General features: G+C 41.1%; 1 protein-coding gene across 4 annotated transcripts; it reads left to right on the plus strand.

Annotated features, from left to right (window-relative positions):
- The first annotated feature begins 24629 nt into the window (after positions 1 to 24629).
- On the plus strand, positions 24630 to 223620 carry TLN2 (talin 2). Of its 4 annotated transcripts, none has more exons than XM_075208360.1 (59): positions 24630 to 24721; positions 68250 to 68282; positions 92692 to 92857; positions 93487 to 93584; positions 94242 to 94371; positions 94666 to 94818; positions 95086 to 95228; positions 95374 to 95501; positions 96058 to 96121; positions 96485 to 96589; positions 102501 to 102656; positions 103513 to 103614; positions 104011 to 104087; positions 104274 to 104457; positions 107524 to 107637; positions 107828 to 107936; positions 118744 to 118952; positions 119409 to 119507; positions 119596 to 119763; positions 119991 to 120285; positions 121989 to 122155; positions 122237 to 122365; positions 124313 to 124426; positions 131677 to 131790; positions 133658 to 133792; positions 133877 to 134005; positions 134594 to 134696; positions 149479 to 149687; positions 149861 to 149980; positions 159309 to 159506; positions 161140 to 161279; positions 165521 to 165614; positions 172183 to 172272; positions 172357 to 172479; positions 174192 to 174335; positions 174971 to 175132; positions 176993 to 177133; positions 181022 to 181203; positions 191264 to 191396; positions 192933 to 193034; positions 194398 to 194568; positions 195203 to 195349; positions 198266 to 198367; positions 198824 to 198943; positions 199118 to 199264; positions 200123 to 200289; positions 203087 to 203270; positions 203382 to 203453; positions 209590 to 209715; positions 209936 to 210052; positions 210490 to 210675; positions 210774 to 210881; positions 211029 to 211134; positions 216869 to 216993; positions 217562 to 217687; positions 221431 to 221493; positions 222102 to 222284; positions 222625 to 222750; positions 222986 to 223620. In XM_075208360.1, the coding sequence occupies exons 3-59, from the start codon at positions 92722 to 92724 to the stop codon at positions 223112 to 223114; spliced, it is 7704 nt and encodes a 2567-aa protein (XP_075064461.1). In that variant the 5' UTR covers positions 24630 to 24721; positions 68250 to 68282; positions 92692 to 92721; the 3' UTR covers positions 223115 to 223620. The 4 variants fall into 4 exon arrangements, with proteins under 4 accessions (XP_075064461.1, XP_075064462.1, XP_075064465.1 ...); XM_075208361.1 differs by having other exon boundaries at positions 217565 to 217687; XM_075208364.1 differs by lacking the exon at positions 222102 to 222284.
- Positions 223621 to 288358: the final 64738 nt, after the last annotated feature.

Genomic DNA, 288358 nt, shown 5'->3' on the forward strand with positions numbered 1-288358 from the left:
CAATGATTCTAGGGATACCGAACCTACACACAAAATCTTGTACAATTTTCTTTGCAGTGAACACAGCAGTATTAGTGGCTGCCGGATATGCTTCTACCCAACCGAAAAACACATCAATACAAACTAACACATACTTTAAATTCCTGCACGGTGGTAATTGGATATAGTCAATTTGTATTACCTGAAAAGGTCCGTCTGTAGGAGGGATGTGGGATGGCTCAGTTGGAATAGTTTTCCCAACATTTTTCCTCAAACAAGTAAGACATGACATTGCTTTCTTACCAGCCTGAGAGGAAAATCCGGGAGCACACCAGTATGCTCTCACCAGTTTGCACATACCTTCTTTACCCAGGTGAGTCAGGCCGTGTGCTGCTTCAGCCAGGCTTGGATAGTATGTTCGGGGAGCTACAGGCTTACCTTGTCCATCCCTCCAGAGTCCTGAGGACTCTTGACCACATCCCTTCGCCTTCCAGACCGCCTTTTCCTGCAGGGAACACAAATCTTGCATTTCAATTAATTTCTGCATGTCTAATGTCTTAAAAACCACCATAGTCTCGGTCGATACAGTTATAGGTTGCCCTGCTGCCCATTTAGCAGCTTCGTCTGCCCTGTTGTTGCCCAATGACACTGGGTCTTCTTCAAAGGTATGGGCTTTGCACTTTATGACGGCTACTGTTCTGAGTAACTGTATCGCTGTCAGAAGTCCTTTTATGTGTTGTGAGTGTGCCACTGGCGTACCTGCTGCTGTCGTGAAGTTTCTAAGACGCCAAAGGGCCCCAAAATCGTGCACTACTCCGAAGGCGTACCTAGAGTCAGTATATATATTGGCTGATTTACCCTCTGCCAATTCACACGCTCCTCTTAGTGCTACTAGTTCCGCCACCTGGGCTGAGTGAGGTGGACCAAGGGGTTCAGCTTCTACCACATCCTGATCGTCTACAACAGCGTAACCATTACATAGCTCTCCTGTCTCTGTCTGTCTATGGCAACTTCCGTCTGTATAAAATGTAAAATCTACATTTTCTAAGGGGGTGTCACGTATGTCGGGCCTTGCAGTAAAGGTCTGGTTCAGGTGTTCCATACAGTCATGCGTGTCAGTATTCTTGCCTAACTCATCATCAAGCAGGGTCTCCTCACCTCCCACCCTTTGTGTCTCTAGAGACACATACGGAAGGTATGTAGCTGGATTTAAGGTGCTACATCGTTTGAGGGTGATGTTTGAGGGTCCCATCAGGGCTAGTTTCCACTTTGTGAATCTAGCTGAAGAAACATGTCTGGTTTGGGCTGAATTTAACAGAGCTGATACGGCATGGGGTGTATAGATAGTTGAATTATGTCCTAATACTACATCCTCGCTCTTACTTACCAGAAGGGCCGTTGCTGCTACACTTCTGAGACATGTTGGGAGTGATCTTGCCACATTGTCTAATTGTGCACTGTAGTATGCTACCGGTCTGCTAGCGTCACCATGTTTCTGTGCGAGGACGCCTGCTGCACAACCATCAGCTTCTGTACAAAATAGCTCAAAAGGCTTTTCATAATCAGGTATTCCCAATGCAGGTGCTCTAGTCAGACTATCTTTAAGATTAAAGAACGCTTGCTCTGACTCTTCTGTGTGTACAACACGTTCTGGTTTTGAGGAAGAGACTAGCTCCTGCAATGGCAATGCCAGAATAGAAAAACCTGGGATCCAGGATCTACAGTATCCACACATCCCCAAGAAAGTACGAATCTGCTTCTGGCTCTGCGGCAGAGTCATGTGTTGTATGGCCTCAATTCTGTTGGTTGTCAGGTGTCTTAGCCCCTTGGTGAGGCAGTGTCCTAAGTATTTGACCTTAGTCTGACATGGCTGTAATTTATCCTTTGCCACCTTGTGCCCTGTTTGTGAAAGATGAAGCAACAGCAATTTAGTATCATGTAAACATGACATAAAAGAATCAGAGCACAACAACAAATCGTCCACATATTGAATTAGAACAGACCCATTGTGGGGTTGAAAGGATGGCAAACAGTCATGTAAGGCTTGGGAGAAAATACTGGGGCTGTCAATGAACCCCTGGGGTAGTCTGGTCCATGTGTATTGCACTCCCCTGTAGGAGAATGCAAAAAGGTATTGGCAGTCAGGGTGAAGAGGGACTGAGAAGAAAGCAGAACATAGATCAATGACAGTAAAATGACTGGCAGACAGTGGAATCTGCATGAGGATGACAGCTGGATTCGGCACTACGGGGAATTGGCTCTCAACAACTTTATTAATTCCCCTTAAGTCCTGGACTAATCTATAGCCCCTCCCCCCATTCTTCTTCACAGGGAAAATGGGACTATTTGCCGTACTGGCTATACGAATTAAAATCCTTTGTTGTAACAGCCTCTCAATAACAGGATATACCCCTAGTTCCACCTCCGGTTTTAATGGATACTGTGGGATTTTTGGAGCTATCCTACCACTTTTTAGATTGACCATGACAGGGGCTACGTTTGCCATCAGTCCAGTGTCCTGTCCATCTCTGGTCCATAGGGAACCTGGTATTTCCAGCAACATCTCTTTTACTTGAGATGGACTTTGTTCTATAACAGTAGAGTGTAACATTAACCTTTGAGGGGTGTCCAATATATCCTGTACCTCATGTGCGACCTTTTCCGGTATATCTAAGAACACACCATCAGAAGTACAGTATATGACACATCCCATTTTACATAACAAGTCTCTCCCTAGCAAGTTAGTAGGAGCCGCTGCAGCTAAGAGAAACGAATGCTTAGTATGCAGAGGCCCGATAGTAACTTCAGCGGGTTTAGTTAGAGGATAATGTAACACTTTTCCCGTTACCCCCATAGCTGGAATGGTTTTACTGGTCACCTGTAGATTGAAAGGAGAGGTTATCACAGATCGGGCCACCCCTGTATCTACAAGAAAGGTTTGTTTCCTACCAGCTATGTCAACTATCATTGTTGGTTCTTCACTTTGACTCTCAGTTAACCTCACTGGCTGTAGACTACAGGTATGACCTGACCCCTAGCGCTGACTATTGATTTCCCGCGCAGCATTTGCTGCTGTAATAAGCATGGGTAAATGTTAGTCTTCTAGTCTATGTGAATCACTCCTTGGAGGATATCTATGTGACCCTTCATTAGGATTATACCTTCCCTTTGTACAATCTTTTCTCATATGTCCTTCTTCTTTGCAATTGTAACATCTGAACATTCTGCGTTTCCCGTTATGTGGGTTATATGCTGGTGGTCGTGTGTGCATTCCCCCTAATGCCTGTATACTCACCGTCATCAACTTGTCACTCTTTTCTTCCCTTTTTCTAGAGATATTTTTCTCGTGTTCCACAGCAACTTCTCTAAGAGCATCTACCGTGCTGCCTCTCCAACCAGGGGTTGAGGTTTGCACTCTTGTTTTTAGATTTTCCTTTAAACCATCCATCAGTACTGTTACCGCTACTTCCCCATGATGTGGGTTCTCCCTTATATCTGATATCCCCGTAAACTGTGTCATTGATGCAAGAGCTCTACCAAAGTAATCCGCTGCAGTTTCACTGTCTTTTTGTTTATAGTGATAATCTTACTCCAATTTACCATTACAGGAAAATATATGGCCAAGTGTTTGACAATTCTTTCTATGTTTGGTTAATCTCATCAGTCAAGGTGTCATCTTCCTCCAACAAACAATCTTCAATACATTTTTGTATGTTAGTATTCGGAGGAAGACATGCCCTCAACACTACACGCCAATCCTTATTGGTTGGTTCGTGGGCATTTCCTAAGTCTTTAACAAATTTCTGACACTTTGCCAACTCTTTTCTAGGATCTGGGAATTCAGTCATAATGGAACGTAATTCTGATCTAGTCAAGGGACAATGCATTGTAACATTTCTTAAAGCAACTACACCATCCTTATCCGGTTTCCCATTGGGAACTGATATTGTGCGGACTGGGAACGCATCCTCTGGTACACTGACTTCAGGGGACACTACAGGATTTGCTGGTTCTAGATTTAGAACGCTTTCACTCCTAGTGATCACGCTACTCTCATCTATCTCAGCCATTTTCTCATATTTGCGCTGAGCCTCTAGTACACTAACAGCATGGGCAATGGCCGAAATCACAGTGGGTTCATCTTCATTTTCAGATACACTTGATTTAAACTTGCTTAAAACAGGATACAACTTAGCAATTTTTCTATTTTCAGTTTTAACAACGGCTGTACTTAGCCCTCCCGCCACATAAGGTGGCGGGGGCGCGCTTGCGCTGAGTTCGCCACCCTTCTCAACGGCCACTTCCGCTGTTCGCGTGCTTTTCGCCACGCCTACTTCCGCTGTGCATTCGCTGCTCTGCCACGCGTTACCTTCCATTTGCCACAATTTTAAACAATAATTGTTTATTCCTCACTTTCGTTGAGGTAATCAACCATACTTTATCTTTTAAAGTAGTTAGTACCTCTGCATTAAAACTCCCTATTGTTGGGAAAGGCCTATCACAACCTTTGGTCATCTTGACCCACGTGTCGCAATACGCAGTTGCGTATGCACCATATTTCTTACACATGAGAAATCTCGCTGAACCAATAGGACCTTCCTTAGGCAGTACCTTGGCCTTCTCTAGCGTTTGCTTAGCACCCATATTGAACAATAGGGTCCCAGAAATATCACAATATTCTGCCACAAAATAGGGTTCCAGAAATAACACAATATTCAGCCACGAATTTTCAACACTACCGCTAGAGATATTTTACCGGCCTGTGGACGTATTTGCTACAAGCCGCGTCCACTCGCTTCCTCTTGTATTAAACAAGGACCCCTAATACAGAAATATCAATGCGGACTTAAGGGTTATCAGCTTCCTGATCACCCCTGACTCTCCAACAAAATCTGTTGAGTTTATTACAGCTGGTAGCATCCGGTAAAGTCAATTACCAGCCTTACCAACGTAATTCCTCCCCGTTACTCCCAAGTCACAATCACGGCTTTCCTTGCCGTGCGGTGCAATCGCAACGCTTAAAGCTAATCCGTAAGCGATGCGATTACCCTTGGGTGCACGTCGCGAAAACTTATTCAGTTTCCGCCCCCCGTTATACCTGCCTTGTATACCGTACACCAGTTGGGCACCTGCCTCGTCAAACAGCAACTGACACTCTATTTTGCAATAGATAAAACCTTAGTGTATTTAAAGTCAACAAATCACACGACATACACCTTTTCTGCGCAGAAAATAAAAGAATTCCCAACAATAGTAATAATGTCCCAGAGGTTTTCACAAGTAATTATATTATGCACATATAATAACTATCAAGACGATTGTTTAACCACGCGGCAAATCTACCGGAAGTTCACGTACGCACAGCAGGAAATACACATACGCTAAGCAATGCAATACAGTTAAAACGCACAATGACAGTAAAAAGAAACAGTTTTCTCTTTTGTCCCTAGGTTCTAGTTAGCGTGCCCTAGACAATGCAAAACGGACATTCGGTTTCACAACACAGAGTAAAATTCAGGTTTTGAACACAATGCGTTCTTACCCATATATGACGCGTCTCCACCCTTTGTTGCGGAACCGAAATCCGTTGGTCTTGCGTATCATCGGCAACGAAACCTCCAAAGCTCACGAGCCCCCAAATTGTTATGTGCGTATTTTCGCTAACCAATAACGATTGTCGAACCTCGATTTGTGTTTCCAACGCACAAAGATTTATTCGCAATAAGTAGAATAATATGCTCAAGCGAAGTAATAGTAAATACAGCCGTTACTTATCGCAGGCGCTCTGGATCCAGTGCAGTCATTCAATCCTGAAGTCTGGGGACAAGATGTCTGCACACTGGATCACAAGCTGCTGCTTATATACACAATCAAATACAGTAATACAATGAAGATGGTATAGCTTGCATGTATTGGTCCAGGTCTCAGGAAGGTCCAAGGGGTCATCATCATTGGCTAGTTCATACAAAGGAATCCAAAGGAGGGGGTCATCTCTGCAGGGGGTATGCTCTGCTTTTCCCGCCAAGATTCCTTAGTCTTAAGTAGTTCATAATTCCCTATCATTCATAACTTGCGTATGCACTCTGCGATTCCCTCGCAGAGTGAACCAAACAGTAGGATATGTAACGAGGTTCATTATGATACCACTCATGATGTGATTCCTTCAACCTGTTCTGTGTATTTCATTAATATGCATGTAACTCTGATATAACATATAAATACTACTATATTTCGACATAACTGACTATGTGTTGCAACTACCATTAATGTGTACTATTTTATTAGTATGCGTATTTGTGCGAATGTATGGTAAAAGACCAATAATTGTTGCTGCCACGTGTTGTGGATGCGTACGCCCTTTCACGCCGTAGCGTTCCCATGTACGTCGTAGCGTACCGTACGCATCTATTCAGACAAAGACAACCAAGTTTGCTCGACTTTAATTGAAATGACTTTATCCAATTTGCTGACTTCGACAGATTATTTGCTGACCAGTCTTCAGGAGAAAAAACATTTAGTATATACAATTTTATTTAAAAAAAAAAGGGGTGCCCCAAGCCCAAATGGGGGGGGGTGGTTTGATTATTATTTGGCGCCCTATGCTCTATATTTGATTTTAAAACTATGGGGGATAAAATAATTATTTTATTGGCACCTCATGCTCTATATTTCACTTGCTGCAAGTCAAAAATAGAGCATAAGGTGCCAATAAAATAGTCATTTTCTCCACCATAGTTTGAAAATCAAATATAGAGAATGAAGTGCCAAATAATAGTCATTTTTCTCCCACATAGTTTGCAAATCAAATATAGAGTATGATGTGGCAAATAGTAATTTTTATACCATAGAAAAATGACTATTTGCCACCTCATGCTCTATATTTGATTTGTGACTGGGAGTCACAGATGATTAGCAAGAGAAGACAGAGACTATGCGGTGAGTGTCATTGTGTGATTTCGCCTTTCCCTTGGTGGGGCCCTCACCGGTACATCGGTGAGTAAGATATTTGGGCGGGATACTTTCCTGCCTCGAATATTTGTAGCCCCGCGCCCAGGCCCAGAGCAAATTGAGGTGTCGGCAATAGGAGTAGGGTGCTCAGTCTCTACTTCTGCCCGTCACCTCGGACACCACCCTTCCTTCCCCTACAGATTATTGCACTCCAGTAATTGTTGCGCTTACTCCACTAGACTCAAGCTTACATTAATAATAAATGTAGAATTCCTATTCATTCATTTAGAAAAACAAAAATTGTGTGTGAGATCCTCGCAGGAGGATGGGGGGGGGGGCGCTAGGCTGAAACTTTGCCTAGGGCGCCTAGAGAGCTTGCACCGGACCTGCCAGGAGCAGAACCAGAGGAAGCTGCGTCGGTACACAGGCAGTCAGTTAAGGGGCAGGGAAACAAGCATGAACGCTCGAGCATAGGAAAACCTAGCTACCCTGGTACCCTAATGGTGCCAGAGCCTCCCTTAAATAGAAAGAGGACTACTCCGATTGGTGGACAGTGGATTCGGAATTTAGAACAACTGACCGCCGACAGAAGTCGAAAGCAGCGACCTTGTTGCCAAGCAACGAGGACGCGATGACGGTAATAGTGCGCGTGTCGCTTTTGCCAGTAACGCTAACAATTGAATATGCCCCTGTGTCTGTTATTATTACCTCTATTTGTCAATAGTCCACGATTATACAGCTGAGCCTCAGTTTAAACAAAAGCAATCTTTCTAACTAAAGTCCTAAACAAAATCATTGAAGTACTAAAACAATAATTTCAACAAATGTTCGGCTCATATAAGTCAGGTCAATCATCATTTGTACAACATGGGTCTACTTCCATTACCCTCCTGCTATAGATATCATAGTGACTGAGCACACACTTCCCCATTCTCCCCTCTTTTCCCTTTTGTGTCTACCCCCTGTTTTGGTCTTGGTTGTGATTGCTACTATCAGAAAATCGGTAAGAATTGACTTTAAAAACAAACAAAACAATGATAAATATTAAGATATGGGCAGATCATTGTTCTTCATATAGAAAACCAGAATCACAGTTTTATATTGTACCAATAAACACACAAAACAGGCGCTAAATAACTGGATACCCCTATGAATAGATTCAATCGACTAATATCTGCAGCTCCCTTACGGCAATTAGCTGACATTGCCACTTATGATATAAAGATAAAAAATAATATTAAGGGAGCGCTGATATGATTGACATAAAGATTTATTAAAAATAATCAAATAAAATGATGTATAAAATACAATATATAAATATACCGGTATCTCACATATGTGTACAGATCCGGATTGAAATTAAACGGCAATACTGTCACACGCCGGCCCCGCGGACGGGCACCGGCAGTGTTACCATTCTCTTGTAAGCGGTGAGCCCGCTGTTCTGGTCAGATCCTTGGATCGCGACCGTCATCTTGCCTCGGGTTCTGCACATGTGCAAGTCGCTTCTCCTCTCTTCATACCTCCTACTAGCTCCTCATTGATCACAGCATTCTGGATTTAAACCTCCTACTTCCTCCTGTCAGACGCCTGTTCTTCGAGTTAGATCACTCGCTGTAAGGATCTGGCTCCCTTCGGTCTACCCGAGTCTCCTGTTGCTCCAGTGTGGCCTCTGCTTCTCAAGAGTACTCCTCTACGTGCCTGCTGCAGCTCTACCTCTCCGCAGCATCCGCAGCTGCTACTGCTGTGCCCGAGGTTCCATCTCTTCTCCTGTTGTCATCCACACCTCCATTGCTCATATTGAACTACCGCTGTTCCAGTGACTCTCCTGCCGTGGCTTTGAGTTACCATCATTGGGTGTCACGGGCACTAGGAGTTTTACCTTGAATTCACCAGATGTAGCTACACTTACCAGAAGTGCGGACCTCTGGGTAGTGTGGTGAATCAGTGGAACCATACAGTCGAATAAAGGAAAGGAATGTCAATAGCATGCAGGTAGCATGTAGCAGGCCAGTACTTGATAACTGGATAACGTTAGGCAAAGGCCAATCAACAATATAGTAGAAGAGTCAGCGACTTGCAGCTACAATACAGAGGCACTTGTAGACTTTAGTCCAGCTAATACAGAGTAGTAGCTATATCACAAGGAAACATGAATGGTCTACAGCTGGTAAGTTTCACCACGGATATGTAGAGAAGACTTGTCCAGCGCAGGTGTGTAACAGAATAGCGTGAGTGGTCTGCAATTGGCAAGTTGTACCACTGATGTGAAGGGAAGACTTGTCCAGGCGCAGGCATGGAATGGAGTAACGTGAGTGGTCTGCAATAGGCAATTTTTACCAGTGATGTGTAGAGAAGACTTGTCCAGGTGCAGGCGTGGAACGGAGTAACGTGAGTGGTCTGCAATAGGCAAGTTGTACCACTGATGTGAAGGGAAGACTTGTCCAGGTGCAGGCGTGGAACGGAGTAACGTGAGTGGTCTGCAATAGGCAAGTTGTACCACTGATGTGAAGGGAAGACTTGTCCAGGTGCAGGCATGGAACGGAGTAACGAGAGTGGTCTGCAATAGGCAAGTTGTACCACTGATGTGAAGGGAAGACTTGTCCAGGTGCCGGCATGTAACGGAGCAACGTGAGTGGTCTGCAATAGGCAAGTTGTACCACTGATGTGAAGAGGAGACTTGTCCAGAAGCAGGCAGGTAACGGAGGTAGCAAGAGTAGTCTGCAGCGGGTAAGTTCTACTACCGATGTGGAGAGAAGACTTGTCCAGAAGCAGGCAGATAACGGAGGTAGCGAGAGTAGTCTGCAGCGGGTAAGTTCTACTACCGATGTGGAGAGGAGACTTGTCCAGAAGCAGGCAGGTAATGGAGATAGCGAGAGTAGTCTGCAGCGGGTAAGTTCTACTACCGATGAGGAGAGGAGACTTGTCCAGAGCAAACGGATAACACGAGCAGAAACAGGAAACACCTCAGAGTCTCAAGGAATGAGAACCAAGAACAGGCAAAGGTAATAGGGCAACAGGTGCCTTAAGTACTGAGAGGTGATTAATTAACCAATGAGACTAGAGGCGAGGTAATAACAGTTCAGGGTTTCTGCACATGCGCAATCTTAGTCAAGATGGTGGACAGCCGCGGCTCAGGAGAGGCGCCGGCAGGAGCGAGAGAGACCCATGTCCCAACCTAGAGGTACTAACAGTCCTGTGAGTGACAGTACCCCCCTTTTAAAGGTGGGCACAGAACACTTAGAACCAGGTTTGCCTGGATATTTGGAATAAAACTTTTTCAGAAGAGCTGGAGTATTAAGATCATCTGCACGGATCCAAGAGCGCTCCTCTGGACCAAAACCTTTCCAATGCACTAGGAAGCGAAGGACTCCCCTAGAGATTTTAGCATCAAGTATAAGAGTAATCTCAAACTCCTCCTCTTGTCGAGCTTGAACTGGGCGAGATACTGAAGAAGGAACAGAAAATTGATTGATGATGAGAGGTTTGAGTAATGAAACGTGGAAGGAATTGGAGATACGAAGGTTCTTCGGTAAAGACAGCTTAAAACAAATAGGATTTATCACTTGAACTATTTTATAAGGACCAATAAAACGTGGAGCAAACTTCATGGAAGGAACCTTCAGGCGAATATTCTTGGTAGAAAGCCATACACGATCTCCAATTTTAAGTGCTGGAATTGCTCGCCTCTTTTTATCAGCAAAAAATTTATATCTTGAAGATGCCTTTTTCAAAGAGAATTTAACCTGAGCCCAAATGGATTTAAACTTTTGACATAAACCCTCCACAGCAGGAACTTGTGTGGGAGGGAGGGCAGGATATTCTGGGAGAGACGGATGGTGACCGTATACAACGAAAAATGGTGTTTTAGAAGATGACTCATGATACATATTATTATGGGCGAATTCGGTCCATGGAAGCAAATCTACCCAATTATCCTGGTTGGCTGAAGAAAAAATTCTTATGAAAGTCTCTAGATCTTGATTGACTCTCTCGGTCTGTCCGTTTGATTGAGGATGGTATGACGATGATAGTGACAGTTGGATACCCAAGGTTTTGCAAAGGGCTCGCCAAAATCTGGAGACAAACTGCACTCCTCTGTCCGAAACAATTTCAGATGGACATCCATGAATTCGAAATATTTCCTTGATGAAATGATCAGCCAATGTAGAAGAAGAAGGTAATCCTATCAAAGGGACGAAATGAGCCATCTTAGAGAATCTATCTACCACTACCCAAATGGTATTGCATTTCTTGCTGAGAGGAAGATCAGTAACAAAATCCATACTTATATGGGTCCATGGTTTAGAAGGAATGGGTAGTGGTTGAAGTAGACCCGCCGGTGTTTTACGGGAAACTTTAAATTGGGAACAAACATCACAAGCAGCCACAAACTCCTTGACATCTTTCCTAATAGAGGGCCACCAGTAACTCCGAGAGAGAATCTCTAACATTTTCCGTTCTCCAGAATGCCCAGAAAAACGAGAGGAATGATACCATGACAAAATCTTTTTACGAAGAAGTGGTGGAACAAAGGTTTTCCCAAACGGTAGAACATTGGTGGAAGAAGCAGCTAAACTGACACATTTAGGATCCAGTATGGGACGATCAAAACAATCTTCAATATCAGAGGAAGAGGCCACCGCCCAAGACAATGCATCCGCTATTTTATTCTTAGAAGCCGGTTTGAAGGTTATAATTAAGTCAAAGCGAGAGAAAAAAAGTGACCATCTTGCTTGTCGGGGGTTCATACATTGAGCTGACTGTAGATAGAGAAGATTTTTATGGTCAGTAAAAATAGTCACGGGGTGACGAGCACCCTCTAGTAGGTATCTCCACTCCTCCAAAGCCACCTTTATGGCTAATAGCTCCTTATCTCCGATAGTATAATTCTTCTCAGCAGGTAATAAACTTCATGAGTAGAAGGCACAAGGATGGAATTTCTTTTGTTCAGATTTCTGAGATAGAATGGCTCCTAGTCCAACATTAGAGGCATCTAGCTCAAGGAAAAATGGAAGGGTAACATTAGGATGTCGAAGAATAGGAGCAGTTGAAAACGCCCTCTTGAGGAACTGAAATGCTTGAAGAGCCTCAGGAGACCATTGCTTGGTATTAGCACCCTTACAGGTAAGCACCACAATAGAAGAGACAATGGAGGAGAAACCTTGAATAAAACATCGATAATAGTTAGCAAATTCTAAAAAGCGTTGAATAGCTCTGAGAGTAGTTGGCTGGGGCCAATGTAACACTGCATTCACTTTCTCCGGATCCATATCCAGACCTACTCCAGACACAATATATCCCAGGAAGGGAATCTGAGATAATTCAAAGGAACATTTCACCAGTTTACAGAATAACGAATTTTCCCGGAGTCTAGAAAGGACCTCTGCCACATGTAATCGATGGGATGAAAGATCTTGAGAAAATATCAATATGTCGTCTAGATAGACAACGACACAAACATACAACAAGTCCCAGAAAATTACATTCACAAACCCCTGGAAGACAGCTGGGGCGTTACACAACCCAAAGGGCATGACAAGATATTCATAATGTCCATCCCTGGTGTTAAAAGCTGTCTTCCATTCGTCTCCGGCCTTGATCCGAATTAAATTATAAGCATCACGAAGATCCAGTTTAGTGAATATCCGAGCTCCCTTAATGCGATCAAAAAGTTCAGTAATTAACGGAATGGGGTAACGATTTTTGATGGTTATGGCATTAAGACCTCGATAATCTATACATGGTCTCAAAGACCCGTCCTTCTTCTTAACAAAAAAGAAACCCGCTCCAGTGGGAGAAATGGACGGTCGAATAAACCCACGATGGAGATTTTCCTTGACATAGTCAGACATCGCCTGGGTCTCTGGTAACACAAGGGGGTAAACACGAACCCTAGGATGCCAGGTTGTAAATCTATTGGACAATCCCAAGCCCGATGGGGCGGAAGACGTTCTTACTGGGCTTTATCAAATACATCAGCAAAGGAGTTGTACTGTGGAGGAAGACCAGGTGGACAAGGTGTTATAGATGATTTATTTATTTTCACTGGAACCACTTGAGTCAAACATCTGTGATGACAATCCGAACCCCAGGAAATAACTTGCGGAACATTCCAGTCAATCTGTGGAGAATGGAGTTGAAGCCACGGAAAGCCAAGTACAATAGGACTAGTAGTAACCGGAAGAACTAAAAACGAAATTTGCTCTTGATGTAAAGCCCCGGTTTGAAGGTTTACAGGAATGGTACGTTGAGTAATAGTTCCATTGATAATTCGTGAACCATCTATGGTCGTAACAGCAATAGCTGTTTTTAAAGGAGTCACAGGTAAAGACCAGTGACACACTAAGGAACTTGAAATAAAACTCCCAGCAGCTCCAGAGTCCAGAAGTGCTTGCGATGTAAAAGACTTAGTAGAAGTGGAAACAGTAACAGCAAATGAGCAAACTTTAGAATTCAAAAGGTGTGGAGAGGATTCCAGGCACCCCAACCTTACCTCTCCAGAACAGGTTAGGGCCTCGCGTTTCCCGACTTTCTAGGGCATGAGTTCAGCAAGTGATTAGGATCAGCACAATAAATACAGAGCTTATTCTTCAACCGTCGTTCCCTCTCTTCTGAAGTCAATCTAGAACGTCCTACCTCCATGGGTTCCACTGAAGGTGAGGGATGACGAAATCGAGAAGGCAGGTGACCTGATACTTTAGGTGAAGACTCCTTTTCGGAATTTCTTTCTCGGAATCTCATGTCCACTCTGTTGCACAAAGATATGAAAGCATCCAAAGAAGATGGTAACTCTTGGGAAGCCAGCACGTCTTTAATCTTGTCAGCAAGACCTTGCCAGAAGGCAGCTATCAATGCCTCACTATTCCATTGGAGTTCAGAGGCAAGTGTGCGAAATTAAATTACGTACTGTGCTACTGAACGGGATCCTTGGCGTAATCGAAGAATACTAAAGGCAGCAGAAATAACACGACCAGGTTCATCAAAAATTCTTCGGAAAGTTGAAATGAACATGGCACTATCCTCCAGCAGGGGGTCATTTCTTTCCCACAGAGGAGAGGCCCATGCCAGAGCCTGTCCAGAAAACAGAGAGATTAAATAGGCCACTTTAGAGCGATGAGTAGGGAAATTTTGAGGTTGGAGCTCAAAATAAATAGAGCACTGATTGAGAAAGCCCCTACAAGCTTTTGGATCTCCATCAAATTTTGAGGGAGTAGGCAGGTGTAGAGTAGAACCAACAAACACCTGGGATGGCACTGGGAGAGAGGAATACTCCGGGGGATTATAAGTAGAAGATTCATTTTGCACAGGATCTCCCCGAGAGACTAGAGACTGCAAACATTGAAATAATTGTTGCTGACGAGCATCTTGTTGTTCAACCCGAGTAACCAGGTACTGCAGCATATCCTTAGCTGTTGGTTCCGATCCTGGGTCTGTTTTTGGCCTGTTCTTACTGTCACGGGCACTAGGAGTTTTACCCAGAATTCACCAGGTGTAGCTACACTTACCAGAAGTGCGGACCTCTGGGTAGTGTGGTGAATCAGTGGAACCATACAGTAGAATAAAGGAAAGGAATGTCAATAGTATAAATGCTGAGTCTTGGCACCGTGGAACTGTGATGGTACAGCAGTTTAGTAAACAGGATAAAATGAGGAAAGAGTCCAAGGGCTAGATTTACTAAGCTGCGGGTTTGGAAAAGTGGGGATGTTGCATATAGCAACCAATCAGATTCTAGCTGTCATTTATTTAGTACCTTCTACAAAATGACAGCTAGAATCTGATTGGTTGCTATAGGCAACATCTCCACTTTTTTAAACCCGCAGCTTAGTAAATCTAGCCCCAAGTGCCTTAGCACGCAGGTAGCATATAGCAGGCCAGTACTTGATAACTGGATAACGTTAGGCAAAGGCCAATCAACAATATAGTAGAAGAGTCAGCGACTTGCAGCTACAATACAGAGGCACTTGTAGACTTTAGTCCAGCTAATAGGTACCATACAGAGTAGTAGCTATATCACAAGGAAACATGAATGGTCTACAGCTGGTAAGTTTCACCACCGATATGTAGAGAAGACTTGTCCAGCGCAGGTGTGTAACAGAATAGCATGAGTGGTCTGCAATTGGCAAGTTGTACCACTGATGTGAAGGGAAGACTTGTCCAGGCGCAGGCATGGAACGGAGTAACGTGAGTGGTCTGCAATAGGCAAGTTTTACTACTGATGTGTAGAGAAGACTTGTCAAGGTGCAGGCGTGGAACGGAGTAACGTGAGTGGTCTGCAATAGGCAAGTTGTACCACTGATGTGAAGGAAAGACTTGTCCAGGTGCAGGCGTGGAACGGAGTAACGTGAGTGGTCTGCAATAGGCAAGTTGTACCACTGATGTGAAGGGAAGACTTGTCCAGGTGCAGGCGTGGAACGGAGTAACATGAGTGGTCTGAACATCTTGTTGTTCAATCCGAGTAACCAGGTACTGCAGCATCTCTTTAGCTGTTGGTTCCGATCCTGGGTCTGTCATGGCCTGATCTTACTGTCACGGGCACTAGGAGTTCTGCCCAGGATTCACCAGTTGATAATGCTTACCAGAGGGGCAGGGTTTACCCAGCGGTCCTCTGGGCAGTAGGGTGAATAGTAGGAATGTATAGAACAGCAGATGGAGAGAGAATGCAAATGGAATAGATGAGAGTCAGTGACTTGCAGCTATACTGGTAGGAGAGTCAGCGACTTGCAGCTGTACTGGTAGGAGAGTAGAGTGGACATGAACAGGTGAAGGAAGGTAACGGGAGAGTCAGTGGTCTGCGGATAGCAAGTTGTACCGCTGCTTTGAAAGGAAGACTTGTCCAAGTGCAGGTAGGTAGCAGGAGAGTCAGTGGTCTGCGTATAGCAAGTTGTACCACTGCTGTGATGAGAAGACTTGTCCAGGTGCAGGTAGGTAGCGGGAGAGTCAGTGGTCTGCATATAGCAAGTTGTACCACTGCTGTGAAGGGAAGACTTGTCCAGGTGCAGGTAGGTAGCGGGAGAGTCAGTGGTTTGCGTATAGCAAGTTGTACCACTGCTGTGAAGGGAAGACTTGTCCTGGTGTAGGTAGGTAGTGGGAGAGTCAGTGTTCTGCGTATAGCAAGTTGTACCACTGCTGTGATGAGGTGAGGACTTGTCCTGGTGCGGATAATTGGAGGAGTGATAAGAGTCTGTAACTGTATAAATACAATTGGAGAGCAGAGGAGCTAGTCCCAAACAGATATGCAGCGTCACAGCTAATAGTCTCTAGCGGGTATGTATACCGATGCTGAGTAGAGATGCTTGTCCAAAGTGGATATGCAGGATAACAACTGATAGTCAATAACAGGTATGCATATCGCTGCTGAGTAGAGAAGCTTGTTCAAACAGATATGCAGCGTAACGGCTAATAGTCTATAGCGGATATGGATACCGCTGCTGAGTAGAGAAGCTTGTCCAAAACGGATATGCAGGATAACAGCTGATAGTCAATAACAAGTATGCATACCGCTGCTGAGTAGAGAAGCTTGTCCAATGAGGATATGCAGGCACAGCAGGAGAGCTGAGAGACTGTAGCGGGTATGGGAACCGCAGGTAAGCAGAGCAGGTAATCCAGCAGACAGCTGAAGACACGAGCAGGACACAGGAGTCAGTAGCGGGTATGGGAACCGCCGATGAGCAGAGCAGGTAATCCAGCAGGAAACTGAAGATACGAGCAGGACACAGGAGACACCTTCAGAGACTCACAGGGAATGAGACTCACAGGTAATGAGACTCAAGATCAGGCAACGATACAATGGCCACAGGTGCCTTAAATAGGGAGAGGTGATTGATCCACCAATTAGGTTAAAAGCAAGGTCATAAGAGTTCATGGATGCTGCGCATGCGCAGTCCATCAAGATGGCGGACGGCTGCGGCTCAGGACAGGCGCCGGCAGGAAGGATAGAGAACCACGCACCAGCGCAGAGGCACTCACGGTCCGGTGAGTGACACAGTTGAGGCATGACAGAAATGAACCACTTGGTCCTGTTCTCCAGAAAATGTCGCCATGTGATGACATAGAAGCATATCTGGTGTCCTTTGAGAGACTTGCAAAAAGGGCAAAATGGCCTCCTAAAGATTGGGCTGAGAGGCTGGCGCCATATTTGACTGGTGAAGCTCAGCGAGCGTATATGGATCTAGATGAGGAACAGGCCTCTGATTATTTGTGCCTAAAGTCTGAGATATTGGCTCGCATTGGAGTTTCCGGGCCAGGCCGAGCCCAGCGCTATCACCAATGGCGCTATGATAAAGAAAAAACGGTCAGAGCGCAAGTGGCTGAGCTTTCTAAAATTTTAAAGAAATGGCTGCAGCCTGAGGAGAATTCGCCTTCTCGGATTATTGAAGTTCTGGCGATAGATTACTACATCCGGGCGCTGAACCACGATTTGCAAAGGTGGGTGCTGCAATCAGACCCACAAACTTATGAAGAGCTTGCCACCATGGTAGAAAGGTTTTGTGTGCTACAGCAAATGACTAAAGAACCTGCATTTGTGCCAAAGCTGCTGCCACGCCAAAAGCCAGGTTTGACAATCCTTGCTGCAGGGCCCAATGGCAAAACTGCTACGGACAGAGGGCCAGATGCAAAGCTGTCTAATCTGAAGTGTTTTGGATGCTGTGAGCCAGGCCACTTTAAGGCAGAGTGCCCTAAACTACCGTAAGAAATGGACTGTTCCGTGGCACATATTGGTCCTGCTTTTCCAAGCTGTTTTACCATGAGTCCCACATCAAGAAGTCCTTGTTTGTTCCGGGTGACTGTGCTAATCAACCAAAACCTTGTTCTGGCCTTGGTTGACTTGGGGAGTGAACTCTCATTGGTTTCCAGCTCTGCCTTACCCGAAACCATAACTTCTCGGTTGCCCAAGGTGAAGGTTCTTTCCGTACATGGCACGACAGAAGAGTATGAAAGAACAATACTACCAGTCACACTCAAAGACAAAACTGTTATGGTGGTAGCTGCCATAGCACCTAAACTCCCATATCCACTCATTTTGGGGCGAGACTTCCCACTGTTTAATGATGTCCTCAGTGAGCGGATCCGGCCGGACATGCCGGCAACTGATACAACGGTCGGAAGCCCGGTCTTAAAGGAACTGCCTAAGAATCCACAACATCTGGACATCGATCTTTGGGAACCGCCAAACCGGAATGCCATCCTGGGAGACACAGCAGGAGTTCCACAAAAGCATCCACCTGCGGGGAAACATGGACAGTCCAAACTAGCATTGGTCAGTGATGTCGCAGATGAGCCCACCCCGCCTGTCAGTGAGGATACGGACTGGTCCACAATACCAATTTTGTTTCCTCTGCAGGACTTTGCTTGAGACCAACTTAATGATGCCACTTTGGAACATGCCTTTAAAAATGTGACTGAGGTAAATGGGGTAGCGTAAGCCGCCCAGCCTGCAGAAGGTATACCATATTTTATTGTTAAAAATAATTTCCTGTATAGAGTTGCTAATGTACAGGGGGAAAAAGTAGAACAATTAATGGTTCCTCAGGTCCATGTACCCCTTGTGTTAAAAGCAGCACACACACATGTCTGTGGGGGACACATAGGGGAGGATAAAACACGGGAACGAGTTCTGCTTAGGTTTTACTGGCCCGGTGTACACATGGCAGTGAAAAAATATTGCCAGTACTGTCGCATTTGTCAGAGAACCTGTCCCAAACCCATGTACAGGGCACCTCTCATTCCAATACCAATAGTACAAGTTTCCTTTGAACGGATAGCTATGGACTTTGTGGGGCCACTGGAAAAATCCGCATGTGGGCACCAATATATACTAGTGGTGCTTGACTATGCAACCAGGTATCCAGAGGCAATTCCCCTACGAAACATAAAGTCCAGCACCATAGCTAAGGAACTTGTATTGATGTTTACGCGCTTGGGAATACCCAAAGAAATTGTCACAGATCAGGGTACTCCATTCATGTCTAAACTAATAAAGGACATGTGCCAGTTGCTAGGGGTTACGGCGCTTCACACCTCTGTATACCATCCACAAACAGATGGCTTGGTGGATTGCTTTAACCGCACATTAAAGCACATGCTCGGGAAAGCAGTGGCTCAAGAAAAAAAAGATTGGGACACTCTTATTCCCTATTTGATGTTTGCCATCCGTGAGGTACCTCAAGCTTCAACAGGGTTTAGTCCCTTTGAGCTATTGTTTGGGAGACAGCCCAGGGGTATCTTGGATATGTTAAAAGAAGGGTGGGAGCAGCAAGGTCCCAGGGAGCCAAATCTGGTTCCAATTTCCAACCATTGTGCAGCAACATGTAAAAGAGGCTCAGGAATGACAGAGAAAAAGTTATGATAAAAGTGCTGTTGTTCGATCTTTCAAGCCTGGGGACAAGGTCCTAGTGCTGGTTCCCACCCAGGAAAGCAAACTTTTCGCCCACTGGCAGGGTCCATATGAAGTTCTAGAGGCTGTCGGTCCTGTCAATTACAGAGTCCGCCAGTTAGGTAGGAGAAGGGAGAAGCAAATATATCATGTTAAGCTTCTTAAACCTTGGCATGATGAGGAAACCTCTCCTCAGGTAGTGAGTACTGCCATTGAAAAGTCTGAAGTGCCCATAGAGCCAGCTTTGTCCATTCAGCAGAGACAACAGACTGAAGAAATGATTAGCCGGAACAGGGATGTCTTCTCTTCCATTCCTGGGCGCACCAGCCACCTTCCAAAGGGCCATGAATAAATTGCTACGACCTCACACAGCTTATGCAGCCGATTACTTGGACGATATAGTGATCTATACCCCAGACTGGGGATTATTATTATTATTATTATTATTAATTTTTATTTATAGGGCGCCACAAAGTATCCGTAGCGCCGTACAAGGACAAACAATGGCACAGTACAAGGTGAAACAGCACAGTACAAGTAACAGTAAGCACTATAACTCTGGGGGCTCAGGCACAGCGTGAAAGAGAGGGAGGGAGGGGAAAAGTGAGTACAGGCAGGTAACTATGGCCCAAGAGGGTGGGCACGGATGACAGGTTGAGAGAGTTGTCCAGATAGATTAACCTGGTCTGATTCTGCAGAAACCGCCTGGTCTGATCTTCAGTTGGCTCTTTGTTCCTCCCCAGTTCTACAAGCACCGGATTTTACCCGGAGGTTCTTCCTCCAATCTGATGCTTCTGGTGTTGGCTTAGGTGCAGTCTTGTCACAGGAGAAGAATGGAGTAGAAAATCCTGTCCTGTAAGTCGTAAGTTACTTCCAAGGGAACAAAAATATGCCACTGTGGAGAAAGAATGTCGCGCCATAAAATTGGCTACAGAAGCTCTGCGCTATTATCTCCTAGGCAGAGAGTTCACCTTAATAACAGACCATGCACCATTGAGATGGATGCAGAGCAACCGGGAGGTAAATGCCAAGGTAACCCGCTGGTTCTTGGCACTACAACCTTTCAAGTTCTCAGTAGAACATAGACCTGGGATTCTGCACAAGAATGCAGATGTATTGTCACGAAAATATGCGCTCCCCCTACTTGGAGACGCTAGGGGGAGGGATATGTAACAAAGGGAGGCATTTATCTGACAAGATGCAAAGAAAACATAAAAGCAGAGTAAGACATTGGTGCAGTTATGCACCTAGATTCACGTTAAACCAAGTAAAGACTTATGTGTAGTTTAAAGTTGGTTAACTTACATGATTTGAAGGCTACTTCCTCTCAGCAAACAGACAGGGTGTGTCTGTTAGTCAAACAGAGCCAGCGATGGGCGTTTTCTCTTAAGGAGAAGGTGGGTGTGTCACCTGTCCATCAAGCTAAGGCTGGGGGAGGAGTATCATGTATAAAAGCTTGTTTGTGTCATTTGTTCACTGTCACCAACGCTGGGAAAGCTGGCTGGTCCTGAGAGAGAGCTGGTCTATGTATAGCTAGCGTTTAGGGTCTCCATAATAGCTGTGAAAGTATACGGTGTCAAAACATTTACCATTCTGACAATAAAGCTACATAAAAAGGAAGAAGTTGTTTGCGTGTGCTTCTGCAGTAGCGGGCTCTTGCCACAATATATATAGGGGCCCTGGTGCACTGCTTTGCCTGGGGGCCCATAATGTTATTAAGATGGCCCTGTCCACATCCACGTTATGAGATTGTTTTAAGGTTTTTTTTTAGGGCCTGGAATAAAGATGTTTAGGTGCTGCAATAAGGATTTATTCAGATGCCAGAAGGATGAGGAGGCAAAGATCAAATATTCTTCAAGTGCACTGGTATTGGGGCATGGTCTGAACATATGTATTTAAGAAAATTTGTGCTAGAAATTTGTTTAGGAAGATAATGTCTATTCTAAAGTATAGGTGATGGAAAGTTAAGAATAGTGTACAGTCTTTAGCTAGGGAATGCCATATTCTCAATGTGTCATATAAAAGGGTGTTTTCTAAGAATATTGTAACAGGCTTTAGTACTCTGGTCACTGGTGGCTAGGGAAGAAGAGGGGATTAGGTTAAACAGATGCATCTTACTGTCCAGGATGGTATTAAAGTCACTAGTGACTAAAACTTCCCCCTTTCTATACTGGGTGAGCTAGTATAAGAGTACGGTTAGAGTAAGTGTAAAGGTGGCTAATAGCAAGGCATACAATATATAACCATTTAATAATTAATCTCATTAATCAATCACTCACAAAGGCAGTTCCCAGTTTACCCAGTTATATTGTTCCATTTCTGCTCTAAATTAACAATTTGCGCTAGACGTGTGTGTCACTACATATTTTTCACCTGCACACACCTAGCAGACATCCTAGATGTAGGACTTACAATGATAGAAATGGTACATGTAATTTTATTCCAGCCACTTAAACAGGGAATCTGCTATAAAATTATACAGTACGAAAATACCATATACGCTTAGAAAAATATTCAAATATCCAATTCAACACAATGCTTTGATAAATTGCTTATCAGCTCTCGACCCTCTTATACTATTTGGAATGAAGGAGATAGGAGAAGTCAGAGATTTGGGCATACCTCGCAACTGTCCAGATTTGCTTCAGAATAGCCCCACATGCCCTCAGACCTCCAATTGCCACAAAATGCACCCATATCTCTTCAGACTCCAACAAGCCTTCAGATCCCACATGTATTCCAAAACTCTTCCCATATGACCCTCAGACCTCACCCACATACTTTTTAACCCTTCCCATATGTCCATCACATACCCATCAGACTTCCCCACATGTCCATCAAACCTACCTCACATGTCCATCAGACCTCCCCACATGCTCCTTACACACCCATCAGACCTGCCCAAATGCCTTTCAGACCTCCACACATGCTCCTTACATGCCCATCAGACCTCCACTACATGCTCATTAAGCCTCCCAACAAACCCCTTCTATGCCTATCAGACCTCCCACACATACTCATCAGATCAACATATGCCTATTGTCAGGCCGTAGGCCTAGGGGCACAGGAGTGGAGTAAACACTAACCGGTATTGGCACAACTGGTCTAACAGGCGCGGAGTCTAACGTACCCCTGGTGTTCACCAGGGACCCCCGCAAGGAGGTTTAGACTTCGCTGCAAAGGGCACGCAGGTCGCGGTTCTATTATCCAGTTACCAGTGTAGTGTAGAGAGGTCAGACGGTTCCGGGTCACAGCAATCAGGAATATCAGGTACAGAAGGGTAATCCAGAAGAGTAGTCACCAAGCCGAGGTCACAGTACTGAAGGGGTCACACAGAAGAGTAGAATGGTCGCCAAGCCGGGTCACAACAGGAAGACAGTAAGCAGGATACTCAGAAGTATGGATACAACCGAAGCCAGGAACACTGGTGGTGAACCTGTTACTCTGGCACCCTAATGGCGCCAGAGGCAGGTTTAAATAGGATCCAGACTGTGGTTATTGGCGGAGAGCGGCAGCGGATAATGAAGCGGCGTCCCGTTGCCTAGCAACGGGACTGAGACCAGGGCGCATGCGCCCGATACCCGGAAGTCCACGGCAGCCGACAGAGGGATCAGACATCCGTTCCCCGTCTGACGGGGAATCAGCGGGGACGGCGTCTGACACCTATCAGACCTGCACATGCCTTTACTTACGTGTACAGCTGGAACTCGCAGAGAAAGAAAGGAGAGCATGTAGTGCAGAGCACACTGCACTTACTGCTCCTCCGTTGATATAGCTTACCGTTTTGTGTAGAGTAGGTCACATGATGTGGAAATGATCTGCCCCCATTCAATTATATTCTCTGCTTTATAACAAAGCATATAATTGGTCAGGGTGGTTGCAGACTGATTGGGGGGGGGGGGGGGGGGGGGGTAGCTGTCCACCACTGACTTGGGAAGTACAATGCATTAGATGCACATGCAGAGCAAAATTAGACTGAATTATTTTTAAGTGTTGGCAAAGCGCACAAGTACAAATAGGAACAAGGGATTACCTGTAGTGAAATGCAATCTTAGTGATTGCAACCATTAATAGTTTCTGGTGAGTGGAAAGTTAATCTCTGGGTGACATATTTCTAAATAAACAGAAGAGGCATAGATTGCATTGTGCAATCATGCACAATGTGTGCTTGCCCGCATCACGGTTGTGCATGGCCACGCCTACAGGAGATGTGCATTGCACTTAGTTCGAAGCACCAGACTACTCCATACCCTCTTTCCTGAAAACTCCTGCCACTGGTGCACGTTGCATTTGCTCACTTTTATGAAAAGGACATACCTATGAACACTTCCAGCAGGTGGGACAAAAATCCTGGCTGTTGGGATGGCAGGGCGTCGAGAGGAAGGAGGGCTAGCCTGGGGTGCCCTTCTGCCAGGTAAAAAAACATTTTTAAATTACTTTTTTTTTTTCTGTCCAGTTGTGAAAGCTGCAATAACAGGTAGGCGAGAATAACACCATTTTAATACATAATGGGGGGAATTCAATTTCCGGCAATGTAGCGGACGGACATAACGCTGTGCACATTGCCGACGATCACGGTCGAAACCTCCAATCATTTTTCCTCGAATGAGCAGATTTCTGTCAAAATCTCCGCCACAAAGTGTCTCAGAGACACTTTGCAGCTAATTGAATTCCCTCCATAATGTCATGTGTAAAGAGGCGCAGCCACAGCACATGTTGGTCATGCCCCCGTCACTATGTGGCCACGCCCCCTTTAACAGCGCCGCCACACATCTCTTCTCCTGCTATGTGTGTGTATGAGTGAGGCAGAAAGTTTCTGTACCTGGGTTCCAAACTCCACTTGGCGGCCCTCACTATACCACATAAGTAGGGACCCCTATTCAATACATTGTAAGTTATAAAACCCATATAATAAGAATGTATAATAATAAGAATGTATAGTAAGAATTACATTCAGTACAAAATATAACATGAATTGTAAAGTGCTTATTGAAAATATTAAAGGGAAAGTACAGGGACACACCTTTAAAATCTGGGATTGTTCATGGAAAATTAGAGACAGTTGGCAGATATGTTGCAATAAAAGAGGACATCAGGTAACTTTACCCCTAAATGTTATTAAAAACCCCTAACATACCAGCTACGTAATAAGTATACACTACAGTACATGGGCACAAAAAAACACAGCTCCAAAAAGCCATGCCAGCCACAAGATGGCGCCCGCTGCTATACCAACAAGACCCCCAGTGCCCGCCAATCATGCAGCTGCGTGGTGTGACCACCGTGTTTTCACCCCCCCCCCATCTCCTCATCTCGCGCATGCGCATACTATAGTCCGGGGGTCGGCAGCGCTTCGGGCGGAGAGAAGGCAGGGGATGGAGAGGGAGTGACCCGGGGTCCGACAGGGATCACGGTCAGGCAAGTGGATGAAATGCTCTACAGTCGTATATGCAACTACAATTACCTTAACTTGCATTGACATTAACGGAATGTACAGGGTGTGCAAGAATGTGTATGGTCTATAGGTGTGGAGTATGAACGTGTGAATCCCATAGGATGTATATTCAGCGGTATACAGAGGGGCATTTCTTTTCACATGTGCTGCATATGTGTAGGGAAGGTCCAGCTTTATGTGTATGAGACTTGTATCTCTGTAGTTCTGTTATTCATTGTGTGGGGTTGTGTAATTAGAATATATATTAGTGAAAACAGAAATGTCCATGTGTAAGTGAATATCTAATATTCTATATGCATTTTTAGTGCCATGTGTGGTAGTATGATTGCTTAGATCCGTAATAGATGTGTAGCGTTTTTATTGAAACATATGCTGGTGTACTAGTTATAGAATAAGGTACCAAATATCAAGGGCATGTGTATATTGACATGATTGCATTACATTAATTATGTGTACTTTATAATTCTTTGTATAGGCTGCTGTGAATTGTGCTTGCACTGTCTGATTCTCCATTTACACACACAGCTGTCTGCTATATACCAGGAATTTATAAATCCCAAGGTGGCCAGGCTCCAACATTCTGTTATCTATACACACATTAGTTCTCAGTAACTGGACAGAGGTTTGTAGGAGTTTTCTTCACAGTTGTTAAAAATTGCTAAGCCACATATATACATACACAACATGTAATGTATTTATTTATTTAAAGTAGAATACAAAGCACCAGGGATGGACATAATTATGTGAGGGATTAAAGCCATACATGTACACAAGTTTAGGAGCCGGACATGTGCATTTGTTAAGTGCTGAAGAGATGACTGCAAAAAGTTGGATGCATTTACTTCTTGTCTTATGGGGGTATATGCTTGTTGTGGACTGTGCTTCATACCTAAATTCTGAATTAAGTGATTTGTCTATTAATAGATACGTTCTGTATACAACAAAGATGTTTCTGAAATAACTTTATTTGTATTGCTTTTATAGACGTATATAATTTTCCCAGTTCTCAGAATTTTTTACGTGTGTGTGTGTGTGTGTGTGTGTGTGTGTGTGTGTGTGTGTGTGTGTGTGTAGTGAGTGTTCAAATAAGGCCATGTTGTGTACTAATCATTATTTAGGGCTTTGCATTTTAATAGTCTTCTCCATTGTACCAGCAGCTTTTCTCCCTCTGCCTGAATGGCTAGTTGATACTAAATAGTTGCTAGTAGCTTTAGCAAAAAGAAATGTAAAGTTTATGGAATAGAATATATTTGATATAAAGCTTTAATTGTGTTGGAACTCTGCTACATAGTTTACTTTTTGGTTTATATTTGCTATCTGGAGTTCTGTGATTGTATTCTGACATTGACATATTGATTCGTGTCTGGCCTGCTGTAAGACAGGGGTTTGTCTTCGGCTGAATGCTGTGTACTGCAATCTGGTGGTCAGTACTGAAGGAAATTAATAATGAACCCAAAATTCAAACATCATCATCTATTTATATAGCGCTTCTAATTCCACAGCACTGTACAGAGAACTCACATCAGTCACTGCCCCATTGGGGCTTACAGTCTAAATTCCCTAACATGCACACAGACAGAGGGAGAGACTAAGGTCAGTTTGGAAATCGGAGCACCCAGAGGAAACCCACGCAAACACCCCAAGCTAATTGATACTTGCAGTTCTATAATTATGGCACTTGAGATTGAATTTGGTCACCATGTCTGTTTGTGTGTGATTTGATTCCTGAATCAAAGCAATTATTAGACTTTTCCTTTCAGGTTTTCAGAATGTTGTTAATACTATGATTACAGATAAAATATCCCATGCCTATACTTTGAAAGCTAATACATTTTTTTTAAAAAATATACTTATACAGGCTTTTTATAGTGTAAAATATTTGCATACATGAAAGACTTGATGCCCTGTTTTTTTGTTTTTAATTGCATGTGAAAATGCAAGTGAAAACACATATGAAATGTGTTTTAAGCATTTAAGTGTTAAATGTTCTTAAACATGCAAGTATGTATTGTTTCGTTTGGTACATGATTTGATTTTCACATTCTTTTAAATGTGCTTAAGTTAAGTTAAAAATGCATCTTAAATGCAGAATTTTAACACCCGTGTGTACATAGCTTGAAGAACCTGTTCTGCTCAGGGTGAATAGCCTTTGTATTACTGCATAGATATCCGCTACAATCCTGCTGACATTTGCAGAGTTGTCTCCAAATGTGCTTAACTGCTATGTGATATTGCACACATATAGCTTACTGCATTAGCAACAAAGCTGGAATCAATGAGAAGATGTATGCAAACTTTAACCAGATCCAATGGGCAGCACGGTGGCTAAGTGGTTAGCACTTCTACCTCACAGCGCTGGGGTCATGAGTTCAGTTCCTGTCCATGGCCTTATCTCTGTGGAGTTTGTATGTTCTCCCCATGTTTGTGTGGGTTTCCTCCGGGTGCTCCGGTTTCTTTCCACACTACAAAAACATACTAGTAGGTTATTTGGCTGCTATCAGAATTGACCCTAGTCTCTGTCTGTCTGTCTGTGTGTGTATGTACGTTAGGGAATTTAGACTGTAAGCCCCAATGGCGCAGGGACTGATGTGAATGAGTTCTCTGTACAGCGCTGTGGAATCAGTGGCGCTATATAAATAAATGGTGATTGTGATGATGATGATCTAGTATCTCAATATCTGTTTCATATTCTGTATGCACTGAAAACTATATACATCAACTTCTCTACTCTATTTGAAATGATCACGTTAAATACATCCTTATCTAGTACATGTTGATACAGGCTAAAGCTGGGTACACACTACAGAAATTTAAACCAACTTTTTATGCCGAGCAATTTTACATGCGATCGATGTTTCGATCGCTCGGTCCATGGACTGCATACACACTAGCCTTGTTTAGGACGATGAAGGGAAAAGCGGACTTCCTTTTAGCGACTTTTTACAGCCATTTTGTCGTGAGCAATGACTGTAATTTTATACTTGCTGTTGTGGATCGGTCGGAAGTTTATACACACTACACAACGGAAACGAGATTGGAACGAAAATATTAAACGGTACGACCAACCAAATGAGGCGACAATCGTCCATTTGGGCAGACTTTCAACCATAGTGTCACTGCACACACTGACCCGACTTTTGAACGAGCGGTCGTATGTCGGCTGATTTAGCTGATTATTGGATGAAAACTGTGTAGTGTGTACCCAGCTTAAGCCATGCTCATCTAATCCATTGGTGCTCAAACGTTAGCTTTTTTAAGCTGTGATCCCAATTGTCACTGTTCCAGTAACCCCAAAAGAGCCAGTTCCCAATAGAATATATTGCATATCAGGCAAACTTTGACCTCTTGGGGTTCCAACCCACAGGGTTCTTAACTCCTGATCTTGTCCAAGTGAAGATCATTTCCTTTTATTTGTCAATCCTAATGACTTGTCCTGTGTCTGATCTTTAGGTTCCCTTATGTTTATCCCATTCTTCTTATTTTCTATTGTGATGCTGTCTTCATTTTTGTAGCTTCCCACAGCCGAATATAGCCACATTTATTGATGCAAGTAGGGTTCCATTGATCTTTTCTTTTTGGATGATATTCTTGGGGTCTGTTTGAACTTACCTTAGGTCTTCATTTCCACCCAATCCTTTGACTTTATTCAGGTCTGCTTTTTCCATCAAATACCTTTTTTATTATCTTTTTTTTTTTTTGTTCCATCTTTGTTTTGTTATTTCACTGTAGTTTCTGACTCTAGTTTGTTATTTTGGTCCTTAGTTGTTTTATCTATATGTATGTCTGCCCAGTTTCTCTACATTGGATGATATGGTGGCAAAGATTATAGGGCTTGCAGCACTGGGGCTGTACATACATACTGGTAAATTAATTGAACTGTGGACCCAATTGACCCTAGTTTGTGGGTGGTAGAGAATTTAGTGTAAGCTTCACTGGGTTAGTTAAAATATTATGGGGCAGTCATTCAAGTAATATTTTTCTTTCATTGTTTGGGCAGTGCTGATCTAGTATTGTCTTAAGAACACCAATGCTACACATAAAATGATCACATTGATAATTGTTTTGATTGGTATTTTAGATTTGCTTATTCCCAAGTTCCCATATTGTATTAGTACTTGCTACTGTTGTGTAATATGTTGGTGCTGTATAAATGAAATAAAGGATAATAAAAATAATTCTGCCCATTTGGGTTTCACTGACTCAATTACCTATGAACAAGTAGAAATGCACACATAATTCAGCGTAAAAAATAAAATAGTAGTCCAGGAGTTAAGGGAAGTTGAAGTAGTAAATTGTAAATGGCAAAATAATTGTGATGTGGGAGCACAGTGTTTTTTTCAATTGATATAGTCATTTGTAAAGTTTATTCTCTCCCCCCCCCCCCCCCCTTAAAAACATTATTCCAAGTGTTCTAAAGGAAACATATATTCAGTAATAGAAGTAATTTTCATTTCACTTTACTCATCTTTATTTAATTTTATGTGTGTGTGTATATATCTATTTATATGTCAGCTATATTACTGTATGGATAACAAGCTCTAGAGATTGACTACGCCCTCTCCTCTTCAGTTTCCACACGTGTACGTAATCCTCAGTGTCCAGTGAGTCTAGTTTAGTGTGAAAGGTGAGAGGAAGAAATATTTGACTTCTGAGCGAGACTCTATTTTTATCCTAGTGGGGTGTCCGGTTTTTCTGTGCTTTTAAAGTAGCTGGCCTCCTTGGCACCCATAGAGAGCAGTGAGGTGCCCAGTTTATCTCGATCTGTTATCCTATTTTTGAAAACATCAGGTCATTTAGGTACTTTACTTTTTCTACAATTGATTCTTAAAGTACACTGCAATACCACTGCATCCCATAAGTAATGTGAGGAATATGTTCCTTATTGTTTAGGCAGTGCAGGTTTAGTGTTGTCTTAGTGACACAAATAAAATGATTGATAACATTGTGTTTATTTACATGAAAGGTTTTTCATATTGCACAGATCAGGTTTTGATTGGTCATTTTTACTGTGTTAACGTGATGCTGTCTGTATGTGTGAGTACCCACTGCTGTATTTATTCCCATATGAATGTTTTGTGTGTTTTTCACAAATGTTCCAAAAACATATGGCAGCATGAAGAACACTGCGAGGTTCTGTAGTATTCTTGTGCACTGTGTTTATGCATTTAGAATTTAGACTGTAAACTCCAATGGGACAGAGGCAGGGACTGATGTGAATAGCACCATTCTCTCTCTACAGCGCTGAGGAATTGGTGGCACTGTATAATATGTTGATGATTACAATGCTAGGGTCCAGTGACAAATGTATGTGTTTTAGTTTTAATTGTTTGTTTTTATCCTCGCATAGCTCTGATTCCCTGTCCCCCTAGCATTTGAAGGATGTCCAGGTGGCGTCACTATGTGTAACCTCCCTGCACCCTACACATTTTCAGTCTGTTGCTATCCACTTACTGGACCAGCCTGGGACTCTCACTGTCCAGTGTGAAACCGTTAGTGGCACCGTACACTCAAGTTTTGTAGCTGCAAACAAGCCTGCCATTTGTCAATATCTGCTCACTCATGGTCACCTGGGCCAATGGAAAAACACTGTGGCTGTCCCTAAACTGGCCTATACTACGTTCCAATACTGTTGACCTTTATTGAGATTTAAAAAAGGCAAGAATGCTAGTATATTTTCTCAATACATAAATGATCCTGTATCTGTTTAATTTACTATAGAATCAATTCAGAAAAGGCATCAAAGTATTCTATTGATATATTATCTGGAAACCCATTAGCCATAAATTTCCATAAACGAGATATAAAAAGGAGATTGCTTGATTTTGTATGATTACCGGTACACATTGAAACTTGTTTTTGGTATTTGTGAATTAAAATGTTTTACCATGTTTTCTCCCAGCACTGTACAATGGTGTTTGTGTCTTTATTTGAGGATGAGGTCACACATTTTTTTTTATTTTTTTTTTGTAAATCTTTTTTTATTGTACAAAGAAATAGGCAAGTTTACATCATGTCAAATAATTGCAACATAATATCTCAATGTACAAATAACATTTTTCTTTTTCTATCACAAACATAAATGAGAGAGGAAAATAAAAATAAAAGAAGGGGACAGAAATAGAATGGAAAAGAGAAAAGGTCAAGAAAGGAGACAGAGGAGGGGAAGAGAGAGGAGACTGAGACTAACCGAGTCACTGAATAGTGTGTTTTCCTGGTGTTTCTCATGAAACATACTACGACTTCCTATTGATACCAGTTTAGCTGGGCATTTGCCAATCATTCACATTTTGGATAAAACTTAACCTCATCCACCATCCTCAAAGATTTCTCAGTAAAGACCACCTAGTATCTTCAAAGACCCGCATGATATGGAGCCGAGTCGATTCTTTCAATGTGTCTATGTATGCACCCCATTTAGCATGGAAGCGCTCCACCCCTTTCTCTAAATCATTGAAGGTGGCTCGTCTGTCGAAATATAATGTTTCCATCAACTCCGATGGAGGTCACACATTTTTAAGCCCTGGTGGGATTCCAATATTCTACCTAAATATAATTGCATAAAGGGCACTGTTCCCGTTACACTGTAGCATAGCTCATTAATAATTCACAAATGCAGCACTTAGAGCCGCTAACTGATTGGCAGTTAAAACAGAGGAGAGAAATTGTACATAACGCATCAGTCCACAAGGCTGTGCCACCCACCCCCCCTTTCAGTAAATGAGTAAAATGTGCTTCATTCAGTAATGTTCTTATATTCTCCAGTATAGCACATACTTGTTCCTACTATGTTACTGATTTAAGGCTCACTCACAGCTATCTGCTTTTTAATTCACTTTTCATATATTAATAAGGGACTAAAACACATCTAAAGTTTGCATTAGTTTTCATCATCATCATCAACATCATCATGTAAGGTGCCAAAAATGTCTGCAGTGCCGGACAGCCAGGATTACAAAATACAAATTGCAAATAAAAACAGATCGAGTACCAGTTTTGAGACAGAGGTTAGAGAGGGGTCGTGCTTGTGAGAACTTAGTCTGGAGGTGTGTTTTACCCATGCACAGTGTATAATATTGAAGACTAATTTAAAAAAAAAAATAAAATAAGAAATCCACTCATTTAAAAACCTCAGTGAAATGTATGCACATGCTAATGATTTTTACTGACAACAGTTTACAATCGCTTTTTTTGTTTTTGTTATTCAAAGTAGTCATCCGGTGGGGTTTATACCATTCCGTAACACAGATTATTTGGATTGTCTATTTTTTGTTTAAAAGCATGAAATGAGAGTACAAGGATTCTTTTAATCTGCTAAATGAGCAGCTTGTTATTGGTTTCATGTACATGAGAGAACTTTCACAGAATTATTAATATCTTATAATTGTTTTCTATACAGAACTGTTTAGACCTTCAATGCAATCCAAAATCCTGTTCCTTCACAATCTTTAGAGACTATGGGTCAGGTTCCTCATACTACTTTGATAACTTATTGAAATTGGTGTGTTCTTTACAACCTATGGATATTATTATGCATTGAGCATAACAGGTTTGATTACAAATTATAACCCCAGAGAAAACAATTAAACCAATAATTATATCAATAGTGACAGTATATACATATACATGGATGGAACTTTGTTACCTGTTTAAATGGACTTCTCGCTGTATGCTGAGAACGGAGAAGCCCAGACTTATACTCTGCACTACATAGTAACACTATGCCGTTATAACTTGGGGAAAAAAAATCGCACAATAAGGTGTTTGATTGCAGATTATAGGTGAATGCATTCTGTTTATACACGTATGGCTATAAAATAGAAGAATATATTTAATTCACTGGTATAGCATTGGTCTGGTCATGTATAGGGAGTTCCATGTAGATATCAAGTTTCTAATGAGGTGTGCTAATATGATATAGTAACATTTATTTCTGTGCCCTGTAGTTTGTATCCCTAGATTCAAGAGAATGGGATTGTGCCAGTGTAAATATGGGATTTTTGTTTTCTTTAACTAAATAAAAATAAACAGCATTATTTTTAATTTTCTTGTTTTTCACTAAATCAGTGCTGTCCAAATATTTCCATGTAGAGAGCTGAGTCCCTCTGTTTTGAAAGGCTGATGACCCCCAGTTGGGCATTCTTGCTCTAAATAAAGCTGGGTACACACCTCTACAAACATTGTGCAGTTCACAATACTCATGGCCATTTGGTTAGATATTGCAATAGTGTGTACAGTAGCACAATCATGTTATATTGTACCAAACTACATTGCATCTATTGATTTGGTTTTATAAACTTCCTAAAAAATATGATCAAGGATGGAACGATGTCTTTTCAGCAGATGGTTATAAGAGATGAAGATCACCGATCTGAAGGCACATTGCGTAGGTGTGTACACATAAATCGCAATGCTCGTCATGACTTTAAATCGTTGGTAAAATTGTTAGAGACATTGCATCTGAAGTATGATTGCATAGGCTTGTAACCAGCCTAAGGCTTATATCCTACTTATAGAAATACACTACTTATTCTCAGTGAAAGCATTGTATTCTTAAACTGTGATCATTAATGTGTCAGTCATGAGAAAACCATCTCTGGATGTGGTTCATTAAATATTATCACTGGTCACTAACATGATTTATAGAAGCAACTAAATTGTTATTAACAATTATATTTTTAGGAATTGCATACATATTATTTACATTTTATTTGAAAGATATTTGATATCAATTAACAGTTTAATGTTCGTTGCAAAGGAACTTGGACTTTCATGTAGGTTTATGTGCATTTTATTCTGTACACATGACCTGAATTAAAAAGAAATCTTTCTATGTGGCTTCCTGGTGTTATATAGTTTTTCTGACTAAGTGACTTTGATTGTTCTTTACAATCCACATATTATTCACTATGATTGTTTTTACCCTTCCAGTTGTACATAATATAAAAAGCTCTTTATGCTATATTTATAGTGGTATATGTTGCCAGCTTAATGAGATGGTGTTGGTACCACTGCTAGGTAAATGCTAATGCAAGTTAAAACAACTTTAGCTACAGCATACTTCACAAAAGGACTTTTAACCATTTCGGTTAGTGATGTGTGAGGCTTTCCAGTTTTCCAATGTCACATTAACAAATTTATTATTTTCTATGTATCGGAAAAATATTTCTCTTGTGTTTCGCCAGTAATTTAGTTTTCATCCATTAATCGTCTTTTACTTGTAATATATATGTGTTCCCCATTCCCAAATTAGCCTTTGGCCCATTTCATAATGGCACTGAAATATATGCAGAAACAATGGGCCTCATTTAGAAATCACAAAATGGCTAAAGTGCAGCTCAAAATCCTCTTTGATAGTGTGGTGTTCTTCAATTTTTGCAAGTATGTCCAGATTTCTGCAAAAGTGCACAGGTTTATGGTGTAAGTAGATGTCGTTTGCACAGGAAGAGAAGTTGTTGTTGGGCTAAGTGAGGCAGTCCTTTCAGAGTGTGGAGTAGGTGCCTTGGTGTGCCTCTTTATGCTGAAAAGGGCATTTGATCTTGTCTTATAAATTCAGTTTTAAAGGGAAACAACTTGCAGTTGCAGCTTGGTATAGAAGCACATTTCTAGGCACACTTTGCCCAAACACACAAAAGTGCCACCTGTAATAAAGTCACTCCTAATATTTTAAAGAGAAAATGAAGTTTTATTGTAATGAAAGGACTGCAGAGTTATAAATGTGGTCCAGTGTTTGCAAAAGATGAGCCTGTAACCTTGGCAAAGATATGATTAAGTATGTTTTATTTGAAGCATGTATACACTATGGCCTGATTAATCTTTGGGCATATGTTCATTTGGTAGCATATCTTGCGTGAAATAGCTCTGCTCAGAAATGGAGCTTATGCCACTGTTGACAATTGCATACGATTCATGTCCGAATGCGAATGATACTTACGACTGCTCTACATCTTGAGAGATGGAACAGGTGAAGGAAGGGACAGATTAACGTAGCCCATCTATGGTACGGGTGTGCCAAGAGCTTTTCTGACGCAGATGCAGCCAATTCAAGTCCTCTGTTTCTTGTAAGTACACTTGGTTTTAGCCATAACATTTGCACTCGCTACAGATCGTGTGAATGCCAACTGATAGTGATGACTGACAAGGCATAGTCTTTAAGAGACTTATGCTTGCCACTAGCTAGTATAGAATATCTTTATACACTAGACCAGTGGTTCCCAAACTTTTGCAGTTCGCGGCACCCTTAGAGTCTCCAAATTTTTTCAAGGCACCCCTCCAAAATAATTATTGAGCAGTCCTGTTTTAGAAGTAGTTGGGTCAAAAAATTGTAATAAGTATTTAGGTCAGGACAGAAATAGTTATTTAGTTGTATGCAAAAATGCCCCCTCTGCATCCAGACACTCTGCCCTCAGGCACTCTGCCCCCTCTGCATCCAGACACACTGCCCCCTCTGCATCCAGACACACTGCCCTCTCTCACACTGCCCCCTCTGTCACGCTGTCCCCCCTCCTCTGCCCCGCTCACGCTGTGTCCCCCCTCCTCTGCCCCGCTCACGCTGTGTCCCCCCTCCTCTGCCCCGCTCACGCTGTGTCCCCCCTCCTCTGCCCCGCTCACGCTGTGTCCCCCCTCCTCTGCCCCGCTCACGCTGTGTCCCCCCTCCTCTGCCCCGCTCACGCTGTGTCCCCCCTCCTCTGCCCCGCTCACGCTGTGTCCCCCCTCCTCTGCCCCGCTCACGCTGTGTCGCCCCTCCTCTGCCCCGCTCACGCCAACCCTCTGCTCCCCTCCTCTGTCCCGCTGTCACCACCCTCTGCTCCCCATCCTGTCACCAACCTCTGTCCCGCTGTCACCACCCTCTGCTCCCCTCCTCTGTCCCGCTGTCACCACCCTCTGCTCCCCATCCTGTCACCAACCTCTGTCCCGCTGTCACCACCCTCTGCTCCCCTCCTCTGTCCCGCTGTCACCACCCTCTGCTCCCCTCCTCTGTCCCGCTGTCACCATCCTGTCACCAACCTCTGTCCCGCTGTCACCAACCTCTGTCCCGCTGTCACCAACCTCTGTCCCGCTGTCACCATCCTGTCACCAACCTCTGTCCCGCTGTCACCAACCTCTGTCCCGCTGTCACCATCCTGTCACCAACCTCTGTCCCGCTGTCACCAACCTCTGTCCCGCTGTCACCATCCTGTCACCAACCTCTGTCCCGCTGTCACCAACCTCTGTCCCGCTGTCACCATCCTGTCACCAACCTCTGTCCCGCTGTCACCAACCTCTGTCCCGCTGTCACCATCCTGTCACCAACCTCTGTCCCGCTGTCACCATCCTGTCACCAACCTCTGTCCCGCTGTCACCACCCTCTGCTCCCCTCCTCTGTCCCGCTGTCACCACCCTCTGCTCCCCTCCTCTGTCCCGCTGTCACCACCCTCTGCTCCCCATCCTGTCACCAACCTCTGTCCCGCTGTCGCCACCCTCTGCTCCCCTCCTCTGTCCCGCTGTCACCAACCCTCTGCTCCCCTCCTCTGTCCCGCTGTCACCAACCCTCTGCTCCTCTCCTCTGTCCCGCTGTCACCAACCCTCTGCTCCTCTCCTCTGTCCCGCTGTCACCAACCCTCTGCTCCCCTCCTCTGTCCCGCTGTCACCAACCTCTGTCCCGCTGTCACCACCCTCTGCTCCTCTCCTCTGTCCCGCTGTCACCACCCTCTGCTCCCCTCCTCTGTCCCGCTGTCACCACCCTCTGCTCCCCTCCTCTGTCCCGCTGTCACCATCCTGTCACCAACCTCTGTCCCGCTGTCACCAACCTCTGTCCCGCTGTCACCATCCTGTCACCAACCTCTGTCCCGCTGTCACCATCCTGTCACCAACCTCTGTCCCGCTGTCACCATCCTGTCACCAACCTCTGTCCCGCTGTCACCACCCTCTGCTCCCCTCCTCTGTCCCGCTGTCACCACCCTCTGCTCCCCTCCTCTGTCCCGCTGTCACCATCCTGTCACCAACCTCTGTCCCGCTGTCACACCCTCTGCTCCCCTCCTCTGTCCCGCTGTCACACCCTCTGCTCCCCTCCTCTGTCCCGCTGTCACACCCTCTGCTCCCCTCCTCTGTCCCGCTGTCACCACCCTCTGCTCCCCTCCTCTGTCCCGCTGTCACCACCCTCTGCTCCCCTCCTCTGTCCCGCTGTCACCACCCTCTGCTCCCCTCCTCTGTCCCGCTGTCCCGCTGTCACCAACCTCTGTCTCGCTGTCACCAACCTCTGTCCCGCTGTCACCAACCTCTGTCCCGCTGTCACCAACCTCTGTCCCGCTGTCACCATCCTGTCACCAACCTCTGTCCCGCTGTCACCACCCTCTGCTCTCCTCCTCTGTCCCACTGTCACCATCCTCTGCTCTCCTCCTCTGTCCCGCTGTCACCATCCTGTCACCAACCTCTGTCCCGCTGTCACCAACCTCTGTCCCCCTCCTCCTCTGTCCCGCTGTCGCCATCCTCTGCTCTCCTCCTCCTCTGTCCCGCTGTCGCCATCCTCTGCTCTCCTCCTCCTCTGTCCCGCTGTCGCCATCCTCTGCTCTCCTCCTCTGCCACGATCCCTCTCACTCTGCCCCGCCTCAGACGCCAGCCATAAAAAACAAAACAAAAGCCATAAATTTGCCAATCCGTCGGGCGCCGGGACCCAGCAACCTCCCCTCTCCTGCAGCTTGCTACTGACGTCGATATTCAGTGACAGCTGCAGTAGAGAGGAGGCTGCTGGGTCCCGGCGCCCGGCGGATTGGTAAGTTTCTGTGGGTTTTTTTTTATGTCTGGCCCGTGGCACCCCAGTGACAGCGCCGCGGCACCCCTGGGAGCCGCGGCGCACAGTTTGGGAACCGCCGCACTAGACTATAGAAAAGCTTTGTATGTGCAGTACACAGTGCAAACATTTTTATTTATGCTATGTATTTAATGCAAAAACCTTTAGTTTTGTGTTAAACAAATATTTCTATAAATGATTATACTGTTAAGAGTAGCTTTCTTGTTACAATTTTTTGTGTCCTGATGGTATATTTATTTTACATTAACGTATGTTTACTGAAGTCTGTTCTGTGTATCTACATAAGGCAAGTATAGAGCGTACTTGCATCCAAATTGAAACTTATCTTGAGATGCGCTTTAAATTTAAATACAGTCGGAACTACGCTCAAGTTCCATGTTTTTGTTTTGTTTTTAAACCACAAATAGCTTGAAAGTTGTCTTTGGACTTGATTCGGGCCCTTTATGTATAGGCTCTGTCAGTTAAGGGCTTAATGGGTGGTCATTTCGAAACTGATATGTTATTTGTCTGAGTAAAGTGTAAAACACTACAACTTCCTCTTCATGATGCTGGTTAACCACTCCTGTGGTCGGGAAGAATGTGTTCCTGAGGTTAACCCAGAATACTGTATGAAGTGGTTCTACACTATGCTCTTGTATAATCTGTATTAGCAGGTACCAATTATATCCATTTTACTACAGTACAAGATTTTGCTTCCTTGGTGATGTACAGTTTGTTCTAATGAGTTCTTTCATTAGTCAAGTCATAAAAGGCTTTTGTCCTAGACTGAGGCTAAGGAAATAAAACGCCTACAGTCGATAAGCATAGTTGAAGTAGAACGGACCGATAACGGTTATTAAACAACTGGAGAACCTGCAGGTTACATATTCAAGAAAAGCAAAGTTTTGGGGACTGGAGATAATTTTGTCATAGACAGAGGCTGGACATGACACTCCAAATAACACCACACTCCGAATCAAGGCCGCGCACAGACAATCACTTTCCACACCCCTCCTTAAGTCAGACCACCAGCCTTGTACTATTCGACAAGTGGACAGAGAAGAAGGAACGGTCATCCTTGCTTCAGTCTCCATAAAAGCCATCTCGTCGTCCTCATTATTTATATAGCTCCAGCAAATTCTGTAGCGACTTACAATTGGGAACAATCACCGTAATAAAACAATACATGGTTATACAGACAGAGATGTAGGAGGACCCTGCTTGCAATTTACCATCTATGGGATATTCCCTAAAAATTTACTTCCCTCAATTCCCCCCCCCCCCCCCTTCCCCCTGCTCACGACAGACGCACCCAGAAATAGGAACAATTAATATTAATTTATAGATTAATATCCATCTCGTCCAGATTCTAACAGGCAGCAATCTTGCTCACCTCTCCCTACTATCTGTTGCAGAAACCTCCCCCAGTACTTCTATATCTCCACTCATCAGTGCAATCATTAGGTACTGCTGGAGGATGCGCGTGGTGATCTGATCATACGCTTTGTGGATCTTCTGGTGCTCCTCAGCCCTGCAGGTTGCTGGGAGGGTGACTGGATGCAGGCTCGCATCCGGTCACAGGGAAAAGACCCCTGGTTCTGAGCCCAATCGGTCTCTCAACAACAACAACTGAACCCAAAGATGGAAATATTCTTATTATGATATAGTATTCATAAGGTATCCGCATTGAATAGAGTTATGTACACTTAGTTAAATGTAAATAGTGAAGTATGCTATAGCCTACACTAATGGCAAAACTATTTATGCCTACTTTTATATAGCATATACAATATATAGTTTTATATCATATGCAGCATTAAATTAAGTGCCAACTTTAGGTTAATGAGAATTATTTTTTTTTTTTTTTTTATTAACAACCGTTCTAGTTTCTGAAACAAGGTGTATTTGTGTATTGTATGAAATTAATTGTATGAAGCCAACAATGCACACAGCTTTACAAAGTTGCATGGTAAAGATTTTGGACTATGTACAGTATTAAACTGTAAGTAACAACACAAGTAAATGAGATTTCACTGCTCTAAAATGTTAACACTGTCAATGGTGCCATTAGGATAAATGCTTTCTGCATATTCTGCATATTGGTTCTGAGTGCTCCACTGCCATTTAGAAAGAATACAATCCATTTCCTGCATATATTTTAGGTTGTTTTCCTTAATTTATTTGCACTAACTAAATCCCACGGTTGTACTTAATAATGATGACTTCTATCTGCAGAGTTTTAAAACCCTGGGGATATGACCCTTCTGACTTTTTAACCTTCAGCCAGAGTATTGGTTTGCTGCTAGATTTTCACATATGGCAGAAACAGTGTTTATCTGAGAGTATAATTGCTGTAATCCAGAAAACTGCAGTGTGTGGAGAAATAAAATCTTGCACTGTAATACTTTAAGGCATTCTTTTAAAAATGACAGTTACTGCATCAGAACACAGACTTACACAATCTGCCTACCTCCTGGTGGGAATAGCTGTGTAAGGGGGAAATGAAGTAATGTAGCTTATGCTCAACAAGTGATGAGTTCAAATAAATTACCATTTTATATTCTCCGCTACTCCTCTTACCCTTCCCTATTTTCTCCTATGAAATTTATACAAAGATTTATTTTACAATATATTATGCGATCTACAGAGCTCAATTGGATAATAATACAGATTGTTTCAAAAGAAAATGACCCACTGTTTAAGAGTATTACTTACACCTCAGTGCTGAAGTAATGCTCTGACCCCATGAACAATACACAAAGAGCAGGCATCGGTATTCTTACAGACAGTGTATTTCTCCCATTCGCAAACCATGGGTGCTCACTGTAAAAACTTTTTTGTGCCTGATCACCCAACATACTTTAAAATATTCTCTTGTGTGCTTAATACACAGCAAGTCTGAGTCTTACTCCAAATAATTACAGTAAAGATCAATTACTTCTTACCAAGACCATTAGGATAAATAAAAAACCAGTCACCCAAAACACACTTCCTCAAGGTAAATTTTACATCACTGAGTTTTGATAGAGATTGTCTTGGATTCTGGGCTTTCACCCAAAGCACCCTATTGTAATACACTACTACTAGAGTGGTAGCATTCCTGTTATCCCCCTTTCTTCTTGTAATGGTGTCTTTATCTTCTAAGTTGTGTATTCTGCTATTGTTTGTTCTTTGTTCTCTTGCTCCAATATTTATTTGTATTATGTTCTTTTTATGACTCTACGGCACTGCAGAATCTGTGGGTCCTCATTAATAGATGATGACTATTCCTGGAGTGGTTGATGTTCACACGCATTAGCATGAAAATGGTGGCGGTGCAATGCTATTACAGGTTGTAAATTAACAAGCTTTTCAATAAATATGATCTGGAGGAAAGCCCTTTAAATGCTTCACAAGAGTCTCCCTATAAAATTAAATCGCCTCCCTCCTCCCCACCACTGCGGTCCTCTTTCTCTGCAAGTCATTCTTCCCTCCTTGTCTGACATAACGGCATAACTAGTAACATTGTCCCAGAGGTAACAAAAGTAACATAGGGTTCGTATCATGTCTCCTGGGAGTGTGCTTGGCACTAAGCTGCCCCCAATACTCCTCGCCATCCCCATGAAAGCTTTGAATTGCTGCTTGCAGCAGTTCACCATGGCTATGTCCCCGCTCTCTCTTTTGTGCAGGGATTTACCTCCCAACTTCCATGGAGAAAAGTACCGATTTGCTGGTCGACAGGACAGTCCCCTCAAATAGGGATTGTCCCACCTAGGTATATGTAACTGGGAGTCCACACAGAAAAAATTATTTAATGCAGAGGATTGAGATTATTATTTTCAGTGCGTTTTAGTGCTGAGATGCAAATGAGACCTTTTAAAATAGGGAACATTCAGTTTATGGTATAAATTTAGTAATACCAGAAAATTGCTTGTGTACATCCTCCAGGAAACACTTCAAATTCTCATACTAATAACAGAAGACATGTTCGTATTCTCATTCCAATAACAAACATGTTAGTATCTTACACAGCTTTTTGGACAGTGTATATAAATAATAAAATAAATGTATAGGGGTGATTTGATAATGATTTTTTTTCTTGTGTGAAGGTTAAACTGTATTCCCTGTCATTGGACTGAGAATATCCCATTCATGTGCTGCTTGAATGATCAGTGAATGGAACTTATGTTGGAGCATGTAGTTTTCCTTTACAACAGCCTTTGCACAGATTTGAAATGCACAACCTCCCACATGAAACCTGCTTTCTTTGCTTATGGACATGACATATTTGCTTTATTTTAAATAATATCTCCAGTGTAGGTGTTCCATTGATTTCTTTCCTATTGAAATGTCATCCCCTTTTTTTTCTGTGTTTAACATTTTTATTTTGTCATAAACACTGATATTTGCTGTACATTCCCTTGTAATCCAAATACAGATTACAATAGTTTATATAATTTTGTGGATGAGCCAGACAACATTATATTGTATATTATAGATGTTTGTCATCAAAAGACATGGAAGCTGTGTTTGACTAGACAATATATAATTACTGTTAAAGGTAGGGTTATAATAATGTCATTATTTTGGATAGGTACACCCTAGTGGTGTTTAGGAAGTGGGAGCTTGATATCAAAGGAGAAACCCAATCGGGGTAATATTGTGTTGGCAAAATATCAATTGAAGAGAGAGAGAGAGATTATTTAAAAATCAAAATTATAATGTTACTGATTAGATTTTGCTTAGGTTAAAATGTTGAATGGTAAGAGCTCTGTTTGTTACTAGAAAGAGAGCTGAAAACAAATTGAATAAATGTAAAAATAGAACTATATGCATAACCAGTCCAAAGAAATGAAATTGTTAGAAGTTAATGTGACAATAACTTTGTATCATGTACATGTAACTGCTATTACTTTGATCTTTTATTTTATTTCAATCAACAGTTGTCTTCCAGAGTTTCTCAAATAGCTGCTCTGCCAACCCTAGCTCCCTCATTGAGAGCATGATGAAATACATCGGCATTGCATTTTTATTTTACGTTATGCTGATTTTGTATTGCAAGCATGTGATTAACTGGCTTCTAGTATAAGGAATCCACTCAATTGGTGAGGGAATGCTGTTTTAGGATTTATGCATAGCAAAAAAAAAAAACACCCAAAAATGTATGGAATTAAAAAATATATAGTGAAACAGAGAAATGACAACATAGAATGTTTTGTGGGGGAGCTTTCTGATTGCACGCCTGTCTTCAATCTGATGGAGGCTGATACAGATGTGTGACTGCCAGGCCCCATTATAAGAACCACATGTCTGACAAGAGGAAGAATTGTAAACATGATGTGAAACAGATAGGAATGTGGTGAGATATTTCTGCAGCCGTTCCTTGTCCTTTTTGAAGGGAGAGAGCAGTAATGGCTAACAGTTGAGCTGTGATGTCACTGCATTCTGCTGGAGGTTGATGCTGGCGCATGGTCTGGAATGGGTGGGGAGCAGGAATATTGTGGTACTGCTTCCTAACATCCATTGTGTTACATGTTTACCTTGTTATGTGGACATGTTTGCCAACACGTTATTTCCAGAGGCAAGCTGCTGCTGGACAGGCACATCTGGGATTCCTTTTAGACTGGCATGCAGCTCTTCACTCTTAGTAATAATATATCACTGGAAGAGTGATATATTATTATAAATCTGTGTCTAATGTAGATACAGATTTAGGATCTTTTAAGTGGAAATCAGTTCTCCACAAATGATGAAAAACAGAAAATAAAGTAATAATGATAAGCACACAGATGTGATGTGATCTAAGGTTAACTGTGAGCACTGTTAAACATTTTACTGATTCGCAGAATGCCAGGGGATGTGTGGGAAAATATGGGAATTATTGTTAAGTTTTTATAAGTATGCCTTAGACAAATTTGTATAAACTATAGGTAAACCTCTATAGAAACCTTGATTTCTAGGCATTTTTTTTTAAATAGGTCCCATACCTGTACCAGATTAACAAATGATGCTGTGGCTGACATTTAACATACAAAACTAGTATGTATTTAGTTAATCAAGTAAATTGGTGCCATTGTAATGGGCAATAAATTCTTGGGGAATAGGTTTATAATCCAGTCTGTCACTATGGTATATGACAACAGATCACTTATAATTGTTATGTGCTCTGTTTTGTCAACATTCTAACTGCCATCCAAATCTCGGTAGGTATACTGTCATTTTCTAGGGCTAAGGTGTGCAGGCAAGGTTGGAGCATGAAAGAGTGCACAAAATTATGCAAACGTTCGTTACACTCATAATGGTTTTAGCTCAGTCCTGTACATTTTTGAAAGGGAATTGTAGGCGAATAATTAACAATCTAGTCTGCATCCCACATGCAATAATTTTAAAGTAACTTTTTAAATGTATTCTTTCAATGTCCCTTCCTAATCAATAGTGTTCTTCCAGTGCTTTACTTTTTAACATACTCTCCCCCCCCCCCCCCTAACATAAGAATTGTGCTTGTGCAAATGATACATCAGGACTGTAGTTCTAGTAGCATGTAGAAATAAGGTTCCCAAAATATATTTGTCTATTTGGAAAGAGTTATGTCCTTTACAAGTGAACTGCACCACTAATAACATAAAATATCTTCCTGTTCTGTTTTTTTGTTTTGCCTTTTCATCTTTTATTCAGAATGTAGTTTGACACCTTAAGTTTATTTTTGGGGGGTGGTACTTGCTTTTCTGATACAGTAAATCACGACACTACTTACCCCAGCAGGATTACAGCGAAGACCGCATCGCCGACTCATTGGAAACACAGGCAGCTTGAAACGCAGACTTTACTTAATTGCAGCAGCTGAAGAACCCGACAGCGTCCGATGACGTCACATTTGAAGGAGGCGCTGCCTGTACAATGTATATGGCCCTGCAAAGAACCGTGTACAGGCGACGCCTCCTTAAATTACAACCTTAAGAGCTCGAATGAGTCTGTCTCTTCAATGTGAAGTCAGACAATATTTTACAATAGCCAATAGACCAGTGCTGCCTAGTGACCAAATTATCACTAAACTCTTCTAAATATTTGCCTGATATTACCAAATCATAAAGCTTCTGTCCTACATTGATGTGAGTAATCTTGTTTTACCTGAGTCAAGCAACAAGTCAATTCTAGTTATATAGATATATATGTATATATAGCTCATTCTATCTTCCAGCGCAACTAGGGTCTGTTGGTGCAGTCAGAAGATGACCACATTAATAGTTGTCATCTTCCGTTTGTATTTACCAACATGCCACATAATTATCCTATTGATTTCAGTAGAATCATAAAGTATTTTTGTGGCCATACAGCTGAAATATCAGTGTATGGCCTCTAATAGAAAACTGTCCTGAAATACCAGTTCATTGGGATCAACTAGAAGAATCTTAGTGTACCCAGGTTTTTATATAGGTATTTCCTATATAATAAATACAAAAATAATTTTTGCACACCATGATTTATCCTTTTACATAATGTATCGTTTTTACATTGCCACATGTCTAATTGAAAGCCATAGAGACACAGGGTAGGTAGTATTTTGCTTCATACCCACTGGAATTAGTTGTATGCATTTAATAGCATTTATACTGAATACATATAAATGGGGTGGGGAACTAGAAACTATTGTTTCTAGTTCCCTCAGATAAATATCTCTCGGATAAATCCATACCATAATAAAAAAAACCTATTGTTTCTAGTGTCTTCTTACCCACTGCCAATATTACTAGTGTTTGCTAGCATTGTGGGGGCATTCTGTTTATGCTTTGTACACCTCTTGTTCTCAATTGTTTACCCTGGGTAAATGCATTGTAAACGGACTCTCTTGAGCTTCAAATTCTGGTAAGTTTGTTATACCGCTTTCATACTGCCGCCCCGGCAATATCCCGGATTTTTTAAGCCGGGTTTTTTCCGGGGCTCGGAGCGTCCCAGCTCAGAAACACCATTTATACTGCACCTCGGACCCGGGAATATCCCGGGTTGACCCCATTCATACTGCACAAGTCTGTGCCCTGGCAATTTGTGGGAGTCATCACCAGAGCAGTTTTCATTGGCTGAAAATGGTGATGACATCCACCATTTCTCCTAAACTCCTTCTCGAATCTTCCACGGGCTCCCACCGATGACATCATCCGCCAGAGACAGGCAGACAGCCAATCAGCTTGTTTTCTGTGCAACCCGGGTTGAAAAACCCGGGTTGCGCCATTCATAGTGCAGGCAACCTGGGTCCGACCCGGGAATTACCCCTCGATAAATCCCGGGTTGAAGACCCGGGTTTTTAGACCCGGGAATTTTTACTTGTACCATTCATACTGCACCAAGACCCGGGTCGTTTGAGCTCGCCCCGGCAAAAACCCGAGATTTTGGTGCAGTATGAATGGGGTATTACTAGCACACTTGCTTGACATGTATTTCTATTAACGTTACAAAATACTAATGTACTGCAAGTGTATGTATACCTGGCCTTAGTGTCACTAGCCTGAGTAAGAACATAATATGTTTCCAGTTCTAGTGTGGGAGTAGATGACACCGTGATCCAACATTCTTATTACAAGGGCAATGAACAAGTGTTAGGTTAGACACACTTGAAGTCTGATTTTATTACAACACATGTTGACTAGTACGGTGTATATCATGCATGATGGTGAAGGGGTTGGAATCTCAGACATTATTATTATCCAGTGCCTCGGGATTATTTTATTTAAACCAATGATTAAATTGCAAACAAATTGACCAAATGCTGAAGCTAATCAAATAAATCTAGGAGACATCTTTTTGAGTAGCTATAATGTTGTTCTACTTAAGAATTGAAAAGAATGTTGTTGCATTTTAGTGTATCCTAACTACCATTTAATAATTCCCAATAGCAGAGTTGTGTATTTATCAGTTACCTAGAACTGACCAAAGGAAAGTTAATGGTTAAATTATTTGCAGCTTGTATTATTTTTCATGACACACAGACTGTTCCGGACACAAGCCTTGGTAAATTGTATGATTGTCTTATATCCCCCACCTGTCTCCTTGACTAATTCATTATTCCACTAGATGCACAGACTTAAATATATAATGTATATATAAAAACATGTATGGATCCTTTTTTATTATACTGAACGAATCTGCGACTGGGCATGGTGAAAGCAAACTAGATGGAAAAATTGTATTTCCTTATTCATTTGGACATGTGTAGAATATTGTGTATACTTATTATATATAATGTTCTTTATTGCTACTATATTTTGCAAGTTTTATTGGTCATTCATTTTCTCTCAGATAAATCTATACCATAACAAAAGTAGTGGTAAACGTACAACTGAATCAGCGTTGTAAGGCATCATTTCCTAATTGCTGGTACAACACAATTAAACAGGTCTGACAATAGAACCCGTTTACAATGACCCTATAGTCACTGGTGTTTTCTTGGCTTTCAGTACTTTCTGCACTGTGTTTTTCTGAACACCGCTTGCATCAATCACTTGCATTGAAAAACACTATGTCGCCTCCAAATACCCTCAAATAGTACAAACAAATGTACATGCGTTTTCACTGCCGTTTGTACTTAACAATAAATAAAATAAATACAATTTGACACAAATTAATGCCAATGAGTATGATGCCTTAAAACTGCTACAATAGCGAGTGTATTTGTTAGCTTGTAGTTTACAAGTCACTGCATAGCTTCCTTATTTTGCTTGATGATTCTCTGTTGCAAAAGTGACGGCAAACTTAATTCTGGATAAAACAAAGTCACTGCCCTTGGAGAGTGGCAGATGGCTAGAAGTGAACAGAATCTTCATCATCATTGTTTGTACAGTGCTGTAGATTGTGGCACTTTAATAATCAACATAATATAAACAGTGCAAAATACCAATAAGTAAGGGGCAAGAGAAACCATTGCATCAATAAAATCCATTAAACCCCCCCCCCCCCCCCCCCCCCCCAAAAAGAAAGCAACTATGTTAGAAGACACAACTAGGAAAAAGGAATACCTTTCAAAGAGGATTTTGAAACTGGGGATAGGGAAGGCTTTGCTCTTGAGCTAATATTTAGTTGGTGCGTGGAACCAAATGAAGATGATCGGGGTGGAGGGAAGTGATTGGAAGAGATAGGTGAAGCGAGAGTGGATGGAGTTTAGGATGGGTTGAGGAAGCAAAATAAGACGATAGGAATATGGAGGAAAGGGAATGGAAGGTGGAGCATGAGGAGGAAGCCTTCTTGGGGCAGGGTAGGCATGAGTGGAAAGGTGAATTATGATCGAGCAGCTGATAGCCCCAAACTAAGTCTAATCAGACTCGAAGGCATTTCCAAAGATGGGGAGCAGCACGGTTGAAGTCGCAAAAATGGGGGAGTGAGGTGGTGAGAGGAGAGGCGAAGGTCATTCACACAATGGAGTAGGAGAATATTTCTTGATGAGAATGAAGATAGAGGGGGAGGTGTTAGAGGACTTTATAGGTGAGGATAAGCGGCATGAATTGTATTCTGGCCAGAACGGGGAGCCAAGGGAAAGCTTTGCAGAGAAACACAGTGGAAGATAAGTTGTGAAATCGCATTCAAGTCAGATTGCAAAGGGAAACGGAGAGGTAAAAGATTGGTTGCTAATGTTTGGTGCACAGATTGAACACAAGGAAAAATAATAATTTCTCATTTAGAAATTCAAACTTTTATTATAATTTGTTAATAGAAGTTTGTAACTCCTAGATGAAATATTAAAACTATATAATAAGTGAAAAAGTTAAGAAAAATGTGAATTAAAAGAAAAACTGGTATTAGAGGTTATTAGTCCTCTGTAAGGGAGGGTTATAGAAATAATACATATTTCCTTACACTTGATATATGATGACATGTATAGTGCTGGCAGAATATCTGTTGGTCTCGGACATACGTTTGCTATATTAAGATGACTGATTACTTCTATCTAGTTAGTAGCTGCTGCAAATTTTTTAGGGCTCCCAATGTGTAATGCTAATTCCTGGGATAAAATTTGCGACAATAAGGAATATAATGTAACTATAAAGCCCTTTTTCCAAAGTTTTGAAAGATGAATTCAGAATTTAAAAAAATAATCCATTAGTAATAACTCCGCATATAGATATTATTAGGTTGAAGAGAAACTTGAATTTAAATAAATTGCTAGAGAAATCTATTTAATCCCATGTTATTCTTTAATATAGATGCTTAAATTCTAGATGGTAATGTTTGTAAAAGTAATCTAAAGTAGCGTTTGCCTGTATAGTAACAGTTGAGATTTTGGTGTATTGGTCTGGTAGCAATGAAATATACAAAAAAAGTTTAAAGTGAAGCATGAGATATTAGTCTTATATGTCTGTATAATTAAGCAGACAGTGGTATGCCTTCATTCGGCTACCTGCTAATCATTCTTTGTTGAAGCACCTCTATGCTGGATTAGTCTCCTGTTATAATGATGTATTGCTGCCTCCTAAAACCACAGTAATGACTTGTATAATTTTTGGGGTCCCTATTTGGCAATTAGAGGTACAGGGTCACATATAGGGGATAATCTAATAACTGCTTAAATCGGTCATTTGCCAATGTGCGTTTCACCCCTGTAAGCTTTTTCGCGGTAAACTTGTGCATGCACAATAAGGGGACCATGGTCACACTTTCTGAAATACTTGGCTGCCTCCAGCTCCCATCTACTAAACAGACTTTTGCATTGCTGGGTGTACCAGTTGCATATGAGTACAACGCCCCTCTCACCCTGGTGAGCTATACTTCCCAGTACTGTCTGATTTTGCACATAGTGGGCAAGTAGCTTTATTTTAAGACTGAAATTTAGAGTTGAGCCAGGGTGGTCCCCCTTCCAACTCTAAATCTGTCTAAATTCCCTTCCCACTCCCTGCAGTGCAACCTTGTACCTACCAGCTGGATTTACTCTCCTGTCTAATGCGGCACAGTACTGTTTTTGCATGTTTTATCTGTGTGGTATTTGTGTGAGTGGGCTTTGCTTTAAGGGCATTCCAGTGAGGTTCTTTACTCCCCCTCTGGCTCATCACCTGGTTTACTTAATATCATATTCAATTTATAAATTGTATTTTAAGCTTACAAAGTGTTTTGTGACTTGGATTAGTAACCAAATATCTCATTGAATGTTAAAAATAGCTGTTAAGAGATAAATAATTGATACCTTCCACACTGGACTCCATATAACTGGGAAAAAATATTTTCACCAAGTTGATCTATTTTTACAGTCTTCAGTGCTTTGACACATATTACAAGCAATTTCTAATGGTAACCTTGGCATAAATATCTGCTTTATGAAGCATGAGATGTACATAATCAATAACAGCAATAAATTACAAAGCTATTCTTATTATTTTTGCTTATGCAGCTGGGGCTTTATTCTATTATTAAATGCTCTTGTGAAAAGTATTTCCTGGTTTATCTAATCATATTGGTACATGGGCATGTTTCTTGTAGTCTAGTCTGCTTGCAATAATTGAACGCATTAAATCTCTTTAATACATACTATATTCCAGAACAAGATATTGCTATCAATTGTTATACTGGCAACAGATGTCCTAATTAGTAACTATTACTCACTAAGTTCCTGCATGTGTGTGTAAATTTTGTTCATAGTGTTTGTGAAAGGGTGCTAGTGGGTGTCGTGGGTCCTAATAGTCTGGCAAATCTATTGAAACCAATTTAATAATGTTATTTATAATTATTACTATCAACTAACTCCTTGCAAAGATAGTTATCAATTAAACTAAGAAATATAGTTATTATTTGCCTTAAATCCACATGACCAATTTATATTAAATTTAAGTTTATAGTTTCAAGAAAAACTACACACAATATGTAACTTCATTTAAAATGTTGTGTTCTTAATTAACATTCTTATTGCAAAACTCATATATATTATAAAACCGTATAAGAGTATATTTATACAACCTCAACAGGTTTAGTTTAATCTAGAAACATGGGTGGCATAGCATAGATGTTCATACAATACATTATTCATTGTTGTGTGTATGTGTATATATGGTACTCATGCATTCTAGTCAAATCAAGCTACTTAAGGTCTTAAAAAGGTTCTTGTCATGCATTTGGGCCTAGCCTAGGCCTCCTCAGGGGAAGAGCGTTACTTCCCGACGCAAGCGCCCTTTTTAATGTGCGTTCATGAGGTAAAATTATCTCACGAAAATTAGTTCGACCCCTCAAATCGTAAATTTAGGCTTTACTACCCCTCCCACGGGGGGAAGGGGGGATGATGGAAGTTAACTGACTTGACTATTCTTATTTTTTTGTCAAATAATGTCAGTATACCAAATTTCAGGTCAATTGGATGAGCCCTTTCTGAGAAAATAGTTTTTTCCACGCACGCACACACACACACACACACACACACACACACACACACACACACACTCTAACACATGCCGCTAGGCTTTTACTTTTATATATTAGATAATGCTAAGAATTTAGTAGGTCAGTGTATAACTCCGCCCAGCAGGTGGCGCTGCAGCTTGGTTTTTTTTTCCCACACACAGACTAACACACACCACTAGGCTTTTAATATATATATATATATATGTATGTATGTATGTGTATATATATATTTATTTTGTGTGTGGTGTTTATCAGCAATTGTGTGGTGTAAGGGTTTGTGAGTCAGTCTGAACTACTGTTAAAGGTGTGTGACTGTTTGGTGGGGGGGACATAGTATAAAACAGTACCTATTGTGAAGGGTGTGATGTGCTCTCTATTGTGTGTGTGTGTGTGTGGGGAGGGGAAGCTGGGGGGGAGGGGATAGACCCTAAGGTTTAACATTTTAGAATGCATCATGATAATTAGTTCAGTGGATTGTTTAAGTTAAAAAAAAAAAAAATAGCACATGGAAAAGGTGCTAAAAGTTGAGCTGAGAAGGGAAAGGGGGGATATGATAGAAACTTTCAAAAATATCAATGGTTTGATTAAGATACAAGAGGGAAACATTCTTTCAAACAAGAGAAGTACTAGAACACGAGGACATGCACTGAAACTGGAGGGAAGTAGATTTAGAGGAAATTTGAGGAAAAGTACTTCACAGAAAGGTGGATAAGTGGAATAGCCTCCCATCAGAGGTGGTAGAAGCTAAATACAGTAGAGCAGTTTAAACATGCTCTGGATAGTCATAAGAATTTTCTTGTAAAGAATAAAGGGTCAGATAGGGTTTGAGGTAACCATAGATAAATAAAACAATGGGCAGTCTAGAAGGGCAAGCAGTTCTTATCTGCCATCAAATTCTATGTTTCTATTTAAGTTCATCAGTAAAACACGCCTGTGTGTTAAATATTCCCGAATTGTTGCCCATTTTGTCAGTGCATGTGTGTGAAATGAGCCCACAAATTCTTTTTATGTATGTCAAGAGAACGGCACAGATGCCGTCTCCTGTTTTCACACAGCAGCCATAAAAAATTGTTAGTCCAAAGTTCTGGTACAACTAACTTCAGCTAGTTTTATTAAAGATAAAAATCAAAATAAATCCTAGCCTGCCCAGCTCTAACTAATACATTAGAGACTCCCTCTCTAAAGCTGGGTACACAATCTTACTTCAGATGTGATTTCTGTAATAATTTTAACAACGACTGAAAGTCCTGATAAAGCATGCTGATTCGTGTGTACACACCTACACGATTTAATGTCTGATCCTTCAATGGCGCCTAGAACCGCTTACTTCTGGGTATCTAGAATAGCTACTACAGTGCTTCTTTGCTTTAGGCTGCCTTGTATCCCTTCACCGCTTACTATGAATAAGGACTGCTGGGTAGCGGGCAGAGTGTTGAGACTCAGATGCTGGGATCAACACAGGACAGCCAGGGAACAGATTAGAGTCTTAAGCCCTTATCTGTTGGTTACAGGATACAGCAGACATTAGGCGTCGGGCAGAAATATGAAACAGTGATGTTTATTTGCTCTAGGAGTTCTTTAAAGGACCATTACACACTAGTTGGAGGTACTAGTGATCTTTTAGCAGTACAGATAATGTAATAATTAAAATCCAACTCTTATATACTGTTTCTGACACGCGTTGGTAGGGGTTAACTCAGCCCCACTTCCTAGCTGGCACCACAAATTCTGAGATATTAGATTTAGCACCAGGATGTAATATGTTCTCTAATCTTGGATTTAACAAAATTCACATCTAACTGTGATTTCTTAACTGACTTGCTGGTTGCATTATTCATGTAAATAATCTATCTTTTTAACAAGACAGGATAAGAGCTAATGACACCCTGCTGTGTATTCAGGCTAAAATAGTGTTGATCATACGCAGATGAAAAAGGCTTAATTAGCATGGGATTTCTTTTCTTCAGACAGTTGCAGAAACAAATTTCCTCTAACATGGCATCGGTACATTTCCAATACAAAACTGTACATTTGCAATGATGAACATTAATGCACTGCACCACAAAGTGAAATAAATTTATATAATTATTTCTAAGTGATCCAGCCACAGTGGGAGAGTACATACTCTTGCAATATCCAACCAAACGGTTATTTGTGTGATCTGCATGATGATTGAATAGGTGTGTACCCAGCTTAAGTGTGGAAGGATCTAATGTCCAACTTACAAACAAACAGCAGATATCCAGTTTAGTTCACTTACGAACAAATAGCAGTTTTCTCACCCTGTGGAGGATTTGAGCTTTTTCCCCCAGGTAATGAGAAAGATTGACTGAGCAAACTGTCACACTTTTAAACTACACCTTGTAGGCACAGCTATTAAATAGCCTGCTGTATGACTGGCCAGTCAGAAGACATGAAATGGGACTAATAAATGGAAGCCCGCACTCTCGCTCCATTCACTCCTGGAAACCCTTGATCCTGCTTTTAAGCCTAAAGTTTTTGGAAAACGGTCTTCACAATACTAACTCTTTTCCCTGGAGTTTAAAACACATAGGTCGTAAATCTGGAACTTACATACATTCCATCAATTACTTTGTCATCAGTTTACAAAATAATAGAAAAATGTAATTTGGCGCTGTAATAAGCACTGTTGTCTCACAGAGCTGGGATCAGGAGTTAGATTCAGCAATGCTAACCACTGTCACTGACCACATTTGTGACAACACTTCACTGATTGATCTGTGTGCCAAAAGACTGAATTACAGTGTGTGTTTGAACTAAATAATTATGGTGAGCCAGATATGATTGGTTTCGATTATTTAGATTGTCATCGAAACAAGAACTATTGATCCTTGATCAAAGTAATCTGTATGACCAGCTTCTCTTGAAATAAAGGTTTTTGTAATGTTTATTTTTCATTTTTCTGATACATATTATCTAGAATAAATTATAAACGTTGGCATAAAGTTGAACAGTTTTTCCAGTTGTTTGTCAGTGGGGAGTATAGTGGATGATGGCTGACAGTGATATTGTGTCTGGCTCAGCACACAGAATGGCATAGAGGTTTTTATTTCTGTTCATACACTGTACTCCCTGTGATTCATTTGTTCCCTCATTCATCTGATGAGTGGCTGGATTAACTGCTCACAATCTCCAGATGTATTTATAGCAAGGAAGGATCTCTGTAGTTGATAGAACAGCCCCACTAACTGGAGTTAGGACAGGAGAGGTGTTTGAGTAAGGTGACTGATTCTTTATGGGAGATAAAATATGATTGTGCCACATGCAGACTGGTTAGGTTGTGAATCCATTTAGCACTTTTAGACCGTTGCCATCCCATGGATTAGGGACAGTTTTATTCCTGTTATATAATTCAGTATTTACTCTTTTTGGATTGTAACTTCTCCCACAACCCATAACTTTGTGTGCTTCTCTATACTCTTGTATTAGTTATCCTTGTATGTTTGCTTTATCTCACTATTTTACAGTGCTGTTTAGTATGTTGCCACTTTATAAATGACAATATTGTATATGAAGCATGGTTTATTTTATAAACCGCCATAACAGCAAACATAAATAGCCTTCACATTGTTTCCAATGGTGTATTTCAGTCTCAGCAAGTCCATTTAGAGAATTAGAAACTGCAAATAAATGTGTATTTTTAGTAATGGCAAATAAATAATGTGTGCACACAGTTCAAGTTTGTTGTAAACAGTTGGGATTTCCTTCTTTCTAGAGGTGGCCGGCCTGTCTTTTTCCTAGTTATAGCAACAGGCCTGTCCCACTGCTATTCAGGTCCTTGCTGACAGAATGTGTGCGCACCTACCTGGCTGGCTGTTCTCAATTACTTGTCTACATTTTCATGTACTTAAAACACTCGGTAAACATGAAAGTTTTCCAACACCGCTGAAATCCATGACTTAAAAGGCACAACTTTAATTGCAGGAATCTTTTTGTCATAATCTATATCCGTTTTTAGCTAACTTGTGGCTCTAGTTTCTTACTAACTAGGATTGCTTCGAAGAACATCAAACATTATATTAACAACTTACTAATGTACACATTGCAAAGGAAATAATATTACCTATATTATTGTTAATACACTTTCTATTAAACCTTTGTGCATAACCTACAGACATTTCTCGAAATGTACATTTACAAATATATGCTGGATACACTGGGATCACACACACCCTTATAATACAGCTACTTATTTTAAGTGATTTAACTATTTTTTTTTTTTTTTTTTCTGTTCTAGTTTGTGTAGATGACAACATAGTGTGTGTGGTGGGAAAACATCTGACGATGCAATGTTTTACTTAGCGAGTATAAATTACATTTTCAGTGTATTATTCCTTAGTGTAATGTATTTATCTAATTTGTCTCTTTCCTATGTAGTTAGATCTCTCATATTATGAAGGGCATTCAGATCTTACAGCAGTTTGAAAAGAGAGCTGATTCCTGTTGCTGTGCCTTTTTTTGGTTTCATTTGCACTTAATAAAGTATAATTGTGGCTGGATCGGCTTGCGTTGTCACCCATTTGGGGATTTTCCAGTCTTACTGACTTAAGTAACTTGCTGTTACTGACCACTCCTATTGGATTGGCTAATCCAGCCACTCGCTAACTAAAATTTTCAACTGTGTTTGTGCCCCTGGTTGTAGGAGGTTATCACTGGCTCCATTTACGCTTCTAGGTGGTGTGTGCAACTGCTGCAGTTTATAGATTATAAAGAAGTGCTTTGTTGGCTGAAACCACCAGGCTACTTACTTTAAATCAGAGCTGCTGGCATATTTGCAGAGGCAGGACGCTGGACTTGATACAAGACTGTTGGAGAGGGAGGGCAATAGAGGTTTTGCTCTTACCTGTAGACCCAGCTTGTACAGGCATCTCACAGAGCTCAGAAATAGCTCTTAAACAGACACAAACACTTAAAGACATTGAAGGTGTTGTTATATATACACACGGTCTTTAATGTATTTTTCACACAGGCAGGAAGAAAACCAACCACTTCTCCCTTTAACCAGCTCCAAATGACTCTCTAAAGATTAAAGTGGTCCCTTGTAATAGATTAATTTCAGTGGTAAGAGTATGTGTCCCCCATTCCCCCCATATATGCCCGGCGGGTTCACAGGGGGCTCAGTCACCTATCGCCGATGGCTCCTGTAAGTCTGGACTGGTAGATCTTTGACCCAAATTGTCTTCATGGGCTTCTGCCCCAGGGTTTAGTGCCACCTCCACGCTGAAATTTGCTCCATGAAGTTGCCCACCAGATCTTGGTCTGTAGACCTACAGCTACTGCAGTGAAAGCTCTTCTAGCTCGGCACTTTCACATGGGGGAGAGAACACCATCTGGATTCATTGAATTCCCTCTGGTTTTGCAGGTGCTCTTTGCTCCTCACCTGGGGAATTAGGTTGCAGGAGCAGTACTGCTCTTTAAGTCTCATCATTGTCTCGGCCACCCCCAACAGAGCTCTCCTTCCACATCTAATAGAACTCTGAAGTCTGCAAATATGGTACAATAAGGCTGGGTAGGGTACACACTACAGAAAACTTCTCCTGATGCAATATCATTAACAATTATAAAAATGAGTAATAGTCCCAATCAGCTTGCCGATTAATGCGTACATACTATACAAGTTTTACCTTCAGATCTGTACTCTTCATCTGTCGTAACCATCAGCTGAAAAGATCATGGCTCTGTAAACTATATAGAGATCTGCCTACACTGCTGAGTGAGTGCTTGAGTGCATATACACTTCAGAATTTGACTGACATTGTTACATCATTTTTATACAGATTTTGAGTCTGTTTATAAGATCAAATCAAACGATACAATGTGCTTTGTTATGATAAAACATGATCATGGGAACGTAGACATGTAATATTGAATGGTCGTTTATCGTGTGATTGGCACGATAGATGAAAACCATGTAGTGTGTAACTCTTCAACTTCACCTATTGCTTTAGTTGTGTATTTGTGTGCACTGCAACAAACATAGCAGTGGCTTGAGCTGTCCTATGTGTTATTTAGATGAGGTGGATGAAATGTCTTATTTATTGTTGGTAGTGTTTTTAATGCAGTTTTTGGAAATGCTAATTACTAGGCAAATGAAAACAGATTTCCATAAAAGACTGGGAGGAACAAACGAGTCTGATCTGCAATTCCATTATGTGCTTTCTAATTCCTGATATATTCTCTATCTGCCTGGCTCTCCTCAAAGAATGAAGTCATATACTCCATTTCCACCCACGTACATTCCTATCATCTAACTTCAAATCTTTCACATATATATATATATATATATATATATATATATATATATATATATATATATATATATACTATGTGATATATTTTATTATTATTAATAATAATAATAATAATAATATAAATTAAAAGTTATCCAATATTTTGTGCTGTAGATTGCATTACTTTTGTTTATTACACGAGTTACAAGAACAAGCCAGAAGGGCCTTTGAAGATTTCCTGAATGTGTCTGTCCAAGAGACCGATCAGGATCAGGAGGTTTTTACACAGGAGACACATTCAGGTTTTTCTTTTAAACTGTTTTTTTTTTATTGTTCTAATAAAAAAGAAGTGTAAAAATTAATGTCTTAACTAATCTAAAAGTATTTTCATATTAACTACAGTTCTGGTTGGCATTTGTATCTGTTATTTCCTGTGTCCTGACAATGTATTTGTTCAGGAGGCTCAACTTGTTAAGCAGTAGACATCTTTCTAACATGCATGTCTGATTTCTAGCGTCTGCTTCTCCCCTCTCACATTTCTGAATTGTTATTAAATTGTTTGTCTGAAATTGCATGATATGGCTAGAGCAAGATATGCAAAAACAACCTGTGTGACGCTTTGAGCTAGATATGCAGTGTCTGACTGGGGCATGAACGGCCCACAGGGGGAATACATTGGTAGAGGCCCACCAGAGGGGGTGTGGCCAGCCACTAAAGAGGCGTAACCAAAACACTGGAGGGGGTGTGGTAAGCCTACGAAGGACAGCTAGCACCATAGTGTAGTATATAAAGAATGCAGTGTATATATAAAGAGTACACAGTCTTGACCTCTTTAGATTGGACAGAACAGTCACCCACTAGAATCGGAACATTTGACAGATTATCCTGCTGTCTCCTACCTGTTCTTGTCACGTTCACCATCTGTGGCTGCTGATTTCTTAAGTTGTGGGCTTGTCTGGATCCTGGAATGTCGGGGGCCATATTTGGGGGGAAAAAATGGGTACATTTAGAAAATTCTAACCAGCCCCAGCGTTAAATCAATAGCACCCGCAAATTAATTAGTAGGCCTTCTTCCAGCCCCAACACTTAAATAATAGATTTATTTATTAAATGAGACTACTGTTTCCCTTCCTCCAAACAGCCTCAGTAATAAATTAATAGGTATATTTACTAAATGTAAATACTATTTCCCTCAACCGTTGCTGCCATTCAATGATTCACACTTAATAAAGAGACCTCATTCTCCCCAAACTCACCACCTCATTCAATTAATAGCCCCCAAACCACCCCATCTTAGATTAATAGTCCCCAATAATACATTGCTCCCACAAACAAAATAGTACCCATTAATTAGCCACCACTTACCTCACCCACACACTCTACATTACCACAAGCCCCCTGTGCCGTCACACGCACACTAAATTGCCACGAGCCCCCCTGCGCCCTACATGCTGCGTTTGCTTCCCCCTTCACCTGACCCCCTTCCTCACACTGTGCTATGCTGCTGTTGCTTACCTCCTTCCTCACACTGTTCTATGCTGCTGTTGCTCCCCCCTTCCTCACACTGTGCTATGCTGCTGTTGCTCCCCCCTTCCTCACACTGTTCTATGCTGCTGTTGCTTATTCCCTTTCTCACACTGTTCTATGCTGCTGTTGCTTACTCCCTTTCTCACACTGTTCTATGCTGCTGTTGCTTACTCCCTTCCTCACACTGTTCTATGCTGCTGTTGCTCCCCCCTTCCTCACACTGTGCCGTGCTGCCCCATCCCTTCTCTGTGCTATGCTGCCCTCTCCTCCCTTCATCTCTCTGTGCCATGCTGCCCTCTCCTCCCTTGATCACTCTGTGCCATGCTGCCCTCCCCTCCCTTCATCACTCTGTGCCATCCTGCTCTCCCCTCCCTTCATCACTCTGTGCCATCCTGCTCTCCCCTCCCTTCATCACTCTGTGCCATCCTGCTCTCCCCTCCCTTCATCACTCTGTGCCATCCTGCTCTCCCCTCCCTTCATCACTCTGTGCCATCCTGCTCTCCCCTCCCTTCATCACTCTGTGCCATCCTGCTCTCCCCTCCCTTCATCACTCTGTGCCATCCTGCTCTCCCCTCCCTTCATCACTCTGTGCCATTCTGCCCCTCCCCCCATGCCTCCTTTCCTTTACTTACCTTTATTGGCTTCTTTATTCTCTTTTCTTCTGGCTTCTTATTCACATTGCGAATGGAGCAAGGAGGAGGAACGCTGACGCCGGGATAATGTAAGTATTCTTGTGGTTGTTTTTAGTACCCTGTCCCACCAACAAAGAGGGCGGAGCTATCGAAGTTGGGGCCACCAGGGAATACCTCGACTCCCTGACTGGCCAGTCCGACCCTGGAGATATGTAAGCAGGAATATTAACAAATATTAGCTTCACAAAAAATGGTCAGATCAGTTTCAGGCATGCCTATAAATTCAGTTGTTAGATGGCCACTGTCTGTCTCTTTGTGGTAATTGTCTGACCACACTAATAGCTGGTTCAGTCCAGTTTGACCTTCCATATGAGTAGACAAATTGGAAACGGACCCTGTTGTTCAAAGCTCAGGCTAAACTGCAAATCAGATCTGTGTGCCCAGCAGAAGATTACTGATACATCTTACTTATTTATATATACTGCGTTTGGTAACATTGACCCAGCTGCATGCAAATTGGGAAAAAAAAAATTCCTAGGAACTCTCTGGGTGGAAGGACTTGGCTACCTTTTATAATGCAAGAACAAAGCATTCTGATATCTCGCCAGATAAATTCATTTTTTACAGATGCCAAGAGATAACAATGTTTTCTGGCTAAATGTTCTCTCTTGTATACTTTACAGGAGAAATGGAAGCATACACAAGTAAATATGACTATAGTGTGCACCAAAAGCTGTGCAGTCTGTAACAGCACTCTAATTTGAAATGTAACCACGCTTGTGAGCAGTACCCAATACAGGGCTAATACTTTCTCCGAGTTTGATAACAAAACTAAAGGAATGTATAAATTATTCTTATGACTTGGTCATATAATTGCATGGTGTGCGAATAAATTGCAAAAGTATTGCCCAATTGGAAAAACAAATTAAAATATAGTGTACAGTCATGGCCAAAAGTTTTGAGAATGACACAAGTATTGGTTTTCACAAAGTTGCTGCTTCAGTGGTTTTAGACTTTTTTTTATCAGATGTTGCTATGGTATACTGAAGTAAAATTACAAGCATTTCGTAAGTGCCAAAGGCTTTTATTGGCAATTACATTAAGTTTATGAAAAGAGTCAATATTTGCAGAGTTGACCCTTCTTTTTGAAGATCTCTGCAATACACCCTAGCATGATGTCAATCAACTTTTGGGCCACATACTGACTGATGGCCACCCATTCTTGCCTAATCAATGCATGGACTCAAAATTTCTATGTTTTGATTCCCGAGCCATTGGGTTATCACTTTTGCCTTATGGCAAGGTGTTGCATCATGCTGGGAAAAGACATTGTCCCTCACCAAACTGTTCTTGGATGGGTGGGAGAAGTTGCTCTTGGAGGATGTTTTGGTACCATTCTTTATTCATGACTGTGGTGTGTAGGCAAAATCGTGAGTGAGCCCACTCCCTTGGCTGAGAAGCAACCCCACACATGAATGGTCTCAGGATGCTTTACTGTTGGCATGACACAGGACTGATGGTAGTGCTCACTTTTCCTTCTCCGGACAAGCGTTTCTCTAGATGCCCCAAACATTCTGAAAGGGGATTCATCAGAGAAAGTGACTACCCTGGTCCTCAGCAGTCCAAGCCCTGTATGTTTTGCAGAATATCGGTCTGTCCCTGATATTTTTTCCTGAGAGAGGTGGCTTCCTTGCTGGCATTTGTGACACCAGACCATCCTCCAAAAGTCTTCACTGTGTATGCAGATGCACTCACACCTGCCTGCTGCCATTCCTGAGCAAGGTCTGCACTGGTGGTGTGCCGATCCTGCAGCTAAATCAACTTCAGGAGACTGTGCTTGGCGCTTGCTGGACATTTTTGGGTGTCCTGAAGCCTTCTTCACAACTATTGAACCTCTCTCCTTGAAGTTGTTGATGATCTGATAAATGGTTGATTTAGGTGCAATCTTACTAGCAGCAATATCATTGTGTCATAAATCTTACCCGTCCTCGCTCCAGCTCTGTCTGCTCTCTGTGATAGAAAGTGTTGCTTCCAGGTATCGGCGGTCACATGATCACTAAGCTCGGGGCGGGGATTTTGAACTGCTGGTTATTTATGTCAGAGCAAATTGTATGCTTCCTGGCTCCTGATTCTTCGTGGATCTGTTATTTCTCTGTTCCTGATCTGATTCCCATGTACCAGTGCTGCCTGTTTTGACTATTCTGATTCCTCTGCGTTCGTGTACCAACTTTGCTTACTGACTATCCTCTGCTGGTATCCTGAGCACCTGACCTGGCTTGTCTAATGCTGCTTCTGACTCCTGCTTATACCTTTGCCGCCTGACAGTGTACCGAACCTAGGAATTTCCTCATGCTGAGACTGCCTGCTGGTTCTGTACTGTGCCACCTGATAGTGCACCAGATTCGGCTGTCTGACTACAGGTTCCTACCTGTTCATCACATTTGCTAGTGCTACGTCTAGAGGCAGACCAGAGGACCACAACCTGCGGGCTCCTGGCAGCTAAGCCTATCCCGCCTTGTGGCGGTTCCTGGTGAACACCAGGGAGCTCGTTAGACTTTGCACCTCTGTTAGGCCAATGTCAATCATGATTAGCACTAAAGATCCAGCCTATCCGTTACACATTTCCTGTAAAGCCCTTTTTCTGCAAAGTAATAATGAAGTGTTTCCTTGCAGCAAACCCATGTTAACAGAGGAAGAACAATGATTTCATGCACCACCCTCCTTTTAAAGCTTCCCGTCTGTTTTTCTATCTCAATCAGCATGACAGCGTGATCTCCAGCCTTGTCCTTGTCAGCACTCTCACCTATGTTAGCGAGAGAATCACTGACCTGATGTCAGCTGGTCCTTTTGTGGCAGGGCTGAAATGCAGTGGAAATGTTATTTTTGGGATAAAGTTCATAGTCATGGCAAAGAGGGACTTTGAAATTAATTGCAATTCATCTGATCACTCTTCATGACATTCTGTAGTATATGCAAATTGATATAATAAAAACTGAGGCAGCAGACTTTGTGAAAAATAATATCTGTGTCATTCTCAAAACTTTTGGCCATGACTGTATATAATCCTGTATCGGATCAAAATAATGTGCCCACATTTGTGTAGCATATACTAAATAGAACTCCTGTTGTTTTTTACTTTGCTAACCGATTTCTCTTTACGAAGGAAGCTGAAATAATATTTACTTCCTGGGATCTGAGTTTGACTTTGGTATTTGCACGTCCTTCAATAAAAAACATGATGCATTTGATATTTGATGTCTTTGTGAATCTGTTTTTCTAAATGAGAATCATTGTTGCATATTATTGTGTAGCATTTTGTGGGAGCTTTGTTTTGAGAAAAAGTTATGTTTATCTAATCTCAATTACATGTGTAGGACTAGCTGACATACACTGGCATGTAATCATGTAGAGTTCCGCTTGTGTGTTGTAGGCAGAGCTGTCCTTTTACATTAATTATATACACTTTTATGGCATGGTTAAAAAAAAAATAAATACTCACCAGGCAATGGAATGTCACCTATTTTGAAGTAATAAGAAATTGTTGAGCTTCTTCCTATGAAATACTACTTTTATATTCTTATGCTCCAGTCATTTTCTTGCATCTACTAGTTATATTTTGATAGCAACTATTTCTTTAACAGTTGTTAGTTAGCTGTAGCTTAGTAAAAAAATGTGCTTTTTGTTTTATTTATTTCTGATATTGTTTTGTTGCATAATTTCAGAAATGTATTCGTGTTGGCTTGTAGACTGCAATAACATGATTTTTCAGGTCTGTTGTAGATGTAATCGCAAAGTAATTTGTGAATGCTATGAAACAGTGGCAGCCATGTTTGCAGTCTTGTCACTGCTGTCATAACAAATGCCAAATGACTTTTGTCCTATGTACTACACAAGTGTTACCCAGGAGACCTCTTCAGAGGAATGCAGAGCTTTTCACTATAGTTAGTAGCCAAACTCCTTCATTACTCCTAGCCCAGAGTATTTCTGAGAAAAATTCCTACATCTATAGCCCTTGACATTTTTTTCCAGCTGAAAGCTATTCGTGGGAAGAAAGTGTTAAATGCAGAGGGTAAGCAGCAAGTGCTGTATATTTTTCATCAGATTAATATCCGGTTCAAACAGAGCCAAGTGCCATTTCTAAACGCTGCCTGTGTTTGCTGCTATCTCTTTGGCCACAGCATACTCAGATTGCAATTCTTTTTTTGGCTTTGTGTCTCTTCAGTCCTGATATTTCCCTTTCAGCTTCTGCATGCCCAACTTGGACACGGTGTACTTTTCTATTGAGCGGGATTTAAAATATCAAAGAATGTTTTAATTCTTTTAGTCTCAGTGAACTAGTGCTTTAAAATATTGCTTTATATGCAGTATTACAATGTATTTGTTGTATATTTTATTACCATGGGAAGGTCCAGTTATTGTAAATGAATATGTATTAGTCTTTAAGTTCCCATTTTGCCTAAGCATGTAAAAGTGCTTTCAGAATTGATGGAAAGGAATGGTTTTTCGCACTTTTCTTCAACGCACAACTGAAAACAAAAACTTGATCCCATGTTTATCAATTATAGCCCACAATGTTTGGCCAAGCCCCAAACTGTCTTTTTTGTTCTTTGTGCTGAGAATCTTTTAATCTTTCTCTTACTTAAAAATTGCCACTTGAAGTGTGTGTTTTTATATCAAGTAACGCTTTGTCTGTTGCTGGGTAATACTTTTTTTTTTTTTATCCTATTGTTTGCTAATGCAAATCAAGTTGCTTTCTGTTCACTAGAAATTGCATCACTACTCTTGCAGGACTTGCAAGGACTACTAGAGCCCAGCTGTAGGGAACTTGGACTGTAAGCTCCAGTGGGGCAGAGACACATGTGAATGACTACATATTATCTGTGCACTGCTGCATAATGTGATTAGTGCTATATAAAAAAAATATAACAATAATAGTCTCTCAACCTTTGTACACGTATCCCAAGTGGGGGGGGGGGGGTTTACTTGGATAGATTCATAGCCTTCTTCTTTCCATTAAACATAACTCAAAATGACATTACATTTATTACTAAACAAGAAAACAAAAATATAAAACTAATCAGAAGTGGCATCTTTTAAAAAAAATATTCACATACATAAGTAGTGGCTTGGTATACAGTTGCTTAGTGTGACAGGATGGACCTCCTTTGCCCCCTTGTCCATACTGCTGAGGACTAGCTGGGCTAGCCTTTCCACCGTCCCCTTTATCCCAAATTGCATCTCTCTAAATGCAGTAGTAGGGGCATGCTGCTGCCACCACTAGGCTTCTTCTCCAGTAACTGGAACAGATTCCTCCTGGGTAACTCTCGTTGCTAGTGTACCCCAATGCTGGGCACCTGGGCTGGTACCCCTGACTTCTTGCCTTCAAATCAGGGTTGCTGTGGATGGTTACCCCTGGCCTATCACACTGGCCAGAGCTGCAGGCTAGCGGGCAGTACGTACTGGATGCAGGATCCCAACCTCAGATTAGCTGAGTACCGGATTAGATTGGTCTAATCTGTAGGTTGCCGAAGGGAAGTATGTGTCAAAGCAGAATCTTGAAGCAGTGATGTTTTGTTGGCTCAATTAACCCTTATAAGGACAGTCACACACCAGTTTGTGGTACTAGCGATCTTTCCAGAAGTTATAGGTGGAATGATACATTACATGAAAAAACAGTGCTCTTTTTATGCAGATTCTGACACATGTAGGCAGGGGATAGCCCAGCCCACTGATTCTAGCTGGCGCCTAAACCTCTGAGATATTACATCAGATAATTTAAATGTGCATGAACTCCAAGTCTAGAGAAACATCACATCCCGATGTTAAGCTTTAACAAAAGTTACATCAATTTTCTAAATGAATTTCTGGTTGCATTACTTAAATATTTCTGTCTTTGTTTTATTAGGGATTATAAATACATAATCTAGTCCATAGGCGCCGCTGTCATACGTCAATATAATAAATCAACACAATATTGTACTATATTTTAATTGTTTATCTTTTTGGGATTAGTCAATGGAAAATGTCTTCGTTTTTTCTTTTAAATTATCAGGAATGACAGTATAGTCATTCATTAAACATCATTGCAATAAGTGATTAATAGACTATATTCTCCTGATTCCGACTCCTTTATCCAATGGGAGACAGACAGGGGTGGAGTATTATGGGGGGTTTCAAACTAGGATTGGCCTTGAGGAACATCAATTATTTTGATTAGCTAATGTAAGTTCCTTCTGTCTAACAATATAACGTTATTATGGGACACGCCTACCCCCCTCGCACTATATAAGAGCTGTCGTTCCATTCCCTGCCTTTCCTTTGAAAAAGCCTTGGAGTGAAACGCGCGTTGGTGTCTCGCCTTGCTGTACCATTCTCTGCTGTAAAATTCCTCTTCCTAGATTGCTCCCCAGATTGCTAGTAGGCAGGGTTACTCACATAATCCCGCGATCACAGGTAGTAGGATCTCTGGGCAGTTTATTTTCATTGCAGCATCACCTGCTCATTACGATACTCCTTTCTCCGGATTATTTTCCAGATTGTTACTCAGGCAGGATTTATCTATATGAACCTACAATTATAGAGACGCGACCTTTGGAAGGGGCAATTTATGTGTATGTGTGTTGGCATAATAATACTTTATATAGTAGCCCCATAGGTGTATATAATTGAATCGGTGAACCTAATTGGGTTAAGATCTCTTAGTGCTTTGAGTATAAGGGATATATACCCTTTTAGGAGCAATTTATGATTATAGACTGAGTCTGATTGATATATCTGTTTTATGATTAAACAACATATACTGATTGACATATTACAATCTAAATTAGATACTTTAAGTAAAATCAGTTATCTCTATATATACTATATGACTACGCGGAATATATACCTATACACATATTATTGAAATATATGGTTGCACCTAGGTCATGCAATTAGCGTTGCATTTTTCATTTCACAGGACACATGTTTTTTAGTTATTTCGCTCTTTATCCAACCAATTCTATGATTTTAATGCATATCTAATAAAATGTATGTATTTTAATGTATTGGCCACCCTGGAGTGCCCCTAAAATACACATCTTCCTTTTTCCTCTTTCTGCATTATTTATGTAGTTCATCTATCTTTATAGCAAGACTAGGTGATAGGTAACGACCTTCTGCTGGGCATTCAGGCTAAAGCATGTGTTTGTCACTTCTGAGATGAAGACTTACTTAGCATTTCCTGCCTTCAGCAAAACAGATTTCCTCTGACATGATACATAAGAAATCAGTTCATTTCTAATACAAAAATAACACTGTATCAAAAAATCAGTATGTTTGCAATTATATAAATTAGCGCCTGCTCCACTAATTGCGATACATTTCTATAATAAGTTATTTCTATGTGATCCAGTCTAAGTTTACGGGGTACTTGTTACGTACAAAGTACCCCCTAAAGTGAGTAAAATTATCCACCACACTTTAGGGGCAATTTGATATTGATTTTATATATAAATATATAAATGAATTACTTTTATATTGGAATTATAATGAAGAAAATAATATGTAGAACTATTTGGTCTCCTCCAAATGCAAAGAGTCTTGAAATACAACATGTCTGTATAAGAACATTGATAGGAATGGTTTAAAAGTGCATTTTATAAATGTAGGTATGTTTTTGGTTTTTATTTATGTGTGTTGAATTGGTGAATCTTTTAAGTCCATTTTTTTTGTCAGAAGAAATTGCCAACTAATCATGTTGTATTGATGCATTAATTACTTCATCATTTTTGTCACGGTTGTTAATTTCAGTTACATTGGTACACTAGAAGTCTGCTGGATGATAGAAAAGATTGTTATTGCGCAACACATCTTCTTTCTAATGTGGTGTCACTCCCACAAATCATAATGTGGATGATGCATTGTGACTCTGCAGTCACTGTCACTTAAATCTCAATCATTTACTTTTTTAACTCTTTTTCACTCTTCTGCAGAAGAGCAGTTTAGAAAATCCTTATCTTGGTAGTAAAGTCTGTCCTCTAGCTGTGGAGTCCACATTTTGTAATTTAGAATATTGCTGCAAAAGTTATCATTGGTATTTCCTTATTAATTTATTTCAAGTTCTTTGTACCAGCATGATAAATGTGTTCAAGGAGGAGGATAGTAACTAACAAAGAAAACCGTTCTCATAGTCCTCTCTGTCTGAATTCATAGACCTATTGCATGTCTGCAATATCAGAATTGGATTCTCCTACTTTGAGGAGCAGGAAGCTTTCCTTGTCAGCCATACGATACTCCCATAGTTGGGCGAGCTGTAAGAAGCTGAATGGTCTGTATGATGCTAGTATAAACTTTGCTTTGGTCCTCCAGGCTAAAGATACCAAATGAAAACAGTCACTGGTGAAGTAGCATTAAACAGAGCTAAGGCAGACACAATCTTCAGGGATAGCAATATTTTAGACAGATATATGGGCCTTTCTAAAGGCTAAAAGTGATGGCCTTCAAGTAATTTAAAACATCGGAGCTGCACACATATAGGGAAGTCTGAAATTAACCAAAATGATGTAGTCCTTGTCCCACACCACCTTTTTTGTGCACAAGTGTATTTATATAAAGACCCAAATCAACAGTTATTACTACTATACCTTGACGCCTGGTATTATCCTGTTTTGTTTTTTGGCCTTAATGAACAGTAAAGCTAGATAAATAGTGTTACTGGAGTGGTATGGGTTCGGCTTATTAATTATTTATTTGATTTGTGTCTCTGTACAAAGTAGAAGATATTATCCTTGCTATTAGGCCAATTTCTTACACATTCATTGAAATTAGTGATGTAACGAAGTCCTAGAGGGTTCATGCAAGGTTTGCCAAATGCTCTTATTGCTAATTGCTGAGAAGATATTACAATGCTTTCTACATATAAGGTTTTATTTTTTAAAGAGCTCCAGCTTAGCAATATAATCATCTCTTCCCTTTTCTTTTCTTGTAGGTCTGTTAATTGGACGGTCTCCACTTCCTGAAGGTAAGTTAAAAAAAAGAAAAACGTATATGCCTACATAATCAGTTGTTATTATTGATTTTAACCTTTGTATGACAGGTACACTTCCATTTTGAATAATCTTACAAAGGTGTTTTTGATTTTTGGACAGCTTCCTTCCCCCTTATATTGTAGCAAACTGCTAGCCACCCAGCCCCCTCCCATCAGGCTCCACCATTAGTCGCCGTCCCAGCAGGCTCCACTACTAGTCTCTGCCTCAAAAGGCTCCATCACAACTTGGAGGTGCTGTGTGATTTGTATTTGGTGGGCAGTGGTTATAGTAAAACATGTTGGCCAGAAGTGTGCGACTCCTTTTAATAGTTCATCTTTAGTAAACGCTTAATTGAAGGGTTAACACAAATTCAAGTATGCCCTCTCTCGGCTATAAACGCTATAGGCATAGCTTTAATTATCGGTTGATGCATGAAGAAGTTCTTGTGACGCTAATCTCTTGGTCATTCAGAGCCAACTAACTAAAAGCTGTCAGTTTAATGTCACAGAAGGTTTTAGGGATATTCACTGTAATAAAAAATCCACTCATAACTGAATAATCAGTTTTTGGTGTAAAGTTTGACAAGTTAAACAGCAAAAATAATAATACAAAGAAGTTTGGCCAGGGTTGCTCTTCCCCCTAACATAGTCCCTGATTTACTATGTGTTAACACCATATATTTTATATAATGTGTTGTTCCTGTGGGACTTGCTTGTAAATTGTGTTAAGGTATCTATTTACCTTGCTATAGTATGAGTTTATCTCAAGGGCCTTGAAAATATTGATATTGATTTAGGTGGAGGGACAGGGATGTTTTGTTGCTGTGTTGCATATGGAGGGAACTGCAACAACACTGAATTCAAAAGGGAAATAAAAAAGATTTTAATGGGGCACTCCTAGGATGTGGAACATGAAAAGATTAAAAATGATTTAATTCTTTATTAGTCATTTTATCAAAATAATGTGTTATGTATTCGTATCCCCTATTCATTAACACTGCGAAATTTGTGTCAAAGCCATTTATAAGTCTCGGTAATCAAATGGTTAGTGTGTAAGTTTCAGACACCCTAGTGTGTCTCCTGGTTCAGGATACACCCATCCATTATACATTTATACAATAGTACTCAAATCTGTCCGTCCTGCACACTAGGGCAGATTCTAAAGCCTATTCTATAATTACCATTCATATGTAGTTGGAATTAGAATTTTGTAGATGACATTCGTTATATACAAGGAGCTAATAAGGATGACATTTTGCTAGAGTTTTTAGTTTTCGCAATTAAAGTCTTAAATTGCCACTTATTCTGCATATTTTAATTCATAAGTAACACAGTTTCACACATTTGCACTTTGGCGGTTATCTTGGTTTTTAATATTTTCGGTGTTAATGAACAAGGATCATGATATATATCATATTATTTTAATGAAATAACTAATATTTCAGAATTAAACTTTTTATTGTTCTAATTTCCCACATTTTAGTAGTGCCCCACTAAATTACACTTTTATTTAAATCTTTTCCTTTTGCACCTTCTGGCATATAAAACTATAATTCAAGAAGGAATATTTTTACTACATTTTATATAACTGCTCTAAAGGATGTCTCAGTACCTAGTATGGTTGGAACAGTTTTCTCTTAATTTAATAATAATTTTTATTTTTTTATTGTGCACTCTTACATGTCTGTTAATTCAGAAATTTGTGTATGCAGCTAAGTCAGGAGAAACAGAAAATTATTTAGAAATGATTTATTAAGAGCATGTGTCCTGCTTCCTCTCTGGATGTGACAGTTAATGATCTAATTAGATTTACTATGCAGACCAGACACAGTCATTCTGTTACGCACATGCTTTTCTTGGTGTTTTCAAGTTGTGTTTGGTGAAGCTGACTTATGTGTATTGGAGTGGTCGAGGTCTATAGAGGAATCAGTTTACAGAAATTGAGATGGTTGAGGATAGTTCTCCTGTATAGCCAGGAAATTCTGTGTAGACAGCAAAGAAAACACCTCCTGAAGCAGATCACATTTCAAGCCTGTATGATGCATCTTGGTGTGTGTGTGTGTGTGTGTGTGTGTGTGTTTGTGTGTATAACCTCCTACACAGTCTAACGCACATGCAGATTAAAGAGCATACATTCACAAAAAAATGTGTTATGGTAAAAGCACAAACTAGCTTGCCATAGTTCACATGCCAGTTTATTGCTTTCCTGTGTTGAACCCTTTTAGTTTTAGCTTTTGTATGTTGTACAATTTACTCTGCTTTAGAGGGTTATTACACAAGTTCGAAATAAATCCCTAAATTATTATTTGAGACATCTTGTAACATTGATATATATATTTAATTTGCATATTTTTCCATACTGTAATCAATCTATCAATCTATCTCGCATTAAGCATAGTTCCTTAAAAATGTGGTTGGCTAACCATAATTACTTCTGCACGTGTATAGTGTAATTAGCTGACCAGTGTTCCTGTGTAGTCCAATTATTCAGCCCAGTCACTGATCAATTTGATCTGAATGACAATTTCGTTTTGGTGGGCTGAGTTTCTTTAGCTACAAATTCACATTGTACCATGTATGGCCTTCTTAAAGGCACACTAGCCCCCGTTTTATTTTTTATTTCCTGTATGTAATGGTCTAATATATTAAGAGATTAATATATATTTTGATGCATAAATGGATTTTACAAACATGTTACTAATACTGTAAATGTTAAACTCTGGAAACACTGTTTTTGTCTTTGTCCCGTAATACCCTTATGACCCTCCCAAAGAGCTCCAGTCCAGTATTGGATATGCTGTCATTGAGCATAAGCACATGTTAGTGGTTTGAAAATATGTCCAACTGATGATTAAGGAAAAAGCAGGCGAAGACCCCTGAATTTGCTCATTGCCTTTCTCGAAGAATAATTTAGAGCTTTCTTTAACATGCATCCAAACTTCTAGAGAGACTTGCCTACACTTGCTTCACGTTTCCTTTCTGCAAACAACCAATTGGATCCTTAACAGTCAGGCTTTTGTTCCATTCCACAGAGACTGCATTGACTGAGGTTGTCAAAGATTTTATCACTGCTAAAACTAAAGGCCAGTAGTCTCCTCTAATTCTCCTGATCTCTCTACTGCATTTGACACAGTTGACCACTTTCTTCTTATACAAACGCTACAATCCCTAGGTCTTCAAGACACTGTTCTATCCTGGTTCTCATCCTACCTTTCGAATTGCTCTTTCAGTGTCCGTTTCTCTCGATCCACCTCTGCTCCGCTTCCTTTATTAGTTGGAGCACCACACGGCTCAGTCCTAGAATCCTCTCTATGCGGATGATACCCAAATTTATCTATCCTCTCCGTATCTCTCACCAACTGTGTTACAGAATGTCCTGCCATTTCATCTTGGATGTCCTTTCACCAACTCAAATTCAGTCTTTCAAAAACAGAGTTGGTAATAATCCCACCCACCAATAAAAGCCTCCTTCCTGACATTTCTATTTCTGTTGACAACATGAGCATAAATTACACCCCATAAGCTTGTTGCCTCTGTGTGATCCTTCACTCAGAACTATCCGTTGTTCCCCACATTGACTCTATATTTAAATCATGCATCATACATTTAAAAAACATTTACAGAATGCAAACATATCTTATACAATATCTTACACAAGACACTGCAAAAACTAATTCATGCACTCATAATCTCCTGCATGGACTATTGCAATTCCCTCCTTACTGGTTTATAATCTATTCTGTATGCAGTGGCTAGATTGATTTTCCTTGCAAAATTGTTCTTCCTCTGCTGAAACGTTCTGTCAGTCTCTACATTGGTTGCCTGTTTTTTACCGAATCCAATATAAAATACTTCTGCTAACCTACAAAGCCATCAACAAAACTGTACCAACATACATTTCCTCACTTGTCTCAAAATATCTCCCAACTCAACACCTCCATTCTGCACAATATCTGCGTGTCTCATCCACTCTCATTACATGCTCTCATTCCCGTTTACAGGACTTTTTTTTGGGCTGCATACACTTTGGGCAGCACGGTGGCTAAGCACTTCTGCCTTACAGCACTGGGGTCATGAGTTCAATTCCTGACTTATTTGTGTGGAGTTTGTATGTTCTCTCCGTGTTTGCGTGGGTTTCCTCCGGGTGGTCCGGTTTCCTCCCACACTCCAAAAAACATACTGGTAGGTTAATTGGCTGCTAACAAATTGACCCTTGTCTGTCTGTGTGTGTGTGTGTGTTAGGGAATTTAGACTCTGAGCCCCAATGGGGCAGGGACTGATGTGAATGAGTTCTCTGTATAGCGCTGCGGAATTAGTGGCACTATGTAAATTGATGATGATACACTCCCTTGCACAATAAGACTTTTGTCTGGTCTGCAAACCTTCAACTGTTTTCTGAAAAACCACCTCTTGGGGCAAGCTTATAATATTCCTCAACCATCTCTTAACCTCAATAATGGTTACCCTATTCTGACTATTTTCATAATTCGCACAAGACATCAACCCTCTGACCCTCTAACAACCATTGCTTTGTGACTGGATCACATAGCATACAAATCACTTTTTACCTTTGCGATCTGGCTGTACTGAAATACAATATGTAGACTTAACCTCATGTATCCAAGTCCCATTGTTCCTTAGATTGTAAGCTTGCGAGCAGGGTCTTTCTTACCTCTTTGTCTGTATTACTCAGTATTGTTTATTACTGTGTTTGTTCCCAATTGTAAAGTGCTATGGAATTTGCTAGCTCTATATAAATAGATCATGATGATGATGATGATGATGGGTCATCAACCAGATCTCCCTGGGTGTGTGCATCTTAACCTGTACACTGCTTTGACAAAAATCTAATATGTCCTTAATGAATGGGCTTTTGTATTGATCTTTTATTTTGTAGGAATATTTAGCAATTGTTATCGATCTTCTTGTTCATCTTATATTGTTTGGTAAGATGATGCGATAAGGGCCCAGATAATTACTCTCTTTTCTTCACCAGAATGTATTATTGCAGATTGGTTTTAGACAATCCTTTCTCTTTGATACAATCCTTTCTCTTTGATACCACATACCCTCTTGAGATAACATGCCAGACAAATTGAATTAAGACAGAATTGTTGGTGTGTTCGTTTACAACTGGATTGATCCAGACAATTTCTAAAGCCGCTTTTTTTTTTTTTTTTTTTTTTTATTGGTCGGCAAGCACTGCCCCTACTTAGTCATTTATGGGGCCTTAAATAGACTGACCATTGATCTTAAATCTTAAAATTACTTTTAATAATAATTTCTATCAAAGGCTGTTTACTGCTTGCCTTGATAATATACTAAATACTTTAACCATCATTTGTCACTTCTTTGCAGCAGTTTGCTTTGCTGTAAGGGAGGTGGTTATTTAACGAAGGAGGCAGGTTTCAGTGAAAGCTTTGCAGACTTGTGCAGAAAAGAATTCTGTGGATTAGGGACAGTGATGTCACATTAACGGAGATGACTCCTTGTGTTTTTTTAATTTGTTTTTTTAACCTCTATGAAATCCCATCAGGACCCAGATTCAGGTTTTTTTATTTTATTTAAGTGCACTTGAAAAGAGGTGTCCTGCGTGAATTAAATAGGAAGAGAGTAGAGAAAGTGTGTGATAAAACCAGTGCAAAGACTGATAGCATACAGAAGCTTATGGTGAAGTTCCTTTAAAACTGGCATGGGTTGTTGCTTAACAAATTTTGTGAGTTAAGTGGTTTGAATATATTGAAGCAGTGCATGCACCCATGTAGGTTCTGTATCTAGGATGTGAAGAGGTGATTGGGCGTTAGATTGCAGGTGAGAATTTAGTGCAGTTTGGAGGCAAGGGATAAGGGGAAGTTGGAGCTTGTGATGCAGTCAGTCAGTCAGTCAGTGGGTAGGTCACCATAAATTTGCCAGTGGTGTTTGTAATGCAGGGATGCAGAGGCATAGTGGCAGATCCTGTTACAGGTAGTGTCCCATTTATGAGGGCGTTGGAGAAGCTTTGTAGTTGGGGAGGTAATACCCTTCAACAAAGATGTAGTAGTAAGTCAGCTTAGCATTGTATTTTACCTTTGATTTTAGAGTTCCTTTAAAATATAACATTATTTGTTTGGGGTTAATAAATAGCCCCGGTTAATCATTTATTGAACTAGTGAATAGACCTATTCCCTGTTCTATGACGTACTGTATATATTTTTTGAAAGACTTAACAAAAATCCAGTGTACTTAGTTAGAATAATGGAGTTACTCTGGTATTATGTTCTTTCTTGGCTTGCTAATATTAGTATGTACACTGCCTTGGACTTTTAGGTTCCTCCTTCCCCCACCCATCCCAGAAAAACATATGTATCTATTAATTATTGCGAAGACAAAGTGCTTTAATGTATTTGTTACATTTTTATTGTTCTACTGTCGGAAATGGGACATGTTGAAAACATTGTTAATGGCAAAAGGCTTGGCCCTTTGTAGGGCTATCTAGGAACATTGCTGTGTGTTTGCAGCCAGGAACACCTCCTCACCCCCAGCTCCACATAAGAGATTCCCATCCAAGTTTCTGCTCCACCTTCTCTCATTGCGAGAGATGTCACTTCATCTCTGTTGCCAACATTTTTATCTAGTGATGTCCTTCCCCATCCATCTGAAGTATAAAGTTCATGTGACTTTCCTGATTGAATTAATGAGGACCCAGCTTATGACAGTATCCCATTAAACAAGGTTCAATCTAAGGAGAGGACATACATTCAGTCCTGCTACAAACCATTTAATTTTCTTACGCACATAATAAACTCAGTAAAATATATGTGTGGGTGTGCTTCAGTCATTCTTTCTATGATATAATGTTCTCCTTCTGCAACACTACAACATAATTTGATTTGAATTACACAGATATTTTCCAGCTTATTAACTTATGTTTATGAATCATGCTGTACTACATGGGGTCTGTTAACTTAGAAGCACAGCTACTGCCTCCCTACCACACAGTCACAGCAGAAATCTTATTTTGCATGTTTGTGCAAATAGTCATCTCCTCCCATCGAACAGGGTAGACTTTTGAAGCCCAGCAGATGCTGACATCTGTACCCATAAATCCAAGTGCTTTGCCATAAAAACAGCTACGTCTCCACAAAAGTAGGTTTGTGACATCATAAAAGAACAGTCTGTGTAACGGGATTGCCCCTTTGCCTCATTTACTGTTCCTAAATTTGACATAATGTATATTCTTTCTTTCTTGATCATTTATATGCATGCTGCATTCTCTACCAATATGCTATCAGTTTTTATAGTGCTGACATGAGGTATAGAAATTAGAATGCTTAAGTGGTTAATGGTTGTTTATGGCTATTTTATTATTAAGTTAATTTCCTCTTATTTATATGGTCTGCAGTCAGTGTAAGTTTGAATCTAGTGCTTGAGTATATAGGGAGCAATGTTCTTCCCATAAAATGTTGCCAGCCAGCCGAGGGCAGTTGTAATATTAAGAATTCATTTTGAAAAATGATGGGGGTAAGTGCTGGTCGGTGGCCTAACACAATGCTCGCTGTAGTGCTCACATACTGCTTGTTAAACATAAGAAACAATAATTTATTCTATTATAATAGAAATCTGTTGGGCTCCAAGAGCCAGGTGGCAAGTAAAACAGCCGGTTGCTGCACCCAGGAAATAGGTGCTGGGGAGAACACTGGGCAGTGCACCAGGCATGGTTTGATCCTATTAGGGCAAGCAATGCAATGAGCTCAGTTTCATACAGCATACACAAAGCATGGTACCCACCTTATTGTTCTGTTTTTCCTTCCAAAATTTGACAAAAATGTGAGGCAGATATTTCTACAAGGCAATGTTTTGCAATGCATTTTATAGTCCTTTATTGAAGATTCTTGCATATGCAGTCTTTGCACTACTTTCTTGGTATATTTCACATGCATTTCTGTTTATTCCTCTTCCTATTATTGTTTTCTTATGATATTTTAATTTAAAGCAGAAATAATTTTTGTAGCCCACCTTTAAAAACTCTCTGGACAAACAATACTTATAGTGTACTCATGCTTGCTGTGACATTTTCTTTATGTGAGGTGTACTACCTCAGGAGACCACTTGTATGGTTTAACATGATCAGTTCTTATACAGTACATGTTGGCTCCATCTGTGATTGGTAGAATGTCATGGGTTCCACCCTAGTGGATGGGGCACACTGCATTATGTCAGTATGTTTCCCTTAAAGAATTAGCTGTGACTCAGCAATATAAATCACATCTATTACTTTCTGAAAACCAGTTCTGTAAACATTTCCCCGTTTCCTCTGTGATCTCCATTTCAAAAAGGTGCTATTTAGTTTAACCTATTTTACACCACACTGGTTAATTTTTGTGTGTGCAAGGATGGAGAGAAAAACAAATATGAGCAGGATGCTATGGAACAGCAGTGAAAGAGTTAAAGCCAGTGACTGGCTAAGTGGAACCACATATTTCTGTCCAGTTGCAATTGAGGCACTCCCAGAGTCTTTCACCTCCATGGGCTTGACATTCCCCAGGGTTTTGTAGGTTCAGGCTGTGAGAAGCTGCTTGAGGCAGACTGAATTCCTCCTGTACAAGTGAAGAGTGAAGCAGCTGTTTTAATTCTTCATCTAGCAGGAGAGGGACATAGTCATGGTTACACCCCGAAAACTGAATAGTGCTGGTAAATGATTTGAGTCCCAAAAGGATGCCTAGTCATTGAGATATTTAATAAGAGACAGCTGAATTCTGAAAACGAAGAACTGCACATTTGTTATACTTTAGAATTGGTTCATTGTTATGTAATATTATACCGTACAGAGAAACAACGGGCAAGCAATGGCAACTTATTCTTAGGAACAGTTTGTAAGTAATGCTTATTTTCTCTTCATTTTCCCAGAAATGACATGCCATTGTTCAGACAATCGTATTGTCAAAAAGCAATACTCCTTATGAGATTTTTTTATTTTTTTTTAAATCAAGTGTTTATTAACGGTCAAAAAAATAATTAACAGTGTAAAAGGATACATGCTATATCAAACAAAATATATTCAGTACATTGGATAGTGAAGTAGAAGTCTCTGTGCTTCAGAGATAAAATAGCACAGATTCAATGAAATAAAGACTGGCATTTTTAAATTTAAAAGAGAAGAAAGAAAAGAAAAGGAGAAGGAAGAGAAAGAGGAAGATAAAAGAGAAGATGGGAGGTGTGTGGGAAATCTCTCTTGAGTCAGAGGCAAAGCGATGGGAGGAGAAAGGGTTACGTAAGGGCAGGGGGTATAATTCGGTAAAGGGGGAGCGGTATTGGAAGTGAGACATCCAGGGGTCCCAGACCTTGTTAAAAGATTTGGCCGTGTTTCGTTTAATGCTAGTCATGTATTCCATCTTATACGTATGCCAAATCCTATTCGTTACAGCGGAGAATGAAGGGGGGGGGGCAGCCTGCCTCCAATCTATGGCGATTTGACATGTGGCCTCTGAAATAATGTGACGAGCAAGTTTATTTTGGTGTCTAGTGGCCGTGGGGAACCCGAGGGGTAGAATGAAAAATTTAGGGTCGAAGGGTAAGGGGGTTTGAATTAACAATTCTATCAAAGCTTTAATTTCGCACCAGAAGGGAATCTGTTTCGGGCAGTCCCACCATATATGTAGGAAAGAGCCCGCGCCAGAGCATAGACGCCAACATCTGTCAGAGGAATCAGGCAGTATCTTTTGTAGTCGAGTAGGTACACAGTACCACCGGTAGAGAAGTTTGTAAACATTTTCCTTTATTCGGTCGCAGATTGAGCTGGAGGCAGCATTGTCCCGAATTTCCGACCACTCCTCATCATCAATAGGAGAGCCCAGGTCATGTTCCCATGACATCTCGTGAGGGTCTCGAGGAGGAGTAGAGGGAGCAATTAGTTCAGAATAGATATTAGAAATAAGACCTGACGTTGATATCTGGCGCAGACACTGTTTCAATTGTTGTGAGATGTCGAGAAGTAAGACGTGGTTTGGAGAGGGCGTGAAAGTTGCGAATTTGCAGGAATTGATAAAATATCCGTGTGGGCAAGCCAATTTTAGTTTGAATGTCCGTAAATTGGGGAAATGTTGTATCGCGGGTTATGTCATTTAGGAAACGTATCCCTCGGGAATGCCACGGAAGGAATGTGGAATGGTGTAGACCAGGAGGGAAATCAGGGTTATTAAAAAGGGGGATAATTGGTGATGGATGCGGAGAGAGACCATAGAGCCTGATGGATGAGTCCCATATAGCCAGAGAATGGGAGATTATGGGATGAGACAAAGCTTTTTTGGGGGGACGTGCCCTTGGAGTCCCTTATGAGATTTTTATTTATCAAATAGTTGTAATATTTATGATGGGCCAATGGGTCAAATACTTGTTTTTCCCCTCACTGTACCTTTTGTGTTTTGTGCACAGTGCTAAAAAAAATCACTGTATGGCTGCTGTGCATAACGCCCCATTTTCTACAGTTACCCGTAGAGCTGTTTTCCTAAATGCCCACCATTGTGTTTAGTACAAATGGTTTCAGTGTAATGCCTCTTGCTCTGATTTTGTTTTCCAGTTTCAATCATCATATCTCTTCCGGCCACAAACATTACATTAGGCACTCTCTAAAGAGGGTGAGATGGGGTGAAACATGGCCTAAGATTACTGAAATAAATGTGTGTAATATATTTAATATTTCTCTCTTCCCCCAAAAACCGAAGCAAAACTTTTAATGGGTCTAGTTAAAGCAAATATTCTTATTTACCTTGAGAGGGTTACAACACCTTTTGTACAAATGGAGCGCTGGTTGTTGATTGTAATGTGCAACTAGGCAATGTGTGAGCTAAAATTGGTAACTCCCTCTAAAATGGCCACAGAATATTTTTTCGGTTTGGCTTTACATGTTAATAACCAAATTGAACGAATCCGATTTCTTGGGCACATTGTTTCCCAATGCCCAGTGACTCACAAACAGGCCGATATAATGATCATACTTCACCATTCCTCATTCTTGGACCCACCCAAAAAGATGGAGTGACAGGATAGACTTCCTGTGCCACCCATTGTGTTGGGCTTGCATTGCCACTCTACCCTTTCTTTCTCCCAAATGTGCCCCTCCTGTTGCAGTAGGAGAAGTCTGCTGCCACCACTAGGCTTCTACATCGGCGCCTATAACCACTTCCTTCTGGGTAACTTTCTCTGATGGTGTACTCCTTCACTGGGCTCCCCTGACCTCTTTCTTTAGATCAGAGTAGCTGTGGATGGTTCCCACTCGCCTACCACACTGGCCAGCTGCAAAGTAGCGTGCAAAATGTTGGTACTGGAATGCTGGGTGCCAAACTTAGAATAGCCGAATAACAAATTAAATTGGTCTAATCTGTAGGTCACAGGAATTGCCGCAGGTAAGTAGGCGTCCGAACAGGGTCTTGAAGAAGTGATGTTTTATTAGCTCAAGTAGTCCTAATAAGGACAGTTGCATACACTAGTTTAAGGTTTCACGGATCTTATGAAGCATAGATGGTATAATGATAATACATGGTCAAACAGTGTGCTTTATATTCAGATTTACACAGATACACCTGGCAGGAGGTAATCCAGCCTCCTGCCCCTCTAACCAATCCAGATGCTTTATGCAGCCTGTCCATAAATCAGCATGGCGGCGTTTAAAACTTTTTTACATTGCTGCTAGCGGCCCCACAGCGTCTGATGTTTTATATTGAATATTTACCATCGAGATATAACATTTTTCTAATCTTGCAATTTATCATGCAAAATTCACATTAATCTGTGATCCCATGCATCCTGAGTCTTACACACATAGGAAGTCTACCAGCTAAGTTCAATTACCCCCACTGTTCTTTCAGACTCAACAGAGGTGTTGGCCATTCAGCGATGAAATGGTCTAATTAACATGAAATTACCTGTCTCCAGACAGTTGGAAAAAACACATTCCCTCCACTCAGATGCTTACTTGGGACTTCGTATATAAAAGTTACAAAACCGAGACATGACATACTGTCTCTGAATTCAATACATTTCCATACAAACACATACCAATATTTAAAAAATATAAGATCATTTGCAATAATGTAAATTGGCGCCTGCACCACTAATTGAAATAAATTTCTTCAATAAATTACACAGGTCTGCAACCAAAAAGCTGTTTTCATAATTTTATCTGATTCTTATGTTTTGTTTTTTTGTGCGTTGAATTTGAAAATGACCACCGTTTTTTCCTGGGACGTCAGGTTTTTTCACAATCAAAATGTGCCTTGGTCAAACAGGTAGCTGGAAATCGCTAAATTTCAAATTCATCATACTTGGGGGGAAAAAAAACTGAACATGGAAAAACAAATTTATTTTCACTGCCAGTGCTCCCAAAAACATGAAAATACATGTTTATTGGTCCTGATGGCGATCACTGCATTTTTGAGTGTGCTTGCTAGGGCCTGCCCGGACATGTTCTTTCATGCATTAACTTGTTCTCTGATTCCTCCACAATCTTGTATTTCATTTCAGTCATCATCCTGCTATTGTCTGTGTGGTTCAAAATTAGTGCAATGCCTCCAAGAAAGTGTGTAAATTCGCCTGACAGTTTCTGTTTCATATGTGGAGAGTTCATGGTGATTTATAGGGGTTGATGGCTCAGTTCCACATTCAGTATGATTCTTCTGAATGGAGGCTTTTCATTGACTCTTCCAAAAGAAGCTTAAAAGCAGTTTTACTTCACAATGGTGGCCGTTATGCGTCCATTCCTGTTGCTCATTCGGTGTACTTGAAGGAGACTTGTGAGAACTTGGAGTTGGTACTCAAGAAAGTGGTTTATCAAAACCAAAACTGGTTGGTATGTGGGGATTTAAAAGTATTGTGTATGCTGCTGGGACAACAGGCTGGGTGCACCAAATACCTTTGTTTTCTATGTTTATGGGACAGTAGAGAACGACAAAATCACTGGAAGCAATAAAATTGGCCACCAAGAAGTCTAGTTGTTGGTGAAAAGAATGTTCTCAGAGATACATTGGTACCCCCTGAGAAGGTTTTATTACCACCACTCCATATAAAATTAGGATTAATGAAGCAATTTGTTAAGGCACTTCCCAAAGATAGCGAATGCTTCAAGTACTTGGGATCCAAGTTTCCAGGTTTAACGGAGGCAAAACTGAAAGAGGGGGTTTTTGTTGGGCCGGATATTAGAAAACTTATATCCGACAAAGACTTCAGCAGTTCAATGACTCCAACTCAAAAAGAAGCGTGGGTTGCCTTTTACTGTGGTCATGAAAAAACTTTTTGGGAAGCCAAAAGGACCCAAATTACAAGGAAATGGTGGAAACAATGTTGAAAGCGTTCCACAAGCTTGGTTGCTCCATGAGCTTGAAAGTCCATTTTCTCAACTAACACCTTGACTATTTTCCTGAAAACTTGGGAGCAGTTAGTGAAGAGCAGGGAGAACGTTTCCATCAAGATATAAAAGAAATGGAAAGAAGGTATCAAGGGAAATGGAGTGATACGATGATGGCTGACTACTGCTGGATGTTGTACAGGGATCTTCCGAAAGAGGAAAAGCTCAAAAAGAAGTTTAGAGTTTAAAAAAAGACAATTTCACAAGCAATCTACTTGTGTGGTGTTAATTTTGTCGTCACCTGTGCAAATGAGTTAATATTTTTCATGTAAATAAAATATTTGCATTAAAAGATTTTTTTTAAACGATGACCACACGTTTGTTCGAAAACCTGACGTCCCAGGACAAAACGGCTGTCATTTTTGGATTCCGTGCACCAAAAAACGTAAGAATCAGTTAACTAAACCAAAACAGCTGTCCAAAATTTTTTTGCAGCCCTGTGTTATTTCTACACAATTCAGCCACAGATGGTTTTGTCCAATTAGATCTGAAACTGCAAAATTGGCAATTTAAATCTCAAAGTGTTGGGTATCTTCAGTGAGCTACAGAATGTATAATAAAATTAGTTAATTCTAGTTATTCACTAGATTGTAATAAAGCAACAAGTATATACTGGATACAATTAAAGGTAGGATCGGCCAGTTTGCTAGATATACCTGCCCTTCTGCAAATAACTGCTTTATTAGTGACTGCATCATATGTGCAGACATTTCTGTTTAAGCAGTTGATGGCAATACTTTTGTGTGTAGTTCAAAGGGAGAACGGTCTAGACTTTATTTTTTCTTTTTGATGGTGATTTTGCTTGCATTATGGTAGTGGGTGTTGCACGTGTCTGTTAGATGGTATTAAAAATAGTAACACTGCTTGGTTTTCCACAAATTACAACATCCCATGTGTTTTGAAAATTGGTCACCACCCAAGTAACATCCAGCCAATCCAGTTTGGGCTCGGACAGTTGATGAGAACACCCAACAGACCAGTGCAGGGTAAGATGGGCTACAGTGGAGTAAAAGAACTGTTCTGAAAGAGGCATATTAAAATGTACAAATATTCTTATCTCATTATGTATAGGCATCAGACAACCCAGTCACTTCTACTGTTAATATGGGCTTAGCAAAGCAAATGCAGGACTATTGCCAAAACTCTAATAAATCCATGTTGCTTCTGTTGCAAAGTTATGAAAAGGCCACTTAAACTGCACGAGTCCTTTCAGTCTGGTGTTAACAATGCAGGCTGGTGCTGGAGGTGTAATGTGTGTAAGTGCATGGAAGACATTGGACCTGTGATGCAAACAGAGCAATTTTCAATAATGTCAGATCATCTGTTTATAGTAGGAGTGTACCCACCTGTAATATTTTTAAAAGGCTATGAAAGTCCTGGAAAGGTGCATAGAACATGAGTTGATCCAAAAACTATTCAGAGTATAAATCTAATTCGAAACACACATTGGACATATTGGCATCTGCTTGGGCCAGCACTCTGGAATAACTGCTTTGATACGTTTTTTTTAAAAAAAAATTTTTTTTTTTTTCTTCATGTCTTGACAAATTCAGATTTATCCAGTAAAGGTGTCACATGGTGTATATGGAATATATATTTGGTGCACCACATGGGTATAAAAAGCAAAAGGTTAAAAGCCTTTATCTGCTTTACCATTTATAGATGCCCTCATGATAAGATAGCTTAGTGCTCTTGTGCACTAATCTGGTTGGTAAGTAAAAATGCCAATGTATTGAGTCCAAGTCTCCTAAAAAGTTTGGGTATAATGCATTAAAGTGTTCCTATCCCCAGCGTACAGTGAATTCAACTATTTTGTGGACTGAACATATATATATATATATATATGTGTGTGTGATATATATATATATATATATATATATATATATATATATATATATATATATATATATATATATATATATATATATATATATTAGTGTGTGTGTATATATATATATATACACATATGTATATGTATACACACACACACACACACACACTGCAGCCAATATATTATCCCGTGTGTGAATGTGTCAACTCCATGGTGTGTAATGGATACAATGACAGAATGAGAATCCTAGCTGACAAACTTGGAAGCTTTGTATCACCTCTGCAGCCATTAATGCAGTGAATCATGATGAGTCATAGTGTATGAGACCATTTAGCATTAACTTTGGGATCGAGCTACAGCTGGGGATAAGGTTTGTTAAACAGCTGTACATCCACAGGGCCTCTCTCTTAAATGCAGATCTTATGGAAGGATCTCCTAAAACGCTCTAATATGCCAGCATACTCTTGTCAGACCAGCTCTTCTTAGGAATCTGTTGGTTGATGATTAGTCGCACAAAATATATCTTGCTTATTTGTTTATCCTTTACATAATTTCCATATTTGTTTTTATTTCACAAAGAAAATGAATATATTATCATAAGTCACTAAGTATTTCTTCAAATAGGGCAGAATTAGTTTGGTAGACCGTGTACGCTAATTAACCAGGAATGGCGAGATCACCTATAACAGCTATGTCCAACTCAACAGTCAAGGGCTTTACTGACAATATAATTATAAGTATTGTACTGTTTTTCTCTACACAACAGGGTTCTCAACTTGCTTAAAATAGGCAATGTATTAAGTGTATTAATTCTCTAAAATATGATGATCATGCTAAATCCTGGTGTACACTACAGGTTTTTCACCCAGTTATAGTACCAATCAAACGATAAATGACTGTTTGGTATGATATTGCATTAGTGTGTACGCTCTCACAATCATGTTTTATCGTTCCAAAGCACATCGTATCATTTCATTTGATTTTATAACCGGACTAAAAAACTCTATTAACGATGGGACGGTGTCGGGCAAATTCTGAAGTGTGTATGCAATCATGACCAGCAGTGTAGGCAGATCTCCATAGAGTTTACAGAGTCACGATCTTTTCAGCCGAAGTTTAGCAATGAAGAGCACATATCTGAAGGTAAAATTGTGTAGGAGTGTTTCAGTCATTGGTAAAATTGTTAAAAATATTGCATTGGGAGAAATTTTCTGTAGTGTGTACCTAGCTTTAGAAAATGGAGGGTTATTGTTACAAATTGTCACGTTGAATGTTTTATTGGATAGTAGCTTGTGATCAAAAGATAACTGGATATTTTAACTTGTTTATTGATCTGAAACCTGAATGAACCTTGAAATGATGCCCGGTTTGATTTTAAAATGCTTGTCTGCATCTATTTCATTAAGATGTATTTAAATTTCCTTGACTTATGTGATATTTTAATGGAGGATCTTCATGAAAACTGCTTTACAATCTCTGGTAGCCATAAACTTATAGAACATCAATGTGAATAAAGCACTAAATCAGGGGTGTCAAACTCACGGCCCAAACTTTTATTTTTGTGGCTCTGCCAAGGCTCCAAAAAAAAAATACTTGTCTGATGTGGCGGCATCCGGCGCCCTTTTCTCCTCCCTTCGCACTGAATGTTGAGCGTGATGTTATCGTGCCCAACATTTGCAGTGAGGAGTGCGCAAAGAGGAGCCACAAGAGAAGGAAATAGAAAGGTAAGTGAAGGCGCAATGTGATACAGGAGAGACAGATGAAGGGGAGCAAAAGCACGTGGACGGCACAGTGTCAAGCATCGGAAGGAAAACATCACTTTTATTTTTTATTTTTTTTCTTAATACACCTTACAAAATTGCATATGAGGCTTTTTCTTGCGGCCCACATAATCTTAGACTTTTGATTATTTGGCCCAATTGGGGTTTTGAGTTTGACATGCCTGCACTAAATATACTTTTGGTTAAAATGATGAGTATTCTTACAGCAACTTTGAAACTGACTGTTGGACATGTTTTCATCTGCTGTTTGGGCTTCCTAACCCATATTACCAACATTGTGGATCAGTGGTTGCATCTACTTTTGCAGGTTGTGATAAAGGTGGGAAGGAAGTATCCAATCACCTTTTTACATTTTACTTAAGATTAAACACTGTATTTGATGTTTTAGTCAGAATGTTTGGGGCTTAAAGTTTTCCGAATAACGGATGATTACATATTTTGGATGCATAATTACATTTACATTTTCACATGCTGCCCTTAGCATTTCTCTCCTCATTAAAATGCCTAGTAGTGCTCCTCACAGTAGCTGTGAGAAGAAACGCACACTGATTCTATCTGTGTGTGTGACATTATCACCGAACAGCAGTTATTTGCCTCCTACATATTCTCTTTTTTTTCCGGGAGGGGGGGGGGGTCTTTATAATGGGTTTAAGGATAAAGGAACACATACCTAAAAAAATGCCAACTTTCTTTTCATATATACCGATGTATAACTGTTATGGAAAAACAGTTCTTCCTGTCAGTGCCAAATGTATTTGAGTTCTTTTTTTTTCCATAATTGAAGAATGGGTTAGTCACATCTTCCTGTTAAATAGTCATTTTGTTTAAATGTAGTGATTTTAAGACCCTTTTTAAATTCCCCAGGTATATTCGTTTAAATGCAGGTTAATGAATCTCATTAGTGGTATGAGTTATAATCCCTACTTATCTTAGACTTCAGATAAAAACCTGTATACTGTGTTACAAAAATATTAGCGATGGAGCAATCTTTTGATTGGTATTGTCAAGTAATCTGATGCCTTGAGGTAGACTACAAATGATATTTAAAGGAACTCGATAATATTTGCCTATAGTGTCCTGGTGTTCATGTGCTCATATGATGCAGTGTGACATGGTGGCAGTAATCAGTAGATAAAACTGCATATTTCTACGATGTTCATCGTTCTAAGAGGAAATCCCAAATACTGTATTTTGCTGAATAAAACAAAAGAAATATATATTTTTCCCCCAAACCATTGAAGCTGAAAGATGCTTGACAGCAATGTATGTATACACTAATGAAATGGTCTCTTTGTACCCATATTAATATTAGCAATACATGACATTAAAATACACTATGAACAGAAAAGCAAATAGTAATGTTCAGTTTAAAACTACTAATTGTCATGAACACCCTAAATAATGAATAAACATAGCAGTCACATTTATAAAATTGTTGGAATTGAGTATCACAATATATGTAACAATAGTCAGGAGTGCTAGTGTGATATTTGCATACACAGCCATGGCCAAAAATATTGGAACCCTTGCCGTTTTTTCTAAGAATGCACCATTTCTTCAAATTTTTCTTTGGTTTTCAATGGCATAAAATAAAACACAAAAAGCAGAAAAATGTACTAAGTTGCAGCGTTTTCCGCAGAAAATCCTTAAATGGGCCTGATAAAATGATTGCCATTTTTTAGTAGTAGTTTGAAATCTAATTATTTCTAGCAGGTGATTAGCAGGTGCCTGCAATACAAAAGTCAATCATTAAAACTGCTTGAAAAGTGATAATGACTCATTCTTCTGTTTTGTGTCACTGCAATTTTGAATGCAATGAGCATGGAAAAAAAAAAGAATGCCAGCCAGAGAATTGGGCGATGCGGTCAGACAGAAGACCGCCGCCAAGCATACACAATCTCAAGGCTTTAAATCAATCTCGAGACCTTGGTGTTCCTGGTTCCACTATATGTAATGTTATTGGGAAGATTAAGACCAATTGCACAGTAGTCAATCTTCCTAGATGTGGTCACAAGAGAAAGCTTGATCAAACATTGCAGCATGGGATTGTTCGAATGGTGGGGAAAGCATTTTGATCAAATAGATTCAAGCTGACCTTCAGACTTTAAATACTGGGTGTCTTGAAAATGTGCATGGCATCATGAAATTTGGGTTCAACCTTGTCTTTTAATCTCCAGTGTCTGAAAGCTGGGTCTCTTTTGACGGTCTTAGGTCTGCCAGCTGGACAATGACCCCAAACACACTTCAAAATACATCCCAGGAAAAATTTTGACCGAAGACTGTGCTACCAAATATTAAGTCTAAGTAGCTGATAATTTTTGTCAATGTGATTTTTTATTTTCATTTTCTGATTTAAATTGATATGCAGTATTAAATTCAGAATCAAAAAAAGGTTCTGTTATATTAAAATAGAAAGAATTGCAGAGACTTTAGTTGCTCTCTGTTAGAACCCACCATCAAAACATGCTTTTTGAATCTGATACAGATATACACTATATGGACAAAAGTATTCGGACGCTTGATAATTAAACCAACAGGGACTGTAATGACATTGTATTTAAATACATATACTTTTAATATGGAGTTGGTCCCCCTTTTGCAGTGATAATAGCTTCCACTCTTCCCGTAAGGCTTTCCACAAGATGCTGGAGTGTTTCTGTGGGAATTTACACCCATTCATTCTGTAGAGCATTTATGAGGTCAGAAGCTGATGTTGGATAAGAAGGCCTGGCTCGCAATCTGTGTTCCAGTTCATCCCAAAGATGTTTGATGGGGTTGAGGTCAGGACTCTGTGTGGGCCAGTCAAGTTCTTCCACACCGAATTCATCAAACCATGGCTTTGTAGCTCTTGCGTTGTGCACTGGAGCACAGTGATATTGGAATAGAAAAGGGCCTTCCCCAAACTGTTGCCACAACTTTGGAAGCATAGCATTGTCCAAAATGACTTGGTATGCTGAAGAATTAAGATGGTCTTTCACTGGAGATGAGGGGCCTAGCCCAAACCCCCAAAAATGTACCCATACCATTATCCCTCCTCCACCAAACTTCACAGTTCACATAATCCAGTCAGGCAAGTAATGTTCTCATGGCATCCGCCAAACCCAGACTCGCCCATTTGACTGCCAGAAAGTGTGATTCTTCACTCCACAGAACACGTTTCCACTGCTCCACAGTGAAGTGTCGGTGTGATTTACACCTCTCCATCCGATATTTGGCATTGGTCTTGGTGATGTGAGGCTTGCATGCAGCTGCTTGGCCATGGAAACCCATTCCATTAAGCTCCAGCCGCACAGTTTTTGTGCTTGCATTAATGGCAGTGGAAGTTGGAAACTCTTCAGCTATGGAATCAGCAGAGCGCTGGCGACTTTTATGCACCATGCGCCTTAGCAGTCATTGACACCGATCTATGATTTTACGTGGTCCACCGCTTTGTGGCTGAGTTGCTGTTGTTCCTAAACGCCTCCATTTTCTAATACTATCACTTACAGTTGACCGTGGAGTAACCAGCAGGGATGAAATTTCACGAACCGTCTTACTGCAAAGGTGTCATCCTATCACATTACCACGCTTGAAGTCACTGAGCTCTTCAGAACAACCCATTTTGTATCACAAATGTTAGCAAATGGAGACTGCATGGCTAGGTGCTTGATTTTATACACCTCTGGCAACGGGTCTGATTGAAACACCTCAATTTAATAATAAACAGGTGTGGTCAAATACTTTTGTCCGTATAGGGTATACCAAACTCAACCACTATCCCATTTGAAATAAATAGAAAAAATATTTCCAGTAAAGTCCTCTGAGTCTTATTCCTGCACGTTCAATATGGGATGTTTTTAAATTATACTGTAGATACAGTGCCCCTTGGGCAAATCTTTAATAATAATTAAAAATAGGCTTAAAATATTTGATGTTAATCGTAATAAGAAAGTACTTATTCCTCATACTCTACGGAGGATTGAGGTGAATTCACTGGCACCACTCTGGTAGTGGTCTTAGTTTCTGGAGCCACATAACAGTGGCACAGGAAAGCCTTTTAGAAGATCTGAGTAGAGTTCATTTGAACCCTGTTGGAGTGAGTGTGTGAGAGGGGTCTTTAGTATTTGGGCTGCTGCACTCTGATTCCCCAAGTGGGTATCAGAGGGCAGCAGCGCTGGAACAACTACTAATTAATCCTGATTGTGTCTTGCCCTGTCATTGCTATAGATATGGACTGCAGCCCTTGCAAACAAATTTTGCTCAAACTTGGCTTTAGACCCCTTGTACAAACGCCTAGGAATTGTTTGGCTGGGTATTTTACAGGTTAAGATGTATAGGCCCCTCCCCCGCAAACCCTGGTAGTGCCTGGATTAGGTAAAGGAACAGGGGCTAATTTACCACCTCCCAGCCAGTTTTGTAAGAACTATAGCTTCTTCTCTGCTTTAAATGTTGGTGTGTGTAACAGCTCATTTTTAGAGCTCTTTCTGAGCAAATAATCATCACCACTGCTACTACTTCTCCTGCTCTGTTCTTGTGAGACTGCTATACTCGCATAACTCCCAACAGTTAGAATTCCAAAAATGGTACAAAATAAGCCCCGCACCTGCCCTCCCAAACTCCACCCACCAGTGATTACATTGTGTCAACGCTACCCACTTTCCCCATAAGCCACTCTCCTTTTGTTGGCCACGAATTGATCTCATTACTCATTGTCCTGTCTCAACATCCTGCCAGAGGTGCTGTAGTAGTTACACATACTACACAGAAGCAAGCTGTTCCAGTAGCCTGTTGATGGCAATAACTATTACCTTATAAATGGGGGCCCTACATTGATGCGCAATTGACACTTAGTTCATTAGTGGCTTTTTGGCCACGTGGCTTCAGTAGGACTGGTCCTTAATGACAGGTTACTGATGGTAAGCAAAATAACAAACAATCTAATGCCCTTATGGAGTTGGAAATTGGGTCCATCGTGTCACAGTAGTTAGTCCAGCATTTTGAATTTGGTGCAAAATTTCACTACTATCAATCGGTTCAGGTTGAGTGTGTGTTTTTTTTTTTTTTGTTTTTTTTTTTGTTTCCCCCCCCCCCCTTCGTTTGGTAGATGCCTAGACAGATACCTGGGCTCTTAGTATTCCTTTAGGCTGGAAATTCTTCAACTTTCATTTGCCTCAGCATGTTCTTCTGCCTCTAGACTGTTAGCGCTCATGAGCAGGACCCTCCATACCCTCTCTCTAAACCTCCTTTATCAGCCTTATTTGTAATCATCATCATCATCATCATTTATTTATATAGCGCCACTAATTCCGCAGCTCTGTACAGAGAACTCATTCATATCAGTCCCTGACCCATTGAAGCTTACAGTATAAATTCCCTAACACACACTAGGGTCAATTTGTTAGCAGCCAATTAACCTACCAGTATGTTTTTGGCATGTGGAAACCGGAGCGAACACAGGGAGAACATACAAACTCCTCACAGATAAGGTATTCTGTTTTTATGTATGATTTTGTGGCATCTTCCAAATAAGATGATGACCCATTACATATACTCTAATAATTTAATTTATTTATATTTTTGGACTTTTTAGGCAGTAATATGGTGTATAATGCCACATATACGCTGGTGCTATAAAGATTGTGAATCCTTTGGCATTTTCTGCATGATATGAAATGTCAGTTTGTGAGAAGCGTGTTCCCCTTTGTTGTGTCTGTTCTAGGCCCATAGCAGGGATAATACTTGCACACCTGGATTGATCCCTCTTTCACCACTTCTGTGCTGGAGCACTAGAGCCCTTTAATCCTGTAACATTCTCTCTTTTGTATCTGCCAATATTTTTTCTTTTTTTTATTATGTTTGTTGGGACCCATTGTTCAGTGTTGTTTTCAGTATGACTTGCATATTGTTGGGCAGTTGATGATTGATTGCTTTCCTTTATCATTGTTCTACCTCTAGCCAAAATAATTTTATGCAGTTTGCCTTTTTTCTTTAAAATATTTTATTCTATTTTCTAGTTCATAATGAATATAACTCATTTCTGTTAATCAAGAAATTCAGTTGTGCAATCTAACCCATGTAATAATAAACTCAATTTTCCCTCTACGCAAGCATTGGTAATAAAATAACTTATGCAGCATATTGAAAGAAAAATGTGCCAGATCACATTACGCATCCTTTGCATTAAGTGTTTTTGTAGCAGAGTACAATGCTGTAAACACACACAGACTTCCTTAACAGTTCTATTGTACCTGTCACTTTACACTGATTTAAGAAGACAATCCAATCTTCTAGAAAACACCTTTTTTAAATAGAAATGTTTAAACATAGCACCCCTAAAGTATTGTATAATAATATTATTAACCATATTTTCCCAATCTAATTTAACCTCAAATTACAGTTGAATGAATAACCTGTAACTCTGAATGTGGTTGAGTTGTAATAAAGATGGAGTCTCACTGTTTGGAGATTTGAACAGTATTCCATAAAACTTATTTGTTTTGCCAACATAGGAAGGCAGAACCTGTTATTTGATGGCCTTTACTGTCTGGGTGCTGTCATGGTGAATTGTTGGGTAAATTGTGGCATCCAGTGTAACTTATTGCTCTAAGTGACTTAATATGTGAGTCAAAGAAATATTCACTTAAACCAAATCTTCAAAAGATAAAAAAAAACTTGGTAACTGACTGTTCACTAAAGATTGTTAGACCGTTTGTGTCAGGGATGTGGCTTGAACCCTTGAATGGTAATTAAGTTTCTGCGTGCTTCTTGTTAAATTAATTTATTCTTGGAATCGTTCCCAGAGGAGAAAGTGTATTGTGATCAGTAATTACACACTACTCTCATCATAGGGTCACAGAGTGCTCCTGCTACTTGTCACCATGTGGCAGATAATATACTCTCACGCAGGCAGGCAGTGAAGATGTTAAACCCGCAATCCTACTTCTTTCAAGAGTAATGTTTCCCTCCCTTTGTAACACATCCTCTTTACTTTCCTTGTATAGTCTACTAAAGCCATCTTTTTATATTTTATCTTTATCCCCTCTATTATCAATTTGCTTTTGTTCTCATTCCTTTTCAGCCTTATTTCCCTGGTGTTTCGTCTGTTTCTCTTTATGCTTCCTCCCTATCTCCTTTATTCCCCTCCCACCATCTTTCTCTCAGTCACTCTAGTGTTTCCCTATCTCTCTGGTATGATCAGTTCTACTGTCACAGCAGACCTCCAATGAGATATTGTAACACAGTATGCAGCAGAACTGCTGAACATTACCTCTTCTGTCTTTACTGTGTCCACGTGTCTTTACTATCCATTCAGGTTTATTCTTATATACCAACATAAATACATATGCAAAATGCAGTTTTTACGTTTTCCAGCTGAAAATAACAAGCTGTAATATATACATGTTCTTTGTAATTTCTTGATATTATTGTGTTCAGTGTGCAGGTTTTGTCCAGTTAACAGTCACCATGGTTGCCCTGTCGCTGAAGATCTGTGTCCGGCAGTGCAATGTGGTGAAGACCATGCAATTTGAACCGTCCACCGCGGTCTATGATGCCTGCCGGATCATCCGGGAGAGGGTTCCCGAGGCTCAGTCTGGCCAAGGTATCTATACCCGCTTTGCTTTATTATGTCACCTGGCCATGGTGGAATTGCATTTTCCTAATACTGATTATAAAATCTAAATATTCATTATGCATAGTGTTTAACCTATTGTTGATCATGTATTGCAGTTAGAAATTATGCCTGTTTCTGTAGTGCCTGTCCCTATATCTTCCAATGAATAGTGCAAGGTATTATCATGGTTCTCATTACACTCAGGATAACACTTATGGGTGAAAAAAGCTCCACATTCTTTTACAGGGCACAACAAAGTTTGAAAAATACTAATTTCATGGATATTAGTGTTTGGTAAATTCTGTATCTTTAAAGCTCTATTGCAGTACTATAGGTTAGTTATAATCTTCTAAATCCACCAAAACAGTTCAGTTGATTAGTGTCTAAAATGTAGTTTATATCCCAGTAACTATTGTAAATCTGTAGTAATATGTTCTATGGCTGTTGAACTCTCTAGAATTATCAGTTTTTCATATGTTTCCATTGTTGCTGCTGTGTCTGTATTTTGCACAATGGGGCTCTTGTTCAAGAAAACAGTGTTGTGTTGTGCTGTGTTATAATCCTGGGCACAGACCCGAGAGCCTCTCTGTGACTTGACCCCTTCCCTTTGCCCACAGCATTCGACTTTGGACTGTTCTTATCAGATGAAGATCCAAGAAAAGGAATCTGGCTGGAGGCTGGCAGGACCCTGGATTATTACATGCTGAGGAATGGGGTATTGGCCAACATATTACTTAATTGCATTTAACCACATTAATATAGAGCCCCAGATGCACAGACAATGGTTAATAAATTATATATAGCACTATAGCACTGCTGCTTTGTCACTCAAACATGTTTTTATTGTATAAATGCATGGAAATAGATATATTAACTGACTATAACGTGGCTATTGAGAACTCAAGTGAAAAGAGAAGTGACCCAAAATGAAATGCTGCTGTATATTAAGGTTTTCTGACAGCAGTGTGCGCTTGTGTCCTTCCTTTGGATATTCCTGACCACCTCATTATAGTCATCTTCATTTTTAATCATATTTGGTCCATAACTGCATAGATAACTTATGCAGCCCTTTTTCACATAAGTCCCATATGCAGCTAAATACAAGGCCTTTGCTACCCAGTTGATCATTTATACACAGTTGTTTGTCAAAAAGAGTTAATTTACACTCATGCAATGCTTCAAGTCCTTGATATAGTAACTTAGTAACAACTCTGATCTGTTGTAGAGAAACTGTATTTAAGATCAGTCCTTCTTTGGCAGTTCAGTGACAACCTCTCAATGCATATCATGTCCTCTCTTATTGAAAGAGCTCAACCTCTTTCTGTATAGCTTATCGTGGACCCCTAACATTGCTTACCGCTCTACTCTCCAGGATGTCCTAGAATACAAAAAGAAACAGCGACCCCAGAAGATTCGAATGTTAGATGGAGCTGCGAAAATGATAATGGTGGATGACTCTAAGACCGTGGGAGAACTTCTAGTGACCATCTGCAGCAGAATAGGTGAGGCAAGCTTACCTTGCCAGATGCTTGGCAGGCTTGAGCATACTGCTTGTGTTTTGTCACCAAAATTATTTGAAAATTATAAACTAGCTACCTTTTAAGGCTATGCTTAAGGTAGTCTTCTGTTGTATTTTTGACCATTTTTACATTCTAGTATTAAGTAGCGATATTTCTTCTATAAATTCATAACATTAACTTTATAACTTGCATGTGGAAAAAAAAGCATAACTAGTTGTAGATTTGAGGGTTTTATGATTTTATGCTGATGCTATTGAGATTTTTTTGCTGTCACAGGTATAACAAACTATGAGGAGTATTCTCTGATCCGTGAGACTGCTGAAGAGAAAAAAGAAGAACCTACTGGAACACTAAAAAAGGACAGAACTCTCCTCCGAGATGAGAAGAAGATGGAGAAACTAAAAGCTAAGCTTCACACAGAGGATGAGTGTGAGTGAACAAAGAGAGGGGGCAACTTCAGATGTATTTCAGCACAATTGAAATAATATATAGTTGCTAAATGCTTTACAATCCTATATCCATAATGCTCTGTAACAAGCTTGTGGCATTAAAGTAACTTTGTTATGATGATGTCATGATTTCCTTGAATTGAAGAGCCTTTTCCCCTTTTCTTTTTAGTTATCTAGTGAAAAATGCATTCCCTTAAGCGCTGTTTCTGTAATCTCCTATCTGATTGCACTCTTAATGATATTTCAGTGAACTGGCTCGATCACAGCCGCACATTTCGTGAGCAGGGAGTTGATGAAAATGAGACTTTGCTTCTCCGAAGAAAGTTCTTTTACTCCGATCAGAATGTGGACTCCAGGGATCCCGTGCAGCTCAACTTGCTGTATGTTCAGGTAACCTGTGGGGGCATATTGTATAATTTCATCATTGTTTTCATTATTCCAAAATATGGTGGTAGCACAGTTGGGCAGTGTCTGAAGTCTATAAAGGTTTCCCTATGGAAGACCACACTGGAAATATATGTTGTATCCGTTTTAGGCCCGTGATGACATTTTGAATGGTTCTCATCCTGTGTCATTTGACAAGGCCTGTGAGTTTGGAGGAATTCAAACTCAAATTCAGTTTGGACCTCACGTGGAAGTTAAACATAAACCTGGATTCCTAGAGTAAGTAAACTTTGTCATCATGTCATACTAAAACATCACCCTCTGTAATGTTTCACCCAGCATGCTATAAATATATATGAAATGTTTTACATAAAATGTGAGTGTTCCTTAGTTGCTTTTACTGTCTATTTGTGTTTAATGTAAAATATCTGATTTTTTTTCTTCCATTGAAATGGCATGATTATAAAAATGTTTAATGCATTTAAATGCCTGGTAGATTATTATATTACAGATATATTTAGTCTATCAATAAACGTGGAAAATTAAACACTATTTTAATTTACAGAAAATGGAAACTCCTTTATGGCCTATTTCAGGTTAACATTTAGTATAAATTAATTATATACAATTTTAAAATTGATTTCTCCAGATTTCTACCAATAATACTTTTTGTTAGCTGGGCACCTCTCAGTCTTTTACCCCTTTTGTCAGTGGCACTAACTAAATCACCCAATAGCCCCTTCTGTGTGGGGGATAGGACACTATTACATGTGACTTTGTTTCCTGTGTTTCTTGTAAGCACCAGGTAGATTCATTAATTGTTGCTTTCTTTCAGCTTGAAGGAGTTTCTTCCAAAGGAATATATCAAACAAAGAGGATCAGAGAAGAAAGTATTCCAGGTACAGTTACACATAAGATGGTGACTCTTGTATTGTAAATATTATTTATAAACTGGAAGTTTATCAGAGGTTGAGGATTATTCTGCCCAGAAAGCTTAGTCTAGTTTTGTTTTTTTTTGGTTTTTTTTTAATGTGCACAACTTCTTGAATAAATTGTCTGTAATTATTATGTTAATTTGTGCCTAAATTTATTTCCGTTCCACTTACCACTCGGTTGAAACGGAAGTAACACTTGTCTTTATGAATGGGCTCCAGTATTTACACTTAACCTTTTGTACATAATACTGGCTAAAAATCAGACTTCTACAAGGCAGTTCCGTTTGTTTGTAACACTTAGTAACTTCTGACTATTGTGGCCATCAGGATCATAAGAACTGTGGAGAAATGACAGAAATTGAAGCCAAAGTGAAGTATGTGAAACTGGCTCGGTCTCTACGGACCTATGGCGTCTCATTCTTTCTGGTTAAGGTAAGAGTTTTATGTAAGTAGTTCTGTTTTACTTTAGTAGATATTGATATTCAGATGAGAAAATAGCACCCATCCAGCCACAATCTAGCAGATGTCTGTTCTACAAATCCACTGGGATGAAAATAAACTTTTACATCTAGTGTATAATGAATTTCAATATTGGCTTCTGTGTATTCCTGCCGTATACAGTACGTAATACATTTAAAATATGCAGATATCACACATATTATACTTGTGTGATGTCAATATAATCCTCAGCATTGTGCCACATGCTCTAAAAAACAAGGTCTGTTGACAGGAACACAGATCTTATGCAGTCTGCTATATGCAGGGAAACCATTTTATGCATTAGTTTGTTGCTCTGCAAAAATCCTAAAATTGTATAAACAAAAATCATGCCTATTTCAACTGTGCTTCTATCTAAATACTGCTTTGTTCAAAGGTGTTTTTCACCAAAAAATGTTTATATAATTTAAAGGGCATGTATTTAAATAGAATAGGAACTATTTATCTGAAGGTACACCTGTCACCTGTCTTGGACCGTAATATTAGGGTTACTATGCAGCAGCATCTACATTACATCCCAGCAAACATTAGTATTAATCTGGAATGTCCCTGTGTTTTCTCTCATACAGACTACACATATAAAATAAGTCTTTAGTTTAGAGCCACTTTTATGTGGTTTAACTCAACAGGTACTAACTAATGTGCAACTGAATGGGAACCAGCTGACATTCTGGAGTTAGCAGTTCTTGTCTTGGCTATCTTGTTAATAGATTGGTATGTATATAGTACATGTCAGAAGTCCAGTTTTACAGCCACCCCAGTGTGCATATTTCTTCCTCTAAAAGTGTCATAATTTTACTTCTTTAAAATGTGTCAAGACCAGATTTAATACAGTTAGGAGTAGTTTGAAAGCTCATGTAAATGTTGTGTAATTTACACCCTTTGTAGGAAATGCGTAAAGTTATTCCTTATATATTCACTGCTCATCAGGTATTTTTTTTCAGTGTTCTGTACTGTATTATCCTGTATGGTCCTCTGTCTGTTTTTCTGTACGGCGCCCTATAAATAAAGAATAATAATCATCAGAGGGTTCCAAAATCTACTTCCTGCATTTTCTTCCTGCATTATAAGTTACTTTGTTGTATGTCCAGCAATGTTTAATATAACATTGTAACTAAATCTCTAGTAGTAGAGCTGCTTTCAAAAAATCACCCATAAAAGAGTCAGAGAATTCCAGTTTAGATGGGAAAAGCAAATGAAGCCTTAATTAGCATAGCAAAAAAAAAAATAAAAAAAAAATTCCTCAAAATGTTGCTTTCTGTTTGGCAGTTCTGGGAATGTTTCTTGCTTATTACTGGTTAATCTTAGTACCAAGACCAAATACTCTATAATGTCCCAGATTTAGTGTAGTCTGATATCTTTATTCACATATCATGCCCCCACCTTATATGAGGGTAAATATTGTGTGAGAAGACCACTTTGTAAAAAGTCTTAAATTCTAAATTTTGTATAGCCTGTATTAAATTGTCATTTCTCTTTTACTGCTATTTGCCTTTGACTTGCTAGGAAATAAAGACATTGCATAGGGCACTATCATTTCAGCCTCACTTGCTTTTGCTTCCAAAACGGAGACATAAATTCTTAAGTGATAATTTGGGAAGAACATATAAAAATTTAGGTATTCGCACCAAGCACTGTCTGACTACATTCAACTCCATAAATATTTGGACATCGACACAATTCTCATATTTTGGCCTCTATACACCACCACAATGGATTTGAAATGAAACAAACAAGATGTGCTTTAACTGCAGACTTTCAGCTTTAATTTGAGGGAGTTGCAGTTCCAGACAAGTGTAAGCGTTGAGGATATCATCCACATAAAGTGAACGCTTTTAGTCTCCAGGGCCAGTTCGTATGGGTAAGATATTTTGAGAATTCAGTGGCTCCATCAAGAGAGCAAAAAGGAGAGGGAAAATCGGGCAGCCTTGTCTGTTGCCATTCTCAATAGGGAAAGGAACTGAGGCGGCACTGTTAGCAAATACGGCAGGAGAAGGATTATAGTATAATGCAGCACCTCCGCATAAGAGTCGACCTTGAAAGCCTATTTCTTTGAAAGTACTTCTCATAAAGGTCCAGGAAACCCTATCAAAAGCCTTTTCAGCTGCTAGAGACACCACCAAGCGCAGGTATGATGTTTGCTAGCTGTAGAAATCCAATCTATTGCCCTCCTCGTGTTGTCTGCACTTGGGGACCTGGGATGAAGCCCTCTTAATAAGGGAGGACCAGTGTGGGGATCAAAGAGGCCAGTCTATTTGCCAGCAGCTTAGCAAACAGTTTCAAGTCAACATTAAAAAGTGATATAGGTTGATAACTATCACATAGGCTAGGATCACTGCCATCCTTGTGAATGACCATGATATCTGCTCAGTAAAGCAGTAAAACAATCAGCCTGCGGAGCAGCAGAATTTCTAGGTGATTTGGTTGTCTGGGATATATTTTCCTTGGTGATGTCCCCTTTTACAGCGGCAGACTGGGCGTCTGTAATGTGGGGCAACGCGCAAGTGAGCAAGAAGTCCAATATTTTGTTATGGTGAATTTCTGAGGCCACTGAGAGAGAGTGAAGATTATACAGTGACGTGCATCTGCAATTGTTTGTGGGTCATATAGAGGATGTTGGGACGAATTCTTAATTGAAATGATCCTGTTTGATTGTGCCCATTCTGCAGTTTACTAGCTAATAATGTGCCTGCCTTGTTCCCTGTCTTGTAAAAATGGTGCTGTAACCACTGGAGACTCTTGGCTGTAAAGAAATTTCAGACTTGTCATTCCTGTACACAGAGGAGGTCTCGGCTGAGACCAGTGATCGCGTAGTGAGTCTACAGTAGGTCCCATGTGCGGCAGAATGTGTGTAGGTTCTATCAAGAGTCATAGAAGTTGTTCTGAGAGGTCTAGGACTGCAATTTACGACTTTCCCAGGCAACCTGGCAAGTGCGCAGAGTAGTATCTGTCTAAGTTAAGATCCAGGATGGCATTGAAAAAACTGCACTTTGCAGCAGTATTAGGAGCATACAGTGTTGAGACATTGTGCTAAAGAGACAGTCAGTATGAGACAGTGGCCGTGAGGATCTGCATTGGAGATATCAAAACGTTTTGATGAGAGGTAGTTGTGAAGGTGTCAGGAAAGAGAGAGAACATTGGGGGGAATCCCAAGAAAACGTGTGTGTGTGTATAGAGAAATACAGTATGAGAACACTGCAACATATCAAAACAACAATAAAAGCAGCAGGAAAAACAGGCAATGCAAGTAAAACATAGAACAAAATGGTGAAAACCAGCACAGTGGAAAACGGTATAAGCACTGGTATCTCCGTTCGCAGAGGAGCAAGCACCATTAATCAGGATAATCAAAGAGGAGAAACATATCCCGGGCCTATCGTGCGTCTCAATGGGGGAGACAGATTGTGCATGCACAACAAACAGTAAGTGACTGGTTGTCAACAAACAAACTTCTGGAGAAATGGGGAAATGAGGGTTACCATGTAAATATTCAACATAGTATGTGTTAATCACACAATGAAGAGAAAATAGTCAGTGGAAGACGGCAGGATCATGTGCAGGAAGCGAAGTCAAATTGCAGAATGTCCCTGACATGTGGGTAGAGAGATTGGTCTGCAAAACAGTGGTCCAGCTGCAAGGGAGAAGAAAACAGCAAGAGAAAAGCGCAGTGCATATAAGTTTTTGATGAAGATCATCCGTTAAGCACAGGTCCAGCTGGCTTCTGGAGCTTATAGGCTGGAGGTGTCGGGAGATGAGGTGGAGAATGAAGGATCTTGTGGACTTGTCCCTCCTGAATGACCAGCAGATGAAAAAGGAAGTCAAATCGATAGAACATTTTATGATTCTATACTGTTTTTGTCGTACGGGAAAGGTCCCAAAGTTTTTGCAGTTTTGAAGGAGCTAGGTCTTGAAACATTTGAATGTCCATTCCATCAAGGTAAGCGGAGAGGAATGTTCTTTTTATTTGTTGTAAGCAAATTATGACATCCCTAGGGGGCAGGTTTGAGAGAGGTTTGAGCAAGATACAGATTAACATCCTCCGCTGATGCATCCGGAAGACAATGACAAAACCTTTCTTCTAAGTATATAGGTAATAGCTCAGTGTCCACAGATTCAGGGATTTTTCAAATATGGATATATTTTATTTTCCATATCCTCTAAATGTTCTCTAAAAGATTACATTTTTGCGGGAACTTCCATCAGCTCAAATTCCACAAATTCCTGAAAATGACAAACATAATTGTCTTTTTGCTCTAATGCAGCAGTCCTGGAGCCCAAAGCAGCTAACTCCTGTTTAAATTCAGTCGGCAGTCATTTTTTTTTTTTTATGTCTTCCTGTATAACAGCCCTGACTTAAGATTGAATAGTCAATTTAATGATGTCCCTTAATTGTGAGGAGAAGGTAGCTTGGTCAGCAGTGCCAGAGTCCTCTAAATCGGAATAAGATGGGTAGGGTGATGACGTAGTAGAAGCTTGGTAGCTGACCACCTTAGATTTTGTTGACAATGGGGGCATATTCAGGGAGAGCTTTTTTGTGTGGTTTTTTTTTTGTGTGTTTTTTTTGTGGGCGTTGAGCAGCAAGGAGCATGGCACTTGTAAGTGGCATGTAGACGTAGTAACCGTGGACGTACAGGTATTCGCAGTTCAGTAGTAAATATAAAGCTAGGGATCCCCCCAATATTACAGTAGGTTAGGAGGGCATCTCAAACAGGTCGAGTCAAAAATACAGCAACTACTGGTAGAGAGCAAGTTATAGTGTGAGTGTTATCTGTTCCCGTGTGTTTGTTATAGTCAGAGTATGAGCCTGTGCCGGATAGGAAGCTGGTTGTAGTGGTGTATGTAGTGTGCCAATGAACAAGGATTCCCTTATAGCGACTCACCCAGGCAGAGTGTACAGGAGGAAGAACACTGGTAGCAGGAATCCTCAGGAAGGCACACACTAGCTTGGATGTGGTGGCCCAGGCAGACCAATGTGGAGGATGGCAGCCGCACATCTGTGGATGGTATAGTTGTGTAAGTGCTCCGTGTCTGTTGTGGTAGTATCAACTATACAGTCCCAATGGAATGAGGCTAGTATGAGGGTAGCACGTTTTAAGCCTGGAACCTCTGTGTAGTGTCACTGAAACAGTCCACCAGAGCCTTTCTCACTTTAGACTTGTTTATGTTTTATCTATGTATTTCATACTACTGTTACGTCTGTATTTTTACATATATGTACTATTTCCTAATATCGTCTTTTTCTACTTGTGAGTAATTTTCTCAGTAAATGCATTGTACGGTTGGACAAAAGAAATCTGATTTCACGGCACATTCTTTTTGTCTGCATATTCTGCTTTCTCCCATCTTTCATCTCCTCCGGTGCTTTCTTAACTAATTATCATCCTCGTTAAGATTTGATTGTTTAACCTAGACACTTTCCCTCCGGTCAGATCACTGCACATTTTCTGCTGACCTCACGATTCAACAGATCTGTAAAATGCAGCCCTGAAGACTTGATGTGCCTACTGCAGCTGATAATTTGTAGTGAACTATATTATTTTTTATATCCCAGGACTTGGTTCCTAGTATTTTAAAACCTTGATTTTACTCACAAGGGATTCTATGTAGGGTTTCAACAGATGTTGGAGGTTCATTGTCTAGATCACTTTATTTGCATCAGGGCTGGACTTAGGCCCTTGCATGGGTTATGTCTCTTCGAGTTAACCAGACACACACTTTTCTGGGCTGCTTTTTGTTAAAATTATCAATTAAATGATTGCATATTTATAACCAGTACAGAGCCAACATAATCCACTTCCTAGCGGAGTTCCTTGTTTTCATATAATCTCGACTTCTGCCATTCCAGGAGAAAATGAAGGGCAAAAACAAACTTGTGCCACGTCTACTTGGGATCACTAAGGAATCAGTAATGAGGGTGGATGAAAAAACAAAGGACGTGCTCCAGGAGTGGCCTCTGACAACCGTTAAACGCTGGGCTGCCTCTCCAAAAAGCTTTACTCTGGTATATACTGATTATCTCATGACATCTGTGTGTGACATGACCTTTCTATTTCCTTATGATGGGTGTGACATTAATAAGTAGCATTATTGGCGGGTACAGTATTGTACCACTGGCATGTAGACAAACATTACTTCATTTGGAGAAGCACTGCATGGAATAGAACAGTTAATACACTGAGGTGAAAGTTAAATACAGATAGGCATCCTTTCAGATCCCTTTCTTATCCCTTTTCCCTTTTTTTGGTTTCCTATTTTCTGTCTATCTTCTCGTGTTATAACAAAAGAATGGGAGAAGTTCATAGCCTCAGATATGTGGATACCTACTGAAAGAAGGATAATTTAACACCTGAATAACTTGATACATTTGTAGGTTTGTAGAGAAGAAACTAGCCCCACTTTTTATTTTTAAAAAGAGAATACATATTCCCTTCTGTAAATAGCCATCACTGTTTTGGAGAAGGCTCAGAAGCAGAATCTAGTGTTGTAGTAGGTGGCTTCATTGTTTGTGATCCAGTCATATGTTACTCTCAACAGCGCTGCATATCCCCATCTTTTGTCTGAGCATATGGTAGGTTTACAGAAAACATTGTAGAAACTGATTTTTCTCATTAGCCACACTGTGTGGTTATCCATAGCCATTTAATCAATCATATTATCCATTGTGCAAGATCACCGGTTCTTTTTGCCAACTATTTAATGTGTCCATTGCTTTTTATCAATTACTGCTACTATTCGTGTTCTAAACACATCTTCTAGTCTATGATCACTGCGCCTATTGGTTAATTCTTCTCATTTTTACAGCTATTGATCCTTTGTATACATTCTGTGGATCATATCTGTTTTCTTGTTCCATTCAGGATTTTGGAGAGTATCAGGAGAGTTACTACTCCGTGCAAACCACAGAAGGGGAGCAGATCTCCCAGCTCATCGCTGGATACATAGACATCATCCTTAAGAAGGTACAGACACTTTTCTTGTAGCTAATAATGTTGTTAAACAGAATTTGATTGTAAACTTATGATCAGCGCCTTCTTCATTGTGTGATTGTTAATATAGTTTTGTTCTTGCTGGAAAGTGCTGTGGAGTATGCTTGCGCTGTAGAAGTAACTATTGATGATTAACTTTGTATTTTTATGTGATTACTTCCTTCTCAACCACATAATCATTCATTTTTTTCTTACATTAAATAATTTTTTTGTTTCTTATATTTTTTATAAACAAGAAAATCTTGTGTATGCTAAGCTTTGCTTTTGTTTCTGTGTACTGCAATTTGGAGAATTTGATAATGGGACATGCAGTTCATTTTAGTTCTTAGTCTTTCCCTTTAATTATGTGAATGTCTGCCCTTTTCCTAGAAACAAAGTAAAGACCGCTTTGGCCTAGAGGGGGATGAAGAATCCACAATGTTAGAAGAATCTGTTTCACCCAAAAAGTGAGTATATTATTTTTATCAACTGTTACTGAAGGGGCTTTGAAACCCCCCAAAATATCCCAAGTACTATTACTCTTGTCTCCTGCAGGTTCAAATATCACCCACCCAAAATGGTCATACATAAGCACAGTTAGCTTTATTTATTAAGTAAGCCTGTTGTAATTGTGAACATATTTCTATTAACAGATCCACCATCCTTCAGCAGCAGCAGGTCACTCGGCCTGGTAAACCTGAGCATGGCACAGTCGCTCTCCCTGCCATTATACGCTCAGGATCAAGTGGCCCAGAGACGTTCAATGTAGGCAGCATGCCGTCGGCACAACAGCAGCTTACTACAGGCCAGATGCACAGAGGTCACATGCCACCACTGGTAAGCACGAAATCTGAAAATGAAGCGTGAATGACTGGTCCATTGAGTTGTTAAATGGAAATAAGTTGGCTTCAGTGTGAGATTGTGTCATGACTGAAACTTTGAGCAAAACTTTACATATATAGGAAATGGATGATGCTCTATTAGTCAGACTGTGCACACAGCCATCTTCAGTGTAATAATGCATCTTTATAAAGAAAATTTATTTGACATTGGTGAAAGTAGACATCATTTAAGACTCCAAACTACCTACATGTCTTGTGACAAATGACAGTCCATGACTTAAGCTCCTTTCTGAAGGTTCTACCATCTACTGAAGCTCTGGTTATCTTGATACATTTATTTTGAATGTTTCATACGGATAATACAAAGAACCCTGCTTCTCCCTGACAAATTGCAATTATGTGCAGTTGGACATTGTCCAATGCTTGATGAAGTCAATCAGTTGCTTAATGATACCTACTCATGCAAAAGTAAACACATTTTCTATTGTGTGTTAATTAGTTTCAGGGCAGCCATTGGTAAGTACTCAAAGTGAACTGATCTCCCCTCATTGAATTGGAATGAATTCAGGGAATTTCTATGGGCAATCTAAATACACTTTTGCATCCACAATGGGGGTGTGGGGGGCGGCATGTAAATTTGTGATTATATACAAAACAAAATTTGTCAGAAAAGAGAGCTGAAAGGAAAACATTAACCCCCAAATAACCAGAGATAGTTGGCTTAATAATGTATGGATATAGTTTTTGGTTTTCATTCTGTTTATTTTTGTTTAGAAGTCTAAGCAAATGTAATATTTGTTTTCAGAAGAAAGAGGGCTTTTTTTGGCAGCATATTGAATTATTTATTCTATTGACATTAAGGAAAAAACTGGTATAATCACAAAAAATACACTTTACACTTCCCAAAATGACCAGAAAATTTCAGCGCCTAGTTCTCTTGAGCATGGCGATACCAGATCTTGATATACAGTGTGACGGGCTTATTTCCCCACCCTTTCGGGAATGGGGCAGCAGTGGTTTCTTCCTGTCTGTAATATGCCAATATTGATCACTCCTAACTGTGCTTCTTGACCATCAGACACGAAGCAACAATAAGTGTCAGCTGCTCACCACTGTGGTGCCCCCAGTTGTAGGAGAATAATTGCTTCCAGCAGCGGGGTCCTTCACCGGCACATGAAAACCATTGCCTCTGGTAGTGTATGTAGCTGCTGTAGCACTACTTTGCTGGTGACTGTCGCTGGATTCTCCTGACTGCTTACTTAAGATCAGGATTGCTAGGTAGTGGGCAGTGTTGAGTCCTGGGTTCAGTACAGCTCAGGAAAGAATTGGGGGGGGGGGTGTGTTAGCTCTGTCAATCATATGATTCTGCAGGTGTAGGCGTTTTGTGGCAATAAAACATGATCTTTAAGCAGTTAAGTGTTTATTGTTAATCAAAAGTTCTTTAAAGAGCTTTTACATACACACTAAATTAATGTTAGTAAATATGCCAACACAAACTCTTAAATGGGGCTTTGCTGTACTTTTATATGTAGTTTTTACACGTTGTCAGGGGGTAATCTAAGCTGTATGTCCCTATAGCCAGTCCCAGTTGGTTCACTCCTCTTGGAAGTGAATCATCCTGGACCTTGTACACAGACGATTGTACTAGGTGGCAGTTGCTGTGTATTTTGTTTTTGTTTTTCTACTCCTTGTTCCATGACGTGTGGGGGGGACTCTGACCCTTCTCCAACCTGGTGCCACTTATTCTTGGCTGTGAGATTTATCTTTAAATCTTCCAGGAGACCTACTCAAGAGTGTAATGCCCACCACCATGCCAATATCTAGACATGGCAGCCAGACTCTGGTGCAGCAATTTCCCTGCTTGTCCCTACTGAAGATCTCCAGAACCCAGCCTGGTGCTTTGCCTTCTGGGTCTCCAAGGAAGAGATGTGTTGCCGTTATTCATTTAAACGACATAATTAACCATTACATCACCATAGCACCGAACATTAACTAACAGTAAGGGCAGACCAAGCTACGTGTGTGTGTATATATTTTTTCAAGGTTTGGGGTAGTTTAATTTCTAATGCCTGGAAACACCACCTCACTTTCTCCAGCAGCTACTTTCCTTGTGAGGGTAGAAAAGGTTGCTAGTAACTTTGCTTTTCATTTCATTCATTGTTCCAGTGATCACGTGACTCGGAACTATGCCAGTTTGTCTTTGCCTAAGTTAATTGAACTCTGACTGGCAGCTGCAGTACATAAGCTCCTTGCTGCTGCCTATACAGGGGCTAAAAAAACAATGTACTATTGGATTATACGGACCAATCTGTCTTTTACTGTAATTTTTTTAAAAAACATTTTTTAGAACCTTTAGTCCTTGGTTTTATCAATAGTGTATTTTACTGTTTATTATGTTAGTCCTTATGTCAGTATGCTGGTATTGCAATGTGTGGAATTTCGAGATCCAATATTGTGTCCCATCTCCTTTTCTTCTATACACTTATGTCGATTTTATTTGTAGCAGAAAACAGTGAACCATTTCTAAGTCTGCGGTTCATTAAATGCCTTGGTATGCTCATCTTTTCAATTAATCAGATCCCAAACTGCCCAGCCATATGTCACTGCTAATTAGCAGAATAAATTGTTTCCTAACCTACTTTCTATTCGCTTTAAAGCCACTAGAAAATATTTGCAGTAGTCTGCAAAGATGTGTATACTACAGTGGGAGCAAAGGGCGTCTTTTCCCTCTGTTTTCGTTTCATGATCAATCCTGCTATTTATATTCATGGATGCATGTAGGTGAATGGACAGAAGTGTTCTTGTAGCTAAAGAGGAGGAACAGATGACTTGTAATTAAGCTACTGCACACAAGATTGTGGTGGATGGCAAGCAGTTGAAACATAGCAGTTATCGTGTTAAATAATGTTTTGATTTTGCTAAAGAAAATAAATATGTAAGTATATTATAAAAGGATGGTGTAAGTGATTTAATTCCTCACTTCACACACTATCTGATCAGACATGAAGAGAGGCTAGCATCCTATTGGAAATTAATTAGATTTTTTTTTCCTTCTGCTCAGACCTCTGCTCAGCAGGCTCTGATGGGGACCATTAACACCAGCATGCATGCAGTTCAACAGGCAAATGATGATCTAAGCCAAGTGGACAATCTACCACCTCTAGGACATGACATGGTAAGAAACATCTCTTGTCATCTCCATCTAAATTGATGGTGTAGTTTATTTCATAATGACTAATAAAAATGAATGCATATATCTGCCTCTGTCCAGGTATCTGCTGTTGTAAAAAGCTGTGGTCAGATACCGGTTTACTTATATCTATTGTAAAGTATATTTTTGTTTGCCCTTTTTCTTTTCTTTTTAGGCATCCAGAGTTTGGATTCAAAACAAAGTTGATGAGTCAAAACATGAGATCCACTCCCAAGTAGATGCAATCACTGCAGGAACAGCATCAGTAGTGAACCTGACTGCAGGTATTGTCATGCACACTTAACAACTAGGTTTTGCTTGCGTTCTTGGGCTGTTTGTTAATTCTTAAATGAACATCAAGTTTTAAAAATGATTTATTTATGCAAATACATTTTATTGTACAAGATTGTTCTTCCTGTCTGTTTTTATATATAAAGACAATTTATGAAGGCATACTTTCCAGCACTGACTGCACTCAAGCTTGTTGGCTAGCAAAATGCAAATGTGCAGTAATAGTCATCAACCAATCTGACTTTTGCTTCCATTTTCTAGCATGGTATAGATTAGACAACATGGAATTAGTTTACCTGGGATGCAAGAAAATGTTTTGTTTTCTGACAGATTTTGTTGTGTATTCATACACATCTTTATTTCTCTTTAATTCTACGGGGGGACACTGTAAATGCTGAGGGTATAGAGTGCAATGACAGGATCTTTGGACACTTTTAAATTTGTCTCCAAAAACGTAATCTCCTCCCGCTCTATACCCTGGAAATTTGCTGGGGATGTCAATTTTACGAAGTGCATACGTGAGCTGGGTGATTTTTATTTGTATTTTATTTTTTTTGTGTTTGAGGCTATTTTATTTAATCTTATTGTATGGTAATTGCTGAGGACGCCTGGAGCATGCTGCAAAGGTGCTGCGACAGGCTCCACCTTCTGCTCTCAGCATGGGATTGCCTCCAGGGGAGACCCAGTCACTACATGCAGTGTCTGCAGTGGCATCAGGCTCTGTGTAACTACAGCAAAGGTAAATGTTTGCAGGGTCCCTGGTACAAAAGTGTGTGTGTGTTAGGGGGGGGATTAGATGGGGCTCCCTGTCCAGGCAGCCTCATACTAGGCATAGGATAATGATGGAGGTGGAGCTCCTTTACCTTGTGATATGGACACATTTATCTACGGATACCAAGCTGTGAGACCGCCATCCTTTAGTGCTGCTCTGGGTCTTTGGACTCCTGGGTACTCTGAGCGGTTTTTCTATGCCCTAGTTAGAGCACACCACTCTGATTTGGTAGGGCCGTTAAATGAAACGTCTGTGTGGTGACATACCTCAATCATCTGGGAGACACAAAGCTCTGGTCTTGAGAGGATCCGGCAGTATCTTGTGATGAACATTGCAATGGTGTTTACCCTGGGCTTGGAATACTGGGATGCAGAATTTCTCAGCTAGCCCCTTCTCTTTGGGATGATATTACCTGGGTACCATGGATCCTCTGTCTGTTTTAACCTTATCACCTAGGAATTGCCTGACAGCGTGGTTTAGACTATGCTCCAAGCTAGGAAGCCAGTTTTGGCTAGGATTTATTTCGGGACCTGGAAGCCTGTACCTCCTGGTGAGAATGGATGTCGTTTTTTCCTCTTTTCAATTCGACCCATTTACATATCTTCTTGGTAAAGGGTCTGGAGACTTTGTTTCTGTAAGTTGCAAGTGTCTGCCTTTGTGGAAATTTTATATTTTTCCCCAGCGAATGCAGACTGTTTTAGGGAGCGGTACATGTGCCTATTCGCATTTTTGGATTCTGGGGAATAAATCCTACTTATCTGGCAGGCTTTCTTTTTCTTGGCTATCTCCTCTGCTATGTTAGATTGAGGTGTCTTTTTCTCTAGACAGCGTTGTTCTTTCTGATGAAGTATGAAATGTTGACAGTCATAACGTGAACACCATAAGGTTTTCAGTCATAATGTTGCCACAGTTAGCCACAGGCTAGGGGGAAAGTCAGAGTTTCACAGGGGACATTGCTTGGCTATAGTGGCCAGCCTAGGAACTCGATTCTCACGTGGGGGGGTGGAACACAGGGAATTACTTTCATCCCTAGATATAAAGGATGCCTACTTGCACTTCCCCATATGGGACAGGCATCCTTTTCCCCTTTGCTTTGCTGTCCACAAGACGCATTATCAGTTCTGGGCTCTACCCTTTGATCTCTCTTCCTCCCCCAGTGATTTCATTAAAATTATGGCTCTCATGACAAGCCTCCTGAACTCTCGAGGCATCACTGTCATTCCTTATTTGGACGACATGTTGTTAAAGGCACCATCTGACTGTTTTTCTACAGCACATTAGAATGACTATTCAATTTCTAAAAACTCACAGTTGGGTTCTAAACTTACTCAATTTGTCTTTGATTCTAGCACAAAGATGCAGTTTCTGGGCCTCCACTTTGACACGTGTGTCAGAAGGTGTTCCTCCTGAAGGACAAGGTGCTTTCACTTCTAAATAAGACTACGTGTCTTCTGGCCAAACGTGAAGTGTCCCTTCTCCATTGCATTAAACTGCTAGGAACCACAGTGTCCATGTTCAAAGCTTTGCCCTTCGTCCAGTTTCATTCCTGGCTGCTCCAAGGGGTACTTCTCAGAAAAAAGTCCAAATCCTTCCTTCATTTGGACCAGCAGATCATCATGGTCAACCATGCATCTCTCCCTCACGTGGTTGACCAGAGCCAATCCGGTCAAGGGTCAGTCATTCCAATCGTGGGAGTGAACCTTCATTACCACAGAAGCCAGTCTGTCTGGTTGGGGTACGGTCATTGGTCATCTTTGGTTGGAGAAGAAAACTTTTGCAGTCAAACTCCGACAGACTTTGTTGCTGCTGGACTCCCTCCTGCCTGCTATACATTAGCCTGGATAGGCTAAATATTAGTCTTTCTTTATATTACACTGTACTTGCTATAAAAGAGGAGGTATATTGTGTTTTACAAGAGATATAGTGTTGTAGTTACATAATTGAATATATTGTTTTCTACTCACTAAAATGTTTACATATAGAATTTGATTGTAAAAAAAAAAAAAAAGAGATACTGCTGGTGTCTTTGTCAGGGATTAGTGGTATTCTTAGGGGTCACTCTGCACCTGTGTGATTGTATACTATACTTTCTATCCTGTATTGCTCCTAATCGGTAATTATGTCTGACAAGCGAAAATCTACCAAAGCTAAATTTCATAATTGTTCAAAATGTAAAATAAAATTACCTGTGGGACAAGAGGACCCTGGGGCCCTGTGCGTGGGCTGTGAGGCGGGGTCTCTCCTATAGCCATGGAGGAACCGATGTGGGCAATGTCTTTACAACAGTCAGTAGATTCTCTAGTGCAGCTTTTGAGCCGCCCGAAAGGGACTTCAGTGGTGGAACACCCCTCTACCTCATTAGTAGGTGTAGCCCAGATGGCAATATTGTCCCAACAAGAGGAGAATTCAGGGGTAGGTCCAAGTGGCCTTCCATCCTCATTAACTCCTTCAGGCCTTTCCCAGGAGGAACCGGCCTGGTCCAGTGCCTTGGTTAGCAGTATAGAAAAATTAAACCGGTTTCTAGACTACCAAGGACCATCGGGGTCTAGAAACAAGAGACACAGAGTGAGCCATCCTCTCTTCTTGGTCTCTGTCTCTGAAACTTCATCAGAGGAGGAGGGGGAACTTCTGCATGAGTCAGATTCCAGACACGGGTCTTAGACCTGGATGACTCAAACAGAAGCCAGGGTATTGAGGATCTAGTTCTGGCAGTACGGCGGGCTTTAGACATTGACAAGCCTAGACCAGTTAGCCCAAGGGGTTATTCAAAAGGGATAAAAAAAAAACATGATTTATTTTTTCCCTTCTTCGGAATTAAGGGGGAATCTAAAAGGGCCTTGGAGGCCCTTCCTTTTTCGGCTCTGTACATTTTGGACCAGAGTTAGATACCATTATTTGCCAGGCAGCAGGGGGGAAGAGTACGTTCCTTCCCGTTAATGTGTTAAAGCCTCATACACCGAGGAGTAGCTCCTTTCGCCAGCCCTTAGAAGGAGGCCCCGGCTTTAGAGGTCAGACAAGCAGAGGTAGTTCTTCTGGGTTTAGAGGTTTCTCCCATAGAGGAAGGTCCTCATCTGGCAGCAGGCACCAGGCCAGACTCCCAGGGAAACCGGCAGTCTGACTTACATCCTCCTCTCCTCAATGCCGCGGGAGTGTGGGGGCGTCTGCGACTGTTCAGAGAATAGTGGATAAAATCCTCTCCATGATCCAGGGGATCATGGCAGAGGGATAGATCATAAATCTTCTTTTTTTTTTTTTTTCTTTAAACTCTTTATATATAAGAGGAAACAACAGGAAAAGATACAATCAACACAATTGACATAAAGATATAAAACATAGAGGAGACATCTTGATTAATATTTTTATATCGGTGGGGAGGGGGAAAGAAAAAGAAAGGGTGGGAGGTAGGAAGGCATATTGATAACAATATAGCTAATAAATAAGCAAGCAAACTTGGAACATTGCTAGAAAAAGCTACGCCACACAATTATATAGACCGCCAAAAAGAAAACTAGCATACAAACATTACTCACCAGCAGCGCACCATATCCAGCCTGGGGAGTCTGGAGGTGGCCCAAGAGCTATATTCCATCTGCAGGAGGAGGAGCCGTATTGGCTAGGCAGCTACGGCTTTTTAGTAAATACCACGGGGCCCACATCCTATCGAAATTATATGATTTATCATGAAGGTAGCACGTTATACTCTCCATGCTTGCGACATGTCTTATGTAGGCCCGTGACTCCTGCATAGAGGGAGCCCTAGGGGTCTTTCCAGTGTTTTGCTATTAGGGATTTAACAGCTGCCAAGATATGGGAGATAAGCTTATTAGAAGGCCCACTCTCATCAGGTATAGGGCGCGAGAGAAGGAATGACCAGGGGTCCTTACTTATCTGTTGTTCTGACATAGAGTTTGAGTGTAAGAACCATGTTCCAGAAAGGAACTATGCAAGGGCAGGTCCACCATGTATGTAGCATCGTACCCCTCTGGCCACATTCCCGCCAGCAGCTCCGAGTGGCCGTAGGAAACATTCGAGACAGCCTATCAGGAGTATAGTACCACCTATAGTACACTTTGTAGGCTGTTTCCTTAATTAGTGTAGAGATCGAGCTCTTGGCAATCCCCTCCCTGATCACCTCCCAGCATGAGTCGTCTGGAGGAGGACCCAGGTCACTTTCCCATTCTCGCTCATGTTGGCCTGGAGTATCGAAAGTGTAGTCTATGAGCCAATTATATATCTGGGAGATCATCCTTTTAGTGAGAGGTGAGTGTAGACATATATACTCCAAGGAGGTCGGGGCCCGGAGAGCCTCCTGGGGGGGGGGGGTCATAGACAAGTGTCGGACCTGGAAGTACTCAAAAAAACAAAACAAAAAAACAAAACAAAAAAACAAACCAGACAAAACGGTTCAAAACTATGGTGAAGTTCCGACATAGAAGCCGAAGTTTGATTGACCACCAGGTCCGAGACCACCCGTATTCCAGCCCTTATCCAATGTTTAAATTGCTGCGTGGAATTGCCAGTGTGGGTTGCCCCAGAGAGGAGTCAGAGGTGAGATAGGGGAGGACAATTTATATTTAACCCGACATGAGTCCCAGAGGGATAAGCAAAATTTAAGGGATTGAAGAGAGGAGGCCGCTGGTGGCCTATCTATATTGACCAAGCCCCAGAGTGATGTTATAGAGGGGACCCCAACATAGTGGGCCTCCAGGTCCATCCACGCTATAGACTGGTAAGGGGCATAAGTTACCGCCACCTGGGATAGATGGGATGCCAAATAATACAATTTAATATCTGGAAAGCCCCTGCCTCCCAGAGCCCTGGGCTTTTTAAGCACTGCTATTGATATTCTAGGGGCCTTGGCACTCAATGTAAACTTTAGGAAGGAGGAATGCAAATCTCTAAACATGGAGTCGGGAACATTCACCGGAAGAGACTGAAAAAGATATAGAAGTTTCGGGACCAAGTTCATCTTAATAGCGATAATCCTCCCCAGCCACGATATGATATAGCTCTTCCAGGTCTCCAAGTCCTGTTTGATTTTTGGCAGAAGGGGGGGAAAGTTTTCCCGATACAATCTATCATAGGTCGAGGTGATATAAACTCCAAGATATTTGATCTTATTCATCATAGATCTTTTAAGTCAAGCCCCTCATCATTTTTTTTGCAACTTACTTGCCCCTCGACCAGAACAGAAGGCAAGCGATCTTGCACTGTGTAGTTTCTCTTCTTTTAGCAGAGGTAATCTGCCCGGGCCCAGACAATCAGAGAAGCCAAAGATTCTATTCAAATCTTTTTCTGGTCTCCAAGCCAGACGGTTCCTTCCGTCCCATTTTGAACTAAAGTCTCTAAATCTACACCTGAGAATAGACAAGTTTCCAACGGAGTCTCTTTGTTCTGTGATAAATGGATTGGAGGGGAGAGAATTCCTGGCCTCTATAGATATTCGGGACGCATATCTTCATGTACGTATCTGGGAAGGGCACCAACCATTGCTCAGCTTCACAGTAGGAGTGGCCCATTACCAAATCAGGACGCTTCATTTTGGCCTGGCCACAGCGCCCGGAGTATTTACAAAAATCATGGCAGTAATGGCTGCCCGTATCCGTTCTATAAGGGAGAGCATAGTGCCCTATCTCGACGACTTGCTGATCAAAGCCCCCTCAGATCAGCTTCTTTGTCAGCATTTACACCTCACTATAGTGACCCTGCAGTTTCACGGTTGGTTGATAAATGTCCAGAAGTCTCAGTTAATATCCGTCCAGAGGATGATTTTCTTTGGTCTCATAATGGACACCAGAAGGCAGAAAATTTTCCTTCCACAGGACAAGGTTTGCTCAGTACAAGACCTAGTGACCAGGGTCCTAGACAGTCACAAACCTTCCATGCATCTTTGTGGTTACTGGGCAGGATGGTTTCGAGCTTCGAGACAATCCCTTATCGAAGGTTTCACTTGAGATGCTTCCAGGGGAATCTAAAGAAGTGGTTAGGTTCATCTCTCCACTTGGAGCACCAGAGAATACTGTTGTCCCTAGAGGCTCGTCTATCTCTCAGGTTGTGGAAGTGTCAAGAACACCTAAGCATGGGCAGATCCTTTGACCCATGCTTTTGGATCATCATAACGGATGCCAGTCTAAAGAGCTGGGGTGCAGTGGCGCTACATTTGTCTCCTGGATTTGAAGGCTATGTTAATGGCTCTCAATGGGGCTCAGTCCCTAATTCAGGGATTCCCAGTACTATTACAATCGGACAATGGCACAGAGGTGGCAACCGTCATCAAATGGGGGAACAAGGACTCCAAGGGCAATGGGCATATCAGCACAGATATTTGCTTGGGCAGAACAGTTCGTTCCATCTCTGTCAGCCGTATTCATTCCAGGCATTCTAAATTGGGAAGCCGACTTCCTAAGTCCTTACACAGCAATGCCAGGGGAATGGTCCCTGCACCCAGAGGTATTTCAGATGTTAGTCCGGAAGTGAGGCCTTCTGGATCTGGATCTTATGGCATCCAGACACAATTGGCAGGTTCCCAGGTTCTGTGCAAGAGCATGGGACGCGGTGGCGGTGGACATAATGATAATGTACTGGAATTTTCGGCTAGGGTATCTTTTCCCTCCCATTCCAATGCTTCCCCGAGTACTCCGGAGGGTCAAGCAGGGAGGACTCCCAGTTATATTGGTAGCTCCCCATTGGTATGCAGACATTAATTTCATGGCAGTGGGACAAGGACTTTATCTCTTCGCAAAGACCTCTTTCTCTAGGGTCCTTTTCAGCATCTGGACCTGCCTCGGCTGGCTTTGGCGGCATGGCTGTTGAAGCCAGCCTCTGGTCGTCAAAAGGGTTTTCCTCCAGGATAGTGAATACCCTGTTACGGGCTAGAAAGCCACTGTCAGCCAGCATTTTCCATAGAATCTGGCGCATTTACATTAAATGGTGTGAAGACTGGGCACACAATACAAGTAAATTTAATTTACTCTGGCTGCTAGATTTTCTTCAAAACGGTCTTGATGTAGGGCTTCACATTGGGTTCCTTAAAGGTCCAGGGCTCGGCCCTTTCCATATTCTACCAAAGGCGTCTGGCGGGCCGTCCGGAAGTCCATACTATTGCGTCCTGCACATTCAACCTCCCTTTGTTCTTCCCACGGCACCCTGAGATCTGAATTTGGTACTATCTATGCTTCAGGAACCTCCTTTTGATCCCTTACAGTCAGTGGACCTTAGATTTCTGATATGAAAGGTGGTGTTCCTGCTGGCTATAGCATCAGCTAGACGAGTGCCAGAGCTTGGGGCTCTTTACTGCAGGGAGCCTTTCCTGGTCTTCCATAATGACATGGCGGTGCTTCGAACTGTCCCTTCCTTTCAACCAAAAGTAGTTTCCGGATTTCACATTAATCAGGAAATAGTGGTACTGGTGTTCCAGTATGCTTCCGCAGATTCTTTCTTAAAATATTTAGATGTGGTCAGTTCATTATGTATTTATGTACAAAGAACATTGAATTTTCGACGTACGGACTCTTTTTGTCGAAACTGATTCCCAAAGAAGAGGATGACCAGCTTCCAAGCAAACTATTGCTAGATGGCTTACCTTTACAATAAAACAGTCATATCTTAATGCTAACCGGGCTGTGCCTACCCACATTACGGTACACTCTACCAGGTCTGTGGGGGCTTCCTCGGCTGCGCGTAATGGGGCCTCGGCTAATAAGCTATGCCGAGCGGCCACATGGTCCTCGGTCCACACATTCACCAAATTTTATCGGTTCATTGGGTTCGCGTCCTCAGATTCTAGCTTCAGCCGTAGCGTGCTACGAGCTGGGATTCCAGGATGGTCCCTCCCTTAGGGGGGCTGCTTTGGTACGACCCCATGGTTGCCATGACCCCCAGAAAGGATGAAGGAGAAAAGAGGCAAGAGGAGGGAGCACAGTGTCCCCCAATGGAGTCAGAGAAAAGAGGATTTTTATACTTGCGATAAATCCCTTTCTCTGATTCCATCTGGGGAACACTGCGTTCCCTCCCTTCTGTTCTTCTGCGGTTTGCTTCTTGGTTGTTCGACACCCTTTCCTTGAGGGCTTTAGAATTACACTGACTAGCTACAGGTTGTTGCATAGGGGAGGAGTCTGTCAGCAGCCACAGATTAACTAGTTAAGTGCCAACTCCACACTCCCCAGCTACAACCCCATGGAAGCAGTATCCTCCAGATGGAATTCGAAAAAGGGATTTATCGTAAGCATAAAAATCCTCTTTTCTCTGACTCCATTGGGGGACACTGTGCTCCCTCCTCTTGATTTGGAACTTTTTAAGTTGTTTCTTCTTAGGCCCTCTCTTCTGGGCTTTGTTATATGAAAACTGAGGATGGCTCCAAATGGGAAGGACATAGTAAGGGAGGAGCTATCCACTCAAGTAATTTGAGTGTTAAAGTGCCTTTACTTCAGATCCTCCTACTATACCCCATTGTCGCAGTGTTCCCCAATGGAGTAAGAAAAATGTATTTTACAGCGAGTAAAAAATCCTCCTCCTTTTTTTCTATACATGTTCATAATTTATTTTGTCACCTTTTGCATCTTTGTCTAAACATGTCTCTTTCATAACTTGACTTTCACTGTAATTAGGCAAAATTCAGTACACCTTATAATATATGCTTACAGGTTGAAGCTGTTCAATAGGGTGCTATTTTGGGCATAGCTTATGTAGTGGCAGGAAAAACGTTTTTTGGCACCCATTGCAGAGTTCACAAAATGTACCTTCCACTTCATTCCCCCAGTTAACATTTGCATATTATATCTAGCAGTGTCCCCACACATTTATACCCAACAGTGCTCCTACACAATTTATCTAGCCCTGACCCTACTCATTTATGCAAGTATTGTGTTCCCATTAATTATTGGAGCAACATTCTTCCACTCATTATACTAGCCTTGTGTTCACTGTTAAATGTAGCAGGAAAGATGCTTGGATAAAAAATGGAGAATAGAAATATAGGAAACTGAGAAATCAAAAAAACAAAATCTAATACACAGTTGTAGGTTGGGTCCTACAGTGGAAGCTTCCCAAAGGGGATGCCATTGCAGGTATGCTGACTATGTGACCAGTCCCTGTCACTAGGCCTACAACCACATTATTATTATTATTATTATTATTATTATTATTATTATTATTATTATTAATTTTTATTTATAAGGCGCCACAAGGTGTCCGTAGCGCCGTACAGGGACAAACAAATTACAATACAATGGGAGACAGCACAGTATAGTAAACAGTAAGCACAGTAACTCAGTAAGCTCAATGCACAGCTAGAGAGAGCGAGGAAGGGGGAGGGAGGATCCGCAAACGACGGGGCCCAAGAAGGAGGGCGCGGAAGACAGGGAGACCCCCAGGGGGGAGGAGGGAGCGAGAGTGGACGTGGGGTGGAGGACCCTCGAGGAGGAGGGCTAAGTAGCTGGAGAGCAGAGTTAGAAGTTGTGGAAACAGGAGGAGAGATGGCCCTGCTCAGAGGAGCGTACAATCTAAAGGGAGGGGTGGACAGACAGAGAGACGCAGGGGAGAAAGGGAGAGTAGGGGGACAGAGGCAGAAGATAAGGTAGGAAGTTTAGTGGGAGACAGAAAGGCTTTAAGAAAAAGGTGGGTTTTTAGGGCCCGTTTGAAACACATCTCCTCATTCAGAGAAGTTGCAAAGTAGTCTTTCCCTCATAACCCAATGACTTTCATTTTAATGCTTCTAGTGACAAGTGGGTATGGATAAGGAAGTGTCACCACACTGCATCAACACTGGCAGCTTTGGATAGATGTAGTTGGGGTGCATTGTGAAGCTCCCATATTAATCAGGTAGACAGCTGTGTCCTAGACAACTGCTTGTTTTGCTTTTCTTCAAAAATTCTGTCATATTTTCATTAAAAAAAATAATCCTCCCCGATGGGGAATAAGGGTCCCTAATGTCTGTGTTTGATGTACACCAATGAAGCTGTATACACACTCCATTAGCAATCTTAAGTAAGAACGAAGAGATCAAGTAATTTTGTTCCTTGTTCTTTTAGGGGATCCAACAGAGACTGATTACACGGCGGTTGGCTGCGCAATTACCACTATTTCCTCTAATTTGACTGAGATGTCCAAGGGAGTAAAGTTGTTGGCTGCTCTGATGGAGGATGAGGTTGGAAGTGGGGAAAAATTACTGGGAGCAGCAAGGACACTGGCGGGGGCAGTTTCCGACCTACTTACTGCTGTACAGCCATCTTCTGAAGAGGTCAGACACTTTGTACTTTTATAATTCATACAATGGTTGCAGCTAATGTGAATGGTGACATGTGTTTATCTGGATCAGAAAAACACCCGTATTACAGAATTGTTCATACAAATTTGTGATTTATATTTGTCTCATCTGCTGTGGCGCTTCATAGGGTGATGGGGATGTTTGCATAGTTTCCTAGCAGCCATAAATGGCCCAACTCTAAAAACTCTAAAAATTGAGATGCGCTGCTTTGAAATTAAGTAGTATGAACTTTCTTAAACAGTGATATATTATGAGATTAATAGTAATGTGTGGAGGTGTGCATGTGTATATCTCAATGTACATGTGTTGATGTACCTAGTGTATGGATTATGCAACCTATCAGATTGTCTTTGGAAAAGGTAAGCTATCTAAGCAACATACAGTTTACAATATCATTAATAGAAACATTAATTTTTATCTCTTTCATAGCCCCGTCAGACAGTTCTCACTGCTGCTGGCAGTATAGGACAAGCGAGTGGAGACCTACTACGACAAATTGGAGAAAATGAAGCTGATGAGAGGTTCCAGGTACCTAAGGAGTGGTGGGAGAGATGATGCAAGGTTCTCCCATAATTTCTTTTGCTGTTGACATTCTGTGATGTGTTCTATGCTCTAGGATGTCTTAATGAGCCTGGCAAAAGCTGTAGCTAATGCAGCTGCCATGCTGGTCCTGAAGGCCAAGAACGTGGCACAAGTGACAGAAGACACGGTACTACAGAATAGAGTGATTGCTGCTGCTACTCAATGTGCTCTCTCTACCTCTCAATTGGTGGCCTGTGCCAAGGTGAGCCAGTCACTCGCTATCCTATAAAAATTATGCCATTGTAATATATTTATTTAGTTGGGGTTTTTTTTACGTTACATTTTCAATATTTTTTTTCTGGATCTGTGCAATTAATAGGCATAGCAGTGTTGCAAGTGTGAATAAAATAACACCGTTATCGGTTGTTGATCATGGATGATTGCTGGTGCCACATTTGCCTTAGGGTTAACTATGGTTCTCTGTTGCAGGTGGTTAGCCCAACTATTAGTTCACCAGTGTGTCAGGAACAATTGATTGAGGCTGGAAAGTTGGTGGATCGTTCTGTGGAAAACTGTGTGCGTGCTTGTCAGGCAGCCACAGAAGATGCAGAGCTATTGAAGCAGGTCAGCATGGCAGCCAATGTGGTCAGCCAGGCACTTAATGACCTCCTGCAACATGTACGCCAGTTTGCAAGCCGTGGGGAACCCATTGGACGGTATGACCAGGCTACAGATACCATCATGTCGGTCACAGAGAGTATATTCAGTTCCATGGGTGATGCAGGTTAGTTCCCCTGTCAGCATGTATTTGGAGTAAATTACTTGATATTGGAGTGGTTTGATATTGGTATGTGGGCATGACATACCTATGTGAGAGTTTTGTATATTAAATATACTAAAGTGTAATAATCAGTGAATATCAGCCATTATCTTCGCAGTATGTCAATGAAACTCATCCATCATTTAGATTAGCCTTTGTAAACTAATACCATGTAATGTGGTTTTCTATATTTATACATATTGTTGTGGAATCTTTATATTTATCTTTTTTCTTTTTACAATATAAGTATTTATATCGATCTGTATAGATATATCTTGTATATCTCTCATCAGCCAATTGGTTGGCTCATAACTAAAGGGCGAAAAATACTTATCTAGTCCAATCACACTTTTATACACATTTATTACGTGTATACTCATATGTTTTTAAAGAGGAAATGGAAAAAACTGTGTGTGTGTGTCTATATAATAAATATATTTTGCTACAGTCCAAGAAATATATCTATGTGATAATATATTTTTGCATATAGTATATTTATTATCCTGGCTCATTGACTATGTGGAACTTGTTCAATCTTGTAGCCTGACATGTATATTAATGCAGTTTTAATATATATGTCTATAGTTTTAATGAAGAAATTTGAAAAGAGATGGAAACTGCTCTCTTTACTAATGAATTTATTCTAAGGTCATACAGATTACAAGATAAGAAAAACACAATGATAATAAGTCTTCTAAATATTTTTAGGCTTCTTTATCTACCTACATAACAAAAGACAAAAATACTTTACTAAACAATACACATGCTGTATCCTTTCAAGAATATATAGGTTACATAATATAGCTACCTGTTAATTGATATGATAGGATCCTTCTCTCTGTTTCCTCTTCTTATTTACTGAATTCCATCTCCTCCTTCTGTTCACTTAACTGCACCAACTTCAAAATGTCCCATATTTATACCCATACTCTGATTTACCTATATAAGCTTTCTTATGATGTTGAAATCCAGATAAAACTAAATTCATGGTATGCTTCAAGGCTCTATAATGGCTTTCACTTTGTTTTCTAAATTACAATTTACAATGAGGCCTTGACAGATGTCATAGTATATTTGCACTTCCACAAATCTAGGTTACTTGATCAAAGTAAACTTCTTGACAACCAGTGGACCCATTGTCTAGTTCTAACTTGAGGTCCTAATCTTAATATATGCGTTTAATATTACACAATGTTTCAGTCTAGCAGATGTACAATCTCTATGTATACATATGCAAGCTAGTTTACTTAAGTACATTGAAACTACTTTACTATGTTCATACTATTTCATCTACTTCTTATTAATATACTGTGTATATATAAACCTTTTATCTGTAATTTTTTATTTCAAACACTTTTCCCTTACTCTTACTACCTGCTAAATTATATTTTATTTATTCATTGAAACAGTTACCTATATGGTAACAATATACAAATAATTCTTTGTTTAATTTTTAGAAATTGCCTATAGTTAGCTACTTTCATTTTTAATGTTGATGGCTATAAAGTAAAAAATATCCTCTATATGTACTAAAACAGAATTTTCCAAGCTATTCCTGTGTAAGATATTATTTTTAATGACAACCATTATACCTGTGAACTTTCCATGCATGTTAGACCATCAATGCATTTTAATACATGCATAAGAAACATTCTGTATATTTACAGGAGAAATGGTGAGACAAGCACGAGTGTTAGCCCAAGCTACATCAGACCTGGTGAATGCCATGAGGTCCGATGCAGAAGCAGAGATAGATATGGACAATTCCAAGAAACTACTGGCTGCTGCCAAGCTGCTAGCAGATTCCACTGCTCGAATGGTGGAGGCTGCAAAGGTAGGTTAATGATTTGGACACAGTTATTGTATTTGGTAGATCCGTATTGCTAGAGGTAAAAAGGGTTTAATTTTTTTTCAGGGAGCTGCAGCTAACCCTGAGAATGAAGATCAGCAACAGCGGCTCAGGGAAGCTGCAGAGGGACTGAGAGTGGCAACCAATGCAGCAGCCCAGAATGCTATCAAGAAGAAGATAGTGAACAGGCTTGAGGTGATGCAGTGGCGCACGCAGGGGGGGTTTCTGGTTCTCCTCCGCGAACCAACGGCACTGTGCAGCAGCCGCGGCGCTGTCAAAGAAGCGTCCGCGGCAGTGCTTTATTGTAGTATAATACAGCACTGCCGCGGATGCTTCTTGACAGCACCGCGGCTGCTGTAGAATTCAGACTCTCCGAAATGGAGCTGCCGCGCATGCTTTTTTTTTGGGGGGGGGGGGGCACAGGCGCGGAACCCCCCCCCTTCCTTTTTCAATCCTGTGTTCGCCCTGGTGAGCAGGCTGGAATTCAGATCTCTTGTATACTGGTGCACTTGTAAAAGAGATTAGAAGGATAGTTGGGAAAAATGAAACAGTGGTCCTGACTTCCTTCCTTCAGAGTTTTATACAATGGCTAGTATTAATGCTCATTTTGGAATGGAACTGTGCTCCTAGATCCCTTCCCCTCATTCCCTCCTCCCATTTTTCTTTCCACTCTGTTTTATAATTTCCCTCTCTCATCCCCCCTTTCTATTCCCTCTTGCTCTCTTTTCTCTTTCTTCACAACATTTAAGCAATACTAAGGTTTACCATACAGAGGCAGTCACCTATGAAAAGGCCTAACATATAACTATGATTATCACACGCGGGTTAAAGCTAAATTGAAAAAGTACCTATCGTGGTTATGTTCTCTGATGATTGTTATCACGTGTTATTGCCTTTGTTCTTTACGATTGTAACTCTGCAATTGTATTCAATAAAAAGATATTGTACAAAAAAAAAAAAAAAACTAATGTGAATGACATGAAAGGCCTAAATGAGCATCATAAGGTACCTCATTTAAAAATTTGTGCAGCATACTTTACCAATGTTTAAATAAAGCATGTGGGTTTTGAATTTAAAGCAGCAGTCCCATGGAAAAAATTAGTATTTTTTTTTTAATTTTATTTATTTTTTATATAAATCACTGTAGCAGGCTATAAGAAGAAGCTTGGTAGTTACCATTTTCCTTAGTTTGTTTTCTTCTGGCTGCTATTAATGATTAGTAGTTGTAGTGTTATAGACTACCTTGACAACCACAGTTACATGGCATGTGAAGAAGTGAGCAGGGAGGCTTTGGCATGTCACTCTGAGCTCAGTCTGTCCTGTAAATCCTCCACCTGCTTTTTTCCCCCTCTATCACCTGACTGGCAGCCATACTTTCTAACCTCCAGAAAGATTTTGAAAAGGAGATACTGATTTCTAGGACAGCTAAGAGAAATAATGCATACTTAAAAGGTACTTAACTGATATTTAAAGGGACAAAAGTCTGCGGTATTGCTATTCTAAGTACCTCTTTAGATTTGATGATGTAGCTATAGAAGCGTATTGAAATCTTATTATATTTGCCTATGACAAGCTCACCATGACATTTCACACTAAATCATATAGCCATAAGAATGTGCCACAGTTTGAAAAGCCACAGTATTCATTTTATTTCATGTAATTTTGATTTGTATTAAGTCAGTTTCCTTTTATTGTAATATACATAGATTTTTATTTTAACTTCAATAATGCTACCCTTATCTCCTACAAGTACATCAGAATAAACAAGGGTTGCTTTTAAGTTGCATGCTGACATAAGACTTTCTCTTAAATATCTAACTTCAAGTAAATGAGGTAGTTATTATAGATTGTTATGATACTCTACTGGAACAGGTATGTGTATTTGTGGCAATAGACTGATACAGGAAACCTGCCCCACACTAAAGACTTTTTATCTACAAATCTAAGTGTGCCACACAATAGAAAGTTAAATTAGAAACAGAAGAGAGATTTAGAGGATAAAATAATTCCTGCTGCATTGGTCCAGGAGTTATATTGCAATCTCTACTAACAACCATTACCAGGAATATTGTACTGTAATCCTTCGTTTTTATTTCTTCTGTTAGTGCTCTACTTATACTTATTCAATCACTACTTTCACAGGCCGCTGCAAAACAAGCTGCAGCAGCTGCTACCCAGACCATTGCAGCTTCACAGAATGCTTCGGTCTCTAACAAGAACATGGCAGCTCATCAGCAACTGGTTCAGAGCTGCAAGGTAACTGAGGGCTTGGGGCTTAGGATAATCTTTTTCCAAGTTGTTTGTTCAGGTTTACAAATGTACACATATTTTAGACTCATTCTGGAGGCACGTGGGTGCTTTTGTGCAGTTGTGTATTTTAGTATCTTTCCTAGAAACCTGGCTCTTTGTTTACATTGCCAGCTATTTGCAAACAAATGTTGAGTCTGCGTCTGTTGTACACCAGTGCTGACTTGCTCAATGAACACTGTGGCTGGTGGCAGCCTGTCTCTCGTTTTAAGCAAGGTTTTCTAAAACGTTGAAACCCAAATATTTATAAGATGATAACTGTGGAAAGTGCAAGTTTGGATAAAATACATTTCACCATAAATTTAATTTCATCGAAAATATATGGATGTATTTTGTATGATATATATATATATTTATATTATATATAAAAAAGCGTTATTTGGTTCAGGCTCAATAAGGATAATTTGCAAACTAAAATCTGCATGCCCGTGTTGTGCAAGTGCTTTCACTGCTCTGCAGTGTGCATTAACGAACATGCTTACTTGCAGTCTTAGGAAACATCACCTTGCAAGAGCATTCTGCGCCTTGTGCACAGAAACTTGAAGAGGTTCATAGTGGGAATAGTAACTTCAAATGAAGTCAATCTCCAACAACTCTAGGACACGCCTCATTTATTCATTTTGGGGTAAATGTATCAAGGTTTGGTTTCTTTTCTTTGCAGTGTTTTAAAATCGATGCAAATCGCGGGTAATAAGCCGCGATTTTAGGCCCCAAGTTGCCAGATGTATTAAACTACGATTTTTCCTCTGATCTCAAAAATCGCTGATCATCTCTGGCGATTTGCTGCGATGTCAAACAATCCCGTGTTTAGCTAACTCTCCTCACTTATGCTAGGTAGTATTTTTTTTTTCTGTCCTTCACACAGAGCACACTCATTTGTGAAAAGAAGCAGCTGTCAGACAGAGGGCCGAACTGCTCTCACTGACAGCAGACAGTTTTTTTTGTTTTGCTTCAGCTCAGTCTCAGTGCTGATAGGTGGCTTATATAGGCCACTGTCACACTGATCGTTACTAGGTGACCGGCGCTGCCACAAGTGGTAGTGCTGGTAATCGCTGGCGTCGGAGGCTGCCATTGCTGGACTATACCAGGTCCCCTCCTCAGAAAAGGAGGGGGGGGAGGACTTGGTTCTTATTTTCAGCGGCCGGGAGAAGCACTGAAGCGGCGATTACTGCTTAGAGGAAGCAGTAGATTGCCTTTAAAACCATGGTCTTATAATATGGAGAAAGTGCAGGACGGGGAGAGCTAGGATAATAGAGCTCCCCCTACTGCAGAGAATCTTTGGGCTCTCCCAAATGCGCCAAAATCTGCCCGGAAAAAAGGCAACAGCTTCTGAGGGAATACCAGAGCTGCTGACAGATCTCTCCTGCTCCAGACAGCTTAGCCTTGGGAAGGTTAAGTACCAATAATTCTTTCTATACTCGCTATATCGAGATAGAGGTGTACTATAAAAGGTATTTATGCAAATATACTAATACATTGAATGTTACTTGCATAGATATTCTTTTGTTTCACACATAGCCTTAAAACAAGGATACTATCTTTTGATTTCTGTCATAGATTAGTTAGTATCTAATCTCTATTTCTTGTGTGATTGCCTGTATTGCATTTTATTACTGTGAACACTGTTCTTAATAAAATGTCTGACAACGGTAAACGACCTCGAGCAAAGTATAATACTTGCTTCAAGTGTAAGGTTAAATTACCCATTGAACAACAGGACCCCGGGGGCGCTTTGTACTAACTGCGGTTCATCTATAACGGAAAAACACCAGCGTGGGCGGCTGCCCTGACGCAGGGGTTACCACATTGGTACAACTGCTTTCTAAACTGGCAGAGATTCCATCGGTTGCTGCGGTACTCCCTTCAACCTCTAGTACAATAGACCCCCTTAGTTCAGGTGGGACCATGCGGATCACCGAGTCTGTTGTCTCTGGACAGGTGGGGGATCCATCCGTACTATCCTCTCAAGCCCCTCCTACTGGAGAACCACATTGGTCAGTGGCCTAGATCGTTTAAACCATTAGAGGCTCGAAGGCCTTTACCCAAGAAAATGCAACAAAGATATGAGCCTCTTCTGTCCCTCTCTGATTTGTGGAGATTCAAGAGGAGGGTGAGGTTTTAGAAGACTCTGATCCCACACAAGTTACGGACCCAGAGGAATCTCCCAGATATCAGGGGTTTGATAACCTAGTGGTTGTAGTACGACAGGCACTGGGACTTCTAGACCTAGAGGAGACTAGACTTACAGATCGTAATCTTTTAAAAGGGTCAGAAGGCAGGGGATCCGTTTTCCTCCATCTGTGGAGCTGAAGGAAATCGCAGAAGCATCCTGGAAACAACCTGATCGCAGGTTTGTTATTCCACGAAGGTACCTGGCTCTATACCCACTGCAGGAGGATGATCTTAACCGGTGGGAACAGGTGCCATGGGTTGATACGCCAGTGGCATGCAAGATTCAGACTTGCTTCCCCTTGCCCTTCATCTCTAGGAGGCTACGGGGTACGTATATGAGGCTGCCCAAAAAGCAGCTTCCGTCTCCTCTTCAGCAGTTGTGGTCAGGAGGATCCTCTGGCTGAGGTCCTGGGATGCGGACACCAAATCTAAGAAATCTTTGGAGTCTCTCTCTTATTCAGTCGGAATGTTATCTGGGTCTGAATTGGACTCCATTATTTCCCAGGCCACAGGAGGCAAAAGTACCTTCCTACCAGTCAATGTCTCAAACCCTAGGACATCCAGGTTTGGCTCATTTAGACAGCCCTTTCCTAGCCAGACTCGCAGGTCCAGACCGTCTTGCACCAGAGGACACTTGCACCGAGGTAGGCCTTCCTCCTCCTCCACGAATCGTCCCTCTTCCTAGCTCCCTTATAAACCGACACCCAGCCCCCTCTTCTCGTGGCGGTGGCAGTGGGGGGGACGTCTGTTTCTGTTCATAGATCAGTGGGCAGAGTCCTCGGAGGACAGTTGGATTCACGGGATCATGACGAAAGGTTACATAATAGACCTATCAAGCCCAGCGCCTCGTTGGTTTTTCGCAACCAGCTTACCCCGCAACCCACAAAGAAAACAGGCAATGCTCCTCTGTGTTACCTTTCTTTTTTCCGCAGGAGTCATCCAGGAAGTTTCAGAACACCAAAAAAGACAGGGTTTCTCCTCCAACCTTTGTTTGGTCCGGAAGACGGATGGCTTATTCTGCCCTATCTTGAAGCTAAAACAGTTGATCCTACACCTGCAGGTGATCAGATTTCGGATGGAATCCCTCAGGTCGGTTATCGACGGACTGGAAGCAAACTAGTTCATGGCATCGATAGACATCAAAGACGCCTACCTCCACGTCCCTATCTGGAAGGCACATCAGGCTCTTCTCAGATTCACAGTGGAACCTTCTCACTACCAGTTCACAGCTCTCCCATTCAGCCTTGCCACAGCACCAAGGGTGTTTACAAATATAATAGCGGTGATGGCTGCTTGTCTTCATTCCAGGGGTGTGCAGATAGTGCCGTTCCTGGACGATCTACTAATCAAGGCTGCCCTGGCTTACCTGCTCGACTAGCATCTAAAGCTCACCATCGGGATCCTGGAGATGCATGGATGGCTCATAAATCGGGCCAAATCCCAGTTCACCCCTTGCCAGAGAATTACTTTTATGGGACTGAAAAGGGATACAAGCAAACAGAAGGTATTCCTTCCAGAGGACAAATCACGATCCTTGCAGGACTGCAATTCGAGTTTTGTCCTGCTGCAGACCGTCTGTCCTCTTATGCATGCGCTTACTAGGAAAAATGGTGTCGACTTTCGAGAGTCTCCTTTACGGTTGATTTCACTCTCGTTTCCAATGGGACCTCTTAAAAAAAGTGGTCAGGATCCCATCAGAATTTCACAACAACAGTTGATTCGCTTGTCACAACAGGTGGGGCAAGCCTTCAGATGGTGGATAGCCCAGGACAATTTGCCAATAGGCAGGTCCTTTGCCCCTATGGTCTTGGATCTTAGTATCCATAGATGCCAGCCGTCGGGGATGGGGGGCTGTAGCTCTTCATTTGAGACTTCAGGGGCTCTGGTCCATTCAGGAGACCTCTCTCCCCATCAACATATTGGAACTGAAAGCCATGTTAAAGGGCTTACAGGGTTTTCAGTTCATCCTGCAGGGCCAACTGGTTCATCTGCAGTCCGACAGCGCCACAGCAGTGTCGTACGTCAACAGAGAGGGGGACACCAAAAGTGCAAGAGCAATGGAAGTGGCGGCTCAAATCTTGACCTGGGCCGAAACCTTGTTCTCTCCATCTCTGCACTCTTTATTCCAGGCATCCAGAACTGGAAAGCAGACTATCTAAGCCGGCATACAATTCTGCCGAGGGAATGGTCTCTTCATCCGGAGGTCTTTCAGTCTCTGGTCGTTCAGTGGGGAACACCGGACCGAGACCTAATGACATCTCGTCACAACCGAAAGGTCCTACATTTTTGCTCAAGAGCAAAGGAGCCCTTCGGTAGTGGCAGTCGATGTAATGACAATGCCCTGGGACTTCAGGTTAGGATACCTGTTCCCTCCTATTTCCATGATTCCCCGCGTCCTTCGGAGAATCAAGCAGGGCGGACTTCCAGTTTTACTGGTGGCTCCAGCTTGGCCGCTGAGGATCTGCTATCCAGAAATCCTGTTAATGGCGGGAGGTCCAGGTCTTCGGTTGCCTCTTCGAGAAGGCCTTCTTATACAGGGACTATTCCAACATCAGGACTTACCTTGGTTGAATTCAACAGCAAGACTGTTGAAGCCAACCTTTGGGAGGTCCAGAGGGTTTTCTTCATAAGTAGTGGATACCCTCCTTAGGGATAGAAAACCAGTCTCTGCTCGTATTTACCACCGCATCTGGCTTACCTACATTAGAAGGTGTGAGAGCCAGACCTGCCACACAGCTTCGTTCCGCCTCTCAAGGTTTTTTGCCCTTCTCCAGGATGGCCTGAATGGGGGTTTTCGCATGGGGTCCTTAAAAGTGCAGATTTCGGCTCTCTGTTTTTTCACCATCTCCTGGCAGACATACCAGGCGTCAAGACCTTTCTTCAGGAAGTCCTGCATATCCAACCTCCATATGTTTCATCCATAGCACCCTGGGATCTTAATCTGGTCCTTAATATGCTTCAGAGACCGTTCTTTGTACCATTACAGACTGTGGAGTTACGATTCTTAACATGGAAGGTTGCCTTTCTACTAGCTATTGCGTCAGCTCATAGAGTTTCCGAGCTGGGGGCTCTCGTCGCAAACTATATCTTGTATTTCACGATGATAGGGCGGTTCACAGAACAGTTCCTGCGTTCCTTCCAAAAGTAGTTTCCGGGTTTCATGTTAACCAAGAAATAGTGGTTCCGGTTTCACAGAGGAACCACAAGCGTCTGGAACAGGCTGTTTGTAATTTCTGGAGCTCTCCGAATCTATGTCCATAGGACATCAAAGGTTCGCTGCACGGATTATTTTATTTTATTTGACTTCTCAAAATGAGGATGGCCGACCTCCAATCAATCTATTGCTATATGGCTTACGTCGACTATTAAGCAGGCTTATATCAATGCTAACCGACCTGTGGCAGATCGTATTGTTGCTCATTCTACCAATTCGGTGGGCACGTCTTCGGCTGCACGAAATAGGGCCTCAGCGGACCAGTTATACAGAGCAGCCACTTGGTTCTCGGTCCATACTTTTACAAAATTTTACCAATTTAATGTCTTTGCATCGGCAGACGCCAGTTTTGGCCATAGTGCTGTACGTGCCTGGCTGTCAGAGCGGTCCCTCCCTTAAGGGGGCTGCTTTAGAAAGTCCCTATGGTAGCAGTGTCCCCCAGATAGGATGAAAGAAAAGAGGATTTGTATACTCACAATAAATCTGTTTCTCTAATTCCATCTGGAGGGCATTGCGTTCACTCCCTTCTGCTGTTTGGTCTTTGGTTGGTTGTTTCCCCTTCCTTATACTTAAACAGAAGAGGCTACAGGGGGTTGCAGAGGGGGGGGGGGAGAGGTTTGTCAGCAGGATGCATTAACAAAGTTAACTAGTTAAGTGCCAAACTCCACTTCCATCACACAACCCTATGATAGCAGTGTCCTAAACTCACTGTAAAATCTGCTTCTCTGACTCCATTGGGGGACACTGCGCACCCTCCATTCACTATGTAATAGGTTCTGTTCTGTGAAGGTTACCCCGTTCTGGTTTTGCCTTGTTGGCCTTTCTTCTCTGCTTAATTATACAAAACTGAGGTTTCTGCCAGAGAGGAGGGATATAGTAGGGAGAGGGGTGTGTATTAAACAAGTATAAGTGCCAAAACTCCAAGTCCACCTACTATATCCCAGTGTCTCGTAGTGTGGCCCAATGGACTCTGAAACAGATTTTACAGATTTTTTTCAAAATCCTTTTTCTGGCCTCCTTTGTGGCTTCAGTGAATCATAAGTGATGGGATGTTTTTTGTTTTTGTTTTTTTACATGTGTCACTTTCTCAACGCTGAGAAAGTCTTGGCAAATATACTCTCTCCACTTTATCTCATAATCCAGTCCACCAAATTTAAATATTGTTGTTTTTTTATTACATTTAAAAGAGGTTTGCAAGTGCACATAAGACTTTCTCCACATTCCTCCCATTGTCTGGTGCTTTTGGGCACGCAGATACCACCATGTTATATTTATTGGGCTAATTTATTTAAATATCTGATGGCTCCAAACAAGGAGTGTTTCAATATTGAAGTAACAGTTAATTATATTGCTACACATCTGTGTTTCATTGCAATTTTTTGCCGTTACACCTGTCTCTATATGTATGTTATGATCATGTGCTATATATATATGTGTTTGTGTGTGTGTGTGTGTGTATATATATATATATATATATATATATATCTATATATAATTATATAGTATTTTAATTGATTTGCTGACATTGTAATTATTATTGACATGTGTTAAAATTCGGTGTTTACATGCAGACACTGTTTATTCAACTTTTTTACTTTTGTATTTGGATTAAGTAGATTCTTTGTACAGCTGCCATATGGAGCACTTAAGATTTAATATACTATCATTATGTGTTTCAAGTGCCTATTTTTCTAGGTTTTTTTGTTTGTTTGTTTTTTTAATTGACTAGTAAAATATGTGCAGTGTACAAGTTATAAAATGAAATGTATATGGTTGCACTTTAAATATTGCTAATTAAGCTTTGTTTCTGCAGGTTGTGGCTGACCATATTCCTCAGTTGGTACAGGGTGTGAGGGGCAGCCAAGCACAGACAGAGGATCTGAGTGCACAGCTAGCTCTCATTGTGTCCAGCCAGAATTTCCTACAGGTGAGAGAGAGACCCATTCAAATTATCCCTTTTCCTACTTTAAAAGGTAGGCAGCCATTTTGTGTTTTTTCATTCATAAAGAGGATTTGCTGCCTACGCTCAGATAAGATAGGCATTTTGTAGGCTAGAAGAAAGTAAACATAGAAACACAAACAATCTGAAACATGTATAGGTGCACAACCTGTAAAGCAGCCCTTCTTATCCACAGACCTCACCCATGAAGATCTAAAAATGAACCAAAATGCAAAATGTAGGATAGAAGACGGCGCTAAACAGTATGTTCTGAAAACCCCAATAGAAGAAAGTCATAAAATTCAATCTCAATGTAACGTGATCGAATAATCCTCCACATATATTTTCAATTAAAGATGTGAATACTTCTTTTAGTGATTCCACAAATTATTCAATCTCACGATTAGGTGATCGGATAATCCTCCACGTGAATTTCCGAATGTGAATACTTCATTTAGTGAGTTCGCAAATAATTCAATATCTTTCAAGCATTCATTATTAGCTGTTAAATCCTCAGTTGTATGAATCGGCTTGTCATGTGAAAAAGAAATCATGGTGAAATATTTCTCAATGGTATAAAATTTCCATGGAGTGATAAACAAGGGAAAATTACCATAGTGCTATGGAATAGATCGCCAATATACGGAAACTTCAAAGGTATAAAATCAACTTGAAACTTTATTACCAGTATAAAACTGGATATCAATAAAAAGCATATAAAATCTTCAAAAACCCGACCTCGGGTACAGATGGATCCTTACCACAACTAGATGGAAAAAACAGCATATCAAGGAAAGCACTCTCATCCCCGCTGAATGACCACTGCAGGGAGCCGGCTTCTGTGTTCCTGTATGTGTGTGGTAAGTAAATGTCTGTCCCGAAGGCTGCTCTCCACCAGGTGGAGAGCAGATTCTATCTAGTTGTGGTAAGGATCCATCTGTACCCGAGGTCGGGTTTTATAAGATTTTATATGCTTTTTATTGATATCCAGTTTAGCTTTTAACTCTTCCCTCAATTCCCTCTTATAGAGGTTTGCTTCAGTCAGGTTTGCAGGATTTCCTTTCAGAGTTGGATTAGCCCTTTCTGACCACTGTATTTTAGATTTCTCTCTGGTTTTTTCCAGACTCATATAGTGTAGAACACTATGTGAATCTATTTATCACAGTGTGTGGACACCTGCTTTGGCGTTATGCCCCTTACTCCCAGTATGTCCCTTCCCAAATACTCATTTTTTCCCCAGCTGTCTTTTGGTTGCTTTGCTTTTGTCTCCAGACCGGGCTGCAATAAAATTCTGTTCCTTATTAATGCATTAAAGAAACCTCATTGATTTGTTTTTTTAAGTTATCTTCATAAACTGTCTTTTTTTTTTTTTTATATATTTCCCTTGGCGGCTACACTGTAGATCTTACCTTACTTAGCCATTTCAACTTCATGCGTAGATTAATATCTGGGAAAATAATTCATGTTATCTGGACTCACTCTGCTCTACAAAGCTTTTTGTTTCAAGTAAAGCTAGTATGAACTTATCCTTTTATGATATTTCTTGACTCTAGATGGCTGATAGAGATCATCTTGTTAGTTTACAATACTTTTTTTTTTTTATTACAATGCCGGAAGTGACATCCCACTGATGGTGTCAACAACATCTTTTCCACTTGAATGAGATGTTTCTTCAGCTTCTGCCAGAGCTTTTACAAAACATGTTCCCATGTAGTTAAACAATGCCCAGCTCTGAAAAGTTTTCCTTTGCTATGATCCAAGCTTCCAAAATGTTTAGGTTCAAATTGTGATAAAGTGTTTCATGGAATGTCAGTTTTGTCCTGACAATCAATTTTCCACTCTTTTTTATATTCAGCCTGGAAGTAAGATGGTGGCTTTTGCCAAGGCTGCTGTGCCCACTGTGACTGATCAGGCAGCTGCCATGCAACTAGGTCAGTGTGCCAAGAACCTTGCAACCAGTTTGGCTGAGTTGCGTACAGCTGCACAGAAGGTGAGATAATTGTTTTGGGGGCAGTTTTGTGCAACAATAAGAGTGGGGTCTGTATTGTTAGGATTGTTTTATTTTATTGTTTAGGCACATGAAGCTTGTGGTCCTATGGAAATTGATTCAGCTCTAAATGCTGTCCAAACTCTAAAGAGCGAGTTGCAAGATGCAAAAATGGCAGCAGCTGACAGGCAACTGAAACCACTTCCAGGAGAAACGGTAATATTAAAACCCCCACAGATCCAATGTCCTAAATGATCTGGTGTGTTTATTGATTGATCTGTGAAACCTTACACTTACTGTAATAAAGTAGAAATCCTCCTGTAATGATCTAATCTCCCCCGCCATGGCTTTGTCCAATGAATTGCTGTAGTTCAAAGCAAGTAAGTAGGGAGAGGCTGGACCATGAATAAGCAATGTATTTTAGAAAGCATGTTTGTTTTAAGTTACTGTGTTGGAACCAAGACTAACTATGTATGTGTACTACCTAGTTATTATGCAGTAACAGAAAAATATTTGTTATGTTTCTTATGTAATAATATGAAAGCTCTGTGCAGGAAAATTCTCTACACTTGAAAATTAAACAAAGAAATCATTACAACATAAGGTGACAGAGCATTGGTAATAATCTTTAGATTATTATATCCTGTGCCAAGAAAATGCTACGTAAGATAAAATGCAATAAAAATATATGTGGGCAAGTTGAGATATCATTCTAGCAGGCTTGGATTGGCTCTAGTTTTAAAAATACCGTTTATATTAAAAAGTTTGTTTCTTACGTGTTACTTACATTTTCTGGATCTACAGTTGGAGAAGTGCGCCCAAGACCTCGGTAGCACATCTAAGACTGTTGGCTCATCCATGGCTCAGCTGCTGACATGTGCCGCTCAGGGGAATGAACATTATACAGGTATGAACTAACATAGCCGTCTTTTATCCACTCAAAAAAAAAAAACCCCACAGTAATAAAATTTGGGGTTTGTAACCTAGCATGTCTTTGACTTGTATTCCACATTTGTTAATGTTACTCAGCTAGAGATTAATAGTTCAATTGTGCATGCCAGGCTGCTTTCGTTTTGTCACACGCATTCCAGTTTTAATTTTCTGGCCAGCAGAGATTGTTCTGTTTTTATACTGCACACTGGCTGAATAAACACAAATTTATTAGATAACATGGCAGTGATGTCTTGTCCACATCGGTGCTTTCTTGAGTTGCCTACCAAACAGGACCAAGCCTCCACAATAAAGCCGTGCCACTTCTGCTTCCTCTGCGTACATCATTCTTGTGGTCACTTTCAAGTGTGTGTCACTGTTGTCCTTCTGGATAGCTTAAACAGCATGGTATAGAGGTCAGTGGACCTCTATGCTTTCCCTATCAGCTTGTGTTGATGTGGATGAGACTAGAGTGTGAAAGCAGGAAATCCTATCACATACCCCTCTGATGTAGGTGCTTATGTGGTGACTCACCACATCCACAACTCCATTCAAAGCCAGGGCAACACAGTTTAAGGGAAATTCATTTTCTTGCTTTCATTTATGCAGACATTTTATAATGCATCACATCGTTTAATGGTGGTTTAATACCTCCATTTATAAAACAGTTGAAAACACGTTTCACTACATCTGTGTTAGCCTGGATATAAGTTGTGTTTCAGCAAACAAAGAATTACTATATGCATGGACAATGTTGAAACTGTAATTTGTCTTTTGTGTTGTGAAAACCTTTTATTACGATATTTAGCATGATTTGACATTGCATGCTGCTTCTGCAATGTCATCTATATACTACTTGTGAATTGATGAAGAAGTTGAAGGCCGGTCCAATTTAAAAACTTTGCTGTATAGATGCCACTATGAGATATTGTATATTCCCTCAATTTCTCGTAAAGATGCTGTTTCATGGAAAGTTTTGGATGTACATGAATTTGTAGCCAAGTAACTGGTTTATAAATGTCGCCAATAGGTATGGGTAAATACTTATCGGACCTAAATTTCCAAAGATTGCAAGCTTGTGAGCAGGGCCTTCTTCTCCGGTATTTTATTGTTTTATTACTGTGTTTGATCCCAGTTTGAAAGTGCTATATGAATAAATGTTGATGATGATTCACACAGCAAGCAGCAACGAATGCAGTGAACATGACCTTTTAGTAAATGCACTGTTTCAGAAGGATAACAATTAGTTGAGGAGAAATTTGGCAATTCCAGTAACTAAAGCATCATCTTTCACATTGTAAAATCATTCAGCATTGGTGTCCATTTAAGGCAAGAAACAGGCCATTCCTTGGCATGCTATGCACAGTAGGGGATAGTAAAAATTGTTTGAAGAGATATTAGAATAAGGAGTGGGGGGCAGAGAGTGTGCGTGTGTGTTTGCCTTTACTGTGGTGGAAAATTGTTTTTGTTTTATACCCATGAATTTGATCATGTTGAATATTTATTTTGTAACTTGGTGTGTACAGTTTTCCATTTTATTCATTTTATAACCTTAAATACAGGTCTAGGAACAAATGCATCAACAAAAGATAAAAATCATTTACATTGTGCTGTCTAAAGTAGTGTGATCTTTGTTTACCTGGCAATCCTCCATCATTATTACTTGCATGTCATTCAGTATATTTAGAATACATGTCCTTTGCTGTTTCTGAAAACAGCAGAATGCAGGGGCAGAAAGTAAGGAATGTATCTAAATTAGTAGCTAATTTGTGAGCTCTGCATGTATCTCATTGGTTTCCGGCTTCATTGCAGTCCCTAGGAGGGCCCCACTAGCAGCTTATCTTAATTTTTTCCACATTGAATTATTCTGTCCAAGTGACTGAAATCATCTGGTCATAAATTCATACCTTACAGTATCCTATGTGATGCATGAGATAATGATGCAAGGATTTTCATGGTAGACAAGAGCATTCTCAGTTTACTACTGCCTCTCTAGTAAATGGAAATTAGTGTCAGTCAGATGAATGTAAAAGTTGCCTGTTTGGGCATTGCTGTTCAGACTCCCGGGCATTCTGGGCAGACAGCATGGCACCAGTCTATATCTGAGCCACAGGCTATCAGACCAGGGTCCTTTTTATCTATAACCCTTCCAGCTGTAGACCTGGCAGAAAGTGTATTAATCCATTATCGCTAGAAGCTGTTTTCTGATCTGCATCCAAAATAGGAGTGTTAGTAGTGATCCAGATAAGTAAAACTAACAGGAGAATCTGAGCTGAATTTGCACATTGTTTTTATGACTTCCCTCTATAGTTTTTATCTTTTATGTTCCGACTTATAACTTATTAAAAAAGGCATTATACTAGTTGCCTATTGTTACTCCTTGGCTCTGTCTCTACGTTCTGACCTCTTTCCTCTGCCCCTGTTTCTTTTCCCTCCGCTCCACTTTCCCTCCTTTCCCGCTCTCTCACCATGCCTCCCCGCTCTTGTCATATACCCATCCTCTTCCCTAGCCCCCTTCTCTGACCCAATTTCAACCGCACACTGTCTAGCAACCCTGCTAACCTCATCCATATCTCCCTACTTCCTTCCCTCCCTCCCTGCCCTTCTCTTATGCCCTCTGGAATTCCAGATCCGTCCGTAATAAACCGACTTTTAACCACAACCTTTTCATCTCTAATTCTCTTAATCTGTTTTTGTTCACTGCTCTCTCCCATGGGTTATTCTCTTCCATCCACTCCACCAGACCAGATGACCGTCCAGGAGGTGGTTGGCTCGCTCCCTAGCCGTTTTTCCTTCACTATAAATTTATCCTCTCCTCCTACAGTTCCGCCCTTGCCAAACAATCCTTTTAAGTCCCTCATTTCTTCACAGTCCTCTAATCCCTGTTGCCTCTTTGCCATGTTCAACTCTCCCCCCCCCCCCCACCCCCATACTCCTATGCCGTGCACCCTCTCTGCTAATGATTTCGCTTCCTTTTTCTCCTCCAAAATCAAACTCGACTCGCCTTCCTCCAGCAAGCATTTCTGGTGCTCTTTCTGCCCCGCTTTGGGTGAAGAAGTCCACTTCCTCTTTCTTTCCTCTTCCCCATCTATCTGCCACCTGGATCCCATCCCTTTTCACCTACTTAGCAACCTGCCTTGCACACCTCTTTAATCTGTCACTCTCCACTAGCATTATCCCTTCCCCCTTTAAACACGATCTTATCTCCCCCATCCTTAAGAAACTCAATCTGGACCCTACCTCTCTCGCTAACAACTGCCCCATTTCACTTCTACACTATGCCTCTAAATTACTTGAGAGGGTTGTCTGCGACCACCTCATCAGGCACCTCTTGGAAAATTCTCTCCTTGACCCTCTTCAATCTTGCTTCTGCCCCCTCCACTTCACTGAAACTGCCCTAGCCAAAGTTACTAATGACCTCCTTGCAGCCAAATCCAGGGGTCACTTCTCCCTGCTCAACCGCTCCGCATCTTTCAACACTGTGGACCACTTCTCCTGCTGCAGCCTGTCACGGGCTTCCTGGCTCTGTCCTCACATGGGTCACCTCATACCTTGCTACCTGCTCTTTTTCTGTTTTTCACTCCTGACTCATCCCCCCTCCACTCTCCCCATAGGAATCCCTCAGGGCTCTGTTCTTGGCCCTCTACTCTTTTCTCTGTACACTACCTCCCTGGGTGATTTTACCTCTTCCTTCGGTCTCCAGTTTCACCTTTACGCCGATGACATCCAACTCTACATCTCTTCTCCTGGCCTTAACCCCCCGTCTTAGCTTGTGTATCTAACTGCCTCTCCACCATGTACTCTTAGATGTCCTCACGTTTCCTCAAAATCAACACTGCAAAAATTTGTTTTCCCTCCTTCTAAATCTTTACCGCACCTTGATCTCTCTATCACTGTTAACAACATCTCTTCTTTACTCCACTGCATGGGTGATGCCCTCAATGTCGCTGTTATAGTAATCGGATTTTTTTTGTTTATATACTTGGTGTTGGTAATAGACTCGTCGCAATAACGAGTACCAACGGTTCCAACCAGGCAGCAGCTTATTTAATAGTGACAAAATAACCCTATTTTTGTATGTGTGTGAGGGGCATTCTATTGTGTCTAAATATAACAAATGTATAAAAAAAAATATGTGACAGGACTTCATCTCCTATAAAAGTTTTATTTAGCCGTTTGGCAAACCTCATTCTCCAGAATGCTGTTGTGTTTTTTATTATCCTCTAATTTTATTATATTCAACAACACATTGTTCACATGTGTAATAATCACCTAAAATATTTGTCATAGTACACACACAAGATTAGCATATACACTATATGGACAAAGTATTTGATCTTGCCTGTTAATTTATTGAATTGAGGTGTTTTAATCAGATCCGTTTGCAAAGGTGTATAAAATAAAGCACCTAGCCATGCAGTCTACATTTGCAAACATTTGTGATTCAAAATGGGTCGTTCTGAAGAGCTCAGTAACTTCGTGTGGTACTGTGATAGGATGCCACCTTTGCAATAAGATGATTCGTGAAATTTCATCCCTGCTGGATATTCCACGGTCAACTGTAAGTGATATTATTAGAAAGTGAAAGCGTTTAGGAACAATAGCAACTCGGCCATGAAGTGGAAGACCACGTAAAAAATCACAGAGCAGGGTCAACGACTGCCAAGGCTTATGTGCATAAAAGTCAACAACGCTCTGCTGATTCCATAGCTGAAGGGTTCCGAACTTCCCCTGGCATTAATGTAAGCACAAAAACTGTGTGATGGGAGCTTAATGGAATGGGTTTCCATGGCTGAGCAGCTGCATGCAAGCCTAACATCACCAAGACCAATGCCAAGTGTCGTATGGAGTGGTATAAAGGTGTAAAGCACATAGACTCTAAATGTGTTCTGTGGAGTGACAAATCACACTTCTCTGTTTGGCAGTCAGATGGGCGAGTCTGGGTTTGGCGGATGCCGGGAAAACGTTACCTGTCTGACTGCATTATACCAACTGTGAAGTTTAGTGGAGGAGGGATAATGGTATGGGGCTGTTTTTCAGGGTTTGGGCTAGGCCCCTTATCTCCAGGGAAGGCCAATCTTAATGCTTCAGCATACCAAGTCATTTTGGACAATGCTACACTTCCAGCTTTGTGCCAACAGTTGGGGAAGGCCCTTTTCTATTCCAAAATGACTGTGCCGCAGTGCACAAAGCAAAGACTACAAAGACATAGTTTGACGAATCCGGTGTGGAAGTTGTTAACTGGACAACACAGAGCCCTGACCTCAACCCCATCAAACACCTTTGGGATGAACCGGAACAGAGATAGCGAGCCAGGCCTTCTCGTCCAGCATCAGTGCCTCCTGACCTCATAAATGCTCTACAGAGTGAATGGGCACAAATTACCACAGAAACACTCCCGCATCTTGTGGAAAGCCTTTCAAAAAAAGTGGAAGCTGTTATCACTACAAAAGAGGGACCAGCTCTATATTAACGTATATGTATTTGAAAACCATGTCATTGCAGTCTCTGTTGGTGTAATGGCCAAGCGTCCGAACACTTTTATGCATTTAGTGTACAATACATTGCCGTTTACTAGCCACATCACCCCAAAGAACATATTTTTTAAAACATTCAGCTTGTAAAATAACATATTCTATCACTTCTGATTAAAAATTATCCCCAATTTTCAAATATAAATTCAAAATATATTACAAAAAAAAAATGTATTTATTTTTTTTTTTTTTTTACCTTCAGTAAAGAAAAATCTTGTTTTATATATCTGTTTAAAACAATCCATACAGGCAGTATATCAATGGTAATTTCACATAATGTATTATATTAATGCAGCACCACTTATGTCCTAGTTCTAATAAGTCCTAACTCCCTGTTCCAGGCCAATTTGATTGCATGTGTATGCTCATTTGGTTTTGCCAGTACACTATTGTACATCCAGGTATAAAATCCCTTTCCATTTGGAGATGTTAGTTTTAAATAGTTTCCATTCTTGTTGTATTGACAGAAATTATTGTGTGGTATTCAGCAAGTTTCTAGCAATTCTGTGAAATTGAAATTGGTTCTGCTTTCTCACATGAATGATATATTTAAATCCTTTTTTATCCTACAAGGAGGTGCCAAAAGTGAGACACACCAAATTAAACGCTTTGTTTTGTATTATGAGAATTAATAGAGAGTGATGAGTGATAAAAGGATACTGGTTGTTTGCTTTGTAATATATTCTATAAGATAAGTATTACCCTGGTGGAAATAGAGGGCAATGCTTCTGGCATTTCAGTATGATTTATGGGAGCCAAATAACCTGAGAGAGGTTGTTTCGAAGTATAAATGCTCTAATGGTTAACCATTTCTTCAGACCTGTAGAAGTATGCCATCCCACTGTTAGACCGCGACAAAATCTCTGTGGAATTAGGTAGTCCCAGTTCACCTGCTTCTTTTGGTTTGAACAGCACTTGTCTATTGAGTCTGGAATTTAAGCTTCCTTCCTCATATAATCCTACTGCATGTAAAGGAATCTATGAAGAATGTTCTTTTTAATTATATTTATATTACCTATCCAAGAGATATACAGTCATGGCCAAGAGTTTTGAGAATGACACAAATAAGTCTGCTGCTTCAGTTTTTATGATGGCAATTTGCATATACTCCAGATTGTCACGGAGTGATCAGATGAATTGCTATTAATTTCAAAGTTCCTCTTTGCCATTACAATTAACTTTATCCCAAAAACATTTCCACTGCATTTCAGCTTTGCCACAAAAGGGACCAGCTGAAGTCAGGTCAGTGATTTTCTCTTTAACACAAGTGAGTGTTGACGAGAACAAGGCTGGAGATCACTCTGTCATGCTGATTGAGTTAGAATAACAGACTGGAAGCTTTGAAAGGAGGGTGGTGCTTGAAATCATTGTTCTTCCTCTGTTAACCAAGGTTAGCTGCAAGGAAACACGTGCAGTCATCATTGCTTTGCACAAAAGGGCTTCACATGCAAGGATAATGCTGCTAGTAAGATTGCACCTAAATCAACCATTTATCGGATCATCAAGAACTTCAAGGAGAGAGGTTCAATAGTTGTAAATGAAGGCTTCAGAGCACCCAAGAACACCCAGCAAGCGCCAGGACCGTCTGCTAAAGCAGATTCATTTGTGGGATTGGGGCACCACCAGTACAGAACGTGCTCAGGAATGGCAGCTAGCAGGTGTGAGTGCATCTGCACGCACAGTGAGGCGAAGACTTTTTGAGGATGGTCTGGTGTCAAGAAGGCCAGCAAAGAAGCCACTTCTCTCCAGGTAAAACACCAGGGACAGACTGATATTCTGCAAAAGGTACAGTGTTTGGACTGCCGTTAACTGGGGTAAAGTCATTTTCTCTGATGAAAACCCCTTTCAGATTGTTTGGGGCATCTGGAAAAATGCTTGTCCAGAGAAGGAAAGGTCATCGCTATCATCTGTTTTGTGTCATTCCAACAGTGAAGCATCCTGAGACTATTCATGTGTGGGGTTGCTTCTCAGCCAAGGGAGTGGGCTCACTCACAGTTTTGCCTCGGACCACAGCCATGAATAAAGAATGGTACCAAAGCATCCCCCAAGAGCAGCTTCTCCCAACCATCCAAGAACAGTTTAGTGATGAACAATGCCTATTCCAGCATGATGGAACGCCTTGCCATAAGGCAAAAGTGATAACCAAGTAGCTCGGTGATCAAAACATCAACATTTTGGGTCCATGGCCAGGAAACTCCCCCCACCTTCATCCGATTTGAGAACTTGTGGTCAATAATAAACCCACAAATTCTGACAAACTACAAGCATTGATTAGGCGGGCGGGCGGCCATCAGTCAGTATGTGGCCCAGTAGTTGATTGACAACATGCCAGGATGAATTGCAGAGGTCTTCAAAAAGACTGCAAATATTGACTGTTTGCATAAACTTTCTTGCTTGTAATTTTATTTCAGTATACCATAGCAACATCTGACAAAAAGGTCTTAAAATACTGACGCAGCAAACTTTGTGAAATCCAATACTTGTCATTCTCAAAACATTTGGCCATGACTGTTAAACGCATAGATTGCTGCATATAATTATTTCATGTGATTTAAAATGTATAGTGTTTAAAGCCTCTATTTTTTGTTACATTAGTGCACTGATAATTGTCCATAAGTTTTAAACCATTTCAGGATGGTGGTTTGGGGTGGGAGGCCGTTTAATAGAATGTCACCAGCAGAGTAAAATCTTTATTTGCCAATAGTGATGCCCTATATATTCTTATTGATTGGTAAGGAAGTCACTAACGGATTCTGTTCATAATGAAAAAATAAAGGAAAAGGGACAACAATATCTAGCCCCATTACTCACTGGGAATGAATGCCATTCATTGAGGGGTTAAATGTAAAGTTCCAGAGTTTGGAACATTAAAGGCCACCAGATGCAGTCAAAGGCTGGGGTGTAGTATGTTTGTTGGACATCTGGCGTTATCAGATACTTCTCTATTTGGAATTAAACTAACTCGATGTGCATCAATTTGTGATAATGACATGGAATTAAATCTTATTAGCTAGTATTTTACCAAAACACATTAGGTCGGCGTTCAAGAGGGCATTTGCATGGTAATTTGGATAGAAGTATTTGTTTTTTTTTGAGAATGACAATCATTTTATCTTGTGTGGTATCCAGATGGAAGCATTCGGCTTCAGCTACCCAATTAAACCATTTGGTTAAATCTGTAATTGATGTTTTTCCAAATAGTTTATAATATGGTATGGAATTATAGGTTTAAGTCGATGCCGTACAATAAATAAAGTGTACTTTCAGATTTACAGTTCTTTATTTTAATTCAATGGTTCATGTGTTGTTTGGAGTATTAGTCCCACCTTTTAACATGTTGCCTCCTGCCCTTGTATTATATGTTCCCTTCTCTTCCTACACAGTCTCTCTATTCTGTCAACTCTCTCCTCTCGACACCCACAGTTAATTTACTTTCCCATTCTTTTCCCATACCACTTATATTTTAATAGCTCAAAATGTAATAAATTGTGGGGAACTTAAGGCCATGCTTATGAAATTATTAGACTACCTTAAAAATGTAGTTGTGTAAATAACTGTTGGGAATTATTGATACATCTGATTCTTACATGTTTAGTTCTATTTCCACTGGCCAGTGATGATTTTATATTTATAGTTTGTTTTTATCATTAAAGTGTTTATTTCCACTTCACAGATCTACTAGTGCATCATTTGTGTACATCAGTATATTGCGCTGTTGATTGTTTAATATGTATATCGGCATAACTGTTGCTAATGAGATTATATGCAACATATCCAGAGATAAACGACCTATGTAATTAAAAAAAACAAATGTCAACACATACGGGGCACTTACCCATGTTACACGATACCCAGCCTGGAGAATCTGGAAGTGGCCCAGAAGCTATGTGCCATTAGAGGGTGGGAGAGTCAGAGGGTAAGCAGCTACGACTTTCATGTAGATGCCAAGGGGCCCAAACCTTGTCAGAGTTGTATGATTTAAAAAGATAGTATATAATACTCTAAATGCTTGTGATATGTCAGATGTAATTCCGTAGAGCCTAAATGGTGGGAGAATTAGGGTCATTCCAATGCTTAACTATTAGGGATTTGGCAGCAGCCAGTATGCGAGAGATCAGCTTGTTGGAAGGGGCGCTCTCATCCGGGATAGGGCGAGAGAGAAGCAAAAACCAGGGATCCTTAGTGACCTGTTGCTCAGATACGCAATTAATAAGTGCAAGGACCATATTCCAAAAAGGGATTATACGGGGGCAGGTCCACCATATATTTAGCATTGTGCCTCTCTAGCCATATTCCCGCCAACAGCTCTGAGTGGTAGTTGGGGTGGGGGGGTCCCAGATCTCTCATCTCTCTCCCATTCCCGCTCGTGCCGCACCGGAAGGACAAAGGTGATCTCTATTAGCCAATTGTAAAGCCCCAATATCATCCCTTTGGTAAGTGGAGAATGCAAACACGTACTTAAAGAGAGTGAGGGGCTGAAGATTGTCAGAGGCGGGCCAGGAGATAGCGAAGGGTTGGACCTGGAATTATTCAAAGAAGAGCGAGCGGAAAGGTTCAAACTTGTGATGAAAATCTGACATAGAAGCCCAAGTTCCGTTAACTACCAGGTCCGAAATCACATGGCTCTCCACACATAGCCAGTGTTTAAATTGTTATGACAGGTTGGCTATCGGGGGGGAAGTGTGGGTTGCTCCAGACCAGAGTTACAGGGGAAAATAGGGAAGGATAGTTTGTGCTTGAGCCGGCGTGAGTCCCATAGGGACAAATAAAATTTGAGAGATTGGAGTGTGGAGGTCCCTGGTGGTCTGTCTTGTCTGGAGAGGCCTCAGAGTGATGCCAGGGAGGGGACTCCTGTAAAGTGGGTTTCCAATTCCACCCACTCTACGGTCCGGTATGGGACATAAGTACCCGCAACCTGGGTCAAATGGGCCGCCTGGTAATAAATTTTAACATTTGGAAAGCTACTTCCTCCCCGAGCCCTGGGCTGCTTAAGTACTGCTACTAAGATTCTAGGGGACTTGCCACTCCAAACAAATTTGAGGAAAGAGGAATGCAAGTCCCGAAACACAAGATCCGGCGCCTTCACCGGGAGAGTCTGGAAGGGGTAGAGAAGTTTAGGGATCAGGTTCATCTTTTAACAGCAATGATCCTCCCCAGCCACGATAGTATATAGTTTCTCCATATTTCTAGGTCCTTTTTGATTTTAATTAGAACAAAGAATAATTTTGAGGTTAGAGTGCCTATAATTAGGTTGTGTATATTGAATGCTGATCATATGATCATGTTAGGCAATTTGTTAGTTTTCAACCAAATTGACCAAACAGAACCGTGTGCAATTTGTCCCTTGGTGTGTAACGAACATTCATATTGCTAACTTATGTGCTCTTATGCTGCTTCTATGGTATGGTCTGTTACCTATTTTCCTGCTTTTGAGTTTACCTACATTATGTCAAAGCTGCTTTTTTCAAAAAGCCTGGTAATGTGCATTTAATACTTCATATTCTTTTCTACATGTTTTCACAAGTAAAAGGCGAAGAGACGAAATTTCACATAGAGATCATGGCCATCTTTGCAAGGCAGATGTAGGAACAGGGTTTTGGGGAAAGTAAACTATGCTCTACTTTCTCCCGTCGCTGCACGGTTTTGTTTTGGGGAAGCTCTCCATGTGCGGTTCATGGGCACCTCTCTCTATAGAGATCAGTTGAATTTTAGATTCAGTCTCTCCTCCATTCAGCTGTCAAAATGAAATGTATAAGAAACCGAAATATTTAACACACTGTGCACAGGGCTTAAATTGTGATAAGCAATGTAAAAATGTATAATAAAATTGATTTGCTTGAAAAGCTGTATATTTTGTAGCTCTTTTCTACTAGCTGGTTGTAAAGGGACACCATTATCATAGTGCAGTATTATGTAAAAGTGTAGCATTGCTCCTCCTCCTAGTTAGCATCAATACAAAGGCCGTACTCCTGACGTTACTAATAATACTTTTTGTATATTATATTTGCCAGTCATAGTGACTAGGACATTTTGAAACAATATGAACAATATTGAATTGAAGGCAACTTTTTGGATGTGATGCTACTCTGTTAGGGAGGCTTCTGTTAATTGCCTGAGCACCGTAAACATATTGCTGTTTATCTTATTTTGCATTAAAAAACACCACAATATGAATAAAAAATTGACATATACATTGTAATATGGCTTACACATGTAGATCATACACCCAACAATGTATATACTTTTGGTATATCTATAAATGGTAAAGTTATTGTACATTTGTGGGGTTGTGCTAACTGCATAAAAAATATTAAATGACAGAATTGTGGCTCCTATTTATCCTTCTTTTTCCTCATATGATTCTAATAAAATATATGTAACCTAGTGTTCTAGGCAAAGAGCCCCAGTTTTTCCTGGTAAAAAATAAAATTCATTGGGATAGACTAAGGCTAGGTACACTAGAGAAATTTTCTTCCAATATGTTATCTATAATGATTTTACGAACGACTGATTAAAAAACAAAAGTCCCGATCAGCATGCCGATTCATGTGTACACACTATTCATGTTTGCAAGATTTATCTTCAGATCTGTGTTCTTCATCTGTCATAATCATCGGCTGAAAAGATTGTGACTGTAAATTCTATGGAGATCCTGATAATGAGTGCAACACACTGCAGGATTAGAACGACATCTATCTTGATCAATGATTTTCATGTGGTCATTTCATTTGGAACGATAATCGTTTATCTTTCCAGGGTACACGCTACTGTGATATCGAGCCAATCAGTCTTTTATCGTCTGATTGGCCTGATAATCTGCTAAAAACGCTACCCTAAGTAAATAAAAGGGTACACATGCTGCGATCAACAGCCTGTTATGCACATTTTGTCGCTATCCAATAATTATTGTCGAATCTCGATTTGTGTTCCAAAGCACAAAGTAATTTATTATCCAAAAGTAGCAGAATAATTCAAGCGAAATAAAAATAAGTACAGCCGTTACTTATCGCAGGCGCCCTGGTTCTAGTGAACAGTCATTCAGGTCTGAAGTCTGTGGTCAAAGAAGACTGGTCACAAGCTCAAGAACCCCTGCTTATGTGCAGTTAGAAATACAGTAAAACAATGTAGATGATGTGGCTTGCTTCTGTTGGTCCAGGCTTCAGGAAGGTCCAGTGTACTGCAGGTCCATAGGCCAGTTCAAACCAAAATATACAAAGGTGGGGGTCATCTCTCCAGGGGATGTGCTCTGACTTTCCCGTCAAGAATCCAGTTTCAACTAGTCTAATAGCATTTTACAGTTGGAATCACTTTAAATATTTATTACCTAACATCACTAACTAGAGTATGCAATGTGCGATCTCTTCGGCGAATGAACCGGACAACTGCTGATGAATAGGGGATTAAAATGATACCAAACATTACACATTTCCTGCAACCTGAACCTTATGTTTTACGAACATGCATATAACTTAATACTGAACATAAATACTGCTATATTCTGACATAAATAACTATGTGTTGCAACTACAATTAATGTGTACTAACTACAAATGTGTGTGTTCGTGTGAATGTGTATAAAAGTGTAAAAACTGTTATTGCCACGTGTTGTGGCTGTATACGCCCTTCCACGCCGAAGCGTGCTCTACGCATATTTTCAGACCAAGACAACCAAGTTTGCTCGATATTAATTGAAATGACTCTATCCAAATTGCTGACTTCGACAAGCCCAATAGTGTGAAATCTAAAATGACTTTCTGAAGGCAAAAACAACAAAACATCTGTGGTTCACATCATATAGTTATGAAGCTTCACCCCACAGTCTGAGGGCTGTAGCCATGTAAGCCATAGATACCCCTGATTTCAAGATTAATCTTTTAAAACAACTTTTCATCCTCCTATTCATAGGATCTCTTGAAGGATGACCATCTTCTAAAGGAATAGTGGTTCTGGCTGATAAACTGACTATTGCTGCATTCATTTTTGTAACTGAACTCCATATCTGTGCCTCTAAATCACTCAAGAGATGCATGTGTTTTTTATTTATTTTACTATAATCCTCCAGCAGGGACTTCTGGGCAGCGGTGGAGGTTGATGCTTCATTCATCTCCTTAGGTTTATATATGTGCCTGAGTAGAATCTCAATATTATCCATCTCAAATAGTCGCGGCTATTTATTTTCCCCAGATTTACTACTAGATGGTTTAGATTGGGAAATCATGTCCTCTTAAGCCCATACTCGTCTGGGACCTTGTTTGCTTCAGCCACTGCATAGCATATAAATCTATTTTGGTCACAAATGATCTTGTCATTCAGGGTATCGGCTACTTAAATTGTTCATGGAGCTGGGAATTGCTTCCTTGGCGCTGAGAAACAAATTTTGCACAAGACTCCATAAAGCCCTGTGCTGCTGGGCTTTACTTTCTTTATTTCCCCTCCACAGACTCTACAAGAGTACTGATAATGGAAAAGTATTATTAAACAGGTAACTAACTACAATCCAGAAGAATCAGCTCCCTAACTTACCTAGGATGTTTGCTTTTAAGGAACTTGTAACAATTGGTGACAATGCCCTTTTGCTTGGCTTGCGGTACCAGTGGTGCTTTCATGGAACAAGGAATGCTACAGTAGCAGCTTTGAGGTCCTGCTGTCTGTTCCTTTTTATATTGGTGTCCTTTAACCCTGGATGCGGTGCGTGCATTTATCTCTACATGGACCGTTTTAAAAGTTTTAATTTCCAAGTACCTATTCTTTGCTTCAAAAGCATCAATTGGTTGTTTACAACCAATAGGTAGGACAACATTAAAAACTTGAATCTGACTTTTTCCCTTAAAGACACCCCTGCTGCAGGAAGCGACTCTGTGTGTTCTGCCAACGAGGTATAAACTCAGGAACTAGATTTTTGTTTTTGAGATAGTGTGCTGTCCATTATTCAGGTAATTCTGCCAATTCCTTCCTTGCTTCGGCACACAGATTTACAGTACTACCATCAATCCAACTATAAATGGAAACATGAAAGATGTAAAATTTTCTATGTTAATTTATTTCCTTATGTTCTCCCAAAATTATTTAAAATGCAAGAAACATAAATGCTGTAATTTACATTTAATGTGTTTGAATGCTCATTGAAAAACATTGACCTGTTGACGTTACTTGGATTTCTATGCATTTGATTATTTGATAAGTTATACCTGGTATGGCTATGTTTAATATATAACTGCTGTTTAGGTGTTGCTGCAAGGGAAACTGCACAGGCTCTTAAAACTTTGGCACAGTCAGCTCGAGGGGTAGCTGCTTCCACTAGTGATCCGCAGGCTGCCAGTGACATGTTGGATTCAGCTAGAGATGTGATGGATGGGTCAGTCAATCTCATCCAGGAAGCGAAGCAAGCACTAGTGGCTCCGGGGGATGCTGAGATTCAGCAGAGATTGGCTCAGGTCAGATACAGCAAGTAACTAGCGTACTTTATTATCTAATTAAGGAATAAATATTTCATCTATGTGTAATACTCTGTCATGTACTGTATATATTGTATTTTAAAAATCATTCATTGTGTATTCATACAGTTTCCAGAGATGAAATCTTAAATGTTCCATTTATGGTTTACTAGGTGGCCAAAGCTGTTTCACATTCGCTGAATAACTGTGTGAATTGCCTTCCTGGGCAGAAGGATGTGGACATGGCTCTCAAGAGCATTGGAGAATCCAGCAAGAAGCTGCTGGTTGATTCAGTAAGTCTTGCAAACTAGGTTCTGGAGTGATTTATGAAAATATAATACACCTTTTTGCTATTAATTTTGATTAATTTAATTGAAAAAAACTATTATGTCTAAGTTTCATACAACCTTGTACTAATGTGTACCACATTATTATTTTAATTTTATTATTTTCTCCACACTTGGCCTTTTTGCTGTACATGCTTCATGCTGCAATTAAGGCTCACCCATAACCATATTTTAGGGGATGGACACCATTAATGGAGTGCAGAGAACAAATAAATACAGGGATATAATCTAAAATTCTATAATTTCAGTATATTGGAAATCTTCCCAAATTAGTTGGCCTTTATTACAAAATAAGAATTTCCTTTTCAACACTCCATGGGAGCCTACATGAATGGGTTAATTGCCTAAATAGCTGAGTAGAGACAGGAAAAAGATAGCGCCCCCAGAAGGAATGTAGTGCAGCTCTTACTTCCTATAGTACCTATTCCTGTCTCTAGCTGAGTAGTTGCAGGTGTGTAGACAGTGTTTTATTAATTTCTCTGTGTAGTGGGCTTACCTTGTTACAGGCTACTTGCAACTCACTCCATTTGGTGTAAGCCAAGACTAGGGGTGGCTCTCTCGGACTGTGTTTGATTTAAGGCACATGTCCAGTGTCGGACTGGGACATGAAGGGCCCACCAGGGGACTGCAATGCTAGGGGCCCACCAGAGGGGGTGTGGCCAACCATCATAGAGGCGAGACCAGACACTAGAGGGGGAGTGGTCAGCCCACGAAGGACAGCTAGCACCGTAGTGTAATCTATAAAGAATGCAGTGTGTATATAAAGAGTACACAGTCTTGACCTGCCCCTTAGATTGGGCAGAACAGTCACCAAAAATAGGGATTGTCCCACTAGACCAGGCTTGGCTAAACTGTGGCACTCCAGGTGTTGTGAAACTATAAGCCCCAGCATGCTTTACCAATATATAGCAGCTTATTGCTGGAAGGGTATGCTGGAACTTGTAGATTCACAACACCTGGAGTGCCACAGGTTAGCCAAGCCTGCACTAGACTCAGAACATTTGACAGACTGTCCTACCTGTTCTTGTCACTTTTACCACCTGTGGCTGCTAGTTTCTTTAGTTGCGGCTTGTCTGGATCCTGGAATGTTGAGGGCCCTATTTGGAAAAAATAATGGGTACATTTAGAAACGCCAACCATCCCCGCCATTAAATCAACAGCACCCACATTTAATAATTAGGCCTCTCTTCAGCCTCAACATTAAAGTAATAGTGCTCACATTTGATAAATAAACCTATTAACCTCCCTCCAAACAGCCCCAGCAATAAATTAATAGCATTTACTTTTAATACATCCATTTCCCACGACCATTCCCAGCATTAAATAATTAATATTCACATTTAATAGATAGCCTTCCTCCCCACACTTAGCCCCACATTCAATTATAGACCCAAACCACCTCAGCATTAAATTAAAGGTCCCATCACCCCCTCCCTATAGTGTTCTGTGTGCAGACCCCCCTCACTATAGTTTAGCATAGGCAGACCCCCCTCACTATAGTTTAGCATAGGCAGCCTCCCCTCACTATAGTTTAGCATAGGCAGCCTCCCCTCACTATAGTTTAGCATAGGCAGCCTCCCCTCACTATAGTTTAGCATAGGCAGCCTCCCCTCACTATAGTTTAGCATAGGCAGCCTCTCCTCACTATAGTTTAGCATAGGCAGCCTCCCCTCACTATAGTTTAGCATAGGCAGCCTCCCCTCACTATAGTTTAGCATAGGCAGCCTCCCCTCACTATAGTTTAGCATAGGCAGCCTCCCCTCACTATAATTTAGGATAGATAGGCAGCCCCCCTCACTATAATTTAGTATAGACAGGCAGCCCCCCTATGCCACACAGTAGTGCCCCCAATGTTACGCCACACGGTTGTGTCCCCAATTCATATCATGCCTGCAATAGTGTCCCCCAATTCACACACATATTGTGTGTGTGTGTATATGTATGTGTATGTATGTATGTATGTATATGTGTATATATGTGTGTGTATATACCAAAATTTAAATAAAGATGTATTACAAGAAGTTACTGAAGCAGAAGGCTTGTCTGGTTGTGATTTTAGTGAGAGATCTCACATCAGGTCTAGAGGAGCAGAATTTACAATAAAGTCCCACATTCAGTTACAGGAAGGCAGTGCTGATGCACAGCGCTGTACATACCATACTACATGCTGGGCTAAATTATCGGCAGTCAGCGGAGACTGGGAGGCGCCTGAATGACCTGATGGTCTTTTTACCTGAAACTGGCAGATCTGTTCAGCGGGGACTCCTCTCTCATACCCTCACAACAAGGGTCATCTGGGCTCAATTATCGGTGGTCAGCGGAGCTGCCGGTCACGTGACTGACAGCTTCGAGACATCAGAGACTGTGGGAGGCGCCTGAAGGTCCTGCAAGCGCAGATCTGTTCAGCGGGGACTCCTCTCTCATCCCCTCACACCAGGGATCATCTTCTTCATTCAGGTAAGTAGCGCTGGCAGTGTATAAGACGCACCCTTTTTTTTAGACCCAAAATTTGGGGGAAAAGGGTGCGTCTTATACATGGGGAAATATAAACGACACAAAAAGAGAAGCGCCATGTCTGGCGCTTCTCTTTTTGTCGTTTCTATCTAGGTGTTACATCTGCAATTTGATGTTGTAGAGGAGCAGCCTACTGTATGTGATATATTAATTATTAATCACGTTGTCACGTGGTATCTCTGATTGTTCACTAAGCGCCTGTTTGTCTTTTTCACTTTTATTTTTATATATATATATATGTTATAGTTATAGTGATGGCACACAAAAAACTGAACAAGTTGTTAAAGTCTATTTACCCATATGTTGATTGCTGCAGCCTCTCTGCTCCTTCTTCCTTCAGCGGCGGCTGGAACATCAGCTGACAGGGGGAGGGGGCGGGGTCACATGATCACAGCTGTGATCGCATTTGAAAAATGACTGGCTGTCAATGACAGCCAGTCATCTGCAGCAGCGGGGACATCGGAGAGGACTGCGGGCCCCCTGGTGAGGACAACAGGCCTCCAGGTGAGTTTCTCCTACTACTAAAAGGGGGTGTGGCTGTAAGGTAGCCGGGCCTACCGGTAGCCTGGTGGGCCAGTCCAACGCTGCACATGTCCCTTCTAGAGTCATAAGGAGCCCAAATGGAGCAGAAATACAGCAAACGATAATAGCCTACTATAGTGACATTTGTACTGAAAGCACCATTACTGTATCCCACTAGGAGCAAAGCTGAGGACTGTCAGCATAATGGAGCCTGAGTCCACTCCCAAAAAGCATTTTCAGTACTCTTTCTGAGCCTGTGGAAATGAAGAAAAATATCAAACTTTAGTTGTGGGAAATGGCCCTGGATGCGAGACTGATTGGGGCACAGATGTCTGTCTCTGCTCATCGGTCTCTCTGGCCTAAGTCCTTGGAGACCAATATAGAGTGTAAAAAGGCTCTTGAAACAGTTCCTTTTTCTGGGGTGTTTGGGCCTCGGCTTGACACCATTATCAGTCAGGCAAGGTGGTAACCTTTCTTCCTGTTAATGCTCCAAAGCCCAAGATGTCCAGGTTCTAATCCTTTCGATCTTCAGGCAGATCTCGGGGTCAATACTCCACAAGTCAGCACTCCAAAGGGCAGTTGTCCATCCCCAGAGGTTGTTTACAGTATGGACATCAGGCCTGGTCTGCTCAATGGCCAGCTGCTAAGTCACAGACATGCAGTCCGTGTGACAGACATTCTGCCCCTCGAGAGTCTGCTGTGGTGGGAGTCGGTCTTTTATTTAGGGCTCGGATTCCTAAGTATGGTAATTATGGAATAGGGTTACATGATTGTTCTCCTTGGGTATCCTTCCAGACAGTTTTTTTTCCACAGGCTCCCTGCATGACAGACAAAGTTACTGGCTCTGCGAGAGGCTATCCACTCCCGAAATTCTTCTGCAGTAGTTATTCCGGTGCAGGAATCTCAAAAAGGCTTGGGGTTTCATTCCAACCTGTTTCATGTTCCAAAACCTGACTGTTCCTTGAGGCCGATTTTAAATCTAAAACACCCAGGTCAGAGTGCCCAGATTCAAAATGGAGTCCTGGCAGTTGGCGATTCATAGCATGGCACCAGGGGAGTTCATGGTGGCTCTAGACATCAAGGATGCATATCTGCTCACATCTGGGAGGGTCATCGTCCCTCCTCAGGTTTGTGCTTCAGTCTGATCAATGCCAGTTCCAGGCATCTTTGATCTGGCCACAGCTCCACGGGCCTTCACCAAAATCATAGCGCTGTTGCAGTCGAAGTCTACAACGATCTCCCCTTACCTGGGTGATCTTCTAAAGGCGGGGTCCCCTGCGGTCTCTCCATCCGGAGGTATTTTGCGAGTTTGACAGGTGGGATCAACCGGACGTCGACATAATAGAGTGTTTGTTGAATCACAAGGCCCAGCTCTTCTGCTCCCGGCAAGAGCTGATCTGGATGTCTCAGTAGGTGTGATGACTGTTCCTTGGCGGTTCTGCTTAGTTTACCTATTCCCATGCTTCCGAGGGTCTTAAAAAAGAAAAAAAGTGAAAAGAGAGGGTGTTCCAGTCATTCTAGTGGTGTCTGATTGGCCTCCATGGCGGGGGATCGGTCGTGGAATCTGCCACTCCGACCAGACCAGTTACGTCAAGGACCGTTTTATTATAATCTGGCTTTAACGCCGTGGCTGTTGAAACCATGACCCTTCGAGCTAATCTTCAGACACTGAAACGGGGTTCAGCCAAAATATATCAGTGTCTGGAGGACATATATTGCCTTGTGTGAAAGGAAGGGGTAATCAACCTCATCTTTTCCATTGTCCAGGTTGCTTATGTTCTTGCAAGATCGCCTGGACTCTGGTTTGCGCCTTAGTTCACTTAAGGGTCGGTGTGCAAATGTTCTTTCAGGGGGTGCTTCATATGCAGCCTCCATATGTTCCTCTGTTAGTGCCTTGGGATTTAAACTTAGTGTTAAATACTTTGCAGCATTCCCCATTTGAACCCATGGATGAACACAGTGGATTTAAAGTTTGTGACTTGGAAAACTGTCTTCCTCTTGGCCTTTTCTTCCGCTAGTATAGTTTCCGATCTTGCAGCTTTATCCTGGAAGTTTTCTCTTTTTTATGAGGATTGGGTGGTTCTTTGAACCAAGCCTTCCTTTCTTCCCTCCTAAATTTGTGTCAAGATTTCACATAAATCAGAAAATGGTTATCTCTGCCTTGTCTAAATGTTACCTTCTGTTCTTTAGATGTAGTCCATGGTTTGCATACTTAAGTGCGTAGGACTCACGATGTGCGCAAAATTTTTGGTCCTCTTTGATGCACACAAGAGAGGCTAGCCAGCCTCTATGTTGACTATTGCTTGGTAGATTAGGGCTTATGGTGGGGCTGGGCAACCTGTTCCTGATGATCTTAGGACTCATTCCATGAGGTCGGGCAGCACGGCATATGACCTCAACTGAGCAGCTGTGTTAAGCGACCACTTGGTCTTCCGTTCATATGAGGTGAGAAAAGTGCTTTGTGTCGTTTCTTGTGAGCGTTCCCATCCGTGATGGTGGGTTTGGAACAACCCTGTTGTTTCCCAATTGGACGTGAGAGAAAATAGCAGAGAGTTCGTTTATCTTAGTTCATTGGGGGACACCGGGTGCCCACCCTTGACGCTCTGGTTTCTCTTTTTGTGTGACATGTTGTGTTTTTGTTCGAGAGGATGTTGTTGTATTCCTTTTTTTTCCATTGTTTTTTTCTCTATGTCCTTTTCTGTGGGACTTGGTTAAACGTAAACTGAAGCCTAAACGGAAAGGATGGTTTAGAGGGGTGGAGATGGGACTAGTTAACAAAATTCTTAAAGTGCCCAATGTTTATTTTTCTACTCTATGCCCCAATGGACTAAGAGAATTGGATTTTATAAAAATCCTGTAATCATCTGTTAATTTTTGTTTCTTTTTTTTCCCAAGAGAATTTGTCCTCCTATCAAATCTATATTGTCTCTTTCGGATCTCAGCATTGTATTAGATGCACTTATGTCTGATCTTTTTGAATGTTTATAAGAGGTATCTCTCAGATGGCTTACACAAGGTTGTATTTCTTGTGACAATTACCTTTGCTCATATAATTGGGAATTACATACATTGGGGTGCAAAGGACTTGTTATTGAACATCTGTACAGACAATGTGGTATTGAGAACTATCTCCGACTTTTCACCCAAAGTAGTCTCCACCTTCCATATCAATCAAAAAATTATACTTCAAACTTTCTGTCTACAACCAACTACTGAAAAGGAGAAAAGGCAACATGTATTGGACCCAATCAGGACAATCTCTGTCTAGCTCGCCAGATCAAAATAATTCGGGAAGATGGATCTTGAAAGGAGTGCAGGAGAGGTGGGAAAAATTAAGTGCAATATTAAAAACAAAAGACATTTTGTATCAAAAGGGTTAGGAAAAGCACAAAGAAAAGGAATCCAGTGTGGTATCCAAAAACTGTAGCAAGTATTGTGAAAGCAAAAAAGATGGCCTTTAGGAAATATAAGCAGACTCAGAATAATGAAGACAAAGAGGTGTATCTTGTTAGACAGAAGGAGACTAAGAAGGTAATCAGATGTGCAAAGGCACACACTGAAGAAAAAATGGTCCAGTCAGTAGGTAAAGGGGGCAAAATGTTTTTTAGGTATATAAGTGAAAGGAGAAAAACAAAAGGAGGAATAATAAGACTAAAGACAGAGCATGAGAGTCTTGTTGAGGGAGACAAGGTGATAGAGCATCTTAATTTATTTTTGCACACTGTTCACTACATAAAGTGAGGGAAAGGGTTAAGTTGCAAGTATATTAATAAAAATGAGGTAGATACACTGCTCTTAAAGCTGAAAGTGGATAAATCAATGGGGCCCGGTGGGATACATCCAAGGATACTAAAAGAGCTTAAAAAGGTGCTGGTAACACCATTAACAGAATTATTAAAACAGTCAGAATTATTAAAACAGTCACTAGCTACAGGAGTAATTCCAGAGGACTGGAAAAGAGTGAATGTAGTCCCACTGCACAAAAGTAGAAGCAAGGAAGAGGCAAACAACTCCTGACCAGTGAGCCTTACATCAGTAGTAGGAAATTGACGTGAACACTCTTAACAGAGTTGAAGAATATCTAAAATCCAGTAATTTACAGGGTTCTAAACAGCATAGCTTTACTGGGGGAGATCATGTCAAACAAATCTTATTGACTTTTTTGACTGGATGACTAAAGTAATATATGAAGATGTAGCTTATCTAGGTTTTTGTAAGCATTTTGACATTCTCTCATATCTCAGACTGTTAAACTCGAAAGCTTGAGATTGGATTCTAAGATGATTGAATGGATAAGATCTTGGTTGCAGAACAGAAAACAGATCATTGTAGTAAGTGGAGTGCATTTACAGGAGGTAAAGGTTACAGATGAATTACTCCAAGGATCTGTACTTGCACCAGTGCTTTTTAATATGTTTATAGGGTAACATTACAAATGGTATTGAAGGGAAAGTATGCCTTTTTGCAGATGACACAAAGATATGCAACAGGGTAGACACACCAGGAGGGGTAAAACAAATGACTGAAGATCTAGGTTAAATAGAGAAATGGTCAAGAGTGACAATTATAGTTTAATGCCTAAAAAATGCACAATCATGCACTTGGGTCTCAAAAACCCAAAGGCTAAATATAGTATTAGTGGCACTATAATGGAAACTACTGAGAAGGAAAGGGATCTAGGAGTCACTATTTCAGGTGATTTAAATGCAGGTAAGCAATGTAACTAAGCAACCAGAAAGGCAAGTCAGATGCTTTCTTGCATAAGAAGACGAATCTGTAGCAGAAAGGAGGAAGTAATAATGTCACTGTATAGGTAATTGGTACAGTCTCATCTAGAATACTGTGTTTAATTATGGAGTCCATATCCCCAGAAGGATATAAATACATTAGAAACAGTACAAAGAATGGCAGCTAAAATGGTGCATGGTCTGCAGCACAAAACTTACCCTGAAAGACTAAAAGATCTTAATATGTATAGTTTGAAGCAAAGAAGGGAAAGGGAGGACATGATAGAAACTTTAAAATATATGAAGGGTTTTTACAATGTACAGGGGGGGAAACATTAGAACACGAGGACATGCACTGAAACTGTAGGGAAGTAGGTTCAGAGGAAATTTGTGGAAAAATTACTTTGCAGAAATGGTAGTGGATAAGTGGAAGCGCTACAGAATTTTGCTGGCGCTATATAAATAAATGTTGATGACAGCCTCCCATCAGAGGCGGTAGAAGCTAATACAGTAGAGCAATTTAAACATGTTTGGGATAGACAAAAGGATATCCTTACAAATAATTAAAGATCAAATAGGATTTGAGGTTACCATGGGTTAAAAAATCGCCAGACTAGATCTGCCAAGTGGTTCTTATTTGCTGTCAAATTCTCTGTTTCTATAAATCCGCTATTTGTCATTTCCATAGAACATTTTCAAAGACATGTCCCATCCAAACAAATCTTTGCAAGATTGATAAGAGTGGTCATTGTACAGGCTTATAAGAGGAACAGATGTACGGTGCTAGAAATTCTTAAAGCACACACTACGAGGGCAACAGCAGCTTCATGGGCATGTAGGACTTAGCCTGGATGTGACATCTTCTAGCGAGGCTCTGTTTAGAAGAACAATTCTTCAAGCAATTACTCAATAAAAATTTTATTATACATTAGAAGTGCTGATTTATTTCCTTGTAGCCCACCATTTTTTCACACATTACTTGGGTATATCCCATGTAGGCTGCCATGGAGTGTTGAAACGAAATAAGCGATTTATATTTACTGTTAATTTCCTTGAATAACTCCATAGCCTAATATTTACACTCCTATTGTAAGTTTGATTTTTAGTGACATTAGAGACTGCTTTGGGAGTTTCTGAAAGACACCAGAGGAAGTGGGAATTACACTTTATACCTTCTAGGTTTTTATTTCTTTACAGGCCAGATTAGCAATATTAACCTATTTATGTAGACTGTCATGGAATATTTCATGAAAATGGAATTAATGGTAAATATAATTTGTTTATTTAGCTTTTTGAATGTTTGAATACTCTACAAAGTAACGTACTGCAGATAGAACCGAGACGTAACAGACCAGGTAGATAATGTTATCTTGGCTGCTGCTTGGTGCTAATTTTACACCCAAAGAATGCTGTAAAGCAGGTACTGCATGGAGAGAACCTTTTCTTCACAATACATGCTCTTATTCTTTTCCTTTTAAAATGACAATAATGTGTTTGAACTGTCTATATAGCTTCCTCCAAGCACAAAGTCTTTTCAAGAGGCACAGAGTGGACTGAACCAGGCAGCGGAGGATCTGAACCAGTCAGCTGGAGATGTGGTTCATGCTTCCCGGGGGCAAAGCGGGGAGCTGGCCGCTGCATCTGGTAAATTCAGTGATGATTTTGATGAGTTCCTTGATGCTGGAATTGAAATGGCTGGACAAACACAGGTTAGCATTGTTGAATTTTGATGTAAATTTTCTGTGAAAACAGTTATAAATTCCTTTAATGTGCAGTACCCTGTGAACTCTTCCTGGCCTAACAGGGTCTAGTAGAAGCTTCATTCATTTATTTATTTATTTATTTTTATGATTCTTAATACACTATATAATTAAGGAATAAAGAGGCAATGGCGAGTCGGTGAATTCTAATAATTCAAGATGTTGCTGCAAATTATGCCTATTGTGAGTTTGTAAGACACCCCAAGACTTAAACAAAGTGATTTTATAAAGCAATAGTAATGGCAAAAAGGAGCTGCTACTCAACCCAGCTAAAGCGCTGCTGAGGTACTTTGAAATATCACAAGTCAGTGTTTCCTCATACTCCTGGTCTCTGTATAATAGAGTAGAGTGGCCACTGCACCTGTACTGCAGAATGCAGCTAGAACTGTAGTATGGAAGTAATGTTCAGAAAGTGCAGGATGTCAAATCCAAGGTAGTAATATCTATTTTGTACGTTTTGGTGGAGATCAGTTTGAAATGTTGCTGCTCAGATCAAGCTGTATTTTCTCAAAAATCGTAGAAACAAGCATGTGATATGGAGGTACCTATTTTTTGGCAGCCTTGGTACCAGCTGCCTATGATATTAATTACATTCAATGTGATCAGCTGGTCTATTAACATGTGAATTTTATTTGTGATTGTTGTATGCCCAATAAATTGTTTTATTTGTACACACGCAGTATCATACTTTCTATAGAGACGGATCATATCTGCACTCAGCGCTGTTTTTGTCCATTTGTTTCCATTTATTTGAGACCCCACAGGTCTTACAGCTGCGGGTGCCGATCTGTTTCGTCTCTTTGACAGAGACATCCACGTGGTATTTGCAGATCTGTTTAATTGCGCCAGGATTGTTTGGAGTTTTTTGTTCTTGTTTTGAAATGTCATCCATAATGAAATAGTGACATTCATCATGGCAGAATGATTTTACCAATTGTATATCTTGGCTATGACATCTCAGCCATGAAAATTATTGCTTTACACATTAAGCAGATGCCTTCAGTACAAACATTTTTTTCACAATAACTTATTTATCAGCCTGTTACTTTACTACCTAAATGTGTTAAATACATAAATGTGCATACCTCTGCGAATACATCTAATATATAGTAATTGGCTGTTAACGAAAATACTAAAAAACTATGGGCTGTTAATGACAGGCTTATGAAAGTTCTATGATTTTTAGACTTTGTATTAAGGAGAGCATTATATCTTTGTTTATTTAAACCCCTGTTTAATGTTTTGGTGATCCCGTCCCTTTAATTGTTTGACCTGGAATTATAGATAAATTGGTAAGGGGATAAGACCTGAGTTTTGAATAATACATGATCGGCTCACAATGAGATACCAGACACAGGACTTTCATGGTTCAAGAATTTGATACCAAAACCTACGTGTCCAATTTGTGAGTTTGACTGTATGAGAAAAAAGACAGTGCAGTGATCACACAGCAAGTTATGATGTTAATCAGCAGTTGTCTGAAATGGTATAAGGATCTTCTCCAAGTCATGATGTGTCTCCTGTGAGTTTCAAATCCTTTTCTAGACGCACCTTATCTACTGTTTTTGTTACCTTTTTACAGAGTAAAGACGACCAGATGCAAGTTATAGGGAACCTCAAGACAATCTCCATGGCCTCAAGCAAACTGCTTCTGGCTGCAAAATCTCTATCTGTAGATTCCGGAGCGCCAAGTGCCAAGAATCTTCTGGCAGCAGCTGCAAGGTGGGAGACTGCAGTCATCTTCAGTGGGGATCCTTTGCTCTGTTACTCTGTTCTTATTTCTTGAATATGTTCAGTGTGTTTCCTGCAGAAGTTCTCCTAGATGATGATTTGCACATGCCCTTGCACTATTGCACACTCTTCACTCTCCTCCTCCTCCCTATCTCTCTCTCTCTTCCCTCGCTCCTTCTCCCTCTCTTTCTCTCTTCCCGCCCTCTTCTCCTTCTTTCTCTCTTCTCTCCCTAATTGCCTGCCCTCTCTCTTGCGCGCGCTCTTATTCCCCTCTGATCCCACTACTTCAATCCGCCATGACATCCTTAACAATGGGTCAGTCCCACCTAGCCTTGGGTAGAGACAGTAAGTAAAATAGGCCTCCAGGTAGTATATAGTGCAGCTCATCATCTTCCCTGGCATGTTTTCCTTTCTGTAGCGAAGGATAGACAGGATAAGGAAGTAAATTTCTTGCTGCCGGTGTAAGCCGCTAGTTATTTCTGCATGTGGTAGATGATCCAAATTCAACAGCTGAATTTGGGGCACAAGCACACTCCTGTGCTTTGCACATTCTCACGTTGCATCCTTGTTAAAGGACGCCAGCATGGAGGACGACCTGGCATAGGTAAGGGCCTTGGAACTGATGGTATACTGCTGCCCCCCGCACCCATGTACCTTTGGAATTTTCTGGAAGGGAGCGAAACACTCCAGATATATGTTGTCAGCAGCGTGGAGCCCAAGTCCACCCCGAACAGCTGAAGAGCACCTGTCCTAGGTAAGTCCCTAAGTTAAGGTTGCTTTGTTTTTTGATCATTAGTTAGCTATTCAGTAAGGGAAGGAAGGGAAGAAAGATGATAAGGTGGGGCAATGGGACTGTGGAGCCTTCAACAACATCATGAAGGGGTCTTTTCTGGAACATGTAATAATCAACCTGTCGAAAGCCAGAGAAATAAAAAAGGATCCTAGACTACTTAATCCGTATAGTGTGGAGATTGCTCTCAAGCACGTTTGTGAATGAAAAACCAACGTCTGCTGCAGTCCACAAAACCCCTGTTTAAGGATCATAGTAAGAAGAATTGAGTGCACCAGGGAGTAAAGACTTGATTGATTGGGAATGGGTGGAGCACCAGTCTGCCCAAAAAAGATTAAAATGTATGCTTTTAGAGGTGATGAAGCACAGAAATGGAGCTCTGTTCCAACGGTAGATGCAGCAATGTCAGGATTCCATATTATACAGAAATCTGGAAATATTCTATTCAGGATCAGTGGGTTCTGTACATTGTCAGGACAGGATACAAAATAAAATGTCCTCATGTTCCCAGAAGGAATTTCTTTGTAAAATCCATAGCCCCATCATTTCTGGTGCAATTGCACATGAGTCTAAAAATATTCCAGGAAGTCCGAGTTAATCTTGTTTTCTACTAGCGCAGAGGGATGTGCAGGCTTTTATTCCAAACTCTTTCTGGTCAAAATATCTGTAGGAGGTTTCCAAACTGTATTAGATTTAAAATGATTCCACTGATTTGTGTTGGCAAAGCACTTCCATTTCCATTCTTTCAGCCATAGGCAAAGGGAATTCTGACTGACATCCATAAATCTTCATGATGCTTACATTCATGTGCCTGTTGCAGTTTATCTTCAGTGTTTTCTTAGGTTCTTTTTTCTAGGTAATCACTACCAATTCACCTCTTTCCATTTGTCTGGCAACACCCCCAGTGTCATTCACCAAGGTATTTAGTACGCTTGTATGCAAAGTGAGGAAGCAGAGAATCACACTCTGGCCTTATTTAGACAACAATCTAGAGATGGTGAAGTGAGAGCATACTGTCAGTCAGGACAGCTCAAGTAATGTATTTTCTGTAGACACATGGCTGGATCATTGATGAGGCAAATGGTTATCTTGTGTTGGCACAAAAAAAATAAAAATATTTGGAGTTCAAATAGATGCTGTGAGAAATAATGTGTGTCTGTGAAGAGAAATATGCATCAGGATCCAGTCCTTCGCTGCTTCATTACAGTATCAAAAACAGATTCCAATAAGAGTGGGCCTCCGCCTTCTACATTGTTCTCCCCAGCACCCATTTCTCGGGTGTTCCACCCGGCTGTTTTTACTCACCTTCCGGCTCTTGGAGCCCAACAGAGTCCTTATTATAATAGAATAACCGTTGTTTCTCCTGTTTTACCAGGCTCTATGTGTGCACTACAGCCATCAGTGTGTGTTAGACCAGTCCTGGCAGGTGTGGGCAATAACCTCCAACATTTTTCAATATTATTGCAAAGTATTACACTGCCCTCACCCGGCTATTATGTAATGCCATCCGGGTGGCAACATTTTCTGGGACAAGCACTGCTCTTAGGAGTGTATTCCATACCTTATAGCTAAACTCCCATGTGCAAGGTAGCACATGTGAAACCTTCAGTTATATTTCCTCAGTGGGATGGCAAACAACCCTCTCTGGATAAAATCATCTGATTTAACAAGGACCACCAGGGTCCCTCAGCTGTGGCAGGATAAAAAATTAAAGGAACTAGGAGTGTCTGTCTCCAAGAACCACAAAGGGCAATACTCAGGACAGGCTCCTGTGCCACAGGCTGGAGCACTCATCTCCTGGCAAAAGCGACACAAGATACTTATTCACAGAGAGTAAGGTGGTTGGTCACAGAGAAAGGAGACTACATGTAAATGTCCAAGAAACGAGGGCAGTCTGGAAGACCATTCAGTCTTTTCAGCTTGCAGAATGTAGGCAAGGCAAGAATTTCAGGATACTCTAAAACGGCAGTATGGTAAACCTTCAAGGAGGACTAGGAGCAATACAACGATGAAAGAAATAATAAAATTCAGGGCAGAGGTCCCTCTCAGCACTCCATGTTGCAGACAAATATCATAGTGCATTATCGCAGCTCTCAAAGAGAGTGGACCCAGTGTCCGGAAATATTTGAATTATTGACCAGATCGGCTTTCATATCAACATAATGATGACCGATCAAAACACCAAGATAGTCAGGTTTTTCTTTTGCCACAAAGTTACAGGAAAAGAGGGATAAGACACCCTGTCAATTTCTTGGACCTTTCATCTAGGGTATGCCTTCCTTCCATTTTCCTTGTTGCTCGTACTCTGTTAAAGTTCAAAAAAGGGGAGGGCAGAATTCATAGCATTCTATTCTGGTGATGGCACTTAATGTTCACAGCAGCCTGGGAGAAGCTTCTGGAACATTCTTGGCCTTTACCTCTTCGACTAGATCTTCTACACCAAGGATACATTCTTCACCCAAATCTAGAGGGGCTAGCTTTGGTGACATGGGAGGTGTGGTGCTTACATAAGATGTGGTGCTTGCATAAGCTTTGGCCAATATTTCATGTGTTTTTGACTTGGCAAAGGTCTTACTCCATTAACCTTGAATGTACAAGTCTGCACTTTTGGACAATTAGATTGGCATCTGAAGACTTTATCATGATTTTTCAAGCAGTGAAGAGGCTATGTCCCCTTATCAAATCCTTTGTGGCATCCTGGTATCTCAAATTTTAGAACTGCAGGCTTTATGGTGCAAAGATCTGTTTTTTTAATGTCTTTACAAACAAGGTGGATTAATCCAGCCTACTTACCAAAAGTAGTGTCTTCCTTTCATATTAATCAGGAGACTATACTTCCATGCTTCTGTTTACAGCCTGCATAAACAACAAAAAGGAAACACATTGGACTCAGAGCAATATAAGAGGAAGAGAAGTAAGGTGCAAGAAACACTGAAGGCTCACTCAACTAGAGTAGAAGCAATCTCTTCTGTTATATCATCTACTCAGGCACAGTTTGGGAGACCAATTCTCCACACGCCTTCTCAAATTTTTTTTGATTATTCAACATATGTAGCTGGTTTTTGTTTTTTTTTAGGGGGGGTTGGGGTTTAGCCCTCTCTACTGCTTTTGCTTTAACACATGACATTGTTAAGGCTGCCATGGAGTAACGAAGCAACTTAAATTAAACGTTAATTATTATTTTTCCTTGAAATACTCCATAGCAGCCTAATATTCCAGCCCAGGTTTGCTATGTTTGTGTTATATTTTTCAGAAACATCTTTAAAAGACACCAGGAAAGAGAAGGTGGTGCGCTATATACTACCTGGTGGCAGCTTTTATTTCCTGTCTACCTAAGGCTAGGAGGGATTTATCCATTGATTAAATTTTACTTTTGTATATGTGTGAATGGACAACCTGCTTGTACATTGTAAATTTATAGAATTTCTTGTATGTCTTTCAGGGCTGTGACCGAGAGCATAAACCAGCTAATCACTATATGTACTCAGCAAGCTCCAGGACAGAAGGAATGTGACAATGCTCTGCGAGAGCTGGAGGTCTGTTTTCTGATTTTAACACTTGGTATCCCAGCAAAAGGACTTGTAATTTCATATTACACCTATCTCACTTCTTGGCTACTACTTATACATGTATTTCTTATAATTTTGCTTCCAGTAAAACACAGCAGAATTCAGCTTTCGTTGCACAGGGCGAATGTCATTCACCTTGAATTTAACATTTTAAAAATATTCTACATGTTTAGAAATTCATTTGTTTCATCTGATGAATCTTAATATTTATTTTGTACAATTCTGTTTGTATGTTTGAGAGAAGTGTTTTATAGAATGGTTTATTCAGAACTATGTACATGTTACCCTACTCAGAAATACAGCCGTTACAACGATGTTCCCAGATTTCCCATACTTTTGCTTGCAAGTGATGGATACACCATGAGGGCATGGGGACTTTTATTGCACTGTCTCTGTAACGTTTCTCCTTCATCTTCTCTCTAGTTCACTTTAAACCCTTTTTCTCTTTCATCCATGTGGGACACTGGATTGATTGAGTATGCAGAAAGGAGCTTGGGCAATTTTAAATTTGCCTCCAAAAACTTAAGCTCCCCTCTCTCTCTCTATCTCGGAAGCCTGCGTTTTTTGCGTCTAGCCCTCCGGAGCTTGGTGCTAGATTTTATATTTTAAGTTTTAAATTTTATTCTGTTACCTTAATTGTCACGCAGCTGTGGTTGGGGATGCCCCGAAGTGGGCTGAGAAGGTACCATGATCGGTTCCTCATCATGCCATCTGCTACCGTGGGAATGCATCTGGGCATGGTGGACCGGTCACTGTTGATGCAGATAGTGACTGGGATCCCTGTGCCTCCAGTGCCATTGGGCCAGGACTGGCACTGAACCACACATTGGTGGCTCATCTATAAGGTAAGCTGGTACCAGGGCCTGCAAGGGAGGATTTGGGTGCAGGGTAACTGGTGCTGGGGGAGCAGCCTGACACTAGGCATGGAACAGCGGCCATCTTTGTGCTGGGCCCTGGGAGGAAGGGTGCTATCTCTATGCAGCACCTCCTCCTTGGAAGGGTTTTCCGCTTTGAAGCAAGCACATCAAAAATAGACACAGTTGCAGCCAGCAGCTCTTGCTCTTTAAGTATATGACCATGGGTCTGTTTCAGTCAATTTTGCTCTTTGTGTCAGTCAGCCTGTCTTTGTGTACTTCAGCTTTGCTCTGTACTTTGTCCACTTTTAGCTTGTTATAGTGAAGTGCAATTGTCCTTTTTATCTCCCCTCAAATTTCCTATCCTGTCAGATAAGAGGAGTATGTCCAGGGCCAAGCCTGGGAAGGGGGGCATCATATATGTATTTTACTTTGTTCCAGGCACTAGTCTAAATTGTCTATTGACCAGTCCAGTAGTGATGCTTTAGGCACACTGTATTAGGCGGAAATTCAGTAGCCACTGAAATGGTTAAACCTCCTTGAGTGAGGTCTCTGGTCTGGTGCATTGCAGAGCCCCTCCAGCTGTCTGCTTTTCCCCAGGGCCAAGCGGGTCCCTACCCTCCTCTACCCCTTTGCATCACCAGAAGAGCCAACTTGGGCAGAAGGCGTGGTGAAGTTGATACAGAGGTCTTGTTCAGTCTTTGGAGGTTTCAGACTCTAGGGAGGTCTCCCAAGAGAAACGCTTTAACCCTTGGGATTCCTTGTGCTCTGACGAGGCTTCAACAGAAAGGAGGCAATAGTGGACTTGGTGCAAGCTGTCTGGCAGACACTATGGGTCCGGACCATGTCCATAAACAACTTGCACGTAAGTTGCACTTTTAAAAAGAGTATGCAACTTGAGCATATTTCAGTCTGTATTCAAATTCAAGCATATCTCAAGATATGTTTCAATTTGAATCTGGGTGGAAGTACACTCTGCCTAAACAGTATTTGCTATATGTAGACACATTAGGGGTATATTCATTTAAGCCTAGAAATCGCGGATACGAGCTCCCACTGACACGTTACTACAACATCACAGATTTCCATGCGCAACCCATAGGGTTGGGTAGTGAAACACGTGATGTTGCCGTACCGTATTGTCACTTTACACACGCAGGCATGCGTATCTGCGATGTCTAGACTTAATTGAATATGCCCCTTAGAACAGGCTGCAGTATACGCTTGTAGGTGTGTACAAAAAGAAAAGCTAATTTTCTGATCAAATAAAAAAGATTGTGTTTAGATGTCAAATAACTAACAGTTCGATTATTTATGGAAATATTTTTAAATATATTAGTTATATAATTTTTCTTTACATTAATTACATGAATAAAGATTTCAATACGTGCTGTACATACAATTTGTTTTTACTTTTTTTATTTTCTTAAAATACTGTTTATTGGTAATATCGCAATGGGAACAAAATGAACATTCAAAGAAAGTCCAATAATGGTGATAAACACTCTGTATGATGTTTTATACAAAATGACTAGCCCTTTGTCAGAGTCCATAATGGTCACACCCTAGGAATGCACATAGGTAAAATTTATAGTATTTTTCCAGGTATACCAACAGCGGGGATGCACATTTTACTGTGTATTAAGGAAAGAGAGGGAAGAGGAGAGAGAGAAAGTAGAGGAGGGTGGAAAAGATGGACAGAAAGTTGGCAGTAGGTTGATAAGTTTGGAGAGAAAAGAGAGGAAACACAGGATTACGCAAGGGGTGTGGAGCCGTAAGAGAGTAGTGTGGTAGTGGGTTGTATTTGCCTAGGACAGGGGCCCATCTAGTAATGAAGCAATGGTTGATTATAATAAGAGGCCCAATAAGGGCCAAGATTTAATGAAAGGAGATTGAGATATGTTCCATCTGGTAAATGTGCCACACCTAGCTGCAGACCGAATGCAGTGTCAGTGGAGATCGCTTCTTCCAAGTAGCAGCAATCTGGCAGTTGCCTTTCTCATCATGTGTCTGAATAATCTATGGGTGTGTGAGAGGGAAGATTAGGAACAGGTAAAGGGAGGAGTACACCCTTGGGATCAGAGGGAATGGAAACACCAAGAAGAGCAGAGGCAAATGGGATGACAGCGGACCAGAAGGGACGTTGTCTGGGACAGCTCCACCATACATGCAGGATTATGCCTGTGTGGGCGCATTTCCTCCGGCAGGCATTGTTCATCTGTGGGTAGATGCTGTGCAGCCTAGAGGGGATGTAGTACCACCCTTGGAGCAGTTTACATGCGTTTTCTTTAATATTGACTTTGACAGAACAATGCGCCATACATACAAAGATGTCTGACCAGTCTTCCTGGTCAGAGACTCCCCCAGGTCCGCCTCCCAGAAACAGTCCTTAATATCGTCCGTAAGTGGGAGTAGCAAGTTATAGAGCGTGCTATGATCTATTTTGAAATGGGACTGGAGAGGCAGAGATTCTCAAACACGGTAGGTGGTCTGGCCAGGACTTGGGATTTAACAGAATGAAAAAAAAGTTTCTGGCCTGCAGATATTGGTGGAACTGTCCCATCGAAAGATCAAGAAGTTTAGCCAGGTCGGAGAACTCTGGGAAGGAGGTTGTTCTGAAGATGTTATTGAGGAGTAGGATTCCAGACGTGGCCCAGAAAGAGTACATCAGACGGGAATGGCCTGATTCAAAAGCATGATTGGACCAGAGGGGCGTCATGACTGGGGGAGAGGGTAGCCATCCTGTTACAATGGGACCATATGGACAGGGAAAGGGCAACCACCAGATGTGCATGAATAATGGCCTGGCAGTGATCAGGGCAGCCTAACATACAATGTTTTAATAGTTGCATACACTTTTATGATGGCTACAGGGACACACACATGTAATTTTTTATCTAAAAGACTGTGTCGTGTCAGTTATTAGTAACAGTCAGCATTTACACCTGCCCTGTAGAGGGAGCAAAAGATATGGGTGAAAACAGGAGTACTTGTTTTTACGACAAACCCAGAATTTGAATCGGCCACGTCTCTTGTCAGAATGCTTGTACTGTATATTGCCAAGATTAGTCCTCTCCTTCCTTACCCCATTTTGCCTCTCAAGTCATAGACAGTTGTCATATGCGTACAAACTTGAATTTTTTATTTCTGGGCATGCACAGAGCAATTTCATGAAAAATACGCTACGCAAACATGAATCAGGCAGCATATGTTTTTACGTTATTTAATATTGTGTCTATGTCTGGTGAATCTTATTTTGAAGGAATTCGTCGTCCTGCTGATATACTGTAGATAGCAACTACATTGAAGAAAATTAATCACAAATATTAGTATTACAATTGATTAAATTCTATAGAGAATTTTGAGAGAATTGAGTTTTCTCTACAATCTTAGTTCACAAACTGAACAGGCCCTTTCGACCCACTTAAAAACCTGAAATCCCTGTGCATCCAACTTTGGGTGGACAAGTTTAGGATGGATCCCTTCAGGATTGTCTTCAGCAAGAGCGAGTCCATGGTGTCCATACTTACATATTTCAATCTGGGAGGGGTACTACTGACTAATTAGATTTGGCCTTTTGTCCTGTTAGCGTCAAGGGTGTGATGGCTGGCTTTCAGGGATCCAGATGGGGTGACCGTCATTCTCTACCTGGTTGATCTGCTGATAAAGACTTGGTGCTTAGCCTTCCTGCAAGCTTATTTTCAGGAAACTGCCCAAAACTTGGAATCTCAACAGAGGATCTTCGGACTGTTCTTCAAAACCTACCAGCAGTGAGTGTTCTTGCCAGAGGAAAAATTGTCTCTCCTTATAGGGGTTCTTAGTGATCCTGTTAGTTCAGCCTGGTGTCTGTTTGCTTTTGTATGAAAGACCTAGGCAGATGGTGTCAACCTTTGAGGCGATGCTATTTGCATGGTTTCACTTGAGGGAGTTTCAGATCGAGCTTATTTCGGGATGGAATGAATTTCACAATTATCTGACCAGCCAGTTAATCAGACTGTCTCCAAGGGTTCAACAGTCTCTTCTCTGGTGGCTGAGGGACGACAAACTCAACAGTGGGCACCCCTTCACCATTTGGAAAAGTACTCTAACTACAGATTCAATGATGGTGTGCTATCACCCTTCAGTGCTGCTTTCAAGGTTTATGGAGTCCACAGAAATCAAAGCTCATGATTAATGTAGTGGAACTCAGAGCATTTTTTTCCGCAGTCGTGGGAGCACACCTGATCTTGGGAGGAAGGCCTATTAAAATCCAGTTTGACTGTGCCACCAAGAGTGACCTGTCCATGAGAGAAACCTTCAGGTTCATTTGATAGAACATCCAGCCATCGCTTTGTTGTTGATCCCAGAGGTGGAATACTGGGAAGCTGATTTCCTCAGAAGGTAGGTCCTTCACCCGGAAGACTTCTGTCAGTTGGTGGACAGATGGGGTCAACTAGATGTAGACATGATGGTAGAGTGCTACTAATCCAGGAAAAGGGATCTACAGGCATTGTTGATAGACGCCATGTCTGTACCCTCAGACTTCTAGCTTACCTGTTTCCTTCAGTAGGAATGCCTCCGCGGCTCTGGTCCTCAAGAAAGTTAACAGAAGAGGCCACTCTGGTGGCACTGGACTGGTAGAAAAGGTCTTGGTACACAGACATTTTCAGCATGGTAGAAACCCTGTCATGGCATAAATTGTTAGGTCTGGGTGCTTTTCTGCAACAGACCATATTCAAGTGTAGTAGCCAGTTTTGGTTAACAATTATCCCAGGGTCTGGAAGACCTGCGTCTTCTGGAGTGAATGGAAAGGGTTTCCTATCTCCATTTCGTTTGGCACTTCTATTCTTGAAGGTGGGTCTGCATAGGTGATTGAGATTTAGTTCCTTGAAGGTCTATGTGTCTGCCTTTATCGGTTTTCTTTCACAAAAAGTATGCAGAACTGTTCTACCTTTTGATTGTACTACAGCCTTAAAGGATGAGACAATTGCCTCTTAAAAAAGACAGAGCAGCTTTTATTACACTGTTATAGCCTAGACCTGTGTTGATGGGTCTCTGAATGTTTGAAAGGAACAGCTAGAAGGGTGCAAACAAGGGACAGGATTATTCCTTCCATGCCTGAACTTGAGAAAACCGTGCATAATTACAACAGGAGGCTCTTAGAAACTGAATTAATCTTTATGCTCTTCTCTGCCAAATATGTTTTCTGGTAATTCAGTCGGCCTTCAATATTAAAAAAAAACCAAAAACATGTATTTGAACATATGGGTGAAGTTTGTAATTTCTTTAACAGGTAAAACATCGATAAATTAAGCTGTCAATGTTGGACCACATGACAGCTCCTTTTGTGACCGTTCAAAATTTGTTAAGGAGGCAAGACAACCACTCCTCTCAGTGTAGCTTTAGTGTACCGTACATTGAAAGCCTCATAAGAATAGAACCCCAATCATTTTGAAATGAAAAACCGGAATACTCCTGTGGTCTGAAGTTTGCTCAGGAATGATAGAAAGTTTGTTTCCAGTTCTGTCAATTGGTAAAATATTTTTGGGGGGATAATATTGTTTACTTAATTGACTGTATCTATACTCTGATTTATACACACAATAGGGCATAAATATATTGCTATGGTTTAATTTATGTGCCCAAGATGAAAATAGCAATGTGTTTACTGTATCATTTGCTCACTCTATGCTTTTTTTCAGACTGTGAAAGGAATGCTTGAGAACCCCAATGAGCCAGTTAGTGACCTGTCTTACTTTGACTGCATTGAGAGTGTAATGGAGAATTCTAAGGTAACATACAGTACATGTCTTTTATAGTAGCTGAGAAGAGTTTCAGATTTTTGGTTAAATGTGAGTCTTCTACTGAACTTTCAGGTCCTTGGAGAATCCATGGCTGGAATTTCTCAGAATGCCAAAACTGGAGACTTGCCAGTGTTCGGGGAGTGTGTCAGTGTAGCTTCCAAGGCTCTGTGTGGGCTGACTGAGGCTGCTGCTCAGGTGAGGCCACTGTACACAAATTAAATGATACTTTTACTGTAGTTGTAATTAATAGGCCCTTTGCTTTTCATAGTACTTTAATGTGCTTTGAATTTAGAAGGACTCCATGAAGCACATGGCTTCACTGCACTGTGCTGTATGTTCAGTTAATCTCAATACAACAGAGTAGGGATCTGAGCATTAAGTTGTGTTTGTACAAAGCCAGGGGATTCATGGTATTGCCAGTTTATTAAACCTAATACTTTCTAAGGGCAAGGGTTTAAAATATATTGAGGAAGGTGTAAAGATACCGGGTTTATCTGGCCCAATGCTACCCACTTCATGCTGGCTGGCCACCCACAGGTGCCTCACTATGCCAGGGAAGTCTACCCAGTACCTTCTAGGATTCGTATAGTCACTTAGGCAAATGCAGTTGAGTAAGTAAAACAATACATTTATTGTAATAAAAACAACACTATAATATTATGTACACACAGTAAATAAATGCCAGGCAGGTTTACCACATCTTCTGTCGCTTACCCCACTAGCTTAAGGAGCTACAGTCACCTGGCTGTCCAGACTTGATGACCCATGGATCTCTCTCAGCTGCATATGTAGACTCTAGTAGAGAGCGACAACTCAAAACCAGATCTTGCACCTTCCATGAATGAAATCCCAGAATGAGCACCCCCTTCCCCCTGGAGTGACTCCTTATATCTCCAGTCTAATTTCCAGTCTTTTCCCCTCACTGGGCAAATCCCTGGGTCTATTCTTCTTAACCATTGGTCGGTGCTGCATTAAGGGGGGTTGGAGAGGGGAGTGAAGCTGAGTTGTCCTTCCACAGAACCTCCCCTGCTAGATGGCCTGTCTGGAACTGTCTGGTGAGAACAATGGACACTAATTAGTTTTCCCACTCCAGCATCTTGCAACCTGATCCCTACCCATAACCCCCCTGGCTTCACTTTAAGGACAATGAATAACAACCTCACTGCCACATCATCAATATACGATAAACAATATATTTACAGTGAGCTACATTGTCCTCTTTTCCACATGTAATTAGACAGTGCAGTTGTAGTCTATTGAGCTGGGGAACAAAAGCAAGGGCTATAAAAAGTACTTGGTATAATCCACATTATGTGAAAAACAGGATGGTCCAGTGTTATCACACTCGTTTTGTCACAGAAGATTTGATAGTTAATTTTGAATGGGAACTTTTAGACAGTTGTATTCTAGTTTTATAATTAAATTGGCAAATTAGGATTTTAATAAATAGTTTGAGTAAAAACTGTTCTATGCCCCCAGATATGTGGTGAAACAAAACCTTAAACTTAATGGAGTCTTGTTCAAATTTGATAAATTAGGCACCTTAATGATGCAGTTCCTTTGAACAATGTCTTTGTATTTCTACATTTTTGTTGGTTAGCAAAACATGTATACACTTTCTGCTCCCTCAGTTTCCCCTCTTACACAAATGAAGTTCATTCTTTGTATTCATGTAAACAAAACACGTACATTGCCACTTCATGTATATTAAATTTGCCAATAATTAGAAACTATAGATATGTGGTAGCTTGAAGGGCAATTCCCCATATTTTGTTTCTCCTCAAAATTTGTTGCCTAAGATTACTACCTAATTTTAGGTACTGTTTATGGTTAGCAATGAGAATTAATACAAGAAAATAATGAACAAAAAGAAAGTTTTAAAAACCTGACAAAGTTTCTTCTTTCAGGCATCATACCTGGTGGGTATTTCTGATCCCAATAGCCAGGCTGGTCAGCAAGGGCTTGTTGACCCAATTCAGTTTGCCAGAGCCAATCAAGCCATTCAGATGGCATGCCAGAACCTAGTGGACCCAGCCAGCAGCCCATCACAGGTATGTGCCAGCTAGGTAATCTAGATTGGTGTTTCAAAGTGTGTTGCTTTTAAAGTTGTGCACACACAAGATGATATTGGCTGATTGTCCCAAAGTTGCTACATGTGGGGCTTTAGGCGTGTTGAGAAATGCAGTTTGATGCTGACCCCACTATCTATCCAATATGTGCAGTCATCTTCAAACCTCACTAACAGGCCTTTATTGGTCTGGAAGTGATCCAGACGCCGCACAGCATGAGCAATTTGACAACACACGTGGCGTTCCTTGAGCTTGAGCGCCAGTACAGTACTGCTTCACAGCACAGCCTTGCTGTGAAACCGTTACCATACCGACAAAACATTTGTTGTCATGTTCATTTACATATATGAGAGAGAATACAATGAATAGTTTATTTTATGTATGCACTATTTAAATATTTAATCCATATGTTAAGGGAAAAAAAAAAGATAAAGCACATGTCCATTTTTGTTAAATGTTTGTGTGTTCTGTAGACTTGGACATAAATTAGTTTGCATATGAATTTGAGCTTGGTTTTGCTGGATATCTCTTTGAATGTTGCACAGGAAGTTGTAGCGTTCTAGTCTGTTCTGCTGTTTGTTGTTGGCTCTGTCTCCACCCGTTTGCTTGTTCTATAGGTTCTTTCAGCTGCCACCATAGTTGCCAAACACACCTCAGCACTGTGCAATGCCTGCCGCATTGCTTCTTCCAAAACTGCCAATCCCGTGGCTAAGAGGCACTTTGTCCAATCGGCCAAAGAGGTGGCGAACAGTACTGCCAACTTAGTGAAAACAATAAAGGTAATATCATTGTGTATATTAATCAGCACTTTTACACCAGTGCACTTCATTATAACTGTTAAAGGACTCCTCATAATGTATATTATAGATGTCGTGAAAAGACAATTCAGTAGCAACAGAAATTCGGTGCATGTGCTGAACTTACTGTGTTCATACGATTTAATATTTGAATTTTTTTTTGTAAACTTCTGTAAGGAAATGCTAATCCAATTCACATTGTGAACCTAAGATAACATATATATGCATATGAACATATAGCTACCATATGTATAAATTAAGTTCATTATTCCAGAATATTGTTCTGTCCTGTATTATATTTCATTCATAAGCTGTGATCTCTTGCTGGGTTTTTTCTGTCTTTGCCATGTTACATGTGTTTGGATGCCCTCATGCATACCTTTTGAAGTCTGTTTCAGCAATATTTATTGTGCAATACTTTTTATTTTTAACATTGATCTGATCAAATTGGCCTTTTAAATTAGAAGATGCAACTGTAAAATGCTAATATGTTGAGAAGAGCTTCCCTATACATCATGTAATGTAGAAACACCATATATTTGCGGTCACCATGTATATCTGTCCTGTAACATGTTCTATTCTGTCACTGTTTTGCATTTTAAATGAATAAAAACTCTTAATAGATTAAAAACTTACGTTTCTCTTCACATTTAAGCTAAAAATGTGGAATTTAGAACACATTTCCATTACCATTATATATGCAACCTCCAATTTATTGAAAGAAACCTAGACTCAATTTATACTCGTAGATGAAAAATATTGAATATTACAAATTATTTTATTAGAATCTTTTCCCCTGGGAAACTTTGTTTAATGTTCTGCTAGCTGAACATTTTCTCAACAGTTTAATAATAGCAAAAAGAGAACTGTCAACTATCATGTCACCTACAGCTTAATAACCAAATGGAACGGGAATGCTGAATGTGAGAAGACCAACATTAACTTTGTCTCTTTCTAGTCTGATATTTTTCACAGTTCACTTGTATTTAATAATACACATAAAAAGTTTTCCTTTGATAGTTCATAAGATCTTGACTTTCATGGAAAACATTACCATGTAGGACATAATGTACTGAAATCCAAATGTGCATAGCACTTAGATGCTTACTTGCTATTTCTAAACAACACCAAGAAGTTTGACCGCTTAATTCTGATTTTCTGGTTTTTAGAACACGCATAGCACCATTTAATTAATTGCACCCCATGGTTACTAATACAGTCTCCATATGGCGCCCACTTTTGCTGCCAATGTGTGTTTATCCAGTGCTGGCATTATACTAAGCCTTTAAGATTTCAGGCCATTTCCTCTGCTGCTGTTCCAGTAGGAGTAGTTTGGGTAAAATCATGATGGAAAAAAAAAACAAAACTCTTATTTTTGCCCATTTTCCTTATATAAAGCCCATAAAATAACATTTTTAAAAGAATATTGATTTTCTTTTGTTTCTTTTTTTTATATGTTTGGGGGGGGGTGTATCAATGTAAATTTTGCTTGTAAAGATTACAAAATATAAACATTATTCCCAGTGAAATCGAACAGGAAATGAAAGCGTGGCATCCCTTCAGTCATTAAGTGGATAAATAAAGCACCCTTTTACAAACCTTTGATAAAGACTAAGGTTTCCTTATTTAATGAATAGGAATCAATTTTCAAGTTTATTAAACATTTTGTTTACATCAACTTTAAAAACAGAGTTTATTTTGAATTTGGTTTTTATTAAAAGAAATAGTAATTCTTTGTATGCGGTAAATATGAAGCGATTGTAGATAATGTTCCACGTGGTGGTGACAGTAATATCTGGCATTTAGTTGGTGAACTTCTCTTGTCCACAATCTGTGTCTCAGACCCTAGATGGAGACTTTTCAGATGACAATCGTGATAAATGCAGCACAGCCACAGCGCCTCTTATATCAGCCGTGGAGAACTTGACTGCGTTTGCCTCAAACCCTGAATTTGCCAGTATTCCTGCACAGATAAGCACAGAGGTGATAGATTGCAAGATGTTACATATTCATTCTCTTCAATTACATTTTCCGTTTATTGATGTACACTTCTATACATTCTTAATATTTGTTGTTTTTATAACTAATTTTAAACACTTACAGCCCTTTGCCTTTTAATTTTTAAAGGGAAATTCCATTAAAAAATGATTTTGCCAAAATTCCGCAGGAAATAACTCCTGATACTTGAAATAGGGTCTTCTGTCAGAATTCACCTGTTCAAATCTGAAACACATTGTTGCTGTAGTTTTATTTATATGTTATGAATAATTGACCGCCTTTAGCAACGTCTGTAGGCATGGAAACAAACTATGGACTGCTCAAATTGTTTCCATGATTACAGATGTTGCTTAGGAAGACTATTAATTCAAAACTTATTTGTCAAATTTCAGCAACCATATATTTCTGAGGTTTCAACGGGTGCTCTCTGGCAGATGTCTGTATTTTATTTGGACAAAATCATTTTTGCGTGAACATACACTTTTGATAATCTAAATTTCCCTTTAACTCTCACAATATAACCTTCCTACTTTCATCCGGAAGTACTTTAATAGTATTTTCATTGTGGGAAATGTTGTATTATTATTATTATCTTTAATTTGTAAGGCGCCACAATGGGTCTGCAGCGCCGTACATGACATATACAGAAAACAGTGACCCATGACACAACATGATACATAAAGAACAAAATATGAAAAGCAAAAATATATACATACACACACACGTAACATGGTAATGCAAATCAAATTATTTCTGCGACAATGAGTGAAAGTGATGGTAGAAATCAGCGAGAAGTAGGCCGAAGCTGAAGAAAACAGGGCTAGGGAAGCAGGCCAAGAGGTACAGAGTGTGATGGAATAATAGGAGCACACAAGGAAAGCGGACCCTGCTCCTGAAAGCTTACATCCTAAAGGAAAGGGGGAGACACAAATAGGGTGGAACTAACTGGGGGAGAGAGCTGGGACAAGGGAGTTAGGAGGAGGACTGATGGACTTGAATAAAGAAATGAGTCTTAGGGGCACGCTTGAAGCCTTTGAGAGTAGATGCTAACCTGATGGAATGTGGAAGATCGTTCCACAGCTGGGGAGCAACCCGGGCAAAGCCCTGGAGACGGAAGTGGGAAGAGGTGATCAGTGAAGTATTGAGGCGGCGGTCACAGGCAGAGCGGAGGGGGCGGCTAGTAGTGTAGGTAGAGATGAGATTGGAGATGTAGGGAGGGGAGGATTGATTAAGAGATTTATGTAGAGCCAATGTAGTGAATGTTGGAGGGAGACAGCAGGGAGAGAAAAATGATGTGGGCAGTAGCATTGAGGATAGACTTAAGACTGTCAAGGTGAGAATTAGGTAGGCCAGAGAGGAGGAGGTTGCAGTAGTCAAGGCGAGAGATTACAAGTGAGAGAACAAGGGTTTTCGTGGCTTCTGTGGTGAGAAAGGGGTGTATCAGATATATTTTGAAGGTGGAAATAGCAGGATTTTGAGAGGGACAGAATTTGAGGTTTGAAGGAGAGGGAGGAATCAAGGATGACCCCAAGGCATCGGACTTGAGGGACAGAAACGGTGGTAGGGTTATTAACAGAAATAGAGAGGGGGGGGGGGGGGGGAGTCCTGGAAGGGGGAAGACGATAAGTTCAGTCTTGGAAAGATTGAGTTTAAGAAAGCATTGGGACATCCAAGATGAGATGGCCCAGAGACACAAGGGAAGGGGAGAGGTCAGGGGATGAATGATAAATTTGGGTATCATCAGCTTAGAGGTGGTACTGGAGGTCAAAAGGCGGAAGAGGACACCAAGAGAGGAGATGTAGAGGGAGATAAGGAGGGGTCTAAGAACAGAACCTTGGGGAACGCTAACAGGTAAGGGAAGAGGGGGTGATTTAGAATCATGAGTAGAGACTGAGAAGGAGCGGTTGGTGAGGTAAGAGGAAAACCAGGAGAGGACAGTGTTACATAGGCCTATAGATTTGAGAGTTTGCAAAAGCAGTGCATGGTCAACGGTATCGAAGGCAGCAGAGAGGTCAAGAAGGATAAGAACGGAGTAGTAGTGTCTTTTGGATTTAGCGAGGAGAAGGTCATTAGTGAACTCAGTGAGGGCAGTTTCGGTGGAGTGAAGGGGACGAAAACCGGGTTGGAGTGGGTCAAGGAGTGAGTGAGAAGAGAGAAAGGAGGTGAGACTGTTGTAGACAACCCGTTCATGGAGCTTGGAGGCATAAGGAAAAAGCGAAATAGGACAGTAATTAGTGAGGTGGGATCAAGGGATGGTTTCTTGAGTATGGGGGAGACAAAAGCATGTTTAAAAGAGGAGGGGAAGATGCCAGAGGAAAGGGATAGGTTGAGGAGGTGGACAAGGTGGGAGCAGGCCTCGAGAGAGGGAGAGGAGGAGGTGGGAGAGTATTGGGTCCTGTGGGCAAGTGGAGGGGGGTGAGAAAGAGAGATGGATATGGACTTAATCTGCAGATACTGGAGTGAAGGAAGAGGAGGAGTGTGGGGAGAAAGGAGATAGCAGCCGCAGAGGAGGGTGGGAAGCGGGACAGAGTGGGCAGGGAGTGGGGAGGGGGTAGGGTAAGAAGGGACTGCTGGCAGATGTCATGACGTATTGACTCAATCTTGGTGGTGAAGTGGGTAGCAAAGTCGACAGCAGATAGCATAGGGGGGAGAAGGGAAGAGGAGAGGAGGGAGTTGAAGGTGGCAAAAAGCCGATGGGGGTTGGAGGATTGGGAAGAAATGCGAACCTTTAAAGAAGGATTGTTTAGGGAGCGATAGGGCCGAACTGTAAGTCGCAGGCATGAACTTGAAGTGGAGGAAGTCAGCATGAGTGCGTGACTTTCTCCAGAGCCGTTCTGCACTGCGGGAGCATTTTTGAAGAAAGCGGGTAAGTTTTGAGTGCCACGCTTGATGGTGACAGCCAAGTGCAGTGGTAATAGTGTGATTGTAAAAGGAGACAGCCTCATCGGGGCAAGAAAGAGTGGTGATGGGGGAGAGAAGCGAGTCCAGGGAGGAGGAGAATTTGGTAGAATCGGGTTGGGTACGGCTCTACGAATACAATAAATCCGACACCGATTACACCTACAATAAAAAAAATAATTCTTGAAAAACGACATGAATATAGACAGACTTACCTGAAAAATGACTGTGCAGACATGCGATGGCAGCAGAAGACTGACACGACCTCCTTCCGACTGGCAATTTCGGGACCACACAAGTTAAGTGTTTAAACAGTTAACCTGCGTGGTCCCGACATTGCCGCTGGGTCTGAGTGATTGTCTATAGGGATATTAAAGTCCCCCAAGATGAGGGAGGGAAGGTCAGAGGAGAGAAAGGGAGGGAGCCAGGTGGAAAAGTGATCACGAAATTGAGAGACAGGACCAGGAGGACGGTACATAACAGCAACACGGAGATGGACTGGGTGGAATAGGTGTATAGAGTGTACCTCAAAGGAGGAAAAAGAGCGGCAGGGTTCAGGGGGAAGAACCCGAAAAGAGCAGCAGGAGGAGAGAAGTATGCCAACGCCACCACCTTGCCGGTCCCCAGGTCTGCGTGTGTGGGAGAAGGACAAGCCTCCGAAAGAGAGAGCAGCAGGAGAGGTAGTGTCCTCAGGGGATAGCCAGGTTTCAGTGATGGCAGGTAGGTTGAAGGATCTAGAGATTAAGAGATCATGGATAGAGGTCAATTTGTTACAGACTGACCTGGCAGTCCAGAGACCGCAGGATAGAGGAAGAGAGGGAAGAGGAGAGATGTGGATGAGATTGTTGGGGTTGCTTGACTGCAGTATATAAGTTTTTTGAAGTATACATACTGACTTAATTGTTTTTTCAATTGTTTTTCCCTAGCTGAAAGTAAATATTAATATATTTTTATATAACATTCTGTCTCATACAGGGTTCCCGAGCTCAAGAGCCTATATTGGTGTCTGCTGTCACCATGCTAGAAAGCTCATCATCACTTATCAAGACAGCGCGGTCTCTGGCCATAAATCCTAAAGATCCACCAACATGGTCTAACCTGGCTGGTCATTCCCGAATAGTCTCAGACTCTATTAAGAGTCTGATTACTTCTATCAGGTATGGAGCGCACTCAACTTTTGGAACTGCTAGTTAAGTGGGTTAATTCCTTTAGGACTTGTGTGTTAGTCTACTGAAAAATAAAAACCTTCCTATGGTATACGAACAACTCGACACATAAGCACATACACATGTAGCAATCTATCATGATCAGATTGTTCGCAGGCACCGCCCCTCACCTTCACGTCTTCACTCTCTGTAGAACTCGTTTGTGCTTCAACTCTATTATACAGTTCTGATTTTAATGAAAACAAAATAAGTGACAAAGTTTGCTGTGGTCCTTTTATAAAGCCAAGTGGAGCAGAGTTTTGAAATCACAGGAACATAAACATTGGTGGGGAAGGGAGGAGGGGGGGATCCATGCCGCTTATTAGCCTTGCATGGAAGACATGGGGGTGCTACAAGTGTATTGGCTTAGGGCACCCTTAATCAGGCCCTGTTTATGATTGCAGGTAATGCTTGATTGTCGGACTGAACAATTGATAAATCTGAAGCTCATCCCATTTTAATTAGCAGAAAGACATGCTACACACAGAAACTTTTTATTTAATGAAAATAAAAAAAAAATATTGGTGTAGTTGTTGGTTGATTTTTTTTTCACATATATAGTGTTTTTTATAATGGATTTTTGGAGCATGATGACCAACTTAAAACTGTGGCCATAAGTTTTACCATGCCCTTGTAGTTTAGACCTGGAAGCGAGTGCGCTCACTTCCTCCCCCAGCACGTGGCGCCTACCTGCCTATTTGCTCTTCTCTTTGGAAGCCAAGTTAGCAATTAAAGAGGCTCTTCTTTTTGTACAAACCAACGGTCCTAATGAGACCTCCATCTTCACCTATTGGTGTACCTTTAAGGCGGTTGTAAGGGGAACAGCCATTCAGGTTTCTTCTAGGTTGCGAAAGGCAAATCTCCATTACAAGCAGGAGTTAGAATCCAAGCTTATACTTTTAGATCCCAGAATAAAGGCCACCCTACGAAGTCCCTTAAGTCTGAAATCTTTCAGATGAAGGCCGAATTGCAAAAATAACTCATGGCTCGTACCCTCATGGCATTGTCTAGGTTTCCGTCAAAAATTCGATGTGTCATGTAACAGAGTGGGAGGTTGTTAGCAAGGAAATTGAGGAGACTGCAGGCCCGTAACCGGATCAAGTGCATTATAGATCCAAATGGTTCCAAACGCTCTAAGCCCCATGACATAGCTGAAATTTTTGCATCCTGCTACACTGGCCTATACAATTTGAAACATGACCCTGATATGCACCAACCAAGTGAGATTGATATCTCCATCTTGGAGGGGCTCCCCCTCGCCTCTATCAACCCCGCTACGAGAAAAGAGCTGGGTGTACCTTTGTCTCAGGGGGAGATCTTGCTGGTTATTGGGCAGTTCCCTAACGACATAGCTCTGGGCCCTGATGACTACATAAATAACGTTCTTTTTTTTTTATATCACCTTTCAGGAGGAATTGTTGCTCTAAAATGAGCAACTATATAATGCCGGCACCATAAAGAGGAGCTTCCTAACCAAAATGCTAGAATCCCACTTAATAGTCATTTCCAAGCCGGCAAGGACTCTACCCATTGCAAAAACTACCATCCAATAGCCTTATTAATTTTGGATGTAATAAATCTTTGCAAAACTTATCACTAATAGGCTTTCTTCTGTTCTTGCCAAATTGATACGTCCAAGTGGGGTTTGTCACGGGAAGGCAGGCTCCCGACAACTCGAGGCGTGTCTTTCATTTGATTGCATCATTGGTTTTATGAAATTGCTCAATGTTACTTCTCTCACTAGACGCCGAAAAGGCGTTCGACAGACTCCACAGGTCCTATATGGCAATGGTCCTTGAACGGTTTGGGTTTATGGGGTGTATATTCTAAAGGCCATAATGGCCCTATATTCTAGTCCCTCAGAGCGTGTATTTAGCAATGGGTTTCTCTCTGCCAACTTCCACTTCTCTAATGGTACTCGTCAGGGTTGCTCTCTCTCGGACCTCATTTTATCTCTCGAGTATTAAACCTCTTGCCGCTCGAGTGAGGCTTACACTGGAGTATTTTTGTTCGCCGCCGACGTCCTGCTGTTCATTACTGACCCGGAGACCTCTTTGTTAGCTGTCCATAGAATCTTACCCTTGTTCAGTAAGGCTTCCCTCTATAAAACTCAGTACATCTAAAACCGAAGCCCTTCCCATTAACATTCCCCTAGAGAGACTAAAGGGACAAATTTGCTTACACATGGAAATCCTCAGCTCTCCCCTATTTAAGCATTCAGATTACCCCACAATTGGATACTGCTATTGATATGAATTTCTCCCTGCTGATGCAACAACTTTCAGCTTTGACTGCTTCATGGATGTGCTACGAGGTCTCCTGGTTGGGAAGAATCTCTGAGTTCAAAATGATGCTCCTCCCGAAACTGATGTCCTTATTCTGCATGCTCCCAGTGAGGCGAATGAGTTAACTGACAGCTGTAATGAAGACATGTGGGGAAGAAAACCTCCCACGTATGGCTATGCAGGGAATGACCATGGGGAAAATGCAGGGGGAGCTAGGCCTTCCTAACCTGTGGAAATACCATTACGTATGCCTGTTGTTCCAGATGCACGACTGGTCTCTCCCGCTGGACCGGAAGCCTTGGGTGGATATAGAAATGGCGTGTGATTCAGACTTTCCCATAGCCGATCTAATTTGGGTTCCTGGAGACTGGAAGCCTCCAGGCCACAACCTGCCTGCTCTAACTAGGGATGCCTTGACGGTGTGGGACCAGATTTGCAGTAGATTTCTCCACCCCACAGCTAATGTATCGATACAGGCAGTAGCCAAACAGATTCCTGACTTAAATCTCACACTATGGGCCTCTAGAGCTATTCTATCCTTGGTTCACCTGTTTAAATCGGAAGCGCTCTCCTCTTGGCGCTTAAGTGACCGCTATCAACTGCCTAGGTTTGATTTCTATGAATATCATCGGCTAAGGCACTGGCTATCGGCACCACTTCTTAAAGGACTAACAATAAGTCCCCCTCCACCATTATATTTTGCTAATTTGATAAGTGGCTGTAATTGTTCCAGCATAACTTTCTGATGTAACCTTCTGATCACATATTGTGACTTGCCAAAATCCAAAGTCCCGCTTTAATGGAGACATACCACCACCTGGAATTTCTCGGAGATGAGTGGGAACGTATCTTCTGGAATTCCTTTAAAATGTTCAGATGTCTCAACCACACAGAAGTGTTGGTTAAGCTAACAAATAGGCTATATGTCACCCCTGAGAAATTGCACATTATGTGGCCTTCTGTGTTCCCATTCTGTTGGCGTAACTGTTCAGGAAAAGGTGATATTTTCCACATTTTCTGGTCCTGTCCAGCTCTGCAGCCCTTATGGGCTGAAGTTTTTGACTTACTAGGTGCGATCTTTCGGTACCCTGTATCTCCCTCCCTGGAGCTGGCTCTTCTACACCACTATCCATTCTTTACTCCATAATACAGGTATGTGATGGGACACATTTTTATAGCCATTAGCTCAGCTATTGTCCAATTATGGAAGCAACTGTTAGTGTGTTCTACTTTTATGCATACTAGTTTAGGAGGGTTGAAGTGAAGTGTAGAGGGTTAACATACCTCAGTACTTTCAAGAGTGAGATTTCTTTTTTTATGACCACCTGATGTGCCTCCCCCCAACTTAACGTATTTCCCTCCCTGTCTTTTTTGTACCCTCACCATCCTTGCAAAACTCAATAAAAATTTCTTCATTTAAAAAACAAAAACATGTAAAAAACTGTGGCCATAAATCTTCATTTCAGCAGTATTTAGATGTGTAGTGGAGTTATCCTCCATGTAGTGACAGCTAGCTGTAGGGTTGCTCTGCAGAATCAAGATTTTCATGTTCCACCCCATAACTGGCTACCCTCTATACCTGCACCTTTGTACAACTACAGTGCCTTGTGCCCATATCTTGATTACTAGTAATATGAATGCACCTCAATAGAAAACACCAGATTGTCATAAGTGTACAGAGGTAACATTGTTCCTATGACAGTGAGGATGACTGGCTAAAAAAAAAAAAAAAGAGTAAATGGAAATATATTTTTACACTTGTTTTATAGCTGAATAACTATGCAGAAAAAATAAGATTTTTACTCACCGTAAAATCCATTTCTCTGACTCCATTGGGGGACACTGCGAGACATTGGGTATAGTAGTGGGCTCAAGAGTCTTGTCACTTTAACTGCTAAATCTTTGGCCTCCTCCCCTGCTATGCCCCTCCTCTCCAGAGAGATCCTCAGTTTTGAATAACAAAGAGTGAACGTAAAGGAGGTAATATAACCTGGAAAGGTCTTAAATTATAAAAGAACCAAAACCATAGTTTTCTCACACAGAACTATATACAGAGCAAGGGAGGGTGCGCAGTGTCCCCCAATGGAGTCAGAGAAATGGATTTTTTTCCGGTGAGTAAAAATCTTATTTTCTCTTCCCTGCCATTGGGGGACACTGCGAGACATTGGGGATATACCAAAGCTTCCTCAAGGATGAGAATGCTCTGGATTAGCTGCACGCATAATCCTGCAACCAAAGCTTGCATCTGCCGATGCAAAGCCTTGAAGTCTGTAAAATTTAGTGAACGTGTGGACGGAAGACCAAGTCGCCGCTCGACATAACTGCTCCGCCGACGCCCCATGCCTAGCCGCCCAGGAGGCACCCACTGCCCTAGTAGAATGTGCCTTCAAATTCTCCGGGACGGACAGAGAAGCTGCAATGTAAGCTTCTCGAATCGTGGATGTGATCCACCGGGCAATTGACTGCTTTGAAGCAGGCCACCCTCTTTTTTATTGGCATCAAATAAAACAACAAGATCTCTGGTCTTTCTGACCTGAGACGTTCGGTCTACATAACCCTGTAGAGCTCGTACCACATACAAGAACTGCATAGACCCTTCTAAGGAGTCCTTCTTTGCTCGGAACACAGGGACAACAATTTCCTGATTTATGTGAAACCTGGAAACCACCTTAGGAGCGAAAGATGGCTTGGTACGAAGGACCGCCCTATCGGCGTGAAAAATAAGAAAAGGGGGGTCACAGCGAAGAGCCCCAAGCTCAGACACTCTGCGAGCTGAAGCTATAGCCAACAAAAATACCGTCTTCCATGTAAGATACCGTAAGTCAATGGACTCTAAAGGTTCAAACGGAGGCCTAGAAAGAGCTTGAAGAACCAGATTGAGGTCCCAGGGCTCGACGGGATGGCAAAATGGAGGTTGTATACGTAACACCCCCTGCAAGAAAATTTTTATGTCTGAATAATTTGCAATCTTTTTCTGAAAGTAGAAAGGGCTGAGATCTGGCCCTTAAGGGAACCCAGACGAAGACCCTTCTGAACCCCATCCTGTAGAAAATCCAGTAAAAGAGAAAGCTTAAATCTTGAAGAGTGGAATCTCTTAGATTCACACCACAAAATATGTCTTCCACACTGTAATATATAGAAGACAAAGAAGGCTTTCAGGCCATAATCATGGTAGGATATAACATCCTGCGAGAAACCCCTGGCTTTAAGTATTAGGGTTTCAATAGCCAGGCCGTCAAAGCCAGCTGATCTAAACCCTGGTAAAGGAATGGAGCCTGAACCAGAAGATCTGCCTGCATTGGAAGCCGGAATGGAGGAGCCCCTGCTAACAATAGCAGATCTGAAAACCACGCTCTTCGTGGCCAAAATGGAGTTATTAGAATAGCGGGAACTCTCTCCCTCTTCAACTTCTTTAGGACCCGCGCAATCATTAGAATGGGAGGGAAAATGTACATCATTCAATATGGCCATGGGGCCGACATGGCATCTACTATTTCCGCCCCTGGGTCTCGAGCTATTGCGCCATAGCGCGGAACCTGGTAGACCTGATGGCGTCCAGACTGAACCATGTCCGGGCAGCCCCAACGATCCACCAGAAGGAAGAAAATCTGACTGTTTAAAGCCCACTCCCCGAGATGAAGTGAATGTCTGCTGAGGAAGTCTGCTTCCCAATTCCTCACCCCCGGAATGTGAATGGCTGAAATCTTGGGCACCTGATGCTCTGCCCAAGACAAAATGCTCCTGGTCTTTCGCATGGCAGCCGCACTGCGAGTGCCCCCCTGGTGGTTTATGTATGCAACCGTGGTGGTGTTGTCGGACTGAATCTGAAGCGGTTTTCCTCTTCGGAATTCCTGGGCTCCAATCAGAGTATTGTATACTGCTCTGAGCTCTAAAATATTTATAGGAAGAGAGGCTTCCTGAGGAGACCAGAGACCCTGAAGCCTCAAGGATCTTGTTAATTCTCCCCACCCCAACAGACTTGCGTCTGTTGTGACTAGAGTCCAAGACCAGGTCTGTAAGGATTGACCCTTCTCCAGATTGGTTTGGGACATCCACCAGACAAGGGACAGCCTTGTGGACGTGGACAGACGAATTATCTGCTTGTCTAAAGACCCTGACCACTTGAGTAAGATCTCTGCCTGAAGTGGACGGGAATGAAACTGCACAAAAGGGACTGCTTCGAATTCCGAGATCATTGTCCTCAGCAGTTTCATGCAACTGAGGACCGAGACCCTCCTTTTCACTAGAATGGCTCTGGTCCTTTTCTGCAGAGCTATAACTTTTTCCCTTGGGAGAAAAACTCTCAGAGACTGAGTATCGAAAAGCAGGCCCAAAAAACGCATTTGTTGAGCTGGAACTAGAGATGACTTGGGTAAATTCAACACCCAGTCGTGACTCTGAAGAAACTGCGTAACTGTCTGAATATGTTGGGACAGAAGAACTGCAGACGGTGCCTTCAACAGAAGGTTGTCTAGATAAGGGATAATTGTTATACCCTTCTGGCGCAGAAGACCGGCCATGATGGCCATAATCTTGGTAAAGACCCTGGGAGCAGTAGCCAGGCCGAAGGGGAGAGCCTGGAACTGCGCCTCTCCTACCGCAAAACGAAGGAGACTCTGGTGTCCTTCCCATATCGGTACATGCAGGTAGGCATCCTTGATGTCTATGGATGCCAAAAACTCCCCTTTCTCTATCCCTGCTATTACCGAGCAAAGGGATTCCATGCGAAATCTTTGAATATTCAGTTGTTTGTTTAACGACCGAAGATTCAGAATGGGCCGGAAAGACGCATCTGGCTTTGGTACCAGAAAAGGGTTCGAATAAAAACCTAGACTGCTTTCTAGAAGAGGAACCTGAACAATAACCTGCACTGCTAGAAGTTTTTGAATAGCTTCCTGAAGAGCGACACGTCTGAGGGGACAGGAAGGGAGAGGGGTGATGAAAAATCTGTGAGGGGGGGAGAGGGATAGGTCTATAATATAGCCCCTGGACACAATCCCTCGAATCCAGAGATCTGTTGTGGACTTCCACCATTGATCTCTGAACTGAAGAAGGCGTGCTCCTAATTGATGCTCCCCCCGAGAAGCACTGTCAACCTGAACTCTTCTCTGCTGGGCGAGTAGAACCTCTTCTCGCCGCACCTCTACCTCCTCTGCCTCTACTAGCAGATGCCCTCGACGCTGAGTACTGGACTCTATTAAGAGTACCTTCCCTCACGGGCAAAACTCCGAAAGGAACGAAACCTACCCTGACTGGGCCTGTTGGAGACAGTAGGGAGAGAAGGGCCCTTTCCTCCCGTAGTCTCTTGAATGACTCTTTCAAGCTCCGCCCCAAACAGGGTAAAGCCGTCAAAGGGTAAATTCTCTAATGCTCTCTTAGAGTCCGCATCAACCGTCCATGTCCTTAACCATAGGTTACGACGAGCCGCTACAATAAGAGCAGAGGCCTTAGCATTCACTGACACCGCATCCATAGCTGCGTTTGCCACATTTTCCGAGGTCTCTAGTACGTGCTCTGCAAGATTTAAGAGTTCCGTACGAGAAGTATTATCTCGAAGACCTTTAATCAAAGATTCCATCCATAATTGCACGGCCTTGTTAGCCCAGGCCACAGCCACATTTGGTCTAAACAAGCTTCCCACAGCAGTGTATGCTGAGCGAAGAGCTAAATCACACTTTCTATCCGTGTAATCTTTAAGGGCTATCCGTTCTTGGACCAGAATAGCAGTAGATGAAGCTAAACGGGCTACCAGGGTGTCAACCTTAGGTAAATACTCCCATTTTACTGTGTCCTCAGGTGGCAGAGGATAAAGGGATTTAAATTTCCCTGGCATCATAAATTGTATACTTTGCTTATGCCAAGCTTCTGAAATAATCTCCAACATCTCTGGAGAATGGGGGAAAGTAGCTAACTGAGCCTTAGCTCTTTTAAATAGTGAGACACCCGTGGGCACTGAGGACTCAGGATCAGCAAACCCTAAGGTATGCCTGATTCCTAAAATTAGACTATCCACACTAGTGGAAACTGAGTCAGTCATAACGGCTCTCCCCTTCCGGGTCTATATCTACCTCGCCTTCCTCTGCCGAGGAGAGATCAGAGTACTGATCTAAGTCCAGACCTGTATCAGTAATAGCTCTCTTGCCCCTCTGGGAATTAGCTAATAACCTATCTTCCCTGGGGATTGAAGCTGCCTGTGATGTGGAAGCGGTTTCGTCAGACTGACTGCCTGCAAGTGTAAGTGGGGTAGTGTTTTCACTTACCTCTGTTACTCGCAGCATAACGGTCGTCAGTTTTTCCACAGCCGAAGAGAAGGATTGCAGCCAAGGCGGTTCTGCCACTGCTGAAGATACCTCCTGGGCTGAGCTGTTTCGCACCTGAGCCTCCGCAGCACAAGCTGCACAAAGGGCGCCTCTGTCTGTGTGTCCAACAGAAAGTTTTGTATCACATTTTGCACAGGTATAATACATAACAGAAGGCACAGAGTGACCCTTGCTTTTGGCTTTCCCCTTGTCAGTCATTGTCCTCTTTCTTAAAATAATTATTAAAAGAAAAGTAGACAAAATGAGACTATTGTAATAGCAGACTCCTGTGCTAGAAAAGTCTCTTCGAATTGAAAACACCACTCCTTATTATGAAAAGACTGTGCAGTACTGTCTGTGAAAATTTTAAACATGAAATAAATCACCAGACAAATATATAAACCTCCACAAACTCTATAGTTATACAAGCCCGTAAACTCCTAGGCAGCTATGACTATAAGTAGAGGAGAGGCAGAGCTGAGGAATAGGGCCGCGCTGACACGTTGTTCACTGCAGTGACTCTCCGTCCAGCGCGCGGGAAGAACAGCCTGGGAGAAAGGAAGTTACCTAGAACTCCTCCTCCCCCTTCCTGTGCTGAAGCCCGCCCCGCTTACCTCGCAATCCTGGTCCATTAAGTCTTGGCAAAAATGGCTACTCAGGAGTGCCTGGCGCGGTCTTAATAACAATGCCCAGGTGCACGCGCCCAAAAAGTGCAGGCTGACTCACCTCTGCTGAGCGTGAGCGCTGCATCTGTCCCCCATATCTGTTACTATTATGCTCGTTTTTAGGGGCAAGCGGAGACTTGCCGGCAGAAAACAGCGGAGCATGGAGGAGAGGCTGACCCACCTCCTTATATCCGCTAATGAGGCAGGAACTGTGACCGCGGGATTCTATAACCGCTAAAACAGGGCTCTCTGCAGACTTCACTAAGCCTCCCCCTTCACACAGCCTCCCTTCACTATGGGAAATGCCGGCAAAAGGTGTAAGGTAAGTGAGCCCAGGGCTTCTCTTACCTGCGCTGGGACCCAGAGTGAGCAGAGCAGTGTCCTACTCACTCTCCTGGGTCTTTAGATAGAGTCCCGCGCTGCACCTGAAAGGATGTAAAATAAAAACATGAAACCTACATAGCTAACAGAGTATAGGCAGGAGCCTGTACCCCAGTGACCTTAGCTCCAAGTCACTTAGAAAAAACTGAGGATCTCTTGGTAAAGGAGGGGCATAGCAGGGGAAGAGTCCAAAGATTTAGCAGTTAAAGTGACAAGACTCCTGAGCCCACTAGTATACCCCAATGTCTCGCAGTGTCCCCCAATGGCAGGGAAGAGAAAAGAACTTTGACTTGTTTCTTTTTAAGAATAGAATTCGAGTTCAGGAAAAGAAGCTGAAGCAGTAGATATTCTGATATGGATATATATTACTCCATCATTGCAGGGACAAAGCTCCAGGACAGAGAGAATGTGATCAGTCTATTGATAGCATCAACCGATATATTCGTGACATTGAACATGCATCTCTTGCAAGCGTCAGTCAGAACCTGGCCATGAGGGATGACATCTCACTAGAGGTATGAGTTTATTTCATGTTTACCTTCCAATTAGATAAATCTGCTTACTTTGACATTGCATCTTTAGTAAACTAGTTATTTAGACTACTTTCAAATAACTAATAATTAGAAGCAGATCAAACGCTTAATGAGATTCAAGGTATAATATGTGTACAATAGCTAGCTCCGTACAAATTATTAGTATATATCAAGGATACTTATATAGAGAACATGATATATGTTGCTCCATGAATGGAACATCGTATCACATCAGAAAAATGTGTTTATAAAATGAATAGATTTAAATCAAGAAGTAAGCAAAATAAAAATATTATATACAGTCCAATAAACGATAAAAAGAAGGCTACTAGGTACGCATCTAGCTCTGTGGAAATGAAAGGGTTTTGAATAGTTAACTCTCACTCATCCATAGATATGATAATCCGCATTGGTGGTCATAATAATGTGAGTGGATGCAGATCTGTAACATAGTTATTTATAATTCACATGAATGGTTTAGTTGTCATAAATATTTATAACATGATATGGGTTTAAAAAGTATACTAATTAAATCTTTATTGTACTGAAGAAAACCAATCGGCATAATTATCAAACCAACGTAATTAAAATAGTATAAATAAAAAGGAATTGGTGATGAGACAGATACCTAAAATGAATCTATAAAAAATGTTAGAATGGCTAAAACTTTAAAAATAATTTACAATGGTGAGAAAATAGAAAAATAAAATAGTTACTTATACCTCAAATTTGTAAACGTACAAAAGAGTGCATTTTACAGTTTAACATGTTGGAAAAAAATTGTGTTTCTTATTCAGCCATCGGAGGACACAGACTTTAAAATTGGGGTTTGGTCTCCCTTACAGGAGACAGGGCACGAGGAAAAACTATGGTTGCTTTTTCAGCTTAAAGGCTAAACTAATTTTTTAAAATTGTGGACTTTGAAATTCTGGCCAAACAGGCATGGTAGGTTATGTTTTAGTCAAATCCACTCTAAAAATGAAAGAGACATATAGACTAGTGTAGAATGTATATAATCTATCTCTAGCTATTTTTGATTAGCTACTTTAGTGATACAGTGTGCCAAAAATGTAATTTAAATATATCTTCAAAATTATAAAAGAACATAAACTGGAAATAACAGAAAATGAAATATGAAATGGAAAAATGTACATAATAAAAAATATTATAATATCATAGCCATATTCTGTGTGATGGCACACAAATATAAGGAGCACAGCAATAGATCTTTATATATATAGGAAAGATACAAAGGGATGAGACCTGGACATTGATTTCATCAGGAAACATAGTATACTGTAATTGACAAGAGCAGGTGCACTTTAAAATAGGCAGGGATTTACATTGCATTACTTCTGCTGTGTGCTCATATTTGTATATTGTCACCACATTATGCGGGATAGAAACTTGGCATGTTGGTGTAATGAAAACTGCATTTTAGCGCCCAGTAATGTAATTTTCACAATAATTTTTCCCTTGCTGCACAAAACCGTTATACTTTCATCTTCCATGTTTTAGGCTCTTCAGGACCAGCTGACATCTGTGGTACAAGAGATTGGTCACCTCATTGATCCCATTACCACAGCAGCACGAGGCGAAGCAGCTCAGCTTGGACACAAGGTAAATATTAATGACTTTGCCTTTCTTTTTTAAGTATTATGGGAGCATAGCAGCCAATAACCATCTCAACCTTTTTAAAGGAGTTTTTCCACTTCAGAAATCAAGTTTATTCAATAACTTCTGTGAACGGATGGGTTTTACACTTTGTCAGGTGGTTACTAGTTTATGGGGTTTTACTGATGACATACACTCGCCATCATTGACCATTCCTATTGGTGCCACTTGCCCAAAACAGCCGCTCGCCACCTGCAAGGTTTCAACTGCTGACGGTTGTGCTAGGGGCAGATGGAGGCATTGCTGGTAGCCCTTACAGCAACTCCGTTCACATGAACCCTTCAAAAGCAAGTGTGAAAGAATGGGAAGCAACAGTAATTGGGCTGCTGCAACCCACTTCCTCATGTGAGGCACAGCTGAGCCCAAAGGGCACACACTCCTGTCACTGAGTACAGTTTTTAAAGGTTTGAATAAGGTCCATGTTGGGTGTGTGTGTTGTATTATAACTATACCTTTTTAGTGTTGGGTAAGAGCTACTATTGAGCAATAAAGGCTACTCTTCTTCAAAATACTCTATTCCTGTAAGACGCCTCTATCTGCTAAATTGATGAATTCCTGTGACCTACAGATAAGAGCTAACCCTCTAATCCTGTTCTGTGTTGGACCCAGCACCTTGCGTTAGTGCTCTGTCTGCTACTCTTCAGTCCTTATCCAAAGTAAGCGACAAGGTGCTGCAGCAGCTATACACACTACCCAGAAGTGAGTGGTTCCAGGTGCCAGTTAAGAAGCTTAGTGGTGGCAGCAACTACAGTCTTACAACTGCAGGAGTCGCTGTGGTGCACAGTTTACCCTTGCATACAGAGACATGCCAGTAGGAGTGGTCAGTAACGGCAGGTTACTAATGATTTTGTCTTGGGGTTCCTCTTACCAACTCCCACAGACAGAGTAGCAAAGTAAGCCCATCAACTTTCATTACCAATATAATTGTTTAGTGGGGGTTCCTTCTCCTGAGAGCTCCACCATTTGCTGTATTTGTCAGGGGCACATACGTATAGCTGTTGGCCCTCTCTCATTCAGTTCAGTGCTGTTTAGCTCTCACTGCAGTAGTAGAGATTGAGTAATAATTGATGTTAAAGTGGGTAAACCCCTTAAAGCTTTTACTTATTAATACATTTTTTTAAATAACTATATATTTTATTTCCTAGATAGGTTATCTTATTTTACAGAATTCTATTTCAACAGGATCTCATTCAAAGTTCTGTCTCTGCCTTTAAGATGTTTACACATGTTTGTATTGTTTGAGACATAAATGTGTCAATCCTGTAGAATATTGCTCCAATATGTATTTTTTACATAATGCTTTATACAGGTCACCCAACTAGCCCGCTACTTTGAGCCATTAATCATGGCTGCCGTTGGTGTGGTTTCCAAAATCCTGGACCATCAACAACAGATGACCGTGTTGGATCAAACAAAGACACTGGCAGAGTCTGCGTTACAGATGTTGTATGCTGCCAAGGAAGGTGGAGGGAACCCAAAGGTATGGAAGAATTGTTACTCAAGCTGCCCAAGACTTTTGTTTTTGAATATTTTGCTTGTGGGACAGGTAGTGCTACAAAAGTGTATGTAGACTTCTATATAACAGGACTGGGGGGTGGGGGACGGGGGGGGGAGTCTTAAAGTGATAGTCAACCTTTAGGCAACGTCTGCTATTTAGAGCCTACTCTCTGTGTACTCATTTTGGGTGAAACCTCCCTTCCAGTAATCACTGACAATACATGGAGGAGGGGCTGCAATGTCCTAAATAGCATGGGTTATTAAGCTGTTAAAATTAGTATTTGCATCCTCCCAACAGTGTGAAGGAAGGAGGCTATTGAAGGTGGTATATCAGAGAGGTGCTAGTAAAAAAAACTATTGCTCATAAAAAAAAGTAACCAGTTCACAAAGTAGTATTTGCATGAATATGGTTTCTTAAATCTATAAGTTCTCTGTGCTTTGGAGATGACTGAAATGTTACCTGAATTATAGTGTATAGTGAGCTCACCAATCTTACACATGTAGATTCTGATTGTCAGAGCATGCAATAATCCTGAATTGTACTGACACTAGTAGTAAATGGAACAGAGTATTATTTCTTATGCAGACTACGACTTCATATCTCTTATCTTCCATAGGCATCCCATACACATGATGCCATTGCAGAAGCAGCTCAGCTGATGAAGGAGGCTGTGGATGACCTTATGATCACCCTGAATGAGGCTGCCAGTGAAGTTGGCATGGTGGGAGGCATGGTGGATTCAATTGCTGATGCCATGAGCAAGGTGAGCCTTGTCACAACAAGGGGTATTCCTTTTAAAAACTCTTATTAATGCTAAATCTTACAAAATGTGACTGATCTTTTTGGGTGAGCGCTAACCTTGGCAAAAACAATACTGGTTGTCTTGTGGTGGGCTTATATATAATATGCATGCAAACAAAATGGTTGGTAATCACAACTTTTTCACCAATATCTTCAGTTCTAATTAGCTTCTGAAATATATATATATATATATATATATAAGTATTCCACTCCTGTCCCTCAACAGTTTAACATTCATCTTCAGAGTACCCACAACATTGGAAGTAAATTGACATTTCTGTTTAATTTCATTACTTTTTGGTTTACTATTCATCACCCTTTGTAAATAACTCACATGGCAACTATTAAAATAAATAGTCTTTTAGGATAAGTCTCTAATTTTGACACTGAGATGGAGCTATATCTACCCAATCTTCCTTGCAAAAATTTTTTGGTTCCGTCAAGTGAGTTGGGGAGATTGATGGACACATTTTAGGTTTTGCCACAGATTTTTTATATAATTGAGGTTAAGATTATGATTGGGCCACACAGGGACATCTGTTTCCTTAATTTTCATCCACTCCAGTGTTGGTCTTGCATCCTCCCCATTTCGAAGTTATTTGACAGAGGGTAGTATGTTTCTGTCCCAGATTTTTCTGTAATGAGGCCTTTTCTTCTCATCAATCTTCACAAGATGTTTGGTCCCTGCTGCTGAAAAACATCTTAATAATATGATGCTACCATTGGTGTTAACTGGGTGGTGTGCAGAGTTTGATTTCCATCATATGTACATCTTGGATTTCAGGCCAAAATGTTCCAATTTAGCTTTGTCAGACGACAAGATATTCTGAGATATCTCGACAGTATCTCCTAGGTAGAGTTTTACTAACTTGAGGGCAAGGTTGTTTTGTTTTTTTATTTGATTTTTTTTGTTTGATTGTTATTTTTCAGCCAGATATTTATTGTTTTTGTTTAGTGCCTTGAAGATTGTAGACACCTGTAGGTTATATTCCATTGTACTCACTGCATTCTGTAGCTTGTTCAGGGTCACAATTGGCTTCTCAGTAGCTTCTCTGCTAACAGTCCTTAATGTCTGACAACTAAGTATTAAAGTAATTTTATCGTTTTCAAATAAGCATTGCCCAAGCGATTGTGTTGTGTTTCCAAAGCACAAAGTAATTTATTTTAGCAGATGCAAAATTTAGTAGTTCAATACATATTATAATACAGCACAGCCAATACCAAAAAGATACATACATACCGCGCTCGCTAAGCTGCGCTCCCACTGGTATCAGCATACAGTACTTCACACCAGAATACTGTGGTCAGAGAATGAATGACTTGGTACCAGTTAGAGCTGTATTTTATATACACTCAGAGTTACAGAGAAAACAATGCAGATGGTGTGGCTTGCTTCTATTGGTCTAGGTATCAGGAATGTCCAGTGTGCTGTAGGTCATAGGCCAGTTCAAACCAAAATATCCAAAGGTGGTTGTTATCTCTCCAGGGGTTGTGCTCCGACTTTCCCGCCAAGACTCCAGTTTCAACTAGTCTATTAGCATTTTACAGTTGGAATCACTTTAAATATTTATTCCCTAACATCACTAACTAGAGTATGCAATGTGCGATCTCTTCGGCGAATGAACCGGACAACTGCTGATGAATAGGGGATTAAAATGATACCAAACATTACACATTTCCTGCAACCTGAACCTTATGTTTTACGAACATGCATATAACTTTAGACTGTAAGCCCCAATGGGGCAGGGACTGATGTGAGTGAGTTCTCTGTACAGCGCTGCGGAATTAGTGGTGCTATATAAATAAATGATGATGATGATGAACTGTGTATGCTCCCACGACCAGCAGCATAGGCAGATCTCTATAGAGTGTGCAGAGTAACGATCTTTTCAGCAGATGGTTATGACCAATGAGGAGCACAGATCTGAAGGTAAATCGTGTAAGTGTGTACACATGAATCTGCATGCTGATCGGGACTTTCAGTCATTGGTAAAATAGTTAACGATATCTTATCGGGAGAATTTTTCTGTAGTGTGTACCTAGCTTAAGTTTACAGAAGAGGAATGAATGTGGCTGTAGTTTAATATTTTTTACACTTTATTACAATGTCCTGCACGGAGCTCCGCAGATAGCTCAATGCCTTTGCAATAGTTTTGTATCCTCCTCCAGATTTGTGTCTGTATAATCCTATTTCTGACTTGTTTTGAAAGAATGCATTTTCATGTTTCATATTTTTGGCAGCCTTTTTTATCATGCTGCAGGTCCTCAGAGAGAGAGGGGGTATTTATATTAACAAAAGAATTGACAACGGGTGATGCACAAAATTTTTAACAAATTGTGACTCTTGAGGTCATTTAATTGCAAACTCAAATTTGCACAGGTGCAGTGAAAACATTTAAAAACTTAACATTTAAATTAATCATTTTTGTTTTTAATTTGTAGTAAATTGTGTAAAGGTTTTAAATACTTATGTGCTTTTCAAAATATGTTCTAGCAATAGATAGCCGAACTTTTCGCTCTGAGCTGTACCATTTCTATACATGACTATTTCCATAAGCTGTCTTGTTTGACCCTCCCTCTCAGCTCATCCTCTTATGCTTCAAAGGCGACTGAGGCAAATAGGCATAGCATGCTGGAACTGAATGACCAATGAACATGCCAAGTTTGTCATAATGGGAGTTGTAATTTTTTTACACTAAAGGCGGACTACAGCAGCATAAATGCATTGCATCACACCCTATTCATGTTTTCGTAAAGTCACAAGCTACCGCAAAGCATGTGGATAATACCACGTTTAAAAGCAAAACGCACCATTAATGTTGCTCATTTTGGTGAATTAACTTTTTCTAAACTTTATCGTTCTTCTTTGTCATTACAGCTTGATGAAGGAACGCCACCAGAACCCACTGGAACCTTTGTGGATTACCAAACCACGGGTGTGAAATATTCCAAGGCTATTGCCGTGACTGCCCAGGAGATGGTAAGAAAGAAGAGTTCTGGAGGCCTTTTTATGTAAAATATGTTGCCTAATTAAATCTGTATGTGCAAAGGACACTGTCACATTTAACAATGACAGTCATGTAGAGTTGAATGCGGATGAGGCACCGACACAGTGACAGTTCTTATTTTTTTGTATTTATAATATAGCTAAAACAGCATGTAACATTTTAGCTTTAGCTGTACATGTTAATGATCTATTGACATTGTAATTTAGGTGAATTTGAAACCATAGCGCTCAAATGCAGCCAAAAACATTGCAGCCAGAAATAATTTGTATTACAAGACACCTTTTAAATTCTACATCATCGTGGCTGGTAGAGGAATTTGAACACTAATAATAAACTGTGGAAACTAAACACTAGCATCTTTTAGTTTCTTACTAGTTAATTTATATATAGTGTCCCTACTGTTGATATTGAGGTTTCTTCTTCTGCAGATGACCAAATCTGTAACCAGTCCAGAAGAGCTTGGCGGTTTGGCATCTCAGGTGACCAGTGACTATGGAAATCTAGCAGTCCAGGGTCGGATGGCTGCAGCCACAGCAGAACCCAAAGAGGTAAGGGTTTGATTTATACGGTATTCTGCATAGTTTGTACATAAAGACCTTACATCAAATTCTACCTTGTAGGATGCAGAAAAGTCTTTTATTTGAGCTTCATCTCCATCCTAAGTGCAGCTACTAATCTTGTTTTCTTTGTTTCATTTTGACTTTCTTTGTTCTTTTTTGCAGGTCGGGTTTCAGATTAAGACAAGGATTCAGGATTTGGGACATGGCTGTATATTTTTGGTACAGAAAGCTGGAGCCCTGCAGATTTGCCCCTCTGATAGTTACACTAAGCGGGAGCTGATTGATTGTGCTCGAGCTGTAACTGAGAAGGTGAACTTAGCACATCTGTAAAAAGTTCTACAGCACAGTTTCAGTCACAGCCGTGGCCAAGGCTATATTAATAGTAACACATTTTCTTTCCATATAACATCAAGGCTTATAGCAGCTATTGACAAATTCTTTGGAGTGTGTTATATTCTTAGGAGTGGACAAGATTGTGGCTTTATACATAATAGTGCAGTAAATAGCATCCAACAAACAATTTCATCCAGGTAAAGGAGTTGATTATGAGACTGAGCTAGGAGAGATTTCTGAGAAAAGACTAGTTAATCTATGGCTGTCTATGCATGCAGATAACAAGGCAGAACGGGGCAGCCCACCTCTCTATCCCTTGACTTCCTCTACACAATGCAGGGGTCACGTGCATACTGGAGGAGGGAATGCAGTGTGCGCTCTCTTCTTCCTCTGTGGGGCACTTATGCAGATTGGTGTGGGCCTCAATGTAAGCCGGGTTGGTCATCACTGATGTACAATATATGCCAGTACCAGTTCTTGTCAGAGTACATTGAATGTGTCACTGATAAACATCCCTTTCTGGAGGTTAAATCCTCTTCCAATTGCAGGTCGTGATCTCTTGTCCTCTGTGGTAATGTTATATTAGAAATCACTGGTTTGAGTAAGTACGCAGATGTGAAGTAGCCCTTAAGTCCTCAGTAGCTGTCAGATCTGGTTGTTGCTGAATGAATCAAAAATGTCATTGGGTTCTATCAGCCAGTTGGACATCTAGGGCTATTGTTCCATGTTTGCTCGCCTGTTTCATATGGCATACAAAATAAAGCAATCACTTTTTTTTTTTTTTAATAGAAGATTATAAATTCTATGCTAATTGATCACAATATCTCTGCCCAGGTATCTCTGGTTCTTTCAGCTCTGCAGGCGGGTAACAAGGGAACACAAGCTTGCATCACTGCAGGCAGTGCAGTGTCTGGCATTATTGCCGATCTGGATACCACCATCATGTTTGCTACGGCTGGAACACTCAATTCTGAGAACAAGGAGTCATTTGCTGACCACAGGTGTGTGAATTAGTAGTGGATTCTTTTTCTCTCTGTATTACTCAGACATAACTAATGGGGTCAAGCTCCGTGTACAGAATAAATTAAAGATTTCCACCGATATACATATGTTTCTGGTTAAACCCCTACCCCCAAATGTCAGATGCCCTGGGATCCCTGCAGTTTAGGAGAAGCTCATTTTCCCCGAAAGTGTCTAATGGCTGTTTTTGTGCAGCAATTTGCATATGAGAGGAATTTTAAGACCATCTCACTAAGCATGAATGTTTAAGCACAAGGGTAACTTTACTGCTTTAAAAACCAAGTGAGTTTGGTTCACTCCTGATAGACAACCACATTATATCACTTTGTTTACTTTATTTGTTTTCTGCCTCTGTGGTGCTCAATTATAGTTTTATGTAAGTTAGCTGAATGTCTGAGAAGAAAAGTGTTACATTTCTAAACTTCAGGAGTGAGTAGAATTTCAGCTCTCTCTGACACAATACACTACCATTATATTTGCATTTATCATTTTACTTGTCAAAACTGGACACAGACTATGACATCACTGGTGATATTGGGTTGTTGGCCTAGCCCTAATATCACAGTGTCCCCAAAACAAGCTGAATGTCCAGTAGTCCTATCCAAATAAACCAGAAATGTTGAAAAATGTTTTGTTGCCCGCTTTTGTGCGCAGGCCCTTGTGTAAGCCGAGTGATCCAACCATTCAGCCCTAGTGTTGAATGGCCCTATCAATTGGGCTACCCATGTGTGCAGTCAAATTGTGCAGGCATCCTGACACTCTGTGGGAATTACAAGCTCGCCCCTCGCTAGACTATCTTATGTCAGTGGTAACATGGAAAGGCATGAACATACAGGCTTCATCCACATCGGTTACATGGTAAACTAGAGAAATGCCTACTGGGCTTTTTAAAATGTAATGATATAATTCAGCTTAAAAAAAATAAATGGATTTTAGTAAATCAAAAAATTATTAAAAATGTATAAAAAACACAGCGCTTAGATACATATCTGATACTTAAGTAACAATATATTCTAGATATATAAGATAAGATGTGAATCTTTTACAAATATTGTCATAAGTAAAATTAAAAAAAGATTAATATATTTTTATTGAAGATTCAGATTTGTAGCGAAGTGCTTTGCTGTTCTCATACATCGGTTACATGACTCATTATGAAAGTGTTTAATGATGGAGCCCATTTAGATGAGTGCATCACTTCATGTAAGCAATTTGTTTGCTCTATGTGCAGCTTCTGTTTAAAGTTTTCATTGTTTATAGAGTGAAATGTGGAGATTTTTACAATGTATTATTTTCTTTTGTATCATCTTTGTTAATGACTGTGTCAGCCTCCTGAACACCGCAGTCCATGACTCCTTGGTAACCGTTAGAGTATTGACGCAGGATGCAGCTGTCAGCACACAGGGCAGCCAGGGGATGGATGCATGGATTATTTCTTAACTTTAGGTACAGGAATACAGCTGGATTATAGGTGTCTTTTTTTTTAAAAGTTACAACAGGTGCTAGAAAGGGAGGGTTTCTCTAGAAAAGAAAGACTGCTGATAGCCAGTAAAAATTTGACTATGAAGACTTCTGCATTTTATTTATAAATGTGAGGCATTTATTTATTTAAAGACAGTTGCAAACATATGGTAAGAAAGTTGTCACGTCACAGCACCTCTGCTTATTGGATGGTCCTAACGCTTAACAGTGAGAATGCCCATGTTTGGTCATATAATCCTGTTTTTTTAAATTTGACACATACTTACCAATCGGCTACTGCTCTCATGCAGGCTTCACAACTGGTTATCTGTTAAATAAGCATACAAAATCCCCCAGCACACTGCTGGCAGCCAATAAAAGGGACTAAATAAAACTTTCTTATATTTATAATTCAAATTCTGTCATATTTTCATGTTTTTTAAATTGAGAGCAAACTTCCTAGCGTGTGAATCTACCTGGACCATAATATTACTTCTAACATTGTTCTCAGTTGCAAGGTGGGGTATTTACCCACCTGTCCATGATCTGTCAGGGCGAGATGGGGGCTCCATTAAGTCTGGGCTTTAAATATGCCTACTATTTAGCTAACAGGGTCCCCCAAGTGCCCCTCAAAGCCAAAATTATTCTAGACTGATTCCCAGGAAGTAATGCTTCTCTCCAGGAGGTGCCCCTCCTGTGCAGATTCTCTGTTGTGTCAGGGTTCAAATAGAGCCGTTAGCAATAGCTGCATTGAACATGGGGCACAGCCCCTTCACTTGACCACAAAGAATGTGTGACATCCGACACACCAGTGCTTCCGCTCCACCAAAAGGGAACAGCCACTGAGCCACTGTGGTATGGAATACTTTTTTTTTTTTTTTTTTTTTTTTTTTTTTTTAAACATAGATTTTATGCAGTACATATAGGTGGAGTGATATGGGTGCTTGATTCAGTGAAAACCTATATAAAGCAATATATGCCTTTTGTTATGGTTTTGACATTACAACATTGCATATATTTTTTATGTTAGACAAGGTACACATTTATATAACATATGTCCCACAGCCCATGCAGGGGTAGGGGGGCAAGGACACTGTAGGGCAGAGGGAAAGTATCCCCTTTGAATTCCAAGTAGATGAGTTTTATTCAACTCATATTAATCTGTCTTTACTGAACATAGAAGCTGAATTAATAGGCAAAGTATAACATCTCCTAATTTGCAACAAAATAAGATGCTGACAAATGCTTTATTTATTTTGATGGATTTATTTGTTTGTGTGAACACTTTCCTTGATTATTTTCTTGTCTCGTACACAGGGAGAACATCCTTAAGACAGCCAAGGCTCTTGTAGAGGACACAAAGCTGCTGGTCTCTGGTGCAGCATCTAGTCAAGAGAAGCTGGCACAGGCGGCTCAGTCGTCTGCCAACACTATTACGCAACTGGCAGAGGTGGTGAAATTGGGTGCAGCAAGCTTAGGGTCTGCTGACCCTGAAACCCAGGTGAGAAAATTAGGTCTAGGATGAGGACCTTCAACTTCCCAGGCGGTATAGAAATTCAGTACTTGGGTCTCTTTGACCTCTTACAGTTGCTTTCCTTTATACGCCTTCCAGCTCTATATCTATCTTCAAATAAGACGTCCGGGCCAGGAATCGATATTCCAAATGAACACGGAGCACTGTCGGGTACAGTCATGTAACATGCTTGGCCCGTGTGTTCTGTATCCTTCTTCCCTCCCCCTTAATTGCTGTTGAAAATGCTCTTAAGTTTTCAAGGGTTGAATGACCCAATGGCACTGCAGGAGATACACACCACCTTAATAAAGTCCTATATAATTTCTTACCTGTTTGCTTCTAACTTCACTTAGACATGCACTAAATAAGCAGCAGTACTATCGTCCATATCATTGCTACAATTATCTGCTTCACTTTTTTTTCTCTTTCCTACCATTGGGGACACTGCGAGAAAGTGACCTATCTCCTAGGGACTTGGCAAACCTGAGGTCTGAGCTGAGAGGAGGGGCATAGTAGGTGAGGAGTGTGAGGTACAAACAAGTTAAGTGCCTAAACTCCTAGTCCCATCTACTATACCCAATGTCTCGCAGTGTATTTCAATGGAGTAAGAGAAATCAATTTTACGGTGAGTAAAAATCTTCTTTTCCAGCACTCTTCCAACACTGTGTAATTAAAAATATTTAATATATTTTATTATACTTGGACTTTTTACAATCACTTTGGTAAATATAGTATTTTTTTGGTCCAGAAGACACACTGGAACACTTGTGGTCCAAATATTAATGCAATTTCTAATCGGATGCCCATTACATTACATCTGAGAGAGCTGCCATTACTACCAAACAATACAGTCTCTAGGCTCTCAATCTATAGGCTATCGCCTCACCTGCATTGCTGTATACATCCCCGCTTCTCCCTTTCCGCTATTTTGAAAACTGCATTATTCGTTCAACAGACGTCACCATCAATATGGTGAAGACACATCATGGGTCCTGTTGTGCTTGCCTGGCTGCACCTGATTGGATGCCGCTGCATCTTTTAAATGAACAGAGCAGTTTCAGGAAAGGGCAGGAGTGCGAGGGTGTTTAGCAATGCAGGCTTTGCTATATCCTATTACATGCCACTTCTCGTTGTTACTAGCAGAAGTCACACTTGGACGATCACTTGAGTGCCAAATTTTTGTTTAAAATGTGTGTCTGTGTCCTCTCCTAAAAAATACAATACTTAGCAACAGAATAATTTTACAAGCCAGGTACTTACTTGTGTATAAATTATGATTATCATAGTACTGCTGCTTCCATTTCTTCACAAGTAGTTTAAAGAACCATTGCACTAATTTTTTCCTGGTCTTTGTTTTGCTCTTTTCCATTCATAGTTCTGCATCTGGGTTTAGAGGACAGAGGAGTGCAGTTAATACCTTGGTTTCTGCTATTTTAAGTTGATTTTTATATGGGTTTTTGTTGTTTATTTTGTTTTGGGTTTTTTATATTATTTCTCTTATGTCCATGGTGAACACTGGATATGCTGGGGTATAGAGTGTGGAAACTGGATCATTGGACACTTGCAAATTTCCACACTCTATACCCATTGGCTTGTTCCTAAATCTCAGTCCTGTAATTTGCTAGTCGGAGCTGGATTATATTGTCTGGCTGCTGGTGCAGCCTCTGGATGAAGTTTTTGTTTAATTTCTTGTGTTTAGTGTACAGTTCTGGGATAGATCATTGTCCATCAGCTGCAGCCACAGCTGCGGATGCCTGGTGTGAGCTGCGAAGGTGTTGCAATCGGATCAGGTTGCAGCCCATCCCCTGGTACCAGGACTGGATAAGGGGGGGGGTTCCCCAGATCCTAGTTAGACTTGTATAGGTATCCAGTATGGTCAGTTGGGGCTGCACTTCATAGCACCCCCTCACTAGGCACTGACTGGCTAAGGGGGCCATCCTTTGTATTGTAGCCATCTTTCATCTTTCGTGCTGGGCCCTGGTGGTAGGTGAGATAATCTGTTCTGATTGCCTGCTCTAGATATCACTCCAAATTGTCTTTTGTTCTGTCTGGGACTTATGCCCTGTGTGCGTTTTGTGAGGCAGAGGACCAGCGGCCACGCTCGTCTACTGAGATGGTGGAGCTAGCCTGGGCCAAACTATTTATGAGCTTGCTGTGTGCCCTAGGGTGCAGGTTGGGAATATTCTCCCATCTGCCCCTTCCATGGTAGCCTTGGTAAGTGTCATGTTTTCCCCTCAGCCTCTCCCCCTAGAGTCTTCGGGTTCTGCCCTGTCTGCGACAGATCAATTGACCTGGACTCAGGATCTGGTTAAGTCAGAGGAGTGCTAAGTTCAGGTATCCTTTTTTGTGGATAGAATTCTGACATCTGCCACCACATCTCTGAAGTATCAACTTCTTGTGGTCCCCTAAACTCTGGTGGAGTCTGATTCTGATAGCTCTTCCCAGGAGAAAGGGGAGGTGGTGAAGGCAGTCTGACCATGAACTTTCCTTGTTTCTTGAGGAGCATTTCAGCAAAAAACGGTGCGGATGACTTGGTACTTGCTGTTAGACAAATGCTTGAGATCAGAGATAGATAGGAATAGGAGATTGTGGACTGTTCCCTATATTTTTTTCCGCCATCCACCCAATTGGAAGTCCTGTTTAACTAGGCATGGACTAGACCTGACAAGTAATTTCAGATCTCTCGCATATTGCAGGTCCTTTACCCTATCTGTTGCAGAGATATAGATAAATGTGAATCCCTGTCTAAGGTGGATGTTACCATCGTTTGCCTATTCAAAACTACCACAATTCCTATTGCAAATATTACTACCTTAAGGGATTGTGTGGATAGGAAAATTGAAGATACACTTCATCATTTGCACAGAGGTTTGAGCTTCCCTTAGACCCAGTCTAGCTTCAGCTTGGGTCAGGAATGCTGTGAAAAGATAGGTGCAGCAGTTGGTTGAGGGTATGGCATCTGACAGACCCAGATCAGTTTTATTAACTTTGGTGGAGCATTTGAGTACCTGGGGGAAGCCTATATTGATATGGGACACATTGGGGTTAAAATTTCAGCCTCCACAGTTGCAGCGTGTTGTACACGTTGGTTTCAAACTCGGGAGGCAAAAGTAGAAACCAAGATGATGCCGGAATCACTTGTGTATTCTGGAGAGATCCTTTTCAGTCCTGAGCTGGAAAAAACCATTGCCCAGACTAGAGGAGCGAAAAATTATTCTCTTCCAGTAAATGCTTCTAAGGAACCTAGGTTTTGTTCTTCATCCCAGTGTAAAGGTAGGAATCAATCTTCCACTCCTTGGTGAGGAATGTAGAGGGGTAGACAGGCATGAACAGCAGTGAGCCCTCTGACAAACAATCAGCGTGATGGCCAGGTTGTCTGTCTAGGGACTCCATGGTGGAAGTCTGTATCCTCCTTTTTCAGGACCAGTGGATCTCGATGTAAAGTGAAGGGGTTTCCTACCTTTTCTTTCAGGTTAGACCGGTTCAGTTCTAGAAGGGGAGTTAAAACTTAATTTGTTGAAGGTCCTGATCTCTGTCCTTTCAGTTTTCTTTCAGATCTTGAGGTGCAGAGAGTGATGCATGTGCAGCCTTTATACACCCCTGCTGTGTCTCTGTGGGATATCAGTCTGGTGTTGACTGCCATGCAGCACCATTCCTTTGAACCAAACGGTTCGGTAAAGTTAAAATTTCTTACCTGGAATGCAGTCTTCCTGTTGGCTATCTTTTGCCAGAAGAGTTTCTGAGTTGTGGGGTTTGGGTTGAAAGGAAGGTTTGCTTCTAAGCAGCACTCTGTCCTTGTGTATGGCGACTTACTGTGGTATCAAGGTTCCACCTGAATCAGAAGATTGTCAATCTGCCTTTAGGGTTAAATTTCCAGAGGAGGAGGGTTCTCTTTGATCTCTAGAAGTGGTTAGAGCACCTATTTGGCTAAAACAAAGTGTCTGCACAGGATGGATGACCTGTTGGTCCTCTACGATGTTCACAAATTAGGCCTGTCTATCCTCTAAACAGACCATTCCCAGGTGGATTACTTCAGTAATTTACCAGACCTACATGGGGAAGGAAGGCATCGTACCTGAAAATGTGCGTTTCACTAGATCTGTAGGAGCCTCTTGGATGGCACAGGGACTATGCTGAACAGCTGTACCAGGCAGCACTCTGGTCTTTGGAGAACACCTTCTCAAAGATGCCAGTTTTGGAGGAAAGGTGCAGCTTCTGAGCATACACCTGTCCTTAAGGATACCTTTGGGATGTATCCTGTGTACGGTGTCCTCCATGGATGTAAGAGAAAATAAGATTTTTTTTAACTTGCCTTAAATCCTTCTCTCTGACTCTTATTGGGGGGACTCCTTCCTTTTACACTCTTTGTTCCTGTTCTTGTTTTGGTCCCTTGTTGGGATTCTGTTTCTCGTAGGTGAACATTGTTTTCTCCTCGCCCTCTTGTTCTTTCCTCCTGTTTCTGTCTTTTTTGGGGCTTTTGCAGACAAGTACTGAGGTTTAGAAAACAGCCAGTGGGGTGTATAGGGGGAAGAGCTTCAATGTAGCAGTAAATTTGAAAGCGCCCAATCATCCAGCTTCCACACTATGTACCCCAGCATCTCCAGTGTCCCCCATTAGATTCAGAGAAAAGGATTAAACACAAGTAAAAACTTCTTATTTTTTTTTAATTTAAAAACCCTGAATGTGGTTTTTGGATCGGCATTTCCCTTTTGTAATCCACACACCTGCACACATCTCTGAGAGGACACTTCTTATTACATCCTGTAAAGGACATTACATATGTGTTGTAAATAGGGGTGGGCCAAAATGTATTTATGCAAGAGGCTGAAACTCATACAGAAAATAATTGTGACATGTTATTGCTGCTGATGGTTGCTCTACAAGCTACTTAATCATGGGCTGTACTTTATCATAAATGGCTTCTTAATGTTGGCTTTCTTTTTAACAAAAGTAAAATCTGTTATGGGTTATTTGTCACATGAGATTAGACATCTTATATGTAAGAACTCGATAAGGGCTGTATGATTGTTAATTGTGTTATTATGTGTATAAATGGACTTGAAAGAGGATGCAGTTCTTCTTCACATTACTGTATAGTTGTAGAGTTAAGCTGTTAACCTTACACTACTGGCTGATACAAGCTGTTTTACAACTCTGAAAGACTAATTTTTTCCAAAAGCATTGTCATTTTCTGCTATCAAAGATAAGCTTTCAGTCTGAGCAGAAAATTGTTAAAGGGCCACTAAACACCATAAAGTATTTTATCATCATAGTTCATATTTGAACATTAAATTAAGTGTTAACCCAGGGGCGGATCTAGAAAAGTATCCTACCCGGGGCGATTTAGGGGGGGCGATTTAGGCCCCGCTCCCTTTTGTACTTCAAGGCTGCCGGCGGCTGCACAATATGTGCAGGTCCGCTCGGCAGTGACAATGTGCTGCCCGGCTGCTCTGATTGTGTTTTAAACACAATCAGAGCAGCCGGGCAGCACACTGTCACTGCCGAGCGGACCTGCACATATTGTGCAGCCGCCGGCAGCAAGCCCCTGCTAGGGGGGCGATCGCCCCGATCGCCCCCCCCCCTGGATCCGCCACTGTGTTAACCTGACATTCCACTGCATCTCTGTTATTGCCTCCCCAATCCACTGCACAAAGTTGAAGCTCCTCCCGTAGCTTTAAGATGTGTCCTGATGGAATATCACACAGAACAGATACTTCAGTTACTTTGATATCATAACACACAGCCCCTGTATTGCAGTCCTCTGATACACACAGTGCATTTATACACAGCTAGTCTGCAAAGCTGTCACTCAATCTTTACCTGCTTAGTTAGAGAAGCACTTACCTCCTAACATGGAAGCCCGCTGCAGAGGAGTGAGAGAGACTATAGCAGACATATTTAGAGGAGTATAAACTCTCCAGTTATTTTATGTACATTATTGAGCTGGGTAACACAGAGCCTTTGCTATATATTAGTCATTAATTATTATTCTTTAAGGTCTAATTATTTCACCTCATTGTAGCAAAGGAAAGTTGTAGTTGCCCTTTTCACCTTATGACTGCTAGAGCCACAAAATCATCATCGTTTTGCCCTTAACTGTCTCATGTTGAAAGCTTCATCTTGAAATGAACGATTGTGCATACGTTTCAGGCTTACTGCACTGTGGATGCATTGCTGCTTTCTGTGGCACCATGGGGTAAATCCCTTTCTCGCTGATTGAGCATAGGTGACTTAGTTCATCTCCGCTGCAAGTCCAGCAGCTTGGCTTCAAGGCAAAGTGTGTTGATATAAGCTCTCCCTCTCTCAGGTGGTGCTGATCAATGCTATTAAGGATGTTGCAAAGGCTTTAGGGGACCTAATTGGAGCCACAAAAGGTGCAGCTGGAAAAGCAGCAGATGACTCCTCCATGTACCAGTTGAAGAGCGCAGCTAAGGTAATGACATACACACCCCCTTACAGTTAGATGATCGGGGGAACAATTATCTCTGGTACGGCTGTAGTTCTTGTGATGGAACCTGTGCAGTGGTTCTAGTTTTGTTGAGGGGACCTTTAGTAATTTAATGACTGGAATTCTTCTTTTTATAGCGTTTTTTTTATATGAGGTACTGACAAATTGTTTTTTAGTTGCTTATTGCCTTTCCACTGTGCCACAGGTCATGGTGACTAATGTGACCTCCCTACTGAAGACTGTGAAAGCTGTGGAAGACGAAGCCACGCGTGGTACAAGGGCTTTGGAAGCCACAATTGAGCACATCAAACAAGAGCTGACTGTGAGGATCATGTGTATTTTTCATAAAATGGGCTAAACAGTGGTTGGCAGTTTAAGTGTGAATGGTTAATTCTGCTGGGCATGTCTGCATACAAGTCTGAGATTCAAAGTATGAACCATAGGACTAGGATTGCCACATTTGCTATGTACATTCGGACATAGTTGACATACACATGCTACATGGCTTCATTGTAATTAGGAAATGGGACACATTTCAATGAAAGAAAGTTTGGATTCATAATTTGCAGCCCAAAAATGTACCAAAAAGCCTTAAAAGGTGCAAACAAGAGGACATATATAGTGTATAATGACCTAATTAGAAGAAATAATAATGTAGTGTATTTGGAGTTACATGGTCAAACCACTTTTACAATTGTATAGGGAGCAGAAGTTATTACTTTTACTTAAAGTAATTTAACAAAATGATGTCTGTCTCAGGTTTTCCAGTCCAAGGAGGTTCCTGAAAAGACAACATCCCCTGAGGAATCTATACGCATGACCAAAGGAATTACCACGGCAACAGCCAAAGCGGTGGCAGCTGGGAATTCTTGCCGACAGGAAGATGTCATCGCTACTGCCAACTTGAGCCGAAAAGCAGTTCATGAAATGCTGACTGCCTGCAAGGTAGATGTATAAATATAATCTCAAGTCATTTTTAACAGTGTCAAAATTTCGGGTACTGAAACATTCTAATGGGCTTAATGTTTATGCTGTTTCTATAGCAAGCTGTGTATCATCCAGACATCGGCACAGAAACAAGGGAACGAGCACTGAAATATGGGACAGAATGTACATTGGGGTACCTGGAGATGCTGGAACATGTTTTATCAGTGAGCAAATATTACTGTATATGTTACAGTGTGGATCATTAATGAGTACAAATTATTATGTGGCCATTGCTGAGATATGTTTTCTATTACATACCATGTATTTTATGGCTTCAAAAACTTCAATTACATAAGCATGTATACATTTAGATTCTGCAGAAACCCAGCTCAGAAGGGAAGCATCAGCTGTCTGGTTACTCAAAACGTATTGCGTCAGCAGTGACAGAACTGATCCAGACCACAGAAACCATGAAAGGTGGGACCTCTTTGTGTAAGATCTCACTTTCACAGTGTGGGGTGTGAGACATGTCATAGAAAAATCCAAACTGTACTTTGTATAAATGTTCTTTGACTTTTACTTGGCACCTATTTTACAAAAGGTTCTTTGTGTTGGAAGAAATGGTTATAAATTAGACATGTTTAATTCTCAAACAGACGCAGATATCGCTGTTATATTTGTAGAGGTTGCAGGGTCTCAGAACAGTGCGCAGTACTACTTTTATTAGTATGCACACTCAGTTCATATATGTGCACATATATAATCATCAGTCGCTCTTCATTTCATAAATGTCCTTCATTGTGTTTCGCTTAGTGTATTTCCGTGTTTATTTCCTACGCATTCCTATTACAAGATGAGCAGTATTGTGAGCAATGTGTACAGTGTGTGAAGAAATCACAGATCTAAATAATGTGTACATAGAAAGTAATGCTGAATGCTTTCACATTGTTCAGTGACATAAAGCATTGTACTGCATTTTTGTTATGATTCATAAAGTAATCCCACTTTGTGGAAAACGTTTTTTAGCCACTTTTTCTAACACAAAATGGAATGCAAAGGCATGCTGTTGTGTGTCTGAAAGCAAGTGTCAGACTGTCTGCTACAGGTTTTTTACATTGCCTAAGTTGCACATGATAGATGTAAGCTGGCTGCTACGGTTTTAGTGCAGATTTTCACATATAAGCAATGTACATAAATTACTTGTTTAGTGTAAACTTGTGTTCAAATGTTTTCATGAATATTTATGGGGGGGTGACCTCTACTCAAAATTTACTTTAAGAGCAAATGAAAACCAAGAATTAATATGACAATACAGGAAGAATAGTATATGGGTATATTAGGTGGACTTAGAGCAAGGGCACTTCTTTAAATTTCAAACTTTTTAAATGGATAGCCCCTTCCCCCTACTATGCCCCTCCCATCGAGGGGAATCTTCTTTCTTTTCTTTTTTTTTTTTTTTAAAGTGTCTTTTGCGTAGGGCAGGGTTTCCCAAACCCAGTCCTCAGGGCTCCCTTACAGTGCAGGTTTTCTGGATCACATGGGACATAATTAGGACCACCTGTGGATCTGTTACAATGTGTCAGTCAGTAATGAATACACCTGTGCTCCAGCAAGGAGATATGGAAAACCTGCACTGTTGGGGAGCCCTGAGGACTGGGTTTGGGAAACCCTGGCGTAGGGTATTAATGTTATTTATTTTTATTTTTTTTGACCTCTCGTCCGGTTTTGTTTTTAATTCATTTTTATTTGTTTTATTTTACTATTTATTAAGACTCAAGGATGCCTCCCCAGGAAGTGGATAGCCTGTGTCTTTCATCACCATTCATCATCACCATTTATTTATATAGCGCCACAGTTTCCGCGGCGCTGTACAGAGAACTCATTCACATCAGTCCCTGCCCCATTGGAGCTTACAGTGTAAATTCCCTAACATACAGGTAGAGAGAGAGAGAGACTAGGGTGTATTCTTTCCTCCACTCTTGAGTCCAAGGTGAGTAGCCTTCTGGCTTCCCTCACCTCAGGCTGTTCTGCAGCTCTCTCCTTCCCTACAAACGGAGGTTTGCACAGAAGCACACTCACAGTGCGAATGGGCTCTAAGCTGCAGTACTGAGCGGAGAGAAGCGCATTCAGGCTGCAAACTTGTGTGTCCTCCTTGGCAACGAGCAGCTCTTCCTATGAAGAGAACGGCTTGGCCAGGGGATGGCAGCTGCAGCAGGTCTCATCGGAGAGTACAGCTGCGGCTGTGGTCACAACAGAGTGGTGAATGGGAGAGGGAGCAGTCATAGAGAACTTATACAGCACGTCCTGGAAGCGCTGACAGGGGAAAAAGATTACTGGGGGCGTGTTTCTTATCTTGTATTTGGCGGGCTTCCTCAGTGGAGATGCCATTTTTCCCTGCACAGGATCGCACTCTCCTGCTGTGCATCATCTGATAGCTGTTGCTCACAAGCAACCATAGACTGTAACGCTATCTCTTTCTTTTATTTCACGCTTCTCTTCTGTTATGTTTGTGTGTGTGTGTATATGTAATATATATATATATATATATACATATATATATATATATATATATATATATATATATATATATATATATATATATATATATATATATATATATATATAATGGCAGAAACAGGTACACCAGACGAAACTTCCATGGGAACATCATAGCATCCGTGTACTTTGCATTAGGGTCTCTGGACTTTGCAAAGAATTGAGGGACCTTTTGATTTTCTGAAACAAAGATATATAATATATTACAGCAATTGCAGGTCTGGCATTAACTTTAGCTGAGTTTGTCCAGGAACTTTTGAGGGCTTCTTCCGCATTGGTACGCCGCTTTAGCACCCTGCATAGAAAGACAGGCAAACACCATATTCAATTTAGGCTGCTCTCTCCGATCTGATCTCTCTTCTGAAAAGTATAGGAAGTTGATGGAGGAGTCTCAGGGGGAGGACACTTGTAGTGTAGCGTTTGCCTCTACATCACAGACTCTCGATGACTGAGTCCTGGGAGTTCGGCAAACTTTAGGATTTGCAGAACCTGGGGTTACTGCTTCTTCTGACTTCATTTTTAAAACACAGAAGAAATAGACTGTCTGTTTTCCACCATCTCCTCAACTGTTAGAGATGGTTTCAGAGGCTTGACAAAAACCTGCAAAAATAGTAGATGCCGGGAAAATTTAGATTGAGTCTGTCAGATGAGCCTTCTTCCAAGGTAGATCCTCCCATTGCCCATCTGTCTAGAACCACCTCTTTACTGGTGTAGGGAGCAGTCGGGCTCCGGGGCCACTACGGATAGAAAGCGTGATTTTTCTCCTTAGATTCACATATGTGGTGGCTGGAAGTTTATTTCGATCAGTGTCTACAGCCTGGGTACACAAGGCTATTGATAAATGGTCAGAACAGAGGGCTTTGGGTCTGCAAGAGAATAGTCCTAGACCTGAATTGTTAGTATTGGCTGAAAATATTCAGGAAACTTCTGATTTTTTAGGCCAGGCATCTTAGGATGCAGTTTCCGTGACTCTCTGCTCTCATAATTGCGGGCAGGTGTTCCTTGTGCATTTAATCCTGGTTGGATGATGCAGAATCTAAACATACACTTCAGTTTTTACTGTTAGACGGTATCACTCTTTTTGTTTCAGAAGTGGAGCAGATCATTCCAGTATCTACAGGGAGGTAAGAGCTCCTTTCTGCCCGTCTGCAGTACTAAACTAAAACAACCAAGTTTTCGTTTCTTCAGTAGGTCGAGAGAAGCTCTCATCAGAGGGCAGTATTTTTCCTCTCAAGGTGGTTTTCTACAGAGGATCTACAGAGCACTCATACAGGATTTCTGACCGGAAAGCCCCTGAAAGTCCAGTCTGGACAATGCAAAAACGGTAACCTACCTGAACCATCAGGGGGGATGCTCAGTATCACAGCCATGTGAGAGACGGCACGGATCATGTCTTAGGCAGAACACCATGTTCCAGTGATGCTTGCTACATTCATCCCAGGGATGAAGAACTGGGAGGCCAATTATGTCAGCCAAAACAGTATTTAAGTGGGAAAATGGTCCCTGCATGCAGAGGTGTTTGTGTAACTGGTACAGCGTTGGGGTTAGCCAGAGTTAGATCTCATGGCATCCCACCTGAACTTCAAGGTCCCTCAATTCTTTGCAAAGTCCAGAGACCCTAAGGCAAAGTACACGGATGCTATGATGATCCCATGGAAGTTTCATCTGGTGTACCTGTTTCTGCCATTTCTTATGCTCCTGCAGGTGCTAAAGAAAGTAAAAATAAAGCAAGTGGCCGCCATTCTGATGGCCCTGAATTGGCCACACAGGACATGGTACTATCCTGCCGGTAGTTGTAGGTCTGCCGTACCAGTTGCCTCTTTGTCCAGATCTTTTGGCTCAGGGTCCTCTTCAGTGCCGCTCTTTAAGTAGTCTGGCTTTGATGTCGTGGCTACAGAAACCGCAATCCTTTTGGGCCAATGTTTTTTTTTTGCACAGAGTTGTGCAGACTATAATTAAGGCAAGGAAACCAACATCTACAAGGTCTCTGTCTCTCTCTTTTGAAGATTCAGGTTTCGGCACTCAATTTTCTTTCAGCAAAAGTTGGCATTAATGAGAGATGTGCAGACCTTCCTTCAAGGGGTTACACATGTTCACCCCCCTTTGTACATCATGTAGAGCCTTTGGATCTTTATTTAGTGCTCAGGGCGCTTACTAGAGAGCCCGTTGAGCTTTTTGGAGCAGTTTGATCTCCGTTATGTTACCTAAAAGGTGATGTTTTCACTCGCTATCTCCAGCTCATTGATTGTCGGAGTTGGGGGTGTTGGCTGTAACCCCCATTTTCTGTTTTTTCATTCTGATAGAGCAGTGCTTTGCGCAAAGCTCTCTATTGTGCCGAAGGTGGTCTTATGCTTTCTTTGAACCAGGAGATTGTAGTTCCAACCTTTTGTCCCAAGTCTTCAAATTCTGATGCGTCTTTGCAACTTCTGGATGTGGTCCGTGGCACCCAGATGCTACATGGACTGTACTACTTCAGTTTGTAAGACTAATATCCTTTTTATCCTTTTTATTCTGTGTGGTGTGCACAAGCATGGTGGGCCGGCATCTAAGCAATCTCAAACCGCCACTATTCGGTTTCTTACAATCCCTCCCTTAGAGGTAGCTTTGGAATATCCCCACGGTCACAGTGTTCCCCAATGGTAGGAAAGAAAAGAGGATAGTTGGACACTGCGCTCCATCCCCTTGCTCTGGCTGGTATTTTCTTGTTATGGTTAGTTAGGTCTTCTTTGGGCTTTGTTACAAAAAAGGAAGAAAAAAAAAGAGAATGGCTCCAGGTAGGAGGGGCATAATATGGGAGAAGCTACCCACTCAACAATTTGAGATTTAAAGTGTCCTTGCTCCAAGTCCACCTACTACTATACCCATGTTCACAGTGTCCCCTAATTGACTCAAAGAAATGGATTTTGCAGTGAGTAAAAAAAAATATCTTTTCTCATCTGTAATGTAACAAAGTCCCTTAGAAAACAATACTTGAATAAATTCTTCTAACCAGTACAAGCTAATGGCTTTGTAAGGTTCTTTGACAATCCTGAAAAAAGTAAGTAATTCGAATACCTGTAGAAGTGTGAGCATTATTGGCTCTCACTGATTACATTGCATTACTAGTTTTTCACGTAACAGGGGTAACACTGATATTGTTTGTCTTTGTTTTCTGCCATAAATATTAGAAATCCCTGCTCACAAATATACTGTACATGTCAATAACCCTTACATATTTTAACATACAAATAACATCCACTCAAGCTCTAGGGTATTTGTGCTTTGCGTTTATGGAAATACCTTAATTGTCGGTGTGTATGTTTTTGTTTTAGATGAACCATTCAAAAAGCCCCAAATCTAGTTACAGGAAAGTTGAACTAATTAATACCAAACCACATAACCGTCACCCTTTCTGACAAACATCTCTTCTCTTCCATATTGTCCTCTTCTTCTTTTTTTTTTTTTTGTTTATAGATGAACTTCTCTACTGGTTATAGTATCGTTGGTTTTACACCATGTTTTTTTGTTTGGAGTCTTCTACCAAGTAATACTAAACTCAAATGTAGGCTTATAAGATATTAATTTCTGTTGTGCTGTTTAAATACGTTGGCCATTTCCCATATCAACACTAATGTCTAGTGTTTCTGGTCACCTCCTCATCATCTTGTGATTGCAGGGACAGAATGGGTGGATCCTGAAGATCCCACAGTGATCGCTGAGACAGAGCTGCTTGGAGCCGCAGCTTCTATAGAGGCAGCAGCTAAGAAACTGGAACAGCTCAGACCCCGGGCCAAGCCAAGGGTAAGTGTACATTTGGAGCACCCCTTCTTGCCACCTTAATTTTGCCCAAACTAAGCGTCAGTGTTACCCTTTGTCATCTCGCATCATCCTTGACCCTGTTTGTAGAATGCTAAGGATGAGTGTAACCTACCCTCTCTTGATGTACTGATCTCTGGATGAGTGTAAATGCTACACCAAGCTATCCTTGAGGTGAATAGCTGAGTCCCTGTACTACTTGAGGCAGGATGTGGCTTAGTCTTACTAACAATTCTTTGGATTAAGAAAAACACATGTAAAATGAATACAGAATTAGAGGGATGTCCTGATGGTGAGCCGCATTTCCTCCATGTCCCCATCTGTCAGTGGAATCGGTCCAAGAACCCTCTCCTGCAGCCTCTGTCTGATATGTTTGATATATTAGGTTGTTAATTCATTCAACTATATATCAAACATATTGCTACAGTGTCCTGCGTACGCTCCAGGGCTGTGCTGAGGGGAGTAGAGAGCAACAGCAGGATGTGCATCTCTTTCTTATATATTGACTTGAGAACGTAGTAGGCATTCCTTTTATGTACTCTTTGTTTTTAAGCAGGCGGATGAGACACTGGACTTCGAAGAACAGATCCTGGAAGCAGCAAAGTCAATTGCAGCTGCCACGAGCGCGCTAGTGAAATCTGCCTCAGCAGCGCAGAGAGAGCTGGTGGCACAGGGCAAGGTAAGAGGGGTAATGGTGGTAATGCAACTGATCAGAAGGGATACATAGGTAACTGTACAGTAAGTGGCAGTGTCCCTCCCTGACAGGCAGCATCTTAGCCAACTGTATCCACGTTATCCGAGTGCAGCTTGAGCAGTTTTAAAATACTTGGAAGCTGTTTACTAACAAAGCACAAATATGCAGTAACCCCTAACAACTAATTAGAAAGTGGTGTTAATCATTCTTGGTGCAAGTTAGACAATACAAGTAAATGTCATATTGATCGGTTACTGTACATCTTCGTCTTTGCATTTTTAATAAACATTTTAAAAGACTGAGATTAATAAAAGCTCTTGCTACTAAAATCTAGAACTGTAACTGAGTGTACACCAGAATTACTTACTTCATTCCAATGTACATTATATGTATTTATTTCAATTGTCAAAGTAAATGACATGACTGTGACAGCCCAGAACTGTTGCTTATTCAGGTGCTAGGGAAGTATGACCCTATTTCCTTGCATTAAAATGAATGCAGCAGACATCTGACAATATCTAATGAGCCTTAAGTAATATGGTCCAGTAGTTTTTATCTACACTGTAAGCCCATGCAAGCTGTTATTTCTCCCACATCCATTGGAGGCATGTGGGCACTTTAAGAAAGTTTACATTTCACCATAGCTCCTCCACCTCTATAACGCTCTCCTGTTAGGCTTCCGTTTAGTTTAGTGCTTCTGCATTTAGGATGCTTTGTGCCTGTTTTAGTTTTGATCTTATTTTTTTTACTATTTATTGTATTGTGTTTTGAGGCTCTGCCTCCTGGGTTATCACTGTGGGTAATCACAGTTGTCTTTCACACTATGTCACTTGCTTGCAGTCGTTTCCAGTATATTGAATATTCCACTTGCACTAGGCTTCTTTAGTGCTACAAGCAGATGGCACCACACTGCTTTTCTTTATCTGGGAAGTTTGTTTCTTTTTAGCTGAAATTACAGATCAAATTTACAAATATTTGTTTTGTAAAAGGTAGTGTATTTACCTAACCAAACAGGATCTTTATACATTTTACAATTATGGTTTGTGCTTCCAAGTAAAAGTGCAACATTGAGTTAACTAAGAACATAATTGGTGAAATCATCTTTTATAATCTTGAATAACAGATGTTAAGAATAGATTGCCTGTAGTAAATAACTGTGTATTGCAGTATTAAAGGTACACTATCACCAAAACGAAGAGACACATTTTCTTGTATTTAACATATAAATAATTATTCCTTTCTTATATCTGCAGGCTGCTTTTAATTAAAAAGCATGTATATTAATATATTCTTTGTATAGAATATGTAAATGTGAAGACTTTGGCTGCTTTTCTCCCTGTTCATTATCTTGTTCCCTGGAGCAGGCTCTTACTATAAACTCTTACTGTACTTCAAGACTGCTGTAAAACAATTACAGTAAGGCCAGCCCTTATTTACTTTAGATTATAGCTGTGCTACAGCTGTTAGTGAGAATTCATATGCTGATAAGGATGAGGTAGAAAAAAGCTATAGTTCTCAAACTGACTCACAATACTTTTCTTTCCCTGAGTAGTACTGTAAACATCAAAATTGGGCAATTTAGTTACCCAGCTATTGTGGAACTATAAGTCCCAGCACATTGGACATAATAGAACTTGTAGTGTCACAATAGTTCGAGAGACCTGTCCGGTAGCCGGTCATCATTTGAGCCTGAGCTACACTTCTGGTTCTTCTGTTATACTGATAAACCGGCTAGGATGACGTGAGCTGGTTATATAATTTGTAGTGGTGGTGGTTCATGGTAATTAAGGCAATACGTTTTTGTTTTGTTTTTTCTAAAAAGAACACATATTCCAAATTTACCCTGCAATTAATATAACCAGCCTCAGAGCCTTGACTGGTAATCATTATAATAGTGAAAGTTCCCAGGCTGGTAAGTGGAAGTCTGATACCACTATTAGGTTAGCAGCCCTGTGCTGAAAAGCATTGGGAGTTCTTCCCATCACCCATATGCAGTGGGGGTCTGAAGAATGGTCCAGAAGATCCATGTCCATTATGCCTAAAACATACACCTTTTACATAAATATATTTTAGTTGTATAAAATATATACACTTCGATTAAAAAACAAAAAAAAACAACTGTTTAAAAATATGTTCATATTCCAGTGCTGGCTGTGCTTTTAAAACATGATCCTAATGATCCTGCATGTCTCAGCTGGAGAGCCAAAGGTACGCTGCAGCCTCATTAGGGGAATTGCAGCTCTCTAGCTGTGTAGTGCAAGTGACTTACACAACAGCTGGAGAGCCACAGTTACGCTGCAGCCTGGTTAGGGGAATTGCAGCTCTCTAGCTGTGGAGTGCCAGTGACTCGTAGTTACACAACAGCTGGAGAGCCGCAGGTACGCTGCAGCATGGTTTGGGGAATTGCAGCTCTCTAGCTGTGGAGTGCCAGTGACTTGTAGTTACACAACAGCTGGAGAGCCACAGGTATGTTACAGCATGGTTAGAGGAATTGCAGCTCTCTAGTTGTTGTGTAACTTCATGTCACTGGTACTCAACAGCTGGAGAGCTACAAAATGGAAGCTATTAGAATATGGAAGCCCACCATCTACATTTATTACATGGCTCAGGGTTATTCTACATCTGTGCAGCTAGGTGTGGGAAAAGAAAGGGTATATAGTATAGGGCTACCCTCTGGAAGTAAAATACATATAAAGTATTTTAAAAAGATATATAAAAAAACAGAAGTGTAGTAAGTGTACCATACATTATGAAAATAAATTTATAGTGAATTCTAGAGTCTCTTTCAATAGTGTGGTATTTGGAGAGCAGGATAAAAATGAACTAGAGGACAAGGTACGTTAGAATGCCGCCTTAAAGCAAGTATACTAAATTTTATGCAATAGAATCAATTTATGAATGTGATTATGTCTTGTCATCTCTCTCCTACCTTTCCTCCCAGCCAAGCAGGGTTTGCTTATGTATATGTTACATCTCTTTGCCAATGTAAAATCCTCAGTGATGTTTGGCAGCAACAGAATGACAATATGAGATTTGATAGGGTGCAGAAATGGCTTCCACCCTGACCTTGTCATTAGCAATGCGTGAGGCTGAAGTGGGTTAATCCCTTCTTAGTATTTGGTAACCCACAGCTTTATCCCTAGTTGGATGGTGTCCAGAGAATGGTTACACGACCAGTCTAACCCAAATACCAGGGAAATCCCTGTCTGGCAGTGACTGTGAAAATCTGTTCAGAGTTGGCGCTAATATGAAATACTACCTTTAGTCGAAAGATTTGTGGACTCAAATTAAAAGACCTCCACAAAGGTAACGGAGAACTACAGTAAAAAAAAAAAAAAAAAGGTAAAATAGTCTGGGATATTTGGTGCTAAATTTCGGCTATTATTCCTAAACTGTCACTATGAGTGCATCATCACTTGTCAATGGCCATGTTTTCATGTAATGCATCTTGGTAATATCAAGAGAATGGGATTACGCTCATACAGATTACAACTTTCATGTATTGAGCTTCAGAGACCACATATTTTGTCCAATAAACTACTTTATAGTGTGGCAGTAGAGGAGCTTACTGTACCTTAAGTTTTGTTACACATGAAATGTTTACATATTTAATAATAAAGAAAAAAGCTTGTGTCAGCAACAACCATTAATATTTAGATATATTAAAATGTTATTTTTATTTATAGTCTTTTGTGGTTTCTCCTTTCTAAATAAAAGTATTCTTGCAGGTCGGAGCGATTGCCGCTAATGCAGCTGATGATGGTCAGTGGTCCCAGGGACTCATTTCAGCTGTAAGTAATGCATTCATTTCTTTCACATGCACCCTCTGGCATAATGTTTTACTATGGTCACCCTGTTTAGAACCTGGCCATGTGGCCTCATACATTGCCTCTTTTTGATTCTCCCTCCCCTGTTGTATATGCTTACCCAAGTTCCTAGAAATTTCATATTTGTAAAGCCTTTTCCTAATACAGCCACTTAACCTACCATTGATGTTAGTAATCCATTTTTTTTACCACCATTAACCGAGAATTGCATTTACCCACTAACCACAACGCCATCCTCTAAACATAGCATTGATTCAACTCCCTGCACTTGCCCACCATTAAAACCACACCTCTAACCATGCTTTGCAGTCTCAGCCAATGAGGACAGTCGACCCCCATTACAGACATGCTCAGTTAAAGACACACAACATCTAATTTTAGATTGTAAGCTTTGTGATATTTAACATGAGTAACACAGGAAATAGTCTTACACCTAAAATATGTAATAGCCAGTCTGCAGTCGGATATCTCCACCTGCACTGTACTAGTAAGTACATTGACTGCAGTCCTTTTACACTGCAGGCAATTTTTTTCCTGTTTCTGGTCATTTGGCCACTCTTGACTTCTTTTAGGCCAGGATGGTGGCCGCGGCAACAAGCAACTTGTGCGAATCGGCCAACGCCTCAGTGCAGGGCCACGCCAGTGAGGAGAAACTCATCTCCTCTGCCAAGCAAGTAGCAGCATCCACTGCCCAACTTCTGGTCGCCTGCAAGGTGAAAGCTGACCAAGACTCGGAAGCCATGAGAAGACTTCAGGTAGTGTGCTCAAAACTACATGGGACTAGGACTAGCAGTGTCACACAGACGTGGCCTGCTGTCTGGCTCTTTAACTAAATGTAGATCTAGCACTATGACCATAATTAAGTCAGTGATGATATAGAAAATACTTCTGGTGTAGCATAATCGCAAAGCTCACAGTGGATTCAGGTAGCCCATTCATTTCATCTTTTTTTATGTTTTACTTCTGGATTGTTGGCTAAGGATTGTTATTCTTTTATTTTCTTCCTTTCACTTCCTTCCTGCTTTTTTTCATCTTTTCTGCCTTTTCCCTTTTCACGTCCTCTCTATCCGTACCTGACCTCTTTCTCCTGCACAGACTGCTGGCAATGCTGTGAAACGAGCCTCTGATAACCTGGTGAGAGCAGCCCAGAAAGCGGCCTTCAGCAAAGCTGAGGATGATGATGTTGTTGTGAAGACGAAGTTTGTAGGTGGGATTGCACAGGTTAGTGTACAATGGGCCCCAACGTGTACCTTTTCTGAAGTCTCAAGCTATAAGGCAGAAGCAGAAAAATGTTGTATATGGCTTATAAATAAATGATGATGGCTTTCATTGTTGAACCTTTCCCCACATTATATGGTATACCAAAATCTCCGTATTTATTTTTGAAAACTTGTGAACAGACCCAGAGAAGCACATCCTGTTACAATATAGTAAGTGATAATCTTTTTCCCTTTAGATCATTGCAGCTCAGGAGGAAATGCTAAAGAAGGAGAGAGAGCTGGAAGAAGCCCGTAAAAAACTGGCCCAAATCCGCCAACAACAGTATAAGTTCCTACCATCCGCCCTACGAGAGGAGGAGAGCTAGTGATCCAGCCTGACCCATGAGCTGGTACTGGAGTCTGCTCTGCACAAGCAGGGACACAAACAATCACTGTAGCTGGACAAGACCCCTCTGTCACTCACTGGATTCTAAAACCACTATAACATTGGAGAGTGAAGCGCAATTTGCACACTCTGAAGAAAACAGTATTATTTCCCAAGGTGGACATGCCCCATTATATAAATAAAGTATATATATAAAGATATACACAGCTGCAGGGGTCTGAGAGACTGTGACATGGGGAGCAGACCGTCCTGCAACAATATGTGTGCTTTAAAAAATTGTCTCCCTTTTCATGTAACCACTTATGTCGCAGGTGCCTGCAATGCAGAGCAAAGCATAGAAGGGGTTAAATTACTTTTGTTTGTTTTTTTTCCTTTCTTTTTTTTTTTTCCCTAGTCTGTTTACATATAATTTGGTCACTGGAACAATTCTGTACCATGAAATGATGTACACAAAAGCTCTTGGAAATTAAAGGCACTTGTAATGAAGCAGTGATGTTTTTTTTTTCAGAGGAGAATCTGAATATTATCTCTGTCTCTTTCTTTCGCAGCATCTCTCTTTTGCTCGCTCTTTATCTCTCTTCCGCTGTTATCCAGGGCATATAGCTTGGATTAATAGGCTGCCAATTAATCCAGGTTGACGATCACAGATGCATTACTGACCACAATTTTTACTACGGATAAATGGGTTTTCCTGAAATATGTCAATCTTCTGCTGATCTTGTTCCCGTTATTTTGCTAGAAATGTCTTCCAAGCAACCAATTTTCCTGTAGTAAATAGCAGTACTACTTACACTATTTTTGTCAATTTTAATTGTTTAACTTAAGGCTTTATAGCTGGCCTGGTGTCACAGGCATATGGATAGCCTGTCACCAGAGAGTGTAGTGTTTGTCATAGCCAGGTAGAAGTGCTGGAGAGTAGGGAGGTCCTCATTAAGATTAATACATGTAATGAAAATGTTTCATTTTGTGCTAATGAAATCATTGACAAATGTGGTCTTTGTTAATTTTTCACAAAATGCCTGAAAATGTGTTGTTCATTCACTTTAAAATTGTGATTAATGCTATATTTTCCCATTTATAGAAATGGTGTATACATGTGCTTCTGTTCTTTAGTGGAGCAGTGCAAGCAAAAATTTAGTGTGTGAGTTCTGGATGTCAGTGTGTGGAGCTTGTTACAGCTGTCGGCAGCTTTGTAGGGGTCGAGCTTTATCTAACACAAGTGTTCTTGGCAGCTTTATAATAAAACACCAAAGAGGTGGCTTCTATGTGCGCTCAAGGCTCAGGATACTATAATATAGTGTAACATGACTTCTCTATAGCAATAAACTCCTACAAGTCCCATTTTAGATCACTTCTAATTGCCAGTAGCAACTTGTGATATTATGTAAGTTTTCAGAGCTGAACTTTGTGGCCACCTTTTCTAAAAGTGTTGTGCAGTAAACTTCTAGTTCAGAAGCTATGTTTTCAAAAAAAATTGACAGTAAAGCTGGGTACACATCTCTGCAATTATCGTGCAGATCTCATGATTCATGGCTGTTTGTTCATATATTGCAAGTGTGTACGCTTCCACAATCGTATTTTATTGTACCAAAACACATTGTGATTTTTAGGAAGTTTATAAAAGCAAATCAACAGAATCAACGATGAAATGATGTCAGACAAATGTTGAAGTGTGTACACACTCGCGACGACCAGCGTAGGCAGATATCAGCAGATGGTTATGAGATGAAGATCACAGATCTGACACTAAACTATGTAGGTGTGTACACATGAATCTGCATTATCCCTGGGACTTTCAATTAGTAAAATAGTTACAGAAATTTCATTTGCAATAAGATTGTATAGGTGTGTACCCCGTTTTAAGTGAATATTTTTGTTGCATTCAATTCTCGTACCTCGAGAGGTGTAGGTTCTGTAGATGACCACATGAAGGCAGTGTTCCACCAAGAACAAACCAGTCCTGTATCAACAATGTATAGAAGAGGACAGGAACTACTTATGTTTAATTTACTTTGTGATTTGAATCTATATAAGTTATTAATCACACTATTGCATTGGTGAGAGAATAAATCGTCATGTTACAGAACAGAAATTAAGGTGGTTTTTTTATGTTTCTTATAGATTCATGTACACATGCATCAATTTAATGGTGTTTAAATGTAAAATTTGAAGCCACAATGGGTTTCTGAGTAGAAAATAACAAAGTTAATAGTAAGCAGGTGACTGAGCAATTACTATTGAAACTACAAATGATGTACAGCATTATTAAACTACCTTAAAGTAGACTCAGAAATGTATATTGTTAGAAGAAGCATAAAGGTAACATTTTACGTAGCTTTAAGAAGTAAAGTGTGAAGGGGCTATTTGTTCCCCCTCCATTGCAAACTGCAAAAGGCACACTCCCCATAGATAATAGAAAATTACTGCAATAGTTGCTGGTAAAAAAAAAAATCAAACCATAGCATGTCAGTTATTACTTTTCAATCTGTCAGAGAGAGGCTCTGGTACGTCTAGCTAAATTTGGTGGAGAATGAAAGGCACCCATTTTGTCAGACAATAAAGGATAATTTAACTTAAGTCTCTGTCCCGGATAATAGTTCTCTTAGGGGACATGTTCGAAACCCTAGTGGATCCACCTGGCAACATTTTAAGAACATGTGGAAAATATATATATATATATATATATCTCATAAACTATCAATGTACAGCAATCAGAATTAGTAGGAGAGCTATCAGCAAAAGAATGTCATTTATTCTCAGACAGATTTTTTCCCACACAGTAGGAGAACAGTGGTTTGCTTTGACCGAGGTGATGAATTGTGCGTTCTCCTCGTGTTTGCATGGGGTTCCTCCAGGTTGCAGTTGTTTTTCCTCCCACAATCAAACTACTCCACATTTGTAGGTTAGTGTGTGTTTGTGTGGTAGAGAATTTGGAATATAAGCTTCCACTGGTACAGGGACTGATGTGATTGATTAAAAATAATAATAAATTCTCTCTAAAGCACTCCATAATATATTGGTGCAATACAAATAATTAATAATAATAGTGTCTAATACTAATGTTATAATAACTTTCTCTGCTTTGCACCATCTACACTAGTGATAGGCAACCTGATAAATTTCAGGGGCCGCATGGGCGGACCAATAACCTTCACATAGACCACCCAATCTTAGAAATAAACATCTATCTGTTATAACGGCAAGTATTTTAAATAAACGATACAAGCTCACAATATAGCAGGACGGAGCTGGGGTGGCAAGTGAGGGCCCAACTAAAGGTGGAGTTGTCCATTTAAGGAATTGTGGGAGGAGCTTACGTGTCACTTTCAGGTACATATGCAAACAGAACTTCTGATTTAGTAGCACAGATGCAGTTGTATATGTCAGCCTTGCAGTTTTTTTGAATCTTTTGGAAGCATATCCATTAAGGGTGGGGTGTGTTGGGCTAAAAGAAAGAAAAACATCCCCCACTACAAGTCTATTAGCCTTATTAAAATAGAAGGTATTCACATGTTCCCTGCAGTGAATGTAACCCTCCCTAACAAAAACAAATGAGGGGTTTAATTTTTGAAACATATATTTGCAAGTTTGATATATTGCTTATTGTTTCTGGCTGTAGCTTTGAGATGAAACCCTTTGTCTTGTGTGCAGGGTTAACCAAAATATATTTTGTAATGCGTGATCTGCATTTCTCCTCCCATTATTACTTTCTTGTTTGTGAAGTTGTATTGTATAGTGGCTAATAAATTACAGTAAAACTGCTTAAGCTTTTTTCCAATGTAAACTGTAAACTAAAGAAAAAGGCAATTTGTAAGGTCAGTTACCCACTGGTAGTAAGAAACCAGCTTTTTTTTTTAATGCCAGTAAAATCATGCAACGGTTATGGGGATGGAACAGTTTGCTCCAATGTCACCATATCTACTTGCACCTGTGCTTAGGAGTGATGGCAGCTTTGGACACAACGTACATTTACTTGTGCTTACTGAGGTGAATGGAAGGGGCTCAATTTAGTGCTCTGCATTGATGAATCCCCACACCCTCCCGCCACCATGTGTTGGGTACAGAACATGATGACATGCTCAGCCTAACAAAATCTCGAGATCCCCGCAGCACATCATGTTTTCAATATGTTCCCATTAGAGGCACAGCAATAATTGAGAAACACAGATCTTGGAAAAATGTTGCTACTAATTCAGGCCTAAAGAGAGGGGGAGAAGTAGGGCCTAGACCCAAGCCTCAGTGGGCCCAAGCTAGTCAGAAAACAATTCAGCTGTGCATACGTGTAGAAGAACAGATGCTATGATGGAAGCATATAGCTAGCATACAGAATAAGTGGCACTGTGCATGTGTATATAACAATAGTATATACTGAGAGTTACATAGGAACAGGGAGGAAGATGTTTTACGCAGTATCCATAGAGCTGTATACAATGTTTGTAGCTGGCGGGATTTCTGTGGCTGATGTCACAGCTTGTGACATCACCCACAGCGAGTGGGGCGTACATTGGAAGTGTTTGTTTCAGCAAAGCAGTGTGCTCAGCTGAGAATGCTGAGCACTGTGTCCCCCATGTTCACCCTACAGCTTGGGGAGCATGGCGTAGTAAGGCACTGCACACCGGGTATACTGTATATAATGTGTGTGTAGCACTCTTTCTTTAAACTGTATGTAATGTACTGTATTAGTGTAACCAGGGGCAGGTTGGGCAGGAGGGCATCTGCTCCCTGGGCCGGTCCCATAGTGGGCTACCTTAGGCTGGGTCGCTGGGCCACCTGCATTATTTTTCCTTTAAAATATTCCTAATAGACAGCTGAGTAGGGTCTTGCCCTCTGGGCTAATATTTGCCAGCCCTCCCCTGAGTGTAACCATGCTTATGTATTTCTGGAAGAGACTCAGCCTGCTGTACGTGTGTCCTCTCGTACTAATGGAGTGTATTACTGTGGTGTATAGTGACTGATGATTAAGGGGAGGGGGGCCTGGAAGTCCTCTAGCCCCTGGGCCCACGATCGCTCTCCATAGCCCTGTACTAATCTGCTTGGGAGCATATTCAGAAATGATAAGAGGGTGGTGAGATTTGGGGGATCAGTAGCAGTTCATCACATCCATAGTGTGTAATACACATTTGGCTGGACTATGTCTATGTCTTAGTGGCAGTTTCTGTTCGTTCACAGGGGATGTGGCCAGCGCTACTCTAGGTAATATGAAGTAAATGTGTGATGGCACTGCTGACATATTTTGTAAACAATATTTATATTTTCTCTTCAAACCTTTACTAAGTGTGATTACATTTCTCTCCAGGACCTGTTCAAGCAGTAGCTCTCTGACTGTAATTCCATCTTTTCTTTTTTTTGTGCTGGAGTTGGGATAAAAGAGTAGCCAGGCAGTTGTGAGATGTGAGTTGTAAATCTGAGGTTCCCATCAGGATTACAAGAAGTGCATTCCTTATATAGCACATCACTGTCTGAGGCTGAGAATTCATTGTGGTGAGCTGTGGCCTCACCCTTTCATGGCCACATAGGCTACTCTGTACTATGGCAATGTAGGGGTTAAAGCAACTTGCTGTGCTTTTTTTTTTTTTTTTCACTTCCTATACAAGAAATACTGCCTTATGGAAAACTGGTCCAGAATACATAATTTAAAATAATCTAGTTATGACTGGTAAAGTTGATTTCAAGTGTTAACATGCTTTTGTCTGCTAAGTGCGAGAGAAGACTGAATCCCTTCTTAGAGAGCAGAGATGATAAAGGTTCCTCCTGAACCATGGTTTGTTAGCAGGACCATATTTGGCTCTGTTTATCAAGTCTTTCTGGTCTGATACTGTACGCTGTAACTTTCATCCTCAAATAGGTTTTTCTTACTTGGGCACTTGGTATTTAGTACTTCATGCTATAAATACATTAGAAGTTTACATGTTATCATTAGAATGACAAACTGAGATTACACTATATCCATACAGCTCCATAGAACTAATTCTGAGACCGCCAATAAAACCTGCTAGGGCTTCCTTCAACATGTAATCGCCTCTCTTTAGTAACATCTAGCATTATATAACCCCCTATCATATAATATTACATTTCTCTTCATACAGCATCACATCTGCAGTAGCATCTTATAATTTACCTATGCAACTGTCCCAGTAGCTTCTGTAATGCTCTATGTTCCACATACAGTGGTTTAAAGTTTATGCCATCTAAAATGTGATAAGATCTGATCACATGGCCTAATAGGTAGAGAGAATCTGGCTAAATCAATAACAGAATACATTTTATTTCTACATGTGCATTCATTGTGGGTCATTTATGAACCTGAGGCACCAAACGTTGTGACATAAATTTGTATTTCCTGTCCATCTTCTATTTTTATTGGACCACTCATATATTTGCATGACAGTGGCATCCGTTACGGAGTAGCTAAAGCAGAAGGGTTCATACCTGAAAGTTATTTCACTCCAGGAACACTGCAGTTGTGGTGAGAATCATGATAGCATCTTGTTGTGTGGTCCCATATGAATCTGCATGCTGACCAGGACTTTCAGTCATTGTAAAATCGTTTGTTATCTTATCGGGAGAAATTTTCTGTAGGGTGTACCCAGCTTAAGAAGGATCCCTGAATTCAAGCAATCATAAAAATCCCACATCACAGGTCAAGATAAGGAAAATTAAGATAAAAGAAGAAATGATGAAGCAGATACGGCTTGATACCCTATTTGACAAAAAATTCTGATCAAATTGCATTAAAATAGAATTAACTCCTTTTGAAGCAGACAGGACCAGCTGATGTACAATCCTAATAAAATGTAAACCACAATCCGGTGGTAGTCATTATTCCGGGTCCCACATTTCCGACAGGAGTTAAAGCAACAAAAGAATGCAGAATACTGTAAGGCCGACGTGAAGTATATAAAGACTAAACATAAACACGGCTGATGTAAATTGCGACAGGAGAATAAGCCGGCTGTGGCATTCTCGTCACTTAAAACCAGCAATCTGACCGTAACCATTTTTAGGGGGCAATGGCAGGACCCACCGCTTAAGTAACACACCTAAATGTACACTGGTGTACACGTAGGTTCAACTATTTAAAAAAAAAAAATTACTTTCCTTCACAAACTGTATGTTTTTGTCTTAACTTTTTTCTACTTCATTTTTACCTCTTGTAATGGTAATAGAGAGCGGACACCATATTTAGTTTTGTAAACTCAATCTACAGATTGGAAATACACCTGCATAGTGGGTAACCACCTTTGCTTCTCCAATGGTCCTAAGAAATCCCCAGTCACCCCTTAAGGCAGGACATAGCTTTACACACAGCTGTGACCTGCCTTTAGGGGGTGTTGACATCTTTTCTATATAGTAAAAAAAAAAAAAAGAGAAAATCCATAGTAGATACTGTTTCCCACCGTTTCAAATTCAGGTAACGAGACTCGTTAATGTAGAACCCAAGGCTATCACACAGCAGATAACAATTTATCTCAATTTTGAGATTCTGTGACGCAATAAACTGCTCTGTGTATTACATGTACTGTACTATAATACTACATCCTGCTCTGTGGCACCATACATGGCTTTGTGTATTACATGTACTGTACTATAATACGACACTCTTGTGCGCCCACACACCTGTGCCCTCCCCTGAATTGTGTGCCCACACACCTGTGCCCTCCCCTGAATTGTGTGCCCTCCCCTGAATTGTGCGCCCACACACCTGTGCCCTCCCCTGAATTGTGCGCCCACACACCTGTGCCCTCCCCTGAATTGTGCGCCTACACACCTGTGCCCTCCGCTGAATTGTGCGCCCACACACCTGTGCCCTCCCCTGAATTGTGCGCCCACACACCTGTGCCCTCCCCTGAATTGTGTGCCCTCCCCTGTATTGTGCGCCCACACACCTGTGCCCTCCCCTGACTTATAAGAAAATACAAAGAAGTTTTACTTAAAATGCGCCTGCTTATGAAGTGTTAACAAAACTGGCATGATGGTACCATTATATTTACTGGGCACAGCCCTTTTTGAATGGCAGCAGGAAGATATGTTATATAGAGTGACAGAACAATATATATTGAATGTGTTTATGTTGGCCAAGGTCTTATAATATGATGCTTGCTTGTTGGCAGTTACTGTTCTGACTTCTTGCTTGCTGTATGAAAACCCAGTTCAAAAATATATATTTATTTATTTATTTTTTTAAAATGTGTGTGCTTGGCACACAGACTTTTATTCTGTATTTGCTGATTGGGATAGACTCGCACGGCCCTGCACTTATGTACAGAGGGTCCCTGTGCTTATGTACTGGGGGTCCCCCTCTGTAGCCTTATTTAGTTTTGGCCTGGTAAGCTTGGATTTCGGTGTTCTCATAACATTTTTTAAGATGAGTATGTGATGGAAATGGGCAGCTAAGTTCTCCATTAACACCTCAGATTTACAGTTGGTGTATAAAGTCTTGATGCGTTGGTACCTATTCCTGTCGCATACAGCTTGGTTTGAAAAAGCAAACCAAGAGAGAGAATTCATAATGGGGCTAGGAACAAAAATGTCCTTTATGTTTATATAGGACTGTAACTTTTAGGTTCTGGTCCACTTACTTGTGTTTTAACCACAGGCAGGAAGATGCCTGTCCACTTATAGCACCTGTTCAATTAATTCAGTTTTCTACCCCACTGGAGAATTCTTCTAGAAGTGAGAGCCCCCACTCCAAATTTAGTTGTGATGTGACTTGTAAGTAGAGATGCTCACTGACCCCCGTGTTTTGGTTTTGGTTTTGGATCTGGATTACCTTCGTGTTTTGGTTTTGGTTTTGCAAAACCGCCCTTGCGTGTTTTGGTTTTGTTTGCTTTTGTTTTGCAATTTTGTTTAAAAATCAATGTTTTTGGGCATAAAATAACCTAATTTAGTGCTTCACCTGTTTCTTGGATAAGTAAGGTAATTCTAAAGCTAATAAATTAGGAAGAAAACAGTTTAATCCCTGGTAGGCCGTCCTTAATTCTCCACACAAACCTGGTTGTTTTCCTCTTCATCTTTGCCTATTGGCAATGCAGCCATCGTCTTTGGGTGTATATTACACCCTCCACTTGTAGTTGAATAGAAAAAAAGCAGCCTGCATAGACTGTGGAAGGAACCTTCTTTATGGGTACACTGTCACTAACAGAATACTCACGATTAGACATACCACTGGTGGATGGACTCTCCCCAGGGATTGGTGTCATTTCTGATTCAGAGCATACATTATCCTCTAATGCCTTACTGTTTTCTTGCAGCTCGGCTTTCACGCGTAACAATACTTGTGCACCACTTTTAAACTCCAAATTACTTTTTTTTGCTTTGTCACGAGTGTCCGTACAAGAAAAAGGCTCAGTAACATTTTTTGATCTGCCACTAATAGAGAAAGGCGAAGGCCTCATTCTTTGCCACTGCGTGTGTAGAATGGCATGTTGGCAATTTTTTTTTTTATCGCCAGTTAACTTTTCCTCAGTTACACTTCTTTTGCGCTTCAACACGGTAAAAAATTTTTGGGGGTGTGTTTTTTTGACTGATTTCAAAAGACTGCGTAGTTTGACATCGCCTTTCCCAGATGACGTACTGGGAACACTACCATCAGGACTGGTGACAGAACCTGGTTGCTGATTCTGCTCATATGTGGACTGCTTAGAATCCATTATGAGCCCAATGCACTTGTAGTGCTACAAATTGTTTTAGATACTGCTGAAAAATAGTACTTTTGACAGCCACAAAAATTAATGCAAAAGAATGGGGGACACCCCAAAAGCACTTGGGAGTGCTAAATATTGAAAATAAAGACTCCTCTATCCTCCTCTCTTCTCTATCAATTGTAATCAGAATTGTAATCAGAATTGTATTGTCTGTCCCCTGCTCTAATCAGCCTGTGACTACTCCCTGCGCTCTCCCTTTGTCAAATGGCGATGGATTGCTGTGGAGGCGTGTATTTATAATTTTCAAATATCGCGAGAACTGAGCCCCGAGATCCGACGACGTCACAATGACGTTCGGCCTCGATTTGGAATCCGGGCGGGAGAGTACCGAGCCTGCTCGGCTCGGTACTCGGATAGGCAAAGTTCGGGCGGGTTTGGTTCTCAGGGAACCGAACCCGCCCATCTCTACATGTAAGTTACATATTCCCTTTTCTTGGGTCTGCAGGACTAGACTGACATTTATTATCTTCAGGTGTGAGGTAAAGATTTAAAACTTTAGATATTTATCTACACTCGGAGGTGACCACATTAAGAGACTGACATCATCTGATCATTAATCTTCGACATACCTAAAGGATGAGATTACAAAGAGCTAGGATCCTGTTTAAATTTTTTCTCTGCCAAGAAACCACTCCCTGTAACTCTCAATGTTTTATAAACTATAGTACATAGCACAGCTCCCAATGCCTTGTCTAATCCATCGCTTAATGTTACTCTTTACTTGTAATCTCCACGAACTCCTTGCTATATAAAATGTCATTATTACAGTGCCGTGCCATATAACTAGTATCTACCTTGTATAGCAATATTCCAAATCACTAAACATTGGCTTCAAATCATTAATTCTGCAGTTATAGATCCTTATGAGGTTTTGTGATTCATAGTTTATTATCAATATGTGAAGTGCATTCTACAAAGCTGAGTGTACACGTTTATACACAGATGAAATCAATGGTAATTGGATGAAACAGACTGCCTGGATATCTGTCAGGATCCTAGGTATAGAAGACCCAGCTGATGGTGGCTGAAATAACCGTGCTGTGGTTTGGAAACCTCCTCACTTCCCTATGCATTTGAAATGTCTTTCTTCCTCCATGGAGTCCTGATCTTAAAAACGTATAACCAACAAGGGGTATGATTGTGTAAACAATGTATTGCTTATTATGTACTGTTCCTTTTAGCATAACAATGGTTTCTTGTATATCTGCTAATTCTGACTTTTTTGCAGTTATAGTCCCAAATTTTGTATATTTGTCACTTTAAATCTTTGTTTCAAACAATCAGGGCAGTAACTAGGGCTATTCGAGAGGGGCTGCCGCCCAGGGTACAGCAAGACGCATATTTTAGGTTATTTTGGTTACAGTTGAGGGTTAGGGGGGACGTCCATTTTCCTTCTTGTCCCGGGCACTAAAATTTCTAGTTACGGCCCTGCCAACGATTTATTTATTGCATTCTCTCTTCTCTTGATCTGTTTGATGTAACATTAAAGTACTATGTCCTCTCTGCTGCAATTTTTTATGTATTGATCACTTCACAGTACCCCCTTCTTTTGTTCTCTATACTGGGTGTAATTATCATTATCTGTTATAAATATTTATGTGTGGACAACTGCGCCATACACCACGTCTCTTATTTGGTTTGTCTACTGTAATTGTCAGATCTGTTCTTCTTTTGTATTTCTAGTAAATGATGAATTATGTTATCAAAGTTTGTTCAGGTAGATGGGCCATTCTACATACATAACAAATTGTGTCAATTTATATTAAGCCCTGTTTGTTACTTGAAATGCTGGGAGATATTAAATACACCAGAAATAATTGCAATTTATAATTACAAATACTGTACTTTTTATACATTCCAGTCCACTAGGGTACTTACAATAATGTTTTTTTTACCATTAGCCACTGATACAATATAAATGCATTAAACATGCAACCAGTAGCCGAGTATTGATCTTATTGTGGTAGGATTGGTTTATGCAGACCTAATTTCCATACAGCTGTCTGGGTTTGACATAGTAAAAGGTGTTCTCCCTAAACTGACACCACACCACTGACTGCTATATAGAGGATATGGCAGGGAGCGTGGTGATTGTGGCTGTTCTCTATAAAAGGTAAACTGGGTCCTGTGTTTATTCCCTGCAGAATGTGCCCAGCCTCTCTTCACATGTTCATGTGACATTCCCCAGATCTAGAGGGCGGATAGATGTCTGTTTTACAGCACTATCACAAGCAATGATTAGTAGAATCCAGGGATAGGGATGTGCCATTGTTTGGAAATCGGTGATATATTCTACTGTGCGTAATAGGCTTTTACACAACATTTCCTGGGCTAGTCTGAAACAGAGTCCCTGATTCATTCAGGCACGCACACTGAGTGTAATGTGCATTTGTTTTAAAACGCACGTAAATCGGGTATACGTGCGGTGAAATTCAACAAGGAGCGAAACTGAAAATATGTGTGGTGATAAATGCAGGTAAAAGTCTGCTCAGCTCTACTCCACAAGACACTGCAGGATACATCCAATGCCTATGTGGAATATAAATTCACAAAAGAATGCACAGAAAGAAAAATGCAATTAATGTCACCTGTTAATAATATATGCATTAATGATAAAACAATAAAAAATAAACTTTGGGTTTTGTTTTTTTACTTTTTGCCATGAAATACATGTAATAGGATGTTATGTCTACTGTACATAAAATACATGTTTATAGTTGCTCATGATTGCAAACACATGTAATAGCATGCATACACAGTCATCACCACTATAGTAATAGGCACTTAGGCTAGACCTGCAGCTGGTGCAAGAGAAACAAGTGCTATTGAGGTGCCAAGAGCTTGAATCGGATGCTGCTGCGTGTGCTCAAGATTGCCACGCCTTTACTGGACATTGACTACAAGCAAACGCCCCTTCCCCGCCCCGTTCCCTCCCTGAAATTGGATGACTGTAGTAAGTGTCCTTTGCGCTCGAAGATTAATTGAACGTTGCTGCGTTACATGGTGTATGAGCCAGTTCTGGACATGCGAGTAATTGTGTGGAGAATGCGCACAAAATCGCTGTTTACATCCCTTTATGAATCGGGCCCAGAGTGCGCTGCCGCCAGCGATGAAGAATACTGGTTCTCAAACACGGGGAGTCTGGAGCTGAACACAGAAGCGAAGACCTCACACTGTGTGTTGATAGGAAAGGGACTGTCTAATACAGGGTTTGCCAAACCCAGTCCTCAGGGCTCCCCAACAGTGCAGGTTTTCCATATCTCCTTGCTGGAGCACAGGTGTATTCATTACTGACTGACACATTGTAACAGATCCACACAGGGGCGCACGGAGGGGGGGGTTCTCCAGAAACCCCTCCCCTCAGCGAACGATCGGGCACTAAACTGCGCGGCGCTGTCACAGAAGCGTCCCCGGTGGTGCTGTATAGTACAGCATTGCTAAAAATGGAGCTGTTGCGCATGCGCCGCAGCTCTCTCTCGCTCTATTTTTTTTTTGGGGGGGGGGAGGAGGAAACACCCCCCCCCCCTTAAAAATCCTGCATTTGCCCCTGCCACAGGTGGTCCTAATTATGTCACATGTGATCCGGAAAACTTGCACTGTTGGGGAGCCCTGGTCTAATGTATTAGTATTATAGGATGTGTGTGTCGATATTGTGAAGCAGGGGAGTGTCTGTATGGGTTAATTGTCACTGCTACTGCTATCTTCACGGCATGTCTGTCTCTGTGTATTCTGCCATGTTGTCTCAGCTGTTTCATTTTAATCTAACTTTCTGGGCTACACTTCTGTTCCTTCCACCCATTTTCCTTTTCATTCTTTGTACAATATACGGTAGATCAGACTTTCAAACCCCTCTCCAAATATCCCATATCCAGTCCTGTTTGGAGTATTTGCTACAGGGATTGAACCAGGAATGTTGTCCCACATGTTCTCACACAGGGAAATGCTGAACATAAGCCAAGGTGAATATATTGCCTACAGAGTCATATCAACACCTGTATTTCTGCTGCTGGCCCCTAGTAGTTGTAATTAATTGAAATGAATGGATTCTTGCTCAGCGCTTGGAGAACATACACCCTTGTGCAATTACAGTTCAAGTGTGGAGACACACGGATATCCGTGATGAGAAAATTAATGAAATGGGCCTTGTGTATTAAGTATAAATCATCCAAGAACAGAAAGGTTTTAGACACACATATGAATCTTCTATTTATGGTATAAACTTGTCACCTGCACCATGTGTGTTTAGGGGATAGATATTCCAGAAATGATGACATAATCTGACACTTCAGTGTAGAGAATTAACATGCAGTTTTTCTGGTGTATTTACAGTGCAGACTACCCTTGTACAAGTGGATCACAGGATCCTGGCTATATTTCTCCATCTGCTGCAGGGCAATGCCTGGTGATATAACACACCCTGAAGTCTACTGCTTGCAGAACCTGAAAATCGGCACAGTTCCACAATAATCTGGATAGTTGCTGATTGAGAATGCAGCCTATAAATTCTTGTGATGTGACATACCTCCTAATACAGGTGTAATGTACATTTTTTTCATGACTCACTGACATTAAATATTGTGATAAATTAAACAAGACTTGTGAATATGTTTAAGAACCAAAGTGAATGACACTTAAACTGTCATTTAAAATTAACATACAGTTCACACATAATACTCATTCCATATATTCAAGTTTTCTCTTATCACCTATAAATTATTGTGACACACAAATCAATCCTGACGTACTGAATTTGGATTACTGACATATACCATGTTAATAAAATCTTATTTTAATATTAGTTCACTTAAGCATAAGTTAATTTATCATTTACTGGTCTTTATTTACATCATCATCATCATTTATTTATATAGCGCTACTAATTCTGCAGCGCTGTACAGAGAATTCATTCACATCGGTCCCTGCCCCATTGGAGCTTACAGTCTAAATTCCCTAATATAGACACACACAGACAGACATGTCGAGGACATGTACAACATCTCAAGTTCAGTGCTTTATTGTTAAAGATGCCTATACTTCATGTTGCATTTCATATATACAACTGCTAAATGTTGTGTCAATGTCAATTTAGAAAGTGTGTGAGTATGTGTGATTGTACAGTGTGAATATAATGACAATTTGGCTTTTGGTGGTGAAAATCCTACACCTTACTATTATTATGTTTATATATCCCTTATGTTTTCACTTACTTTGGCCCTCCTGGTAAGCTTTCTCTAGCATAATCAGAGGTTTGTGTTTTTATGTTACACATGTCATTTTTCTTCCACGGTTCTACATAATGAAAGCTAACATATAACTGTTTCCTATGTGTTATAGCCCCTTTGTACCAGAGATGCTCAGGCTCAGTTTTCTGAAAACCGAGCCCACCCGAACATAGGGGATGCGACCGAGTAGGCTCGCTACTTTTGTGCGTCCTCTGATCTGAATTGCGACAAAACGTCATTGTTGCGTTGTCGGATCTTGTGGGTTTTGGATTCCATAAGTACATCCCTCCCCAGGAGATCCAGCGCCATTGCTGACACAGAAACAGGGGTAGCAGTGTTCTTGTCACTCTCCAGTGCCATTGCTCATACAGAAACAGGAGGGGAATTGATTAGACATTAATGTTTTTGAGGTTAATAATAATGTAGGGATTAAAAAAAAGAGCCAAATTATGTGATTTTGCCAAAAATAAAATAAAATAGGGATTTTAGAAAAAAAAATCTGGATACAAAACCAAAGCACACGAGGGCGGTTTTGCCAAACCCAAAACCAAAACACGAAGTTAATCCAGATCCAAAATCAAAACCAAAACATGGGAGTCAGTGAACATCTCTACACATTGCACCTGGCCATTAAATAAGCCCCTAAATAATCTCTTAGGGGGGTATTCAATTGTTAGCGAGATGCGTTAAAATTTCACGCGTTTAAAAAAAAACACCCCTCAATTCAATTGTTTTTTTTGCATGCACCCCCTCGCGCTCTATTATTGGTCCTAGCGAGTTTGAAATGAGGAGTGGTTAAGGCACTCATTTTACTATAAAAAAATAAAAGTAAATTAATACAATCAAGAATGGCCCCAGCACTGCAAAGGAGATTGGGCCCCTACACTGCAATGAAGAAGGGCCCCAGCACTGCAAGCAACAATGGCCCCCCCTGTACAGCAGAATTAAAGATTTTACAAGGAGGTACATTTTTTGAAATTTACAAACATTTCTTGAACACTGGCCAAGCATGGACATTTGTAAGGTACAAATATTTGTGGGACAGTGGGCAAGCCGGACATTTCTTCGAAGGTAAAAATATTTGTTGGGACTTTGCGTAAATGAGTGTGTGTAAGTAAAGCATCATAAAACTGAGGATTTCGTCCATGGTGAGTATTTTTTTTATTAAAATCTATGGTGTACATGAGGGTGTTTACTGTATTTCTTGGGGTTTTATTATTTTTAATAAAGATTTGTGGTTGGAATGAGGGTGTTGTGCTTTTATTTAACATTTTGCTTTGTGGAACTACAGATCACAGCCAGCCGTGGGTGTAAGAGCATGTTGGCACTTGTGGTTCTACTACAAGTGAAAACATGCCCTGGGTGCTATGGGTACGCTGGTGCTTGTAGTTAGACAAGTAGCAGCATGCCCACACTATTTAGGACAACATGGCTGGCTGGGACATGTAGTTCCACAAATCAAATTTTTTTTTTTTTATCCAAAATCCCCATTTATTACCCTACTACCCATAGCCCAGGGGTAGTAGGAAGAGCCCTAGTGCTATCGGCACTGGCCTGGGTGTCCCTAGGGGGGTGGCCTGCTTACATTTTTCAGCGGACCACAATCCCTAGGGAATCCAGGCCAGCGCTGAACAGTCTGTGGGTGTTTAGTCATTATGGCCGTGGGACCCAAACTGGGTTTCCCCCCCCCCTGCTATAGTGCCTATCACCCCGGCTGGTTTGCCTAGTGCTGGTTCAATTAAATTAGGGGGAACCCTACGTCAAATTTTTCAAACCTCAATAGCCTGCCAGCACTAGGGCGAAGACTAAATAGAGTGGGGAGCTAATGATTTTGCTTTTAAAAAATAAATAAAAAAACATGATACTTTTTGGCACAACCACCCCCCCGCCCTTTAAAAACAAAAAAATAATATAAAAAAGTTTAAATACATGCACCACTATGGTTTTTTTCTAAAGGGGGTAATTTCCAAAAATTATTAATTATTATACACTTTTTTAAGTACTTTTCTTTTTTTAGGTTACTTTTATGACCTTTTACACCTATTTTTTCAGTTTAATGTATATTTTTCGTAACTTAATAAAAAAAAATTTTCTTTGAGCAGACCAAGGAGGTGCGAGATAAAACAGCATATTTGCCTTTTTCACACTCGGCGTTAAAAAACAATTGAATAGCTTTTTCCGCTAAGGGTTCGCAGCCAGCCTATACTTTAACATTGACAAACGCTTGGAGCGCGATGAGACCGTTTCGGTAAAAAAAAAAAAAAAAGATTAGAATTGCGTGAGAAGTTTTCACGCTCGAAAATAAGGTAAAATAGCAAAAAAATGACTTTGCACGCTCGAACTTCCAAACTCGCTAACAATTGAATACCCCCTAAAGTCTTTGAGAAAAATGTTACTGCAAAATACATGAAAAGAATAATTATATATTAATGTGTTTATTATGTTGGTAATACAAGTAATGTTTTTGATGTGTAGTAAAATTCCATCTCATCGGTATGGAAGTGCTATATAATGACAGAAGCTCTCAGAATAGAAGAAGGACTATATACCAGTTACATTTTTTTTTTCCTTTTTACAACCTGTTGATTTATAACAGCACAGCCATTTGTGCTTCCTAACACTCTCCTCCCCCCTCCTTACTTTAGGTTGATGTTTTCTTTGGTGCCATGCTCCTGTGGGGGATACCAAGTAATCCCTGCTGTCAGCATTCAGTAAGGGTCTAATTTTGGACCCTCAAGGCTGCTCCCACCAGACTTATTCGGAAGGGATGTAATTGACACCTAGTAGAGGGACTTTGTATTGGCAGACATATCGATTTGGGCTGCATCAGCAAGGAGCCCAGTTTAACTGCATTACCACTGAAGGAGTCTGCAACACATTTACCTCTATGTTGTTTCTTTCACTACAGGATCAGCTGGTAGGTGAATGGTTAATTGTCAAAGTTAGGGGCCTGACACTGAGAATACTTTTTAAATTAGAGGCATGATAACTCTGTCAGCTAGTTAATATATGTAAAAATGTAAGTGACTGGAATTTGATAGTTCTACAATGAAGGCAGAAGGAGAAATGCCAGTATGGCATAACACTATATACCAGCCCACTTCACCCACTGTATATCTGTATATATAGATATATAGATATATATAGTGGTGGCAGTATTCTGGAATGCCATACAACCATTTCTCCTTCTGCCTTCATTGTAAAATTGTCAAATAACATTCACTTACACTTTCCACACTGCCACTGCTAATTTTCTACTTCGATCACTGATATATAGCACTTTAAACTGTAATTACTTGGTACACATGGAATATGCAGTGTGTGTATATATGCCATACACATTGGGCTTCCATCACGTTTGTTAACATATATGTTACTAAAGTTTAAAGTTGCACAATGACTTTATAACCAGTGTGTGTATGTATACACACACACACACACACACACACACACACGCGTTAGAGATGTTCACTAACCCTCATGTTTTGGTTTTGGGTGTTGGATTTGTATTTTTTTTTAAATATGCTAAAATCACATCATTCGTCTCTTTTTTTATTGTTCCTACATTATTATTAGCCTCAATAACACCTCATAGGTCACAACATTATTTGTATCCCCTTTCGGCCTAAGACTGCAGCGAACTGGCTGGATACTAAGTGACAGAGCAAAGGCACAAACACGACAGTTTATATCACATGTAGGAGACATTGCCGCACAGCAGTGGCATTAAAGAAAAGTGGTGCAAGATGGAATTATCCTTGGGCCCTCTCCCATCATTCCATTATGTCGGATTGACATAATATGATTGATGGGCAGCAGACTAGACAAGGTTAAAAAGTTGACAATATAATGACATCGACAGTATTATTAGGACAACAATTGAAATGTAGACAGTATTTATTAGGTTGACAATTGAAATGTAGACAGTATTATCCCTAACTCTAACACTGTCCCTGTCACTATCCCTGTCCCTAGACCTATAATAATACTGTCCACATTTGAATCGTCTACCTAATCATAATTGTCCACCATGTGAATTGGCGACCTAATAATACTGTTGACATCTGAATTGTCGACTGTTACACAAGCGGATAGACCAAGGCCTAAATGTCAAACTGTGCAAGATGGAATTGGCCTTGGATATATGTTAAAATAGACTTGTACAGTTTAACAAACCAAGAACTTCAGCAACAAAGACTGACACTTTTGTGGCTAAAGTGCTTGGTACCTCCAAGTTGATTGTGTGAGCAAAACAGGGAATGTGATGTAATTCACCCAGCTGTAATACTGTCACATTGGTGGTGTTATCAGAAATCACATTTCCTGAGGAGAGTCCAAGCAGGATAAACCATGTTGCAATGACATCCCTTAGTTTTTCTAACAGGTTGTCAGCGGTATTACCTCTTAGGGGCGTATTCAATTGGGAGCGTTAACGCTGAAAAACGAGCGCTCGAAAAATATTACCGTTTATACGGTAATATTGCGCGCAAAAACCGTTAATACGGTAGTTTACTCGCGGAATTTCAGAGCTGAAGACAGAGCCATAGATGTAGCAGATCACAATTTCAAGGCCTTTGAAACTGTCACACACTGAAGACTGCTAAACAATTAGAAAGCTTGGGATTGGATCCCAAGATGAATGAATAAGGTTGATAATAAATATAAGAGACTTATAATAAATATAATTAATAAGGTATCTGTATTTGTACTTCATATCTTTAGCTTTAAACCATTAATACTGTCACCAATAAAGTCTCCTGTTTTTCAGACAGCTCTGTTTCTGAGATGCATTTTTACAGATGACACAAAGATATGTAACAGGGTAGACAAACCAGGAGGTGCAAATACTATGACTAATGATCTAAAAAGACTAAAAGAATGCTTAAGAGTGTGGCAGCTGCATTGGAATGCTGAATAATGCACCCAAAGGCTGAATTTAGTATTAATGGCACAAAAATATCAACTACTATCAAGGACTCACTATTTCAGGAGGCTTAAATGTAGGCAAACAATGTAACAAAGCAATGGGGAAGGCCAGTCAGGCTAGAGTGCATAGGGAGAGGAGCTGGGGTAAGGAGAGGGGGATACAATCGATATAATACAACAAAGTGCAGTAGGGAATCATTCTACAGAGGACATACTGGTACATTAAAACTAGAGGATAGTAGAAATATGGTTAATTTGAGCAAAAATTACCAAAATGGTGGTAGATGTTAATACATACTTGCCAACATTTTATAATTTACCTACGGGAGATGCAAGGGGGGAGGTGGGCGTGTAGGGGGCGGGGCTTCGAAATGTGCGTCATTTTAGCCCCGTGACGTGATGACGCAAATCGCGTCATTTTACAGCGGGGGCGGGGCCAAATGCCACGATTCCCGGTGAAGCGCGGCGTTTGAACCGAATTCTGCCCACTTTACTAGTAAGTGTGGGCAGATCAGGGAGATTGCCATACTCTCCCGGGAGTCTCTCGCGAAATGCGGGAGTCTCCCGGACATTCCGGGAGAGTTGGCAAGTATGTGTTAATACAGTATGGAATGTAAACACTTGTTATAGACATAAGGCTATCCTAACTCTGAAACAGACAAGGATGACATAGGGTTTGAGGCTATCAGGGAGAAAACATGAGCAGGGGCTATCTTATTATAAGCCATCAAATTCTGCTTCTATAACCATTGTAACAATGAAATCAAAGCCTGAACCAACATTTACAATGCTGTAAATAATTGTAATAAAAGAACATTCATTGTGTAATATAGGTACCCACTTAGGGCCCAGTGTGCTCTGGAGGGCTTCCTTGAGACCTGCAGCTAGTATGTATGTGTCATATATATATATATATATATATATATATATATATATATATATATATATATATATATATATATATATATTGGAGAGGGAACATCTCTGCTTTGTCCCAATCACTAGCATAAAAGTAGATGTCAACCCATTGGTGAGGACTGTTGCAGAAGGGTTTTAGTGCATTGATTGCCTGCAAGAATTTATCAATGAAGCCATATTGCGCTGACATTTCGATCATGACTATATGTGGTTTGCATGTTACAATAGATTGAGGTTGTGACGCTGTTGTGCTGGGCTTATGGTGGTATATGGTTAGGATGGGGCTGCATGTTCTGGACATGTGGCTGTTTGCTATTCACAAAATTTGCTCAAGGTTTTTTTCCATACCGTGAATAGTTTATTTCTCTTTATTGGTTGAAAGACATATATTTCTTTAGGGAAGAGAGTGACAACAAATTAATAAATACAACACAAACCTAAAACACCGAATTACACCCATCACATAAACCCAACACCAGTCAGGAAGACACCCACACACACTCTAATGAGAAGTTTAAAAAGTCATGTACAGCTTGTACGTTATGCAGGTATATGGTAGCAATTGTTCAGGGATTATCCAACCAATTGGACCAAACTTCCAGAACATTTTCAGAGCATGCTCCATTAATGTAAATTACCTTATAATGGGAAAGCAGCATTGTAAGTTTTAACAAGACACATAAACAGGGCAGGTTCACATTCTTCTACACCAATACTATACCCTTGCTAAAATAAAAAATAAAACTATTAGCCCATAGGAGACAATTGGAGCAGACCCTTTCCCCGTTATATACCAGACGCAGATATACGATACACCAGGCAGTGACGGCGGATAACTCTACGGGTGATTGTCCGCGATATCATGGACTAATACACAGGTTTATCCCTCTGGAGGGTTTTTAATAATTTTAAACTGGTAAGAAGCCTATTTTTTCCTTTATCGTCGGTACCTTGACTGGTTGTCCTAATAAGGAATGATACAGGACACTAAAGTCTGGAAAGTTTGATGTCGGATATCAACTAAGGACAGGAACTTTGTCTCTTCTATCATCTAGTGGGATCTAGTACAAAGCACTTATACACCTCAAGTGGGGATATTGGTTTCCTTAATTTGTGCTACATGTGGATTTCTCAGGAGACTATTTCTGTAGTAGATTTGTTTTGGACTGTGTTTTGATCTTGCTTGATCTATAGTGCTGGAATTTATACTGGAGTCCTTTCACACCTCACCACTATATTATATAATTTGTTTTCATGATATTTTTTATTGTTTTTATTGTGTTTTATATTTTATTTTTTACATGTTGTTTTTTATTGTATTTATTTAATCACCGATTAAATGATTTTAATTTTGAGACCTATCATTTTCATATAGTATTTTAAAAATCCTCCAAACCTATTTTCTATTAGGATACTTTTCAATCCACAGCGCTGTTCTTTGTATGTATATAATTGGGGCAGCCACCACCTCCACCATAAATGTGCATTTATTAACTGAAAACATTCTATTGGTGGAAACAAGCAGATTAAGGGCCTAATTTGGAGTAGATGGCAAATGTGCTTCCTGAACATCAGTGTAAAATTGTGGGACCAAAATTGCAACCTTGTGTGTGTGTTTTTTACATGCAACTCAAAATATTCAAAGTGTAAATATGATGTAGGAGTATCTTAACGTGGTCAGAGTAAAGATACAGCAATCAACTGTATAGTTCAGTTTTCTTTCTTTTCTTTTTTTGTTAAATGTATGCTCCCCCCTACAATAAGTAAATAGCTATAGCTTAAGCTGGTTACCACTACAACAAGTACAAGCAGTGTCTCCCCTTGTACAAGCAGCAACTAATACTAGGCTATGTCAGGCTGGAATGGTCACACTATAACAATTGGACCTGTACTGTGGGGTTCCCCTAGAATAATGTGATTCCAGACCAAGCCTGGTCAGCATGAGGCAGACTTCCCTAGAGCAATTCTGCCAACTAAAGACGTGCGTCCTTCCTCAGGGTAAGCCAGCCACGTGTTGAAAAGGGTAATAGTCAGGAAATTATCAAGTATGGTTGTGGAAGTATTAGCAACCCATGGCAGCTATGGACTGCTTGGGACTTGCACAACCAACAGCACTAGTATGCCCTGGCAGCCACAAAAGTACCTATAAATGGTAGGGGTGAAGAGACAGACACCAAGGGGTAAATGTATGAAAGAGCAATTTATTTTTCCAGCGATTTCAAATCGCTGCAGATCGCTTGAGATTGGCAGTGATTTTATGTGCAAAGTCTCCATATGTATTAACTTGTGATTTTGAGACTCCAAAATCCAATCTCTGGCGAATTGTGTCGATTTTGAAACACCTATCACGCCATAAAATAATTTGGCCCCCGTAAGATAATTAATAATAATTTTGCCCCTCTAAACAAGAAATCATGATTACCCGCATAATTAAAACTTTCATTGTGCCCTCTGTCATGTTAACATTGCCCAGCAGTGGAAACCTGATATGTTTGCTAATCTCGCCTATCCAAAGCAGTTTGCTGTTTTTTGGCGATTTTCATAGCAATCTCAGGTGAGTTTGCAAAATCACAGCTTCATACATATGGTGACTTGTATTCTTAGAGTGGCCAAGAGTAGAGACGGCGATTTATAGTGTGTCTATTTTGGTTATATCACTTTACTGACGATTTACTATCAACTCGCAGTTTCATTGCGGGTTCAAACTCACCTGAGAAAATTGCTGAAAAAGGCAAATCGCAGCTCAATATATTTTGTCCCAAATATTTTAATATTTTATTTTAAGTGAATACACAAAACCCTCATTTACCACTTTATTATTCACCAAAATCCGTAAGGAATCTTCATTCTTCGGTACTGAAGTAGCCCAACTGGAAAAATTAAACACTCTGATAGAGCGATAGGTACTTGCTCCCACACTGGATCTCCCTGGTATAGTGTTACCAGCCCAGCCTGCCATAGCCTGTTGCTGCTATTGCAAGGGGACCTCAGTCTTGTTGGCATCCTACTTTAGCATTAAGCCGCATTTTACAACTTAGGTCGCATCTACAAAGGTTGTGCTTAATATATGGGTGTCTGCCACTACTGTACATACAGTGGTGTGAAAAAGTTTTTGCCCCCTTCCTGATTTCTACTATTTTTGCATATTTGTCACATGTAATTGTTTCAAACCCTCAAACAAAATTGAATATAAGACAAAGACAATCAGAGTAAATACATAAAACAGTTTTTAAATGGTGTTTTCATTTATTGAAGAAAAAATCGTTATCCAACACCTATACAACCCATGGGAAAAATTAATTGCCACTCTAAACTTAATAACTGGTTGTGTCACTTTTAGCAGCAACAACTGCAACCAAACACTTTCGATAAAGTGGCCCATTATTCTTTGCAGAATTGCTTTAATTCAGCTACATTGGAGGGCTTTCAATCATTAACTGCCCACAGGTTCTGCCACAGCATCTCAATTGGATTCAATTCAGGACTATGATTAGGCCACTCCAAACCCTTAATTTTGCATCTTTTGAGCCAGAAGTGGACTTGCTCTTGTGCAAGAGACATGGATGCATGTCTTCCAAAAAATTACATTTTTTTGACTCGTCAGCCCACAGAACAATTATCCAAAATGCTTTGGGGTCATCAATGTGTTTTTTTGGCAAATGTAAGACAAGCCTTTATGTTTCTCTTGGTCAGCAGTAGTTTTTGCCTTGCAACTCTCCCATGGCTACCATTTTCCCAGTCTCTTTCTTATGGTGGAATCATGAACACTGACATTAACTGAGGTGAACGAAGCCTGTAGTTCCTTAGATGATCATCTGAGTCCTTTTGTGACTTCCTTGATGAGTCGTTAATGCGCTCTTGTTGGAATTTTGGTCGGCCAGCCGCTCCTGGGAAGATTCACCACTGTTCCACGTTTTCTCCATTTTCTCTCTCTGTAGTTTGCTGGGGTCCCAGAACCTTAGAAATGGATTTGTAACCCTTTCCAGAAATATATATTTCGATAACTTTCTTTCTAATCTCTTCTGAAATTTCTTTTGACCACGGCATACTGTGCTGCTTGTAGAGACCTTTTAGCCAACTGCACCTATCTTGAAAAGTTCTATTAGGGTTCTGTTAGATTCAACAGGATTGGCAGTAATTAACTCTGATTGTGTCTAGTCTAATTGATCACAATTATCAATTAAATTTGGTTCATTGATTGAATGAGTAATTAAGGGGGCAATTACTATTTTACACAGGGCCAGTTGGTGTTGAATAACATTTTCCTTCAATAAATGAAATTACCATTCAAAAACTGTATTTTGGATTAGGGTTTTGGGTAAGTCTGACAAATATGAAAATATAAAAGATATCAGGAAGATGGGAAAAATTTTCACACCATTGTAGTGTGCACTTTCAAAGCATTGATCTGCCTCTCTAGGCTTAAGGGGGACCCAAGGGGAGGTTACATTTATCTTTAAATCAGGATGCAGTCTAGAGAACAAATGGTAGTGCTGCAACTCCAGCAAACATTAGCTATGAACTGATTCATTTGCTGCAGTATTTTAGGTGTAAAATAGACTCTGCAAACAATGAAGGTGTACCATTTGGTCTTTGGCCAAATTTGGATTTGGAAGGGGAATGAACATGAGTTCTGTCAAGAATCATTCTTTAATATACTCCACCCACTTCCCCTGCATCTGGAAAGCTGCTTTAATGAGGAGTGATGTAAATCTGAGAGAGGATTGCCTGATGAGTGATTTAAAGTGAGAATATACACAAATAATGGATGCCATCCAAAATACAAGAGAAAGGCATGTCTCAGCTGGAGACATCAGATTAACAATGTTTCTTATGCCATATTTCTATTTACATGAAGTATCTGACATCCTGGAGGTGTTGCAGGTATGGCTGACTGCAGATAGGGTTATATTGGGACCTAATCCTATGAGTAGTTCTCAACATACAAGTTGCTTTTAACCATGCTTTTATAGAAGCCCTCATAGTCTTAGGATAGCTCCGACATCTTCTTTACACTAAAAAAAGCATGTGGGTTGTCTAGCTGCAGAGACAACCAACACTGGACCGTCACCAACTGTGTTGACAAGGCAATTTTTTACAGATTGAGCAAGGCTACCTCATATGCTGGATTATGTGCGGTTTCTAGACTAAATAGGGGTATAGAACCATCCCAGAAGAAGGAACCAATCAGGTTGTCAGTTTAGTTAAACAACCAGGCAGAGTGATTCTGAAATAAATATAGAAGTTTGGGGTAGATCTTTAGCTTTAGAAGATTGGCTTGCCCCAAAATAAAAAATGGAAGTCTAGAACAATAGTTCAAGAGGTCTTTTAGAGACGTCAACACTGATGTAACATTACTTCTCCTTCCATTATCTAAGATGACCTCCCTGATTGATTTTTGCAGCATTATGCTTTACAGCTCTTCAGATTGTTCATTCATAGGACCAAAAAGTGATTAGTATACAATAACACTAGTACATATATCTGACCCTAGTCTCCGAGGGGATCTATATTAGGAAAGACTATTTCACGAAGGACTAGAGAAGCTTATCGGTGTAACAAGATCTGAACCAGCTTGTGAACAGGATTGCAGACACTGTGCAAGTTAATCAAGCCAACAAGGATCCATAACTTTGGCATGCTTCCAGGAAAATGTTCAGTGTTAGTGTAGTTATGGAAATTTTTCAGAATATGCGAGTTATCTTTCAGAATATATATATATATATATATATATATATATATATATATGTAAGTATATATATATATATATACATATATATATATATATATATATATGTGTGTGTGTGTGTATATATATATATATATATATATATATATATATACATATATATATATATATATATATATATATATATATATATACACGCTATACACATATATAAACTACAGTCTTCAGGATCTACACCTGCACAGCCCAGCCCAGAGGAAAAGACCACAACTGCTAGAAAACAGCCATCACCAGCAACCACAGCTTCAGCCAGCCCAGAAAAAAAGACCACATCTGTTATTTCTTCAGGAAGCAGCCAGCATTTGCCTCTGGAAAAACTACGTCCCCTAGCAGCGCAGAGGATGTTGTCTCTTGCGAACCTGATCTTGTAGGGGTGCCCGGTGTTGCTCCTGTTCCTAGCGGTATGCCTGCTCCAGCGGTGAGTATAGCTGAGCACAGTGACCCCCCTTTGACTGACCCCACTTTGACTGACCCTAGTCATCCCAACATAGACCCCCCTGCAGCGTATCCTGACTTAGACAATACCGAGGGCTGCAGGGAAGAGTTCAGGGCAGCACAGCTCCCTGATCCCTCACTGGAAGGCATGAGGCGCCGGGCTGGCGGCAGCTTTTCAGCGATGGAGGTAGGGAGTGTGACCTGACGTAAAGGGTTGTTGTACCGTGTAGCTGGGAAGGTAGATGGGGATAGACCAGTCCGGAAACAAGTTTAACTGTTGGTACCACGGGGATTTCGCGCGCAGCTAATGTCAGTTGCACATGAAATCCCTATGGCGGGACAGCAGGGCAGAGACCAAACACTGAAGTGCTTGACACAGAACTTTTTCTGACCTGGAATGTCTGATGACATCTGGGCATACTTTAAGTCCTGTGATGTGTGTCAGCATCTTGGGCACCCCAGTGTTCGTGCTTCCCTCAGCTCCTTGCCAATAATTGGGGAACCTTTTCAGCGAGTGGCTGTGGACATAGTAGGTCCCCTGCCTGTGCCCATGTCTGACACCCCTTCCCTGTATTAACTTTTTTGTAGATGAGTTGGACAGAGTTCAGGGTTACCTAGAGTACATTTCCAATTAAGATTTAGGAAGATAATCTGGAGCAAATAGGGCTGGTGTTAGGGAAGATGGGGTGGGCATGTTTGACTGTTAGGGCAGAGAAGTGCCAGATGGGGATGTCAGAGGTACAATACCTGGGTGATCGTGTGGGGGGTGGATGGGTTAGGTCAGAACAAGCTAAGGTAGAGTCAATCCGAGACTGTCCCCAGTCCATGACCCAGTTACATGTACTAGCATTCTTAACGACTGCAGGGGACTACAGACGTTCTATCCCAGACTTTAGTACTGTAGCGAAGCCCCTGACAGATCTCACTAAGAATAAACTCCCAAAAGTAGTTGACTGGACACCCGCTTGTGAGCTGGCATTTCAGTCGTTAAAGGAAGCCCTGGTTCATGCTCCAGTACTGTTGGCGCTTAATTAAAGGACTTTATTGCGCAAACTGACGTGTCACAGTATGGACTGGGAGCAGCACTTAGCCAGGTGGGACCTGATGGGCAGGAGCACGCTGTGGCCTATTTGAGCAGAAAACTGCTAAACTGGGAGGTGGGGTATGCCACAATTGAGAAGTAATATTTGGCCATTGTGTGGGCAGTGAAAAAACTTCAACCTTATTTGTATGGACGACATTTTACTGTGGTGACTGATCATAATCCTTTAAAGTGGCTACAACACACCTCAGGGGAAAATGTCCGTTTGTTGTACTAGAGCCTTGCACTTCAAATTTATGACTATCACATAATTCACACGCAAGGAAAGGCTTGCAGCAATGCGGATGGACTGTCTCAGCAGGAAGTGCCAGATCTTCCGGGTTACCTTAGGTAACCCTAGTAGACTGCGGACCAGAAGCCAAATCATCGGACATGGCATGCTGGTTGCCACATGTACCAGGGGGTGTAGGAGTGTGACTGGATCACGCGTAAATAACTTATGGTATAAATTTATTTAAAGGAAATAACGCAGGACGCTGATGTATATAATTGCAAATGTACTTATGTTTGATATTGTATTGCACTTTTTTAGTGGGAAATGTATTGGCCAGGAAAGGGATTTTCTTTTGTTTGTAACATTGCTAGAGGAAGGTATATGTTTAATTTCTGATAAGCATTTATAAGTCTGTTGTGTAGTCTAGAGGATGTCCTCATTAAGGCTAATTAAGTCTATTCAATGTGAGTGACCAACACTTGAATGCACAACAGGGGGCCGTTACCTGAATGCAGGTCGTGTTAGACAGACAATAACTCTAAACAATGGAGACAGAACATCTGAAGAAATCAGGGGGATGTGGAAGTTAAATTGTGTTAGATGCAAAACTAGATTACATCCTGAGATCTAATGGAAATCAAGTTGATATGGAAGTTCAATTGTTGGATGCAAAATTATATATCTGAGGGAATATTCTAGATGGGTTGGAGCCAGCTAGGTGCAAGGGGCTGGCTTATACCTGCTAGGAGTTATGTCAGAACTGTATAAAAGGTGAGCTGTTTGAGCATGTAATATATCATTCTGATGTTCCATCTGACCTGACTACTGATACCTTTAATCAATGGAACTGTCCTTGTCAGGACACTTGAGCAATAAACATCACTCTGCTTCAAAGACCTGATTGACAACTTCTTCAATATTGCTGTAATCCTGTGACCTGCCGATTAGACCCTAAATCTAATCCGTTCACCGGCTGCCTCTCAGGTTTGGACCCAAGCTTTTCCAGTACCACCGCTCTGCCTGCTACCCATGCAGCTCTTGTCAGTGTGATAGGCGACGGGGGATCCAACCACAGCAACCCTGATCCATAGTAAGAGGTCTGGAGTTACCAGCCCAAGTGTACCAGCACAGGAGTACACTAGCAGTGACAGTTACCCAGAAGGAACGTGGTTCTGAGCGCCATAAAGGACTTCAGTGGTTGCAGCATTGTAAGCCCCTTCTACTGCAGCAAGAGGGTGCATTTGGGATAACGTAAGGGAACGGTGGCAAAGTAAGCCCAGTCAGTTCCCAGCACAACAGACAGAGTGGCAAAGGCGGTCCATCCTGTCACACATATATATATATATATATATATATATATATATATATAAATATATATATATATATATATATATATATATATATATACACACATTTTCGCCAGAGATAGGGTGTCTCTCTAATTAATTAATAGGTCTCTTAGTCCCAATTGAATAGACCGCAAAGCAAATTGTTGGTGAAAAGATCTTCTAGTGCAGTATTTAAAAAAAATCTTGATAGGATAAAAAGATCCAAACATAGGTACAAGATCATAACATATCATAGACTCTTATCTGTTTTCTGAGGTTTACAAGGACCTGCATGAATTTCAGAAGTCCTATCTGGACATTTTGCTTCTTAGCAGAATGCTCAATGCTCCAGCTCTCTTCATTTATGGGTTAGAGCAGGTACACACCATTAGAGTTGAGAAAGGGCAGAAATACCTCAACGATGCAGCAAGGAGACTTCAGACTAAGCAGCCTATTGAACTACTACTTGTGATGATCTTGCTTATACATGTATATTCAAGCATGAAATTGTACGGTGATGCCCAGACTAGAACTTTGCTTTTTACTGTGGACAGTAGGACTTTTCTATAGTCACCACCAGAATACAGCTTTGCATATTTCCTGTGGTCACTAGAAATTGGGTGCTGTATTTTACCTGGTCACTATAATATGGGCTCTGCATTGTACTGGGATCCCTAGAATAGGTCTCTGTATTATACTGGGGTCACTAGAATAGGGCTCTGTATTGAACTGGGGTCACTAGAATTAATCTCTGTACAGATTTTAGTTTTACACCACACACTATTTTTTAACCATATAGTATGCCATGCTAGGGGGCACTAATTATATGTTTTAACTATATCTTCCATGCACACTACAGTTTATTTTTTCCCCACTAGTTCTATTTTATGTATATTTAAAGTATTTTACCAAAAATACATTGAGTCATCTATTGTTTTCATGTTTTTATGGATACATCAAAATCACTTGTGACCTGACTACAGACAGAAGGCATTAAGCATAACAGTCACAAACAAAGATACTTATAGAGTCTAGAGGTAGAGAAGGCCAGATTAACAATGGGCCTTATGGGGCTGCTCCCAGGCCTCTCCACAGAAACAGACCCAGGCCAGCCAGCAGTAAAAATAAAATAAAAAAAGAAAATTGTGAGAGAACCTGGCGCAGGGAGGGGTGATGAGTGGTGTGCGGTGGTGAGGCTTCCCCATACTTGCCAACTCTCCCGGAATGTCCGGGAGACTCCCGCATTTTGTGAGAGTCTCCCGGACTCCCGGGCGAGTGTGGCAATCTCCCGAATTCTGCCCACTTCACTAGGAAGTGCCCCACTTCCTAGTGAAGTGGGCAGAATTAGATCCCAAACGCCGCGATTCCCGGTGAATCGCGGCGTTTGGCCCCGCCCCCGCTGTCAAATGACGCAATTTGCGTCATGACGTCACAGGGGGCGGGGCCGAAATGACGCGATTTCGGCCACCCCGCCCCTTCACGCCCCCCTCCACTGGCTGGCTCCCGGAAGGGAGCTGAAGAAAGTAGGTAAGTATGGGCTTCCCTGGTTACCAGGAGTTGGGCCCATCTTTGGAGAGCAACAGGCAGCCAATCACTAGACTGCCTATTGCTGAGTGGACTGGGGGCTGCACCTACAGAGGCTGTGTGTGACTCATGTTGTGTGACTCGTGCTGTACCAACTTCCACCCAGTCCCAGACTGAGGTCACCGCCGCTCAGCACAACAGGTAGAAACAATTTATTTTTAATAGGGATATGTGACAACACGGGATATGTGGGAATATGGGGTATGAGATATATGTGACAACAGGGATAGATGGGATGTCTGGGAGAGACGTATATGGGGGAAGACGTGTGTTTTCTACAATAAGTGTTTTTGTCACAAAGTGTTTAGAAAATACAGTTAAACAAGACAGTTGAACAAACATTGAACAACAATTGAAGACATCTAGAAATAATCTGCATCTGCTGCAGCTTTACTCTGCTACTTCTGATTGCACAGGACATTACAACTAGGTAATTCTTTAAATTCCCGCATTTGTTGTTATTTTAATTCTAAATACCAATGTTTACCAAATTATTTTTATTGCTTTCTTTTCATGATATTATCTTTAGAACTATATCCTCCTTCACCAAACATCTCTGTCCACATTACTCCTTCATTACTTCACTCACCTCTAGTTGACACTCATGAACTGTTGTCTTATTTAAATTCATCAGTTATAACAGCCTCACCCTGTTGCCAGAAATGAAAAGGACACACATCTTACAATCATTTTTCTATCTTTCTTCCTCCCTGCTTCTATTAGCTGGTGATATATCACCTAATCCAGGTCCCCCACACTTCTCACACACATATATATGAATGTTACTGAAATCCAGCAAACCTCAAACACATCACCTGTCTCCCCTCTCTTCCAAAGTCCTTTAAATTTTAAATGTGCTCTATAGAATTCACGCTCTGTTTGTAACAAACTTACCTCCATGCATGACCTCTTCCTATCAAACAACCTCAACCATATGGCATTAACAGAAACATGGCGCATCTGCAGCCCTTTCACATGGTGGCCTCCATTTCACCCACACCCCCAGACCTGGAAGCAGACAAGGAAGTGGGTTTGGACTACTTCTCTCCCCACAGTGCACATTCACAGGTCTACCAAATGTCCCATCACTCACGTTCACATCTTTTGAAGTACATACTGTTAGGATTTTTAACCCATTCTCTATGCATATCGCTGTGATCTGTCACCCCCCTGGACCCCACAAACAATTTCTTGAACATTTCTCTGCATGACTCCTTCACTTCTTATCTTCTTACATCCCAGCCATCACCATGGGTGATTTCAACATCCATATTGCTTATCCACATTCCAATGCTGCTTTAAAACTGCTCTCTCTAACCCCCTCATTTGACCTCTCCAGTGGATTGAATCCTATACTCATCAGGATGACCACTGTCCTGATCTTGTTTTCCCTAGACTATGCTCAGTTTCTAACTTCCTTAACACCCCTTTCCCCCTCTCGGGTCATCACTGTCGTGAACAGACTTGTTCTGAAGGTCTTACCTGCCGGTATTGGTGCTGCTGAGCTAGGAGGTGTGGAGTCTAAACACGCTTCAGGTCTTCGCCAGGGACCCCTGCAAGGGGGTTTGGGGTTTCTGCAGAGACATGGAGGTCGCCGCCCTCCCAGCGAGGTGTAGGTGAACTATCATAGTCATGCTGTCCAAAGGTCAAACCGTATGGGCAATACAGGTACCGAAGGAGTAGGCAGGAGTCGGAAAGCCAAAAAGTCAAAACCAGGAAATCAGAATGGGCCCAGAGAAGATCCAAAAGAGTAGTCAGGCACAACCAGGTCAGTATCCAAGCAGTCAGGTATACACAGGGAACAAGCAAAGTGCTCGAGTCTAGAGACCTAGATACTTTGGCACCCTATTGGTGCCAGAGTCAGGTTTAAATACATGATCGCTGCCTGTCATTGGTGGATGTGGGATCGGCAGTCAGCTGTTCTGACTGCCAACAGGAAGCGCTGCTGGTGTCTCTGGGGCATGCGCCCAAACTTCCGGACAAGAACCGGAAGTAGCTTCCCGTTGCAAAGAAATGTGATGCCCGGGGAGCAGAGAAGGTGACCGCCCCCGGCACCTAGCGTGTGTGCAGGGACAGCGCCTAACAGTACCTCTCCCCTCTCCACTGAAAGATGCGTTCTTCAAAGATCGTCTTCTGGCTGATTTTTATCAAAAGACAAGGTGCATGAAGATCTTCCTTATACACCCATGACGTGTTCTTCGGGTCCATATCCCTTTCAATGGGCCAAGTACTGGGAACGCCCACGCAGGTTATGGGTATCCAAAATGTGACTGATCTCATACTCATTGCCAGATGCAGTTAACAGAGGCTGTGGAGGAGAAGGTTTGCAAGAGAATCTATTGAGCATCAGTGGTTTCAGCAAAGACACGTGAAAGGTATTATGGATCTTCAGATGAAGAGTGTGAATCAATTTGCTATGACGGTCTGCAGCCAGTTTATACCGTTGTGAAGCTTTTAATAGATTTCCTTTAGCTGAAGCCCAAATATGAGCGAAGTCTCGGACCTGAGAGTGGGCGACCGGAACAGTAGGTGTCAAGGGAGGAGAGAAATCAAGTAGGATGGGGTGGAAGCCAGAAGCCGTAAAGAAGTGGGAGGATCCAGTAGAATCATGTATATGATTATTATGGGCGAATTCAGCCCATTGAAGCAAGTTATACCAATCATCTTGATTACCGAAGGAAAAACAAAGGAGAAATAGTTCAACATTCCGTCTGGCCACTGGTTTGAGGATGATACCCCGAGGAAAACTTTAGGTCAACTCCTAGATCTTTACAGAAGACTCTCCAAAATCATGATATAAATTGTATCCCAAGGTCCGATATAATCTCCTGTGGACAGCCATGAAGCCGGAACACCTTTATAAAGAGTTGAGCAAGCTTGGAAGCAGATGAAAGCCCTTTTACTGGAACGAAATGGGCCATCTTTGAAAATCAACTACTACCCAAACAGTATTGAAACCCTCGCTTGGAGGTAAGTCGGTAATGAAGTCCATGGAAAGAATCACCCAAGGACGCTCAGGAACTTGTAGAGGTAAATGCAAACCTTACGGAGGATGCCTAGGAATCTTGTTTTGGGCACATATTTCACAAGAGGCTATGAACTCTTTAAGATCGATCTGGAGGGTGGGCCACCAATATCGTTGACGAAAGAGAGAAGGACATTTTGAACCCACCGTGGCCAGCAAATTTAGTAGCATGGTCCCAGCGGAGGGCTCTGAGGCGAAGGTGAGGTTCCAGGTAAGAGCATCCAGCTGGAAGTGTCCTGGAAGTACTGGTTAAAGCAATAATACTGGAAGGTTCGAGAATGTGAGGAAGTTCAGATGAGGGAGCAACATCAGATTCTCAAATGACCGAGAAAGGGCACCCGCTCAAGAATTCTGAGTACCATAGCGAAAGGTGAGTTTCAGGTTGAAGTGTGCAAAAAAGAAGACCACCTCGCCTGACAGCGATTCAGGCAGCGAGCGGTCCGGAGATAGATTACATTTTTCTGGTCTGTGAAGACCGCAGCTGGGTGTAGGCCTCTTTTAAGTAGGTGGTGCCATTCTTCTAAAGTTGATTTGGTGGCAAGTGATTCCTTACCACCGATCCCGTAGATGTGTTCTGAGGTGAGAATATTTTAGAAAAAAATCCACAAGGACGAAGAATACTAGAGGAGTATTCTTGTGAAAGGACAGCTCCGACCCCGACCGAGAAGGCATCTACCTCTAGAAAAAAGGGTTTCCCTTGGTCCAGTTGAATCAGGACAGGTGCAGACGAGAAGGCTTTTTTCTAGGAGGAAAATGATGAGATGGCCTCGGGAGACCACACCTTAGCATTCGCCGATCTTCGGGTGAGAGCTTTGATGGGAACAATTACTGTGTAAAACTGACTAATGAATTGCCTATAAAAATTGGTGAACCCAATAAAATGTTGACTCAGTGGTCGAGGCCTATTGGTAATAGCAGAAAACTTTTCCGGGTCCATCTGCAATCCCCTATGTATCCCAGGAAAGGAATCTGAGGTACCTCAAAAATATATTTCTCGATTTTGCAAAAGAATTTGTTCTGACGTAGACGGGACAGGACCTCCTTTAAATGAGAACGGTGGGTAATGAAAACAGGCAAAAAAATTAGTATATCATCTCGACATACTACCACTGATTTGTAGAGAAGGTCTCAAAAGATCTCGTTAACAAAATATTGAAACACAGCTGGAGCTTTGCAAAGCCCAAAGGGCATGATGAGGTACTCATAGTGTCCATCTCGAGTACTGTCGAAGGCAGTCTTCCATTCGCCCCCTCATGAAACCGGATTAAATTGTAAGCACCCTGTAGATCTAATTTCGAGAAGATTTTCGAGCCACTGATCCGATCAAAGAGTTCATAAATAAGGGGGAGAGGATACCTGTTTTTAACAGTAATGGCCTTAAACTTCCGATAATCTATGCAGGGGCGTAAGGTTCCATCAAGAAAAATCCTGCACCAGTAGGGGATGAGGATTTCCTGATGAAGCCACGCTGTAAATTTTCGGTGTTGTACTGGGACATCGCCAGATCCTCTGGAAGGGAAAGAGGATAAATTCTACCCCTGGGACTGGGCTTACTGGGCAACAACTCAATTGGGCAGTCCCAAGGACGATGCGGGGGAAGAATCTCGGAGACTGCTTTGAAGAAAACGTCCCAAAAGGAGGTATAGGGAGCAGAGAGCTTCAGCTGAGAGGAGAGCACCTGACAAGATATAGGAGAAATACCCTGCTTCTTGGGCTTTACTGCAAGGAGATATCTCTCAAAACATTGGGAACCCCAGGAAGTGACCTGTGCTGAACTCCAATCGAATTGAGGTGCATGTAGTCTGAACCATGGAAGACCCAGGGTGACAGAATCAATGGACTGAGGTAAAAACAAGAATTCAATCCATTCTGAATGTAAACTTGCAGATGGAACCGTTGACAACGCGATTACCATTAAACAACTGCTGAGGCAAATCTTGAATAGATATTTGGAGTTGCGATGCCAAGGTGGCAGAGGTGAAATTTCCAGCAGCACCAGAGTCCAATAGGGTGCTACTAGAAGTGTCCAGAGAGATAGGCATCAGGAAATCTGGTTTTGAGGTTAAATAGAGAGTGGAAAGTCTGACTCCTAGAACAGCCCCCCTGTCATCGACTAGGTGGGAACGTTTTCCGGCCGTTTAGGACAGGAGACTAGCAGATGACCAGCCTCACCACAATATAGACAGAGATTCTGTTTAACCTTTTTTCCCTTTCTTCATGGGACAGCCGAGATCATCCAATCTGCATGGGTTCGTCCAAAGGATGGATTTGGGTTCTCGAAATGAGGAGCCAGGTGAGGAACAAAACGTCTGGCAGAAGATCTCTCTTGGGTATATTCCTGGAAGCAGAAATAAATCCTATTACATAGGGAAATAAGGGAATCAAGATCCGAAGGAAGTTCATGGGACACCAACTCATCTTTAATGTGATCAGAAAATCCTTGCCAGAATTTTTCCACGAGTGCCTCATCGTTCCACTTCAGCTCGGAAGCCAGGGTACGGAACTGAACCGCATATTGTCTCACAGTTTGGGAACCTTGGCATAGGGAGAGGAGCCTGGAGGCTGCGGATGAAACCCGGCCCGGTTCAGCAAATATCTTTCTTAATGCTGTGATGAAAGAAGAGAATTCTATAGAAGGGGATCATCACGTTCCCATAAGGGTGAGGCCCATGCCAGGGCTTGTCCAGAGAGTAGTGAGATGATGAAAGCCATCTTAGAATGTTCCTAAGGAAAGGAACCAGAGTTAAATTCAAAATTATTTAGCATTGATTCAAAAATCCCTTGCATCTCTTTGGGTTTTCATCAAATTTCTCTGGTGTCGACAGCCACAAAGAGGAGGATGCAACTGTCGCAGGAGCAGAAGTATGAGGACTGGTTCCGGAAGAGGTAACAACAGGGACTTGAGCAAAAGGCATGGACGCTTGGAGTCAGTCCAGACGGGATGCTATTCCTTGAATACATTGAAGTAATTGGGCCTGCTCGGCGTCGTGTTGTTCGACCTTATGAGCCAGGTGGAGCAGTAAGTCACAGGATGATGGTTCACCGGAGCTGTCAGAGGTCATTGCCAGAGTATACTGTCGTGAACAGACTTGATCTGAAGGTCTTACCTGCCGATATTGGTGATGCTAAGCTAGGAGGCGCAGAGTCTAAACACGCCTCAGGTCTTTGCCAGGGACCCCTGCAAGGGGGTTTGGGGTTTACTGCAGAGATGTGCAGGTCACGGCCCTCCCAGTTATCTACCAGCAAGGTGTAGGGGTACTAGCGTAGTCGTGCTGTCCAAAGGTCAAACCGTGTGGGCAATACAGGTACAGAAGGAGTAGGCAGGAGCAGAGTCAGAAAGCCGAAAGGTCAAAACCAGGAAATCAGAATGGGTCCAGAGGGAGATCCAAGAAAGTAGCCAGGCAGAACTGGGTCAGAATCCAAGCAGTCAGGTATACACAGGGAACAAGTAAAGTGCTGGAGACTAGAGACCTAGATACTCTGGCTTTAAATACATGATGGCTGCCTGTCATTAGTGGATGTGGGATCGGCAGTTAGCTGTTCTAACTGCCGATAGGAAGTGCTGCTGGTGTCTCCGTTGCCTAGAAGCGGAGTTGCGATGTTTGGGCGCAGAAGTAGCGTCCTGTTGCCTGGCAACGGGACGCCGGGGAACAGAGAAGGTCACCGTCCCCGGCACCTAGCGTGTGTGCGGGGATGGCGCCTGACAATCACCTTATTAGTTACTTGCTCACTCCCAGTTCTTTAACCTCCCTGCTATCAAACTTTTCCAAGCCTCCTCATACCCGCAGGAATATTAACTCTATTGATTTTCAATAGTTTTTTTACCTCTCTCCAACATCTTCTTTTGCCAATTTCTACATTCTCCTCCCCTGTTATGGCAGTTCCTCATTTTCACCATAGCCTAGCTCTCACGGTACCAAAGAGGGACAGCTGGATCCTGGTAGTTCAGCCAGGATTGGCGTGACTTCAGCTAGGGGTGCAGAGTCTAACAAGCGAAAGGTGTTCATCAGTGATTCCCGCAAGGTAATATGGGCTTCGCGGCTTCCACTTGCAGGTTGCGGCCCCCTAAGGAAGTTCCTAACGAACCACAAGAGAATGAGCGTAGAATTAGGTAGAAAGTAGCTCACGGTACAGAAGAAGTAGAGCCTATGGAGAACTGTGACCATACTACTGCAGCTTTTGCCACTTGGAAGTGATTAGCAGGAATAATGTAGCGTTGCCACTTGGAAGTCGTATTTAGCAGGAATGTTCTGCAGCGTTGCCACTTGGAAAGTGGTTTGCAGGGATAGTCTGCGGCGTAGGAGCCTGGAGGAGCAGGAACACTGGAACGCAGAGTATGGAACTCCCAGGAGCATGAAAGAGACACAGGAGCTGCTTCCAATACAGGAGTCAGGGACTGACTGAAAGAACCAGCCCTGAATCTGGTGTAGAAAGGCAAGAAATAGGGCTGGTTTAATTTAGGCAGCCAATAGAGGGCAGCAGAATGTAAGAAAAGGTTGGAAGTTCTGCGCATGCACAGAACTGCCGACCGCCGAGGAGAGAGAGACAGCGCTGGAAGGAGACAGGACTGCCGCCGCCGCTGATCAGGTAAGACAGGCTGGCGGGGAACGGAGCGGAAGAGCAGTGGGTGCGCACGCCGGGTCCCGGGGGGACACAGCGGTAGCTTGGCGTGTGACACTAGCAACTGCCCTTGATCAAGTGGCTCCAGCAACTCTTCATACTCCGTGTAGACTTCATTGTCAACCTTGGCACACTAAAGCAATACAAAATGTACAAAAACTTTCTCGCAATACTGAACGTCACTGACGTAAATCTTGTACCTCTAATGATTTCACTGATAAACAAGCATACTTTCAATCTCTCATCTATGCTCAGGCTTCTAACCACAAACGCCTTTTTAACACATTTAAATCTCTTCTAAATCCTCCTACCCCAAACCCTCTGACTAATATCAGTGTTCAGGATCTTGCTTCATATTTCAAGGACAAGATTGATAAGATCCGATTTGAAATGGTATCATCTCCCTCGACTTGCAATTAGCTCAATTCCTTCCCAGCATCCTCTGACACCCTCTCTTTATTTGATTCCACAAATGAAGAGGAAATTTCTACTCTCTTCTTATCTTCCTACTTCACCTCCTGTCCTCTTGATCCCATACCCACACAAATTGGTAGGTCCTTGACTCGTGTGCTCATTTCATCTGTAACTAAAATCTGTAATCTATCTCTCTCTACTGGTATCTTTCCATCACTATTCAAGCACAAAATGATTACTCCTATTCTAAAATAACTAAATTCTGACCCAAACACTCTCTCAAATTACCGCCCCATCTCTCAGCTCCCATGCCCCTCCACACTTCTTGAGAGAATGCCTACACTTCCCTCACATGTTTCCTTTCTGCAAACAACCTATTGAATCCACTTCAGTCAGGCTTTCGCTCTCAATACTCCACAGATACTGTGCTGACCAAAGTTGCAATGATCTGATCACAGTTAAAACTAAAGGTGATTACTATTCTAATTCTCCCTGGATCTCTCTGCTGCATTCAACACTGTTGACCACTTTCTCCCCATACAGACTCTACAATCCCTAAGTCTTCAAGACATTGTCCTATCCTGGTTATCATCCTACCTATCTAATTGCTCTTTCAATGTTAATTTCTCTGGAACAACCTTCACTCCGCTTCTTTTATCAGTTGGGGTACCACAAGGCTCAGTCCTAGGTCCTCTGCTTTTCTCTATCTATACTACTTCTCTTGGAAAACTAATAAGCTCCTTTGGATTTCAGTATCATCTCTATGCAGATGATATACAAATTTATCTATCCTCTCCTGATCTCTCACCATCTGTGTTGTTTTGCGTTACTGACGGTCTTTCTACCATTTCATCTTGGATGTCCTCTCGCCAAGTCAATCTTTCAAAAACAGAATTAATAATATTCCCAACAATAGAAGCTTCCTGCCTGACATTTCTATTTTTGTTGACAACATGACCATATATCCCACCCCACAAGCTCGCTGCCTAGGTGTAATCCATGACTCGCAACGATCCTTTTTTCCCCAAATCAACTCTATATTTACATCATGCTGCATACATCTACAACCATTTCCAGAATACGTACATATCTCACACAAGACACTACAACAATTTTAATTCATGCACTCATCATCTCCCGCATTGACTATTGTAATTCCCTCGTTACTGGTCTTCCCAAAATCAGACTCGAGCCCCTGCAATCTACTTTGCACACAGTGGCTAGATTGATTTTCCTTGCAAATAATTTTTCGTCTGCTGAGTCACTCTGTCAGTCTCTACATTGGTTACCTGTTTTTCAAAGAATCAACAAAATTTCACTGACATACATCTCCTCACTTGTCTCAAAATATCTTCCAACCTGACACCTCCGTTCTGCACAAGATCTGCATCTCTCTTCCACTCTCATCACTTCCTCCCAGTCTCGGTTACAGGACTTTTTTTGGGCTGCATCCAATTTTTGGAATTCACTGCCTCGCACCACAAGACTTTCCTCTAGTCTTCAAACCTTCCAGCGCTTTCTGAAAATCCACCTCTTTGGTCAAGCTTATAATATTCCTCTACAACCCTATTAATCTCTATAGGTTACTCTATTACCAGCCTCTACACAGCTAGCACAAGACAATAACCCTCTGAACAACATAGTTGTGTGACTGAGCATACAGCTCACTAAATACTTTGTAACGTTTGCATTCTAGCTGGACTGGTGGTAGTCTTCAAAGCGATACTGACAACCCCAACAGCACATACCCCAACATACAACATCGTTGTTATCATGTCAGGTTATTTGCTGTCTGGGTTGTCAGCATTGTATTCATGTGCCCAACCTAGCTAAACAAATATTCAATATGATGTAGCACTTACCCTTGTGTATCAAACCATTTTCCCATACATTGTAAGCTTGCAAGCAGGGCCCTCTTACCTCTCTGTATGTATGTATACCCAGTATTGTTTTATTGCTGTTTGTTTCCAATTGTAAAGTGCTACGGAATCTGCTGTCGCTATATAAATAAATGATGATGATGTGACAACAGGGGATATGTGATAATAGAGATATGTGACAACACGGGATATGTGACAACACGGGATATGTGACAACAGAGCATATATGACAACAGGTCCAACAGGGATATGTGACAACAGGGAATCTGTGACAACAGGCCTAATGGGGATAGGAGACAACATGGGACCTCTGACAATAAGGGATATGTGACAACATGGGATCTGTGACAACATGGGATCTGTGACAACAGAGGATATGTGACAACAGGTCCAACAGGGGATATGTGAAAATATAATATGCATGTATGAATGGCTTGTGTGTATTAACATAGGGATCAGTTCCTTTTCTTACAACAAAATTGCAAACTTTTTCATTGGAGATTAGACCCTGGTGCCGCTGACATATAACTGTGTTTGACTATTTGTAATTTGAAGTCTGCTCAGATGTATGAACACTTGAAGAAAGAATAGTTATATATAACATATCTTATACATTCTCCTTTTGTCATTTGAGCTGTTAGGAGGTATGAAAATGACCAACAGCTGATAATCAGATTCTCACACATTAATTGCACAGTTTTTGTGTCAATAAAAATCATATTTTGCTCTCTGTCTTGTGTGCCGGTCACAAGGTTCCCTCTGTATTGTGTGGTGGTGACAAGGGTGCTATGTATTGTGTGGCAGTCACAAGGGTGCTGTATATTGTGTGGCAATCACAAGGGTGCTGTGTGGTCTTCTGCTGTAGCACATTCACTTCAAGGTTGTATGTGCTGTGTATACCACCCATGGTTAATTGAGTTACTGTCACCTTACTGTCAGCTGAGACCAGGCTGGCCATTCTCCTCTGACATCTCTAATTAACAAGGTGTTTCCACCTATAGAACTGAGGCTCACTAGATGGTTTTGGTTTTGAGCATCGTTCTCTGTAAATTCTAGAGACTATTGTGTATAAAAATCCTAAGAGATCAGCAGTTTCTGAGGTACAGAAACAACCCATATGGCACCAACAATCATTCCACAGTAAAGTCACTTAGATCATATTTCTTCTCTATTCTGGTGTGTGATCTGAACAGCAATTCTAATATTTGGACCATGTCTATATACTTTTATGCAGTTTTATGAGTTTCTGCCACACGAATGGATGGCTGAATAGATATTTGCATTAACTAGCAGGTGTTCGGGTATACCTTAGTGGACAGTGAAATATATATATATATATATATATATATATATATATATATATATATATATATTCAAAACTGCATCAATTCTTCTAGCACACAAGTTCCTTCAAAAGCACACTGCTTTTTAAGAAACTTGGCGGGGAGGTTGTTCCAAATACCTTGGGGAACTAACCACAGATCTTCTGTGGATGTAGGCTTGCTCAAATCCTTCAGTCTCTTCATATAATTTCATACAGACTCAATGATGTTAAGATCAGGGCTCTGTGGGGCATATCATCACTTCCAGGACTCCTTGTTCTTCTTTACAATGAAAATAGTTCTTAATGACATTGGCTGTATGTTTGGGGTTGTTGTCCTGCTGCAGAATAAAGTTGGAGTCAATCAGATGTCTCCGTGATGGTATTACACAATAGACAAGTATCTGCCTGTATTTCTCAGCACTGAGGATACCATTAATCCTAACCAAATTCATTTGCTGAAATGCAGCCCCAAACTTGCAAGGAACCTCCATCATGCTTCACTGTTGCCTGTAGACACTCATTATTGTACCGCTCTCCAGGCCTTCGGTGAACAAACTGCCTTTTGGTACAGCCAAATATTTCAAATTTGACTCATCAGTCCAGAGCACTTACTGCCATTTTTCTGCACCCCAGTTTCTATTTTTTCATGCATAGTTGAGGCGCTTGGCCTTGTTTCTGTCACGCTTTGAAGTAAGTAACTGCAATGGAGCCCCCAATAAGAATATAGGTGTTTATTTATCAAAACGCAGATAAATAGTTCGAACCAAGTAATGCTGAAACTGCACAGAAATATCTGAGATGACTGGATACTGGTTGCAAGGAATACTGCAGATACAGGGGGAATGGTTAGATGAAGCGGGATCCGGAGTAGAGAAGTGAAGTCCAAGGGCACAAGAGAACCAGGAGACAAACCAAAGGGGAAGGCAGCAAAACAACAATGACCAGCAGGAGAGGCAGGTATAAATAGGGAACACCCGGGTGCAGGAGATAATTACTGACACAGGTTAACTCCTAGCAATAACAAAGGAAAAAGGCACAATAGGAGCACCTCTGGTGAACAGAGGTACTGCCAGAATATATACAATGAACACAAATATAAAGTCCTATGGGCCTGGAGGCAAGAGCTGCCAATGCAAAGCAGCATGCAATGCAGAGAACTGCAGGTAGATCCTCACAGTTTCCACATACATTCAAGTCCATAAATATTGGGACATCGACACAATTCTCATATTTTGGGCTCTATACACCACCACAATGGATTTGAAATGAAACAACCAAGATGTGTCTTAACTGCAGACTTTCAGCTTTAATTTGAGGGAATTTACATCCAAATCAGGTGAACAGTGTAGGAATTACAACGGTTTCTATATGTGCCTCCCACTTTTTAAGGGACCAAAAGTAATGGGACAAACTAAACAATCCTACATCAAACTTTCACTTTTTAATACTTTGTTGCAAATCCTTTGTAGTCAATTACAGCCTGAAGTCTGGAAGGCATAGACATCACCAGACGCTGGGTTTCATCCCTGGTGATGCTCTACTGCAAATGTCTTCAGTTCCTGCTTGTTCTTGGGGCATTTTCCCTTCAGTTTTGTCTTCATCAAGTGAAATGCATGCTCAATCGGATTCAGGTCAGCTGATTGACTTGACCATTGCATAACATTCCACTTGTTAGCCTTAAAAAACTCTTTGGTTGCTTTTGCAGTATGCTTCAGGTCATTGTCCATCTGCACTGTGAAGCGCCGTCCAATGAGTTCTGAAGCATTTGACTGAATATGAGCAGATAATATTGCCCGAAACACTTCAATTCATCCTGCTGCTTTTGTCAGCAGTTACATCATCAATAAATACAAGGGAACCAGTTCCATTGGCAGCCATAAATACCCACGTCATGACACTACCACCACCATGCTTCACTGATGAGGTGGTATGTTTTGGATCATGAGCAGTTCCTTTCCTTCTCCATACTCTTCTCTTCCCATCACTCTGGTACAAGTTGATATTTGTCTCATCTGTCCATAGGATGTTGTTCCAGAACTGTAATGGCCTTTTTAGATGTTGTTTGGCAAACTCTAATCTGGTCTTCCTGTTTTTGTGGCTCACAAATGGTTTACATCTTGTGGTGAACCCTCTATATTCACTCTTGTGAAGTCTTATCTTGATTGTTGACTTTGACACATATACACCAACCTCCTGGAGAGTGTTCTTCATTTGGCCAACTGTTGTGAAGGGGTTTTTCTTCACCAAAGAAAAAATTCTTCTGTCATCCACCACAGTTGTTTTCTGTGGTCTTTCGGCTCTTTTGGTGTTGTGGAGCTCTCCGGTGCGTTCTTTCTTTTTAAGAATGTTCTAAACAGTTGGTTTGGCCATACCTAGGGGTAAATGTATGAACCTCCGGATTCTTCAACTCCGGCGAGTTCAGCGTCTTCAGCGCTTAAATTTAAAGCGGCGCTGCCTTGTAAAGGGAAACTTCCCTTTACAAGGCAGCGCCGCTTTAAATTTAAGCGCTGAAGACGCTGAACTCGCCGGAGTTGAAGAATCCGGAGGTTCATATATTTACCCCCCAATGTTTTTGCTATCTCTCTGATGGGTTTGTTTTGATTTTTCAGCCTAACGATGGCTTGCTTCACTGATAGTGACAGCTCTTTGGATCTCATATTGATAGTCGACAGCAACAGATTCCAAATGCAAATGTCATACCTAGAATCAACTCCAGACCTTTTACCTGCTTAATTGATGATGAAATAATGAGGAAATAGCCCACACATGTCCATGAAATAGCTTTTGAGTCGATTGTCCCATTACTTTTGATACCTTAAAAAGTGTGAGGCACATATAGAAACTGTTGTAATTCCTATACCGTTCACCTGATTTGCATGTAAATACCCCCAAATTAAAACTGAAAGTCTGCAGTTAAAGCACATCTTGTTAGTTTCATTTCAAATCCATTGTGGTGGTGTATAGAGCCCAAAATATGAGAATTGTGTCGATATCCCAATATTTATGGACTTGACTGTACATTTTGCTGGTGGAGGTGTTGAATAAGTGTGTTCAACTGGTCATCTGAATGCTGGTTATGGTTGTAACTCCTTAATAAAGGAGTACCATACCCCACAAAGTCTTCACAGAATACACAGCATTGTATCCCTCTTATTGATACTAACCTTCCAGAATGTTTCAGGATGTGAAATGTTTCTATGAAAATTGTCAAATTAATATTGGGCCTTAGCTACTTATGTTTGCCTAGTGCATGTATTCTAACTAAGCTGTACTCATAAAGATGTTTAGCAGAGTCACTTACTTTCTTCCTTTGTTTTAGGAGGAGTTTTAGAAAGTTTGAAAATACTGAAATGTAGAATCAATGTCTTGCCTTTAAACACATTGCTGTTTTATATTTAGCTGTAGAACTCGTTGAATATCAGCGAGCTGCAAAAAATGCTGTTTAATACATTTACCGCTGGAATCAAATTTAATATACACCAGACATTTAGTTAATTCATCATGTAAATGTCCTAGGTTAAAATGTTTGAAAAATAGAGCAGTGAAGGGCAAGATGAAAGGATCCAGTCTAGCAGTGAATAATTGGAGGAACCGAAAATTTGTCTTCATTATTTGGAAAATTAATCTAAGTCTAAGTCCCCAAAACCAACAGCTCACTTTTTGAATTTGGATAAACAATGCTGCCTAGAAAGCGTATCATATCAGTTAGTAAGTGTTGCCTTCTCAGTGGACTGGCTATGCATTGCACACTAAGGATATTATTTTTATGATAGCACAGGAGACTAATTTAAATCTTATTTACTGTGATACTGCACTTGTTCAGTAATGCCCTACTAGCAAGTAGCAACATTCCTTGATAAGTTTTAAATGTTGTTCCTGGACAATGGCTAAGAACTCTTAAATCCAAAGTACTTCAGTTCCAGGACTCATGCAGTAGATTAATGAGTCCTCTTCAATGACTCAAAAAGATCAGCATCCGACAACTGAGCTCAAACTATGACAACACAGTGAAAATGCATAAAAATACCAGGCGTTGCAGAAAATGAAAACTACTGAGAATTTTAATTAAAATATATTGCAATTGTATTGTATTGCTATGAAGTGTGCATTCAAGTTGTTTGTTTTTGAGGGGCACACCCATATTTTTATGACAATATTTGTTTAAATTAAACTCTCAAAGCTGTTTTGCATTTTGCAAAGTATTAACAGAGCTTGTGCAGAAGGAGAACACAGATGTATGACGAGATATGTCGTTACAAGGGTAAATATTAATTTATTTTTTGTTTTTAAGAGGAATGTAATAGGCATATTCTGTTGACCCTGCCAGCAGCTGGTGCTGAAGGGAATGTGGCAAATAGAAGTGGATGAGCGATTGGACGTGGGCACTGAGAGGAGTTGGTGCACAATATGCTGTTTGGGCAAGTAACATTTCTGGCTTATTCCTCTGGATGTTTGTAACCATTGCCAGCGTTAACTTTCTGTTTTTCTCATTATATATAGATTGTCCTAAAAGTAAATTATTTTGTTTGGAGTCTCATTACTTACAGATGCAGCTAATATTATCGCAAAAGGTATTTATTTTATTTTGAGCCATTATAGTCTAATTTCATATAGAAATTAATCTTAGCAAATGGCTTTAGAGATACTTAATTGGATTTGCCTGAAACATCACTTTGAGATAATGCTGGCTAAATCTGTATATATGTAAACGTAAGAGTCTGGATATTTTTCACATCTGACTAATTAAAACATGAGAGTCCAGGCTATTAATCTTGTACTCGAGTTACAAGTGCATGGCATATTACAGACTGTTTAGCAAAGTACCACTTTATTATTGGGTCAAATCCCAGTTCATTTAATGTAGCCACACTTGTGGCACAGTGATTAACATTGCTATCTCACAGTGCACAGGTTCTATACCAACCAGGAGACTCACTGTGTAGTTCGTATGTTCTCCCTGTGTTTATGTGGGTTTCCTCTGGGTGCTCCGGTTTTCTGCCACAGTCCAAAAACATTCTGGTAGGTTAGTATGGCTTCTGACAAAAACTGGACCCCTGTGTGTGTTTTTGTGGTAGACTGCAAGCTCCATTAGGGCAGAGACTGTTGTCAATTATTAAAGCACTGCACAATATGTTGGTGCTATATAAAGGATATTAGTAATGTAGATTAAGTCTGTCATTCCTGAGGAAAATAATATTGACTGTATGTATTCAACAGATCTCCCATACCTCCTAATATGTGAATCAAATACCAAAGGTAATTTTAAATTTAGTATAAAAGTCCCAGGTCTTCAAGCAACTCAACAAACATTTTAAACAAATTATCATATAACATCATCATCATCATCATCATCATCATCATCATTTATTTATATAATACCAGCAGATTTTGTAGCGCTTTACAATTGGGAACAAACAGCAATAAAACAATACTGGGTAATACATACAGACAGAGAGGTAAGAGAACCCTGCTCGCAAGCTTCTAATCTATAGGACAATGGGAGTTTGATACACAAGGGTAAGTGCTACATCATATTGCATATTTTCCAGCTAGAACGCAAAAGTATAAAGTATTTAGTGGGCTGTGTGATCAGTCACACAGCTATGTTGGTCAGAGGGTTGTTGTCTTGTGGAAGCTGAGTAGAGGATAGTAATAGGGTAACCTAGGGAGATTAAGATGGTGGTAGAGGAATATTATAAGCTTGTCTGAAGAGGTGGGTTTTCAGAGAACGCTTGAAGATTTGAAGACTAGAGGAAAGTCTTGTAGTGCGAGGGAGTGAATTCTATAAAATGGGTGCAGCCCAAAAAAAGTCCTGTAACCAAGAATGGGAGGATGTGATGAGAGTGGAAGAGAGACGCAGATCTTGTGTAGAACAGAGGTGTCTAGTTGGGAGATATTTTGAGACAAGTGAGGGGATGTATGTCGGTGGAATTTTGTTGATAGCCTTGTATGTTAGTAGAAGAATTTTATATTGGATTTGTTGAAAAACAGGCAACCAATGTAGAGACTGACAGAGTGGCTCAGTAGAGGAAGAACAATTTGCAAGGAAAATCAATCTAGTCGCTGCGTGCAAAATAGATTTTAGGGGTTTGAGTCTGATGTTGGGAGGGAATTGCAATAGTCAATGCGGGAGATAATAAGTGCATGACTTAAAGTTTTGGCAGTGCAAGATACTTGTCACGAATACTCACCTCTCCTCGTTCCCCCGCCGCTCCGTCGGACCCGGAAGCCGCACTTCCGGGTTCGACGGTCACGTGATCGCTACCTAGGGCGGTCACGTGATTACTACCCCAGGGCGGGGAATTCAAATGGGACACACTATAAAAACATAGCTCTGACACTTGGTGAGTGTCAGAGCAACTTACCAGTTCCTGGCTCCTGATTCCTGTGTACTTACTTGTTCCTGCTTCATCTGTATTGACTCCCAGTGTACCGACCCGGCTTGTTCACTCTTCTGGATTCCGTTGTCCTCTGTGTACCGACCCGGCTAGCTGACCTCGCTTCTGTTCTTGTGACCCGTGTACCGACCCGGTTTGATTGACTCCGAGACCGCCTCATGATTCTGTCTGCATTGCCTGCCTGTGTACCGACCCGGCCTGTCCGACTACTCTCATCATGCTCCTGCTCCGCTGTACTACACCTTGGGGCAAACCTGAGGACCACGACCTGCGACTCCTGGTAGCAAAGCCCATCCCGCCTTGCGGCGGTTCTTGGTGTATACCGGGGAGATCGTTAGACTCCGCACCTCAGGTAAGCCAGCGTTAATCAAGGTTAGTAGTGAATCCAGTAAATCCGTTACAGTTTGCTCTGACCATGGATTCAGCGGTCAAAGATCTCCTGGAGCATTTAGTGGGTAGAATGGACAAACAGGAAGCAAACCAAGAGCAACTTTTAAAATTCCTCCAGAGCCTATCTACTCGGCTGGATGTTGTTCAGAACACCGTAGTGGCCACCGGTCCTACTGTACCTGTGATTGCGGCAGACCCCCCCTCAGTAGCAGCAGCTTCTTCCTCTCAAGTACGGATGCCTAATCCGCCCAAATTCGACGGAGACCCTAAACTTTGCAGAGGATTCCTGAACCAATGCTCCATTCACTTTGAACTATTGCCGGGGAATTTTCCTTCTGAGAAGGCTAAAGTGGCCTATGTGATATCACTGCTCTCTGGTCAAGCCTTAGCGTGGGCATCCCCGTTATGGGAGCAGAATGATCCTATCCTGCATAATTTCTCCACCTTTTTATCCACCTTTAGGAAGATTTTTGACGAACCTGGAAGGGTTTCCAATGCCGCTGCTGGGCTATTGCATCTCCGCCAAGGGAACCAGTCTGTGGGGCAGTATGCGGTCCACTTCAGAACTATGGCCTCTGAACTAAGCTGGAACGATGAGGCTCTAGTAGCTACATTCTGGCAGGGTCTTTCGGATCGAATTAAAGACGAGCTGGTGTCTCAGGAACTCCCTGCATCTTTGAACGATCTCATCTCTCTCTGCGTTAAAATTGACTTATGATTCAAGGAGCGTAGTTCTGAGAAGGAACAGTCTCGTCGCAGTATGATCCGTCTAGCTCCCAACTTCCAAACACCTGTTCTTCCACCCGAGGAACCGATGCAATTGGGAAGGACCCGCCTATCGGCTGAAGAGAGAGAGAGAAGATTCCGAAACAAATTATGTTTATATTGTGGAGAGAGCGGACATCTTCTGAACTCTTGTCCCAAACGTCCGGGAAACGACAGGGCCTAACGTGTTCAGGAACTGTGTCGTTAGGCCTCCTTATTTCATCTCCCTCAGTTCCTTATTGTAATGATTGTGTCACCATTCCCATTTCCTTACAGTCTGGACAATATACTTTTTCTCAGTCCGCACTCTTTGACTCCGGAGCAGCTGGGAATTTCATTTTGGCTGCCTTGGTAAAGCAATTCTCTATCTCCACGCAAGCTCTAGAATAACCTATCTCCCTTTTAGCTATCAATGGGGGAAGAATTCCAGAAGGTTCTATCTTCTTACGCACCTCTCCTCTTCGTCTCCAGATTGGAGCCCTACATCAAGAGAGTATCTCCTTTTTCGTCATCCATAAGACTACCAATCCTGTTATCCTTGGACTTCCGTGGCTCCGTCTCCATTCTCCTAACGTGGATTGGCAATCCGGCCATATCTTATCCTGGGGACAACATTGCTTTAATAATTGTCTATCGAAGGTAGTTCCCAAGTAGGATCCCAAATGCCACAGGAGGTTACCCTTGGCACTCCTTCCTGAACCCTACCAAACCTTTTCCGATGTCTTTTGTGAACAGGAGGCCACCAAACTCCCTCCACATAGAATTTGGGACTGTAATATAGATCTCATTCCCGGTAAACCGGTACCCCGAGGCAGAGTGTATCCACTTTCTGTTCCTGAATCCAAGGCCGCGGAGGAACCATGCAGTTTTATGTGTCCCGCCAACTCTTGATGGTTACCCGGGTCGCTCTGCGGGTGTCCGGTGTCCTTTTCTGGATCCTAGTTTATATTGCATCTCTTTTGGCAGCAGTGTCCTACCTGCCTGATGCTCTGAGGCTCATAGCCAGGGGTCCACTAAGGGCGTTTCATTGGAAGCCACGCAAGACTGCCCCCTCCTGTTTAATGAGCAGCAAACATGGCCAGCGTGGATACATCAGGATCAAGGTGGGTGATGCAAAGCTTTGGGGCGAAGATGGGAGGCGCAAGGGGTGAGAGTTAGTGCCACTAAGTGATATTCTACTCTTTGGTTGAACAGAAATCTGGAATACGCTTCCATTAAGTGGCTTCTGGAGAGAAAGGGGATCCATTAATGCTTCTCCTGCACGGCTTCCCAGGGACTGTCGCCGTTGATCTAAGAGGATTCGGAAGCTCTGATGCCCCTTCTAAACTGTGTGATTACAGAATGGAGATGCTGCTGCAGGATGTAAGAAGGTTTGTGTCTTCATGTTCCATATGTGCCCAACACAAGACCCCCAGGAGGAGGCCTTATGGTCATTTACTTCCATTACCAGTTCCTGATTACCCATGGTCACAAATTTCCATGGATTTCATTACGGATCTACCTCCCTCCAAATCTTGTACAGTGGTCCTAGTGGTCACGGACCGCTTTTCCAAAACTGCCCACTTCATTCCACTAAGAGGTCTTCCATCTTCCTCCTCGTTGGCTGACATCTTTATCAAGGAGATATTCCGCCTTCATGGTTGTCCTCTTCACATTGTCTCCGATCGAGGATCTCAGTTTATATCCAAGTTTTGGAGATCATTTTGTCACAAATCTGGAATCAAGCTTGATTTTTCCTCTGCATATCACCCCCAGTCTAATGGCCTCACAGAGAGAACCAATCAGGAATTGGAGAAATTCTTAAGAATATTCATCTCTGCCAATCAAGACAACTGGGTAGATCTCCTTCCATGGGCTGAGTTTGCCCATAATAATCATTTCCACGAGGCTCTCTTTAATTCTCCTTTTTTCGTGCTCTATGGCTGTCATCCGAGACTACCTACCTTTTCCCAAATTTCTGCCTCCGAAGTTCCTGCAGTGGACGTATTATTTCGTAACTTCTCTCATATCTGGGAACAAACCAAATCAAGTCTCAGAGAGGCTATCACTCGTTCTAAGGAGGCCTATGATAGAAGGAGAAGAGCCGGTCCTAATTTCTCCATCGGTGATAAAGTCTGGTTATCTACACAGAACATTCGTCTAAAGGTTCCCAGCAAGAAATTTGCTCCCAGGTGTATTGGTCCTTTTTCCATCTCTGAGATCATCAATCCAGTAGCTTTTAGACTAAGCTTACCACGTTCTCTACGTATTCCAGATGTTTTTCATGTGTCGTTGCTGAAACCAGTAGTTACTAACAAGTTTGCCACCCCTCCTAGGGCTCCTCCTCCTGTTATTATTCAGAATCAGGGTGAATATGAAGTAAAACAAATCTTGGACTCCCGTAAAAACAGAGGTGCTGTACAATTCCTAGTAGACTGGAAAGGATATGGTCCCGAGGAACGCTCCTGGGTAAGAGCAGTCGACCTGCATGCTCCCCGTCTACTCAAACTCTTTCATAAAAAAATTTCCCTGTAAACCTGTGTAGGTGTCCGGAGTCCACCTTTAAGGTAGGGGGTACTGTCACGAATACTCACCTCTCCTCATTCCCCCGCCGCTCCGTCAGACCCGGAAGCCGCACTTCCGGGTTCGGCGGTCACGTGATCGCTACCTAGGGTGGTCACGTAATTACTACCCCAGGGCGGGGAATTCAAATGGGACACACTATAAAAACATAGCTCTGACACTTGGTGAGTGTCAGAGCAACTTACCAGTTCCTGGATCCTGATTCCTGTGTCCTTCCTTGTTCCTGCTTCATCTGTATTGACTCCCAGTGTACCGACCCGGCTTGTTCACTCTTCTGGATTCCGTTGTCCTCTGTGTACCGACCCGGCTAGCTGACCTCGCTTCTGTTCTTGTGACCCGTGTATCGACCGGGTTTGATTGACTCCGAGACCGCCTCCTGATTCTGTCTGCATTGCCTGCCTGTGTACCGACCCGGCCTGTCCGACTACTCTCATCTTGCTCCTGCTCCGCTGTACTACACCTTGGTGCAAACCTGAGGACCGCGACCTGCGACTCCTGGTAGCAAAGCCCATCCCGCCTTGCGGCGGTTCTTGGTGAATACCGGGGAGATCGTTAGACTCCGCACCTCAGGTAAGCCAGCGTTAATCAAGGTTAGTAGTGAATCCAGTAAATCCGTTACAATACTAAGTACAGTATACACAGACTACACAGCTGAAAATCTCAAAATACCTTTATCATTTATCAATCTTGTATGTGTGTATATGTTTGCATGTGTTTTTATACCAGATTACATTACAAATTCATATACAACTCAGATCCAACTAACTGCACAGTCACAAATTTCACTGACTCACTGTACTAGCTACCACCACTGTTACTATATAAACAAACACCATTGCTTCCCAGTATTAAACCAACACTACTGTTGTCACTGTGCTTAAACACACTCCATATGCTATCTCACAACAGAGTCTCCATAGCACTGTATGATTCATCATCATCATCATCTTCACCATTTATTCATATCACAGTATCCTATATGTAACAATCATCACAAGTATCACAGTCACCATAGTATCTATATATGCATCTTATGTGTATCACATATTGTCCTCATGTTTCACACAAACCTACAATATGTTATAATTCCAGGAGTTACCTTAGTCAGCATTAGTGCCTGCCTTCCCAGGGCACGGAGTCTAACGGCCCTCCCGGTCTTCTCCAAGAACCGCCGCAAGGCCGGATGATTTTAGCTGCCGGAGAACCGCAGGTTGCGGCCCACAGGTTAGCCTACTGATGTAAGGATAGAGTTCTATGAGATGGATAGGCAAGGTAGAATAGCGCAACAAGGTACTAGCAGCAAGAAACTCACTAACCGTGATATCCTGGAGAATATAGCCGGGTGGGTACACAGGAATCAATCTGGTCAGTAGTGCCAGGGATGAGACTGAGAATAGCCAGGGAACAACAGCCAGGTCGGTACACAGGAATCAATCAGGTCAGCAGTGCCAGGGATGAGACTGAGAATAGCCAGGGAACAATAGCCGGGTCGGTACACAGGAATCAAACAGGCAAAGCACAAAGGAGCATGCAGGGGAAGAAAGCACAAGGAGAGGAAGCCAGACGCTGAGAACATATTGCTCTGACACAGATAGTGTGTCATAGCAGGCTGAAATAGTGATTTGAATTCCCCGCCCCTGGGTCATGTGACCGCCGCCGGGACTACCCGGAGGTGCGGCACGCCGGAGCTTCGGCAGGTAAGATGCCTAACACAATATCAATATCACAATCAAAATCATCACTGTCCCCACAACATTCATTCATCACATCAACCTCAATAGCAACAATATCCTAGCATTATTACTCTGCTCCTATTACAATCATTGCTAAATCTTTGTTCCCATATATACAATCATTATTAATAACAACACTGAGCATCACTTCTCCTGTTAATTACACTGCTCCCAGTAATCACATCACACTGCTGCACAAAATCCATACATCAAGACCACCTCATCATCTATCACATCCATCAATATCAATCATTTTCTCAGCATAGTAATTTACAATTCCTTAATCTGTTACAATCCTTCCTACATTCCCATATGTGTAGCAGAAAAAATATTTTTAAAAATTATTATTGCAGTACCGTGTTAGCCAGAAAAATCTATGCAATATTAAATATTTTTGTGTCAAAAAAGACAAAAGTATTATAGGAGTGATACCTTGATTGGCTAACCAGAACAAATATTATTATAATTGCTAGCTTTCAGAGCACAGAGGCCACTTCAAAACCTGCACCCATGTCCTACCAACAAACACAGTCCACATACCCATCACACAACGGGACTGTAAAATCACTGACACATTCTCTGGAACAGCTTCCAATATGGTGTACATGATACAGTGTAAAAGGTGCCCTGAGGGAATTTACATTGGAGAGACCAAGCAGAAACTACAACCCAGGATGAATCTACACAGACACACAATAAAGAAAAGTCTGGACACCCCCATGGGTAAACACTTCACTGGACCAGGACACAGTATGACAGATTTAAAAGTCCTAATACTGAAAAGTCTTTTTAAAAATGACAGGGAGAGAAAATCTGGGAATTTAAGCTGATAAGAACATTCCAGTCATTGACACAAGGGCTCAATCTAACACCTGGATTTATGACCCACTACATGGACACACTTCACACCCCACAACAAAGTGACTCCAGATCTCTGAACTCATAAGACTTTAGGCTTCCATCCATAAGGAAAACCTCAGTTTTATTACTTTAGCTTATCTTAATGATATATCCCCCCCTGTACAAATTTCTTGATGTAACGCTCTTAAATGTTGTGCCTGTTTCTTAGTCATTCATTTGTAAAGTTGGCCTCTTTGCTCTGAAAGCGAGCAAATATAATAATAATTTTTTGGGTTAGCCAATAAAGGTATCACTTCTATAATACTTTTGGGTATTTTTACACAAAATTATTTAACATACGTTCCCATAAGAAGGATTGTATGTCTCTGGCCTGGACTACATTAGTCATGTGTAAATACATGTAGTGGGTTTGGGGATGGAAGGGAGCGTCTGCAAGGTAAATCATCTAACTAAGAAATAGAAAGACAGTCTATGTGCTGCTTAGTTTTGTTTAAATCTGTCTATGGGAGAAGCCCTATGCAGGAAGTAATGATTTAACGTGCAGCATGTGAGGAAATTTGTCTTCTCCCAGACAAACTGTTTTTTCCCATGTGGTTAGGTCAAACAAATCCAAGATAACTGAGAGGGAATGCTAGATGTGTCCTTTAACTTAAGCAGAACAGCTACCTGAGGTCTCCAAGAAACCTACCGTGAGGTAGTAATCACATGATAGTAGTCTTCAAAGAAGTGTTTTTGATATCAAAGTCTGAAGCAACAGAGGACCCAGGGACAACGTTGGACCAACAAGAGGAATCTGAGAAGATGGAAACTGAGAGTTGAATGGAAAAAAAGGGTTTCAGTTTCCAGATGACAGAGGAGCCTGTGGAATTTTCGTTCTTCGGGATTAATGCAGAGAAATGTGTGTCTCAGGATGAGCCTATAAGACTGAGACTATTAACCCAGCTAAAGTGGTACAGCAGGAATACCCTATATTTCAGGACAGCAGCTCTGAAGAGAAGGACACAACTATGACTACAGGAGTGAAAACAAGCACACTGTCAAAGATAAGTACCAGAATCAAATCTCAAAGATGTTTTTCCATCAGCAAAAATGGAGGAAAAACAAGAGTTCTGGGAGCCGAGAAGAAACCCCTGCTTGACGAATACACAAAGTTGATAAAAATAAAATAAAATCAAAACTGGCCAATGGTCCACATCATGTATCTCCACTAACAGCTATAATACCTATTCCACTAGTTTATATATCAAGTATTCCCCCACCTCTTAGACTGGAAGCTCATTCTGCAGGGTCATCTATACATCCTGTTTCATGTCATTGTTTGTTATTTATTTGTATCACAATTTCCTCTATGTACAGTGCTGATGTTTTAGAAGTAAAAGATAATAATAATAATAATAATAATAATAATAATAAAATGGTTATCCAGTTTTGAACAACCACTTCTTAATTAATCCATCCCCTTCATATAACCAACTAGGGGTCTCGTGCTGTGGCTTTCATGCTAGCGGAGTTAGTGCAGTTATAGTTCACAATAGAGCACTATTGTAGACCTATGGATGGCCTGCAATATTGGAAATTGAGTAGCCTTTCCCAACTTTGCTGTTCAGGTATCCTTACTAGAAGTAGGGGGATATTGGAATAAGAAGGGTTTGAAGGGTTTGTCCAAAAGTGGACAACCTCTATAAGTCCATTGACAAGCATATAAGAAACATTAACTAGAGATCTCTGGCAGAAGGAGCTTATAAGCTTATGGGAAAACAAACAGAAACATTAGGTCACAACTTGGACCACAAGGGTCAAAATACAAACAGCATATGTGTCATAAATGTTTATGGTGAGTGAGAGGGCGGCTTAACAATTAATCCTTAGTGATTGTAGAGACAGAGTGAATAGGCTGTTTGGGATGTGATTCTCTCATTTGTGTAGCCTACGTGAAAGACAGACTGATGAGTTTAATTAATCCTTGTAGTAACACACAAGTCACATGTACAGAAAGTGTGTATATGACAGTTAATTCAATTACAAGGCCAATAGAGCATGGAAATATAATACACACTCTCAAACACGTAGCTACTGTCACACAGACCCAGAAATGTAACCACTGTCACAGACTATTTGAGAGACTGTTGATTCTCCTGTAGTCAAATACAAGTTAACCATTGCTCTGTCTATGCCAACATACAGTATACCCCCTGCAACATTCCTCCATTCCTCCAGGCTCTCGAGACTATTGATGTACTGTCAGCAGCTTGGACCCACATGGTTGTGTGATAATGTAAAGGATGAGAGAGCTGCTCATTCTAAGGAGGTGATGAGCACAGGACATGTGGAAAAACCTGAGAAGACTATTGTCATGGTAAAGAGAATCATCTCTTAAAGGGGCAATAAATGTTTCATGTATATTTAGCAATATATCAGTTTCTCCAAGGAAAATGGGAAATGTTTTGCAGAACATGTTAAGTACCATGACTTTCCAGAAATTTGTTTAAAGGGCCAGTAAAACCATTATTTGGCATTCATTAATATATACGTCAAACGATGTGATTTACTGAGCTAAATAATATACACAAAATAACTGGAATGTTTATATTTAGTGCACCATGCTCTCATCCACTGCTCTGCAGCCGATTGCCATGTCGGAATGGAGGTGCTTCTCTAACACATCAGCCACATGGTTAAAGTCAGGTTAATAAAAGGGGTTATTCAATTTAAGTATACTTATTATTTATATTGTCCCCCCACATCCTCCAGCTCCCCAGTTATGTTTTAAACCTATACAGTTACTATATATTAGTGTGTGTGTAATGCCTCCTCTGGTGTTCTTCTTCACAGCTCCCAGTGACTGAATGTGTGGCCCTGGCACTTGAACCCAGAGGAGAAACCCAAGAAAATGTTGCCTAGCAGCAAATGGCTAGTATGAGTGGAGAAGGTCAGTGGTCTGCTGCCCTGAGGGCCATAGAACATTATGACAGGGAGAATATGAGTGAAATGAGACAGAACAGACAGCAGGAATCAATTAGAGTCAGGTAAAAGGAAGACTGACAGCGGAGTGTAATGGGATAGATTTGAGGGATAAATTACCTCAGAATATAACTGTATAATACAGAGGAGAGGTCATTGAGAGTGTGGTATGCTGCATTACCTCAGAGAGTAGCTGTGTGACAGAGAAATGAGCTATAGAACCTGTGGGGATTAGTCCCCAGCAAGGCCAGATTGGGACTAAAAATCGGCCATGGCATTAAAAGTACTCACAGAGGGGTGAGTTGTGACTGTGCCAGAGCCAAGTGAGTGAGCTTGTACCCACAGAAAAGGGGTGAGTAGCGGCTGAAAGTGCATCATAGACAGTGCTAGAGACAAGTCAGTCATGTTGCCCTAACTGAGGAGGGGCGAGTTGCAGATGAGTATGCACCATAGACTGTGCCAGAGACAAGTTAGTGAAGTTACACCAGCAGAGGAGGTGTGAGTTGCAGCAGAGAGTGTACCAGAGATAGTAACAAGCCAAATAAATGGGATATTATGCCCACAGAGGAGGAATGATTCAAACACTGCTAAGAGAGCATGGATGTACACTGAGGGTCCATTTCAAATGTGACTGTTCTAGTAACAATAGTAACATATCCATATTAAATGTTTAAGAACTATACTGGAGGAGGCAAAAGCTATGCATAGTTACTGCCAGGAATACTACATTTAGATGCAGGACTCAGTATCTATCTTTCACTTCACAATATGGCAAGCACTGCTGATGCAAGTTCACTGAGGTGCAATCAGATGATCGCTGACATCACAGATGCGGGGAGTTGAACTCACAAACAGTATTTAAACCTGTTCTGCCTGTCATTCCCTGCCAGGTAAAAGCTTTGCTTTTCTGAGCTCCTGAACATTTATCCTGATTAATAGTTGATTCCTGATTATTGATCCGGGATGTTCCTGTTTTCATGAAAGTTAGATCCTGACTTTCTAATATACTGACAGATTGGTTTTGACCTTTGGCATTCCGTGACTATTCCCCTGCCTGCTCATTTTGTTTTGTGTTACCTGCATTCTGCTGACATCAGTTAGTCTGACCACTCTGGCTTCTGAGCTACTTCTTGTAGTGCTCCATCCACCACACCAAGGGCCAGTTTAGTGGACGGCAATCTGCTTACTACCCACAGCTAAATCCATCCCACCTTGCGTCGGGCTCTGGAGAATACCTGTAAACACTTAACTCTGCATCACCTCTCTCGGGCTGTGTCAATCCCAACTGGTATTGTGTCCACAAGATCTAGGCAAGGTAGAGAATACAAGGAGGTTTATTACCACCTATGCACCCCAACACCACACTATTACATGTGCAAATGCTGTGTCTTCATGTAAATTCAACAATATGTCTGGTAAAGAGCTATAGCCATCCTTGGTGATTATCTGCAGACTAATAAGGAAGAGGTCAACCCTGGAACAATACTCTTGCTAATGAAATCACTATTGATCATTATTAATTAGGTTCCTTCCAGGAAATTCTTTGTGTGGACTTGGAATCTGTAGGCAGTGTGGAGCCACCACTGGCCATGTCCTATTCTTCAGGGTTAATCCAGGGAAAATGCCAGAGTTGATTAAGATCTTTTTGAGTCCCAGGAAATTGCTTTTCTTATTCCATCAACAGTGAGACTTTTTGTGTGTACCTAATATCCTCAGAAAGTGTAGAGTTGCCACTGGAAGTTTGAAGACTTTATTGGGGACTATATAAAGAGCACCTACTGCTGCATCAAACATGCACTCTGCAAACTGGAAGAAATGGGTGTCAGGTCTGGCATGTGGTTCTCTACCAGCTTGACTAACATAAGTACTTAGAGCTTTTGCGAATCCTCTTCCTTCTGGAATTTCTGTGGGTCTTGTCTTGTGAATCTGTGTGTCCACCAAAAGTGGAGCGACAGTGAAGCAGGACCACTGCCTCATAGCATCAGGAGAGAAGCCTTTGTAGCATAGGGGCCAGTCCAGATCGGTCTCCCCTGGGTTGGTAAAGAATAGTGGTATAGTGTTGCATTTGTTCCTCTTGTGTGATGTATGTCCCATCTGCCGTAGTATGGCATTGTTAACCATTTCTTGAAAGTGCTATAATCCATGTTGGTGTTTTGTATTAATAAACATAAAACATATTTTTATCTGGATATTTGCCTGGGTGTGAAATTATGTTTCCATGTCTACGTTACTGATGGTAAATAGCCTGTGGTTGCCCCAATATTGTGACAACATGGAATGCATTTGACCTTTGTAGTTCATGTCTGAAAATGTAAATTTTGAGGTTCAGTGATTCTTTAAAATAACTACACCATTACTTGGCTTATAAGGTCATTCTGCTCATCAATAATTTGGGATTCTCACATCATCCACTAGAAATGTCCATTTCCAATTAGGGCTAGATTTGGGATTAAGCACAGTAGTTTTAATATCAGGAACTAATGACAACTCTAGCATGGAGGGAAGGAAACCTGAGGTTTACCACTGATAGACAGAACCCACTAGGCACTCCCTCCATACATGGTACACAATCCTTAGTTGATAGCAAGAGGGACAAATAAAAGGGGAGGACAGAATCCGAGACCCTGTCAATGACTGCCAGACAGCATAAGGCTGATATACCTGACAATTATACAGATGTATAATCATATAGATTTTATTTTGGTACATAGGACTCATAGAGGCATTCACCAAATAAAATATTGGAATATACTTGCATATACAAGGTTACTGGGGGTGTTGTCACTGGTGGATTCAAGGAAGGTGGACAACTGTGAGATCTCAGGAAGGATACTTACAAAGATAGAAAGCTGTAATAAATATAAATATGGTAAGAGGGCTGTGTGAGTCCAGCAAATCATTTGTGACTAATATCACAGCTCTTTCAGGCGTCAGTGCTAAACCTTTTTCATAGTTTTGTATCGTAAGTGTCACTATTCATTGATCCAGTAGCCCTCATGTCAGTGTACTATTGTTCTGGGACTCCAACTGTTGATGTGCTATTGTACCAAGACCCCATTTTTCAATATGCCAATTTCGGTATGCCATTACGCTGGGACTCCGTGCATCAGTGTGCTATTGTTCTGGAAACCCCATGTGTCAGTGTTCCATTGTTCTGGGACACCAAAGTGTTAGTGGTCAGTATTAGGGAACCCCAAAGTGTCCTAGTGCCGTTATTCTCTGACCCCATGTTCCAGTGTGCCATTTTTCTGTTATCCCATGTGTCAGTGTTCCATTGTTCTGGGACACCAAAGTGTCAGTGGTCAGTATTAGGGAACCCCAAAGTGTCCTAGTGCCGTTATTTTCTGACCCCATGTTCCAGTGTGCCATTTTTCTGTTATCCCATGTTTCAGTGTGCCATTGTTCTGGGACCCCAAGAGTCAGCGTTCCATTGCCATTGTTCTTGGACCACAGAATGATTTACAAAAGAAGGTATTGAATGCTTAACCATCATGAGTCCCAAATAGGAGATTCTGGGGCCCCCTAATTATGTACATATACAATGACAAAGAAAGATGCTGGAGGAAGAATACAGATAAAACAGCGGCAAAGTTCCTTAAAACCATAAGAATGTTGGTTCTAAAGAAAGTAGGGACTCCAGATAAATCTATTTGGAAATACTCTTCATTTATAAGCAATGAGATGATCTGCAAGACATATGCTTTTGTCTGTGAATGTGAACCTGAAAGAGAGTAGTGTTTTGCTGCTCTATATCTCCCAATATGCCTGATTAACAAATTAGGCAACACTTCCGTTCTGTCGATGCCACGTTTGTTTCCAATGAGATGACACACATTTTTATTAGGCCACACCCTTTTTGGTAGCCAAATATCAGGACTCTCCTGGGAAAATTGGGAATGAAAAATAATTATGAACTAATACTTTTCAAGTACAGTACCAATAAACAGTTGTGGATGACTGATAAAAAAGATACTTCAATGATCATTGCATTAGCCCTATCAAGATTATGGTAATTTTTTTTTATATTTTTTGTGGTTTTTTTCCCTTTGTCTCTTCATAATATTGAAGTGTTAAATGTCTTCAGCTTTTTATTTAACTTTGATTACAATTTCTTTGCAAATGGATACATATTTATGTGCTAACCATTATTTTGTCAATATCCCTCGTTAACTACATTATTCATTTTTGGACTTTTCCCTCCCCCTGAATATTTTTGCTTAAAATTTCAATACAATATTCTATAAAAAAAACAAAAAAGAAGAAAGAAAATTTGGACACTTCAGAAATAATTAGAATAGTTTTGTATGCTGCCACAGAGTTGCCAACCCCTTTATGACCCCCACCTCTAAAATACATCCTGCATTTAAGAAAAAATAGTCAGCTACTTATAACACTCATTGTAACAAATGTTATTTTACAAATTTTGCCCTGTGACTAATTTTAGAAAATATTTTGTGATAAGCCTTAGGCAGGTCTGTAATAATTTGCTAAACTTAGTTGACCAATAAAAATAAGCCAGTTAGCAGTATTAGATTTCATTTATCATGCCAGGCAACATTTTTGATTATATTAATAAATTGTGCTTATTTTTGCTTAATTCTTAAATCATTGTTGGGACATTTCTTATTTTGCACAGTTAATGTTAATTATCTTTAACATTAGTGAAAGCTGACATATTTATTGAAGAATCATTTATGTACCAAAAGCAACTCGTGGCTCCCTATCTGTAGGGGAACTACATGTACCAGCATGCCCTGGCAGCCTTTGGAGAGCTTGCCTAATCCTGACATAGATTAATAGAGTAATCCCACCTGGGATTTTGGTACAATATATATTTATCAATATAAAATAAAAAGAGGCTATTTTAGTGTTTGGAGGCTGATTATAAATTTATCAAAATGCAAAAAAAAACCTGTTTGCTTTAAAAACCTGATGTTTTTGCTTGCAAAATGGCTGGTTTTTGCATCGCCCTTTATACTAATAGGGTTATTATTTGTTTTAGGGTGAACTTAAAACAAATAATATGAGGGTGGTACTGGGAGGAGAAGCAGAGCACTAGGTATCAGTCTGTCACCCTGGCCCAGAGCTGGATTAAGGCTCTGGGGGGCCCTGGGCACTTAAGACAGGGGGCCCCTATGATATAACATGGTTATCATTTTAGACGAATTTTAGACAAATGCACAGGCAATACTATGTGCACTACTGTTAGGTGTATGCAGTTCTGCCTTTACGAGCGGTACAGGGTAAAGCGAGACATACTTGTCAACTGTCCTTGTAGTCAGACCAAACCCTAACTAAGGGAGACAGTCACCCAAATTCGGGACTGCCCCACCAGACTGTCCTGCTCTTACCTACCTGTTCTTGTTACTTTCGCCACTTGTGGCTGCTGGTGTCTTTAGATCATTTGCTATTTGTCTTGATCCTGGAATGTTGGATGCCCTATTTGGAAAAAAATTGGGTACATGAGATTTAGAAATTTTTTACCAGCCCTGGTGTTAAGTCATTAGCACCCATGTTTTATAATTAGGGCTCCCTCCATTCCCTACATTAAAATAATAATATTCACATTTGCTAAATAGATCTATTTCCCTCCAACCAGCCCTAACATTATTTTTTTAGCATTTACATTTAATATAACCATTTCCCACAACCATCCCCAGCATTAAATAATTCATATTCATTCACATTTAATAAAAAGCTCTCCTCCCAAAACTCAGCTCCACATTCAATTAATAGCACCAAACCACCCCAGCATTAAATTAAAGGTCCCGTCACCTCACCTTAAATTAATAGGCCCCACTATTTAATTAAATAGCCCCCCGCATAACCCCACAAATAATTAGCCCTCACCTGCACTCCCCTATTAAATAGCTTACCCCCACATTATATTAAGACCCCCCTTCCCTCACATATTATATTAACATACTGCCCCCCCTCACACACACTATATAAACATACTACCCCCTTCACACACACTATGTAAACATACTGCACCCCCCACACACACGTTAACAAACTGCACCCAAACACTCATATATTAACATACTGCACCCACATGCACATCCCCCCCACTTACCTTATTACATCCGAGCGCTGTCTGCTTCTCTTCACACATGGGACAGCACCTGTCATATGGTGCATGTCCCATGTGACACTGGGTCTCTGACAGGCAACACACATAGGGGAGGGAGGATCTGCGGCCCGGTGTCAATGACAGAAGGTGGCTGGTCCCGAAGGAGGGGCCATCCATCAAGCAATACAGATGACCGGCCCAAAATAGACTTTTCTGTCCGGCCCAGCCCACCCCTGCTGCTGCATGGTGGCTCAGTGGTTAGCACTTCTGCCTCACAGCGCTGGAGTCATGAGTTCAATTCCCGACCATGGCCTTATCTATGTGGAGTTTGTATGTTCTCCCTGTGTTTGCATGGGTTTCCTCCGGGTGCTCCGGTTTCCTCCCACACTCCAAAAACATACTAGTAGGTTAATTGGCTGTTATCAAATTGACCCTAATCTGTGTTTCTGTCTGTCTGTGTGTGTGTGCATATGTTAGGGAATTTAGACTGTAAGCTCCAATGGGGCAGGGACTGATGTGAATGAGTTCTCTGTACAGTGCTGCGGAATCAGTGGCGCTATATAAATAAATGATGATGATGATGATAATAATATTAAGGGAGAGTAGCCAACAATGTACTTAACATTGTAGAGTTCCCTTAACATTATGGGCCTGATTCATCAAGGCACGTATCTGCTAACTTTGCGCGTATCACTCTGCGCATGCCCAGAATCGGAAACGCATACCTGTCCTCTGCGTCTTCAAAAACAAAGGACATTTATTACAACCTATTATTTTGGGGAGTGAGCTGAGCGGGGAAGGGGCGTTTTGCCGTAGTGAATTTTCAGTGGGAACGTGCCAAACTCAAATGCATACAGTCACGTCCAAATCCAGCTCTGGCCATCTCAAAGTTACTTATTCTTCTGCCGTATTTCTTGATCCAGATAAAGGGCTAGTCTAAGTCCTGATTACCAGTGATGACAGTCTTGTATGCATGCTATAACACGTGTTTGTAATCTTGCGCAACTGTAAAAATATATTTTATGCTCAGCAGACA

This window comes from Mixophyes fleayi, chromosome 4, assembly GCF_038048845.1.
Source record: "Mixophyes fleayi isolate aMixFle1 chromosome 4, aMixFle1.hap1, whole genome shotgun sequence".
Taxonomy (NCBI): Eukaryota; Metazoa; Chordata; class Amphibia; order Anura; family Limnodynastidae; genus Mixophyes; species Mixophyes fleayi.

Excerpts from the sequence above, each read along its gene's own strand:
- TLN2 (XM_075208360.1), top strand. The coding sequence starts at position 92,722 with ATGGTTGCCCTGTCGCTGAAGATCTGTGTCCGGCAGTGCAATGTGGTG. Across the intron at positions 94,819-95,085 it reads GCTTCACACAGAGGATGAGT|TGAACTGGCTCGATCACAGC; the intron begins GTGAGTGAACAA and ends ATGATATTTCAG. Across the intron at positions 191,397-192,932 it reads GGGATGACATCTCACTAGAG|GCTCTTCAGGACCAGCTGAC; the intron begins GTATGAGTTTAT and ends TCCATGTTTTAG.